The sequence below is a fragment of the Lemur catta genome, chromosome 1, assembly GCF_020740605.2.
Source record: "Lemur catta isolate mLemCat1 chromosome 1, mLemCat1.pri, whole genome shotgun sequence".
Lineage (NCBI taxonomy): Eukaryota > Metazoa > Chordata > Mammalia > Primates > Lemuridae > Lemur > Lemur catta.
In genome coordinates, this window is record NC_059128.1 from 112,499,457 (window position 1) to 112,736,913 (window position 237,457).

At 47.4% G+C, this 237,457-nt stretch overlaps 8 protein-coding genes across 8 annotated transcripts; 1 reads left to right on the forward strand and 7 right to left on the reverse strand.

Moving 5' to 3' along the window:
• Window positions 1-3,991: 3,991 nt before the first annotated feature.
• On the reverse strand, window positions 3,992-18,998 carry ZNF558 (zinc finger protein 558). The gene is made up of 6 exons (XM_045548211.1): window positions 18,833-18,998; window positions 17,984-18,072; window positions 17,052-17,178; window positions 10,943-11,038; window positions 10,349-10,431; window positions 3,992-9,852 (listed from the first exon to the last, which is right to left on the reverse strand). The coding sequence occupies exons 1-6, from the start codon at window positions 18,861-18,863 to the stop codon at window positions 9,070-9,072; spliced, it is 1,209 nt and encodes a 402-aa protein (XP_045404167.1). The 5' UTR covers window positions 18,864-18,998; the 3' UTR covers window positions 3,992-9,069.
• Window positions 18,999-19,771: 773 nt separating this feature from the next.
• LOC123637231 lies at window positions 19,772-27,594 on the reverse strand. The gene is made up of 5 exons (XM_045550234.1): window positions 27,545-27,594; window positions 25,423-25,502; window positions 25,062-25,329; window positions 24,174-24,265; window positions 19,772-20,288 (listed from the first exon to the last, which is right to left on the reverse strand). Exons 1-5 carry the CDS (start codon window positions 27,592-27,594, stop codon window positions 20,116-20,118), a joined length of 663 nt encoding a protein of 220 aa, XP_045406190.1. The 3' UTR covers window positions 19,772-20,115.
• Window positions 27,595-30,079: 2,485 nt separating this feature from the next.
• On the forward strand, window positions 30,080-30,679 carry MBD3L1 (methyl-CpG binding domain protein 3 like 1). Its single transcript, XM_045550361.1, has one exon. The coding sequence runs from the start codon at window positions 30,080-30,082 to the stop codon at window positions 30,677-30,679; it is 600 nt and encodes a 199-aa protein (XP_045406317.1).
• A 2,420-nt stretch (window positions 30,680-33,099) lies between these two features.
• Window positions 33,100-153,515, reverse strand: MUC16 (mucin 16, cell surface associated). Its single transcript, XM_045550493.1, has 112 exons — window positions 150,311-153,515; window positions 149,525-150,127; window positions 148,433-149,248; window positions 145,847-148,354; window positions 133,292-145,669; window positions 128,261-133,114; window positions 127,694-127,786; window positions 125,927-126,043; window positions 120,695-123,871; window positions 120,522-120,562; window positions 119,813-120,482; window positions 118,000-118,124; window positions 117,837-117,904; window positions 116,428-116,600; window positions 115,219-115,254; window positions 111,130-111,254; window positions 110,866-110,933; window positions 109,711-109,883; window positions 109,355-109,390; window positions 109,039-109,104; window positions 107,775-107,899; window positions 107,502-107,569; window positions 106,731-106,903; window positions 106,371-106,406; window positions 106,065-106,130; window positions 104,606-104,730; window positions 104,458-104,525; window positions 103,678-103,850; window positions 103,309-103,344; window positions 102,987-103,052; window positions 101,567-101,691; window positions 101,341-101,408; window positions 100,544-100,716; window positions 100,181-100,216; window positions 99,856-99,921; window positions 99,170-99,294; window positions 98,794-98,861; window positions 98,012-98,184; window positions 97,695-97,730; window positions 97,363-97,428; window positions 96,433-96,557; window positions 96,146-96,213; window positions 95,328-95,500; window positions 94,960-94,995; window positions 94,631-94,696; window positions 93,511-93,635; window positions 93,161-93,228; window positions 92,363-92,535; window positions 91,995-92,030; window positions 91,675-91,740; window positions 90,886-91,010; window positions 90,535-90,602; window positions 90,003-90,175; window positions 89,715-89,750; window positions 89,397-89,462; window positions 85,902-86,026; window positions 85,746-85,813; window positions 84,272-84,444; window positions 83,884-83,919; window positions 83,613-83,660; window positions 82,360-82,484; window positions 81,998-82,065; window positions 79,409-79,581; window positions 79,256-79,291; window positions 78,636-78,802; window positions 78,375-78,442; window positions 77,689-77,861; window positions 77,545-77,577; window positions 76,935-76,970; window positions 76,252-76,314; window positions 75,322-75,446; window positions 75,144-75,211; window positions 74,353-74,525; window positions 74,203-74,238; window positions 73,598-73,633; window positions 71,713-71,837; window positions 71,535-71,602; window positions 70,744-70,916; window positions 70,598-70,633; window positions 70,005-70,040; window positions 68,119-68,243; window positions 67,941-68,008; window positions 67,150-67,322; window positions 67,004-67,039; window positions 66,411-66,446; window positions 64,504-64,628; window positions 64,326-64,393; window positions 63,548-63,720; window positions 63,402-63,437; window positions 62,811-62,846; window positions 61,854-61,978; window positions 61,698-61,765; window positions 61,095-61,267; window positions 60,422-60,451; window positions 58,236-58,360; window positions 58,080-58,147; window positions 57,052-57,224; window positions 56,372-56,401; window positions 53,285-53,409; window positions 53,124-53,191; window positions 51,888-52,060; window positions 50,187-50,222; window positions 48,995-49,042; window positions 47,946-48,082; window positions 47,574-47,641; window positions 46,281-46,429; window positions 44,531-44,664; window positions 44,128-44,195; window positions 37,429-37,595; window positions 35,068-35,109; window positions 34,670-34,749; window positions 33,100-33,263 (listed from the first exon to the last, which is right to left on the reverse strand). The coding sequence occupies exons 1-112, from the start codon at window positions 153,513-153,515 to the stop codon at window positions 33,162-33,164; spliced, it is 37,941 nt and encodes a 12,646-aa protein (XP_045406449.1). The 3' UTR covers window positions 33,100-33,161.
• A 47,270-nt stretch (window positions 153,516-200,785) lies between these two features.
• LOC123635736 (olfactory receptor 24) lies at window positions 200,786-201,824 on the reverse strand. Its single transcript, XM_045548225.1, has one exon. The coding sequence runs from the start codon at window positions 201,791-201,793 to the stop codon at window positions 200,852-200,854; it is 942 nt and encodes a 313-aa protein (XP_045404181.1). The 5' UTR covers window positions 201,794-201,824; the 3' UTR covers window positions 200,786-200,851.
• A 7,704-nt stretch (window positions 201,825-209,528) lies between these two features.
• On the reverse strand, window positions 209,529-210,464 carry LOC123635745 (olfactory receptor 7G2-like). The gene has a single exon (XM_045548237.1). It carries the CDS (start codon window positions 210,462-210,464, stop codon window positions 209,529-209,531), a length of 936 nt encoding a protein of 311 aa, XP_045404193.1.
• Window positions 210,465-218,614: 8,150 nt separating this feature from the next.
• On the reverse strand, window positions 218,615-219,553 carry LOC123635755 (olfactory receptor 7G2-like). The gene has a single exon (XM_045548246.1). It carries the CDS (start codon window positions 219,551-219,553, stop codon window positions 218,615-218,617), a length of 939 nt encoding a protein of 312 aa, XP_045404202.1.
• Window positions 219,554-228,074: 8,521 nt separating this feature from the next.
• Window positions 228,075-229,013, reverse strand: LOC123635763 (olfactory receptor 7G2-like). The gene has a single exon (XM_045548258.1). The coding sequence runs from the start codon at window positions 229,011-229,013 to the stop codon at window positions 228,075-228,077; it is 939 nt and encodes a 312-aa protein (XP_045404214.1).
• Between the last annotated feature and the right edge of the window lie 8,444 nt (window positions 229,014-237,457).

Genomic DNA, 237,457 nt, shown 5'->3' on the forward strand with positions numbered 1-237,457 from the left:
TGTCTGCACCCCCGGGATGGGTCAAACCGCTTTGGGGACTGTCCGTCTTAGCAAATCTATCTCCACGCATCCAGCATGTCTGATCGATACTAACTTTCCCACAGAGGTAAGTTGTAGGTGGGAAACCTACCCTGGGTTTTCAAAGCTGAGAACCCAAAATTGCATGTCATATGTCTCCGTCATCATTGTGATGTGGATTGTATTTCTGTTGATATTTGGTCTATTTCTTTGGGTCAGTAAAATTGTTAAAACTGATTTCCTTTTGTCTGTGTTTACTTGCATGCATCGCTCAAAGCTTTACATGTCTTCAACACATGGTTATTCTCTTTGCTTTTGCCTTCCTCTCTTTGCAGCAAAGGCTTTAATCTCCCAAGCTGCTGGGTGAGGAGGTGGGAGAAATTACTTCCATTCCCTGGCCTTGGGATTTCAGCTCGGTAGGGTTACAGGCGTGAGCCACCGGCCCCGCCCAGTTTCCTGTTTTTTTTTTTTCTTTTTTTGATTTATTTATTCGGTTTTATTTTGTGTTTTTTCCACTTCGTACACTTTGTTCGTCCTCACTTTACCGTAAGGCCTTTTTTTGCACAGACTTCTTGTGGAGAATTGGGAGGGCACAAGAGACAGAGGTTTGGTGAACACACTTCGGGACGGCAATGGCGTATTTGCCTAAATAATGTTTACGTGTAGCAGGTGTTTCCTGTAGAATCGGAGAGTGTTCACAGAGCCCGCAGTGATTCTATAGGAAAGGACTTACTCAGCCAATAGAGAAGGCTCCTCCCACCCTAGGGAGGGCCGCCCTACCCTGGGTACGCACACAGGCTCACCCGCCCACACTCGCAGACCCACGGTGACACAGGCATAGCCTCAAACGCAGTCAAATCCTCCATCAGCTCTTCCCTGAATGTTCCTCGGTGATGTTCACACGTGCTGTGAGTTGACCTTCTAAAGAACCCTCCCTGCTGCTCTCACGGTGGCAAGGGAGAAGCCAGTGTCCTCAGAGAACTCCCTGGGAATCCATCCAGAGTGTCTCTGAAGATGTCTCGTGCAGCTCTCCCTTACCACTTGGTTTCCTACGGAAAAGCGTCCCCAGAAGGTTCGTCTGTGAAAAGCGATGCGTGTGAAATACACTGCTCACAGAAAATATTCCAGGCAAGGAATGAAGTGGAGGTAATAGAAAGCGCGCCTCCTTCTTAGGCAAGACCCACGGGATGGGGGGTAGATGCCAGGAACAGGGTGGGTTTGGCTGGGATTCCACAGGTTCTAATGGCAGGATCCTCTGCTGGGACTGAAGCCCCCACCCTCTCGCAGGCCCCTGCTAGGTGAATGCCAGGAACCACCAATCACAACCGTCCTTGCTTACAAATGCCCCCGGCTCCGCCCCTTTGCACACACATAAAGGACTGGCCCCAGAGCTCACCCTGGCAGAGGAAGATCCACCTGCCCTGAGGAGCATCTGTTCGGGGCTCAAGCTCTGCCTGAGCAGCTGTGGGGCTGACGCCTCTCCCTCAGGTCGATCTCTGCAGGAGGTAGAGCGAGAGTGACATTTGGTGACACAAAGGAGCCTAGATAGCCTTGACTATGTCCAACTGCCGGTGCCCTGGTAGCTGCCGCGATGGCTCTAGAGGCTCTGAGAATACAAGGCTGGGTAGCGCTGGTGAGTTTGGGCCCCGCAGGGTGGGAAGCCTTTAGGGTGACTTTCCCATGAGTTTTTGTGTGTGTCTTTGTGTGTCTATGTGTGATCCGCCATGATGCCCCATCCCAGCTCTTGGATACGAGTCCTGCCAGCGGAATTTCAGCTGGACCTGCATTGTTTGGGCTCCCTGCTAGGCTCTGACCTCAGACCTCTGACTCCCTTGCCCAGCCGAGGACCCAGAGTTTTCCCCAAGGTCCATCGTGTGCCAAAGACCACGGTGTGATGGTGTCTCTTCCAAAGCTGTCGGATGTTGATGCCTGAAAGGAGAACGAGATGGACATCATGTCCCAAATGAGAAGCAGGTGTTCGGTTTCGACACCATGGACACCTCCTTCTCCTGGTTTGTCTCCCTGTGGAGATCTTACTGCACGTTGGGAATTGAGATGTTGGAGACACTTCAGAAGTTGAGACATGCTGTGTCACTCCTCTCGAACCTTTGAGATTGAGTCATTTTGGGCTGTAAAGTCAATTCCATCCATGGACAGGTGGTCCCCTTGCGGGAACACTTAAGGTGTTCTCTCTGCACCATAGCGATGGTTAAAACTCATTTGGGGATTGTCCATCTTAGGAAATGTACACTCATAGGAAGCATAGCTGATCAAATTTAATTTTCCCATGATGATGTTTTGTGTAACACATGCACTTAGTATCTGCAGCCAAGATTAAAAATTTGAGATAAGGTAAAAGTGGGTGTGATACACTGTATATTTGAATCTCAGGATGAAAAATTGGATATGTCATTTCTTAGTCATCAATGTGATGTACATTGTATTTTTGTTAAACACATTTGTATCACTTCGGTTAAATAAAAAAATGTTAAAAATGAGTTTCATTCATTTTGTTTACTTTAATGTATTTTTTCAAAAGTATACTTTTTGTAGGGCATGTTCTTTTTCTGCTTTGGTTTGTTTTGTCTGTAGCAAAGAGTTTCATGTTGGAAGAAGCTGAGGGAGGAGGTGGAAATTTTTCAAATGGTCCTCAAAATTTTTCAGGCTAAGGTTTTTTCAAGGTGGCTTGGTGAACATAGGGCTCAAGAAACCTGTCTGCTGATTGGGTGCATATGAACTTATAGGGTGGGGAAGTGGATATTGTCTTCCTGGTTGAGATAGTTGGGGCACATTGTTATATTTCTTTTGGGCAGACCTGGGCTAAGACAGAGATGGCAAAGCCTGAAGTGAGTAGAAAAGAACAGAGTGTCCGAAGGCAAAGGAGTCTCTCCAGCCCACAGAAGGCAGCAGCAGGAGCATGGGCACGTGCGCGCGCGCGCGCGCACACACACACACACACACACACTCTATCACAAACATTCTCAAATCCACTCATAACTTCACATCAGGTTATCTTTAAGTTTCTGTAAGTGTTCATCACATGCCATGAGTTTGTACTTCTAAAGAATCTTTTGGGGCCGGGTGTGGTGGCTCACGCCTGTAATCCTAGCACTCTGGGGGACTGAGTCAGCAGGATCCCTTTAGCTGAGGACTTTGAAAGCAGCCTGAGGGAAACCCCATGTCTACAAAAAATAGAAAAAAATTAGCTTGGTGTGGTGGTGCACACCTGTAGTTGCAGCTTGTTGGCAGGCTGAGCCAGGTGAATCACTTGAGCCTGGGAATTTGAGGCTGCAGTGAGCTGTGATGATGCCACTGCACTCTACCGGGGCCACAGAGTAAGACTCTGTTTCAAAGGAAAAAATGCAAACCTAACCGGCGCACCTTCCCTTGAAATACTTCATTTCCATCTTCAGCAGGTATTTGTAGGATGGAATACCATCCGTCCCATTTATTCTTGTGTCATCATTTTTAATACTACTCCCTTCTCTTCCTCAAGATGTTCCAAAGTGTGAGAAAATCATTGTTTGCTTCTTCACAGAGCATGTATATGTGTAAAGATGCACAAAAACTCTGGAACCAGAAATAAATGTAACAAAGTGACTTCCCTTGTTCAGTTCAACTCTCCGGGCAGTGAAAAAAGACTGAGGACATTAGGGAAGGACTAACTGATGCCCTGACATTTGAGTAGGAAAGCAAATAAGAGTACTTCAAGAAAAGGTCTTGCTTGCTTAGACCCCATCTTTTGTGTTTGGAGATGACACTTGCTGTCTGAGGTCCTATTGTCTCTAATATTGCAGGGCAGGGGGCGGGGGTCCTGGTGGTCATTTACTAGGACTTCTGTGGGCTCTACTGTTGGACACAAACTGTGAGAGTCACCTCTGGGGCTCCCATGATCTCTAGTTTTGTGGGGTGGAGTGAGGGATCTCTCACAGGGCTTCCCAACACCTCTAAGTTCTGGGGGATCAGATCAATGTGTTTTTCAAAGCATTTTATTTGGAAAAAGTTTAGATGTACATAAAACTTGTAAAACTATACAGGGTTGTTTTTACACAGCCATTATTCGTTTATATTTGCTTGCATTTTATGCTTCCTGGTGATCTTAATTCCTGGGGTTAAGTTATGCCCACACAGAGTCATTTTCCTTCAGCCCAAAGAATTCCCTTTAACATTTCTTGAAGTGCAGTTATACTGTTACTTCTTTCAGCTTAGAACAAAAACAAAAACGAAAACTCCCACAGGAAAGTATCTTTCATTTTTCTTCATTTTTGGAGACTATTTTCTTAGCTTATAGAATTTTAGATGGGCAGTCTCCCCACCTGTTCCTGCCCCTCCCATTTAACCCTTTAGAGGCCAGATGTCATTGTTTTCTTGCCACCAGTGTCTCCTTTGGAGTCATCTTTAGCCTTACCATTGCTCCTTTGAGAGCAATGTGTCCTTTTTCTTTGGTTGCTTTGAAGATCTGCAGTTTGTCTTTCACTTTCTGTGGTTTGCCAAGGTTCCGCCTATTTTTCTTAACATATTAGCCATAGTTATTTTAATGTCCTTGTCTGCTAACTCCAATAGCTGAGTTGGCCCTCTGCGTCTGCTTCTATTGATTTGCATATTCACAACTGAGAAGTTTCTTGATTCTTTGCATGTCCAGTAATCTTATTATTGTGTGCTGTGAATAATTCCTTGTAGAGGCTCTTAATTATTTTCCTCTAAAAATTAAATTTTGTGACAGCAAGTTGTTATAGAATATAGATCATATGTTCTTGCCTAAGTGGCTTACCTGGAGGGTTGTTCCACATCCTCATGCTGAAGGGGTCTCAACACTCTTCTCAGGACGCAGATGCTGAACTTGTCATCAAAATTGGGGAAAGAGTATCAAGAGACTTTCAATGGATCACCTGAATGCCAAATGTTTTCTTCTTGCCCTCATTGTGTAACAGTGGCCCCGTATCCTCCAGATGGTAGGATTAATTACCCATGCCATTATGACCACTTCTTCCCTTGTGTGGTCTCATAGCAGTCAGGGCTTCAAGTCCAACGGGAATGTTCCTGTGTCTCCTGATGGAAGTGTTCTCCTTCTGGGAACCAGGCCTTTGAGCCCATTTTTTTTTTCTTGTAGTCTCCCCTCAACACCCCCATCTTCCATCCTCTGTGAGGAGCCCTGGTGGTGGCAACTATTCTAGGCTTCAGGTGGGAGTATCAGTGCACAGACAGCACTTCGGGAAGTACAGCAGTAGATGGAATTCCTGGTCAGGGATATGCACTTTTCACCCAGGTGAGGGGCAACGTTAGGTTCTGAGAAATGAAAAGGGTGACCAATACCGGGTCTCTTCCCTTTGCCCCTAGTGGATCCACTTCCTCTACCCTGCTGCCCTGAAAACCTAGGGAGGTTAGCTTATGTGAATGACACCAGTGGGCTTCCTTGCCTGAAGGCTCCCGGCTGGGTTTAGCCAAGGGGGAGCCCATGCATGAGACAGAAGGATGAAGGAGAGAGAGGTCTGACCCTGGCTCTTTCCTGCAGGAGAACCTGGGGCTGGATGCTACCCCTGACTGATCTCTCAGCTCCTGGAATGCAGCCCTCTCCCCATCTGTCTCCAGATCTCAGTGGTTTCCTCCCTCTTGTCTGTTCAGGATTAGGGGTGTCAACAGAGCTCTGCCCGTCCCAGCTCCTGGGTATACTGCACAGCCTTTTGTGGTTCCCCTGCCACAACTCTGTGAGTAGAACGTTCATGAAACTCTACTTGAACTGTCCTAGTCTGAGGTTGTCGACTGTTTCCTGCTGGGACTCTGACGGATATGCCAACTCACTAGAAAACAAAACAAAACAAAAAAACAAGGAAAAGTCCTAACAGTGACCCAGAAAACCTAACAAGATGAGGATCCACCACATCTCTGACCTCATCATCTTCTGTCACTCCCTTATCACACCCCTGTTCTACTCCAGTCGTACTGGCCTTCTTGTCGTAGGACTCGGCATGGCCAAGACTGCTCTCTCCAATGCAGACCCATATGACTCATTGAGGTCTCTGCTCAAATTCCCCTTACTGAGAGGCCTTCCTTTCCTATCCTATGTAAAATCACAAGTCCCCAATGCCCCTCACCTCTCTTAAGATGTTTTACTTTTCTGTGTAACATTTATAATATATTTTCCTAATTTTTTTTATAGTGTGCCCCTCCTTCATTAAAATGAAGTGCTTCAATGGCAAAATGTCACCCAGCACATGGAATGTACTCAATAAATAGGCTCGTGGTTACGTGCATGGACTGACTGGGTTTAAATCTGGGCTCTACTGTTTACTGGCCAGAGATCTCGGGGAATGAACTTATTATACCAGTTTTCTCATCTGTAAACTGGAGATAATAACAGTACACAACGTATGCTTTTACTAAGTACTTAATTAGTGAATACTCACATGGCATTTAGAAAAGTGCCTGGTCTATTGGAAGTGCCATATAAATGTCTGACCATTTATTAATGCATTATAATATTTTGCTACGTAAATATATGGGTTCTATGTAAAAAGGAACAATTCACAAGAAAATACCTAATCCTGTAAACACCTAGTAACATTACATCAAAATATATAAATAAAAAATGACAGAATTACAAAAAGAATATGTCAATCCATAATCATAATGAAAGACTTTACTACACCTCTACCACTAAATAAGGTCAAGAGAAAAAAAGTCTAAATATATGTACTATATTTGAAAATACAAGTAGGCTGCATTAATGTGCATATACCCTATATCCAAATATCACAGAATATACACTGTTTTCAAGGAAACATAAAACATGGATAAAATTTGACTAATTGATAGGTCTACCAGTTAGGAGACTGCATTCAGCTGGGAGTTAACAGACAACCACCTCAAAAACAACAAATCAATTTGGCTTCAACCAGTTGGGGGTTTCTTTTAATCATGGAAGCAGAAGTCTAGGAATAAACAACTCAGAGTTGATGTAGGCAGTCGCAGGTTTTGGGGAGTCTAGATCATTGTGATTTTTTTTTTTTTTTTGCTGCACTGTGGTTTTTGTCATCATGGTCAAAAAAATAGCTTTTCAAACTCTTGAGGCCAAGGGAAAGAATGGATAAAATGAACACATGGCAAGTGAGAAGAAACCACATGGTGTTTCCCTCACCACCCCCACATGGCTTCTACCTACTTCTCATGGCCAGTAGAGTGGGACAAAGCCTGTCTGGGCTTCAGGAAAGCCTGGAAGATTGAGTATTTTCAGTACTGCTCACAGACAACCTGAACAAAACAGGAATAATGGACATTGAGAAAGAAGCTAACAGCATTTGCCACACTACGATAGAAAGAGAAAAAAAAATCAATATCATAAAGCCCAGATACTCTGACAAAAATACCATTAAATTAGAAAAAATTATATCATAAATGTCTAATTTCTGTCATGAGAAACTAAATCACCCAGGAACTACTCAAAAATAACTTTTTGAATATACAATGTATAGATGTTCTTAAAGAGTAAATGATAACAAATATATTGCATTAAAATTATGGAATGAATGTAAGTTAAGGTTTATTTTAGGCACTAACTATAGACATGAATGTTTATATTAAAACAAAAAGACTAACAATTAATGACCTAGTGGCCCAACCTACAAATGAGACATGGATAACACTAATCCCACACTCATTGTTCCCAGTATAAATTACCTTGTGGCCACTCAGAAAAGAGGTGGGCTGAGGTGTCCCAACACTGAGTGCTTTTCTAGGGTTTCCTCCATACAAGAGAGAATCATTGAACATTTTTCCAAAATTGATACATACACTCACAGATTTTACATCCAGGGATTTTCATATTTTTCCTAACAAAAAAGCATCATTGAAGACTTTCTCTCATTCTTTATATCTGCAAGTTTGTTTGCAGTGTGAGTTCCCACAAGTTTCCTAGTACATGTGGAAAAATGGAAAGTTTCCAATACTGATGACATTCAATGGGACTTTCTCTCCAGAATTAATTGTCATATCTCTTAAAAACTGAGAGAACGTTGAACGCTTTCCCATAGTTGCTGCAGCTAGAGGACCTCACTATCTTCTGTTCAGTAATATGAACACTTTTGCTATAGGGTTTTCCACATTTTTTTTATAAGTGTTTGTCTGCTGGGTGATTTCCTGTGCACACTGTAAGGTATGAGTGTCCCTGAAGGCTTTTGCATCCTGATGACCTTCATAGGGTTTCTCTCTCAGTGTGAATGCTCATGTGAATCCCTGGAGATATCACTGAAGGCTTTCCTATAGCTGTTCTATTCTTCATGTTTTTATAGTATATAATCTTTTGGGCACATTAGGGTAGGAGTGTGAGCTGAAAACTTTACCATGAAGATTGTACTCATTAAGTTTTCTTTCCAGACTAAATTAACAGAGAAGTTATTGAATGCTATTTCACATTGATTAGATTAAAAGGATGAAGGTGAGCCGGAGGCTTTTCTTCATTGATTTAATGGCAAGCTTCCCAGGTGGTTCCCAGTGATTTGTCTCATGGCATTCATACCTTGCGTAGTCTTCCCCCACACTGTATCAAGATTGGTGTGTGACCAATACAAAAGGAGAGAAGTGAAAATATGTCCTTCTGAGGCTGGTTCATAGAAGACATCAAGGCTTCTGTATTGACCCTCTCTTGGGTCACTTTCTTTAGGGGGAACTTGCTGCCAAATCAGATACTCAGCCCCGTGGAGACACCTACATGGTGAGGAACTGCAGGTCCCCTGAAACAACCAACATTAACTTTCAGGGCATGTGAATGAGCCATCCTGGAAGTGGAGCCTTTAACAGTAAAGACTTCAGATGACCGCAACTCTGGCCCACATCTCCACTGCAACCTCATGAGGGATCTTGAGGCATGACTACAGAGCCAAGCCATTCATGAATTCCTGACCTAAAGAAATTGTGAGATAATAAATATTTGTTGTTTGAAGCTGCATTTTGGGGAGGGTAATTTGTTATGCTGTGACTGATAACTTATATATCCAGTGTGAATTCTCTCAAGTTGTCTTAAAGATGAGCGATCAGTGAGCACTTTCCCACAGAAATTCATATCCACCTATTATGTATTCTCTTGTGCACAGAAAGGTAAGAGTTACTAGTGAAAGATTTTCCACATTGATTACATTCATAGGGTTTTTCTCCAGTGTGAGTTCTCACATGTTTCTTAACAGCTGAGAGATTATTAAACGCTTTCCCACAGTCATTGCATTCATAGGGTTTTTCTCCGGTATGTATTCTCTTGTGCACAGTAAGAGAAAAGCTGCTGCTGAAGGATTTCCCACACTCGTTACATTCGTAGGGTTTTTCTCCAGTATGAGTTCTCACATGCTGTGTCAGGTAAGAGCTCTTCCTAAACGTTTTCCCACAATCATGACACTCATAAGGCTTCTCCCCTGTATGAATGCTATTGTGCCCAGTAAGGGAGGACCTTGTGCTGAAAGCCTTCCCACACTGATTACATTCATGGTGATTCTCCCCTGTATGAATTCTCTTGTGGCTTTTGAGGTTACAACTAGTGCGGAAGACGTGAAAACACTGGTTACATTCATAGGGTTTTTCTCCGGTGTGAATTCTCACATGCAGTCTAAGAGATGACGGATCACTAAATGCTTTCCCACAGTGATTGCATTCATAGGGTTTCTCCCCATTGTGGATTCTCTTATGAATAGTGAGGTAAGACCTACTGCTGAAAGACTTTCCACATTGATTACAGTCATAGGGTTTTTCTCCAGTGTGAATTCTCTTGTGCTGAGTAAGGTTAGATTTTGTGCTGAAGACTTTAAAACACTGATTACATTCATTGAGTTTCACTCCAGGATGACTTCTTTCCTGTTGGTTAAGAGATGAATGATAACTATAATTCAAAATATTGTTAATATTGAATGCTTTCATAGGAATTCTCTTTCCCAGGAATTCTGTTATATTATTATAATAGATGTTTTGGCTACTTTCAGTGGTTATAGATGGTTTCTGCCCAGTTTGAGCTCTTTGGAAGTTAAAAAAGACAGATGCTTGGCCAAAAATCCTTATTATAGTCACAAAACATTTTATGATAAATTTAGGACAAATTTGTGTTTCAAACAGTCAATACCTGAATCACATTTAGGGAAACATTTACCTGTGGGAACTCTCAGTGAAGAAACAAGTTTGGAACTAACATACCTTTCTCTAAATTCCCAAGTTTCAGTGCCTCTCTGGGGACACTGCTTTCTGGAGTATAAAATGGCACTTTCTTTTAATGACTCTCCTGGTTATTTTGTGCCCTTTCTGAATTTATGGCATTCTCTTACCGTGGAAAACCAGAAATCATACATGTCAGTCTTACCGCTTTTACACCTTTAGATTGTTCTTTTCTAAAAACATGCTTCTTAGGAGGTAGCCATTTGGCTTTAAGTACAGTCTCCACATCTGAAACAAATTGCAAAGAAATTTAGGTTGATGAAGAAAAGAAACATTAAACTGCACGCGTGAGTGAAAGCAGACTCCAAGGGACTAGGATTTTGAGCAGGTTTGCAATGAACAGGATTTGGTTATGAAAATTTTTAGGTATTATTAATTTAAAAAAGGGATTCTAGAAAAATTGAGATTGCTCAAAGATTGATAAAAGAAGGAGTTATCAGGAACGCACAGTGGTAAGGAACTGGACTGAAATTTTAAAAGGAAAAGAACTGTGTCTTCTGTTTGTCCTCTGAGGCCAAGGTCAAATATGAGATGGTGAACAGAGAGTTAAAAAAAAGAAAAAAGCACATGAGGAAGTTCATACCAATGTTCTTGTCCACCTTTGTCAGAACAAGGGTAATTCTAAAAAGTTCCCTGATTGACATTAAATAATGCAATACTCCTGACACCCCTCCCCCCCCACCCCGAGTCACTGGCCAGAGATATTCTTCATAAGAATTTACATCTACCTGGAGCTCACCTGGACAAGTGCTTGGGAGAATTTCTCTCTCCTCTGTCATCACCTTCTCGTCTTGTTCCAACTGGGATATCAGATTGGGTTTGTCAACATGACACCCTATTAATAGAGAAAATACACATGATGGAGACCAGCGTCAGGGACAAGCAACTCCACGAAACTGCAGCCAACATTTCTGAAGATTGCCAAATGTGACTTTAGGTGCACTACACCTTTAAGATGTTAGAATTACACCTAAATTCTAGAAAATATAGTAACTCTCACAAGGAACAAAAATGCAAGCATCCTCAACTCAATATTCAGGGTGATAGGGCATAAACAGTCCCAGAAGCCCATGCCTAAGTTCAAGTACACACTTCAGACGCCCCAAAAATTTTAACCATGGAGAATATAAAGTCAGGGCAAGAAACAGATCTTCAGTTCACAAGGAGGGTGTCAGACAGCTCCATGAGAGTGGGGAACATGTCTGTCTCATTCATCTTTGTACTGCCAAACCCCAGCACAGACCTAGGAACATGGAGGTGCTTAAGAAAGACTTGTGAGAAATGATGTCAGTGAAAATGGTGGAGTAGAGAACTTCAAAAGGCCATCCTCTTTGCAAAAACAGTGAATAAACTGGCAAAAACTTTCAGAATCAAATTAATGGGAACCCTGAAAACTTATCACAAGCTAACAGCAATCAACAGAATGTCTAATGAAGAAAACCCCCCAAATCTGGGTAAGAGAGCTCCATGACATTTTAACTGACTCTGGCTTCATTTTCTTTCCTTTCCTTTGGCTGCAACCTTGAAGACAGCAGCCTGCATTCCTAACACTGGGGCTGGGGGAGAAAAACAGACTTCGTTCTGTGGCTGTTTTTTTCTGATCTATCTGGTGGCTCCTTGAAAGACTGGCTCAAATGGCTTGCCTTTATTTATCAGACTCCAAATTTTGGAGGGATGAGCTGGCTACCTGGGGCACATATGACCAATACATTTAAAGGCAAATGTGTTAGTACTACCTGAGACCAGAGAAAAGAGTAGAAGCAGAGATTAACCAAAAGCCTGGAAGGAAAAATAAGGGAAAAGATGTTTGCCTTTGAAAAGCTTTCCCATATTCCCAGGAACGTAGAATGTCAAGCACATCCCTGGGGCTGGATGTGCACCTGAGAAGGCAGCAAGCCTTCACCTCTGGCTGACCTCCAATCTCTGTGCAAGCAGGAGGAGAAGGCCAAGGCAGAGTTGTAAAGTCCCTGGCTAAGTTTTGAAGGCATGTCCCTGTGTACACACAGAGCCCCACCTGAACAGAGTGGCAGTTTTTTTGTTTTGTTTTGTTTTTTGGTTCCAGGCCTTCAAAGAAGTATCTGACATATCACTACAAGACCATTAAGCTAAGAGAAAAAAAATATCAGTTGCCACACATGACAAATACAGACATTACAAAATTAGATCTGAAAAATCACTGAAGATATATACACACCAACTACAAGAGGCAACAACAACAAACCCCAGAGATGGGGAAAAATCGGATTCCAGAATTGCTGTATTATAATATTCCAAATGTCCAGTTTTCAACAAAATAATTATGAGGCTGTCAAAGAAACAAAAGCTTGGCCCATTAAAAGAAAAATGAAATTGGTAGAAACTGCCCCCAAGGACACCCAAATATTAGATTTACTAGACAAATAAAATATATCAACTATTTTAAATATGTTCAAAGAATCTACAGGAAACCACATACAAAAAACTTCAGGCAACTGTGAGTGCAAATTCTTATCAAACAGTAAACATCATAAAGCGACAGAAATTATAAAAAGAAATTTGTGTTGTAAAGTATGAAAAATTCAGAAGAGGAATTCAACAGCAGATTTGAGCAGGCAAAGGAAGGAATTACTGACCATGAAAGATACGGCAATTTATATTATCTGGTCTGAAAAGCAGAACAAAAAGACAACTAAAAAAAAAAGAAAAAGAAAAAGAAAAGAGCCTAAGAGACCTGTGGGATACCATCAATCACACCAAAATGCACACAATGAGAGCCCCTGATGCAGAGGAGAGAAAAAGATACAGAAAGAATATTTGAAGAAATAATGGCTAAAAACTTTCCAAAATCTGATGAAATCCACAAATATACAAATGCAAAAAGCTCAATAAACCCAAGTAGGATAAACTCAAAGAGATAAATACCCAAACTGAAGCACACATTAATCAAACTGAAAGACAATGGTAGTATTAATCAAATTGAAAGAGAAAGACAGTAGCCTAAAAGCAGCAACAAGGAAGTGACTCATTGTGTACACAGGAACTTTAGTAAGATTAACACATTGACTGCCATGTGAGTTGTATTTAACTCAGGCTAGCTTTAACCCCGGGGCTTTGTGAAGCAAAAACTTGCAGTTAGTTTGTGAAAATCTTACTTGTTGATGTTCTTATTGTTATAATTGACAATTTAATTCTAAAAATGTGGACTGTGTTGCACATAACTCATGCACAGAAAACAATAAGAAAAAAACAATAGAAAGGATCATTTTGTTTTAATAAAACACTGTGGCCCCAGGGAATTTTTTTTTTTCCTAGTGTGGCAGTCAATGTATGGACAGCCAATTTCTCCTCAAAAACAATGGAGCCACCAGGCATTTGGGATGATATATTCAAAGTACTAAAAGAAAAATGTCAATTAAGAATTCTATGCCTGACAAAACTGTCCTTCAAAAATAAATCAGAAATGAAGACATTCCCATAAACAAAAGCTGAGTGTTTGTCCCTAGAACATCTACACTGCAAAAAATGCTAAAGGGAGACCTTCAGGCTGAAATGAAAGGACAATGTATAATGCCTGAAATCCATATAGACAAATGATAAAGGTAAATGCAGAGGTAAAAATAAAAGTCACTGACAGTATATTTTTGGTTTGTAACTCCTCTTTTTTTTTCCTACACAATTCAAAAACAAATGCATAAACCAATAATTATAAATCTATATTAATGGGCACACAATGCATAAAGATGTAATTTTTGGCAAAATAACTAAAGTGGGTAATGCACCTATATAGGAGCCAAGTTTTTGCATATTATTGAAACTAAGTTGATATTAATATCAAACTAGATTTTTATAAATTAAAATGTTAACTAAAATCCCTAGGGCAACCATGAAGAAAATAACTAAAAAACAAAAAAAGAAATGAGAAGGGAATCAAAATAGTCCCCTAGAAAATATCTAACATGAAAGGAAACAATAATGGAAGAACTGAGATGCAAAAATAACATGACATATAGAAAACAAATAGAAAACAGGTAGATAGCAAATAATAAGTAGGCAGAAATAGAGCCCATCTTAACAGTAATTACATTAAATGAAAATGAATTAAATTCTTCAATTAAAAGGTAGATTTTGGCTGAAGTGATTTAAAAAATAACCCAATTACAGACCTATGATGGTTCAACTTACAATTTTTTGACCCTATGATGGTGCAAAAGCCATATACATCCAGTAGAAACCATACTTCAAGTACCCATAAAACCATTTTGTTTTTCATGTTCAGTACAGTAGTTAATAAATTACATGATATATTCAACACTTTATTATAAGACAGGCTTCATGTTACACGATTTTACACAACTGTAGGCTAATGTTAAATGTTCTGAGCATGTTTAAGGTAGTCTAAGCTATGATGCTTGGTAGGTTGGGTATATTAAATGCATTTTCTACTTAAGATATTTTCAATTTACAATGGGTTTACTGGGACATAACCCCATAAGTCAAGGACCAGCTACACATATTGCCTATCAGAGACTCACTTTACATCCAAAGACACAAGTATGTTGATAGCAAAAGATATTTCATACAACAAAAATTACTATGAGACACAGAGATTTTATATAAAGGATCAATTCGGCAAGAAAATGTAACATTTATAAATGTACATGTATCTAACAACAAGGCTCCAAAACATATGAATTAAAAACTGCCATAATTGAAGGAAAAATAGAGTTCTATAATAATAGTTTGAGACATCAATACTCCACTTTCAATAATGGATAGAACAACTAATTAGATTAGCAAGGAAATAGAGTACTTAAAAAATACTATCAACTAACTAGACCTCACAGACATCTAAAGAACCCTCCATTCAGCAACACAATACACGTTCATCTCAAATGAACATGGAGCATTCTCCAAGACACACTGTTTGTCAGGCCACAAAACAGGTCTCACCAAATTTAGAAACAATAAAATACAAAGTATCCTCTCTAACCACAACAGAATAAAATTAAAAATGAGTAACAGAAAGATATGTATTGGAAAACTTAACATAGTTAAGACAATACTACCCTAATGGATCTACGGAGATAATGCAATCACTAACCAAATTCCAATAGCTTTTTTTTTCAAAAATGGACAAGCTGATTTGAAAATTCACAGAATTGCAAGTGTTCCCAAATACAAAAAAAGAGTTTAAAAAAGAACAAAGTAGTAAGACTCACATTTCCTGATATCAAAAATTACTACAATGCAATGATTGTCAAGATAATGTACTGGTATAAGGACAGACATACAGACCAACGGAATAGAATTGAGAATAGATAAATAATCTCTGGTGTCCATGGTCAAATAATTATTGACAAGGGTGCCAAGATTATCAATGGGGAATGAACAGTCTCTTCTACAAGGGTGCTGGGACAACTGAACATACATATTCAAAAGAACGAAGTTGACCCTTTCTCCATATCATATGCAAAATTAACTCAAAATGGATCAAATGCCTAAATGTAAGAGCTAACACTTTTGGAAAATTCTTGGAAGAAAACACAGGGGTAAATCTCCGTGACCCTGGCTTAGGCAGTGGTTTCTTAGGTATGACACCAAAAGCACAAGCAAAAAGAAAACCTAGATAAATTGACTTCATCAAAATTAAGATTCTTGTGCCCAAAAGACACATTCAAGAAAAAGAAAAGATACCCACAGAGAAACTATCTGCAAATTGTATTTTGAATAAGGGCTTAGTACTCAGAATATAAAATGAACTTTTACAACCCAACAACAAAAAGACAAATAATCCAATTAAAAAATGGGCAAAGGACTTGGAAGTCTTCCAAAGAAGATACACAAATAGTCAACAAATACACGAAAAATGCTCAATGTCATTAGGGATCGAGGAAATGCAAATCAAAACAATGAGCTATCACTTCACACACACTAGGATGGCTACAATCAGAAAGAAAGATGTGGAGGATACTGGAACCCTCATGTACCAGGGAAAGTATAAAATGGTGCAGCTACTGTCGAAATGTTTCGTAGTTTCTCAAAGACCTCAACATAGAAAGAGAAGACCTAGCATTCCACTCCTAGGTGTATACCCAAGAACTGAAAGCAGAGGTTTAAACAAAAACTTGTACACAAATAGAGCAGTACTCATAATAGCCAAAAAGTGGAAACTACCCAAATGTCTACCAACTGATACATGGATAAACAAAATTTGGCCTGCCCATACAATGGAATATTATTTCAATCATAAAAAGGAGCGCTATAATATAGCTAAACCTTTCAAACATGATGCTACATGAAAGAATTCAGGCACAAAAGGTCATTTTTTTACAATTTCATTTATATGAAATGTTCTCAACAGGCAAATCCATAAAGACAGAAAGGGGATTAGTACTTGCTGGCAGAATGGATGGGGAAGGTAATGAGTACTGACTGCTTAATGGGGAGGAGGTTTCTTTTAGGGGTGATGAAAACGTTCTGAGATTAGATAGTGTTGATGGTTGTATAACACGGTGACTACATTAAAGGCCACCAAATTATACATTTTAAAATGGCGAATTTTATGTTCCATGAATTTTAATATAATAAAGAAATAAGAGTCAGGCATCGTGGCTCATGCCTGTAATCCCAGCACTCTGGAAGGCTGAGGAGGGAGGATTGCTTGAGGTCAGGAGTTCAAGACCAGCCTGAGCAAGAGTGAGACCCCATCTCTAAGACAAATAGAAAAATTAGCTGGGCGTGGTGGCACACACCTGTAGTCCGAGCTGCTCAGGAGGCTGAGGCAGGAGGATTGCTTGAGCTCAGGAGTTTGAGACTCTGTCTCAAAAGAAAAACAAAAACAAGAATGGACGCAGGAATGATGGGCTTACCGAGTGAGGCTAGGTTCCGGCAGTTCTCCAGTGTCACGTCTCTGTACAGTGTCCTCTGAGAAGGGTCCAGCAATGCCCACTCCTCCTGCGTGAACTCCACTGCCACATCCTTGAAGGTCACCAAGTCCTAGACCATCATAAACACCATGGCTTAGCCCAGGGTCACCCCCACCAACATGAACAGGAAGAGGGCTCAGGGTGACAGAACCAGGGATGGAGGCAGGGTTCTGAGAGCAACTCTCACTGGGTCCTGGGCTCAGCCCTCCATGTCTCCTGTTTACGTAGGCCACTCCCCAGGTTTGATGCAGTGGTAACAGAGTACCTAGGCTAGGTGAGGTGGCTCATGCCTGTAATCCTAGCACTCTGGGAGGCCCAGGTGGGAGGATCACTTGAGCCCAGGAGCTGGAGACTGCAGTGAGCTAGGCTGATGCCATGGCACTGTAGCTGGGGCAACAGAGCAAAACTCTGTCTCAAAAAAACCCAAAAACAAACAAAAAGAAAACACAAAAAAACCCTACAGTGCCTGTCTTTTTCCACTTAGACCACAATCTTATTTCCCTCAACCTCCAGAGATAAGCATGAGCCTGGGACATTGCAGAAATCAGAGAAATACTTGGTAAATGAATGCATGACTTCCCCATGGCTACTGTGAATTGCTTGAGTTTAGAACACAGTCATGTCTTTACTTGGCTTTCCCTTAAAACACTCAGGAAACATGATGTATTAAGGGAGCCTGGAGGGGGCTTTGAAACTGCAGTGACAGTTGACACACGCTGACGTTTTCTGGGCAGCCCTCACCTTCCATCGGATGCCTGGAGACCCTGGGGTGCCCGAGGACCTAGGCTGGCTGTGAGGCTCCTTTCGGTGAGGGCCGCTGCAAGTCCAACTTCTGGCCAAAGGAACAATGATTTAGAAAGAGGACTACAACTCACCTGTAACCAGCTTGTCAGGAACTCACTAACCAGCTCTTCCTCCTCCGTGTGTCCTTTCTGCTGGGAGGCTGGATATAGGGTAGACCGAGCTGGAGGGGAAGAAGTGAGTCACAGGAATCCAGGCCTGCCCTGTGTCTAGACTCATAAATCTGGGGGCTTCCTATCTGCCTGTGACTGACCATGTCAACACACATGCAGACAAACATGGGCACACCCCCTAGCAGATGCCTACATCCCACACAGACACCCACACCAGCATACTCCTCTGAACATGCCTACACCCCACAGACACCCACACGAGCACACCCCCAGCACAGGCCTACACCCCACAGACACCCACACGAGCACACCCCCAGCACAGGCCTACACCCCACAGACACCCACACGAGCACACCCCCAGCACAGGCCTACACCCCACAGACACCCACACGTGTATACCCCCAGCACAGGCCTACACCCCACAGACAGCCCCCACCAACTTTACTATGAAACCAGGGCATAGCTGTCTGTCATCCACACCATAAAAAAGAAGTGTACTTGATAAAGAGATTATTCTCATTTCACTGAGAAATGAGAAAACCATCACCATGTTTTTATCATGTTTTACAGAAAGAATGACAGGTAGAATTCAAGAGCTCCCGCACACTCACCACACAGGTGGCATCCCCACAGACACCCCAACCCCCAAGTCCTCAATCCCAAGAGCTGCCGAATCAGACGGTGGGACCTCTGGGCCCCTGCCGCTCCATCCCAGCCCACCTGCTCTGTCCGGACCCCTCCCTGTCCCAGGCTTCGGGTCGGGGGCCTCTCAAGCCTGGACTCTGAGGGCTGCTGGGACCCCAGACTCACCACTAGTGGGGGGTAGGAGGACGGCTGCCATCCTGTGACCCCGACACCAACAAGCAGCGAAGTGGAGGAGCAGGACGCTCGGGACCGTGCTTTGGAAGAAACGGGGAAACTCCACGTCTCCACAGCCTCGAGTTCTCTCGGGCCACTCAGGACACACCTTCTTCAGCCTGTCTACATGTCCTCCTTCAAACCCAAGTTCCGTCTTCTACGCTTTGCCTTTATCTTGCTGAGCAGGTGATGAATGCAGGGTCACCTGATGGCAAAACTCGCCTTCCTCTGTCCCCAGCACCACAACCAACGCACCACTGCTCCACCCGGAGAACCTCACTCAGCTCTGCGTGTCTCATGCCATGTTCTTCCTGCCCAAGTTATGGTCACAGACGCATTCCCGGCTGCATCCCCTCGCTCCCTGGGGACTCGGGCCCCTGACTCCCATTTTCCTTCCACCACCAGGGCCCCCTCATGTGGATGACGCCAGAGGGCCTCATGGTCCCAGGAGACCCTCAGCTCTGGGGCCCTTTGTCCCTTTGGCCACACATTTCCAGGGTCCCCCAGCAGCCCTGGTCATCACCTGGCACTGTCCCACCATCTGGGACAGCAGTTCAGAAATTCCCCCCTCTCTGAACCCAACCTCCCTCCTCTGCTTCCAGTGCAATTGCTCACATGTCTCTCTCACCACGTGTGTCCCTGCACCACACAGAGGCCTCCACCCCTCCCTCCTCGTTTCCTACCTATCCAGCTCGGATCTCACTATTCCTCACTTCAGCTGCCTCCCTCATCCCTATCCACGCCTCACGCTGGCCTAGCCAAACTCCAGCCGGGCACGACTCCAACCACCCGCATGCTCCATGGCAATATTTGGGCAGAGCAGCCTGCACCAGGGCAGTAACGCCGCCGCCTCTAGAAGAACATGGTCACCACTATGAAAAGAGCCCTGAGCCCTGCAGGAGGATCTTACAGGTCCGTGTGGCTTCTAATTTCTCAGACCTCCTCTCATCTCTTTAAACCTCACACGGCCTCACCTTTCCTGTCTGTGCTGAGTCATTTCCTAAATGGCCTTTGGGGATCTGAGCCTCCTGGTGTTTGCACCCTGCGTAGCCCCCGACACACATGGAATTAGGGCTGACCTGTGTGACTGGCAGATCTGGCAGAGGTGACAGTGGGTGATTTCCAAGGCCAAGTCCGAGAAGGCACTGCAGCTGCTGTCTTTGTCTTCTGGACGCTGCTCTAGGGGAAGCCGGTTGCCATGGTGGGATGACACCAAGGCAGCCATGCGCAGGGGCCTAGGTGCTGAGGAGGTGCAGCTTCCTGCCCACAGCTAGATCCGACCTTCCAGCCATGGGCGCGAATCTGGGGCACCAGTCCAGCCTTCCGATGACGTAGCCCAGTTGACAGCTTCCTGCAGCCTCCAGAAAATTCCAAGCCAGAACCTTCTGGCCAGGCCACTCCAGAGTTCCTGAACCACAAAACCAGTGGGAGATGAAAAACGATTACTGTTGTTCTAAGGTTTGGGATCACGGGCCAGGCAGCAACAGATAGCAAATCATCTCACATTGCACAGATGAGCCTGCATCCTACTTCTCAGAGTAACAGTCAAGAGAAGGAGTCCACCTTTCTGCCTTGCCACCAACGGTGCAGTCTGCACCCTGCTCTCCTCCCTCCCTCCTGCCACAGACCAGGAGCTGCCTCCCTTCTCTGCAGGGCCCTGCTCTTGAGCTCTGGGCTGGGGTCGCCCTCTTGCGCTCGATGCACCCTCATATGCCCTTTCCCTGCAAGCATTCCCACACGACCGGACTCTTCCTCATACCACCACAGCCTGATCCAGCATCCAGCAAAGCTGCAAAAATGTTCCCTACCAAGTGCACTTCCGGGAATCTTTCCCAAAGACACACAAATACTAAAAGATACCCGTGAGGTTATTCACTGTGTCAAATAGCCAAAGGACTGAAAACAGCACAAATGACCATCAATGGGGACTGATGGAAAACCTATGGGATATCTACGTAATGATGAAACATGTAGCCAGAACCCCCCCAAATAACCCCCTCAAGACCCCTAAAACCCCAAAAAGATCTCTACATATTAATAGAGATTATCATCCCCCCAAAATTAAATGAAAACAAAAATCAAGGTACAAAGCAGTGTAATGTTTCCTTTTTATAACAAGTGAAGGCCTCCCTTCCCTGGGGTTATAGAATAAAATTTAACTTCATAAAACCAGCTTCTAGGGGTATCTATGTGTGACCTCCCTGAACCTAAAGGTAAAAGCAGTGAAGGCTGTGTGTGGGCAGGGACTGGGGCATTGGACATGAATAGTGAGTTTGGGTAGAGTTGCAGGGAGTCTGACTCCTGGGCCTCTGTGGTAGGCAGATTAATAGCTTCCCCCTCCCCACCCCTAACAGGTACCCACATTCTAGTCCCCAGAAGCCTTGAACAGGCTCCCTTACATTGCAAATGTGATTAAGATAAGGATTTTTTTTTTTTTTTGAGAAAAGGTCTTACTCTGTTGCCCAAGCTGGAGTGCACTGGCATCATCATAGCTCACTGAAGCCTCAAACTCCTGGGCTCAAGTGATCCTCCTGCCTCAGCCTACTGAGTAGTTCGGACTACAGGCAGGTACCACCATGCCTGGCTAAGTTTTCCATTTTTAGTAAAGACAGGGTCTCGCTCTTGCTCAGGATGGTCTCAAACTCCTGGCCTCAAGCGATCCTCCCTCCTTAGCCTCCCAAAGTGCTGGGGTTACAGGTGTGAGATGCCGCACCTGGCCAAGGTAAGGATCTTGAGATGGGGGATTATCCTGGACTATCCAGGTTGGCCCCGCGTCATCACAGGGTAGGAGGGTGAGAGTCAGAGAAGGAGATGTGATGATGGAAGCATGGGGGTGTGTGTGCGGGGAGGGCAGGTGGGGAACAGAGACAGAGAGAGGTTTGAAGATGCTGCCCTGCTAGTTTTGAAAGTGGAGGAAGGAGCCACAGCCTAGGAATTCAAGGAGTCTCTACAAGATGAAAAAGGCAGGAAGTGGATTCTCCCCAGAGCCTCTAGAAGGAACACCACCCTGCTGATTCATTTAGGATTTCTGACCTCCAAAACTGCAAGGGAATAAACTTGTGTTGCTTTAAGTCACTAAATTTGTTATAATTTGTTACAGTAGCAACAGGAAGCTAATATTGCCTCTAGTATCAAATCTTCCCTGAGGCCTTTGTGTGAATTTGGCAACAGCTGCAGAACTTCCCTATCCTCTACAAGTGCAGGATACCGCCTTTCCCCCCGACCCGCGACCCAATCTGCAGTTAGGAATACAGTAGTTGCAGTCACTGAGCTGAGGAGTGAGAAGGTTGGGATCCAGCCAGCACACTGGCCCCCAAGAGGAACGCAAGCAGAGAAGGTGCCGGGTCCATCTGCAGCCCCCATGTGCCCCTTCAAGGTTGCCTGGCAACTGCAATCTCCTATTGGGGCAGGAAGGGTCTCTGTTCAGTTTACAGATCTGGTGACTCCTGCCCTGCCCTAGATGTATATGGTGGGGCTGGAAGAGGGTCACAGCAGATGGGCCACTCTATACCAGAGTTGTCCAATAGAATTTTTGGTGACAACAGAAATGTGCCCTAATTCTGCTCTAATAGGGCAGCCACATGTGGCTACTGAGCACGTGAAATGTGGCTAGTAAGACTGTGAAAACTGATTTTAAATTGTGCTTAATTTTCATTGGTTTAACTGAAATAGCTCCATGTGGCTAATGGCTACCACAGCGGACGGAGCAGCCCCAGACATGCACAGGCCTCACTTCCTTTAGGATGTGGAAGAGGATCCTTTAGGTTTGGCTGAGGGGGCTGCCTGCAGGTTTGCACAGACAGGAGCTGGGAGCACCAGGAGTGCTCTGTGTCATCAGAAAAATGCAAGGATGAATGAGAGTGTCACCACATTCTCCCAGTTCTAAACTTCCAGATCTCTTCTTCCCCACTCTGCGACCATTATCTGGGCCTAGGGAACAATCATCTGATTCCTAAACTTCTTCCGAACACCTCCCATCTTGCCTCTTAAAAAGTCTTCACTCTGGGCCGGGCCCGGTGGCTCACGCCTGTAATCCTAGCACTCTGGGAGGCTGAGGCAGGAGGATCGCTTGAGCTCAGGAGTTCGAGACCAGCCTGAGCAAGAGCGAGACCCCATCTCTACTAAAAATAGAAATTAGCTGGACAACTAAAAATATATAGAAAAAATTAGCCAGGCATGGTGGCGCATGCCTGTAGTCCCAGCTACTAGGGAGGATGAGGCAGAAGGATTGCTTGAGCCCAGGAGTTTGAGGTTGCTGTGCGCTAAGGTGATGCCATGGCACTCCAACCCAGGCAACAGAGTGTGAGACTCTATCTCAAAAAAAACAAAAACCAAAAACCAAAAAAACCCTGAATGTCCTATGTCCCAGCAAATCCCTTAGTCCTGAATAAATGGGGATAGTTGGTCACCATAAATTGTATACTCAAAGCATTACCTATTGCATGATAAGCAAACATTCCCTTGAGAATGTTATAGGAAAGCTAGAATGAAAAAGGCACACATACATACACAATTAGCAAAATCCCACAATTAAACATAAGATTACTTAACGTAATTCTCTACAATAAAAATCACCATATTGTTATTTCAGGAAAGTTTTAAGCAACAAAGTTGATTACTATTACGAGGCAAGATGCAGAGGACAATCTTTTTGGAAACCAGAGCCCTATCCTTCAATCTATAAGTTGTTGCTTAATATTCTCCCAAGTGATTTAAAATCTCATTAGGAAAAAAAAATCTAATTGCTCAAAACACATCTAGTTGCTGGGCAATTCAATTTTAAATTTCTGTACCAATATAAGGAAGCTCAAGTCATCTTTGTTGTGAGTGCTTCTATATTTTGAAGTCTTATGGAGGATTTATACACCTTTAAAATTCAAATCAAACAGGCCTGAGGAATGTTGCTGAGGAGTTCTGCTAGTCTTTAGTGAAAAGACTTGTAATGCTACATATCCACGTAAATATTTTACATAAAATCCTGAAATTTTTAGTATGATGACATAAAAGAAAATCTATATTTCTCTACAGTTAGACATATTTATGCTTATATGTGTTTTGTATTTATTTGCATTTAACTGTATTTACTGACTTATTTACACATATATAACCATAAATACCTTAGTAGTATCTTTCCCTTAATATAAACCATCAAACATAAATAATTTTTTTTAAGATACCCTCACTCTTAGCGACTCCTTGTGGTTACAATCTGAGCAAAGGACAAGCCCAGGAGCAGTTCTACACAGGGGAGACTGCTGGAACCCTGTTGTTCCACATTCCACGTGATACTCACCTAGTCCCACAGAAACCCACGGATCAGTGAGGACAGATGGACTCTGAGGCTGGTTTGAACACACATCTGAGCTTGAGAGATGCTCTTCTTGTCTGAAAAAAAAAAGCACAAAAATTGCTTTTGAGGCTTTTTATACTTTGTACAGTTGTTGGATACAGTTGTTGGCTAAAAGGACCAATCCATTCACTTTTTTTTTCCCTGACTGATTTAACTTGTAATAAGGGCCAGCCTGTTGGCTGTAACTGGATTTACCTGATTCCTACCCAGCTACCTGCTATTCAAGATGGGAGAAAGCAGCTAAATGCTGTGTTGTACATTTGACACTTGACAACTCATTTCGCTGGAGAGAGATTTTATGGTGACTCTAGCCACTTTAAACTACCTTCTCATTTAGAGGCCCTATAAGTGACTCAGATTAATTTTAAACAATCTGTATAGTTTATCCGGAATTTCATAGATTTTAAGGCCCTAGAGCACGGTGTCCCAACCTAGGCACTATTGATAATTCTTTGCTGTGGGGGGCTGTCCTGTGTAAGGTAGGATGTTTAACACTAAGCAGCGTCCCTGGCCTCCACCCACTAGATGACAGTAGCAATCTCCCCTCCCCCACAATTGCTAACAACCAAAAAGGTCTCTAGACGTGGCCAAGAGTCCCCCGGGGCACAGAATCGCCCCGGGTGAGGGCAATGGGGGCTCTCTGAGGAGGCGGCGGCGGCGCTGGTACCCGACCCGGGAGGAAACAGCAGCTTTGGGCTGACCTGAGCGAACAACCCGAGGCCTCCGAGGACGAAACGCGGCTCCCGGAAGGGATGTAGGGTCTGCGGCTGGGGGTGCCCGCGGCCCACGCCCCTCCCTGGACTCGGACCCAAGCCCCCGCCCGCCGCTCACCGAGCCCGACCCCTCCCGCCGGGCCAAATGCGCCGACTCGCGGTAAAGAACAGACTCGCTTCCCGGCGCGCTACGCGCGGCTCCTCCCACGACACCGCCCCGCGCTTCCGCTTCCGGTCTCGGGCGGGCCGTCCCGCACGTCCGCTTCCGGTCTCGGGCTGGCGGCGGCAGAGACGAGGATGTGGGGGATTTGGGACTGAAGCAGCGGACGAGCGGGGAGCGGGGCGGCCGAGGTAGTCTAGTTTTCTTAGTAAGAACAAGGTTGGGCCTTAGGCTGAGTCAGCTGCAGGGGCAGGGTCGGTTCTGAGGGCAGGATCAGGCGGAAGAACGGGCGCTGGGCGGGGCCCAGTGTGAGCGGTACCAGGCCTGGAGGGCGGGGCCGATGGACAGAGACTAGCACCGGGGGCGGGGTTGTGGGCGGTACTAGGCTCAGGGGCGGGGCTGAGTGGGCGGAGGCAAGTTCCCGGGACCGGGATACAGATGCGAATAAAGCGTGTGTAAGTTGTCGGGTGGAGCTGAGATATGCTCAGGGGGCTGGTGCTGTGGGAGCTCAGCTCCGGGCGGTGGGAGGGCTGAAGGCGGGGCTTTCCTTGGATCAAATGGAGAAAGAAAAGTAAGATCGTTTGCAAGTTGCCCTTTGACCAAAGAGGAACTAGTGCCTCCATTAATGATTATTTAGAATAAGGAAAAAATCTGAACATGACACATAAATCTCCCCAAGAGAAGACTTATAGCTTGATGTGTTAGTAAGCCTGAGATGTGTTCAAATGATTTATGCTTTCAGTTTAACATAGGGTGTGAATAAGAAAGTAAAACCAAGGGGTCTAGTAAGGAAAAAATTACCCCATGTCCATTTCTGGGGATTCTCATCTTTCCTAGAATAAATGTTTATTTCAGAATTAAAAAAATTTGTTTTACCAAAATGTTCATACCCCCATAATATTGTGAAATTTAAAAATAATAAAAAATGTTACTTTGCTACATTTTTATTCTGATTTTATGTTCCATTTTTTTTCCTATAGACAGACGATATTGAGATTCTCTAATCAGCAAAGAAGTACATACGAATTAAATTAATGGCATTATAGTGGTGCCTTTCAAGTAATGAAAAAAATTGAATATTCAGTTTGGCAACAGTTTAGGAAATGAATGATCCTACCCTCTGCTAGTGGCGTTGTAAAGTGCTGGTTTCTTGGCAGGTAGTTGGCAACATATACTAGAAACTGTGAATGTACATATTTATCAACCCAGCAATTTTACAATGACCCACATCAGAGAAACGTTCAAAGTTTGTTAAAGAGAATTCATCATCTACTTTTTATTTATTGTCACAGAAGAGTAGTAACAATGGCTAAATAGGTATTGGCATCTGTATGAAATGTTTGTAGGCATTAAAACAATAATGTCAATGTATATTTAGTTACATTGAATTATGTTCAGAATATGATGTTAGGTATGAGAAGCTGGCTACAGAATGAGGTTGACAGTGTGTTGACACTGTAACACACAAGGTCTAGGAATACAAAATTCCAGGGCTTAACAATCATGTGATGCCTGGACCCTTTCTTCCCAGAATGAAGGTGACCTGAAACTTCTCTGGCTGGACAATTGAAGGTACAGTGCAAAGTTTTGCCTCCAGCCTCACAACATGGACTAAAGACTCTCTCACTCTGCACCCCACACCAGCCTCATGGACGAGGCAGGTTCTTAGTTTCCCCGCAGAATGCCTGAGATCAGAAGACCTTTTGTGCCCTGATAGTCACTTCCTGCCACCCTAACTCTGGTACAGTGGAAACAGCCAGTGGCTTGTGCCTAATCAGAAAATGAAATAATTGCCATAAACTATTCCATTCCATGTTTTGATTCATGGCAGAGAAAGAGGCGAGGAAACTCAATGGAAACAGCTGGAAGGGACAAAGATTGAACACATATAGGTCCCCATACACAAGAGAGACATGGCTGAAATTCCACCCCAAAACCCAGCAGTTGCTCTATCACCTCTCTCCAGTGCAAGGCCACCTGCAGAAAAGACAAGTGTTATTAAATAATCCCAGAAGGAATTAAAGATGGAGACACCCCATGGAAACAATTGCATACTGCCTAAACCTCTTCCGAGGAGATGGTTGTGTTGATACATTGAGTGTTTTAGAAGCATACACAATGCAACTGTTGCAATCAGCAAAGCATGCACGGAACACAGGCTGTGTTATGGTAAACTAGATAAGAACCATTACAGTAGCTCACTCACAGACACGCGTGCCACACAGTTGGATAAAGTCCAGTCTTAAAACACTATTCTCATTTTCCTTAGAAAAACTACTGATAAGGATCAAAGAACAGGGCATTAACCCCTCTGAAAGATTATCTACTTTTTAATTTTTTGACTTCCAGGATTGCGGGCTAGAATGCCTTGTTCCTATAGGACTAAATTACTGATATTTAGAGGGACACGGTCTGTTTAGGGTGGTGGATCTGACACCCACGGCTTCTCTATGAGGCACATTTCAACAATGCGCTTGTCAGCAGTGGGCATGAACCCCTTGATCCCAACGGTGATCTCAGGCTGGCGGTCAGTCTCTCAGAATGCTTGTGTGCCTCCCTCCATGGGTCCTGGTGGTGAGAAGGGGCTGGTGTCCCGGAAGTCTCACTTGTTCCAAGCCCCCCAGGGACTGACCATGGGGATTAAACTGACAGAGTGGATGATAAAAGGTATAGATTTCTCTCTTCCATCTTTTTTTCTTTTTCTTTTCTTTTTTTAAATTAGAGATGGGGTCTCACTCTTGCTCACGGTAGTCTCGAACCCTGAGCTCAAGCAATCCTCTTGCCTCAGCTTCCCAGAGTGGTAGGATTACAGGACTGAGCCACCGCGCCCAGCCTCTCTTTTCCTTCTGGAAGGGAGTGGAGAGAAAAAGGAAAAAGAAGGTCCTAGAGGGATGAAGAAGGGATAGAACATTCAGGATTCATTGGTCTGCATTTTTGTCATGTTTGCAGGCACCTTAGATAATTTTCAGGGGGATTACACACATGCACACACATGCGTGTGCACATATGTGTATATACAGCCAAGAACTTATGGATGGGATGTCACTTCTCAAGTTGGCCTGAGCACAAAAGATAATGTTTTTTCCCCTTCTCTGTTTTATTTATCTCTGTTTTAATCTTCATTATTTCCTTCCATTTGCTGGCACGACTGGGGTGTCATAAATGTGTGCCTGTAGTGCCAGCTATGAGGGAGGCTGAGGCAGGAGGATCGCTTGAGCCCAGGAGTTGCAGGCTGCAGTGAGCTATGATGATGCCACTGCACTCCAGCCTGGGTGACACAGAGAGAGACTCTGTCTCAAAAAAAAAAAAAATCATTTCAGATGAATAATGAAAGTTCCTTTTGGATCTAATACCAGAGAGGCCATTGTGACCTTAGTGGGGGAAGTAGCCATAGAATGTTGAAGGCAGATAGAAGTTTGGAGTGATCTGAAGAGTTGCTTGGAGGTGAGAAGGCAGAGACAGAGGGTAAAGATGATCTTCTCTCAATGGCACAGCTAAGGAAAAGGAATAGAAATCAGTGGTTGAGGAGAGGTCCCAGGAAAGTCAGGTGAGGCGTTTCTGTATACTTAGGAGAAATTTGAACATATTTAAGTGCCAAAGGAAAGATTCAGTAGAAAAAGAGAAGTTGAAGATACAGGGGCTAAATGGGAATACTGAAGGCATAAGATCACTACGAAGGAAGAAGAGATGAAGTGTAGATCACCATTGGAGGGTAACAGACATCTCATTGAATAAAATCAGAGGAAATTTGGAAGCTGTGGAAGTTTATCAGGGGTATTTGCAGATTTGGCAACTAGAACCATAACATTTCAACCCAGTACTTAGCAATTCCTCTGTGCAGTATCAGGCAAGTGAAGGCAACTTGAGTATATATGAGGAAAAAAAGAAAAGTGGAGAACATTTGAAACAGGCTTTGGGGAAAATCAAGGAGTTAATATGTCAACACATAAAAGAAAGTGAAATTTCTGGGCGTTACCCCAGTTAATGCTGACTATCTTGTATTTATAGTGGTACCAAAATAGTATGTTGTGTGTTTTGTTCAGTGGTTAGCGTAAGACTAACTGTAGCTGTGTTGTTGAGGATCAATGGGTATCTCCCAGGTTTAAAGGTTTACAAGGAACATATGATGAGCAGTAAGGAATTATGGCTTATTCCAAGGGGATTATTGAGGTCACAGACCATGGAATCCAAGAGTAACAGGAATGGAAGGAGAACGGGGAAGGTGCTGATATGGTAGTCTGGCATAACTTTTGTTCTTGAGGAATAGATATCTATTATATGGGTGTTTGCATAGAAATGAGAAATTTGTGGTGGGTGAACAAGCTTTCTGAATTATTATTTTGGGGCATGGCCATTTGGGTATGAGAGTGAGTCCATAAGAGTGGAGCAGGTAGTAATTTCACTATCGATGAACACGCTGCAGGTGCTATAAAACCCAAGAGTTCAATGGGTTAACCAAATGAATAGTCAAATCACACGGAAGAATGGCAGGATTTTTTAAAAATAAAAACAATATTTTTAATATTCAAAGATCTATAGCATTTATTGTGCACAATGGGTAAATGAGGTCTGTAAGACACAATGCATGAATTAGAAATGTAGCAAAGATTAGTATAACATTGGAATGGCAGGATTTGAGATTTAGAAAAAGACATGTAGTGTGTGTTACAAGAGAGGGTATCAGGCCTTGTGCATTTAGGAATGACAGGGACAAAAAGAGAATAAAATGATACTCGAACAACAAGATGGTTTGCAGGATGGTGGAGGAATGTTTTGACTTTGAGCTATCTGTCCTTGACTCAGATCTGCTTGGGGATGTTTCAAGGAGGCAGGTGAAACTTGTCTCTGAGGGAAGGAGGAGAGATGTAAGTCCAAAAGATCTGAGTTCATTGTCAGCTGAGAAAGCAGGCTTCATTTATCATTTTGATCCAATTTCATGATTTTTATTTTTATAGCATAAGAGGCAAAGAAGTATGATGGCTAAGAGTTTGCAGAGAAAGCAACGTGACTGTGTGAACCAATCCAAATCAAAGCCTGGCTTAAGCATCTCCAACCCTTTGAGGATGTCCAGCTACATATTCAAAAGGCCAGTTACTAAAATCACATCCCATCCTGGCAATGAGGTTAGATACCACCAATGGGAAGAGAGCCTGGAAAAGCCGCAACAGGTCTGCTGGCAGAAGAGACTTCAAGGACTCCAGGCCTACAGCAGTTCAGGAGAACTTTTAAGTACTTTGGATCTTGCCAAATCCTTGCAAAAGCTCACACCTGGTTGTACAGGTGCATCCCTGCCAGGGGCTCTTGCTGGCGGTCTGTGTCCCAGTCCCACACCGACCTTTGCCCAGTCTTCAGATTTGGCGGAGGTTGTTCCTGGAGCGGGTCTGGGTAGCTCACAGATCCTCTGCAAACAATTTCTGGTCACGGAGGAAGATATTAGGAAACAGGAAAGGAAAGTGAAGTTGGTAAGAGAGAGACTGGCCATAGCATTGATTGCAGACGGACTTGCTAATGAGGCAGAGAAAATGCAAGACCAAGAAGGGGGTCCTGAAAAACACTGTGATAAAAAGAGAAGATAGTGAAGATGAAATGAAACACCACCCTTTATGAACATCTCTTTGCAGTGCCCATAAATGATTTTTTAATGCTTTGAGCTCTCGAAACTTTAAAATATGCAAATACTTTTCTTCATGAAACTCCTCTGCATGACATAAAAGAACATAGATAGTAATTTCTTTTTGAGGTGAGAGATGGGGTTTCAGGTGAGTACAGAAAGGAGATTTTTCTTTTTGATATTATACTTCCGTCTTCATTTACTATTTACATTACTTGTTTGCATTTTATTTTACTTTATTTTTTTAAAAAACATATTGTATATATGTAAGATGTATGACCCGATGTTTGTGTGTGTGTATATATATGCACACAGTTGACTCTTGAACAACACCAGGGTTGGGGCACCCAGCCCTCATGCAGTCAAAAATCTTCATATAACTTTTGACTTCCCCAAAACTGAACTACTAATAGCCTGCTGTTTAATGGAAGTCTTACTGATAACACAAACAATTGACGAACACGTAGTTTGTATATGGGTTACACACTGTATTCTTACAATAAAGTAAGCTAGAAAAAAGAAACTCTTATTAAGAAAATCGTAAACAAGAGGAAATATATTTTGTATTCATTAAGTGGAAGTGGATCATCATAAAGGTTTTCATCGTCATCATCTTCACGTTGAGTAGTCTGAGGAGGAGGAGAAGGAAGAGGAGGAGTGGGTCTTGTCTCAGATAAACTCTGTTTCTACGTATGTGACTTTGTAAAGATTCCATCTATAAGTGAGGTCATGTGGTATTTTTTTTTTCTGTGTCTGGCTTACCTGGCTCATTTTAAAGTAAATAGGGAGGTAACAAAATCATGGAATTATTCAGGGCTTTGTCCTCCTCACACAATAAAGCCTTGTTTCAGGAAAATCCCAGGATGGTATAGAAAAACCACCCTCCAAACTGGGATGCTGGCGAGAGACCAAAGCGTGCTGTGGGTAAGTCCAGCATGGCTAGTCAGATGAGTTTATTACAGTTTATTTATACAGGGCGTCCACTCCTAGTCAAGACATGAATCCACCGGGCACTCACTCCTGGGCCATGGCAGAAATTCTTCAGAGAGTAAGATGCTCACTGCCTGCCTGTTTGTGGAGCCTTAAATTTCTTTCTGGCAAGTGATGCAGAGTTCTCTGTATGTGTTATCATTGCATATTTACATAAGATACAGATTAAGCATCACATCCCCCCATTAGGTGGGGACTTTAGTATTACAATCAGTGGCTACCATAAGATAAATAAGGCAGCTTAAAACAGTTTATGCTGTTCATCAGATTTATGGCCATCTCCACAAAAGGAGTTACTTAAGAATGCCCTTTCTACTTTGGATTTCTTTCTGCTTCCTTGCTTTTCATCTATATCTCTAAGTTCAAAAGAAAATCTACTTGTAGCTCTTTGAGGTATTTCCATATTACTTTACACACAGGTTGACCAGTAATCCCATTATTGGGAATTTACCCAAAAGACCAAAAGACATTCTATAAAAAAGACACCTGCACTTGAATATTTATAGCAGCAAAATTCACAATTACAAAGATGTGGAAACAACCCAAGTGCCCATCAATACATAAGTGGATTAATAAAATGTGGTATATGTGTACCATGGAGTTCTACTTAGCCACAAAAAACAATGGTGATCTAGCACCTCTTGTATTATCCTGGATGGAGCTGGAGCCCATTCTACTAAGTGAGGTATCACAAGAATGGAAAAACAAGCACCGTATGTACCCGCCATCAGATTGGTATTAACTGACTTAATTGACCAACAATTAAGTGCACATATAGCAGTAACATTCATCGGGTGTCGGGCAGAGGGGAGGAGGGGGGAGGGGATGGGTAAATTCATGCCTAATGGGTGCAGTGTGACTAAGATGGGAAAATTGACACAGAAGTGGGATGTCCATTTTAAGCGGTGCCAATGTCTATACCAGTTTCACCAATTCTGGTGTCTCTGAGGGATGAGATGCTATGGACCTGGTATTTATACTCCCCTTGCATTTAGGCAGGCATTGTTTAGTTGGTCTTAGCAACATGCTATAAAGAGAGTAATTTGTGTCACTCCTGGATTTAAGATCCAGTAGATGACACTCCAACTGCTTCTTCCATTGCCTTGGCAACCATAGAAGCTAAATGTTATAAGTGGCATAACCCCAAAATAAAAGGAGCTTGGTTCCATGGGTCACTACGTGGAGGAGAGCTATCTTGGAGAGTCCCTCAACCTTTGGATGAGTAAGAAATAATTTTGTTTTATAAATTTGTTACTGTGGAAAAAAATAGAGACAGAGCTGATAGTTGCCTTCTAGACTTAATGAAGGAGGAAGGAAGACTTTTAGTCCCCTGGGAACCACTCTGGGGCCAAGTCAAGAATGGCTCAGAGTCTGTGTCTGACCAATGTGGTTTATTTCTGCCCCAGCCAAGCTTTTCTGGAGCCTGGCTGGGGAAAAGGGACCCAAGGAAGATGCAGTCATTGCCGTCTCCTCAGGTCTAGGAGTGCCAGGTAGTAGCCCAGGTGGCGTTGCTGGACCTCGTAGTCGCCCTCCTTCTTCCTCCGCAGGCAGGCGATCACCTGCAAGGGTAAAGAGAAGAGCTCAGAATGGACTGTCGGCCACCGATGCTGACCCCCAGGGGCGAGAACATGGCCAGAGCCAGAGCCAGAGACCTGACACTTCCTGTCAGGAGAGCTCTTACTTCCCTCGGTCCTTCTCCTCCTCCCCTTCTATTCCCTTCTCACCTCTTTCTCTTCTTCTCTCTCCCCTTTCATTCTGATTTTTTTTTACTTTACCCCCCTCTGATATCCTTTCACTTCTCTCTCTCCCTCCCTGCCTTCCCCACACCCCTCCAGCTGAGCTGAGGTGTAACTGACATACAATAAGCTGCACACATTTAACATGAACAATTTAACAACTTTCAATTATAACTTAATTGAATCACCACCACCACCACAATCAACATAAGGGATACCCATTCATCATCCTCCAAAGTTTCCTCCTGATCCCTTATAATTCCTTTGCCCCGACACTTGCAAACACATTTTCATTCCCAGGCAACTATGGATCTGATTTCTGTCCCTACTGTCATTTGCATTTTCTAGAGCTTTTAATAAATGGAATCATACGATATGTACTCTTCCTTGACTTCTTTCACTTGGCATAATTATTTTGCAATTTATGCATGTTGTTGCACATATTAATAATTTCTTCCTTCTTATTGCTGAATAGTATTCTATTGTTCAGATATGCCTGTTGAGGGACATTGGAATTGTTCTCAGGTTTTGGCTATTAAAAACAAAGGTGTTATGAACATTTGTATACAAGTCTTTGTATGGACATATGCTTTTATTTCTCTAAATTACCAGGAGCGGGACAGCTGAGTCATGTGGCATTTTCAAAGAAAATATGTAATTTTCATATGTAATTTTTAAAGAAACGGCCAAGCTATTTTCCACTAGCACCCTATGAGAGTTGCAGTTGCCCCACATCTTTGTCAGCACTTGTTATAGTCAGTCTTAAATCTTAGCCATTCTTGTGTGTAGTGGCATCTCCTTGTGGCTTCATGTACATTTCGCTAATGACTAATGTTGTCAAGGTTTTGAGATCTATTGCACCACATGGGGACTGTGGTTAATAATAATGGAATGCATGTTTCAAAATTGCTAAGAAAGTAGATTTCAGATATTTGCACCATGAATAAATCATACACATGTGAGGTGATGGATATGTTAATGAGCTTGACTTACTCAACCCATAATGTCATATATCTAAGGACCACCTTGTACCCCCTGAATAGATACATTTATTATTTGCCCATTAAAAAGAAAATTTTTAAAGAAAAAGAAAAGAAAAAGGCAAGCCACACACAAACTGGGAGAAAATAATATGCAAAACATATACCCAGAAGAGGACTTGTATTGGTAATATATTAAAAATTCTTACAACCCAATGGTAAGAAGACAAGCACCCCTTCCTTGCTCACCAGGAAACAGGCGATGAGGCATACTATGAATCCCAGGAATCCTGCCAGCGAGATGAGGATGATGGCCCAGAAGGGAAGGTCTGGGGAGATAAGAGCTAGGGTGAGCCACCTCCTGCCACCTCCCAGGGCTCCTTTTTGGACCTTTGTTGCCTGAGGATGGGCACAGCCTTGTGAAGCAAAGCTTAGTGGTTCAACACTTCATGGTCCAGAAACCCCAAAGAAGTGGGCCCCCAGCAGGCTGGGACTTCCCTATCCCTTCACTGTGCCTCAAGAGTCCTTGCCATGGGTTGGCCAATGTTCATCATCATTCAAGACCCTGTGTGCACGGTGCCCTTTGACAAGGCAAAGCATGGGGTGGCCTCCACCCTGCCCTGGGCTGGAGCTTCTTTAAGGCTTACCCATCTTGTCAGTCAAGGCATGACTTTCCTGGGGAGAATAGCCTAGAAACGAAAGAAATGGAGACTGTTCATGAGTGCGTTTTATTCTTTTAAAGGCAATTTTTCGAACCTACAGAGAAGTAGAGAGGACAGTATAAGCAACATCCATCACTTCAGTGGAATGATTTATATCTCATCCAATGAAAAATAATATTCTATCTAATGTTTGAATTATTGACATTTGCTGCCCTTGATTCATTTGATGTTTTCATTGACATTTTTAGAATCAAGCGGACATCAAGGAGTCAAGGACATTTCATCCTGAATACTTCAATTTGTAGCTCTCTAAAAAAAAAATGAGAACACTTTGTTACATGAGCTCAAGGCCATTATCACACTACAAGGTTGTAATAAATTTAGTTTGTGCCTCTGAGCACGGAGGACCTAAACTGAGCTCAGCCATCTCATGGCAGTGGGTGGTGGAGAGAATGGGTCATCGCAGTTGGGAACCCACAGGATCTCTCTAAATTTGTAAATTCTCAATCAAAAGCTTTATTTTCCCCCTCTGCCTAGAAACACATTTAAACCCTTCTCCATCCCTTTGTTGTTTTAGTCTCATCTTGCAGGATTCACTTTTAATGTCATTTCCTCCAGGAAGCATTCCCTGATGATCACTCCAAAGTATCCATACATTCGCATCAAATAACTTATAACTGACAGCTGCCTATTCTGGTTATTCCTAAGTACGGCACAAACTCCATGAGGGCAGGGGTTGGTAGCAACCATTGGGCATGGTGAGAAGGGTTGCAGGTTTCTCTACATCTACCAACTCTTTCTAGCCAACTTGTTTTTTGTTTGTTTGTTTGTTTTATGAGACAGTCTTGCTCTGTCACCCTGGGTAGAGTGAAGTGGTGTCATCATAGCTCACTGCAACCTCAGACTCCTGGACTCAAACGATCCTCCTGCCTCAGCCTCCCAAGTAGCTGGGACTATAGGTGAGCACTACCATGCCTGGCTAATTTTTCTATTTTTAGTACAGACAGATCTCACTCTTGCTCAGGCTGGTCTTGAACTCCTGAGCTCAAGCCATCCTCCAGCCTCGTCCTCCCAGAGTGCTGGGATTATAGATATGAACCATTTCCCCAGCCCCAACTTCTTAAAGATATGTGCAATATGGGGCAGCCGCAAGTGGCTTTTTAAGTTAAAATTAAATAAAATCAAAACTCCAGTACCTCAGTCACATGAACCATACCTCAAGTGTTCAATAGCCACATGTGGCTATACTGTGCTGGATAGCACAGATATAAGTTTTTTTAATTTTATCATTGCAGAAATTGTTATTGGCTGGTTCCAAATTCAGAGCAAGGTTTGGCAAATGACAGTCATGTCGGGCTCATGGCCTGTTTTTATACAGCCTGTGAGTCAACAGTAGTTTTCATCTTTTAAAAAAGAATTGATAAGACAATGAAAAACACGTGACAGACATGTGAAAGATCTGTTGATTCCAGAGAACCCACAGTGTCCTCTTGTACAACAATTCAGAACCAAGGACAGCGGCACACAGGCACCAGCGCACACAGTGCACACAAGCACCATGTGGCCAGTGTGGGTGAGGAACTGAATTGCTAATTTTATTTCATTTAATTAATTTAAAAACAGCCACAGGGGAGAACGTTTCTGAACTGTTGGAGTAAGGACTTTTGAAAATCCATATAAACAATGAGAACACTGGCCAAAATCAACTTTGTTTTTGGAAATTTCCCTATCTTATGTTATTCACACGTGACCTAAAAGGGACCTTGTATGAGATCTAGTTATTCCTTCTACAAATATGTGTTGAGTGTTCATCATTATGTGCCAGGAAGAATATGGGGTTCTTGGGGTATAATGGTGAAGATGCAGGCAGTCACCCTCTCCTGCTATGTTCCTGGTGCACGGTGCAATGCACATAACTGTTCTTTGAAGAGATAAGTTTGGATATGCAAGGTTTAGCCACCTTGGAGGCACCTCTGGAGTTGGAGAATAGGTTTATTGTGCCACATTTGTCGAGGCTGGATCAGATACGACTTGGAACTGGAAGCCCTCGTTGACCACATCACCCAGTGGCTTGCAGTGCAGAGATAAGGAAGAAGTCTAGAGAGGAGAAGTGATTAGTCTGAGGTCACAGCACCAAACAGGACAGGGAAAATGCCTTTCATATCCCATTGGGTGTTTCTTTTTCTCTCCTTCAGTGGTGGAGAAAGCCTAGGAGAACCTTGCCACCTTTTCCTAGTCTGAAAAAGTAAAATGCAGAGTCATCCCCAAGCCTCCAGATTCCCAGGGAAGGCCCCTGGTGTGGAAGTTGGAGCCTCTACCCCTGCCCCAGTGACCAGGGAGTCTTACCATCCACAAGGACACTGTTCCTGTCCAAGGTGAAGTTCTGCAGCCGGGTACCATTCTGGGTCATCCGTAAGAATTCCTCATAGATGGCAACTCTGTCTAGTCTCCGAGTTAATGGTGAGAAGTAACACAAGGAATCCACTCCAGTGTGACTGCTGGGGGGCACAGACCTGGAAGGGGATGAGGAATGAACAAAGGTATCTGGAATTCTATCCTGATTCTAGGTTCCTCTCTGCTAGGCCTTGCACAAGAGAATGTTATGCAGTGATGTAAATGTTCTGTGTCTGCACTGTCCAATACAGTCATTAGTAGCCTCATGTTGTTATTAAGCACTTAAGATGTGGCCAGTGTGGGTGAGGAACTGAATTTCTAATTTTATTTCATTTAATTAATTTAAAAACAGCCACCCAGGAGAACGTTTCTTAACTGTTGGAGTAAGGACTTTTGAAAAGCCATATCAACAATGAGAACACTGTCCAAAATGGCCAAAATCAACTTTTTTCAGAAGTCTGGAAATTAACCAAAGGCTTGTGACAATCTGAGCAGTGTTTAGTTAAGAAAAGTGTTGGGTCTTGGTAAAGAAAACAAGATTTGTGGCATTTTAACTTGTATTATTTCCATAGAGCTCTCCCCAAGGTCCTCAGTAATTTTGAAAACAAGCAGTTTCAGAACCATGGTAGCTGTGAAACCAGCTGCCAAGCAGCCGCAATGGGTTGGGAGGCCCCCAAACACGTATCTCCAGATAAATGTCACTATTTAATCTGTCTGGAAGCTCCTTGAAAAAGCTCTATTCTCAGGGCTTGTCTTCATTTGATTTGAAACTTTGCTCAATGAGGAAAACCTATTTCCAAGGTGCTTGTCAAAAACTATCAGTGGTAACTGTTTAACATTACAGCTGGCTGAGGAGGCGATACCAGCTGGGGAAGGCAAGAGGTAAGACAAAAGCTTAAAAGGAAAATCTGGGGGAATAAATGGTCCACAGGGGGCTTTGAAAAGCTCTGATGTATTTCTGGGATCTAGAAGGTGGAAAAAGTGCAGGGCTATGTATTAATACATGACCAGGAGAGACTTGAGAAGGGCTTAAATCTCTCACCTCTAGTTGCAAGGTTGGATATCGGAAGATCATCATAATATGTCATATTAACAGAACTAAGGACAAAAGCCACATGATGTTGATAGACACACGGAAAAAACATTTGACAAGATATAACAACCTTTCATGATTTAAAAAAACCCATCGTAGTCAACAAATGAGAACTAGGAAGAAATTTTCTCAACATGATGAAGAACATCTATGAAAAACCCACAGCTAATATCCCACTTAATGGTGAAAGATTGAAAACTTTCCCCCCAAGACCAGAAACAAGACAAGGATGTTTGCCTTCAACCCATATGTTATCCACATTGTACTGGAAGTTCCAGTGGGGAAAATTGGGCAAGAAAAATTAATAAACAAAAGGCATCTAGATTGGAAAAGAAGATTTAAAACCATTTCCATTTGTAGATGGCATGATATTACATATTCAAAAATCCTAAGAAATACACATACATATTACTAAAACCTATTAATTCAGTATGATTGTACGATATAAAATGAAAACACAAAAATCAATTGAGATTCTATACACTAGCAATTAACATTCCAAAAATGAAATTAAGAAAAAAAATTCCTAAATCTGTGAAAAATGATGTTGGTATTTTAATAGGAATTGCATTGAATCTATAGATTACTTTGGGTAGTATAGACATTTTAACGATGTTAATTCTTCCAATCCATGAGCATGGTATGGATTTCCACTTATTTACGTGTTCTGCAATTTCCTTCCTTAGCGTTTCATAGTTCTCTTTGTAGAGGTCCTTTACCTCTTTAGTTAAATATATTCCTAGATATTTTATTTTCTTTGTTGCTATTTTGAAAGGTATTCCAACATCATTTTTCACAGATTTAGAAAAAATAATTATACACTTTGTATGGAATCAGAGAAGACCCCGTATAGCAAAAGCAATCTTAAGCAATAAAAACAAAATGGAAGGTATTGATTTGCCAGACTTCAAACTATACTACAAAGCTGTGGTGCTTAAAACTGCTTGGTATTGGCACAAGGGCAGGGACACAGACCAGTGGAACAGAACAGAAAACCGAAATATAAAACCATCCTCATATAACCATCTAATCTTTGACAAAATAGACAAAAACATACTCTGGGGACAAGAGTCCCTATTCAATAAATGGTGCTGGGAAAACTGGATAGCCACATGTAGAAGACTGAAACAGGACCCACAGATTTCACCTCTCACAAAAATCAAATCACGGTGGATAACAGATTTAAACCTTAAATGGGAAACAATTAGAATTCTAGAAGAAAATGTAGGAAAGACTCTTACAGACATTGGTCTAGGCAAAGAATTTATGAAGAAAATCCCTAAGGCAATCGCAGCAACAACAAAAATAAATGACTGGGACCTGATTAAATTAAAAAGCTTCTGCACAGCCAAAGAAACAGTCATGAAAATAAACAGACAGCCTACAGAATGGGAAAAATTTTCGCATACTACACATCAGATAAAAGACTGATAACAAGAATCTATTTAGAACTCAGGAAAATCAGCAAGAAAAAATCAAACAATCCTATCAAAAAATGGGCAAAGGACATGAATAGAAATTTTTCAAAAGAAGACATAAGAATGGCCAAAAAACGTATCAAAAAATGCTCAACATCCCCAATCATCAGGGAAATGCAAATCAAAACCACAATGAGATACCACTTAACTCCGGTGAGAATGGCCTTTATCAAAAAATCCCAAAACAACACATGTTGGCGTGGATGCGGAGAGACAGGAACACTCATACACTGCTGGTGGGAATGCAAACTAGTGCAACCCCTATGGAAAGCAATATGGAGATACCTTCAACAGATTCAAGTAGACCTACCATTTGATCCAGCAATCCCATTATTGGGCATATACCCAGAAGAACAAAAGTCATTCCTTAACAAAGACACCTGTACCCGAATGTTTATAGCAGCACAATTTACAATCGCAAAGATGTGGAAACAACCGAAGTGCCCATCGATCCACAAATGGATTAGTAAATTGTGGTATATGTATACCATGGAGTACTACTCAGCTATAAGAAATAACGATGATACGACATCTCTTTGGTTCTCCTGGAGAGAGCTGGAACCCATTATACTAAGTGAAGTATCCAAAGAATGGAAAAACAAGCATCACATGTACTCACCAGAAAACTGGTTTCCCTGATCATCACCTAAATGTACATCAGGGAAGGATACCAATTGGATATCAGACTGGGATGGGGGTGGGGGGAGGGGGTGAGTGTATGCCTACATGATGAGTGCGTTGCACACCCTCTGGGGAATGGTCATGCTTGAAGATGCAGACCCGGGGAGGTGGGGGGGGGAGGGGATGGAGGTATGACTACATGATGAGTGCCAGGCGCACTGTCTGGAGAATGAGAATGGACGCGCTTGGGACTCTGACTCGGGGGGATGGGTGGGACATGGAAAATGTACATAACCTAAACTTATGTACCCCCATGATGAGCTGAAATAAAAAAAAATGTTAATAAAAAAAAAAAGAAAAAAAATTCCATTTACAATGGCATCAAAGAATAAACTACAAATACTCAGGAATAAATTTAATAAATAAGTGCAAGACCTGTACACTGAAATAGTGTTGAAAGAAATTTTAAAAATCTGAGTGAATAGAAAGGCACCCCATGTTCATGGATTGGGGATTTAATATTTTTAAAATGGCAACTCTTCCCGAATTGATCTATGGGTTCAATGCAGTCTCTATGAAAACCCCAGCTAGCTCTTTTGAAGAAATTGACAACTGATCCTAAAATTCATATGGAACTGCAAGGGACCATGAATAACCAAACTCATACTGAGAAAGAACAAAGCTGGAGAACTCTACTTTCCAATTTTAAAATTTGTTATGAAGCTACAGTAATCAAAATAGTGTGCTACTGGCATAAGGATAGACATATAGATTGATGGGATAGAATTTAGACTCCATGAACAAACCCAAACAATTAACAGACAACTGATCTTCAACAAGGATAGCAAGACAATAGGGAAAGAATAGTCTTTTTCACAAAGGTGCCAGGACAACGAGGCAACCACATACAAAAGAATGAAGTTGGACCATTACTGCACAACATGTACAAAATTTAACTCAACATATATCAAAGATCTAAATGTATGAGATAAAATTATAAAACTCTTAGAAGAAAACATAGGTGTAAATCTTCATGACCTTAAATTAGGCAATGGTTTCTTATATATTGCACTAAAAGTGTAAGCAACCAAAAGAAAAAATAAATAAATTGTATTTCATCAAAATTAAAAGCTTTTGTGCTTCAAAGAATGCTATCAAGAAACTGAAAAGACAACCCTCCAAATGGGAAAAAGATTTGCAAATCATGTATCTAATAAGTTTCTAGTACCCAGAATATATACAGAACTATTACAACCCAACAATAAAGGACAAAGAACCCAGTTTAAAAATGGGAAAGAACTTGAATAGATACTTCTCCAAAGATACACAACTAGCCCCTATGCACAGGACAAGATGCTCAATTTCACTAGTTACTATGGAAATGCAAATCAAAACCACAATGAGATACTACTTTCCACCTACTAGGATGACTATTTTTTTTTAAAAAAGGGACAATGACAAGTTGGAGAGAATGTGGAGAATTTGAAAGCCTCATATATTGCTGGTAGGAATATAAAACGGTGTAGCCTCTGTGAGAAACAGATTGATAGTTCCCCAGAAGTTAATATGAGTTAAACATGACCCTGCAATACCACTCTCCTAGGTATTGTACCAAGATGATTGAAAGCATAAATTCACACAAAAACTTGTACAGGAATGATCATAGCATCCTACCTCATCATAGCCAAAAAGTGGAAACAACCCAAATGTTCATCAATGCATGAATAATTAAACACAACAGGGTAGAGCCAAACAATTGAATATCACTTATTCAGTCTTAAAAAAGAAATGAAGTACTGATACATGCTACTGAAACCGCCCTTTACACAAATCAATAACGGGGTGCTAGGTGATAACTATGGTAAAAGTCTAGTTAAAAATAAGGCACAGGTCTAGCTAAAAATAATGATAATTATTAGCCACTGTCCCCCTGATTGCTTCTCTGTAATTGCCACACTAGGAGCCACATAGCTGGTGATCATAAGGATGCCTAGCTTTCTGCATAGATAATATCACCTCTTTGAAACCTAGGGGTAGTTTCTGAGATATCTTCCAGGTCACGAATTCCAGTGGAACAGCTGACCCACCCAGACCAGTGGCTGATATCAAGGAACCGACTCAACTGGTCTTGTGATCCCCATCCAAGAACCTGGTCAGCAAAGAAGACAATTTCTACAACCCTAAGGTTCCACCCCGAACCAAGCCAATTAGCAGACTCAATTGCCTATGCCTAATTGTCTTGAAAAACCCTGTCTCCCAAATTCTTGGGGAGGCAGATTGGAGAAATTTCTCCCACCTCCCTGCTTAGTGATATGTGGAATAAACTCTTTCTCTGCTGTAAACCCTGCTGTCTCAGTGTATTTGCTTCCTCTTGGACAGCAGGCAAATGAACCTGGTTGGATGGCAACACTACAACATGGATGGACCTCGAAAACGTTACGCTAAGGAAAACCAGACAGTTGCAAAAGACCACATACTGTACGATGACCCCATTAATATGAAATGTCCAGCACAGGCAAAGTCACAGAGACAGAAAGTAGATTAATGGTTGTCAGGGGGCTGGAGGAGAGGAGGGAAGAATGAGGAGTGAATATTAACGGGTATAGGGTTTCTTTTTGGGGTGATTAAAATGTTTCAAAATTAGATAGTGGGGATAGTTGCACCACTCTACGAACATATCACCATTAGATTTTGCACTTGGAAGGGTGAATTTTATGGTATGTGAACTATGTATAAAAAATTTAAATTGCTTGACATGGTTAGTGGGTTACCTTATTGGATAGCACAGTTAGACTGCTGGATTCTAAGTCATCCTGTTCACCCCTTACTCCCACCCCATATTCTATGGATCCTGATTTCTTAATGTAGTGGACTCTACACTCTAGACACCATGTCTCCCAGCACCAGGCAGGCACCTCTACGTCTGCTGAGGTTTGGAGACAGTCTCTCTCTCTCTCTCTCTCTTTCTCTCTCTCTCTCTCTCTCTCTCTCTTTGAGACAAAGTCTTACTATGATGCCTGGGCTAGAGTGCCATGGCATCAGCCTAGCTCACTGCAACCTCAAACTCCTGGGCTCAAACAATCCGCCTGCCTCAGCCTTTCGAGTAGCTGGGACTACAGGTGTGCCTGACCATGCCTGGATAATTTTTCTATTTTTGGTAGAGACGGGGTCTCACTTTTGCTCAGGCGGGTCTCAAACTCCTGACCTCAAGTGATCCTCCCTCCTCAGCCTCCCAGAGTGCTGGGATTACAGGCATAAGTCACCACACCCAGTCTGTAGATGCTTTCTTGAGTTTCTAAGCCAGTTGGTGGGCTCCCTGGTTTTTTTGTTTTTGTTTATTTTTTTTAGGTGACAGCTCTGTATTCCTAGAGCTCTCATCCATAGCTATGGCTTGGGGACACTTTTATTTAAAGCACAACAGAAATCCCCAGAGTCATGAGGTCCTGAGTTGTAACTCACCTAAATGCTGAAACTTGACAGTTACTAAAGTAACTCTTGATGCTGCTGTTTTGGAAGAGTCCGTTGAGCTGAAAGACAGGGTAATGTTTCTCAGGTCAGCATCTGATGCCCAGTAGCTTCAGAGAATTTTCAGCCACTGAGTATATTCCTCATCTATTTTTCTTCTTGCCATGACAAACACTAGCCCAGGCGTGTGTACCAAAGGATGTCCCGTTCCATGGTACAACTTAGCTGTAGGATGCTGTGCCTGGGTCCTGAACCTTTCTGTGCCTGTGTCTTAATTTGTAAAATGGGAATAAGAATCTGTCTTCATGAATTGTTATAAAAGTCACGCTCTGACTACCTGGTATCCATAGGTCAGTCTCTGCCTGGGCACAGAGTGGACACACCACCCCATTCTCACCGCATTCTCAATACTCCTTTTGTTTTGCTGGTATTTGGTAGTGCTTGGCTGGGCTATGTCCAGGGAATATGGTAGATTGGTGATGGTGAAATTCAACTGGAAGTGCTGGGGGCTGGGTCTGCTTAGGTCTATTTCTAGAATTAGAAAAAAAAAGTATGTAAAAATCCCATATCAAGAGACGGTTTTTCTATTGAAAACAGTATAGAGGTTCCTCGAAGAAATAAATGTAAACCTATCATTTGACCCAGCAATCCCGCTGCTGGGTATCCTCCCAAAGGAAAAGAGATCATTTTAGTGAAAAGACACCTGCCCTTGAATGTTTAATGCAGTGTAATTTACAATTGCAAAGATGTGGAATCAACCTAAGTGCCCATCAATTCACAAGTGGCTAAAGAAAAGACACATACACACACACACCATAGAGTACTACTTAGTCATAAAAAGGAATGACATAATGTCGTTTGCAGAAATCTGGCTGGAATTGGAGACCATTATCCTAAGTGAAGTATCTCAGGAATGGAAAACAAAATGCCGCATGTTCTCACTCATAAGTGGGAGCTAAATGATGGGTACACAGGGGCATTTAGCTCTGTGTACAAAAAGGACATTGGAAACCAAAAAGGGGGAACAGTGAGAGGGATAAAAAACTTATCTCTCAGGTACAATGAACACTATTCTGGTGAAAGGCACACCAAAATCCCTAACTTAAGCATTATACAAGGTATCCATGTAACAAAAATATTTGTACTCCCTTGATATGTTGAAATTTTAAAAAAAGAATTCATAAAAAAGAGAGGGTTTTAAGAAAGTGGTCATTCCAGCCAGCCTACTTATTCCTTGCAGTGTGAACTGAAGTGGATTTTTAAGGGTGGGCTATAGAAGACCCTCCATCCACCTGTCCAGCTTGTATCCATCCACCTGTCTTCCTGTTCAGTTCTCTTTCCACCAAGTGTTATAAAAGTTCACTACAATGTGGGGAAAAGAGACTGTGTCTCTCTGGGGTGCAGTTAGCATGTGCAGGTGCTAACCACCTGGTGGGCATCTGTCACACACTTTTGCTGAAACTTCTGATTGATGAATAGGTTCCCAATGGGTCTTCCTGCCTCTGGTCTTTTCCTCCCACCCCATTCTCCATACAGCATCCAGAGGATGAGCAGAACACGTTTTACTTTCTATTCTTCTTTTTGAGACAGCCTTGCTCTGTTGACCTGGCTAGAGTGCAGTGGTGTCATCATAGCTCACTGCAGCCCCCAACTCCTGGGCTCAAGTGATCCTCTGGCCTCAGCCTCCCAAGTAGCTGGGACTACAGGTGCACTCCACCATACCCAGCTACTTTTTCTATTTTTGGTAGAGACAAGGTCTCTTGCTCGGGCTGGTCTTGAATTCTGGGCCTAAAGCGATCCTCCCACCTCGGCCTCTGAAAGCGCTGGGATTACAGGCTTGAGCCACCACACCCAGCGACATTACTGATTATTAAGGGGCCTAAGCAGGCAACTCAGGATCTTCCTACATTTTGGGCTGGAAAAATTTACACACAAAAAGCACCATTTTTCCATTGTGTGCAACTACTCCATGCTCCCTTCCTGCCTCTGTGGCATGGCCCGCTGCCAGGGGTCACCAACATGGGCCTCAAGAAAGTTCTGTTTCTCCCTCTAGAGCCACCACCTACTCCCCTACTATTCAGGTTCACCATCCTTCATCACATAACCACATCTCTTCCAGCTATGAAACCAGCCACCCCGCTGTGTACCTGTCACATGCAGGTCTGTCAATCGGTAGGTGGCGCCCAGCCAGTAGGATGAGGCATTCCAGGTCTTATCCAGAAAGACTTGCTTCACCAGGTTGGGATCCAGACTGGAGGAGAACAGTGCTCTGACAGTGACCCACATGGGGTCCAACCTAAGGACAGAAACCATGGGAATTCAGCCCAGCACTCAACACCAGCAGTGTCTCAAGTTGCTGTCTTTAAACAGGCAGAGACATGGGCCAGGTGCAGTGGCTCACGCCTGTAATCCTAGCACTCTGGGAGGCCGAGGTGGGAGGATTGCTTGAGCTCAGGAGTTCAAGACCAGCCTGAGCAAGAGTGAGACCCCGTCTCTACTAAAAAATAGAAAGAAATTAACCACACAACTAAAAATATATAGAAAAAATTAGCCAGGCATGGTGGCACATGGCTGTAGTCCCAGCTACTCGGGAGGCTGAGGCAGAAGGATCACTTGAGCCTGGGAGTCTGAGGTTGCTGTGAGCCAGGCTGACACCACAGCACTCGAGCCCAGGCAAAAGAGTGAGACTCTGTCTCAAAAAAAAAAAAAAAAAAAAAAAAGGCAGACACATGGAGACAAGTCGTGGGTTGGGGGTTGTCTAGCTGCCTCCTCCCCTTGTCTAGAGAAGAGACCCTGACAAACATGGACCCTGACCAATAATGGACATTTATTGAGCACTTGCTATAGATCTGGACCCTGAAGAAGCAATTTACACATTCCCATACCATCACTCTGATGAAAGGTATTATTATAATTATCCATACCTTAAAGACAAAAATTCCCCTGATGTTTGGAAATGATCAAAGTCAACCCGATGTCCTTTTCCCCAAAACAGATATCTTAGTTCCTTCGCCCAGCTCTCCTGGGTTCAAATCCCAACGTTGACAGTTCTCCAAGCCTCATTTTTCCCATCTGAACAAGGGGGGATGTACCCACCTCATAGGAGCTGGCCCTTGAGCATCAAATGAGGTGACCTTGCATGCAAATGCTCACTGGAGAGACTGGCCATTGCTGAATATTAGTATTGGGCTGATATTTTGAATCCTACATCAAAAAATTGTCGTTCCCAAATGTCCAGAGAAAAAGAAGGAGGTGGATGCTGGAAATCAGTGGCCCCATTAGGTGAATCCTCACCCTCTTCCCTGCAGGTTTATTATGGAAGCAGATGGTAGAATTTGCCGACAAGGACTAATGGACAGCAAGCTGGGGACTTCTAGCTCAAGGACGTGTCAGAAGCCAAGCTCCCAACTTGGCCAACACGTCCGACCTTCTGAACTTACATTAGGTTGGTGACCAGGCAGTCGCGGAATGTGCCCCGTAGCTCGCTGGCTGCATAGAGTGCGGTGACCTAGAAGGAAGGGGAGGGAGAGTGGGTGGGAGACATGAAGGTCTTTTGGGGCTGGCAGGGCCACTGGGGCAAATGAGACCTGAGTTCGAATCCTGATTCTGTCCCTAACTCACTGTGAAACTATAGGCACACCACGCCCATTTCTAAGCCTCAGTTTCCCATATGGGAAATGAGGAAGACAGCCCTGGTACCACCTTTGGAAGTGGAGAAAACCCACAACACATAGGTAAAGCGGAGAGTTGTTGAAACAATCACTTAATAGATATAAGTCAGATGGAGGGAAAGGAGCGAGGAGGGGCCCCACCTTGTCTTGGATGTCCCTCAGTAGGGTGGTGTACTCCAAAGAGGTGGAGTCTGGATTGCTGAAGTTCCAGTTGACGATGCGGAAAATCAGCTGGTACTCGCTTGAGATGGATATGTTCTGGGGTATATAACCTGGAGCTGCAGAGAAGAAATAAGGGTGGGGACCCTTAGCTTTTTTTTTTTCTTGCACAGAGCCAAGATGTCCCAGGGGCTCCCTGCCAACTGCCAGAAGTAACCAAAATCAGATCCACATGCTGGGGGCTATGGGGGCTCCTAAAGGGAAAGTTACCCCAAAGCAGGGTGGGGGACTGGAATTTTACAGGAATTCTCTTGGGGTGAGCTTTCCTGCTTGTGTCCCTGCTATGCAGCTCCACTTCTAGGAATGCTCTTCCATTCTCTTATTTTCCTGGAAAACTCCTATTCATGTTTCAAGAGCTCAGCGAAGTGGAGCTCCAGGAGAGCAGTGGCCCATCTTGCTCTAGGACCATCCATGGCTCCCTACGGCCTTCCGTGTTAAATTCAATCTTCTTGAGTTGGCATTCAAGGTCCTTCCTGATCTGGCTCCAGAGAACCATTCAGCCTCATTTATTCATCCACTCTGGGTTAAGGTTTATGTTTCATGCGAACCAAATTCCTTTCAACTCTCCCCATACACTGTATACTGTTTCTGGCTCCTTAGGCTTTGCTCACGGAATCCCCTCTGCCAGGAATACTCTTCACACCCCATCTGCCTGGATCACTCTTAGTCATCCTTAACGACTCAGTTTAGGTGAAACTTTCTCCAGAAAGCTCTCCCCCCTCCAAACTATGCCCGACGTCTCTCCCCAAAACATCCCACATTGTGTTATAAGGGTGTGTTTATCACATGAGACTGGGTGGTCTATGAGGGCAGGTGCCTGACTGAATGGCTAGTATAATCTTTGGGACCAGAGTGATCACCCTGACACTATAATATTCACACCCTTCCTTCCCAGCTTCTGTGTGACAATCAGCTGGTGGGGGTGTGGAGCTGAGGAGCTTCTCTTGGGAAGGAAAAGGAACCCCAGATACCTGTGGTGGATTCTGGAGGAGGCAGGGATGTGGTGGCTGGCTCAGGAGCTGTGGAAAGGTAAGTCATCAGAGAGGCACAGAGGCTCCCACATAGTGGGAGACGCCCCCTCACCTGGGACACAACAGTGGTCCAAGCCAGGACAAACATTCACAAGTGGGCCATGAATGAGAGTGAGGGAAAAGGTGATTGTGTGAGTGGAGGGGGTGAGCAAGCCTGTGAATTAAATTAACCCAAGAGAGTGAAAGGGGGGTGAACAGAGCAAGGCTGAACAAAGAGGATAGGTGGATGGACAAGCAGAAAAATGGAAGGTGAGATGGATGGACAGAAGGAAGAATGGACAAATGGTAGGAAGAGTAGGCAAGAAGAATAAAAACAAGGAGAAGTTGGAGAGATGGAAGGACAGAGGAAGAAAAAACACAGGTGAATGGGCAGAAAAATGGATGGACAGATGGATAGGTGGATGGATGAAAAAGATGGATAAGTCAATGGGTGGGTAGATGAATGGATGGGTATGTGGGTCAATGAATGGATGGTTGGATGGGTGGATGGGTGAGTGGATGGTGACAGAAGGTGAATGGCTATGAGGATGAGTGGATGGATGGATGGGTGGATGGATGGGTGGATGGATAGGTGGATGGGTGGGTGGATGGTAACAGAAGATGAATGGCTATGAGGATGGGTGGATGGATGGATGGGTGAGTGGATGGATGGATGGATGGATGGGTAGGTGGATGGATGGGTGGATGCTTTCTGAGGAGAGAGATGGCTGGAAAGACAGATGAGTGGACCACTGATGAGAGAATGGGCAAATTTAGCCAATACTACTCAAGTAGCCACCAGAATTTGCAGCTTGACCACAAAGGCCCCTGCTGGAGTCCCCTTAGGAGACTTTGTCATCAGGAAGCAGGGACTACAAGGTCATCTTCTGACCTCAACCCTTATCCCTGTAGGGAACGCTTGTTCAAACTTCTTCCTCCAACCCAGAGGGGTGTGGAAAATTCAGAAAGCCAATAACACCATGGTTGCAGGCCCCAAAAGCCCTAGGACTCAGCATTCTTCTTCCCACCGAGACACTGCCCACACTCAGGAGACTGGCCTGAGTCTGAGGCAAGCTCCCTTTATGAATGAGGGGAAAAGCTTGGTCCAAGACCCATGCAGGCTGAAATGGGCACTGGATTGAAAGACACATACTTGCAGGAGGCTCATCCGGACCACGTTCGTGATAACCTGGAAACAAAGAAGTTGCACATAAGGGGAGGTGACACAACAGTCCCAGATACTCTCTGCCTCTGTCCAAGTGGGGCCCCTGCCCAGACACTTTCTTCTCTGTGTACCTAGTGAGTGTTTATACACCTTATAAGATCTGACTTAAATATTGTCTCTACTAAAAAGAAGTTCCTGATATTTCACTTGAACTGACTCTTCCTGACCTACCTCTCCAGCATGCTCCCAACAAGAGGCTCTTACCTTTATGTCCACACATCTGTCCCTCTACCTATTCATTCATCCACCCCACCATCTCACCTTCCACCCTCCCTCCAATCTATCCCTCCATCCAATGTATATTTATTGTAGGCTTTACTATATGTGAGGCTCCGTTTACATTTGGGGAACATAGTGCCGAACAAAGACAGTCTCTGCCCCACTGGAGTTTCCATTAGGACAAGATGCACATGCAACCTAGCTCCGTTCCTGGAGCCAGGGACAAGGCCTGGCATACACATTTAGTAAATTTGAACAAACACACAATTGAAACACATAAACTGTGCGGTTTACAAGGGGGGAAAACCCTAATCAGGCTCCCGCAGTGGCCACGTCAAAGGGACCAAATGTAAACTCAGAACATCAAGACCCAACCTACACTCATCTGTTTGCAGCTCTATTCACAACAGCCAAGATATGCAACCCACCTGAGTGGCCACTGACAGAGGATTGAATAGAGAAAATGTGCTATACATACACAATGGAATAAGATTCAGCCATAAAAAAGAATGAAGTTATATCTTTTGCAGCAACACGGATGGAACTGGAGTCCACTGTCTTAAATGAACAAGTCAGACGCAGAAAAACAAATATCGCATGTTCTCACTCATAAGCGGGAATGAAATAATGTGTATGGATGGATGTAGAGAGAGTGGAATGATATAAAATGGAGTCTTGGGAGGGTGAGGGGATGATGGGATGGAGCATGAGAAATTACTTAATGGGGACAATGTATGTTATTTGGGTCATGGATACCCTAAAAGCCCTGACTTCACCACTACATATGAATGTAACAAAATCGCACTTGTACCCCATACATTTAAACAAATAACAATAAAAAAAGAACATCAAGACCTAGACTAGCCACAAACCTACTGTGCAAGGCATTGGCAGGTGCCTTCCCTTCTCTGTGCCTTGGTTTCCCCCTTTGCTAAAATTGGAGTAATGAAGGCTCAGGGTATCTCCGTACACTTGGTACCTACACCTAGGTACCTCGTATAAGTGATATGGGGCACCCACTTCATGAAGAAGGCAGGGAGGAGACAGATGTATTTCTTTCCCCAGGTCTCCCCTGGAAAGACTCTTTTGTGAGTTCCACAGGCAGAGTGGAGCATGGCACTGGGCGCTGACGAGCAGCACTCATGCCCTGCATCCACCACTCTCAGGCTACACCCACTTTGGCAAATTGCTTAAGCTGTATAAGCCTCAGTTTCTTCATCTGTAAAATGGGATTAAGCAAAGACCAACCTTGCAGGGTAGCTGTGTGTGTGTTTGTGTGTGTGTGTGTGTGTGTTTGTGTGTGTGTGTGTTGGCGCTGGATTCGAATCCTAAGTCTTCCCCTAGAGAACCAGTAACACCATCCTGAGCTGCAGGCAGTGGGCCTAGGAGGTGAGGCTGAGGGCTGCTCACCGTTAACATAGAGGCTGTCTTTGTCCAGAAAGTAGGGGCCCAGCTGGGTGATGCCATGGGTCTGCTGGCTCAGCTCATGGAACACCCTCTTGGCAAGCAGAACTGGGGCACCAGGTGGCTGCCAGTAGGCGCAGAGGAAGTTCACCTGTGTCTCAGTGCCGGTCTTCAAAGATCTGAGGAGGAAGAGATATACATTGGGGGGGGGGCAGGCCACCTGGCACCTCTCTGCCTGTGGTCACTGCACACCCACAGCCCGTGATACAGCCTTGTTGAAGCATTTGTAGCTTCTGCACTTCACACCTGATTATACACCTTGATAATGGCCATTATTACAAAGCCAAAAAAATGAGATGTTGGTGCAGATGTGGTGAAAAGGAAATGCTTATACACTGTTGGTGGGAATGTAAAATGGTAAAACCTCTATGGAAAACAGTATGGAGACTCCTCAAAGAACAAACAGGGAACCCACTGTTTGATCCAGCAATCCCACCACTGGATATATACCCAAAGGAAAAAAGAAAGTCATTTTATAGAAAAAGACACCTTCACCTGCATGTTTATCACAGCTGCAACGATATAGATATATTCATGACTGCAAAGATACAGAATCAACCTAAATGCCCATCAACAGATGAATGGATAAAGAAAATGTGGTGTATATATAACTATCCACTCATCTGTTGATGGGCATTTAGGTTGATATACATACATACCATGAAGTACTACTCAGCCATAAAAAGGAATGAAATAATGTCTTTTGAAGTAACTTGGATGGAACTGGAGACCATTATCCTAAGTGACATATCTCAGGAATGGAAAAAATAGTATCAGGTGTTCTCACTTATAAGTGAGAGTTAATCAAGGGGTATATACAGTCATAAAGTGGTGTAGAGGACACTGGAGACCAAGAAAGGGGAGGTTGGGAGAGGGGTGAGGGATAAAAATCTACCTGTTGGGTGCAATGTGCACAATTCTGGTGACAGGTACACTGAAAGCCCTGACTTCAGCATGATACAATGTATCCATGTAACAAAAAATACTTGCAGCCCCCTAAATCTATTGGAATAAAAAAAATGTGCACAATGTTTCTTCATCCAAAATTGAACTGTCTCAAAACAAAGATTTGAAAAGACCAAAAAGAAAAAAATGAAAGGAGCCCACCCCAACCCAAGGAAGCACCCGTGGTCAGAATTCCCCAGTTGTTCGGTGGTGGGCGCGGAGGTGGGGGGTTCTCACCTGAGCGAGGTGACCCTGCAGCCTGCATAGAGTGCACCCAGGCTGCTCCTCTGGAGCAAAGGACTGAGCTGAAGAAGGAAAAGGGAACCAGTGTTGGTCGGAGGCAGGCAACAGCCCTAGGATAGGGAGGGTGAGGTGGGAGGGGGACACAGGCCTCTCACCAGGTGCTGCATGAGGGCGTCGGTGATGTTGAACTTGAGGGAGTCAGGGCGCCCCATGTCTGATGAGTAGCGCAGGTTGCTGATGGTGAAGTTCAGAGTGAAGGGCTCCTCGCTGAGCTCCCCAGCTACGGCAGAGGTTGGGGAGAGAGAGACGAAGATCGCTCAGTCATGGGGAGGACAGTGAGTGTGTGTGTGGGGTGGCGCGGGGTGGGGTGGGGGCAGCGTGCACCCTGGGTGAGGCTTCCAAGGGCCCCATGTCTGCCTCCCCCATAAACCTGAGGGCAGGGTGACTTGTTAATGGAGACAACCCCAGTAAGGGTGTGCTTAATGGTTTCTGGGGGGTGGTCCAGATGAGCCATTTCCATCCAGTTGCTGGAAGGAAGGACCCCATAAAAAAATTCCGGTGGTTTTGTTCTTTCCAAAGAGGAGAGATTTCATATTACCATACTGATACAGAGTTGATGACCTCAGACCTTCAAACACTGTCATTCATATTCTCTCTCCTGCCTCTTTTCCCCCCCCGCCCCGTCCCCTCTCCATTCCTCCTTTTATAGCCAGGTACAGGCCAATCTTCCATGCATCTCTCAAAAGAGCCAACAATCCTAGCAACCACGACTGCCCTCTCTGCACCTCCATTTACTCATCCGTGAAATGGACTAATGAAAATGGCCCAAAGCGACAATTCCTGCCTCAAAGGTTTCTATGAGGCTTAAACAAGTTAATCTTTGTACAGTGCCCAAGCACCGCTCAGCAGGGAGTAAACATGATGTGCTTATGTTCATTGTATAAGATAAATAAGCAACTGCTTTCTGACCACCTTACTATGTGTGGAGCTTTAGTATAAATATGAGCTGATTTTTAAGACAAAGAATTTAAGAATTTGCATGTGCAGGCAGCAATTCATGAATCAGGAAGCACCAAACCAAAGCAAGGGTGGTTTGGGAGGCTCTTATCTCCTTCCATCCCTCCTTTCTTCTCTCCTTCCATCCATCCATCTTTCCTTCCATCCATCCATCATCCAGCCATCCATCTTTCCTTCCTCCCTCATTCCTTCCTTTTTTTCTTCCCATTCATACCTTCTTCTAAGCATCTTTCTGTCCACACTTCCCTGCAATCTCCTCCCTTCCATCTACCCCTCTTGCCTTCTTCCCATACACATTCAATTCCCTAATTCTTGAAAACCTACAAGGTTTTTCACCACACACAGGTTTTCTGGGGATGCCAAGGGAGTTTGCCCTTGAACTTGAATATAATAGGTGTACGTCCCCAAATCAGCATGTCTTTTGAGATAAAGTAACAGAGGCATGGATCGTGTGGAGAGTTAGGTCATGAGTTTTGGAGTCATAGGAACTCCTGGCTCTATTATTTATTTGCTGTGTGGCTTTGGCAGCCTCTCTGAGCCTGAGTTTCCTCATCTGTAAAATAGAGTTAAGGCACATGGTTGTAGTGTGAGTTTAAGGAGAAAGTGTATGTGCTATGGAATGAGTTGGGACATCCCCCTGCCTCAATTCATACATTGACACCTTAACTTCTAGTGTCACGAAATATCAGAATATGATGTTTGGAGATAAGGCATTTGGAAAAAAGGCATTTAAGCAGGCAATTAAGTTAAAATGAGGTCATTAAGTTGGACCCTAATACAATATGACTGGTGACCTTATAAAAACAGGATAGTAGGACACAGACACACACAGAGGAAAGACCACATGAAGACACAGGGAGAAAATGTCCATCCACAAACCTAGGAGAGAGTCCTCAGAAGAAACCAACCCGCTGACACCTTGACCTTGGACTTCCAGCCTCAAGAACCATGAGAAAATAAATGTCTGTTGTTTGAGCCACTCCGTCTATGCTATTTTGTTATGGAAACTCTAGAAAACTACCGGAGCAAAAAACTTAGCATAGTGCCTGCAACGTAGTCAGTTTCAATAAATGTTTTCTGAAAGCCCCACCACAACAGGTGCTATGCTGATGTTAAGACACGCTCAGAACAATGAATAGACACATGAAAAAAAGAATAAGAAGAGGGGACTGTTAAAATAAACTAAAATAGAAACCAGGATTGAGAGTTTCCTGAGCTGACAAATGCCAGTTAAGCCGTGGAAGCAACCTTGACCTTGCTTGATTTGCAAACATAAGTGAAACTTAACAAGCTATTTGCAAACATAAGCTAAACTTATCGTGGGCTATTTCTTTTTCTCTTTTTTCGGGGGTGGGGTGCTATTTCTTTTAAACACCTAAATTAAAGAAAAATGAAATTTAAACTCCACCAATCAGAAGCTACCAACTAACTTATGGTTCTATAACTAGGCACTTTCCAACAAGATGGACCAAATAAGACACCTACGTAATTGTAACCAATCCAATGCTTGCTTTGCTTTCTTTGCACATTTACCCTATAAAAGCTCCCCACTGTATTCCTTTGGGGGAGCCCCAAACCACCCCTGCTTTGGTTTGGTGCTTCCTGATTCATGAATTGCTGCTTGCACATGCAAATTCTTTAAAAATTTTCTTGTGCCTCAGTTTACCTTTTAAAAGTACTAAGAGCAGATTTTTTTTTTTTAGAGACAGAGTCTCCCTCTGTCACCCAGGATGGAGTGCAGTGGAGTGATCATAGCTCACTGCAGCCTCGAAAGCCTGTGTTCAAGTGATCCTCTTGCCTCAGCCTCCTGAGCAGCTGGGATGACAGGCGCACACCACCAAGCCCGGCTAATTAAAAACATTTTTTTTTCAAAATGGCATCTTGCTATGTTTCCCAGGCTGGTCTCAAACTCCTGGCCTCAAGTGATCCTCCCACTTCAGCCTCCCAAAATGTTGAGATTACAGGCACAGGACCCCAAGAGCAGATTTTTAAGAGAATCAAAATAACAACCACATGAGAGTCAGAATGGGGTGGGAGAACATATCTGTCTCTGAGCCCTCCTCACCCTGAGCTAGGACTCTCTACCCAGGAAGGCGAGAGGAGAGATGAGTTGGGGACCCTTCCAGATGTTCACCTCAATTTAGGAAAAGAGGAGAAAGAGAACATCTGGTCCCCAATCCAAAAGTGTGAATGGGACCCAGGAAAGCAGGGTCAGGAATACTCACTTGTGTTAAGTGGGACTGCATGGGTGTAACCTGCAGAGAGAAAGGAAGAGGGGCTGAGTGAGAGCTGGGGTGAATGTAAAGGAATGTGGGAAGGGAGGATTTGGGGGCTGCTTTTTGGAAAACTAGAGGGGAAGGGGCAGTGAAGAGATGCTCAGGCAACCAGGCAATGAGACTGAAGGTAGCTGGACCCTGTCATTGTCCTGTGATAGCTTTTAAAAAAAAAAATTGTAGAGACAAGGTCTCTGTCTGTCGCTCAGGCTGGAGTGCAGTGGTGTGATTATAGCTCACCGCAGCCTTGAATTCCTGGGCTCAAATGATCCTCCCACCTCAGCCTCCTGAGTAGCTGGGATTACAGACATGTACCACCATGCCCAGCTAAGTTTTAAAATTTTTGTAGAGATGGGGTCTTGCTATGTTGCCCAGGCTGGGCTAGTCTCAAACTCCTGCCCCATGTGATCCTCCCACCTCAGCTTCCCCAAGCCCTGGGGTTACAGGCATGAGCCACCACACCTAGCCTCCTTGATGGCTTTGATACATCACAATGAAGACCTAACCCAGACCCCAAAAGAGAAAAAGATGGGAAAAAGCCCCCTTGAGAGAGTTTGAACTGTGCTCAGAGCTTTGGGAAAATACAAGACTCTGACTGGGAGAGAGCCGGTGGCTCTAACATGGTTCCTCACCGTTGACATAGAGGCTGTCTCTGTCCAGAGTGTAAGGGCCCAGGTGGGAGATGCCCTCAGTCAGCAGGCTGAACTCCCAGTACAGCCGTTCTCTGTACAGGTCAGGGCTCCCGGGGTAAGAGTAGAAGGTGCAGATCATGTTCACTCCGGTGGCCACTCCGCCCTTTGCAAGCCTAGGGAAAAAAGGACATGGGGACACGGAATACTGAGGAGGGGTCCTGAGTCTTCTGGGTTTGGGAGGCAAGAGTAGGAGGGAGGAGGCTAAAGGATGTTGAAGGGGCTCTGCCAAGTGTCTCTCACCCAAGACAACCTCCTCATACTGGGGATAGAAAACATTTTAATTAGAATTTGCAGACAGGATGTGTGGTTGTCCCACTTCTTCTAAGAGGAGAGCCCTCATTTAAAACAATATCATCTGTGGATTAATAAAATGTGGTATATGTATACCATGGAGTACTACTCAGTCACAAAACACAATGATGATCTAGCACCTCTTGTATTATCCTGGATGGAGCTGGAGCCCATTCTACTAAGTGAAGTATCACAAGAATGGAAAAACAAGAACCACATGTACTCACCATCAAATTGGTATCAATAGATCAACATTTATGTGAACATACAGTACTAACATCCATCAGGTATAGGGGCAACTGGGAGGGGGAAGAGGGAATGGGTATATTTACACCTAATGGGTGTGGTGCACATCATCTGGGGGATGGACATGCTTGAAGCTCTGACTCGAGTGGGGCAAAGGCAATATATGTAACCTAAACATTTCTACTCCCGTAATATGCTGAAATAATAACAAAAACAACTATGATCTGGATCCCGTAAACCAAAGACATTTCCTTGTCTAAAGCCTTGAGTATTTGTACCACATGCACATGAAGAAGGCATGAAGGTATCTCTTCTGGTGGGCACTGGAAGCCCTTGTGCTGTGAGTGGTCCCTGAGCCCTACTGGCCAGTGCACAAGGGTCCACTCAATCTGAGCAATGGTTCTCACCCAGGGTTGGGGGAGTTGTCTCACCTGAGCGAGGCCAGTCTGCTGCTGGCATAGATGGAGTGGACACTGGTCCTCTTGAACAAGAACGAGAGCTGGTGGGAAGACAGAGGGAGGTGGCTGAGGAGGGGCTGAGGGGCCGTGTGGGCAGCTGTGATGTGGGGCTGGTGGTGGTCATCTCACCCAGCTCCGTAGCGATCTCTCAGTGAAGTTGAACTTTGAGGAACCTGGCTGCCCCATGTCCTCTGTGTAGTTCAGGTTGGTGATGGTGAAGTTGACGGTGAAGGGTACCAGGGTAGGGGCAGTGGCTGCAGTGGGGAGGGAGACAGAGATGTCCAGTTTGGGCCATAGCAATAATGACCAAGGCTGCTGCAGCCCTAACCGTGGGGCACCAGCAGGAAACATTCTGAAATTACCAAGAGATCAGGAACCTTTGTTCTTTCATTCAGTGAGCATTTATGGAGCGCCTAATGTGTGCAAGGTTCTGTGCTGAGCTCTGTGGGTGCAAAGATGAAATGGGCATAGTGTCCTGATGCTGGGGAAGGGAGGTGACCTTCAGGGGAAGCCTGGGGAGGGGGGTGGCTGTGCAAGTCCAGGAGAGGCACTGAACCAATGACGGAGGAAAGATTCCCAGAGGAAACATCATTTCAGGTGTGGCCAAGAGCATGAGGAAGAGTTAGGTTAAGAGGAGCTAAGCAAGTGGGAAGGGCACTCCAGGCAGAAGGAACAGCCTGGGCAAAGTCTTGGAAGGAGGACAGAGCATGGTAAGTGCAAGGCATCAGATGGTCTTTCACTATAGGGACACAGGTATGAGAAAGGAGGGATTGTTTGGGTCCAGAAGAGGGAGGAATCACAAGGGTTTGGATGTGACATGTAGACCAGATGGAGTCCTCCAAAGACTGTCAAGAAGACAGGAATGATGTGGGCATAGATACAGTGGGAAGGACAGTAAGCTGCTGTGTGGAGAACACTAGGAGGCCAGAGTAGATGCTACTGCAATCATCCTAGAGAAAAATGCTGGTGGCCTGAAAGAAGGCTGAGTGATGCAGATGCAGAGAAATGAGGGGCTTGAGGTGTATTCCAAAGGGAAAAGAGGTGAGATTTTGTGATGGATGATGTGGGAGGGGAGCTGGAGGAAAGGTCAGTGTCAGTGCTCTGCCTCTGCCTTTGATGAAGAGGGGAAGGACCAGGTTTGGAGGATGAGAACTAGGGACATGAGTGACATACAAGAGGTGCATGGACCAAGGGCCAGGAGCTGCTGTGTGGTTTGGGCTGGACCCAGGATTTGGATGCTGAGTTCCTTGGATAAGGTTGAGTGGGTAATGAGAGAGACAGAGATGGGGTACGAATTATTTTGTGGAAATGATTTGACACTAATAAGAGCCTTTCTGTCTGTGGGCCTGGCTGGAGGATGCTTTGAAGGATGTGGTGGTCAGCGCTACTGAGAAAAAAACTACTAGGAATGAAATCCAAAGTGTGTTATACCTTTAATGGAAGGCTGGCAGTGGTGGAGGCTCTAACAATAAAAATTTGTGCCTCTGTGTGCCCCATTCAGCCTGGAGTCAGGGCATTATCCTCAGGTGTGTGTGTGGGGAGGGAAGATGTTTCTGCCACCCCCAGTGAGGTCTTCTTTTCTTTTCTTTTTTTTTCTTTTTCCTCCCGTTCTTCCTTCCTTCCTCCCTCCCTCCCTCCCTCCCTCCCTCCCTCCCTCCCTCCCTCCCTTCCTTCCTTCCTTCCTTCCTTCCTTCCTTCCTTCCTTCCTTCCTTCCTTCCTTCCTTCCTTCCTTCTTTCCTCCCTCATTCCCACACTTCCTTTCTTCCTTCTTTCTTTTCTTTTTATTTTTAGAGATGGGGTCTCACTGTGCTGTCCAGGCTGGAGTGCCATGGTGTGATCAGAGCTCACTGCAGCCTGGAACTCCTGGGCTCAAGTGAACCTCCCACCTCAGCCTCCCAAGTGGCTGGGACTACAGGCATGTGCCATAACCCCTGGCTAATTTTTTAAATATATTTTGTAGAGATGGGGTCTTGCTATATTTCCCAGTCTGGTCTCGAACTCCTGGCCTCAAGTGATCCTCCCACCTTGGCCTCCCAAAGCGTTGGGATTCCAGGTGCAGGACCCCAAGAGCAGATTTTTAAGAGAATCAAAATAACAACCACATGAGGGTTAGAATGGGGTGGGAGAACATATGTGTGTTTTAGCCTTCCTCACCCTGAGCTGGAACTCTCTACCCAGGAGAGAGAGAGAAGGGATGAGTTGAGGACCCTTCCAGATGCTCCCCTCAACTTAGCAAAAGAGGAGAAGAAGAACATCTGGTTTCCAATCCAAAAGTGCAAATGAGACCCAGGAAAGCAGGGCCAAGAATACTCACTTGGGTTAATTGGGACTGCATGAGTGTAACCTGTGGAGAGAGAGGAAGACAGGCTGAGTGAGAGTTGGGGTGAGTGTAAAGGAATGTGGGAAGGGAGGATTTCAGGGTTGCTTTTTGGAAAACCAGAGGGGAAGAGGCAGTGGAGAGATGCTCGGGGAAGGGGCAACCAGGCAATGAGACTGAAGGTGGCCGGACCTCGTCATTGTCCCCATGATGGCTTTTCTTTTTTAAGGGACAGGGTCTAGCTCTGTCCCCCAGGCTGGAGTGGAGAGGTATGATCATATTTCACTGCACCCTCAAACTCATGGGCCCAAGCAATCCTCTTGTCTCAGTTTCCTGAGTAGCTTGGACTACAGGTGTGTGTCACCACGCCTGGCTAATTTTTTAAATGTTTTGTAGAGAAAGGGTCTTGCTATGTTGTCCAGGCTGGTCTCAAACTCCTGGTTCAAGCGATCCTCCTGCCTTGGCCTCCCAAAGCACTGGGATTATAGGTGTGAGCCACTGCGCCCGGTCTCCTTGATGGTTTTGATACATCACAATGAAGACCGAACCCAGCCCAAAGGTAAAAACATGGGACAAAGCTCCTTTGAGAGAGTTGGGAACTTGCTCACAGGTTTGGGAAAACACAAGACTCCACCTAGGAGAGACCCGTGACTCTAACATGGTTCCTCACCATTCACATAAAGGCTGTCCTTGTCTAGGGTGAAGGGGCCCAAGTGGGAGATGCCCTGAGTCAGCTGGCTAAACTCCCAGTACAGCCGCACTCGGTCCAGTTCAGGGCCTCCTGGGTAAGGGTGGAAGGTGCAGATGACGTCGACTCTGGTGGCCGATCCATGCTTTGCAAGCCTGGGGAAGGAAGGACATGGGGACATGGAATACTGACAACCTCTGGGTGTGGGAAGCAAGAGAGAGGGAGGGAGGAGGCTAAAGGATGTTGAAGGGGCTCTGCTAAGTGTCTTTCATCCCAGACACACTGGGGACGGAAAACATTCTAATTAGAATTTGCAAACAGGATGTATGGGTGTCTCACTTTTTCTAAGAGGAGAGCCCTCACTTAAAACAGTATCATTTGGATCCCGTAAACCAAAGACATTTCCTTGTCTAAAGCCTTGAGTATTTGTACCACATGCACATGAAGAAGGCATGAAGGTATCTCTTCTGGTGGGCACTGGAAGCCCTTGTGCTGTGAGTGGTCCCTGAGCCCTGCTGGCCAGTGCACAAGGGTCCACTCAATCTGAGCAATGGTTCTCACCCAGGGTTGGGGGAGTTGTCTCACCTGAGCGAGGCCAGTCTGCTGCCGGCGTAGATGGAGTGGACACTGGTCCTCTTGAACAAGAACGAGAGCTGGTGGGAAGACAGAGGGAGCTGGCTGAGGAGGGGCTGAGGGGCCATGTGGGCAGCTGTGATGTGGGGCTGGTGGTGGTCATCTCACCCAGCTCTGTAGGACACTCTCGATGAAGATGAACTTTGGGGAACCTGGCTGCCCCATGTCCTTCGTGTACTCCATGCTGGTGATGGTGAAGTTGAGGGTGAAGGTCACCAGGGTAGGGGCAGTGGCTGCAGTGGGGGAGGAAAACAGAGATGTCGAGCTTGGGCCATAGCAGTAATGACCAAGGCTGTTCTGGCCCTAACAGTAGGGCAATAGCAGGAAACATTCTGGAATTCCCAAGACATCAGGAAAATTTGCTCATTTATTCAGTGAGCATTTATGGAGTGCCTAAGGTGTGCAACGTTCTGTGATGAGTCCCATGCATCTGAAGATGAAGAGGGTATAGTCTCCTCATGCTGGGCAAGGGAGGCCACCTTCAGGGGAAGCCTGGGGCGAGGGGTGGCTGTGCAAGTGCAGGAGAGCAATTGGACCCAAGAGGGAGGGAAGCTTCCCAGAGGAAACATTATTTCTGGTGTGGCCAAAAGCATGAGTAAGAGTTAGGTTAAAAGGAGCTAACCAAGTGTTGGGGGCCATTCAAGGCAGAGGGAACAGGATGGGCAAAGTCTTGGGAGGAGGACAAACCATTGCATGCTCAAGGAATTAGATGGTCTTTCATTATGGGGACAGATATGGCAAAATGGAGCCCAAACATCTCAGCTCAAGAGATCCTCCTGTGTCACGCTCTAAAGCAGCTGGGACTATATACTTGTACCACCACATCTGGCGAACTTAAATTTTTTTTTCTAGACTTGGGGTCTTGCTATGTTGCCCAGATTGGTCTCAAAATTCTGTCCTTAAGTGATCATCACACCACCAGGTGACATTGCTATACATGTCCACTGGCCCCATCCTATCCAAAGGGTGGGTAACAGGAGTCATGGATAGCCATCTGAGAGGCCCCTATTTCTAAGGGGAAGGGAGGTAGAAGGCCGGAGACACACAGAGATCTGGAATACTCACTAGTGGTGGACGTGCTTGGGGCTGGATGGGTGTGACCTGCAGAGACAAGGAGGGGAGGTGGAAGGGAGAGATCTTCCGTGAAAAGCCAACCGGGAATACTGGGGAGTTGGCAGCTAGAAAGATCGTCCATTGCTGGCTGGACCATCACACCTGACAGTGACTGAAAGGAAGACAGCACCCTCCCTGCAAGGACCAGAGTCCACCCCCTGACCCCAGGCTTTGCTCAAAGTTCTCTGATGGGAGGCCCAGATGGGAGTGGGGACCAGGTGCAGGAACCGGTTGCAGCAGAGCCCACCCAGTGAGGAAGAGAAGACCCACAGCCCAACATGGCCCTGCACCATAGATATTGACATTGTCACTGCTAAGAAGGCAAAAACAAACCAAGTGCTTGGGACTTCCTGATCTTGGAGATGCTAGCGAGGAGCTGCCTACATGTGAGCGTTATGGAGGGTACAGGTCCCAGTTCACTCAGGGCTGGAAGTGGGGAGGGGGTGTGCAGTGGAGTCAGCGGGCTCCTGGCCTCTTCCATTGGTAAGGGATGCGACTCAGGTGGAAACAGGTTACAGACTTCTGAAGGCTAAGGATACTCACTGCTGGAGGTCGGGGGCGTCCTATTGGCGTTGTAACCTGTGCAGGTGGGAGAGAAAGGTTGAGTAGAGGATGGGAAGAGGGAGAGAGAACAAAACACAGGATGTTGGATCTGCTGAGCTGCAGAAAAAGGGGTGGCAGGCTCTCACCATCGACATAGAGACTGTCCGGGTCCAGGGCGTATGGGCCCAGCCGGGTGACGCCCTGTGTCTGCTGGCTCAGCTCCCAGTACAGCCGCACTCTGTCCAGCCCATGGTGTGCAGGGTCGGGGAGGAGGGCGCAGATGGCGTCCACTCCAGTGGCTGATCCGTTCTTCTCAGGTCTGCGGAGGGTAGGTGAGGGGAATGACAATAAATGGATTGCCCGGGGAGGGGTCCTGAGACTCGCGGGGCCAGGACCGAAAGGGTGAAGTCTGGTGGAGAGGAGAGAAGCAGGCCTGAGATTCACTGAGTGCACACACTTGCAGCCTGGTTGGGATTGTGAGCTGAGACGTAGGTCCAAAAACACTTATTACATTGGTAGAACCAACCCTGCATGCTCAGGGCATGGGCACAGGAGAAGTCAGACTTTAGAGCTGTGAAGAGCTGCCACTGGCAGTAAAGCAAGAGGTGAGAGCAAATTTGCCTTGTGAGAACATCTGGGCACAGAATTTAAAGCCTGAAGGAAATGCTTTTCTGGTTCTAAGGAATGGAGGGAAATCAAAAAGGATGATTGGGGTAGAGTCATATGCTGCTGCCGGACTTTGGAAATGTGAGCACAGTGCATAGGGGAGGTGGTGGAATTGGGAGACACCTTGACCCCGGAGCCAGTGCCTCCTGAATCCCACCTCTGCTGAGGGCATGCACAGGGAGGGCACGAAGGAAGCTGACCACACTCTTCAGTTCTGGGAGGATGGAGGCAGCCCTGGCTGGGTATTCCCAATCTCACCTGAGCAAGGTCAGTGTGCAGCCAGAGTACCGCGGGCCAACACTGGTGTTCCTCAACAGGGGATCAAGCTGCAGAGGAGGTAGGAGAGGAAATGATGTGAGAGCGAGGGGCAAGGTGGTCCTTGGTGGGTGGGGCTACACGAGTGGGTTGGGCTTGGTCAAGTGGGCGGAGCTCTCACCAGAGCCTGCAGGACCTTCTCTGTGGTGTTGAAATTCAAACAACCTGGTGGCTGCCTGTGCTCCCTGCAGTGCAGGTTGGTGATGGTGAAGTTGAGAGTGAAGGTCCCCAGGGTAGCGATGGTGGCTGCAGTGGGGGAGGGAGACAGAGATGTCCAGTTGGGCCACAGCAATAAAGCCCACGGCTGTTGTGGCCCTAACCGTGGGGCACCAGCAGGAAACATTCTGGAAATCTAAAACTTCAAAAACCTCTGTTAATCCATTCACTGAGTATTTATGGAGCACCTAATGTGTGCAAGGTTCTGTGCTGAACTCTTTGAGCCCAAGGATCAATAGAGGATAGTGTCCTGATGGTGTGGAAGGGAGGTGACCTTCAGGGAAGCCTGGGAAGGTGGTGGGCTGTGCAAGTCCAGGAGAGGCACTGAACCAATGTTGCAGGACACATCCATTCAGGAGTGTCCAAAAGCAGCAGGAAGCATTAGGTTACGAAGAGGTAAGCAAGTGGAGAAGATACTCCAGGCAGAAGGAACAGCCCTGGCAAAACCTTCGAAGGAGTACAGAGAATGGTAAGCTCAAGGCATTGGATGCTCTTTCATTACAGCAACATTGGTGTGAGAATGGAGGGAAGCTTTGAACCTAGAAGAGGGAGGCATCACAGGGGTTTGGATGTGACTTGTAGACCAGATGGAGTCCTCCAAAGATTGTCAAGAAGACAGGAATGATATGGATGAGATACACTGGGAAGGACAGGAAGCTGTTGTGTGGAGAACATAAGGAGGGCAGAGGAGAGGCTACTGCAATCGTCCTAGAAAATCTGCTGGTGTCCTCAGTGAAGTTGATTGATGGAAATGCAGAGAAATGAAGGCCTTGAGGGATATCCCGAAGGGATACAGGAGTGATTTTGTGATGGATGATGTGGGAGGTGAGCTAGAAGAATGGTGAATGTCAGTGCTCTGCCTCTGCCTTGATGAGGAGGAGGAAGGTGGGGTTTTGGAGCATGAGAACGAGGGACATGAGTGATGTCCAGGAGGTGTGTGGACCAAGGGCCAGCAGCTGCTGTGTGGTCTGGGCTGGACCCAGGATTTGGATCCTGAGCCACAAGATGGTGCCTGGAATCCTTGCCAATGGTTGAGTTTTTGGAGATGGGGAGTGAGCAATGAGAGAAGAAGTGATCAGGTATGAATTACTTTGTACATAGGATTTGGGTACCAATGACAGCCTTTTTGCCTGTGGGCTTGGCGGGGGTGCTGTAGTCTGAGGGGATGGTTTGGAGGAAGCAGTGGCCATGGATGCTGAAAAACGAAGGAAAACCCCACAGGGAGTGAAATCCAAAGTGTGTTATACCTTAAGCGAAGCGTGGCAGTGGTGGAGGCTCTAAGTATAAACATTTGTGCATACGTATCCCCCATTTATCCCAAGGTGAGGCCATTGTCCTAGAGTGTTGTGTGCGTTGAAGGGATAGGTGATTCCTGCCACCAACAACTGGGTACATTACATTTTGTCCTTTTTTTTTTTTCCTTTCTTTTTGAGACAGGGTCACAACGTATTCCCAGGGCTGGAATGAAGCTATGGGATCATTGCTCAGTGCACTCTCACAGGCCTGGGCTGAAATGATCCCCTGCGTCAGCTTCCCAAGTAGCTGGCACTACAGGTGAGCACCACCACACCTGGTTAATATTTAAAATTTTTTATTGTGGAGATGGGGTCTTGCCCTGTTGCCCAGATTGGTCTGAAACTCTGGCCCTCAAGGGATCAACCCACCACCAGGTCCCATTTCTATACATCTCCACTGGCCCCTTCCCATCCAAAGGGTGGGTAACAGGAGTCAGGGATGGCCACTGACGGGCTCCTGTGGCTCAGGGGAAGGGAGGTAGGAGGTCACAGACACACAGAGATCTGGAATACTCACCAGCGGTGGATGCGTTTGAGGCTGGATGGGTGTGACCTGCAGAGACAAAGAGGGGAGCGGGAAGGGAGAGATCTTCCATGAAAAGCCAACCGGGAATACTGAGGAGTTGGCAGCTGGAAAGATGGTCCATTGTCCGCTGGACCATCACACCTGAGAGTGACTGAAAGGAAGACAGCGCCCTGCCTGGCAAGGATCAGAGTCCACCCCCTGACCCCAGGCTTTGCTCAAAGTTCTCTGATGGGAGGCCCAGATGGGAGTGGGGACCAGGTGCAGGAACCGGTTGCAGCAGAGCCCACCCAGTGAGGAAGAGAAGACCCACAGCCCAACATGGCCCTGCACCATAGATATTGACATTGTCACTGCTAAGAAGGCAAAAAACAAACCAAGTGTTTGGGACTTCCTGATCTTGGAGATGCTAGCGAGGAGCTGCCTACATGTGAGTGTTATGGAGGGTACAGGTCCCAGTTCACTCAGGGCTGGAAGTGGGGTGGGGGTGTGCGGCGGAGGCAGCGGGAGCCTGGCCTCTTCCATTGGTAAGGGATGCAACTCAGGTGGAAACAGGTTACAGACTTCTGAAGGCTAAGGATACTCACTGCTGGAGGTCGGGGGCGTCCTCTTGGCGTTGTAACCTGCGCAGGTGGGAGAGAAGTGTTGAGTAGAGGATGGGAAGAGGGAGAGAGAACAAAACACAGGATGTTGGATCTGCTGAGCTGCAGAAAAAGGGGTGGCAGGCTCTCACCGTCGACATAGAGACTGTCCGGGTCCAGGGCGTATGGGCCCAGCCGGGTGACGCCCTGTGTCTGCTGGCTCAGCTCCCAGTACAGCCGCACTCTGTCCAGCCCATGGTGTGCAGGGTCGGGGAGGAGGGCGCAGATGGCGTCCACTCCAGTGGCTGATCCGTTCTTCTCAGGTCTGCGGAGGGTAGGTGAGGGGAATGACAATAAATGGATTGCCCGGGGAGGGGTCCTGAGACTCGCGGGGCCAGGACCGAAAGGGGGAAGAGGAAAGGTGAAGTCTGGTGGAGAGGAGAGAAGCAGGCCTGAGATTCACTGAGTGCACACACTTGCAGCCTGGTTGGGATTGTGAGCTGAGACGTAGGTCCAAAAACTCTTATTACTGTGTTAGCACCAACCCTGCATGCTCAGGGCATGGGCACAGGGGAACTCAGACTTTAGAGCTGTGAAGAGCTGCCACTGGCATGAAAGCAAGAGGTGACAGCACATTTGCCCTGTGAGAACATCTGGGCACAGAATTTAAAGCCTGAAGGAAATGCTCTTCTGGTTCTAAGGAATGGAGGGAAATCAAAAAGGATGATTGGGGTAGAGTCATATGCTGCTGCCGGACTTTGCAAATGTGAACACAGTGCATAGGGGAGGTGGTGGAATTGGGAGACACCTTGACCCCGGAGCCAGTGCCTCCTGAATCCCACCTCTGCTGAGGGCATGCACAGGGAGGGCACGAAGGAAGCTGACCACACTCTTCAGTCCTGGGCGGATGGAGGCAGCCCTGGCTGGGTATTCCCAATCTCACCTGAGCAAGGTCAGTGTGCAGCCAGAGTACCGCGGGCCAACACTGGTGTTCCTCAACAGGGGATCAAGCTGCAGAGGAGGTAGGAGAGGAAATGATGTGAGAGCAAGGGGCAAGGTGGTCCTTGGTGGGTGGGGCTACATGAGTGGGTTGGGCTTGGTCAAGTGGGCGGAGCTCTCACCAGAGCCTGCAGGACCTTCTCTGTGGTGTTGAAATTCAAACAACCTGGTGGCTGCCTGTGCTCTCTGCAGTGCAGGTTGGTGATGGTGAAGTTGAGAGTGAAGGTCCCCAGGGTAGCGGTGGTGGCTGCAGTGGGGGAGGGAGACAGAGATGTCCAGTTGGGCCACAGCAATAAAGCCCACGGCTGTTGTGGCCCTAACCGTGGGGCACCAGCAGGAAACATTCTGGAAATCTAAAACTTCAAAAACCTCTGTTAATCCATTCACTGAGTATTTATGGAGCACCTAATGTGTGCAAGGTTCTGTGCTGAACTCTTTGAGCCCAAACACCAATAGAGAAAAGTGTCCTGATGCTGTGGAAGGGAGGTGACCTTCAGGGAAGCCTGGGCTGCCGGTTGGCTGTGCAAGTCCAGGAGAGACATTGAACCAATGTTGGAGGAAATATCATTTCAGGTGTGGCCAAGAGCAGCAGGAAGAGTTAAGTTATGAAGAGCTAAGCAAGTGGGGAAGGCACTCCAGGCGGAAGGAACAACCTTCGAAGGAGGAGAGAGCATGGTAAGCTCAAGGCATCGGATGCTCTTTCCTTACAGGGACAGGGCTGTGAGAATGGAGGTATGGTTTGAACCCAAAAAGGGAGGCAGCACAGGGATTTGGATGTGACTTGTAGACCAGATGGAGTCCTCCAAAGATTGTCAAGAAGACAGGAAAGATATGGACGAGATATAGTGTTAAAGAAAGGAAGCTGTTGTGTGGAGAATACAAGGAGGGCAGAGGAGAGGCTACTGCAATCGTCCCAGCAAAACTGCTGGTGTCCTGAGCGAAGCTGATTGATACAAATACAGACTACTGCGGGGCTTGAGGGATATCCCAAAGGGATACAGGAGTGATTTTGTGATGGATGATGTGGGAGGTGAGCTAGAAGAATGGTGAATGTCAGTGCCCTGCCCCTGCCTTGATGAGGAGGAGGAAGGTGGGGTTTTGGAGCATGAGAACGAGGGACATGAGTGATGTCCAGGAGGTGTGTGAACCAAAGGCCAGGAGCTGCTGTGTGGTCTGAGCCGGACCCAGGATTTGGATCCTGAGCCACAAGATGGTGCCTGGAATCCTTGCTAATGGTTGAGTTTTTGGAGATGGGGAGTGAGCAATGAGAGAAGAAGTGATCAGGTATGAATTACTTTGTACATAGGATTTAGGTACCAATGACAGCCTTTTTGCCTGTGGGCTTGGCGGGGGTGCTGTAGTCTGAGGGGATGGTTTGGAGGAAGCAGTGGCCATGGATGCTGAAAAACAAAGGAAAACCCCACAGGGAGTGAAATCCAAAGTGTGTTATACCTTAAGTGAAGGGTGGCAGTGGTGGAGGCTCTAAGTATAAACATTTGTGCATACATATCCCCCATTCATCCCAAGGTGAGGCCATTGTCCTAGAGTGTTGTGTGCGTTGAAGAGATGGGTGATTTCTTCCACCAGCAACTGGGTACGTTACTTTTTGTCTTTTTCTTTTTTTTTTGAGACAGGGTCACAACGTATTCCCAGGGCTGGAGTGAAGCTATGGGATCATTGCTCAGTGCACCCTCACAGTCCTGGGCTGAAATGATCCCCTGCGTCAGCTTCCCAAGTAGCTGGCACTACAGGTGAGCACCACCACACCTGGCTAATTTTTTAAATTTTTTTTGTGGAGATGGGGTCTTGCCCTGTTGCCCAGATTGGTCTGAAACTCTGGCCCTCAAGGGATCAACCCACCACCAGGTCCCATTTCTATACATCTCCACTGGCCCCTTCCCATCCAAAGGGTGGGTAACAGGAGTCAGGGATGGCCACTGACGGGCTCCTGTGGCTCAGGGGAAGGGAGGTAGGAGGTCACAGACACACAGAGATCTGGAATACTCACCAGCAGTGGATGCGTTTGAGGCTGGATGGGTGTGACCTGCAGAGACAAAGAGGGGAGCGGGAAGGGAGAGATCTTCCATGAAAAGCCAACCGGGAATACTGGGGAGTTGGCAGCTAGAAAGATCGTCCATTGCTGGCTGGACCATCACACCTGAGAGTGACTGAAAGAAAGACAGCACTCTGCCTGGCAAGGATCAGTGTCCACCCCCTGACCCCAGGCTTTGCTCAAAGTTCTCTGATGGGAGGCCCAGATGGGAGTGGGGACCAGGTGCAGGAACCGGTTGCAGCAGAGCCCACCCAGTGAGGAAGAGAAGACCCACAGCCCAACATGGCCCTGCACCATAGATATTGACATTGTCACTGCTAAGAAGGCAAAAAACAAACCAAGTGCTTGGGACTTCCTGATCTTGGAGATGCTAGCGAGGAGCTGCCTACATGTGAGTGTTATGGAGGGTACAGATCCCTGTTCACTCAGGGCTGGAAGTGGGGAGGGGGTGTGCAGCGGAGGCAGCGTGCTCCTGGCCTCTTCCATTGCTAAGGGATGCGACTCAGGTGGAAACAGGTTACAGACTTCTGAAGGCTAAGGATACTCACTGCTGGAGGTCGGGGGCGTCCTCTTGGCGTTGTAACCTGCGCAGGAGGGAGAGAAAGGTTGAGTAGAGGATGGGAAGAGGGAGAGAGAACAAAACACAGGATGTTGGATCTGCTGAGCTGCAGAAAAAGGGGTGGCAGGCTCTCACCGTCGACATAGAGACTGTCCGGGTCCAGAGTGTATGGGCCGAGCCGGGTGACGCCCTGTGTCTGCTGGCTCAGCTCCCAGTACAGCCGCACTCTGTCCAGCTCATGGTGTACAGGGTCGGGGAGGACGGCGCAGATGGCGTCCACTGCAGTGGCTGATCCGTTCTTCTGAGGTCTGTGGAGGGTAAGTGAGGGGAATGACAATAAATGGATTGCCCGGGGAGGGGTCCTGAGACTCGCGGGGCCAGGACCGAAAGGGGGAAGAGGAAAGGTGAAGTCTGGTGGAGAGGAGAGAAGCAGGCCTGAGATTCACTGAGTGCACACACTTGCAGCCTGGTTGGGATTGTGAGCTGAGACATAGGTCCAAAAACACTTATTACATTGGTAGAACCAACCCTGCATGCTCAGGGCATGGGCACAGGAGAAGTCAGACTTTAGAGCTGTGAAGAGCTGCCACTGGCAGTAAAGCAAGAGGTGAGAGCAAATTTGCCTTGTGAGAACTTCTGGGCACAGAATTTAAAGCCTGAAGGAATTGCTCTTCTGGTTCTAAGGAATGGAGGGAAATCAAAAAGGTTGATTGGGGTAGAGTCATATGCTGCTGCCGGACTTTGCAAATGTGAACACAGTGCATAGGGAAGGTGGTGGAATTGGGAGACACCTTGACCCCGGAGCCAGTGCCTCCTGAATCCCACCTCTGCTGAGGGCATGCACAGGGAGGGCACGAAGGAAGCTGACCACACTCTTCAGTCCTGGGAGGATGGAGGCAGCCCTGGCTGGGTATTCCCAATCTCACCTGAGCAAGGTCAGTGTGCAGCCAGAGTACCGCGGGCCAACACTGGTGTTCCTGAACAGGGGATCAAGCTGCAGAGGAGGTAGGAGAGGAAATGATGTGAGAGCGAGGGGCAAGGTGGTCCTTGGTGGGTGGGGCTACATGAGTGGGTTGGGCTTGGTCAAGTGGGCGGAGCTCTCACCAGAGCCTGCAGGACCTTCTCTGTGGTGTTGAAATTCAAACAACCTGGTGGCTGCCTGTGCTCCCTGTAGTGCAGGTTGGTGATGGTGAAGTTGAGAGTGAATGTCCCCAGGGTAGCGATGGTGGCTGTAGTGGGGGAGGGAGACAGAGATGTCCAGTTTGGGCCACAGCAATAAAGACCAAAGCAGTTGTGGCCCTAACCGTGGGGCACCAGCAGGAAACATTCTGGAACTCTAAAACTTCAAAAACCTCTGTTAATTCATTCACTGAGTATTTATGGAGCACGCAATGTGTGCAAGGTTCTGTGGTGAACTTTTTGAGCCCAAAGATCAATAAAGCATAGTGTCCTGATGGTGTGGAAGTGAGGTGACCTTCAGGGAAGTCTGGGATGGCGGTGGGCTGTGCAAGTCCAGGAAAGGCACTGAGCCAATGTTGGAGGTTGCATCCATTCACGTGTGTCCAAAAGCAGCAGGAGGTTAGGTTAGGAAGAGCTAAGCAAGTGGAGAAAGTACTCCAGGCAGAAGGAACAGCCCGGGGAAAACCTTTGAAGGAGGACAGAGAATGGTAAGCTGAAGGCATCGAACGCTCTTTCATTACAGCGACATTGTTGTGAGATTGGAAGGGTCCTTTGAACCTAGAAGAGGGAGGCATCCCAGGGGTTTGGATGTGACTTGTAGACCAGATGGAGTCCTCCAAAGATTGTCAAGAAGACAGGAATGATATAGACGAGATACAGTGGGAAGGACAGGAAGCTGATATGTGGACAACACAAGGAGGCCAGAGGAGAGGCTACTGTAATCATCCTAGCAAAACTGCTGGTGTCCTGAGTGAAGCTGATTGATGCAAATACAGGGAAATGAGGGGCTTGAGGGATATCCCGATGGGTTACAGGTGTGATTTTCTGATGGATGATGTGGGAGGTGAGCTGGAAGAAAAGTGAATATCAGTGCTCTGCCTCTGCCTTGATGAGGAGGAGGAAGGTGGGGTTTTGGAGCATGAGAATGAGGGACATGTGTGATGTCCAGGAGGTGCGTGAACCAAGGGCCAGGAGCTGCTGTGTGGTCTGGGCCGGACCCAGGATTTGGATCCTGAGCCACAAGATGGTGCCTGGAATCCTTGCTAATGGTTGAGTTTTGGAGATGAGGTATGATCAGTGAGAGAAGTGATCAGGTATGAATTACTTTGTACATAGGATTTGGGCACCAATGACAGCCTTTTTCCTGTGTGCTTGGTGGGGGTGATGTAGTCTGCCGGGATGTTTTCGAGGAAGTAGTGGCCATAGATGCTTAGAAAGAAAGGAAACCCCCATAAGGAATGAAATTCAAAGTGTGTTATACCTTAAGTGAAGGGTGGCAGTGGTGGAGGCTCTAAGTATAAACATTTGTGCACATGTATGCCCTGTTCATCCCGAAGTAAGGCCATTGTCCTTGAGGGTTGTGTGCGTTGAAGGGATAGGTGATTCCTGCCACCAACAACTGGGTATGTTACTTTTTGTCTTTTTTTTTTGACAGGGTCACAACGTATTGCCAGGGCTGGAGTGCAGCTATGGGATCATTGCTCAGTGCACCCTCACAGTCCTGGGCTGAAATGATCCTTCTGCCTCAGCTTCCCAAGTAGCTGACACTACATGTGAGGACCACCACACCTGGCTAAATTTTAAAATTTTTTTTGTGGAGATGGGGTCTTGCCCTGTTGCCCAGATTGGTCTGAAACTCTGGCCCTCAAGGGATCAACCCACCACCAGGTCCCATTTCTATACATCTCCACTGGCCCCTTCCCATCCAAAGGGTGGGTAACAGGAGTCAGGGATGGCCACTGACGGGCTCCTGTGGCTCAGGGGAAGGGAGGTAGGAGGTCACAGACACACAGAGATCTGGAATACTCACCAGCGGTGGATGCATTTGTGGCTGGATGGGTGTGACCTGCAGAGAGAAGGAGGGGAAGGGGGAAGGGAGAGATCTTCCATGAAGAGCCAACTGGGAATACTGGGAGTCGGCAGCTGTAAAAATATTCTTTTGGGGGGTGGACCTTCACCCCTGAAAGTCTTTGAAAGGAGACGCTGCCCCCTTCTGGCAGGGATCAGAGTCTGCCCCCTGACCATGGAGAGACAAAGGCTTTGCTCAAAATACAATGATGGGAGGCCCAGAGAGAATTGTGAAGTAGGTGCAGAGAGCTGCTGCAGCAGAGGCCACCCAGTGAGGAAGGGAAGACCCAGAGCCCAACCTAGCCCTACACTTTAGATGTTGACACTGTCACTGCAGATGCTGGGGAGACAACACCCCAAGTGCATGGGTTGCAGAGTCCATAATCTTGGAGATCCTGGGAGGAGCTGCCTAGTTTTGAGGGATTTGTGGGGTACAGATCTCTGCTTAGTCAGGGCTGGAAGTGGGGTGGAGGTGTGCAGTGGAGGCAGTGGGCATCTCTAAACCTGGGTCTCAGGTGGAAGCATCTCACAGAGAGGGAAAGACTTTGGAACCCTCAGAATACTCACTGCTCGAGGTCGGGGGCTTCGTCTTGTGGCTGTAACCTGCGCAGGTCGGGGAGAAAGGTTGAGTGGAGGGTGGGAGGAGGAAGGGAAAACAATAAATAAGGAGAATGTTGGATCTGCTGAGGTACAGAAAAAGGGATGGCAGCCTCTCACCATTGACATAGAGACTGTCTGGGTCCAGGGTATATGGGCCCAGCCGGGTGACGCCCTGTGTCTGCTGATTGATCTCCCAGTACAGCCGCTCTCTGTCCAGCCCGTGGTGTGCAGGGTCAGGGCGGAGGGTGCAGATGGCGTCCACTCCGGTGGCTGATCCGTTCTTCTCAGGTCTGTGGAGGGCAGGTGAGGGGAATGACAATAGATGGATTGCCCAGGCAGGGGTCATGAGATTCCCAGGGCCAGGACAGGCATGGTCTGGGGAAATGCAAAGTCTGATGGAGAGAGGAGAAGCAGGACTTAGATCCACTGAGTGCATAGACTTGCAGGCAGCCTCGAATTGTGAGCTGAGATGTAGATCCAAGAACTCTTATTAAATTGGTAGACCAAATCCTGCATCCTCAAGGCATAGAGACAGGAGAACTCAGACTTTAGACAAGTGAAGAGCTGCCACTAGGATTAATGCAAGAGGTGAGAGCACATTTGCCTTGTGAGAACATCTGGGCACAAAATTTAAAACCTGAAGGAAATGCTCTTCTGGTTCTAAGGAATGGAGGGAAATCAGAAAGGATGATTAGGGGTAGAGTCATATCCTGCTATCGGGCTCTGAAAATTTGAATACAGTGCATGGGGGAGGTGGTAGGATTGGGAGACCTCTTGACCCTGGAGCCAGTGCCTCCTGAATCCCACCTCTGCTGAGGGCATGCACAGGGAGGGCATGAAGGAAGCCGACCACACTCTTCAGTCCTGAGAGGATGGAGGCAGCCCTGGCTGGGTATTCCCAATCTCACCTGAGCAAGGTCAGTGTGCAGCCAGAGTACCGCGGGCCAACACTGGTGTTCCTGAACATGGTATCAAGCTGCAGAGGAGGTAGGAGAGGAAATGATGTGAGAGCGAGGCGCAAGGTGGTCATTGTTGGGTGGGGCTACATGAGTGGGTGGGGCTTGGTGAAGTAGGCGGAGCTCTCACCAGAGCCTGCAGGACCTTCTCTGTGGTGTTGAACTTCACACAACCTGGTGGCTGCCTGTGCTCCCTGCAGTGCAGGTTGGTGATGGTGAAGTTAAGGGTGAAGTTCACCTGGTTAGGTGTAGTGGCTGCAGTGAGGGAAGGAAACAGATATGTCCAGTTTGGGTTTTAGTGATAATGACCATGCCTGTTGTGTCCCTAACTGTGGGGCACGAGCAAGAACATTCTAGAATTCTAAAGCTTCAAGAACCTCTGTCCATCCATTCAGCGAGCATTAATGAGTGCCTAATATGTGCAAGGTTTTGTGCTGAACTGTGGGTCTGAAGATGAATATGGCATAGTCTTCTGATGCTGTGGATGCGTGGTGACCTGAAGGGGAAGCCTGGGGCAGGGCGTGGCTTGGCCAATCTGGGAGAGCCATTGGCCCAATGACGGAAGAAAGCTTCCCAGAGGAAACCTCATTTCAGGTGTGGCCAAAAGCATCAAGAAGGGTTATGTTAAGAGGAGGCAAGAAGTTGCGAGGGCCCTCCAGGCAGAAGGAACAGCCTGGGCAAAGCCTTCAAAGGAGAACAGAGCAGGGTAAGCTGTAGGAATGGGATGGTCTTTCATTATAGGAACACAGATGTGACAATGGAGGGATCCTTTGACTCCAGAAGGGCGAGGCAGCTCAGGGGTTTGCATGTGAGTTGTAGACCAGATGGAGTCCAAGAAAGATTGTCAACAAGACGAGAATGATATGGACGTAGATACAGTGGAGAAACATGAAGCTACTGAGTGATCTCTGGCATACCAAGGGTTTGGATCTCGAGCAGCTAGATGAAATCCTCAATAATGGATGAGTTCCTTGGAACACGTGAGTTATTAATGACAGAAGAAGTGATTTGGTATGATTTATTTGTAGAAATGATTGGTTCCCAGTAAAATTCTTTTTACCTGTGGACTTAACGGCAGGTGAGGGAGTCAGAGAGGATGCTTTGAGGGTTGTGGTGGTCATAGCTGGTGAGAGAAAAAAATACCCCAAACACCAAGAATGAAATCCAAGTTGTTTTCCACCTTTAAGGGAATGCTGGCAATGGTGGAGGCTCTATTTATAAACTTTTGTGCCTCTGTATGCCCTATTGGCCTGAAGGGAAGACATTATTCTCAAGCATGTGTGTTGAGGAAGGGCATGTGATTCCTGTCACCCCCAACTCGGTCACATTACTTTATGTCTTTTTTTTTTTTTTTAGAGATGGGGTCTGGACTCAGTAGTGCAGTTGCCTAGTAGTGCAGTTGTGAGATTATAGCTCAGTGCAGACTGACAGTCCTGGGCTCAAGTGATCCTCTTGCCTCAGCCTCCCATGTAGCTGGGACTAGAGGGGTGGGCCACCATGCTTGGCTACTTTTTAAAATATTTTGTAGATGTGGAGTCTTGCTATCTTGTCCAGCCCTGTCTTAAACTCCTGCCCTCAAGTGATTATCCCACTGCCAGGTCACATTTCTATACACCTCCACTGGCCCCTTCCCATCCAAAGGGTGGGTAACAGGAGTCAAGAATGGCCATTTGAGAGCCTCCTATTTCTCAGGGGAAGGGAGGTAGGAGGTCACAGACACACAGAGAGATCTGGAATACTCACTACTAGTGGACGTGCTTGAGGCTGGATGGGTGTGACCTGCAGAGAGAAGGAGGGAAAGGGGGAAGGCAGAGATCTTCCATGAAGAGCCAACTAAGGATACTGGGAGTTGGCAGCTGAATAGATGGTCCGTTGGCGGCTGGACCATCACACTTGAGAGTCTTTGAAAGGAAGACAGGACCCCCTTCTGGCAGGAATCAGTGCCCACTCCCTGACCCCAGAGACACAAAGGCTTTGCTCAAAGTACTCTGATGGGAGGCCCAGATGGAAGTGTGAACTAGGTGCAGGAACCTTCTGCAGCAGAGCCCACCCAGTGAGGAAAAGGAGACCGACACCCCAACATGGCCCTGCACTATAGGTTGACACGGTCAGTGCAGAAGCTGGGGAGAAAACTGCCGAAGTGGTTGGATCGGAGACTCCATCATCTTGGAGATGCTGGGGGGAGGTGCCTACATGTAAGTTTTTTGGTGGGTACAGGTCCCTGTTCATTCAGGGCTGGAGATGGGGTAGGGGTGTGCAGTGGAGGCCGTGAGCTCTTGGCCTCTTCCATCCCTAAAGATGGGTCTCAGGTGGAAGCAGGTTACAGAGATGTCAACACTTCCAGAATACTCACTGCTGGAGGTCGGGGGCTTCCTCTTGGTGTAACCTGTGCAGGTGGAGGGAAAAAGTTTGAGTAGAGTGTGGGAGGAGGGAGAGAGGAGAGTAAAGAGGAAGGATGTGGCATCTGTTGTGCTACAGAAGGATGGCAGCTTCTCACCGTTGACGTAGAGACTGTCTGGGTCCAGGGTGGCGGGGCCCAACCGTGTGACCCCCTGTGTCTGATGACTGATCTCCCAGTACAGACGCTTTCTGTCCAGCCCATGATGTGCTGGGTCACGGCGGAAGGTGCAGATGGTGTCCACTCCAGTGGCTGACCCGTTCTTCTCCGGTCTGTGGAGGGTGGGTGAGGGGAGTGACAATAAATGGATTGCCCAAGGAGGTGTCCTGAGATTCATGGGGTCCCATGGCTGGAATTGTGGGCAGAGTCATAGATCCAAGAATTCTTATTAAGTTGGATGACACAACCCTGCATCCTCATGGCATGGGGGCAGGAGAAGACAAGTAGGGAGCTGCAGGTGGGAATTAAAGTAAGTGGTAAGGCGTGGTTGTCTTGAGAGAAATCCTTAACATGGAATTTAATACTCAAAGGCAATGACTTCATTTGTAAAGAGGCAGAGGGAGGGATTCAGGGGGATGAGGAGGGTAGTAGTGGCCCAGTCCTGCTGACAGGCTCTGCAGAGTCTGGGGACAGTTGGTGGGAAGGTGGTAGGATGAAGAGACACCTTGCTCCTGAATTCCACCTCTGCTGAGGACATCTGCAGGGAGGGCAGGATGGTTGTCAACTAAACCCTTTGGGCCTGGGAGCACCTGGGGCAGCCCTGGCTGGCTGTTGTAAGGTCGCACCTGAGCAAAATGAGTCTGCAGCCAGAGTACAGTGGGCGGACACTGGTGTTCCAGAACAGCACATCCAGCTGCGGGAGAGGGAGAAGGAAGAGAGAGAATGGTCTGAGAGGCAGGGGCCAGATTTCCGTCAGTGGGAGGGGCCAGATCTCCATCAGTGGGTGGGGCCAGATGAGTGGGTGGGGCCACACCAGCATGGGGAAGGCAGAGTGGGTGGAGTGGGCACTCGTGGGCAGGGCAAAGTGAGGTGGGCGGGGCTCTCACCAGAATCTGCAGAGCCTTCTCCACGTCCTTGAATTTCCAAGAGCCTGGAGGCTGCATGTCCTTCCTGTAGCATAGGCTGGTGATGGTGAAGTTGAGGGTAAAGTTCACCAGAGGTGTTTTTGTGGTGGCAGCAGGGGAGGGAGAGGAGAGGTGGTGCTGAGTCAGGCCTGGGAGGGACAGAGGAGTAGACAGGGACTGAGGCCACAGGCCTGAGACCAGTGATCCTCTCACTGGCATCCATAGCAATGGCTAAGGGACCTTGAGGTCTGATGCCAGCATCACCAGCTGTGAACAATGTTAGATAATCACATGCTGCAGGTGAAGGTGGGAAATCTTTGGAAGCTGCAAAGCTTGAAGGAGTCAGCCTAGCATTCTAATTTACGTTTATGAGTTGTTCACTTATGCTCCTCCATCCAGCCACCCAACCAACATTTAGTGGCATTTCTCTGCATCTAGGCAACCATGCAGAGGTGATTCCCAGCTGAGTCTCATTGCAATGAGTTCCCAGCCTGTGAGCCAGACTCCTTCCCTCCCTGACAGCTGGACACGTGGGCAGGGGCCTGTTGCTTCCTTCCCTGGATTGAGGCTGGGGGTTCTTGGGAGGGGTATTGAGTACTCACTACTGATGGTGGTTACTGAAGGCTGGTGGGTGTAACCTGTAGAGTGAGGGAAAGTGGGAGAGCAGGTGATGTTTGAGGAGAAGGAATAAAGGAAGCTTGGAAGGGGAGGATGCAGTCTCTAAGATACAGGAAAACACAGGTGGGCATGCTTACCATTGACATAGAGACTGTCCCTGTGCAGGGTGTAGGGGCCCAGCTTGGTGACACCATCAGTCAGCTGGTTCAACTCCCAGTACAGCCGCTCTCTGTTTAGCCCAGGGCCTGTGGGGTCAGGGCGGTGGGTGCAGATGGCATTCACTTCAGTGGCTGCCCCATTCTCCTTTGACCTGGGGAGAGTGAGTGAAGGGAATGACAATAAATGGATTGCCCAGGGAGGGGTCCTGAGATTCCTGGGTGCAGGACAGGAAGGTGCCAGAGGAAATGAGAAGCTTGGTAGAGAGGTAAGAAGTCACAATCAGATTCTCTGGGGGCTGCTCCATTTTTCATGCTTATGGAGGGAGGGACAGAGGGATAGAGACAGAGTGATAGAAGGTGCTTTGCAATGATTATGGGAAAGCTAGACACTGGTGGGCTGTTGTCAGGAAAACCTCATTTTCACCATGGAGGGAACTGGCTACATTTCTGGCTCCTCATTCCAGGTCCCCATCATGGGCCTCCTGTCCTTTGCAATTCATTCTTACTATGGAAGCCAATTCTCACTGTCGATGGAAATCTCCCCCAGTTAGCTATTTGCTAAACTCCATGGCTCCATGCTGGCTGTGGATGAAGCCACAGTGTCCCAACACAAATCTCAGGGCCCCTGGAGCCTGCTCTGCACACTCCTCCCCTCTCTCCCTTGCAGGTGAGTATTTCTTTTCTGCACAACCTCTTTGCCTCTGGCTCTGTTTTCTTCCCCCTGCTGTTCCCTCTCTCTGCAACAGACATCCTGGCCATCAGCTACCCCTCTCCAGGTATGAGCTTCATTCTACATTCCTCCTTGACCCACCATTTCCTTCATTCACTCCTTCCCCAGCTCAAGAACTTGTTCACCAACAGCAGCATCAGATCACTGTATACTCGTTGCAGACTAATTGCCCTGAGGTGGGATCTCCCTTTTATTTTGCCTTAGGTGTAGTAAAATATAAGCTGGCTGTGCTGACTTTCTTCAGATCATCCTAAACCCAATCAGATGGCCAGACTTTTGTCAACCTAAATAACCAGAGAGAGAGGCTCTCCAAAAGAAAAGATGTTTATGAGGGGATGGCACATTGCAAGGGGAGCACACGCACCATAGTGAAATATGAACCTATTCAGAGAGGTGAAGGAAGACAAAGGTTTTTAACGGAAAAAAAAAATGAAGATGATTACGTAATTGTTTTGTCATAATTATCCTTGGCGACAAAGATCAGTGACGAGAGTGATGCCCGTCTGAGGCTGGACAGGCAGTTGCTGGGCAGATGTCCTTGCAGAAGTAGTTTTTTGTATAAGGTTGTGACAGGCTTTGTGCAAGGTTGTGGGTTTTGCAGTCTTTTGTGATAGTTTTGTTACCAGGCATACAAGCATGAGAACCCCCTGCCCCCAATGGTCTTCCCTGGCTCTACTTGTCGGGGTTTTCTTAACATGAGTGACTGCATTTTGATTTGACAATTTTTGCACTTGCAAGACCTGAATAGGTTGTGCGGGGCTTCCGGTTCACTTAGAAGGATAAGAGCAGGACAGCATTGGGCATTTCTCTTTTTTTGCAAGAGCCTTTTTGGTAGTCCAAGGCCGTTCTCTTTGGCATCTCAGGTGACAGCCTGTGTGCAAGGAAATAAGACCTCCAAGGACAAGTCAAGGCTTTCTTCTGGCTTAGGAGTGCCATGTCCCAAAGGGGAACCAATATTTCTTTAACAATTCAACTCAGTGAACAAAATCACCACACCTAAGGCAGCCCAAAGTGACAGCTTCTTGCTCGATATTGATGTCCATTTATAGTCCTCCCAGAAAAGATGTGAGTCATTTTCACCATACACAATATCACTAGGCAACACAACTGACATTGCACCTTTAAGTTGCTAGGAAACCAGAGCTAGAAGCAGCTTAGCTCAAGGTCACTTCCATCCCAGCTGAGGAACAAGGGACACTCCATTTCTCCTGGCACCAGGAGAAGGGAGGTGAAAGGAAGGATGATAAAAGCATTGCCTTGGGACAGGTCCTTAGGTTCCTGGGGGCGGGAGGACTGGGGTAGAACAGGAAGGGGCCAGAGGAAATGAGAAGTCTGGTACAAAGGAGAGAAGCAACCCTTAGATTCTCTGAGTGCACCAACTCCCAGCCAGCCTGGGACTGTGAGCAGAGTCACAGATATGAGAATTTTTAAAATGGCAAGGGTGAAAGCTGCATCCTCACAGGTGAGACAGATAGAAGAGCTGGCATTGGGGATTAAAGCAAGTGGAGGAGGCAAGTTTGTCTTGAAACAAACCCTAGGGACAGAATATAAAACCTAAAGGAAATGCCCTTCTTATTCAAAGGGAGGGACAGAAGGAGGAATTTCAGATCAGAGGGACCACCAGGGCAGGGCCCAATCCTGCATATGGGCTCTGCAGAGACTCTCATTTGAGGTGGGGAGGGTGGTAGACTCAGGAGACACCTTGGTCCCGGAGCCACCGCCCCTTGAATTCCACACCTGCTGAGGACATGCATGGGGAGGGCAGGAAGGAAGCCAACCAAATTTTTAGGGCCATGGAGCACCTGGGGCAGCCCTGGTTAGATAGTCTATGGTCTCACCTGAGTGAGGTCAGTCTGCAGCCAGAGTACAGAGGGTTGATGCTGGTGTTCTTGAACAAGGGTGTGAGCTGTGGCAGAGGGAGAGGGAGGTGAGTAGAAGTGAACAGAAGCCAGGTGGGTGTGGCTGGCATCAGTGGGCGTGGCTTGCATCTCTGGGTACTGAGATCAGATGGGCGGGGGCTTCTTCCATGGGCATGGCACAGGTGAGGTGGGTGGGGCTTATGCTAGTGGGCGGTGCAGGGACCAGTGGGCAGGGCTTGCATCTCTGGGGACTGAGATCAGATAGGTGGGGTCTTCTTCCATGGGCGTGGCACAGGTGAGGTGGGCGGGGCTTACATCAGCAGATGGGGCGGGGCTCTTACCAAGTTCTGGAGGACCCTCTCTGTGGTGTTGAACCTCCAGGAACCCAGGTTATGCATGTCCTCCATGTACTGCAGGTTCAGGATGGTGAAGTTGACGGTGAAAGTCATTAGCAGAGAGCCAGAGGCTGCAGTGAGAGTGGAAAAGATACATTCTGTGAGCCTGTTACTCTGTGAACCCGAGTCTGGGGCATCCCGCTTGTGCCTCTTCAAGCACTGGGGAAGGTTTCCCTCCAGATGGGCAACTTCCTCAGGGAGGACACCCCAGACATCAGCACTAACTGAGGCGCACAAAGGCTAGTATGAAAAATTGCCCTCTCGAGGCAAATACATCCTGAAGCAGAAAGCAAACGTATCTGACCCTTCACGTAGCTAAAACTCTGGACAGACATCCTTCTTCTCTAAGGTCTCCCCACCCCAACTGTTTCTTTGAGATCCATGCATTTATTGATTTTTAAAATAATTTGTTTGAAGAAACACCCATATTGAGTTTTTAGGTGTCAGGCCCCGTTGCAAGCGCTTTATTTACATTTTAACTCATCTACGTCTGAGGCAAAACCTTTAGAGGGAGATAATATTATTATCCCCATTTTCAAGATGTAAAAACGTAGCCAAAGGGAAGTCAAATCATTTTCCCAAGTCACCAAATCTCTAAATGGCACAGTCTAACTCGAACCCAGGCATTGTGGCCCTAGAATCTGTGGTCCGCCTGGGTCCACGGGCAGTGACCACCTGTTGTGGCCTGAGTGGCCAGTGGTCACAATGCCCTCAGGAGGCCCTAGTGTGTGAGAAACCAGAGGCTCAAGATGCCGGCTCATCCGGGACCCTCAGCAGGGCCGGTGGGTGGTATGGAATCCTCCTTGAACTAGCGAGAAGCCGGGAATGAAAAGGTAGCCTTTGGTCCAACCAAAGCCTTCCCAAGTCACCGAGCATGACCACAGATCATGCCGTTCCCTCCCTTCCTTCCTAAGTCTGTGCAAAACAAACCCTTCCACACACCTGCAAAACTCACCCCAGGAAAATCCTGATTACTATTCAATACTTATCAATACAGCCACACTTCTCTTCTCTGTCTTTCCTGCTGGGACCCCATCCAAGACTAGAGCTCCTTTCTAATTCAGGCCTTTCCTACAGTAAGTGCTTAATAAATGCTTGTCGGTGGAATGAGTGGGGAGATGTGGCTCCCCAGGGTGATACCCCCCCACCCCCGGCTAAGGGCATTGGACTTTTCTAGGGAGGAGACACAAAGAGGAAGCTCTTACCTGCGGAGAGTGGCATGGAGGTCCCCGAAGACATGGTCGAGGCTGCCGCGATGCAGGAGAAAACAAAGTGAGGCAAACGTGGGCAGAGGCAGAGCCTCCCCAGCCAAGGACTGCCCATCACTGGCCCTCGAGACCGAGACCCTTATTTTACTTGGCCTCGAGCCTGTGCCGGCCTGTCTTTTCTGAGCTGGGGAATGAAGGTGGCGAAAGAACAGAGCAGGGATGGGCCCCTAAGGCAAGTGGTACAAGGCCCCAAATTACTCACTGCTGGGGGTAGAGGTCAGGGCCCGGTGAGTGTAACCTGAAGAAAGAGAAGGTGAGGGGTTGTAAGGATCGGGGATGGGAAGAAGTGGTAAGAATCTCGGACCCACTGGGTTTCTACGGATCCACTTATCGAAGTCAGATTTAAAGAGTGCCCTCCAAGTGCAGGCCCTAAAGACAAGACCCAAAGACTATATTGCTGGAGCACAGGGAGGAATTTCTGCATCAGGTTATCTGCAGTTCGTCCCTCTGCTATTCATGCATCCCCTCCTGTGATTGATGTCTCATTATATGTCCAGAAAAGCTGTGAATAGACACCATGTGCTCTGTGTCATAAACCCAGAGCGCACGGTCTGCAAGCAGACCCAGGGAAGGAGTGCGCTCCCCCTCACCATTGACATAGAGGCTGTCCCTGTCCAGGGTGAAGGAGCCCAGCTGAGTGATGCCATGGGTCCCCTGGCTCAACTCCCAGTACAGCTGCTCTCTGTCCAGCCCAGGGCTTGTGGGCTCAGAGTTGTGAGTGCAGATGGTGTCCACTTTGGTGGCTGATCTGTCCTTCTCTGGCCTGGGTGGGGAGGGAGACGGAGAGATGGGAACATATGTAGGACGAATGATGAGAGTGACTTGCAAGAATGATAATGTTTGGAAAAGCCACAAAGCTGAAATCAGTTTTTGTAGAAGGTGGTGGTGGTGGTGGTGGTGGGGGGAAGGAGACCAAAAAAAAAAAAAAACACACACACACACAAAAAACACTAGACTTTATAAATGATCATTATGAACAAGGTGAAATGGCACTAAAGTTGCCCCAGCGTTTGTTCAGCATCCACATAGCAGCCACTATCTCTCCACTCCCGGATAAAGCCAGCAGGGAGTAAAATCAGATGAGGGCAGCCACCAGACCTTGCAAATCTCTTAGGTGCATCATCTTTGAGCACTTTAAATGTAGGGGAAGAAATATGCATGTCGCAAAGCCTGTTCAATATTGCGTTTTGAAGTTTCCTTACAACAGAATGATGTTTGAAATTGTAAGGTCATTCACTCCATGCGGCTTAGGACCAGAAGGGGAACAGGAAGGAATCCCTGAGGGTAGGAACAAGGGAGAGGGCTCACCTTGATACACTAGGCAGGTGGGGAAAAGGGGAGATTCAGGAACCAAATCTGGGAGGGGTGGGAGTGTGTGCGTTCACTCCTGAGCATTGTTGGGGGCTCAAAAAAACAAAAACAAACAAACAAAAAAACTCCAAAACGAAGCCCTCAGAAGTAGCCTCAGAAGCAAACTATTTTCTCTAATTTTCTCCTACCCTCCTGTCTCTCTGTCCCAACCCGTCCCCCCACCCCGCCAGACTAGCCACAGAAACTAGAATCCCTCTTCTCCAACATAGGTCATAGAAACCAGAACCCATTTTCTGCAAAGCCAGCTATAAACCTTAAAAATATTACTCTACCTTTCACCTCTGCCTTCCTACGTAAAAACTGGTCATTCAGAAACTATCTGACCTACCTTCTTTGACTGTAGGTCATAAGACCCACCGCCCCATTCCAGAAAGTGATCTGCCCCATAGCCAGAAGGAAGGAATGCTGCTCAGAGAGGCCAAGAAGAATCTAGACAGACAGGCCTTGCTGGGTTTCTGTACTCGGTCTACTAGCATTAGATTATACACTTTTTGTCTAATCATGTTTCTACGTGGCTGTCCACACTTTGTTGAACCTAAGTGTAAAAATGGACAATTTCCCCTGTATATGTGGATTTTCATTCTGAAGCCCCTCCCCAATATGCATGTTAAATAAATTTGTATGCCCTTTCTGTGATTAATCTGCTGTTTTCAAGTTGATTTTTCAGCGCCCTTGGCCCCTACAGTGTCTCACCTGAGGGAAATCAGTCTGCAGCCAGCATACAGTGGGCCAATACTGGTGTTCTTGAACAAAGAACCGAGCTAGGGAGGAAGGAGAGGGAAGTGAGTTGGAGAGCTGATGAGCTCTGCAGGAGTGAGGAGAGGGCAGTGGGCATCTAGGGTCTCTCACCATGTGCTGCAGGATCTGCTCGGTTGTGTTGAATGTTGCAGAGCCTGGGTGCTTCATGTCTGGCATGTACTGCAGGTTTGAGATGGTGAAGTTAAGGGTAAAGGGTACCAAAGTAGGGATTGTGGCTGCAACAGGAGAGGCAGAAAACAGTATCTGTCATGAGCCTGCTAGAGTTCCCTGTCCAGCCCTCCCTCCAGCTTTCCTACATATGGGCTCCGATTCTCTTCACCAAAAGTTTCCACTTGGTTTCATTCTTGATCTGACACAGGCAGGGACCATCATTTAAGTCATACCCTACTTGATATCCAGAATTGATTCACTTTTTATTTTTTATTTTTTTTTTGAGGTAGGGTCTTGCTATGTTGCCCAGGCTGGTCTCAAATTCCTGGACTCAAGCGATCCTCCCGCCTCAGCCTGCAGAGTGGCTAGGATTACAGGTGCAAGCCACCACACCCAGCTCTGGAATTGGTTCTTCTCCCAGGCGCCCTGATTTGGGGTCACTTACAGGGGCCCCAAGACTTCCCCCTGTACTGGCCCAATTATGTGACTAGACTCATGTCTCAGGTCCCTGGTTGCAATTTTAGTTCCTTCCTTCCTTCAACAAATATTTATCAAGCACCAGCTGTGCATGAGGCATCCTCATGACATTGCCACCTATATTTTTAGGTAGGAAAATAGACATGCCAGCTTTTTCAATACAGGGACTTTCATACCAAAAAAAACCTTTCAACAAACAAATACTCCAAAACGTGGAAGGATAACAGACAAATTGGCAAAATCAAAACGTCTCTGGTCATATAGGGCTGAAGGGACAAAGGGACAGGGAGTGGCACACCAGAGACTGCTGAGACCATGGCAGAGACACAGCACCTGCTGGAGATGCTACCTGAAGCAGAGAGAGGTGAAGAAGTACCTTGGCTCTTCCCCTGCCCCTCCCACAACTCTCCCATCAATGCTTCCTATTGGCTGAACCTAACAGGAAGGGGGCAGTTAGCAAGGGAGCCTGAAAAATGTAGTTTTCAGGGGCCAGACATCCAGTCCACAGAGCAGCATTCTGGAAGGGTGAAGAATGTATCAGATGACAAAAAACTACTGACCCAGAAGGAGTATAATATAGAATGTGGCTGATAAAGCCCACAAGAAATTACATTCCTGCAAGGGGGAAACAGACATGTAAACCAACAAGCACAACAAAAGCGTGGTAAGTCCAATGAAGGATTATTTAATAAAAGAAAATAGGGTCTGATTTAGATAGAGGATTCAGACGAGTTCCCTATTAAAACTTGGGATTTGCTTGAAACTTGAAGGAGGAAGAGAAGCCAACTATGCAAGCAGCCAGCCAGAGGAAGTGCTTCCAAGGAAAGAAGCAGCAAGTGCAAAGTCCATCAGTTTGGGAACAGCTTGCTGTGTCTGCGCAATGTCCCTGTTGCAATGCACCACGTGTAGAAGAAGATGAGGTCAGAAAGGAATTATAGCCTTTAGGGACTTGTGGCTCATGGATGAGAACATGGATTTTATTGTAATAACAGTGGGAAGTGGCAGGAAGATTTTACCCAAGGGAGAGATGTGCTCTGATGTTGTTTTGTTTTTTTTTTCAAAATCTTCCTCTGGCTGCTATATGGGGCAGGAATGGAAGCAGGGAGATCAACATGGAAACCATTGCTGGGGTTTGGGTAAGAGACAGTGGTGGCTTGGACTAAGGCTGGAGAGGTAAGAATAGATGGACCCAGGACGTCTTCTGATATGGTCTGATGCTTAAAAAATGCATTGAAAGCAAAGGGAGGGACTGGATATATCTTGCTTTTGTAACTAATTCCCTTGCTCAGATTATCTCCCATTACTCTGTGATGGCGATGCCCACTGCCACCCCTCCCGCTGCTGGCAGGGACCCAAACAGGCTTCCTTCTGTCCCTCTGGACTGTGAACATCCACTGGTATCAAATTCCATCTGTGTTCTACCTCTGGAATCCTACTCTTTCTCAATAAGGGACAGTTTCCACATGTCGAGAGCTGACCACATGCCAGGTTCTGGCTGAAACCCATCTCCTAGGTGACCAAACTCCAGCATCTGTGCTCTTAATCCTGACATCACCTGGCCTTTCCCAGAAAACTGTGAGGAAGAGTTCCTTGCAGGCTCTGAGGCACCCACAGTCCAAATATAAGAAAATTATCAGGGTCACTGGCTGAATAGAAGGACGTGACTTTTCCATTTCATGATGAAATTTTGACTAAGGAGCAACTGTACCACAAGGAAGGTAAATGGAATGTCAAAAGATGGAAATAAATCTGGGGTGTTGCAGCCAGGACTAGCTGTTGACCTTTTCCTGTCATTCCTCTGGGGAGCTGTGGGCAGGCTCGGATCAAACTGATGGAGTCAGTCATGACCCAGCAGAGGCTGAGCTGAGACTTCCAACATGCAGATGGCTTCCTAGGAAAACCAATAAGAAACTGGGGCCTAAATCCCTCGCCTTATATTCCATAATCCTGTGACAACTTCAACTGAATTGGGCGTGACTACATGGGGTGTAAGGTTGAAGGATTCTGGAGCTGTTATGAAATCAGAAAGAATGGATGCTGTTATCAATCAGTGATGTCTGTCAAGGATGGCCGAGTGACATAGACGCTATATGGTGTCCTGGGTAGAATCTGACAGAATCATTAAAGATTTGAACCAGGGAAGGCATAATGGTGTTTCCCTACATTACAAGAAAGCTTACTTCCTTTCTTTCTTCTATGGGGGATTTTGTGTATTTCTTGTAGATCTACCACTCATAAGGCAGACACTGCACAAATAACAGTAAGTAAGATGGGGTTGTTCCATCCAGCAGGTCTACTTGATATTGGGCTCAACAAAAATAAACACAATGTTCAAACCAGAGAAAATAGAAGAGTTTGCAACAGACATTTGTAAAAAAAAAATATGCAACAGATTTAAAGCATGTGATAAATAAAAGGTTGCTATGTCTCCCTTGTCCATAAGATAGAAGATTTTTTCAAAGCATATTAAATCATATCAGTTGGAAGCTGAGCACAGCATTTGATGCATTTTGGTAGTTAATAATGTCAGAGATTATCTGTCATGTTTGTAAAAATCATGATCATCATTAACGTCACCATCACTATGATTATTGTCATAACACCATCGTCAGTTCCAACAAAACCATGATCATAATCTCCATGATCACCATCATAATCCCCAGAACCATCACTATCATCACATCATGATAACCATCATGACCAGGACTGTCATTATCATCATCACCATCCTCATCATCACCACGATAATATAAGTTCTCCGAGGGCAGCTATTTTTATCTGGCTTTTGTTCTCTGCCGAATGCCAAGTACTGGCACAGGGTGGATGCTCAATAGATTGTTGGTTGACTACTCATCATTAAATTTACTATGACATTTCATTTTTATTAGAGTGAATATGGCAGAGATGTTTGCTTTCATCAGGCATGCTGTAGCAGAGGTGCCACTGACTGGTACTCACCTGAGGAGCCAGGCAAGGAGGGTGGAGTCTCAGACGTTCCCAGGTTCACTGTGGAAGTCACAGGAGCTGAGGAGAGGCCCACATTAGTGAAATCAGCAAGCACTCTCAGGGAAAAAATGACATCAAGAGAGACTATTGATGGGGCTTGCATATGGGGTTTGAATTTGGAGTCTCCCTAGAGCTGGGGCAGAAGGAAAGGGAATCACTTGTGCTTCTGCCCCACCAGTTCCTTCCCTCCTAATAAGGATGTTAGGGGGACTGGGGAGTGGTCAGCTACTATCCTGCTTGGGGACACTGGGAAATCAGTTGAATACTCACTGCTGGTGATGTGCAAAGAGCTCCAATGAGTGAAACCTGCAGCAATGGGGAGGGAGGATAGTGGGTAAGGGTTAAGGGAGACCCAGAGGGAAAAATGGGGATAAGGGCTCCCCTGCTGCAATGCAAGGAGGTTCATGGAGCAGGAACTGATGGAGTTTCTTTATCAGCACCCTCACATCAGAGCAGAGATTCTGAGGATGAACTCAGTCAGAGAGTGTGACCTCAATCCAGAGAGCAGAGGCTGTCCAGCAAGGAGAAAGAGACTCCAACCATAGCATAGCTCCTCACCATTGACATACAGACTGTCCTTGTCCAGGGTATAGGGACCCAGCTTGGTGATGCCATGGGTCAGCTGGCTCAGCTCCCAGTACAGCTGCTCTCTGTCCAGCCCATGGCCTGTGGGGTCAGGGCGGAGGGTGCAGGTGGTGTCTACTCCAGTAGCTGCCCCATTCTTCTTGGGCCTGGGAAGAGGAGGTGAGAGGAAGGACAATAAATAGATTGCTTAGGGAAGGGTCCTGAGATTTCTGGGGGTAAGACAGGAAGAGCTGTCTCAAAAAAGAAATGTTCTTCTTGTTCAAAGTGAGATGGGAAGAAGGAAATTCAGAAGGATGATCAGGGTAGGGGCTCAGTGCTGCTGATCGTCTCTGCACAATCTCTCAGTTGAGAAGGAAGGTGGTAGGATCAGGAGACACTTTCATCCAGGAGCCAGTGTCTCCTGAACTCCACCTCTACTGAGGACATCTGCAACGAGGGCATGAACGAGAGTCCTTGAACCTGGAAACTCTTGGGGTAGCCCTGAGTGGCTTTTCTAAGGTCTCACCTGAGCGAGGTCAATCTGCAGCCAGAGTACAGAGCGCTGACACTGGTATTGTTGAACAAGGGCCTGAGCTGTGGAGAAGGGAGAGGGAGGCGAGTAGAAATGAGGAGATAGGGGCGGGGCAGATGTGAGGTGGGTGGGGCTGGTACCAGTGGGCAGGGCTTGCATCTGTAGGGAATGAGGCAAAGTGGGTGGGATATTCTTCCACGGGTGTGGCAAAGGTGAGGTGGGCGGGGCTTAGATCCATGGGCAGGGCAGACAAGGTGGCTGAGATCTTTCATGGCTCTGATTTAAGTGAGAGGAGCAGGAATGTATGAGTTGGGAGGGACAAAATTAGGTGAGCAGGGGCCTCACCAATCCCTGCAGGACCTTCTCCATGGTGTTGAACTTCCAGGAGCCAGGGTGTCGCATGACCTCCTCATACTGCAGGTTCAGGATGGTGAAGTTGAGGGTGAAAAGCATCAGGAGAGGTTCAGTGGCTGCAGTTGGGGTGGAAAATAAACACATTATTAAAAAGTAGAGAAAATATAAAAATTAGCAATAGACCTATTTTTTTCTCAATACTGCCACAGTATTTAACATGATTGATAAAATAAAACTTTTTCATGCCTCCATTGCCTATAATGATGGAATTTTTTTTTTTAAAAAGGCGTATTAAGGAGTACTAGTTGGATGCTGAGCATAGCATTGGGTACATTTCAGTAAGGGATAATGTCAGAGATTATCTGTGACGTCTGTAATAAACATTATCATCACTAATGTCAACATCACTATGCTTATTGTCACCATACCATCATCAGCTCCAACACAGCCACCATCATAATCCCGATCCCTACCATCACCACCTTATCATAACCATCATAACCAGTACAATCATCATCATCACCATCACCACCATCATCACCATCACTGCCACCATCATCACCATGATAATATAAACTCTCTGAGGGCAGAGATTTTTATCTCTTTTGTGTTCTCTGCTGTATGCCCAGTACTGGCACAAGGTAGGCGGTCAATACATTGTTAGGTGAATACTCATCACTAGATATACCATGACGTTTCATCTTTATTAAAGTGAAAATGGCAGAGATGTTTGCCTTCATCAGTGATGCTCTAGCAGAGGTGCCACTGATGAGTACTAACCCGAGGGATTGAGTAAGGAGGATGGAGACCCAGATGTTCCCATGTTCACTGTGGAAGTCCTAGGAGCTGAGGAGAAGTGCACATCAGTGAAGTTAGCAAGCACTCTCATGGGAGAAATGCCAGGAGGAGGAACTATTAATAGGCTTTCTGCATGTAGGGTTTGAATTTGGAGTCTCTCTAGAGACAGGGAATAGGGGAAAAGGAATAACTTGTCTGCTCCCGCAGCTTCTTCCCTCCTAATGAGGGCTTGAGGGGGAATGGGGAGTGGTCAGCTAGTGGTCCCCTGCTTGGGGACACTGGGAAGTCAGTTGAGTACTCACTGCTGGTGATGTGAAGAGAAGTTTGATGGGTGAAATCTGCAAGAGAGGGAAGCAGGAGAGTTTGTAAGGGTTAAGGGAGAGGTAGGGGAACCAAATAGGGGTGAGGGCTACCCTAGTGCAATGGAAGGAGGTTCATGGAGCAGGGGATATTGGAGATTCTTTATCTGCACCCTCACATCAGAGAAGAAGGTCCCAAGGATAAGCTTGGTGCAAGATGAAGAAGAAACCAGGAAGCTAAGACCTCAATCATCACATACATACACCATGGCCAGGACTTCGATGGCCAGGCAGTGAGTGTGACCTCAAACCAGAGAGCAGCGGCTTCCAAGGAAGGAGGAGGAGACTCCAACCACATCAGAGCCCCTCACCATTGACATAGAGACTGTCCTTGTCCAGGGTGTAGGGACCCAGCTTGGTGATGCCATGGGTCAGCCGGCTCAGCTCCCAGTACAGCTCCTCTCTGTCCAGTGCATGGCCTGTGGGGTCAGGGTGGAGGGTGCAAGTAGCATCTACTCCAGTGGCTGCTCCATCCTTCTTTGGCCTGGGGAGAGCAAGCAAGAGGAAGGACAATAAATAGATTGCTTAGGGAAGGGTCCTGAGATTCCTGTGGGTAGGACAGGAAGGCATCATGGCAAATGAAAATCCTGGTAGAAAAGTAAGGAGCCACACTTTGAGTCTCTGAATACATAGACTCCAAGCCAGCCTGAGGTCATTAGCAGAGTCATGGATAGAGGAACTTTTAGAGAATCGCAAGGTGAAACCTGAATTTTCATAGCACAGGGAGTGCAGAGTTCATACTTGAGACAGCTGAGGAGCTGGAATTAGAGATTAAGGCAATTAAAAGAGGCACATTTATCTTGAGAGAAATTGTAAGGACAGAATTTAAAATCTAAAAGAATTGCTCTTCTTGTTCAAAGTGAAATGGGAAGAGGGTTATTCAGAAGGATGACCAGGGTAGGAGCTCAGTCATGCTGATGGTCTCTGCAGAATCTCTCAGTGGAGGAGGAAGGTGTTAGGATCAGGAGACACCTTCATCCTGGAGCCAGTGCTTCCTGAACTCCACCTCTACTGAGGACATCCACAGCGAGGGCGTGAAAAAGACCTACCAAAGCCCTTGGACCTGGAAAATCTTGGGGTAGCCCTGGGTGGCTTTTCTAAGTTCTCACCTGAGCGAGGTCAGTCTGCAGCCAGAGTACAGAGGGCTGACAGTGGTATCGTTGAACAAGGGCCTGAGCTGTGGAGAATGGAGAGGGAGGTGAGAAGTGAGGAGATAGAGTGAGGTAGATGTTAAGGGGGTGGGACTGGTATCAGTGGGCGGGGCTTGCATCTGTAGGGAATAAGGTGAGGTGGGTGGGATCTTCTTCCATGAGTGTGGCAAAGGTGAGGTGGGTGAGGCTTGCATCCATGAGCGGGGCAGATAAAGTGGGTGGAATATTCCACCATGGTCTTGACCTAGGCTAGGTGGGCAGGAATGTATGAGTTGGGAGGGACAGAGTTAGGTGAGCAGGGTCCTCACCAATCCCTGCAGGACCTTCTCCATGGTGTTGAACTTCCAGGAGCCAGGGTGTCTCATGACCTCCTCATACTGCAGGTTCAGGATGGTGAAGTTCAGGGTGAACAGCATCGGGAGAGGTTCAGTGGCTGGAGAGGGGTTGGGAAATAAGCCCTATGTTCATGAGTACAGAAAATATAAGAGTTTGCAATAGACTTATGTTTAAGTAGTTGCAAATGAATTTAAAGTGAGTGGTAAATAAAACATTTCTATGCCTCCCTTGCTTATAGAGGTAGAATTTTTTCTTTAAGAAAGCATACTAAATAATAATAGTTAGATGTCGAGCATAAATCTTCATGCCTATTCAGCACTCAGTAATGTCAGATGTCATCTGTTACCTTTGTTATCACCATCAACATCATACCATCATTGTCATCATCACCACCAACACCACCATCACTCCCAATATGACATCATCAATACCAACATAATCATTGCCACAATCATCGTCATGATTATAATGGTCAACATCACCATCATTTTTATCATCATCACCACCACCATCATTATCCCCAACATAACCACCACTGCCACCATTGTCTTCATCATCCTTATCATCATCGTCATCATCACCAGCATCACCACCACCACCACCACCACCATCATTATCCCCAACAAAACCACCATCGTCATCTTCATATCCTTATCATCATCATCACCACCACCACCATCATCCTCCCCAACATAATGACCACCACCATCATCATCCCCAACATAACCACCACCACCATCACCATCTTCATCATCCTTATCATCACCATCATCACTAACATCACCACCACCACCATCATTATCCCCAACATAACCACCACTACCACCATTGTTATCATCATCATTACCATCACCACCACCACCACCACCATCATCGTCATCACAAGAATATAAGATTTTTGAGGTCAGAGATTTTTTTTTATCTGTTTTGTGTTTCATGCTGGCTTCCCAGGGCTTGGCACAGAGTAGGTGCTCAAGAAAGTTTGTTGGTTGACTCATGATCACTAGACTTTACTATGACATTTCATCTTTATTAGACTGAAAACAATAGAGATGTTTACCTCCATCAGAGGTGTCATTGACTAATACTCACCTGTGGGCCCAGGGAGGAGCAATGGAGTCTCAGAGGTTCCCAGGTCCACCGTGGAGGTCCCAGGAGCTGAGGAGAAGCCCACATCGGTGAAATCAGCAAGCACTCTCATGGCAGAAATGCCAGCAGGAGGAACTGCTTATGGATCTTTCTGTGTAGGGGGATTTTACGGGGACTCTTTCTGGAGTTAGGGCAGAGAGGAAAGGTGAATAACTAGTGCCCCTCATAGCTCCTTCCCTCTTGAAGAGGACATAAGATTTTATGAGGAACCTTCAGCTCCTGTCCTGCCTGTCATAAAATTGGGAACACTGGAACCTCAACTGAATACTTACTGTTGGTAGTTGGCGCAGAGCTCTGATGGGTAAAACCTGAAGTGAGATGGAGGAAACATACTCAGTCAGGGTTAAGGAAGAGGTGGGGGAGCCAAGTAGGAGTGAGTGCCACCCCAATGCAATGAAGGAAGCTCATGGAGCAGGGGCTATTGGCGATTCTGTAGTGACACCCTCATATCAAAGGAAAAGGCTGCTTGGAGGAACTCAGTCCAAGACGAAGATGAAACCATGATGTCTAGACCTGAATTATTATATATAAAGCACATGGCCAAGACTTCATTAGCAAGGCAGGGAGTATCATGTCAGGCCAGAAAACCCAGGCTGTACAGCAAGAAGGAAGAAACTCCAACCAAATCACAGCAGCTCACCGTTGACATAGAGACTGTTCTGGTCCAGGGTGTAGGGGCCCAGCTGGGTGACACCGTAGGTCAGCTGGCTTAGTTCCCAGTACAGCTGTTCTCTGTGCAGCCCAGTACCCCAGAGGCCAGGGGCGAGGGTGCAGACAGCATCCACTCCTGTGGCTGCCCCATCCTTCCTGGGTCTAGGGAAGGCAGGTTAAAGGAATGACAATACAGGGATTGCCTAGGGAGGTGTCTGGAGATACCTAGGGTCAGGATAGGAAGGGAAGGAAGGGCAGGACAGGACATCTCCAAAGGAAATGAGGAGGTTTGTAGTGAGGAACAAGCCACACTTAGAATCTCTGAGTGCATTGACTCCCAGCTGGCCCAGAACTGTGAGCAGAGTCATGGGTACAAGAATTTTTATAAACTGTAAGGAGAAACCTAAAGTCTATGGGCACAAAGACAGGAGAGCTCACACTTGAGACAGATAAAGAGCTGGGGTTTGGGATTTAAGCAACCAGAGGAGTCACTTTTGTGTTGAGAGCCATCCTGGGGACTGAATATAAAACCTAAAGGCAATGCTCTTCTTCTTCAGTGGGATAAGGGAAGGATGGAATTCAGGGGGCAAACATAATAGGGCCCTATCCTTCTGATGGCCCCTGGACAATCCCTCAGTATAGAGGCAGGGGGTGGTAGGGTCAGAAGACACCATGGACCTGGAGCCAGTGCCTGCTGAACTCCACCTCTACTGAGAACATTCACAGAGATGTCAGGAAGGAAGCAGATCAAAACCTCCCAGCCTGGGAGCACTTTGGGAAGACCTGATTGTTACTTTAAGGTCTCACCTAAGAAAGGTCAGTCTGCAGTCGGTAGACAGAGGGTGGACACTGGTGTTCTTGAACAAGGGTGTGAGCTGTGGAAAAGGGAGAGATAGATGAGCGGGGTTTGAACAGAAGTGCAGTGAGCGAGAGACTGGTACCCCTGGGCAGGGCTCCCACCAGTAAGTGGGGCTTGCATCTCTGGTGGTGAAGGTGAGGTGGGTGAGATCTTCTTCCTTGGCGTCGACATAGGGGAGGGGTGGGGTGGGGTGAAGTGAGTGAACAGGGCAGAGTGAGGTGGGTGGGGCTCTCACCAGACCCTGCAGGACCCTCTCCGTGGTGTTGAACTTCCAGGATCCAGGGTGACACATGACTTCCTCATACTGCAGGTTCAGTATGGTGAAGTTCAGGGTGAATGGCATGAGGGGAGGTTCAGTAGCTGTAGTGGGGATGGGAAAAGAACAGAGTTTGCTACAGACTTATTTTTAAATAGATGAACACAGATTTAAAGTGAGTGATAAAAAGTTTCTATGCCTCCCTTGCATATAATGATAAATATTTTTGTTAAAAAATAAAGCTTCTTAAATAATAGTAGTTACATGCTGAACATAGCTCTGGGTGCATATTCACTACTCAATCATGTACAAATGTTAATATGTTATCTCAGTTATCACCATCATTATTATTTTCATCATCATCATCACCAATACTGTCATCACCACCATCATTACTGTTATGGTCACCGCGACCGGCCCCACCATCATCCACATCATCACCACCATGACTGCCACCATGAAAACAATCATCGCCTCATTATTATGATCATAACCACTACCACAACCATCACCCTCATCATCTTCATCATCACCACTGCAGTCATCACCATTATGGTCACCATCACCATCATTAATGTCATTGTCATCACCACTGCCACCATCATCGCTATCATAACCATGACCACCACCATTGTCTTCATCACCAGCACCACCATCATCATTATCACCAGCACCACCACCATCTTAAGTATCACCATCATTACAGGCATCATCACCACCAACTCATCATCATCATCTTCCTTGTACATTGCCAGGGCTTGGCACAGAGTAGGTGCTCAAAAAAGTTTGTGGGTTGACTTCTCAACACTAGATATTCTATGACTTCCCATCTTTATTTGAGTGAAAACTGTACACATGTTTATCCTCAGATGTCATGCTCTAACAGATGTGCCATGGAGTGATACTTACCCATGGGGCCCGGGAAGGAGGAAGGGGTCTCAGAGATTTCAATGTTCACAGTGGATGTCCCAGGACCTGAACACAAGTCCTTGTAAGTGAAATCAGCAAGCACTCTCATGGCAGGACTGCCAGAAGGAGAGACTATTTATGGGGTATGGGGCTGAATCCTTGTGGGGCTTAAGGTGGGATTCTCTGGAGCTGGGGCAGAGGGGAAAGGGAATAACTTGTGCCCTCCCAGCTCCCTCCTTCCTGATGAGGATGTGACAGGGAATGAGGAGGGGTTAGCTCCCATCTTGCTTGGTGTAGGATTGGGGGCATGGGAACATCAGTTGAGTACTCACTGCTGGTGATGTGTAGAGAGCTCCTGTGGGTGAAACCTGCAGCAAGAGGGAGGGAGGACAGTGGGTAAGGGTTAAGGAAGACCTGGGGGAAACAAATAGGCATGAGGACTACCCTGGTACAATGGAAGGAGTTTCATGGAGCAGGGGCTATTGGAGATTCTCTACCAACACCCTCCCATTGAGGTTGGAACCTCAATCGTCAAATATAAACAACATGTCCTAGCCGCAATGGCTGGGCAGGGAGTTTGACCTCAAGCCAGAGAGTGGAGTCTGCCCAGCAAGGAGAAGGAGACTCCAAGCACATTACAGCTCCTCACCATCGACATAGAGACTGTCCTTATCCAGGGCGTAGGGACCCAGCTCAGTGATGCGGTGGGTCAGCTGGCTAAGCTCCCAGTACAGCTGTTCTCTGTCCAGCCCATGGCCTGTGGGGTCAGGGCGGTGGCTGCAGATGGCGTCCACTCCAGTGGCTGCCCCATCCTTCTCGGGCCTGGGGAGGGAAGGTGAGGGAAATGGCAATAAATGGATTACCTGGAGAAGGTGCTGAGATTCCTGGGGACAGAATGGGAAGGGGCCAGAGTAAATGAGAAACCTGGCAGTGAGGTGAGAAGCCCACACTTAGACTGTTCCAGTGCACCGACACCCAGGCAGCCTAGTACTGTGAGCAGAGTCATGGACGCAATAATTTTTACAAGATCACAAAGTGAAAGCTTCTTTCTCACAGCATGAGGCTAGAAAGGTCAGATTTGAGACAGGTGCAGGGATGGAAATGGGCATTAAAGTAAGTGGAGGAGGCACATTTGTTGTGGGAGAAATCTTAGAGACAGATTTTTACACCTGAAGTAGCAGGAGGTCAGGGGAAAAGTGAGAATTTAGAGGGAAGACCAGGGCAGGGGCCCAATCCTCCATATGAGCTGTGCAGAATCTTTCAGTGAGAGAAGAGGTGGTATGATCTAGAGACACTTTACTCCTGGAGTGAGCAGCCCCTGAGCTCCACCTCTGCTGAGGACATCCACAGGGAGGGCCAGAGGGAAGCCGACCAAATCTGTTGGGCTGTGAAACACTTGCAGGACCCTGATCAGCTATTCTAAGGTCTCACCTGAGTGAGGTCAGTCTGCAGCCAGAGTACAGAGGCCGAACACTAGTGTTCTGGAACAAGGGCTTGAGCTGTGTGGGAGGAGAAGGGAGGTGAATAGGGCAGCTGAGGGTGTAGGGGTGAGCCAGAAATAAAGGGGGCAGGGCTGGCATTAGTAGGCTGGGCTTGCATCTCTGGAGACAGGGGTGAGTTGGGTGGGATCTTCTTTCATGGCCCTGGCATAGGTGAGGTAGGAGAGAATGGGTAAGTTGGGAGGGGCAGGGTGAGGTGGGCGTGGTCAGCATCACTGGGTGGGGCAGGGTGAGGTGGGCATGGTTTATGTCAGTGGGCAGGGCAGGGTGAACTGGGCGTGGCTGGTATCAGTGGGCGGGGCTCTCACCAGACCCTGCAGGACCCTCTCCGTGGTGTTGAACTTCCAGGAACCCAGGTGACTCATGACCTCCTCATACTGCAGGTTCAAGATGGTGAAGTTGAGGGTGAATGGCACCAGAAGAGATCCAGCAGCTATAGTGAAGATGGAAAATCAACACTATGCTCAAAAGAACAGAAAATATGAGTTTGCAAGAGACTTAATTTTAAACACAGGCAAAAGGATTAAAAATGAGTGAAGAAAAGGTTTTCATGCCTCCATTGCCTATAATGATGAATTTTTTTAAAAAGCATATGAAATAATAGAAGTTACATGCTGAACATAACACTTGGTGCATCCTCAGTGCTCAGTGATGTCAGATGCTACCTGTTATCTTTGTTATCACCATCACTATCATTTTGACCACCAGGGTCATTATTGGCATTATCACCACCATGCCCATCATCATCATCACCACCCCCGTCATCATCATCATCATGAGAATAGAAGCTCTTTGAGGCCAGAGACTTTTATCTGTTTTGTCTTCCCTGCTGTAATCCCAGGACTAGCACAGCGTAGGTGCTCAATAAAGTTTGTTGGTTGAGTTCTCATCACTAGATTTTCCATGGCTTTCCACCTTTATTTGAATGAAAATGGCAGAGATGTTTACCCTCCCAGGTCATGCTTTAAAGGAGGTGCCAGTGACTGGTACTCACTGGTGGGGCCAGGGAGGGAAGGCAGAGTTCCAGAGGTTCCCAGGTTCACTGTGGACATCCCAGGAGCTGAGGAGAAGCCCACCTCAGTGAAATCAGTAAGTATTCTCATGGCAGAATTGCCAGTAGGAGAGACTATTTATGGGGCTTGCTGCATGTGGGGCTTGAGCTAAAACAGTGTGGACCTGGGGCAGAGGGGAAAGGGAATAACGTGTGCCCTCCCAGCTCTGTCCCTCATGAAGAGGATATAAAGGCATCTGAGGAAAGCTCAGCTCTTGCCTTGCTTGGTGTAGGATCAGGGACATGGGATCATCAGTTGAATACTCACTGCTGGTGATATGCAGAGAGCTTCTGTGGGTGAAACCTGCAGCAAGAGGGAGGGAGGACAGTGGGTAAGGGTTAAGGGAGACCTGGGAAGGGGAGAAACAGGGCTGAGGACTACCCTGGTGCAATGGAAAAAGGTTTATGCAGCAAGGGCTGCTGGAGAGTCTATGTCAGCCCCCTTACATCTGAGAAGAAAGTCCCAAGGATGAACCCAATCCAAGATAAAGAAGAAAGCAGGAAACCCAATCATCACATGTAGACAATATGGCTAAGCCCTCATTGTCCATGCAGGGAACATTACATCAGGCCAGAAAGCAGAGGCGGTCCTGCAAGGAGGAAGAGAGCCCAGTCAATCACAGCTCCTCACCATTAACATACAGACTGTCCCTGTCCAGGGTGTAGGGGCCCAGCCTAGTGATGCCATGGGTCAGCTGGCTCAGCTCCCAGTACAGCCTCTCTCTGTCCAGTCCAGGGCCCACGAAGTCAGGGTGCTGGGTGCAAATGGCATCCACTCTGGTGGCTGCCCCGTCCTTCTCTGGCCTATGGAGGGCAGTGTATGGGGATCACAATAAGTAGATTACCCAGGGAAGAGGGCTGAGATCCCTGGGTTTTGGAAAGGAAGGGGCCAGAGTAAATGAGACAGTTAGTAGAGAAGCAAGAAGCAACCCTTAGATTCTCTGAGTGCATTGATCCCAGCCAGCCTGGGACTATGAGCACAGGTCATGGATACAAGAATTTTTATAAGACTACAAGGTTACACCCATATTCTAATGGCATGGGGGACAGGGGAACTCAGATTTGAGGCATGTTAACAGCTGCAATTGGGGATAAAAGCAATGGCAGGAGGCACATTTATGTGGAGAGAAATCCTAAAGGCAGAAGTTATAATCTAAACAAAGTGCTCTTCTTGTTTAAAAGGAAAAAGGAATGAGGGAATTCAAAAGTATGACCAGCATTGGGGCTAAATTCTCCTGATGATCCCTGCAGCATCTCTCAGTTTATGGGGATGGTGGTAGGATCAGAGAACATCTTGGTCATGGAGCCAGTGCTCCCTAATTCCACGTCTGCTGGGGACATTCGCAGAGATGTCAGGAAGGAAGCAGACCAAAGTCCTTGGGCCTGGGAGCACTTTGTAAATCCCTGTTGGTTATTCTAAGGTCTCACCTAAGCAAGGTCAATCCACAGCTGGAGTACAGAGGGCCAAGGCTTGTGTTCTTGAACAAGGGCCCAAGCTGTGGAGGACAGAGAGAGAGGTCAGTAGGGGTGGGGAAGAAGTGAATTGGGTGGTACTTTCATCTCCTGGGGCAAGGGTGAGGTGGGTGGCATCCTCTTCTATGGCCTTGACATAGGTGAGGTAGCCAGGGCAGAGTGACATGGGCAGGGCTCTCACCAGACCCTGCAGGACCCTCTCTGTGGTGTTGAACTTCCAAGAGCCAAGGTGATGCATGACTTCCTCATACTGCAGGTTCAGGATGGTGAAGTTGAGGGTGAATGGTATCAGGTGTGGTTTAGCTGCTGTAGTGGGGTTGGGAAATAAAAACTATGTTCAAAAGTAGAGAACATATATGAATTTTCAGTAGACTTATTTTTAAATATATGCAACAGGATTCAAAGTGAGTGATAAAACCAAATATTTCCATGCCTCCCTTGCCTATAATGATAGAAGACTTTTTTTTTTAAAAAAAAGCATAGTAAATAACAATATCTAGAAACTGAGCATAGCTCTTGGTGCATATTCAGTGCTCAATCATGCCAGATGTTTTCTGATACTTTTGTTATCACTACCATCATCATTATCATTGGCACTGCCATCATTGTCATCATCATCATCATCATTATTGTCAATATCATCAAAACCAACCACCACCACCATCATTATCCCCATCATCACCACCAACACCATCTTCATCAAGGCCATCCTCCCATCATCACTATGGTCATAACTACCACCACAAACATCATCATCATGTTAGGCATCACTGTCATGGTCACCATCACCATCCTTCTTGTCATCATCACTACCAACATCATCCTCATCCCCATCATCACCACCACCATCTTCATCATTGTCACCATCATCACATCATTATACCCATCATAACTACCACCACTATAATCATCATCATCATCGTCACCATCATCACGACCATTACCATCATCATTCTTGTCACCATAAACACCACCACCATCATCGAAACCATCATCACATAATCTTTACAAGCAAACCACCACCATAATCATCATCATCATCAGCAGCAGCAGCATCCTCATCATGGTCAAAACACCACCATTACTGTCATCATCACCACCACCATCACTACCACAATCATGCCCATCACTGTCATCACCATCGTTAACCTCATGAACAGAAAGACCACCACGATCATCATCATCACCATCATCACAATATCATCACTATCATAACCACCACCACTGTCATTGTCTTCATCATCATCACCACCACCATCAGCATTACCATCACCATCATCATCACCATCATCATCATAACCATGGTCCCCATATCATTGTCATCATCCTCATCATCACCACCACAACCATCACCATCATCATGACTATCCTCATCATTAGCACAAGAATATCAGCTCTCTGAGGGAGGAGACTTTTATCTGTTTTGTCTTTCCTGTTTTATTCCCACACCCTGACACAGAGTCAGTGCTCAGTACAGTTTGTGGGTTGACTCCTCATCCCTAGATTTTCTATGGCTTCCCATCTTTATTGGAGTGAAGGTGGCAGAGATGTTGACCCTCACGGGGCATGCTCTAACACAAGCGCCATTGACTGGTACTTACTCATGGGGCCCGGGAGGGAGGATGGAGCCCTGGAAGTTCCCAGGTTCACTATGGAAGTCCCAGGAGCTGAAGAGAAGCCACATCAGTGAAAACAGTAGCAGTCTCATGGTGGAAATAGCAGCAAGAGAGAATATTGATGGGGCTTGCTGTGTGTGGGGCTTAAGCTGGCCACTATGTAGCTGGGGCAGAGCGGAAAGGGGATAACTTGTGCCCTCCCAGCTCCTTCTTTTGTGATGAGGACATGAGGGGGTATGAGGACAGGTCAGCTCCTGCCCTACTTGGTATAGGATCAGGGGCTTGGGAGCATCAGTTGAATACTCACTGCTGGTGGTGGGCACAAAACTCCTATAGGTGAAACCTGCAGCAGGAGGAAGGGAGGATAGTGGGTAAGGGTTAAGGTAGACCTCAGGGAAACAAATAGGGGTGAGGACTACCCTGGTGCAATAAAAGGAGTTTCATGGAGCAGGGGCTGTTGGAGTTTCTCTAACAACATCCTCACAACAGAGAGGAAGACCCTGAGGATGAACTTGGTCCAAGATGAAGAAGACACTAGGAAGTTCAGACCTCAATCTTTACATATAAACAGCATGGCTAAGCCTTCAATGGCCAGGCAGGTAGTTTGACCTCAAGCCAAAGAGCAGAGGCTGCCTAGCAAGGAAGAAGAGACTCCAGTCACATCAGAGCTCCTCACCATTGACATAGAGACTGTCCTTGTCCAGGGTGTAGGGACCCAGCTTGGTGATGCTGTGGGTCAGCTGGCTCAGCTCCCAGTACAGCTGCTTTCTGTCCAGCACATAGCCTGTGGGGTCAGGGCGGAGGGTGCAGATGGTGTCTACTCCAGTGGCTGCCCCGTCCTTTTCTGGCCTGGGGAGGGCAGGTGAGAGGAATGATAATACATGTGTTTCCTAGAGGTGCTGAGATTTCTGGGGGCAGTACAGGAAGAGGACAGAGAAACTGAGAAACCTGGTATTCAGTTGTAAAGCCACTCTTAGATTGCCTGAGTGGACTGGCACCCAACTAGTCTGGGACTGTGAGCAGATTCACGGATCCCAGAATTTTTATAAAAATCACAAGGTGAAACCTTCTTTCTCATAGTATAATGCCAGGAAAGCTCAGACTTGAGACAGGTGTAGAGCTGGAAATGGGCATTAAAGCAAGCGGAGGAGGCACATTTGGCTTGGGAGCAATCTGGGGGACAGTATTTAACACCTGAAGGAATGGGAGGTGAGGGAAAGGTGGGAATTCAGAGAGATGACAGGGATAGGGGCCCAATCCTGCTAATGTTCCCTGTAGAATTTCTCCATTGAGAAGGGAGGAGGTAGGCTCAGGAGACACCTTGATCCTGGTGCCAGAGCCTTCTAAGTTCTACTTCTGCTGAGGACATGCTCAGGCTGGGCAGGGAGGTAGGAGACCAATTCCTTGGACTTGGGAGCACCTGTGGCTAACCTGATTAGCTAGTCTAAGGTCTCACCTGAGTAAGGTAAGTCTGCAGGTGGAGTACAGAGGGCTGACACTGGTGTTCTGGAACAAGGGTCTGAGCTGTGAAGGAGGGAGACAGAGGTGAGTTTGATGGTTGAGGGGATAGGGGCAGGGCACAGTGAAGTGGGTGGGGCTCTCACCAGACCCTGAAGGACCCTCTCTGTGGTGTTGAACCTCCAGGAGCCTGGGTGAAGCATGTCCTCCTCATACCTCAGGTTCATGATAGTGAAGTTGAGGGTGAATGACATAAGGAGAGGTCCAGTGGCTGTGATTGGGGCAAAAATAAGCACTAAGTTAAAAAGTCGAGGACATATAAGACTTTGCTATAGGCTTATTTTTAAATATATGCCACAGGATTTAAATGGAATGATAAAATAAATGGTTTCCATGCCTTCCTTATCTACGATGATAGAAGTTTTTTTTTCTTTTTTCTTTTTTCTTTTGTAGACAAAGTCTCGCTCTGTTGTCCAGGCTAGAGTGCTGTGGCATCAGCCTAGCTCACAGCAACCTCAAATTACTGGGCTCAAGTGATCCTCCTGCCTTAGCTTCCAGAGTAGCTGGGACTACAGGCATGTGCCACCATGCCTGGCTAATTTTTCTATATATATTTTTAGTTGTCCATACATTTCTTTCTATTTTTAGTAGAGATGGGGTCTCGCTCTTGCTCAGGCTGGTCTCGAACTCCTGAGCTTAAACGATCCACCCACCTTGGCCTCCCAGAGAGCTAGGATTACAGGTGTGAGCCACTGAGCCTGGCCTAGAAGTGTTTTTTTAAGCATATTAAATAATAGTAGTTAGATGGTGAGTGCAGCTCTAGGTGCATATTCAGTGCTCAGTAATGACACAGGTTATCTGTTACTTTGTTATCACTATCATCATCACCATCATTGTCACCATCACCATCACTGTCATTATCACTATCACCACCGCACTACCACCTTCATCCCCATCATCCCCACCATTGTCACCATCATTATCAACATATTCATCATCCTCCTCGTCCTCATCATCATCTCCTTCATGACCACTGCCACCACCATCATCACTATCATCACATTCTCCTCCTCCTCATAACCTTCATAACCACCATCATCATCACCACATTCATCATCCTCCTCTTCATCATCATCTCCATCATCACCACCACCACCACCATCAACACTATCATCACATCGCCCTCCTCATCATAACCTTCATCATCATCATGATCATTACCACCATCATTACCAGTATATTCATCCTCCTCCTCTTCATCATCATCTCTATCATCACCACCACCATCACCACCACTATCATCACATCATCATTCTCATCATAACCTTCATTACTACCACCACCATCACCACTCTCACCATTATCATCACCATCCTCATCACCAGCACAATAACATCAGCTCATGAGGGCAGAGATTTTTATCTTTTTTGTCTTCCCCACTATATTCCCAGGCATTCACACAAAAGAGGTGTTCAATACCATTTGTGGATTGACTCTTCATCACTAGATTTAATATGACTTTCCATATTTATTTGAGAGAAAGTGGTAGAGATGTTTATCCTCATCAGACATCCTCTAACAGAAGTGCCACTGACCAGTACTTACTCATAGGGCTTGGGGGAGAGGAAGGCATCACAGAGGCTCCCATATCCACTGTGGAAGTTCCAGGAGCTGAGGAGATGGCCTCATCAGTGAAATCAGCAAGCACTTTCATAGCAGAAATGCTAGCAGGAGAGACTATTTATAGAGTATGGGGCTTGTTTTATGTGGGGCTTCAGCTGGGACTCTGTGGAGCTGGAGCACAGTGCAAAGTGACTAGCTTATGATTACATAAGGGGGTATGAGGGGGGATCAGCTCCTGCCTTGTTTGGTGTAGGATCAGGGACATGGGAACATCAGTTGAATACTCACTGCTGGTGGTGTTCAGAGAGCTTCTGTGGGTGAAACCTGCAGCAAGAGGGAGGGAGGATAGTGGGTAAGGGTTAAGGGAGACCTGGGAAGGGGGGAAATAGGGGTGAGGACTACCCCTGCAATGGAAAGAGGTTCACAGAGCAGGGGCTACTGAAGATTCTATATCAGCATCTTCACATCAGAGAAGAAGGGTGAACTCGGTCCAACATGCAGAAGAAACTAGAAAGTTGAGACCTCAATAATCACATATAGACAACATGTCCTAGCCTCAATGGCCTTGTAGTAAGTGTGATCTCAATCCAGGAAGCAGAGGCTGCCCAGCAAGGAGGAAGTGCCACCAGCCACATCAGTGCTCCTCACCATTGACATAGAGACTGTCCTTGTCCAGGGCATAGGGACCCAGCTCAGTGATGCGGTGGGTCAGCTGGCTCAGCTCCCAGTACAGTTGCTCTCTGTCCAGCCCATGGCCTGTGGGGTCAGGGCGGAGGGTGCAGATGGCGTCCACTCCAGTGGCTGCCCCATCCTTCTCAGGCCTGGGGAGGGCAGGTAAGGAGGATGACAATAAATAAATTATCTAGATAGATAGAGGTTCTGAGATTCCTTTGTGCAAGACAGGAAGGGGCCACAGGAAATGAGAAACCTGGCAGTGAAGTGAGAAGCCCACACTTATATTGGGTGCACTGACACTGAGCTAGTTTGAGACTGTGAACAGAGTCATGGATACAAGAATTTTTATAAAATCACAGGTGAATCCTCTTTCTCACAGCATGAGGCCAGAAAAGCTCATACTTGAGACAGGTGAAGAACTAGAAATGAGCATTAAAGTAGGTGGAGAAGGAACATCTGTCTTGGTAGACTTCTTTGGGACAGAATGGAAAATCTGAAGAAATGGGAGGTCAGGGAAAAGTGGGAATTCAGAGGGGTGACTGAGGCTAGGGCCCAATACTGACTCTGCAGAATCTCTCAGCAGAGGGTGAATGGTAGGACCAGGAGATGCCTTTGTCCTGGATCCAGCATCTCCTGAACTCCACCTCTACTGAGGACATCCATAGGGAGGGCAGGAAGGAAGCCAACCAAATTCCTTGGGCTTGGGAGCACCTGCAGCCCTGGTTAGCTATTCTAATGTCTTACCTGAGCAAGGTCAGTCTGCAGTCAGAGTACACAGGGCTGACACTGGTATTCTGGAACAAGGGCCTGAGCTGTGGCGGAAACAGAGGGAGGTGAATAGGAGGGCTGGGGAGAGCAGCACAGGGCAGGGTGAGGTAGGTGGGGCTAGAATCAGTTGTGGGGGAGTTGCATCTCTGGGGTAGTTGTTGATCTGGGTGTGGTCTTCTTTTGTGGTCCTGGAATAGGTTGGCTGGGGATCTGGTGAGGTCAGCAGGATGCAGTGGGAGGGACTCTCACCAGACCCTGCAGGACTCTCTCTGTGGTGTTGAACTTCAAGGAACCAGGATGATGCATGACCTCCTCATACTTCAGGTTCAGGATAGTGAAGTTGAGGGTTAACAGCACCAGGAGAGGTTCAGTGACTGGTGGGATTGGGAAATAAGCACTATGTTCAAACGTGGAGGATGTAGAAGAGTTTGCAGTAGACTTAATTTTAAATATATGCAACAGGATTAAAGAAAGTGATAAAATAATAGGTTTTCATGCCTCCTTTGACTATAATGATAGAAGTTTTTAAAAATCATATTAAATAATAGTAGTTAGAAGCTTAGCATAGCTCTTGGTGCATAGTCAGTGTTCAATAATGCAAGATGTTGTCTGTTGCCTTTGTTATCACCATCATTTTCATCATCACTGTCACCATCATTGTCACCATCACCATCATTATTGTGATCATCACCAAAACCACCATCACCAGCATCATCATCAAACTCATCGTCATATTATTACGATCATAACCACCCTTCCGATCATCATCATCTTCACCATCAGTCATTGTCATGATCATCATGGGCAACATCACTATCATTTTTCTCACCACCACCACCATCACCACCACTCCATTATAACCATCAACTCCATTATAACCGTCACCATCTTTATCGTCTTCACCATCATCACCATCTTCGTTATCATCACCATCACTATTATCTGCATCACCATAATTTTTCTCATCATCACCACCACCATCATCTCTGTCATAACCATGACCATCTCCATCATTTTCATCATCATCACCACCACCATCATCATCATCATCACCATCAGTCATTGTCATCATCATCGTGGTCAGCATAGCCATCATTTTTCTCACCACCACCACCACCACCACCATCATCTCCATCATAACCATGACCATCTCCATCATCCTCATAATAATCACCATCTTCATCATCAGCATCACCATCACTATTATCTACATCACCAACATCATCATCATCATCATCATCATCATCATCATCATCATCACCATTTTCACATCATAACCACCACCACCACCACCCCATCACTATCAACACAAGATTAGCTCTCCAAGGGCAGAGATATATTTATCTGTTTTTCTTCCCTACTATGTTCCCAGGGCCTGGAACAGAGTAGGTTTGTTGTTTGACTCCTCATCACTGATTTTCTATGACTTCCTGTCTTTACTTGTGTGAAAATTACAGAAATAGTTACCTTCATGGTGCATGCTCTGATAGAGGTGCCACTGATTGGTACTCACCTGTGGGGCTGGGGAGGGAGAATGGAGTCCCAGAGCTTTCCATGTTCACTGTGGATGTCCCAGGTGCTGAGAAGAAACCCTCATTAGTGACATAACCCAACATTCTCATGGCTGAAATGCCAGCAGTAGAGACTATTGATAATGTTTGCTGTATGAAGGGTTTTAACCTAGATGCTCTCTGGAGCTGGGGCAGAGGGAAAAGGGAATAAAATATTCCACCCCAGCTCTTTCCCTCCTGAAGAGGATATGAGGGGGTGTGCACACCTGTTCTTATTGGTGTAGGGTTGGGGGCATGGATTGTCTGTTGAATACTCACTGCTGCTGATGGGCACAGATCTCTGATGGGTGAATTCTGCAGCGAGAGGAAGGGAACATAATGGGTAAAAGTTAAGGGAGAATTGGGTACCAAATGGGGATTAGGGCTCTCCTGGTGCAATGGATGAGATTTTATGGATGATTCCCTATCAGCACCCCCACATCAGAGAAGAAGTACTGAGGACCAACTCAGTCCAAGAAGAAGAGGAAACCATGAAATCCTGATCTCAGCCCTCAAATACAGAACACATAGCCAAGCCAAGCCTTCAATGGCCAAGCAAGGAGTGTGACCTCAAGCCAGAGAGCAGAGGCTGCCCAGCTAGGAGGCAGGACTCCAAGCACATCAGAGCTCCTCACCATTTACATAGAGACTGTCCTTGTCTAGGGTGTAGGGACCCAGCTCCGTGATTCCATGGGTCATCTCACTCAGCTCCCAGGACAGCTGTTCTCTGTTCAGTCTGAAGCCTTCAGGATCAGGGCGGTAGGTGCAGATAGAATCCACTCTGGTGGCTGTCCCATCCTTCTCAGACCTGAGTAAGAATCTCCACATGGTTGGTCCAACTCTCTCTCTCTCTGTTTTCGTCCTCACCCCCCACCATCAGCCCCTATGGCAGACACTGTGGAAACCTAGTTAACAAGGAAGCTGCTGTTTTCATGGATATGCCTACCATAAACAAATAACTAGGATAATGATACCAGCCCCCAGGCTGGACACAGTGGCTCACACCTATAATCCTAGTACTTTGGGAGACCGAGGCCAGATGATCACTTGAGGTCAGGAGTTTGAGATCAGCCTGGGCAGTATAGCAAGACCCTGTCTCTACAAAAAAAATTTTAAATGTTATCCTGGTGTGGTAGGGCATACCTGTAGTCCCAGCTACTCAGGAGGCTGATGGGAGAATCACTTGAGCCCAGAAGTTTGAGGCTGTAGTGAGCTATGATGACACCATTGCACTCCAGCCTGGGCAACAGAGTGAGACCCTCTCTCTAAAAAATAAAAAAATGCCAGCCCCCTGCATACCCCAGAAGAAGCTTCCTAAAGTACTGAATGTGTGACAGATACACTGAGGACACTATTAATGGGGTGGAAGATCCTGGGAGATGTCAGATTATGCCACCAAAGCCAAGTCCTGTCACAAGCTCTGATAGACACACCAAGGTTCTTAGTGTCAAATTCTGATGGGTGGTAGTGGCCTGCATACAGGTAACCATGGCGTGATGAGTGATATGGTCCTCCAGAGAGTTGGTGTTTTCAGATGGTAGCATAAGGAGGCTCATCTCATCTGCTCTAGCTAGCCCTATGGACTAGCAGGGCTAGCAGATTTCTATGGAAACTCAAGGGTGCTAAATGGCTTGGGAGAGATGCTTTTTTGGTGGGTTTGTCTGAAACTATGTCTGGTCCATTGTGGGGTCAGAAGCCTTCATGTCTCAGCACCCATCTCTGGTCAGGGATCCCACAGGTTAGGGTTCCACCCACCTGTTGGGCTGTGTTTTTGTTGGGAAGGGTCTCACCTGAGCGAGGCTAGTCTGCAGCCTGAATAAAGGTTTCCTAGACTGCTATTCTTGAGCAAGGGTTTGAGCTGTGAGGAAGAACGGAGGTGAGAAAGAATTACTGAGGGAGGGGAGGAGGAGCTGGGGCACTGGACGGGCATATCAGGCAGGCGAGAAGTGGGCAGGCCAGGGTGAGGTGGGCGTGGCCGGCATGCATGGGCGGGGCAGGGTGGCTGTGGGCATGACTGCTATCAGTGGGCGGGGCGAGGCGGGCGGTGCTCTCACCAGACCCTGCAGGACGCTCTCCGTGGTGCTGAACTTCCAGGAGCCCGGACGCCCCATGTCCTCCTCATACTGCAGGTTGGTGATGGTGAAGTTGAGGGTGAATGGCACCAGGAAAGGGACCTCCACTGCATCAAGGTAGGAGAAGAGGAGGCCATGCCTGATTCAGACCTTGACTGGGCTCTAAGTTAACCTCTGAGCTTAGGAGGGCTACCTTAGGACCAAAGATTGAAACCAGGTGGGGAGTAAAGCAGATGTTCCTAAAATGCAGCAGCTGGGAATTGTTGTTTAATGGGTATAGAGTTTCAGTTTTGTAAGATGAAAAAGTTCTGGGGATTGGCTGTGCAACAATGTGAATGTATTTAACACCACTGAATGGTACACTTAAAAATGGCTAAGATGGTAAATTTCATGTTATGTGTACATTACTACAATTAAAAATGTTAAAAACCGCCGGGTGCGGTGGCTCATGCCTGTAATCCTAGCACTCTGGGAGGCCGAGGCGGGTGGATCGCTCAAGGTCAGGAGTTCGAGACCAGCCTGAGTGAGACCCCGTCTCTACTAAAAATAGAAAGAAATTATCTGGCCAACTAAAAATATATATAGCAAAAAAAAAATTAGCCGGGCATGGTGGCACATGCCTGTAGTCCCAGCTACTCGGGAGGCTGAGGCAGTAGGATCGCTTAAGCCCAGGAGTGTGAGGTTGCTGTGAGCTAGGCTGACGCCACGGCACTCACTCTAGCCTGGGCAACAAAGTGAGACTCTGTCTCAAAAAAAAAAAAATGTTAAAAACCAATAATATACACAAAAGTCAATATCTTTCTCCAGAGGAATCCATGTCCCCCACCTCATGACATAAGGTTAGGGGTTGGGCCCTGGAGCTTGGCTGTCTACATTGGAATTGCAGCTCTGCAACTCTACTAGATGGTTGACTGGACAAGTTACTTAACATCTCTGTCCCCCAGTTCATCCTCTATAAAATGGTGGTAATGGTAGTAGCTAACTGCTAGGGTTTGGGTGTATCTTAAATAAATTAAAACTCTGGACAAGGTAGAATAAGCCCATGACAGCCTGTCTACATTGATTACAATGAAAACTTCTAGACAAAATACAAAAAAGCAACTACCCAGGATTCTGAAAAGTAAACAAAAGCAGGCAGATTGTGGAAGGGAGTCAAAACTTGGAGAAGTGACTTGTACAAGGATGAGTTTTACTCTTTTTTAAATCATAGATTTATTCTGAGGTTAGGGCCCAGTCATGGAACTGTGTGTGAGATAATAAAGGCACAGGTAGATAAAAATTCTGATAGAAATCCCATACAGTAGTCCGCCCTTATCCTCAGCTTTGCTTTCCATGGTCTGTTATGCACAGTCAATCATGGTCCAAAAATATTAAATGGAAAACTCCAAAAATAAGTAATTCATAAGTTTTAAATTGTTCATTGTTTTGAGTAGCATGATGGAATCTTGCACCACTCTGCTCTGTCCCATCTGGAGTGTGAATTATCCCTTTCTCCTGAATATTTATGCTGTATGTGCTACCTGCCTGTTGGTCAATTCATAGCCATCTCAGATCAACTTTTGCAGTATCACAGTGCTGTGTTCAAGTAACCCTTATTTTACTTAATAATAGCCCCAACGCACAAGAGTAGTGATGCTGGCATATTGTTATAATTGCTCTATTTTATTGTTAGTTATTGTTGTTAATCTCTTACTGTGCCTAATTTATAAATTAAACTTTACCATAGGTATGTTTGTATAGGGAAAAAAAACATAGTATATATCAGGTTTGGTACTATCTGTGGTTTCAGGCATCCACTGGGGGTCTTGGAACATATGTCCTGTGGATAAAGGGGGGGACCACTACATTTATGACCATATGGCACTAGGAAATGGGATCCCTGTGAGACAGTGAGGAGAGGGCTGATGATCTGCTAAAACAGACAAAAACAAGCAAAAAAATTCTTAAGAGGATAATAGGACCCAGAGCCTACACAAACATAGTATTCATAATATTTACTATCCAAAATTACTTGACATACAAAAAAAAAAAAAAAAACAGGAAAAGTGTGTCCAATCCTTAAGGAAAAGACAAATGACAGATGCAAACCCCAAGGTGATTCAGATGTTGGAATTAACAGACACAGACTTTAAAGCAGCTATTATAACTATGCTCATGAGGTAAATGTAACCACACTTGACATAAATGTAAGGATAGATATTATCAGCAGAGAAATAGAAACTATGTGTGTGTATATATAAATATATATGTATACACTATGTACACTATGTGTATATATATGTGTACACTATGTAGGCTATGTTTACTATATATATGTACTATGTATAATATATATATATATATATGAACCAAATGAAAGTTTTAGAACTGAAACATACATTATCTGAGATAGAAAGAATTCAATGGATGGGCAGAATAGAGCTGATAGAAAAAAAGACTTAGTGATTTTGAAGATACATCGGTAAAAATTATTAAATCTGAAGGACAGAGAAAAAAAAGATTAACAAAAAAATTAATAGAGCCTCAGTGTGTTGTGGGACAATATCATTTCATTGGAGGCCCAGAGGGAGAGAAAGGTATTAGGGCAGAAAAACCAAGTTGAAGAAATAGTGGCTGAACATTTCCCAGATTTCTTAAAAAACATACACTTTCATAATCAAGAAGCTTAAAAAAAACCAGACAGGATAAACTCAAGGAAAACTATTCCCAAACATGTTAACATAGAGGAAAACCAAAGAGAAAGAACAAACATTGAACATATCTGGAGAAAAATGACATCATCCGTCGAGCAATGACTTGGTTTTTGCAACACATGTCACACATTTAAAAGCTCACAAGAGCTAGGCATGTAACATAAATGGGTGAGTTGATCAGGGTGGAACAGTGAGGAAATGGAGAGTGTGTATGCTTTCTGGAGCATGTAAAAAGTTTGCAGTGTCTTGACTCACAAAACACGGAAGCCCTGAAGGCAGAATTTAAAGTACAGGACACAAGTTTGCATTCCATAACTCTAGAATTTCAAGGCAAGGTTAAAGGTTAGGGATGCCCAACCAGCACAGTGATGTAAGCATGAAAAAGAACCATAGACAGAACTTTAAAAATAAATCTTAAAGGCCAGGGAAGGATAGATTTCATGGCATAAGTCAGGCTCCTGTGGCAGGGTCCTGGAGCCTCAGGAGGCCTCGGACTCACATCTGGACAAGATGAGGAGACAGGGTGGGAATCAGACTCATGACTAAGATCTTTAATGATTTTATGGATGTTCACATAGAATCCACAAATTGTGGGCATATGCAGGGATTGCTTCATTCATCCATTGGCTCATTCAATCAATAAATATAGTTTATTGAGTGCTGGCTGGGTGGTCAGTTTCCAGGTGACAAGTACATGAAGAGTGAATAAATCAGTCTTCAGCAGTCAGTTCTATGAAGGAAATAATCACAATGACATGATAGAAGAAACTCACATGCTGGGTGCATATGTAGGGAAAGTGCTATTTCATATAAGGTGTTCTGGGAAGGTCTTTTAGAAAGGTGAGGCTTGAACTGAGGTTTGAAAGATGAGAAGGTACCAATGATAGCCAGTCCCCAGGAATAGCTAGTGTATAGGTCCTGAGATTGGACAGAGGTTAGGTCCTAGAAGAACAGGGATGTGTCTAGGGTGGCTGAAGCTGAGAGAGAGAGAACAGGCTGAGGTTGGATGGTCATCTTGAACAAGACCATACAGTGCTGAAATCTCATAGACCCCAGGTAGCAGGTTCCTACCTGTAGAGCTGGGAATGGAGGATGTGAAAACCCCTGGAGAAAATGTAGAAGTTACTGGAGCTAATAAAAAAAGAACATGGGAAAAATGATTAGGTCTAATCCTAAAGGGATGGGAAGCAGAAGTTTCTAACTGGAATTTGGGCTTCCATCTTGACTTAGACCAAGACCTTGGTCTTGGGTTAGGGTTGCTCTGAGGCTGTGGCTGAGCCCTTAGAGAAGGAGCATTGCTAGTTTCTGTACTGAGGAAACGCACTTTGGGGAGGAAGGGTCTTGTGGGCATTGGGGTATCACAGCTTTGAATACTCACTGCTGGTGGTAGGTGGTAGGTACCGATGGTTATAACCTACAGATAGGGATAAAAGAATAAAGAAGCATTATTATGATAGGTAAGAGATAAAAGAGGGGAAAATGGGTAGACCTAGCAATGGAAATTTACCAAGAAACTTTCTGAGATTTATATTAATAAATAAATAAGAACAGCTACATTTTATTTGGTACCTGTCATACACTTTGTCCTTTGATAATAGCAATGAGCATGATCACCACTATTATCACTAAAATAAAAATACAGTAATAACAGCCTCCCCAATGTATTGGGAATATACTATGTACTAGCAACAATGCTAAACACATTACAAGGGTAAAAAGACACAGTTGTGAATGAGTGTGTGTTCCAGCCTTATCCACACATCTGGTTATATCCATCCATCCTGGTACAACTGTTCTCTCCATCCATAAAGATAATTTAATTATATTCTTGCTCTCACAGCTTCCCTCTCATTGACAAAATGTCATGATAGCGTGATTTTTTTTTCTAGCTTAGGAAGTTAGAATATGGTTGCTATTCTTGGTGGTAGCATTGCCGTTAAGGGCCTTGTTGCTAAAGGGGTTGTGTGAACAGTTATTATTTGTGGCATATTTGCTAAGGGTGGTTGGAGTTTGTTCCATGATGTCAGTGTCATTTCGGCTGGCCTGTGGAAACTGAGAGTTTGCCTTAAGTTGTCATGAGAATGAAGTGGGAACCTGCTGCCCATTGGGGAGGACTTGACCGCAGGGCCTTGTATCACTCTCTGCTTTCCCCAACCAGCTTCTGCATGTCCCAGTTGGACTTTTTTGAGACTATGAAAGAGGAAACATTTCACCCCAAGAGGTAAAAGAGAAAAGGAAATTTGGCCTCCCTTGATGTGTTAGGCATTCAAAAATGAATCCCCAAGGAAATGTTAGGTTTGTACCAGAACTACAAATCTGTGCACAGCACTTTCTCATCCTTGGAACTATTGACGTTTTGGTCTAGATAATTTTTTTATAGTGGTGGTGGGGCACTGCCTTGTGCATTGTGGGATGTTTAGCAGCATCCCTGGCCCTCTATCCACAAGATTCCATTAGCATCCCTCTGATTGTGACACAAAAATGTCTCCAGACATTGTCAAACATCTCCTGGGGTGCAAAATCACCCCTAGTTGATGCAGAGAGACTTGAGATTGTAGGAGATCCCAGTTGCAGCATGGACACTTACCATTGACATACAAGCTGTCTCTGTCCAGGGTGTAGAGGCCCAGCTGGGTGACACCGTGGGTCTGCTGGTTCAGTTCTTGGTACAACTGTTCTCTGTCCAGCCCAGGGCTCACAGGGTCAGGGCGGTAGGTGCAGAAGGCATCCACTCTGGTGGCTGCCCCGTCCTTATCAGTTCTGGAGTGATTGGGATGTAGAAATGGGGACAGCCAGAGATTGATGTGGAAGAGTTAAATACTTTGTTCAACTGTCTCTTTAAGATCAAACTGCCTGCTCCCCGGGTTTTATGACATCTTTCTTTATTGGGTCTTGTCTGGTTTCTCAGATACATTTCTTTCTGGGACCTCTTTGTCCAGCTCCCACCCTACTCTGTAAAGTGGAGGTTGATCTCCAGGGTCTCAACCTCAACTGACTTCTCTTCTTTTCCTGCCCATTCTTCTTGGATCATTTGGTTCATATTCGTCCTTTCAACTACCAACTCCATTGTTGCGAGGTCCAATTTCACTCTTGTCTAGATGGGACCACTCTCCTGAGCTCTGTCCCATATAACCAGCTGCCTCAGGGACAGCTTGGACTCCACAGATGCCAAATTAATCTTATCATCTTCCCCCCTTCCTGAAACTGTGCTGCTCTCCCTCCCTCCCTCCCTCCCTTTCTTCCTTCCTTTCTTCCTTCCTTCCTTCTTCCTTCCCTTTTTTTCTTCTTTCCTTTTTTATTCATTCATTCAATTGCTATTTGCTCCACCCTCTATTCTCCAATTTTATAGAATCTTTCTCATGTATCATGCTATTTCTCCCAACTGTCCCATTCCTTAAGATAGGCTACCCCTTGAATATGCCTTTGCCAGCGTTTCTTCTGGCCAATATACACTGAGCTGTCAACACTTGAGTCAGGTATCACTGTCTCCAGACAGCTTCCACCCAACTCCCCCAGGTTGAGCTAAAAGTCCTTTCTCTGGGCTCTCCTGTGGCACCTGTACAGAGATTTGCCATTGAATTAACCCTGTTCCTATTATGGCTTTACGTCCATGTGGTCGCTGCCTTCTTTATATGATGAGCACCTTGAAGGAAGGGCCCATGGATGACTCTCAGTGTCCTTAACACCTGTCACAAAGTATGGCCAGAGATGCCTCACTCCACGATTGCTCAATGAGTCAACGCTGCCCTTTCTAACTGGTGAGCCTAAATGCTCCATGCCTCTGAGTATCCAGATAATATAAGATCTTTGGTGGCTACCTCTTTCAGGAAGCCCTCTCTGATACACTCATACAGAGGGGTGACTTCCGAGTCTGAATTCCTGGAAGGCCCTGGTCATTTATAATCTTTGCTTTCTAGGTGTCATACTTAGGTCCTCACCTCCCAGAGAGCTTGTCTGTGATAGTGAAGCCCTCATGATGTGGGAAGGAGGTCTCACCTGAGCATGATCAGTCTGCAGGCCGAGTAGCTAGAGCTGATGCTGCTGTTCTGGAACAAGGGCCTGAGCTGGGAAGGAATGAAAGGGGTGAGTGGGAGGCACTGCTGAGACAGAAGGGCGTGGCAGGATTGAGGTGACATAAGCATGGGTGGGGGGCTCTCACCAGGTGCTGCAGGGTCCTCTCAGTGGTGTTGAATATCTCAGAGCCTGGCTGTCCCATGTCCTCCATGTAGTGCAGGTTGGTGATGGTGAAGTTGAGGGTAAAAGGCATCAACAGAGGAGCTTCAGCTGCAGGAGGGGAAGATAAAAAGAGGCCAGTTCTAAGTTAGGTCCTGGGTTGGGGGTGGGTGGGAGGAAGGGCTCTGAGGACACACTTTAACTCCAGTGCCAAGCTGAGGTCCAGCCTGGGCTGCCTTACTTAAAAGTCCTGGTGTAGGAATCACCGTCCAAGACCTTCCTGCGTAGGGTGACCAACTATCCTAGTTTGCTTGGGACCTTCCTGGGAGGCAAACTTTTCAGTTTTAAAAGTGAGATAGTCCTGGACACACTAGGATAAGTGTCTGGGCTCTCCCATATCCCCTTGGTTCTTACTACTCCAACACACACCAGCACCTGCATCTCTTTGTCTTGGGGGAATTAACAGGCCTGGAGAGCACCCTTCAGCCATGGCTGACGGAAGTTGGTGGATAAACATCACAGCTCCCTCACCCCTCAGAAGGATGTCTCCATGGTGCACGTTGTCTGCGTTTTCCCAGGGTTCTCCTCTAGTCCCCAAAACTGTGGGACCATAAATTTACGTTGCTTAATCCACTCAGTTTGTGGCATTTTGATGTGGCAGCCCTAGCAAACCAATTGCATCATTATGACCCGGCTATTCTTTTCCTAAGTACACAGCCGGAAGAATTGAAAAGAGTTTCTCAAACAGTTATTTGTACGCTGATGTTCATTGCAACCTTATTCCCAATAGTCAAGAGGTGGAAATAGCCCAAATGTCCATCCATGGATGAATGGATAAAATGTGACATATCTGTACAATAGAATATTATTCTTCCATAAAAAGGAAGGACATTTGGTTTCACTGATCAACACCTAAGTGCACATATAAAAATAACATTAATCAGGTGTCGGGCAGATGGGAGTGGGGGAGGGGATGGGTGTATACATACATAATGAGTGCGATGAACACCATCTGGGGGATGGACACACTTGAAGCTCTGACTGGGGGGGGAGGGGGGCAAGGGCAATGTATGTAACCTAAACTTTTGTACCCCCATAATATGCTGAAATAAAATAAAAAAGGAAAGAAGTTCTGATAGATTCTACAATGTAGATGAACCTTGAAAATATTATGCTAATTGAAATAAGCCAGACACAAAGGGAAAAATATGATATGATTCTGCTCATATGAAATAGCTACAACAGGCAAATTCATAGACACAGTAAATAGACCAAAGGTTACCAAGGTCTAGGGGAATGGGAAATTATTGCTCAGTGGGTACCGAATTTCTGTTTGGGGTGGTAAAAGAGTTTTAGAGAAAGATAGTGATGGTAGTTGCACAAAAGGGTGAATGTCAATAAGGCTGCCAAATTGTATACCTAAAATGGTTAAAATGGAAAATTTTATGTTATGTCTATTTTACCACAATTAAAAAGTTATTCAGTTGGGCACAGTGGCTCACGCCTGTAATCCTAGCACTCCGGGAGGCTGAGGGGAGAGGATCGCTTGACCTCAGGTGTTCAAGACCAGCCTGAGCAAGAGTTGAGATCCCATCTCTACCAAAAATAGAAAATTTAGCTGGGTGTGGTGTTGGGTACCTGTAGTCCCAGCTACTTGGGAGGCTGAGGCAGGAGTTCCTTGAGCCCAGGAGTTTGAGATTGCAGTGAACTATGATGACCCCACTGCATTCTACCCAGGGTGACAAAGCGAGACTCTATCTCAAAATAAATAAATACATACATACATAAGTTATTCTTACTTGTTTCTGAAGTCATGCTCTTAGAGGCCGAGGTGGACATCCCAGGTGTGGTCAGAGGGGCAAAGGGACTTCCAGCCAGTGTATTGAAGGAAGTTGTGGTCTCAGCCATGGTGGGGTTTGAACTTCTGGCAGCTAAATTAGTGGTCTCCACCACTGTAGTTTTCAGGATACTGGTTGTACTAACTCCTTCACCATGACTGGTTTTAGATGGCATTGGGATTTCTGATGGTATCGAGGTCATAGTGGTACCTGTGACAATCCTGGAAAATTCTGGGACTCCAACTGAAGTTATGGGTGGTGAAGTTTCTGTGCTCCAAAAAGTTACAGTATTAGGCCTGCCAGTTGTCGTAGGGGCACCAGCAAGCCCAGGGACACCAGGGGAAATCGTCAGAGTTGGAATATCTGTACTGGTTTCTGCCAAAGGGCTGGTAGCCAATAAGCTTGTGGTCTCTGGTAAATCAGGGGATAAAGTTGCAGTTGGAGTAGTTGTGCTGGTGTCTGTCCCAGCATGGGTAGAGACTGAGGCTGCAGTCTCCAATACATGAGGAAAAACAGTTGATGCAGGAAATTTTGTGCTTGTTTCTGCACTGAGGTGGGTTACCAATAAGGTTGTGGTTTTCAGTTCACCAGGAGAAAGAGTCAGAGTTGGAATAGTTGTACTAGTCACTGCCTTAGAACTAGTGACCTGTGAGGTTACCATATCTGGTACACCAGGTGAGATAGTCATTGTTAGCACAATGGAACTGGCTTCTGGCACAGGACTGGTGGCTGTTAAAGGTGTGGTATCTGGTTTACTATGGGAAAAATTGGGGGTTGTTCTGGAAACAGGTGTGCCGGTCTGTGCAGGATGGGTGGCCCATGAGGTTGTTGTATCTGGCTCACCAGAGGAAACGGTTGGAGTTGGAACAGCAGAACTGGTTTGTGTCCCAGGATGAGTAGCCAATGAGGCTGTGGTCTCTGGTTTACCAGGAGAAAGAGTGTGAGTTGGAAGAGACATATTGGTGTCTGTCCCAGAACTAGTGACCTGTGAGTTCACCATGTCTGGTACACCAGGTGACATAGTCATTGTTAACACAGCTGAACTGGCTTCTGCCTCAGGACTGGTGGCTGTTAAAGGTGTGGTATCTGGTTTACTATGGGGAAAACTGGGGGGTGTTCTGGAAACAGGTGTGCTGGTCTGTGCAGGATGGGTGACCCATGAGGTTGTTGTATCTGGTTCACCAAAGGAAATGGTCAGAGTTGGAACAGCAGAGCTGGTCTGTGTCCCAGGATAGGTATCCAATGAGACTGTGGTCTCTGGTTTACCAGGAGAAAGAGTGTGAGTTGGAAGAGACATATTGGTGTCTGTCCCAGAACTAGTGACCTGTGAGGTCACCATATCTGGTACACCAGGTGAGAGAGTCATAGTTGAGACAGTTGAACTGGTGGCCATTGAGGGTATGGTGTCAGATTCACTATAGGAAAAATTAGTGGTTGTCCTGGGAACTGTTGTGCTGGTCTCAGAAGGATGAGTGACCCATGAAGTTGTTGTCCTTGGTTCATGCGGGGACTCAGTCCATGTTGGAAAAGTTGTACTAGTATCAATCCCAGAGGTAATGACCTGTGAAGTCACCAGATCTGATGCACCAGGTGAGATAGTTGCAGTTGAAACAGTTGAACTGGTGACCATTGAGGGTGCAGTGTCTGATTCACTCTGGGAAAAACTGAGGGTTGTCCTGGAAACTGTTGTGCTGGTCTCTGCAGGGTAAGTGACCCATGAGGCTGTTGTCTCTGGTTTATGTGGGGACTCAGTCAGTGTTGGAAATGTACCTGTGTCTGTCTCAGAATCAGTGACCAGTGAGGTCACCATCTCTGATACACCAGGGGAGACAGCCAGAGTTGGAATGGCTGAACTGGTTTGTGTCCCAGGATGGGTAACAAATGAGGCTGTGGAATCTGGTTCACCAGGAGAAACAGTCAGAGTTGGAATAATCCTTGTCACTGCCCCAGAACTAGTGACCTGTGAGGTCACCATGTAAGGTACATCAGGTGATATTGTTATTGTTGGAACAACTGAACCAGTCTCTACCCCAGGACTGGTGGCCACTGAGACTGTGCTGTCTGATTCACTATGGGAGATCATCCTGGGGACCATTTGACTGGTCTTTTCAGGATGAGTAACCCATGAGATCATTGTTTCTGATTCATGTGGGGACGCAATTAGTGTTGGAAAAGTTGTACTGGTGTCTGCCCCAGAACTAGTGACTAGTGAGGTTGGCATGTCTGGTGTACCAGCTGAAATAGTTGTTGAAATAGCTGAACTGGATTCTTCCCCTGGACTGGTGGCTGTGGAAAGTGTGGTGTATGATTTACTATGGGAAAAACTTTGAGTTGTCCTGGCAACGACTGGGCTATTCTCTGTAGGATGGGTAGCCAATGAAACTGATGTATCTGGATCACCAGGGGAGATAGTCAAAGAAGTCACAACAGAACTGGCTTCCATCCCAGGATGAGTGACCCATGAGGCTGTGGTCTCCAGTTGGCCTGGGGCAGCAGTCAGAGTTGGAAACGTACTGGTCTCTTCCCCAGAACTAGTGACGGGTGAAGTCACTAGCCCTGGTACACTAGGGGAGACAGTCAGAATTGGAATGGCTGAATTTGTTTGTGCCTCAGGGTGGGTGACCAGTGAGGCTATGGTCTCTGGTTCACCAGGAGAAAGACTCAGAGTTGGAATACTTGTGGTGGTCACTGCTCTAGAGCTAGTGACCAGAGAGGTCACTGCCCCTGGTATCCCAAGTGAAACAGTTGAAGTTAGAACAGCTGAACTGACTTCTGTCCCACTACTGGTGGATGTTGAAGGTGTGGCATCTGATTTGCTATGGAAAAAATTGGGAGTTGTCCTGGGCACTGCTGTGTCAGTCTCTGCAGGATGAGGAACCAATGAGGCTGTTGTATCTGGCTCACCAAAGGAAAAAGTCAGAGTTGGATCAGTTGAACTGATTTCTGCCCCAGGATGGGTGATCCATGAAGCTGTGGTATCCGGTTGACCTGAGGAGACTGTCATAGTTGGAACAGTTGTACTTATTCCTGCCTCAGAATTAGTGACCAGTGAGGTCACCAGCCTTGGCACACCAGGCAAGGTGGTCAGAGTTGGAATGGCTGAACTGGTGTGTGTCCCAAGATGGGTAACCGATGAGGCTGTGGTCTCTGGTTCACTGGGAGAAAGAGTCAGAGTTGGAAGAGCCATATCAGCATCTGTCACAGAACTAGTGACCTGTGAGGTTACCATGTCTGCTACACCAGGTGAGATAGTCGTAGTTGAAACAGCTGAAATGGCTTCTGCCCCTGGACTGGTGGCCATTGAAGTTGTGGTGTCTGACTCGTTATGGGAAATATTTGGGATTGTCCTGGGAGCAGTTGGGCTTTTCTCTGCTGGATGGGCAGCCCCTGAGGCTGTGGTCTCTGGTTTATCTGGAGAATCTGTCAGAGTTGGAATAAACATACTTGTCTTTGCCATAGAACTAGTAGTCAGTGAGGTCACTGTATCTGGTATACTGGGGGAGGCAGTTGGCTTTGGAACAACTGAACTGACTTCTGCCCCAGAAGTGGTGGCTGTTGAGGAAGTGGTATATGATTCACCATGGAAAACATTTAATGTTGCCTTGGAAGCAATTGAGGTGGTCTCTGCCGGGTGGGTCATCCACAAGGCTGTTGTATCCAGCTCACCAGAGGCAACAGTTGGAACAGTTGGACTGGTCTCTGCCCCAGAACTGGGCACAGGTGAAGCTGTGGGCTCCGGTTCTCTATTGAAAGCAGATGGGATTATACTGGGAGCAGCTGTGGTGGTCTCTGCTCCAAGTCTGGTGGCCACTAAGGATGTCATCTCTGAAACATCAGGGGAAACATCTGGGGTTGTGATCATCATTCCTGCTGTGCTTGTGGTGGCCACTTGTGCTGATGTCTTGACGGGAGTCAGTGTTCCTGAAGTGGCAGTATAGACTCTGGTGGTCACTGCGACTGTGGAGGTGGTCTTCAGAGCTGCGGCAGTGGTCTCTGCTCTTTCTGTCCCTCCTGTGTGTGAATTGGGAGAAAATGACAGAAACTCAGAGGTGGTGATTTGCCAAGGTTACGTAGCCTTGGCATGACCCATGGTGTGGAAATTTGAGCACAGTTCTCTCTGAATACTAAACACATACTCTTACTCACTGCCTAATATTAATTCCCTAACTGCATTTCAGGGTCTTGTTGTGGGGCAGGGTGCACGATGGAAAGAGAAAGAAATGAGGAGAAAATGTCTATCTGGAGGGAGGAACTTTAACAAGCACAGTCTAGTTCAGTGGTTCTCAAACCAGGGGCAGTTTTGTTCCCAGGGGACACTTAGCAATGTCTGGAGACATTTTTGATTGTCACAACTGTGTGTCTGTGTGTGTGGGGAGTGCTACAGGCATTTAGAGTAGAAGCCAGGGATGCTGCTAAACATCCTACAATGCACGGGTCAGCCCCCTGCTACAAAGAATTATCTGCTCAAAATATCAGTAGTGCGGAGGTTGAGAAACCCATATCTATACAAAAAAAGAGCCAATGGATACTGTTGGCTAGCTCTCATAAACTTTGCCATCTGAATATTGGTTATCACCTGAAACCCAGTGATCCCTTTTCCAGAGATCTAGCTGTGGCCAATGCCATCAATGCCCCACTCACATTCCATTAGCACTCACTGTTGCAATGCAGTGACTTCAGTGGGTTCCTACTACAGCTCCTGTGACTCCACACCTAAGAGCTTTCACTCAGTCTGCACTGGGGACAGGATGGAAGGGCTGGATGTTAGCACCTCCAGGAATAAGCAGCTCACGGCCAGTGATAGAAGGGAATTAGATGACAAATACCCCAGCCACCTCATCCTTTGGATAGGACAATGCTGAGGTGCTCTATACTACCTCCCAGAAGTTCCTGGTGGGAATGACACTCTCTTACCCACTATTGTGACCTGTTCGTGGATGCATTTTGCATTAACTTACTTTCCTTTTCTTTTCTGTCTCCTCTACCAGTGCTTCCTGGGATCAGCCCCCACCTAAGATAAATTACTTGCCCCCACATCCTTGAATCAAGGTCTGCTTCTGGGGAGACCCAACCTGAGATACTCGGGTCACAGTCTAAGACTAATAATCTGACTGGAGGTGACTCCACCCAAAGCCTAGATCTTGCAAAATCCTCCAAAATGAGCTGGTAAAATAGTCTAGACTCTATTTGGGAATAACTTAACGGGTGTGGGAAACCCTACACTTTTAGCCACCCAGAGAGCAGGACCCCTCGTTGTATATACCTATGCCTCTTAAATTGTCATGCAGAGCAATAATGATATGGAATGTTAGTAGGTACCATTCTGAGCAAAAGATTACACAGTCAAATAATTGTATTAAACCCCAAGTTGAACAAAGCTGAACAAGTTTCTCTATAGTAAGATTTCTCAAAGCCTTTAATAGGCTTATGCATGCTACTACTCTCTAAGAAGAAGCAACATGTTTGTGAATTATTTTTACCTCCTAGACATTCCTGGGTTTCACCTCTTTCTGTACCTTTGCATGCTGTTCTTGATTCTATCCAGAATGTCTTCATCAACTCCCTCTATCTTCCTGGTAGACTCTATTCATCCTTTAAAACCCAATTCAAATATCACCTCTTCCATGAAGCCTTCATTCTACAATTCCATTATATCTTTATCAAATACTTTTAGAGTTGCATCATAATTATTTTGTTCCTTTGATGTGTCTCCTACTGAACTGAGTGCTCCATGGGTACAATTGCAAAGTATTTTCATCTGTGCATCCTCAGTTTATAGCAGTCTGTGACACATATTAAGTTATTAATACATTTTTAGGATTCAGTGAAACCAGATCAAATTTATGAAGTTGACATATTTGACTTTGAACAAAGCTGACTGAGCATGCTATGAGGGACAGAAAAGTGGTAGCATCCACCTGGTAATCCACCTGGCTACACAAAGATCCAGCTCAGAAAGGGAAACCTGTGACAACCACACACAATTCTCTCTCTAAAGAAAACAAGCATTTTGTCTCTGTGCAGCAGGAAATATGGTCACAAGTGGAATTCTTGGGAAGTAAGCAGAGTTGAATCTACCTCTGGGACTAGCAGGTGATGTGGACACCAGAGGCCCCTTGACTGGTCCTTCGGTGCCTTCATGCGGTGCTCCATTGGGTATCTTTGTGATGTGCTCCATCATGTCATCAGTTCCTACAGGTGAGGATGGAGAAGAAAACTGGGGTAACTCATCTCATCTAGAAAAAGAGCACTGTCTAAATGGATCCAGTTAATTGCCCACACAACACTCCTTCTCTCAAGTCCATCTGTATGAACTTGAGCCAGGACAATGTGACATAAGTGGCTACACTCATCCATAGATCCATCTCCATCTACTTACCCATATATGCATCTGTCCTCCCTCTCATTCATTCCTAGATCTGACCATCTATTCTTCCATCTTTTCTTCCTTTTATTCTTTCTTCCTACCATCCATCCTTCATTTCATCTTTCCTCCCTTCTTTCCTTCAATTTATGTTTCCCTGAATCCTCCCTTGCATACATTCTTCCTTTTCATTCTTCCTTCTATACTTTAATCCTTCTAGTCATCTTTTCTTCCATTCATCCATCTCTTCATTGTTCCTTTCATCCTTCTGTCCACCCAGCTACCCTTCTGCTCTGTTACCATCTCACTCATCACTTGCTTATGGAATACCAATGACTCAACTTCTGAGCTACATTTTAACATCGGAGTTAACATTCAGCAAATGCATCTAAACTTATTGTGAATTGTAAAACTAGATGGGGCAGAGGTATCAAATCATCCCACTGTATATATCATCTAGGGAAGCAGGACCTTCTTGAGTAGTTGGAGGACCTCTCAGGACTTGCGTCCAGAATAAAAGTTGGGGCCAAAGTCAACCCTTTCAGAGAAGTGGAATGCCAAGAGGTTCCCTCTCTCATCTACTGATGCCTTGGAAGTAGTGTTTCTTCCTCCTGTGGTCTGGGTTCCTCTTGCCTCCTCATGAACTTTGTTCCCTTAATTTTCATTCACTCACTTTTTTCTTTTACTTATCCTTTGCTTTGACCCTTTGTTTTCAATATAGAAACATACTCAATTCAAAGGGTGAAACACTCCTTCATCTATGCATTATATTAGCTGTTTTTAGTGCCCTACACCTCACTGGTACTCCCACAGCTACAATTCCTGAAGCCCCCTATGTTGCCAAAGCACTTCTTACCTCATTTTAACTTGGTTTTTCTGTAGTGTTTGACAGAATTTACCTTTCTCCTTCCTAAAACTGTCTCCTCCTATGACACCTGCGATGCCAGAACCTCTTGTTTTTCTGCTACCTCTCTGACAACTCCTGCTTAGGTTTAGGAGCATGGATTTCTCATGACACATAGTTCTTATCCTAGTTCTGTCACTTACGAGCTTTATGACCTTAAGAAAATTATTTAGTTTCTCTGTGTCTCAATTTCTTTAACTCTAAAATAGGCTTATAATAGTCTCTAAATAGTGTATAATGAGTATCAAATAACTTAATAAAACAGCATTTGACACATACTAAGTGCTGTATAAATAATCACTGTTGTTAATATTATTATTGTCATCATCATCACTAGTAGTAATACTAGAGCACCTATCATGATACTATAATGATTCAGCTACTTGATTATTTATCCTTGTTTCCCCAGTGCTTAGCCCAGCACCTGGAATTGAAGTTCGACATACAAAATATTTGCTAAAAGAATTAGTGGTCCAGGAATAACCTCATAATTCACACTTTTTTTTACCTCTTAGGAAAGGGTCATTTCCTAAGAGATCACAAGTAGGGAATTATGGGGGTTGTAAGTCCTTACTTGTCACCAGTGTTGAAAGTAGAGGAACTTGATAAGCATGTGTCAGCATTCCCAACTCAACACTCTCTGTGGTCTTAAAATAGGCAGGCATTGCTGTGGATACACCAGTGTCTACCCTCAGGTAGTCAGTACTGACTGGATATGAAGTATAGGATAGACCAGAGCGGATTGAGAGAGAGGAAGATAGTTTATGTCCAGGACTCCTGGTCCACAACTTGGTCACTACTGTGTTCAAAAAAGAATGAATTTTCTTTGTGTCTGTGGTGACTTTGGAGGTGGCCAGTGTTTCAAGTGAGGTGCTGATCAAATTTGAAGGTGAAGTGGTTTCAGGTTCTGAGCTTGTGGCCAACACATCTGTAGTCCTCACGAGCCCTGTGGTGAGAAGAGAAGTAACAGTAGGAGAAGAGGGGAAGGCCGTGAGTAATGTGGAGGAAAGAGAAGAAGGTGAGGTCGTGGCAGGTGAAGATATCACAGAAGATGTAGAACTGGTTTTTTCTGAAGAGGGAAGGCTTGGCCTAGAAACAACTCCCAGATAAACTGTGCCTGAGCTGGTCTCCTTGGACGTACTTGTATCCTTAAATCCAATGGTCGGTGAGGAAGGAGTCGCTGTGAGGATGCTCTCAGTCTCAGAAAAGGCAGGATTTGATGATGAAATATGTTCCTTCTCCAAAGGGAAGGTGATATCCTTGGGAAAGGTTGGTCTGGTTGTCTCAGAGGAAGCTGATACAGAAGAATGAGAATCGTAAGCAGAAACAGAGGAGCTCATCTTGGGTGCTGCTGTATTTGAAGAAGCAAGAGAAGTCTTCAAATATATGGTGATTACGGAGGTGGAAGGTAATTCAAACTTGGTGCTCCTGAAAAATGAACGTGAGGTGTCTTGAGGACCTGAGCTCGTTGCGAACACACCTGTGGTCTTCCCCAGGCCTGTGGTGAGGAGGGAAGAAGTCAGGGGCAGAGAGGTGGAGGGAACAGCCTCAGGTGACATGGAGGAGGCAGGAGGACGTGAGAACGTGGGAAGGAAAGAGGGCAGCAGGGAAGACACCGAGCTAGTTTCCTGCCCATAGGGATGTGTGGTCCATGACACCTCCCCGGGCACCCTGCTCGTGAGGGAAGCCCCTTCTGATTGAGGCAATGCCTGGCTCTCTGCTGAGGAGCTTCCATCCAGGGTGGAGGTGGTTGTTGTGTCCAAGTTAGGGTTAGCCTGTGACGTGGAGCTGGCAGGACCCATTGGGCTGGTGATGGTCACTTCCGCTGAGCCAGGTGTGATGGTGGAGGGACGTGTCCTGGTGATGGTTTCTGTGGAGATGTCTGGTGGTTCCATGGACCCAGCAGGCTGTGTGGTGGATGTGGCACTGGAGGGGCTGCCTTCTGTCCCATAGACCTGAGTGGCAGCACTGGTGGGGCTCTCAGAAGGGCCAGTGCTTGTCCGCGAGGCTGGGCTGGTCCCCTTGGGTGTGCTGGCTGGGCTCGGTCCAGGGCTGACGGCGGAAGCTGGCCCTGGCCGGGTTTGAGTGCTCCAGGTCATGGGGAAGGCGGCGGTCAGTGTGGAAACAGGTTCCTCCTCCATGGTGGAGGACATGCCCGGTACAGACCTGATTTCTGTTGCAGAAGTGATTTCCGATGCCTGCAAGGCAGCCAGGACAGAGGTGTGGTGTCCAGGTCTGGAAGTGGTGGTCTCCACATGGGTGACTGCTGTGTCCGAGGATGGAGCGATCCTCCCTGTATCTGTGGTCTGTCCGGCGGTGGCCAGGCTGTCAGCCGGGGCAGTGCTAAGAGACGGAGGAGAGGTGCCCTGGGGACCTGAGCTCGTGGCCAACATGCCTGTGGATTTCCCAAGGCCTGGGGTGAGGAGGGAAGAAGTCAGGGGCAGAGAGGTGGAGGGAACAGCCCCGGGTGACATGGAGGAGGCAGAAGCAGGTGAGGACCTGGGTGGGAAATAGGACAGCAGGGAAGAGACAGAGCTGGTTTCCTGCCTGGAGGGATGCGTGGTCCATGACACCTTCCCAGGCCTCCTGCTCGTAAGGGAGGTCCCTTCTGAGGGAACCAATGCCTGGCTCTGAGGTGAGGGGCTTCCGTCCCAGGACGAGGTGGTCGTTGTGCCCAAGGTCGGGCTAGCCGGTGACGTGGAACCGGCAGGACCTGTTGGGCTGGTGATGGTCTGTTCCGCTGAGGCAGGCGTGAAGGGGGAGGTACGAGGCCCGGTGATGGTTTCTGTGGAGATGTCTAGTCGCCCTGTTGACCCAGCAGGCTGTGGGGTGGATGTGGCCCTGGAGGAGCTGCCTTCTGTCCCAGAGACCTGAGTGGCAGCACGGGTGGGCCCTTCAGAAAGTCCAGTGCTTGTCCCTGAGCCTGGGCTGGTCCCTTCGGGGGTGGCGGCTGCGTTCAGTCCAGGGCTGATGGCGTAGGCTGGCCCTGGCCGGGTCTGAGCGCTCTCGGTGAAGGGGAAGGCGGTGGTTGGTGTGGAAACAGGTTCATCCCCTATGGTGGAGGACGTGCCCGCTGCAGACGTGATTTCCGTTGCCTGCAAGATAGCCGGGAGAAAGGTGTGGTGCCCAGGTCTGAAAGTGGTGGTCCCCACATGGGTGACCGCTGTGTCCAAGGACGGAGCGATGCTCCCTGTGTTTGTGGTCTGTCCGGCGGTGGCCAGACTGTCAGCCGGGGCACTGCTCAGAGACGGAGGCGAGGTGCCCTGGGGACCTGAGCTCGAGGCCAACACACCTGTGGTCTTGCCCAGGTCTGGGATGAGGAGGGAAGAAGTCAGGGGCAGAGAGGTGGAGGGAACAGCCTCAGGTGACATGGAGGAGGCAGGAGGAGGTAAGGACGTGGGAAGGAAAGAGGGCAGCAGGGAAGAGACAGAGCTGGTTTCCTGCCTGGAGGGATGCGTGGTCCATGACACCTTCCCAGGAGCCCTGCTCGTGAGGGAGGCCACTTCTGAGTGAGGAAATGCTAGGCTCCCAGCTGAGGCGCCCTCGTCCAGGGCAGAGGTGGTCGTTGTGTCCAAGTTTGGGTTACCCTGTGACGTGGAGCCGGCAGGACCTGTCGGGCTGGTGATGGTCGCTTCTGCTGAGGGAGGCATCATGGTGGAGGTATGTGTCCCGGTGATGGTTTCTGTGGAGATGTCTGGTGGCACCGTGGACCCAGCAGTCTGTGGGGTGGATGTGGCACTGGAGGGGCTGCCTTCTGTCCCATAGACCTGAGTGGCAGCACCGGTGGGGCTCTCAGAAGGGCCAGTGCTTGCCCATGAGCCTGGGCTGGTCCCCTCAGGTGTGCTGGGTGGACTCGGTCCAGGGCTGTCGGCGGAAGCTGGCCCTGGCCGCGTCTCAGGGCTCCTGGTACTGGGGAAGGCGGAGGTGGGTGTGGAATCATGTTCCTCCCTCATGGTGGAGGCGGTGCCCGGTGTAGATGTGATTTCCGTTGCTTGCAAGGTAGCCAGGAGAGAGGTGTGGTGTTCAGGTCTGGAAGTGGTGGTCCACACATGGGTGACCGCTGTGTCCGAGGACGGAGCGATGCTCCCTGTGTCTGTGGTCTGTCCGGCGGTGGCCAGGCTGTCAGCCGGGGCACAGCTCAGAGACGGAGGCGAGGTGCCCTGGGGACCTGAGCTCGTGGCCAACACACCTGTGGTCTTCCCCAGGACTGGGGTGAGGAGGGAAGAAGTCAGAGGGGTGGAGGGAACAGCCTCGGGTGACATGGAGGAGGCAGGAGCAGGTGAGGACGTGGGAGGGAAAGAGGGCATCTGGGAAGAGACAGAGCTGGCTTTCTCCCTGGAGGGATGTGTGGTCCATGACACCTTCCCGGGCCTCCTGCTCGTAAGGGTGGTCCGTTCTGAGGGAAGCAATGCCTGGCTCCCAGCAGAGGGGCTTCCGTCCCAGGCGGACCTCGTCATTGTGTCCAAGGTCAGGCTAGCGTGTGATATGGAACCAGCAGGACCTGTTGGGCTGGTGATGGTCGCTTCCGCTGATGCAGGCGTGAAGGGGGAGGTACGAGGCCCGGTAATGGTTTCTGTGGAGATGTCTAGTCGCCCTGTTGACCCAGCAGGCTGTGGGGTGGATGTGGCGCTGGAGGAGCTGCCTTCTGTCCCGGAGACCTGAGTGGCAGCACTGGTGGGCCCCTCAGAAAGTCCAGTGCTTCTCCTTGAGCCTGGGCTGGTCCCCTCGGGGGTGCTGGCTGGGCTTGGTCCAGGGCTGATGGTGGAAGCTGGCCCTGGCCAGGTGTCAGCGCTCCCAGTCGTGGGGAAGGCGGCCGTCATTGTGGAAACAGGTTCCTCCCCCATCATGGAGTACGTGCCCCCCGCAGACGTGATTTCCGTTGCCTGCAAGGTAGCTGGGAGAAAGGTGTGGTGCCCAGGTCTGGAAGTGCTGGTCCCCACATGGGTGACTGCTGTGTCCGAGGATGGAGCGATGCTGCCTGTGTCTGTGGTCTGTCCGGCGGTGGCCAGGCTGTCAGCCGGGGCGCTGCTCAGAGACGGAGGCAAGGTGGCTTGGTCAGCTGAGCTCGTGGCCAACACACCTGTGGTCTTCCACAGGCCTGGGGTGAGGAGGGAAGAGGTCAGGGGCAAAGAGGTGGAGGGAACAGCCTCGGGTGTCATGGAGGAGGCAGGAGGACGTGAGGACGTGGGAAGGAAAGAGGGCAGCAGGGAAGACACCGAGCTAGTTTCCTTCCCATAGGGATGCGCGGTCCATGACACCTCCCCGGGCACCCTGCTCGTGAGGGAAGCCCCTTCTGATTGAGGCAATGCCTGGCTCTCTGCTGAGGAGCTTACGTCCAGGGCGGAGGTGGTTGTTGTGTGCAAGTTTGGGTTAGCCTGTGACGTCGAGCCGGCAGGACCCATTGGTCTGGTGATGGTCGTTTCTCCTGAGCCAGGTGTGATGGCGGAGGGACGTGTCCTGGTGATGGTTTCTGTGGATATGTCTGGTGGTGCCATGGACCCAGCAGGCTGTCTGGTGTATGTGGTGCTGGAGGGGCTGCCTTCTGTCCCGTAGACCTGAGTGGCAGCACTGGTGGGGCTCTCAGAAGGGCCAGTGCTTGTCCGTGAGGCTGGGCTGGTCCCCTCGGGTGTGCTGGCTGGGCTTGGTCCAGGGCTGATGGCGGAATCTGGCCCTGGCCGGGTCTCAGGGATCCTGGTCCTGGGTAAAGCGGCGCTCAGTGTGGAAACAGGTTTCTTCCACATAGTGGAGGTGGTGCCCGGTGCAGACGTGATTTCCTTTGCCTGCAAGGTCGCCAGGAGAGAGGTGTGGTGTCCAGGTCTGGAAGTGGTGGTCCCCACATGGGTGACCGTTGTGTCCGAGGATAGAGTGATGCTCCCTGTGTCTGTGGTCTGTCTGGCGGTGGCCAGGCTGTCAGGCGGGGCACTGCTCAGAGACGGAGGCGAGGTGCCCTGGTGACCTGAGCTCGTGACCAACACGCCTGTGGACTTCCAAAGGCCTGGGGTGAGGAGGGAAGAAGTCAGGGGCAGAGAGGTGGAGGGAACAGCCCCGGGTGACATGGAAGAGGCAGGAGCAGGTGAGGAACTGGGTAGGAAAGAGGGCAGCTGGGAAGATACAGAGCTGGTTTCCAGCCTGGAGGGATGTGTGGTCCATGACACCTTCCCGGGCCTCCTGCTCCTAAGTGCGGTCCCTTCTGAGGGAACCAACGCATGGCTCCCAGCCGAGGGGCTTCCATCCCAGTGCGAGGTGGTCGTTGTGTCCAAGGTCGGTCTAGCGTGTGACGTGGAACCAGCGGGACCTGTTGGGCTGGTGATGGTCTGTTCCGCTGAGGCAGGCGTGATGGCAGAGGTACTTGGCCCAGTGATGGTTTCTGTGGAGATGTCTGGTGGTCCTGTGGACCCAGCAGGCTGTGGGGTGGATGTGGCCCTGGAGGAGCTGCCTTCTGTCCCAGAGACCTGAGTGGAAGCACCGGTGGGCCCCTTAGAAAGTCCAGTGCTTGTCCCTGAGCCTGGGGTGGTCCCCTCGAGGGTGCTGGTTGGGCTTGTTCCAGGGCTGAGGGTGGAAGCCGGCCCTGGCCAGGTTTCAGCGATCCCAGTCGTCGGGAAGGCAGTGGTCGTTGTGGAAACCGGTTCCTCTCTCATAGTGGAGGCAGTGCCCTGAGCAGATGTGATTTCCGTTGCCTGCAAGGCAGCCAGGAGAGAGGTGTGGTGTCCAGCTCCGGAAGTGGTGGTCCCCACATGGGTGACCGCTGTGTCCGAGGATGGAGCGATGCTCCCTGTGTCTGTGGTCTGTGTGGCGGTGGCCAGGCTGTCAGCTGGGGCACTGCTCAGAGACGGAGGCGAGGTGCCCTGGGGACTTGAGCTCGTGGCCAACACACCTGTGGACTTCCCCAGGCCTGTGGTGATAAGGGAAGAAGTCAGGGGCAGAGAGGTGGAGGGAACAGCCTCGGGTGACATGGAAGAGGCAGGAGCAGGTAAGGACCTGGGTGGGAAAGAGGGCAGCAGGGAAGAGACAGAGCTGGTTTCCTGCCTGGAGGGATGCGTGGTCCCTGAAACCTTCCCTGGCCTCCTGCTCGTAAGAGTGGTCCCTTCTGAGGGAAGCAATGTCTGGCTCCCAGCAGAGGGGATTCCGACCTGGGCGGACGTGGTCGTTGTGTCCAAGGTTGGGCTAGCGTGTGACGTGAATTCGTCAAGACCTGTCGGGCTGGTGATGGTCGCTTCCACAGAGGCAGGCGTGATGGCAGGGGTATGTGGCCCGCTGATGGATTCTGTCGAGATGTCTGGTGGCACTGTGGACCCAGCAGGCTGTGGGGTGGATGTGGTGCTGAAGGACATTCCTTGTGTCTCGGAGACCTGAGTGGCAGTACCAGTGGGCCCTGTAGAAAGTCCAGTGCTTGTCCCTGAACCTGTGCTGGTCCCCTCGGGTGTGCTGGCTGGGCTTGGTCCAGGGCTGACGGTGGAAGCCGGACCTGGCTGGGTCTGAGCGCTCCCGGTCATGGGAAAGGCGGCAATTGGTGTGGAAACAGGTTCCTCCTCCATGGTAGAGGAGGTGCCCGGTGCAGACGTGATTTCCGATGCCTGCAAGGTAGCCAGGACAGAGGTGTGTTGTTCAGGCCCAGAAGTGGTGGTCCACACATGGGTGACCGCTGTGTCCGAGGACGGAGCGACGCTCCCTGTGTCTGTGGTCCGTCCAGCGGTGGCCAGGCTGTCAGACAGGGCACTGCTCAGAGACGGAGGCGAGGTGCCCTGGGGACCTGAGCTCGTGGCCAAAACGCCTGTGGACTTCCCCAGGCCTGGGGTGAGGAGGGAAGAAGTCAGGGGCAGAGAGGTTGAGGGAACAGCCCCGGGTGACATGGAGGAAGCAGGAGCAGGTGAGGACCTGGGTGGGAAAGAGGGCAGCTGGGAAGAGACAGAGCTGATTTCCTGCCTGGAGGGATGTGTGGTCCATGACACCTTCCCGGGCCTCCTGCTCGTAAGGGCGGTCCCTTCTGAGGGAAGCAATGCCTGGCTCCCAGCAGAGGGGCTTCCATCCCAGTCCGAGGTGGTGGTTGTGTCCAAGATCAGTCTAGCGTGTGACGTGGAACCAGCGGGACCTGTTGGGCTGGTGATGGTCTGTTCCGCTGAGGCAGGCGAGATCGCGGAGGTATGTGGCCCGGTGATGGTTTCTGTGGAGATGTCTTGCGGCCCTGTGGACCAAGCAGGCTGCGGGGTGGATGTGGCGCTGGAGGAGCTGCCTTTTGTCCCAGAGACCTGCGTGGAAGCACCGGTGGGCCCCTTAGAAAGTCCAGTGCTTGTCCCTGAGCCTGGGCTGGTCCCCTCGAGGGTGCTGCCTGGGCTTGTTCCAGGGCTGAGGGTGGAAGCTGGCCCTGGCCAGGTGTCAGCGCTCCCAGTTGTGGGGAAGGCGGTGGTCGTTGTGGAAACAGGTTCATCCCCCATCGTGGAGGAGGTGCCCGGTGTAGACGTTTTTTCCGTTGCCTGCAAGGTAGCCAGGACAGAGGTGTGGTGTCCAGGTTCCGAGGTGGTGGTCCCCACATGGGTGACCGCTCTGTCCGAGGACAGAGCGATGCTCCCTGTGTCTGTGGTCTGTCCGGCGGTGGCCAGGCTGTCAGTGGGGGCACTGCTCAGAGATGGAGACGAGGTGCCCTGGGTACCTGAGCTCGTGGCCAACACACTTGTGGTCTTCCCCAGGCCTGGGGTGAGGAGGGAAGAAGTCAGGGGCAGAGAGGTGGAGGGAACAGCCTCGGGTGACATGGAGGAAGCAGGAGCAGGTGAGGATGTGGTTGGGAAAGAGGAAAGCAAGGAAGAGACAGAGCTGGTTTCATGTCTGGAGGGATGCGTGGTCCATGACACAGTCCTGGGCCCCCTATTTGTGAGGGCAGTCCCTTCGGAGGGAAGCAATGCCTGGCTCCCAGCAGAGGGGTTTCCGTCCCAGGTGGAGGTCGTCATTGTGTCCAAGGTCGGGCTAGCGTGTGATGTGGAGCCGGCAGGACTCCTTGGGCTCGTGATGGTCGCTTCCGCTGATGCAGGCGTGAAGACGGAGGTACGGGGCCAGGTGATGGTTTCTGTGGATATGTCTTGGTGTGCTGTGGACCCAGCAGGCTGTGGGGTGGATGTGGCGCTGGAGGAGCTGCCTTCTTTCCCAGAGACCTGAGTGGCAGCACTGGTGGGCCCCTCAGAAAGGCCAGTACCTGTCCCAGTGCCTGGGCTTGTGTCCTCGGCGTTGCTGACCGGACTCCATGCAGGGCTGATGGCAGAAGCTGGGTGTGGCCGGGTGTCAGGTCTGCCAGTCGTGGGGAAGGCGGCGGTCAGTGTGGAATCAGGTTCCTCCCTCATGGTGAAGGTGGTGCCCTGTGCAGACGTGATTTTCGTTGCCTGCAATTCAGCTGGGAGAGAGGTGAGGTGTCCAGGTCTGGAAGTGGTGGTCCCCACATGGGTGACCACTGTGTCCGAGGACGGAGCGATGCTCCCTGTGTCTGTGGTCTGTCCGGCGGTGGCTAGGATGTCAGGCGGGGCACTGCTGAGAGACGGAGGCGGGGTTCCCTGGGGACCTGAGCTCGTGGCCAACACACCTGTCATCTTCCCCAGGCCTGGAGTGAGGGGGTAGGAAGTCAGGGGCAGAGAGGTGGAGGAAACAGCCTTGGGTGACATGGAGGAGGCAGGAGCAGGTGAGGACGTCTGAGGGAAAGAGGGTAGCAGGGAAGAGACAGAACTGGTTTCCTGCCTGGAGGGATGCGTGGTCCATGACACCTTCCCAGGCCTCCTGCTCGTGAGGGCAGTCCCTTCTGAGGGAAGCAATGCCTGGCTCCCAGCAGAGGGGCTTCCGTCCCAGGCGGACGTGGTCGTTGTGTCCAAGGTCCGTCTAGCGTATGACGTGGAACCGGCGGGACCTGCTGGGCTGGTGATGGTCGCTTCTGCTGAGGCAGGTGTGATGGCGGAGGTATGTGGCCTGGTGATAGTTGCTGTGGAGATGTCTGGTGGTGCTGTGGATCCTGCAGGCTGTTGGGTGGATGGGGTGCTAGAGGAGCTGCGTTTTGTCCCGGAGACCTGAGTGGCAGCACCGGTGGGCCCCTGAGAAAGGCCAGTGCTTGTCCCTGAGCCTGGGCTTTTATCCTCCTTGGTGCTGGCCAAGCTCCACCCAAGGCTCATGGCGGAAGCTGGCCCTGGCCGGGTCTCAGCACTCAAAGTTGTGGGGAAGGTGTCGGTCGGTGTGGAAACAGGTTCCTCCCCCATGGTGGAGGATGTGTCCCATGCAGACTTGATTTCCGTTGCCTGCAAGGTAGCCAGGACAGAGGTGTGGTGTCCAGGACCGGAAGTTGTGGTCCCCACTTGGGTGACTGCTGTGTCCGAGGATGTAGTGATGCTCCCTGTGTCTGTGGTCTGTCCGGCGGTGGCCAGGCTGTCAGCTGGGGCACTGCTCAGAGACGGAGGCGAGGTGCCCTGGGGACCTGAGTTCGTGGCCAATACACCTGTGGTCTTCCCCAGGCCAGGGGTGAGGAGGGAAGAAGTCAGGGGCAGAGAGGTGGAGGGAACAGCCTCGGGTGACATGGAGGAGGCAGGAACAGGTGAAGACGTTGGAGAGAATGAGGGCACCAGGGAAGAGACAGAGCTGGTTTGCTGCCCGTAGGGATGCGTGGTCCATGACACCTCACCGGGCACCGTGCTCGTGAGGGAAGCCCCTTCTGATTGAGGCAATGCCTGGCTCTCTGCTGAGGGGCTTCCATCCAGGGCGGAGGTGGTTGTTGTGTCCAAGTTTGGGATAACCTGTGACGTGGAGCCAGCAGGACCTGTTGGGCTGGTGATGGTCGCTTCCGCTGAGCCGGACTTGATAGCAGAGTTACGTGGCCCAGTGATGGTTTCTATGTAGATGTCTGGTGGTGCCGTGGACGCAGCAGCCTGTGGGGTGGATGTGGCACTGGAGGAGCTGTCTACTGTCCCGGAAACCTGAGTGGTAGCACTGGTGGGCACCTGAGAAAGGCCAGTGCTTGTCCCTGAGCTTGGGATTGTGTCCTCATGGGTGCTGGCCGGGCTCCAACCAAGACTAATGGCGGAAGCTGGCCCTGGCCGGGTCTCAAGGCTCCTGGTACTGGGGAATGCGTTGGTTGGTGTGGAAACAGGTTTCTCCCCCATCGTGGAGGAGGTGCCGGGTGCAGACGTGATTTCCGTTGCCTGCATGGTAGCCAGGACAGAGGTGTGGTGTCCAGGACCGGAAGGGGTGGACCCCACATGGGTGACCGCTGTGTCCGAGGACGGAGCGATGCTCCCTGTGTCTGTGGTCTGTCCAGCGGTGGCCAGGCTGTCAGCCGGGACACTGCTCAGAGACGAAGGCGAGGTGCCCTGGGGTCCTGAGCTCGAGGCCAACACACCTGTGGTCTTGCCCAGGACTGGGGTGAGGAGGGTAAAAGTCAGGGGCAGAGAGGTGGAGGGAACAGCCTCAGGGGACATGGAGGAGCCAAGAGGAGGTAAGGACGTGGGAATGAAAGAGGGCAGCAGGGAAGAGACAGAGCTGGTTTCCTGCCTGGAGGGATGCGTGGTCCATGACACCTTCCCGGGAGCCCTGCTGGTGAGGGAGGCCACTTCTGAGTTAGGAAATGCCAGGCTCCCAGCTGAGGCGCCCTCGTCCAGGGCAGAGGTGGTCGGTGTGTCCAAGTTTGGGTTAGCCTGTGACGTGGAGCCGGCAGGACCTGTCGGACTGGTGATGGTCGCTTCTGCTGAGGCAGGCGTGATGGTGGAGGTATGTGGCCCGGTGATGGCTTCTGTGGAGATGTCTGGTGGCACCGTGGACCCAGCAGTCTGTGGGGTGGATGTGGTGCTGGAGGAGCTTCCTTGTGTCTCCGAGACCTGATTGGCAGCACCGGTGGCCCATTTAGGAAGTCCAGTGCTTGTCCCTGAACCTGTGCTAGTCCCCTCGGTTGTGCTGGCTGGGCTTGGTCCAGGGGTGACGGCACAAGCTGTCCCTGGCCGGGTCTGAGCACTCCCGGTCATGGGAAAGGCGGCGGTCAATGTGGAAACAGGGTCCTGCTCCATTGTGGAGGACGTGCCCAGTGGAGACGTGATTTCCGTTGCCTGCAAGGTAGCCAGGACAGAGGTGTGGTGTCCAGGACCAGAATTGGTGGTCCCCACATGGGTGACCGCTGTGTCCGAGGACGGAGGCATGTTCCCTGTGTCTGTGGTCTGTCCGTCGGTGGCCAGGCTGTCAGTGGGGGCACTGCTCAGAGACGGAGGCGAGGTGCCCTGGGTACCTGAGTTCGTGGCCAACACACCTGTGGTCTTCCCCTGGCCTGGGGTGAGGAGGGAAGAAGTCAGGGGCAGAGAGGTGGAGGGAACAGCCTCGGGTGACATGGAGGAGGCAGGAGTAGGTGAGGATGTGGGAGGGAAAGAGGGCAGCAGGGAAGAGACAGAGGTGGTTTCCTGCCCATAGGGATGTGTGGCCCCTGACACCTTTCCGGGTGCCCTGCTAATGAGGGAGGCCACTTCTGAGTGAGGAAATGCCTGGCTCCCAGCTGAGGGGACCCTGTGCAGGGCGGACGTGGTTGTTGTGTCCAAGGTCCGGGTAGCCAGTGACGTCGAGCTGGGAGGACTCATTGGGCTGGTGATGGTCGCTTCCGCTGGGCCAGTCGGGATGGCGGAGGTACCTGGCCCAGTGATGGTTTCTGTGGAGATGTCTGGTGGCGCCGTGGACCCAGCAGGCTGTGGGGTGGATGTGGTGTTGGAGGAACTGCTTTCTGTCCCGGAGACTTGAGTGGTAGCACCAGTGAGCCCCTGAGAAAGGCCAGTGCTTGTCCCTGAGCCTGGGCTTTTGTCCTCCTGGGTGCTGCCCGGGCTCCATGCAGGGCTGATGGCAAAAGCTGGCCCTGGCTGGGTCTGAGTGCTCCCAATTATGGGGAAGGTGGCGGTCGGTGTGGAAATAGGTTCTTCCCCCATGTTGGAGGCGGTGCCCGGTGCAGACGTAATTTCCGTTGCCTGCAAGGTAGCCAGGACAGAGGTGTGGAGTCCAGGACCTGAAGGGGTGGTCCCCACATGGGTGACCACTGTGTCGGAGGACGGAGCGATGCTCCCTGTGTCTGTGGTCTGTTCGGCGGTGGCCAGGCTGTCAGGCAGGGCACTGCTCAGAGAAGGAGGCGAGGTTCCCTGGGGACCTGAGGTCCTGGCCAACACACCTGTCATCTTCCCCAGGCCTGGGGTGAGGGGGTAGGAAGTCAGGGGCAGAGAGGTGGAGGGAACCAGCTCGAGTGTCATGGAGGAGGCAGGAGGACGTGAGGACGTGGGAAGGAAAGAGAGCAGCAGGGAAGACACCGAGCTAGTTTCCTGCCCATAGGGATGCGTGGTCCATGTCACCTCCCTCGGCACCCTGCTTGTAAGGGAAGCCCCTTCTGATTCAGGCAATGCCTGGCTCTCTGCTGAGGGGCTTCCGTTCAGGGTGGAGATGGTTGTTGTGTGCAAGTTTGGGTTAGCCTGTGACCTGGAGCCGGCAGGACCCGTTGGGCTGGTGATGATCGTTTCTGCTGTGCCAGGTGTGATGGCAGAGGTACCTGGCCCGGTGATGGTTTCTATGGAGACATCTGGTGGTGCCATGGACCCAGCAGGCTGTGTGGTGTATGTGGCGCTGGAGGGGCTGCCTTCTGTCCCGTAGACCTGAATGGCAGCACCAGTGGGGCTCTCAGAACGGCCAGTGCTTGTCCGTGACCCTGGGCTGGTCCCCTCGGGTGTGCTGGCTGGGCTCAGTCTAGGGCTGATGGCAGAAGCTGGCCCTGGCCGGGTCTCAGGGCTCCTGGTACTGGGGAAAGCGGCGGTCAGTGTGGAAACAGGTTTCTCCCACATAGTGGAGGTGGTGCCTGGTGCAGACGTGATTTCCGTTGCCTGCAGGGTCACCAGGAGAGAGGTGTGGTGTCCAGGTCTGGAAGTGGTGGTCCCCACATGGGTGACCGCTGTGTCCGAGGATGGAGCGATGCTCCTTGTGTCTGTGATCTGTCCGGCGGTGGCCAGGCTGTCAGCCGGGGCACTGCTGAGAGACGGAGGAGAGGTGCCCTGGGGACCTGAGCTCGTGGCCAACACGCCTGTGGACTTCTTCAGGCCTGGGGTGAGGAGGGATGAAGTCAGGGGCAGAGAGGTGGAGGGAACAGCCCCGGGTGACATGGAGGAGGCAGGAGCAGGTGAGGACCTGGGTGGGAAAGAGGGCAGCTGGGAAGAGACAGAGCTGGTTTCCTGCCTGGAGGGATGTGTGGTCCATGACACCTTCCCGGGCCTCCTGCTCATAAGGGCGGTCCCTTCTGAGGGAACCAATGCCTGGCTCCCAGCAGAGGGGCTTCTAACCCAGTCCGAGGTGGTCGTTGTGTCCAAGGTCGGTCTAGCATGTGACGTGGAACCAGCGGGACCTGTTGGGCTGGTGATGGTCTGTTCCGCTGAGGCAGGTGTGATGGCGGAGGTACGTGGCCCGGTGATGGTTTCTGTGGAGATGTCTGGTGGCCCTGTGGACCCAGCAGGCTGTAGGGTGGATGTGGCACTGGAGGAGCTGCCTTCTGTCCCAGAGACCTGAGTGGCAGCACTGGTGGGCCCCTCAGAAAGTCCAGTGCTTGTCCCTGAGCCTGGGCTGGTCCCCTCGGGGGTGCTGGCTGGGCTTGGTCCAGGGCTGAGCGTGGAAGCTGACCCTGGCCAGGTGTCAGCGCTGCTAGTCGTTGGGAAGGCAGCCGTCTTTGTGGAAACAGGTTCCTCCCCCATCATGTAGGACGTGCCCCCTGCAGACATGATTTCCGTTGCCTGCAAGGTAGCTGGGAGAAAGGTGTGGTGCCCAGGTCTGGAAGTGGTGGTCCCCACATGGGTGACCACTGTGTCCGAGGATGGAGCGATGCTCCCTGTGTCTGTGGTATCTCTGCCAGTGGCCAGGCTGTAGGCGGGGGCACTTCTCAGATGTGTAGGCGAGGTGCCCTGGGGACCTGAGCTTGTGGCCAACACACTTGTGGTCTTCCCCAGGCCTGGGGTGAGGAGGGAAGAAGTCAGGGGAAGAGAGGTGGAGGGAACAGCCTCTGGAGACATGGAGGAAGCAAGAGTAGGTGAGGATGTGTTTGGGAAAGAGGAAAGCAAGGAAGAGACAGAGCTGGTTTCATGTCTGGAGGGATGCGTGGTCCATGACACAGTCCCGGGCCTCCTATTTGTGAGGGCACTCCCTTCGGAGGGAAGCAATGCCTGGCTCCCAGCAGAGGGGTTTCCATCCCAGGTGGAGGTCGTCATTGTGTCCAAGGTCGGGCTAGCGTGTGACGTGGAGCCAGCAGGACTCCTTGGGCTCATGATGGTCGCTTCCGCTGATGCAGGCGTGAAGATGGAGGTACGGGGCCAGGTGATGGTTTCTGTGGAGATGTCTGGTGGCGCTGTGGACCCAGCAGGCTGTGGGGTGGATGTGGCGCTGGAGGAGCTGCCTTCTCTCCCGGAGACCTGAGTGGCAGCACTGGTGGGCCCCTCAGAAAGGCCAGTGCCTGTACCTGTGCCTGGGCTTGTGTCCTTGGCGGTGCTGACCAGGCTCCATGCAGTGCTGATGGCAGAAGCTTGGCGTGGACGGGTCTCAGGTCTGCCAGTCGTGGGGAAGGCGGTGGTCGGTGTGGAAGCAAGTTCCTCCCCCATGGTGGAGGACGTGCCCGGTGCAGACGTGATTTCCGTTGCCTGCAAGTTAGCTGGGAGAGAGGTCTCGTATTCACGTCTGGAAGTGGTGGTCCCCACATGGGTGACCGCTGTGTCCGAGGATGGAGCGATGGTCCCTGTGTCTGTGGTCTGTCCGGCGGTTTCCAGGCTGTCAGCGGGGGCACTGCTCAGAGACGGAGTCGAGGTGCCCTGGGTACCTGAGCTCAGGGCCAACACGCCTGTGGTCTTCCCCAGGACTAGAGTGAGGAGGGAAGAAGTCAGGGGCAGAGAGGTGGAGGGAACAGCCTCGGGTGACATGGAGGAGGCAGGAACAGGTGAAGACGTTGGAGGGATAGAGGGCAGCTGGAAAGAGACAGAGCTGGTTTCCTGCCCGTAGGGATGCATGGTCCATGACACCTCACTGGGCACCCTGCTCGGGAGGGAAGCCCCTTCTGATTGAGGCAATGCCTGGCTCTCTGCTGAGGGGCTTCCGTCCAGGGCAGAGGTGGTTGTTGTGTCCAAGTTTGGGATAGCCTGTGACGTGGAGCCGGCAGGACCTGTTGAGCTGGTGATGGTCGCTTCCGCTGAGGCAGGCATGATGGCAGAGGTATGTGGCCTGGTGATGGTTCCTGTGGAGATGTCTGGTGGTGCCGTGGACGCAGCAGCCTGTGGGGTGGATGTGTCGCTCGAGGAGCTGCCTACCGTCCCGGAAACCTGAGTGGTAGCACCGGTGGGCCCCTGAGAAAGGCCAGTGCTTGTCCCTAAGCTTGGGATTGTGTCCTCGTGGGTGCTGGCCGGGCTCCATCCAAGGCTAATGGTGGAAGCTGGCCTTGGCCGGGTCTCAAGGCTCCTGGTACTGAAGAATGCGTTGGTTGGTGTGGAAACAGGTTTCTCCCCCATCGTGGAGGAGGTGCTCGGTGGAGACGTGATTTCCATTGCCTGCACAGTAGCCAGGACAGAGATGTGGTGTCCAGGACCGGAATTGGTGGTACCCACATGGGTGACCGCTGTGTCCGAGGACGGAGCAATGCTCCCTGTGTCTGTGGTCTGTCCAGCGGTGGCCAGGCTGTCAGCGGGGGCACTGCTCAGAGACGGAGGCGAGGTGCCCTGGGTACCTGAGTTCGTGGCCAACACACCTGTGGTCTTCCCCTGGCCTGGGGTGAGGAGGGAAGAAGTCAGGGGCAGAGAGGTGGAGGGAACAGCCTCGGGTGACATGGAGGAGGCAGGAGCAGGTGAGGATGTGGGAGGGAAAGAGTGGATCAGGGAAGAGACAGAGGTGGTTTCCTGCCCGTAGGGATGTGTGGTCCCTGACACCTTTCCGGGCGCCCTGCTCTTGAGGGAGGCCACTTCTGAGTGAGGAAATGCCTGGCTCCCAGCTGAGGAGCCCTCGTCCAGGGCGGACGTGGTTGTTGTGTCCAAGGTCGGGGTAGCCAGTGACGTTGACCCGGGAGGACTCATTGGGCTGGTGATGGTCGCTTCCTCTGGGCCAGGCGGGATGGCGGAGGTACCTGGCCCGGTGATGGTTTCTGTGGAGATGTCAGGTGGCGCCGTGGAGCCAGCAGGCTGTGGGGTGGATGTGGTGTTGGAGAAACTGCTTTCTGACCCTGAGACCTGAGTGGTAGCACCAGTGACCCTCTCAGAAAGGCCAGTGCTTGTCCCTGAGCCTGGGCTTTTGTCCTCCTCGGTGCTGCCCGGGCTCCATTCAGGGCTGATGGTGAAAGCTGGCCCTGGCCCGGTCTGAGTGCTCCCAATTATGGAGAAGGTGGCGGTCGGTGTGGAAATAGGTTCCTCCCCCATGGTCGAGGCGGTGCCCGTTGCAGACGTAATTTCCGTTGCCTGCCAGGTAGCCAGGACAGAGGTGTGGTGTCCAGGACCGGAAGGGGTGGTCCCCACATGGGTGACCGCTGTGTCCGAGGACGGAGCGATGCTCCCTGAGTCTGTGGTATCTCCGGCGGTGGCCAGGCTGTTAATCGGGGCACTGCTGAGAGACAGAGGTGAGGTGCCCTGGGGACCTGAGGTCGTGGCCAACACACCTGTGGTCTTGCCCAGGCCTAGGGTGAGGAGGGAAGAAATCAGGGGCAGAGAGGTGGAGGGAACAGCCTTGAGTGTCATGGAGGAGGCAGGAGGACGTGAGGACGTGGGAAGGAAAGAGGGCAGCAGGGAAGAGCCCGAGCTAGTTTTCTGCTCATAGGGATGCGTGGTCCATGACACCTCCCCGGGCACCCTGCTCGTGAGGGAAGCCCCTTCTGATTGAGGCAATGCCTGGCTCTCTGCTGAGGGGTTTCTGTCGAGGGCAGAGATGGTTGTGTGCAAGTTTGGGTTAGCCTGTGACCTGGAGCCGGCAGGACCCGTTGGGCTGGTGATGGTCGTTTCCACTGGGCCTGGTGTGATGGCAGAGGTACGTGGCCCGGTGATGGTTTCTATGGAGATGTCTGGTAGTGTCATGGACCCAGCAGGCTGTGTGGTGGATGTGGCGCTGGAGGGGCTGCCTTCTGTCCCGTGGACCTGAGTGGAAGCACCGGTGGGGCTCTCAGAAGGGCCAGTGCTTGTCCATATGCCTGTGCTGGTCCCCTCGGGTGTGCTGGCTGGGCTCGGTCTAGGGCTGACGGCAGAAGCTGGCCCTGGCCAGGTCTCAGGGCTCCTGGTACTGGGGAAAGCGGCGCTCAGTGTGGAAACTGGTTTCTCACCCATAGTGGAGGAGGTGCCCGGTGCAGACGTGATTTCCTTTGCCTGCAAGGTCGCCAGGAGAGAGGTGTGGTGTCCAGGTCTGGAAGTGGTGGTCCCCACATGGGAGAGCGCTGTGTCCGAGGATGGAGCGATGCTCCCTGTGTCTGTGGTCTGTTCCGCGGTGGCCAGGCTTTCAGCGGGGGCACTGCTCAGAGATGGAGGCGAGGTGCCCTGGGGACCTGAGCTCGTGGCCAACATGCCTGTGGACTTCCCCAGGCCTGGGGTGAGGAGGGAAGAAGTCAGGGGCAGAGAGGTGGAGGGAACAGCCCCGCGTGACATGGAGGAGGCAGGAGCAGGTGAGGACGTGGGTGGGAAAGAGGGCAGCTGGGAAGAGACAGAGCTGGTTTCCTGCCTGGAGGGATGCGTGGTCCATGACACCTTCCCAGGCCTCCTGCTCATAAGGGCAGTCCCTTCTAAGGGAAACAATGTCTGGCTCCCAGAAGAGGGGTTTCCATCCCAGTCCGAGGTGGTCGTTGTGTTCAAGGTAAGTCTAGCGTGTGACGTGGAACCAGCGGGACCTGTTGGGCTGGTGATGGTCTGTTCCGCTGAGGCAGGTGTGATGGCAGAGGTACGTGGCCCGGTGGTGCTTTCTGTGGAGATGTCTGGTGGCCCTGTGGACCCAGCAGGCTGTGGGGTGGATGTGGCGCTGGAGGAGCTGCCTTCTGTCCCGGAGACCTGAGTGGCAGCACTGGTGAGCCCCTCAGAAAGTCCAGTGCTTGTACCCGAGCCTGGGCTGTTCCCCTCCGGGGTGCTGGCTGGGCTTGGTCCAGGGCTAATGGTGTAAGCTGGCCCTGGCCAGGTGTCAGTGCTCCCAGTCATGGGGAAGGCGGCCGTCATTGTGGAAACAGGTTCCTCCCCCATCATGGAGGACATGCCCCCCGCAGACGTGATTTCCGTTGCCTGCAAGGTAGCTGGGAGAAAGGTGTGGTGCCCAGGTCTTGAAGTGGTGGTTCCCACATGGGTGACCGCTGTGTCCGAGAATGGAGCGATGCTCCCTGTTTCTGTGGTCTGTCCAATGGTGGCTAGGATGTCAGGCAGGGCACTGCTCATAGATGGAGGCGAGGTGCCCTGGGGACCTGAGCTCGAGGGCAACACACCTGTGGTCTTCCCCAGGCCTGTGGTGATGAGGGAAGGAGTCAGGGGCAGAGAGGGAACAGCCTTGGGTGACATGGAAGAGGTAGGAGCAGGTGAGGACCTGGGTGGGAAAGAGGGCAGCAGGGAAGAGACAGAGCTGGTTTCCTGCCTGGAGGGATGCGTGGTCCATGACAGCTTCCCGGGCCTCCTGCTCATAAGAGCGGTCCCTTCTGAGGGAAGCAATGCCTGGCTCCCAGCAGAGGGGATTCCGACCTGGGCGGACGTGGTCGTTGTGTCCATGGTTGGACTAGCGTGTGACGTGAATTCGGCAAGACCTGTCGGGCTGGTGATGGTCGCTTCCGCAGAGGCAGGCGTGATGGCGGGGGTATGTGGCCCGGTGATGGTTTCTGTGGAGATGTCTGTTGGCGCCGTGGACCCAGCAGGCTGTGGGGTGGATGTGGTGCTGGAGGAGTTGCCTTGTGTCTTGGAGACCTGAGTGGCAGCACCGGTGGGCCCTTTTGAGAGTCCAGTGATTGTCCCTGAACCTGTGCTGGTCCCCTCGGGTGTGCTGGCTGGGCTGGGTCCAGGACTGACGGCGGAAGCCGGCCTTGGCCAGGTCTGAGCTCTCCCGGTCATGGGGAAGGCGGCGGTCGGTGTGGAAACAGGTTCCTCCTCCATGGTGGAGAAGGTGCCCGGTGCAGACGTGATTTCCATTGCCTGCAAGGTAGCCAGGACGGAGGTCTGCTGTCCAGGACCGGATGTGGTGGTCCCCACATGGGTGACCGCTGTGTCCGAGGACGGAGCGATGGTCTCTGTGTCTGTGGTCTGTTCGGCGGTGGCCAGGCTGTCAGGCGGGGCACTGCTCAGAGATGGAGGCGAGGTTCCCTGGGGACCTGAGGTCCTGGCCAACACACCTGTCGTCTTCCCCAGGCCTGGGTTGAGGGGGTATGAAGTCAGGGGCAGAGAGGTGGAGGGAACAGCCTTGGGTGACTTGGAGGAGGCAGGAGCAGGTGAGGACGTGGGAGGAAAAGAGGGCAGCAGGGAAGAGACAGCGCTGGTTTCCTGCCTGGAGGGATGCGTGGTCCATGACACCTTCCCAGGCCTCCTGCTCGTGAGAGCGGTCCCTTCTGAGGGAAGCAATGCCTGGCTCCCAGCAGAGGGTCTTCCGTCCCAGGCGGACGTGGTCCTTGTGTCCAAGGTCCGGCTAGCATATGACGTGGAAGCGGCGGGACCTGTTGGGCTGGTGATGGTCGCTTCCGCTGAGGCAGGCGTGATAGCGGAGGTATGTGGCCTGGTGATAGTTGCTGTGGAGATGTCCGGTGGTGCCATGGACCCGGCAGGCTTTTGGGTGGATGGGGCACTAGAGGAGCTGTGTTCTGTCCCGGAGACCTGAGTGGCAGCACCGGTGGGCCCATGAGAAAGGCCAGTGCTTGTCCCTGAGCCTGCGCTTTTGTCCTCCTGGGTGCTGGGCGAGCTCCATACAGGGCTGATGGCAGAAGCTGGCCCTGGCTGGGTCTCAGCACTCCCAGTTGTGGGGAAGGTGTCGGTCGGTGTGGAAACAGGTTCCTTCCCCATGGTGGAGGAGGTGCCCCGTGCAGACTTGATTTCCGTTGCCTGCAAGGTAGCCAGGACAGAGGTGTGGAGTCCAGGACCGGAAGTTGTGGTCCCCACATGGGTGACTGCTGCGTCCAAGGATGTAGTGATGCTCCCTGTGTCTGTGGTCTGTCCGGCGGTGGCCAGGCTGTCAGCGGGGGCACTGCTCAGAGACGGAGGCGAGGTGCCCTGGGGACCGGAGTTCGTGGCCAATACACCTGTGGTCTTCCCCAGGCCTGGGGTGAGGAGGGAAGAAGTCAGGGGCAGAGAGGTGGAGGGAACAGCCTCGGGTGACATGGAGGAGGCAGGAGCACATGAGGACGTGGGAGAGAATGAGGGCACCAGGGAAGAGGCAGAGCTGGTTTCCTGCCCGTACGGATGCGTGGACCACGACACCTCCCCAGGCACCGTGCTCGTGAGGGAAGCCCCTTCTGATTGAGGCAATGCCTGGCTCTCTGCTGAGGGGCTTCCGTCCAGGGGGGAGGTGGTTGTTGTGTCCAAGTTTGGGATAGCCTGTGACGAGGAGCCGGCAGGACCTGTTGGGCTGGTGATGGTCGCTTCCGCTGAGCCAGGTGTGATGGCAGAGGTACGTGGCCCAGTGATGGTTTCTGTGTAGATGTCTGATGGTGCCGTGGAAGCAGCCTGTGGGGTGGATGTGGCACTGGAGGAGCTGTCTACTGTCCCCCAAACCTGACTGGTAGCACCGGTGGGCCCCTGAGAAAGGCCAGTGCTTGTCCCTGAGCTTGGGATTGTGTCCTCGTGGGTGCTGGTCGGGCTCCATCCAAGGCTAATGGCGGAAGCTGGCCTTGGCCGGGTGTCAAGGCTCCTGGTACTGAGGAATGCGTTGGTTGGTGTGGAAACAGGTTTCTTCCCCATCGTGGAGGAGGTGCCCGGTGTAGACGTGTTTTCCGTTGCCTGCAAGGTAGCCAGGACAGAGGTGTGGTGTCCAGGTTCCGAGGTGGTGGTCCCCACGTGGGTGACCGCTGTGTCTGAGGACAGAGCGATGCTCCCTGTGTCTGTGGTATCTCTGGCGGTGGCCAGGCTGTCAGCGGGGGCACTGCTCAGAGACAGAGGCAAGGTGCCCTGGGGACCTGAGCTCGTGGCCAAGACACTTGTCGTCTTCCCCAGGCCTGGGGTGAGGAGGGAAGAAGTCAGGGGCAGAGAGGTGGAGGGAACAGCCTCGGGAGACATGGAGGAAGCAGAAGCAGGTGAGGATGTGGTTGGGAAAGAGGGAAGCAAGGAAGAGACAGAGCTGGTTTCCTGTCTAGACGGATGCGTGGTCCAAGACACATTTCCGGGCCTCCTATTCGTGAGGGCAGTCCCTTCTGAGGGAAGCAATGCCTGGCTTCCAGCAGAGGGGTTTCCGTCCCAGGTGGAGGTCATCATTGTGTCCAAGGTCGGGCTACTGTGTGACATGCAGCCGGCAGGACTCCTTGGGCTTGTGATGGTCGCTTCCGCTGATACAGGCGTGAAGAGGGAGGTACGGGGCCAGGTGATGGTTTCTGTGGAGATGTCTGGTGGCGCTGTGGATCCAGCAGGCTGTGGGGTGGATGTGGCGCTGGAGGAGCTGCCTTCTGTCCCGGAGACCTGAGTGGCAGCACTGGTGGGCCCCTCAGAAAGGCCAGTGCCTGTCCCTGTGCCTGGGCTTGTGTCCTTGGCGGCGCTGACCGGGCTCCACGCAGGGCTGATGGCAGAAGCTTGGCGTGGACGGGTCTCAGGTCTGCCAGTCGTGGGGAAGGCGGTGGTCGGTGTGGAAGCAAGTTCCTCCCCCATGGTGGAGGACGTGCCCGGTGCAGACGTGATTTCCGTTGCCTGCAAGTTAGCTGGGAGAGAGGTGTCGTGTCCACGTCTGGAAGTGGTGGTCCCCACATGGGTGACCGCTGTGTCTGAGGATGGAGCGATGGTCCCTGTGTCTGTGGTCTGTCCGGCGGTTTCCAGGCTGTCAGCGGGGGCACTGCTCAGAGACGGAGTCGAGGTGCCCTGGGTACCTGAGCTCAGGGCCAACACGCCTGTGGTTTTCCCCAGGCCAGGGGTGAGGAGGGAAGAAGTCAGGGGCAGAGAGGTGGAGGGAACAGCCTCGGGTGACATGGAGGAGGCAGGAACAGGTGAAGACGTTGGAGGGATAAAGGGCACCAGGGAAGAGACAGAGCTGGTTTCCTGCCCGTAGGGATGCGTGGTCCATGACACCTCACCGGGCACCCTGCTCGTGAGGGAAGCCCCTTCTGATTGAGGCAATGCCTGGCTCTCTGCTGAGGGGCTTCCGTCCAGGGCAGAGGTGGTTGTTGTCTCCAAGTTTGGGATAGCCTGTGACATGGAGCCGGCAGGACCTGTTGAGCTGGTGATGGTCGCTTCCGCTGAGGCAGGCGTGATCTCGGAGGTATGTGGCCTGGTGATGGTTCCTGTGGAGACGTCTGTTGGTGCCGTGGACCCAGCAGGCTGTGTGGTGAATGTGGTTCTGGAGGAGCTGCCTTCTGTCCTGGAGACCTGACTGGCAGCACCGGTGGGCCCCTCAGAGAGGCCAGTGCTTGCCTGTGAGCCTGGGCTGGTCCGCTCGGGGGTGCTGGCCGAGCTCGGTCGAGGGCTGATGTCGGAAGCTGGCCCTGGCCGGGTCTCAGGGCTCCCGGTCCTGGGGAAGGCGGCGGTCAGTGTGGAATCAGGATCCTCCCTCATGGTGGAGGAGGTGCCCTGTGCAGACGTGATTTCCGTTGCCTGCACGGCAGCTGGGAGAGAGGTGTGGTGTCCAGGTCTGGAACCTGTGGTCCCCACATTGGTGACCGCAGTGTCCGATGAGGGAGCGATGCTCCCTGTGTCTGTGGTCTGTCCAGCGGTGGCTAGGATGTGAGGCGGGGCACTGCTCAGAGATGGAGGCGACGTGCCCTGGGGACCTGAGCTCCTGGCCAACACACCTGTCATCTTCCCCAGGCCTGGGGTGAGGGGGTAGGAAGTCAGGGGCAGAGAGGTGGAGGGAACAGCCTTGGGTGACATGGAGGAGGCAGGAGCAGGTGAGGACGTGGGAGGAAAAGTGGGCAGCAGGGAAGAGACAGAGCTGGTTTCCTGCATGGAGGGATGCGTGGTCCATGACACCTTCCCAGGCCTCCTGCTCGTGAGGGCGGTCCCTTCTGAGGGAAGCAATGCCTGGCTCCCAGCAGAGGGGCTTCCGTCCCAGGCGGACGTGGTCTTTGTGTCCAAGGTCCGGCTAGTGTATGACGTGGAAGCGGCGGGACCTGCTGGGCTGGTGATCGTCGCTTCCGCTGAGGCAGGCGTGATACCGGAGGTATGTGGCCTGGTGATAGTTCCTGTGGAGATGTGCGGTGGTGCCGTGGACCCAGCAGGCTGTTGGGTGGATGGGGTGCTAGAGGAGCTGCGTTCTGTCTCGGAGACCTGAGTGGCAGCACCGGTGGGCCCCTGAGAAAGGCCAGTGCTTGTCCCTGAGCCTGCGCTTTTGTCCTCCTGGGTGCTGGCCGAGTTCCGTCCAGGGCTGATGGCGGAACCTGGCCCTGGCCGGGTCTCAGCACTCCCAGTTGTGGGGAAGGTGTCGGTCGGTGTGGAAACAGGTTCCTGCCCCATGGTGGAGGATGTGCCCCGTGCAGACTTGATTTCCGTTGCCTGCAAGGTAGCCAGGACAGAGGTGTGGTGTCCAGGACGAGAAGTTGTGGTCCCCACATGGGTGACTGCTGCGTCCGAGGATGTAGAGATGCTCCCTGTGCCTGTGGTCTGTCTGGCGGTGGCCAGGATCTCAGCGGGGGCACTGCTCAGAGACGGAAGCGAGGTGCCCTGGGGACCTGAGTTCGTGGCCAAGACACCTGTGGTCTTCCTCAGGCCTGAGATGAGGAGGGAAGAAGTCAGGGGCAGAGACGTGGAGGGAACAGCCTCTGGCGACATGGAGGAGGCAGGAGCAGGTGAGGACGTGGGAGGGAATGAGGGCAGCAGGGAAGAGACAGAGCTGGTTTCCTGCCCGTAGGGATGCGTGGTCCACGACACCTCCCCGGGCACCCTGCTCATGATGGAAGCCCCTTCTGATTGAGGCAATGCCTGGCTCTCTGCTGAGGGGCTTCCGTGCAGGGCGGAAGTGGTTGTTGTGTCCAAGTTTGGGTTAGCCTGTGACGTGGAGCTAGCAGGACCTGTTGGGCTGGTGATGGTCGCTTCCGCTGAGCCGGGCTTGATAGCAGAGTTACGTGGCCCAGTCATGGTTTCTGTGTAGATGTCTGGTCGTGCCATGGACGCAGCAGCCTGTGGGGTGGATGTGTCGCTCGAGGAGCTGCCTACCGTCCCGGAAACCTGAGCGGTAGCACCGGTGGGCCCCTGAGAAAGGCCAGTGCTTGTCCCTGAGCTTGGGATTGTGTCCTCGTGGGTGCTGGCCAGGCTCCTTCCAAGGCTAATGGCAGAAGCTGGCCTTGGCCGGGTCTCAAGGCTGCTGGTACTGGGGAAGGCGTTGGTTGGTGTGGAAACAGGTTTCTCCCCCATCATGGAGGAGGTGCCTGCTGCAGACGTGTTTTCCGTTGCCTGCACGGTAGCCAGGACAGAGGTGTGGTGTCCAAGTCCCGAGGTGGTGGTACCCACATGGGTGACCGCTGTGTCTGAGGATGGAGCGATGCTCCCTGTGTCTGTGGTATCTCCGGCAGTGGCCAGGCTGTCAGCGGGGACACTGCTGAGAGACGGAGGCGAGGTGCCCTGGGGACCTGAGCTCGAGGCCAAGACACCTGTGGTCTTGCCCAGGTCTGGGGTGATGAGGGAAGAAGTCAGGGGTAGAGAGGTGGAGGGAACAGCCTCAGGTGACATGGAGGACGCAGGAGGAGGTAACGACGTGGGAAGGAAAGAGGGCAGCAGGGAAGAGACAGAGCTGGTTTCCTGCCTGCAGGGATGCGTGGTCCATGACACCTTCCCAGGAGCCCTGCTCGTGAGGGAGGCCACTTCTGAGTGAGGAAATGCCTGGCTCCCAGCTGAGGGGCCCTCGTCCAGGGCGGAGGTGGTCGTTGTGTCCAAGTTTGGGTTAGCGTGCGACATGGAGCCGGTAGGACCTGTCGGGCTGGTGATGGTCGCTTCTGCTGAGGCAGGCGTGATGGTGGAGGTATGTGGCCCGGTGATGGTTTCTGTGGAGATGTCTGGTGGCCCCGTGGACCCAGTAGTCTGTTGGGTGGATGTGGTGCTGGAGTAGCTTCCTTGTGTCTTGGAGACCTGAGTGGCAGCACCGGTTGTCCCTTCAGAATGTCCAGTGCTTGTCCCTGAACCTGTGCTGGTCCCCTCGGGTGTGCTGGCTGGGCTTGGTCCAGTGGTGACGGCGGAAGCTGGCCCTGGCCGTGTCTCAGGGCTCCTGGTTCTGGGGAGGGCGGCGGTCAATGTGGAAACAGGGTCCTGCTCCAGGGTGGAGGATGTGCCCAGTGGAGACGTGATTTCCATTGCCTGCAAGGTAACCAGGACAGAGGTGTGGTGTCCAGGTCCGGAATGGGTGGTCCCCACATGGGTGACTGCTGTGTCTGAGGATGGAGCGATGCTCCCTGTGTCTGTGGTCTGTCCGGCGGTGGCCAGGCTTTCAGGCGGGGCGCTGCTCAGAGACGGAGGCGAGGTGCCCTGGGGACCTGAGTTCGTGGCCAACACACCTGTGGACTTCCCCAGGCCAGGGGTGAGGAGGGAAGAAGTCAGGGACAGAGAGGTGGAGGGAACAGCCTCGGGTGACATGGAGGAGGCAGGAGCAGGTGAGGATGTGGGAGGGAAAGAGTGGATCAGGGAAGAGACAGAGGTGGTTTCCTGCCCGTAGGGATGTGTGGTCCCTGACACCTTTCCGGGCGCCCTGCTCTTGAGGGAGGCCACTTCTGAGTGAGGGAATGCCTGGCTCCCAGCTGAGGGGCCCTCGTCCAGGGCGGACGTGGTTGTTGTGTCCAAGGTCGGGGTAGCCAGTGACGTTGACCCAGGAGGACTCATTGGGCTGGTGATGGTCGCTTCCGCTGGGCCAGGCGGGATGGCGGAGGTACCTGGCCCGGTGATGGTTTCTGTGGAGATGTCTGGTGGCGCCGTGGAGCCAGCAGGCTGTGGGGTGGAAGTGGTGTTGGAGAAACTGCTTTCTGACCCTGAGACCTGAGTGGTAGCACCAGTGAGCCCCTGAGAAAGGCCAGTGCTTGTCCCTGAGCCTGGGCTTTTGTCCTCCTCGGTGCTGCCCGGGCTCCATTCAGGGCTGATGGCGAAAGCTGGCCCTGCCCGGGTCTGAGTGTTCCCAATTATGGGGAAGGTGGCAGTCGGTGTGGAAATAGTTTCCTCCCCCATGTTGGAGGCGGTGCCTGGTGCAGACATGATTTCCGTTGCCTGCAAGGTAGCCAGGACAGAGGTGTGGTGTCCAGGACCGGAAGGGGTGGTCCCCACATGGGTCACCGCTGTGTCCAAGGACGGAGCGATGCTCCCTGTGTCTGTGGTATCTCCGGCGGTGGCCACGCTGTTAGTCGGGGCACTGCTCAGAGACGGAGGCGAGGTGCCCTGGGGACCTGAGGTCGTGACCAACACACCTGTGGTCTTGCCCAGGCCTGGGGTGAGGAGGGAAGAAGTCAGGGGCAGAGAGGTGGCGGGAACAGCCTGGGGTGTCATGGAGGAGGCAGGAGGACGTGAGGGCGCGGGAAGGAAAGAGGGCAGCAGGGAAGACATCGAGCTAGTTTCCTGACCGTAGGGATGCGTGGTCCATGACACCTCCCCGGGCACCCTGCTCGTGAGGGAAGCTCCTTCTGATTGAGGCAATGCCTGGCTCTCTGCTGAGGAGCTTCCGTCCAGGGTGGAGATGGTTGTTGTGTGCAAGTTTGGGTTAGCCTGTGACCTGGAGCTGGCAGGACCCATTGGGCTGGTGATGGTCGTTTCCACTGGGCCAGGTGTGATGGCAGAGGTTCGTGGCCCCGTGATGGTTTCTATGGAGACGTCTGGTGGTGCCATGGACCCAGCAGGCTGTGTGGTGGATGTGGCACTGGAGGGGCTGCCTTCTGTCCCGTAGACCTGAATGGCAGCACCAGTGGGGCTCTCAGAAGGGCCAGTGCTTGTCCGTGAGCCTGGGCTGGTCCCCTCGGGTGTGCTGGCTGGGCTCGGTCTAGGGCTGACGGCGGAAGCTGGCCCTGGCCAGGTCTCAGGGCTCCTGGTACTGGGGAAAGCGGCGGTCAGTGTGGAAACAGGTTTCTCCCACATAGTGGAGGTGGTGCCTGGTGCAGACGTGACTTCCGTTGCAGACGTGATTTCCTTTGCCTGCAAGGTCGCCAGGAGAGAGGTGTGGTGTCCAGGTCTGGAAGGGGTGGTTTCCCCATGAGTGACCGCTGTGTCTGAGGATAGAGCGATGCTCCCTGTGTCTGTGGTCTGTCCGGCGGTGGCCAGGGTGTCAGCGGGGGCACTGCTCAGAGATGGAGGAGAGGTGCCCTGGGGACCTGAGCTCGTGGTCAGCAGACCTGTGGACTTCCCCAGGCCTGGGGTGAGGAGGGAAGAAGTCAGGGGCAGAGAGGTGGAGGGAACTACCTCGGGTGACATGGAAGAGGCAGGAGCAGGTGAGGACCTGGGTGGGAAAGAGGGCAGCAGGGAAGAGACAGAGCTGGTTTCCTGCCCGTGGGGATGCGTGGTCCATGACACCTTCTCTGGCCTCCTGCTCGTGAGGGACGCCACTTCTGATTGAGGCAATGCCTGGCTCTCTGCTGAGGGGCTTCCGTCCAGGGTGGAGGTGGTCGTTGTGTCCAAGGTCGGGCTAGCCTGTGACGTGCAGGTGACAGGGCCTGTTGGGCTGGTGATGGTCGCTTCCGCTGAGGCAGGCGTGATGGCGGAGGTATGTGGCCTGGTGATGGTTCCTGTGGAGACGTCTGGTGGTGCCGTGGACCCAGCAGGCTTTGGGGTGGATGTGGTGCTGGAGGAGCTGCGTTCTGTCCCGGAGACCCGACTGGCAGCACCGGTGGGCCCCTCAGAAAGGCCAGTGCTTGCCTGTGAGCCTGGGCTGGTCCGCTCGGGGGTGCTGGCCGAGCTCGGTCGAGGGCTGATGTTGGAAGCTGGCCCTAGTGGGGTCTCAGGTTTCCCGGTCCTGGGGAAGGCGGCGGTCAGTGTGGAATCAGGTTCCTCCCTCATGGTGAAGGAGGTGCCCTGTGCAGATATGATTTCCGTTGCCTGCAAGGCAGCTGGGAGAGAGGTGTGGTGTCCAGGTCTGGAAGTTGTGGTCCCCACATGGGTGACCGCTGTGTCCGAGGACGGAGCGATGCTCCCTGTGTCTGTCGTCTGTCCGGTGGTGGCCAGGCTGTCAGCTGGGGCACTTCTCAAAGACGGAGGCGAGGTGCCCTGGGGACCTGAGCTCGTGGCCAACACACCTGTCGTCTTCCCCAGGCCTGGGGTGAGGAGGGAAGAAGTCAGGGGCAGAGAGGTGGAGGGAACAGCCTCAGGTGACATGGAGGAGGCAGGAGCAGGTGAAGACGTGGGAGGGAAAGATGGCAGCAGGGATGAGACAGAGCTGGTGTCCTGCCTGGAGGGATGCATGGTCCATGACACCTTCCCGGGTACCCTGCTTGTGAGGGCGGTCCCTTCTGAGTGAGGCAATGTCTGGGTCCTTGCTGCGGGGATTCTGTCCCAGGTGGAGGTTGTTGCTGTGTCCAAGGTTGGGCTAGCCTGTGACGTGGAACCGGCTGGACCTGTTGGGCTGGTGATGGTCGCTTCTGCTGAACGAGGCGTGATGGCGGTCGTTCGTGGCCTGGTTTTGGTTTCTGTGGAGTTGTCCAGTGGTTTCGTGTACCCATCAGGGTTTCGGGTGGATGTGGCGCTAGCGAAGCTGCTGTCTGTCCCGAAGTCATTGTGTGTAACAGCAGTGGATACTTCACAACAGACAGTGCGTGTCTCCATTCCTGAGGATGTGTGTTCAGACGTTTACATTTCACAGATAGACCTATGTTTAGTCTTAATCCCTTATGTATTTATTACCATATGTTTTTTTTGTATGTTGTGTTGCAGACTAAGTGTGAGCTCCTGCTTCAATGCGGTCATCGTCTAGCAGCCAGTCGTGTGGTACCTCCCCTCCCTGACCGACCCCAGTGTTTTTCAATCTTTCATTCTTTCGCCAACAATCTGCCTGGCCTCCGCTGCCCTATTTGGAAGATTATTACTGGCATAGTTGTCTCTAACTTGTGCAGCTTTGCCATGGTTCCCCACCGCAAGTCATAGAGTTTGCTTCCTTGACAGTTGGGTGGCCCTCATCCTGCCTCATATGTATGTGGCTACACCAGCAGGAATAGCTCCGGACCTCTCATTTCAGGCAGGAGTGGGGAGGGTTATAGGGAGGGGCCACCCTGTCCAGGAAAGCAGTGGGAATGTGGGCCCTTCCTCTTCCCTCCCACCCAGTAGGGGCTGAGCCACCTCAGACAGGACAGATTCTACTGGTTCCTCCCAGTCCATCTGTACCCACAGAGGCTGCTGGGTGTCTTTGGGGGCTTGTGGCACCAGCTGCTCTCTTGTCTTGTACTGCCCTGGAAGGAGAGCTTAGGGTTTTCCTCCTCTCATGAGGGATGTGAGAATATTTTGGCAGGTGGGACAAAAGAAGATGACCCCTACCCCCAGTAAGAGGAAGGAACATAGGTACACACACAGCCATGCACACATGCACACACTTACCCACACATACATACACATCCCTACATGGATTTATGCATATCACACACAAGTACTCACACACACTGACACATGGACTCAAGGGTACACACACAAACACACTGTCATTCATGCACAGTCTCACACTTATGCACATACTCAGTCACACACTCATACATGTGGATATACATGCACAAATATCCATGCACACTCACTCATGCACACGCTGACACAAGCACATACAAACACACATCCCTGTACACGTGCTCACACACATCCACTCAGTAGCACACTCACAATAAACACTCAAACACACTCACACATGGGCACATATGCACAGATGCAAAGACGCGTTCCTTCATGCACACTTGCACTTATGCACACACTCAGTTGGACACTCACACATGGACACACACACATGCCAACGCACTTCCCTGAGCCTCAGTTTCCCCATGGTGAAAGCAGAAATCACAACAGCATACACCCCTCCAGGTGCTGCAACAAGGTTCAACTGAGATGAGTTAGTCGTGGCTCTGTGACATTAAGCCTGGCCCCCTCACTTCTTTGCTTCTGATCTTACTTTTTTGAAAAGAACAATCTGCCCTCTAACACACCCCTGCACCCTCTTTCTTTTCTCCTTATCACCTTCTTAACACTGCATGTTTTACTAACTGTTACTATGCATTATGGTCTGTGTGCCATTGCTAGGAATGTCAGCTCAGCAGGGATGTTTCTTCTGCTCACACCCATCTCCCCATTCCCCAGAACAGTTCCTAGTACACAGTAGGTGCTCAATACCTATTCATTGAACAAATGAATGAATCGATCTCCAAGGGTAGTAAGTATTGAATAAAGAGGCAAGGGCCCTTCTGGACAGAGTGAAAGTGCATAGGGGCCCTTCCCTCAATGTGAGGAAAAGGAAGACTCCCCTACACCCAAAGGAGAATGAAGAGTCCTCCTTTAATAAGGTGAGAAGTGAGGGAGTTGTCCCATCTCCTGGCAAGATTGAAGGATGCCTGGAAAACAGCATGGAGATTCCTCAAAGAACTAAGAGTCAACCTTCTATTTGATCCAGCAATCCCACTACTGGGTATCTACCCAAAGGAAAGGAAGTCGTTTTATCAAAAAGACACCTGCCCTGGAATGTTTATAGCAGCACAATTCACAATTGCAAAGATGTCCAATCAACTCAAATGCCCATCAGTTCGTGAGTGGATTAACAAAATGTGGTATTTGTACACCACGGAATACTACTCAGCCATGAAGAAGGATGACTTAATGCCTTTTGCAACAATCTGGATGGAACTGGAGACCATTTTCCTAAGTGAAGTATGTAAAGAATGGAAAAGCAAACACCACATGTACTCACTATTAAATTGGAACCAATTGATGAGCACACGTGTGCATAGAGAGAAGTAAAACTCAATGGAAATCAACCAGGAGGGAGGGTGGAGGATGGGATGGGCGAAAACCTAAGCAATGGGTACACTGAACACTATCTGGGTGATGGGCACACTTACAACCACGATGCAAACATTATAAAAGCGATCCATGTAGCCAAAAAGATTTGTACCCCCATAATATTTTGAAATTAAAAATAAATACTGCATCCCATGTGGCGTGAGATGGAGACCCTCCTCATTTCCTGTCCCAGAAGTAGTCGATTACCTGGAGGTTCCTCAAAAAATTAAAAATAAAACTACCATAGGGTTCAGCAATCCCACTTCTGGGGACATATGCAAAGGGAATGAAATCAGTACCCCCAAGATATATCATACCTCTATGTTCATTGAAGACTTAGTCATAAACAGCCAAGAAATGGAAACAACCAAAGTGTTCATCAATGCATGAATGAAGAAAATGTAAACAATCCCTCCACTGGGCATCTACCCAAAGGAAAAATAGACATTCTGTAATAAAGACACCTGCACTTGAATGTTTATAGCAGCACAATTCACAATTGCAAAGATGTGGAAACAGCCCAAGTGCCCATCAATACATGAGTGGATTCCTAAAATGTGGTATATGTATACCATGGAGTTCTACTCAGCCACAAAAAACAATGGTGTTCTAGCACCTCTTATATTATCTTGGATGGAGCTGGAGTCCATTCTACTAAGTGATGTATCACAAGAATGGAAAAACAAGCACCACACGTACTCGCCATCAAATTGATACTAACTGATCAACACTTAAGTGCCCATATGGAAGGAACATTCATTGGGTGTTGGGCAGCTGGGAAGGGGAGGAGGGGATGGGTATATTCACACCTAATGGGTGCAGTGCACACCGTCTGGGGGCTGGACATGCTTGCAGCTCTAACTCAGGCGGGGCAAAGGCAATATATGTAACCTAAACATTTGTACCCCTGTAATATGCTGAAATAAAAAAAAAGAAAATGTATGAAGAAAATGTGGTCTATACATACAGTAGAATATTGTTCAGTCTCCCCCAAAAGAAGGAGATTCTGCCATTTGTGACAACATAGATGAAGGTGGAGGACATTCTGCTAAGTTAAATAACAGAAAGACAAACACTACATGATCTTACTTATATGTGAAATGTAAAAAATAGTTGAACTATTCATAGAATGGTGGTTACCAGAGGCTGTAGGGGGCGAAAGAAATGGGGACGTGTTGGTCCAAGGGTATCAACTTTTGGTCAGGCAGGATGAATAAATTCTGGAGACCTATATACAACACAGTGAGGATAGTTAATTACATTGTATTGTATACTTGAAATTTGCTCAGAGAGTTGATCTTAAATGTTCTCATGACCAAAAAAAAAAAGTAATTCTGTGAGGGGATGAATATGCTAATTAGCTTGAAGGTGGTAATTATCTTACAATGTGTATATATATCAAAACATTGTGTTGTGGCTGGGGCAAGGTGACTCATACCTGTAACCCCAGCACTTTGGGAGGCTGATGTGGGAGGATGGCTTGAAGCCAGGAGTTCAAGGCCAGCCTAAGCAACGTAGTGAGATTCCGTCTCCACAAAAAAAATTTTTTAAAATTATCCCAGCATGGTGGCATGTGCCTGTAGTCCCAGCTACTGGGGAGGCTGAGGCAGGAGGATCACTTGAGCCCAGGGGTTGAAGGCTGCAGTGAGCTATGATGATGCCACTGCACTCCAGCCTGGGCAACAGAGTGAGACCCTGTCTCAAAATAAATAAATAAAATAAATAAATATAAAATAAAAAACCGTTGTGTTGTACATGTTCTATACAAATATATATAATTTTTTTTTGTCAAGTATACCTTACTAAAGCTGGGGAAGAAAGGTAGTCCGTTACCTTTTCACTCATTCAAGCAGCAAATATTTATCGCGCACTGACTACGCGCCAGGTGCTGGGACAGGCTGCAGACAGGAAGTGCCAGGAAGGGAGTAAGTATAGGATGGGATGTGGGATTGGGTGCAGTGCAGGTAACCAACTTGTCCTGATTTATCTAGGACTTGGTTTTAAAAAAGTCTGGAATCCCAGGAACTCCCTCAGTCTCGGGCAAACCAGGAGAGCTGGCCAGCCTCCTGGGATGTGTCCTCCTGGGCTGGTGTTTGCCTCCACAGCTCTGGGCTTTGTGATGAGTACGGGCCCCTGGGGACAGCTCTGCACTGCGGGAGTGAGGACAGGCTCCAGGGGGCAGGGAGGGGAGAGAAAGGCTTGTACCAGAGACCAGAGGCCAGGCTTGGATACTGGCAGCAAGACCCAGGCACGGTGTGAGTTCAAAGCTCAGCTCTGAGCCACCCCCTGGCTACCTGGGGGGACTTTCTCTCCGAGCTTCTGTCCCTACATCTGTCAGATGAGATGAGGACAGTCATCTGCACCACCAATCCATGGTCAGCATGACCGTGTGTCCCTGGATGAACCATTGTGACTGGCCACCTCCTCCTTGGGTCTCTTGGGAGGTGGGAGAAAGCTCCTTTACCTGCTCAAACTGCCCACCTGGGAAGAACCAAGTGACCAGAAGAACCGTTTGGGCAACAACAACACCCAGGGCTGTCCCGCCTGGACCCATCACCTTCCTTCACCACCCAGCAACTGGAAACAAAGGTGACTTTGTTTCTCCAGGATTAGGAGAAACAGAGAGCAAACCTTTCCACTTCTCTACAAGATGAGTTCAAAGTGGTGAAAGATAAACTGAAATTCTGGCCAGGGCAGGTTAGACTCAGGGGACCACCTCACAGTTCCAGACACCCCTGACGCACACACCTACTTCTGGCAATGCCTCCTCTACCAGTGCTGCCTACTCTGCCTGGGCTGGGGCAGTGACCACTGTCCAGGGACACAGGATGCGTCTTGGCAGGGCGCGGAGAGAGACTTGGATGTTCTATGCTATCCCAGCCCTTCTGCCGGGAAGGGAAGTAGAGGAGAAATCATTTCCTTGGGGTGGGGAGGATTCATATACTCAGAGACCACCAGGAGAGAATGACTCTTCATCAATCCACAGTCTCTTCCCTAGGTAAAGGGTGAAGAAGGCTGGCATACCCAAAGGCTTAACCTCTCTGACCCTCAGTTTTGTCTTCTGTAAAATGGGAAGTCATTTTCATCATTCATGATGATTTCATTACCCCTCATCACACAGGCTCAGTCAAGATAACGCAGGTAACACCCAGGCACATAGTCGCTGCGCAATACAGTGTGATGGTTACAGAGGTCCTCTGGGATCTTGGAGTGTCTCAGCCACAGGAGCGAGGGGTGAAAGGGCACAAGAGTTTGGGGAGTCCAAGGTGGAGAGAGAGGTGAGCGGGAGGTGAATTTACCCTAGCTTTGAAATTTTTTTTAAAAATTGCTCTTTGGGGAGATGGAAATTCAGAGAGGTTAGGTGTCTGTCCCAAGGACACACAGCTTGCCAGCAATGGACTCAGATTTCTGTCCTGGGATTAAGGAAGTCTTTTCTGGTGTTTTACGTCAAAAGTCCTGTGGGGTGTCTGGACGGATTCCAGGGGAACCCCTTTTGGGGAGGGTCTGGTGTGGCCTGAGGGGTTGTCCCGGGGACTCTGGGAGTGACGGAAGCAGGGAAGGGGTGTCAGCCCAAAGCGCAGGCGACCAGCCCTGCCTGGGACAGGAGCAGGGGTCTGCCCAGTGTGATAAGCCCCCAGCGTCAGGCCCTGAGTAAGCCTTGGGGAGGAAGGCAAACAGCCTGTGTTTGTGGCGACAGTGCTTGGGGACACGCCCCATCGGAGGTGGTGGGGTTGTCCTGTGCAAACCCGCCCACCATTCAGGCCATTGTGTGGGCGCCTCACAAAGGTGTCCAGCCGCAAAGCTCTTCCCGGGGCCAGGGCCCCCAGGGCTCTTGGTGACTCAGGGCTGGGGGGATGGGGCGCCTTCCCCTCCTGCCCTGAGGGCTGCAGCCTGGCCTAGGCAGGGGAGGGGCGGGGCGGTGGCAGCGGGTCCACCACAGTGTCTCACAGGCGGGTCTCACCCAGGGCTGCTCCCCTTCTCAGGGTGGGGGGAGGCAATGAGTCTCCCCTTTCCAACCCTCCTGGCCTCAGTTTCCAGGCTAAGCGACGAGAAACAGTCCTTCCTCCTCTGAGGAGTAAAAGAACTGACATCTAAGCACGTGGCATATCATGGGCAACCCCCTTCTACGAGCCTCAGTTTGTCATGGACACGGGGCGGGGAGGTTGGCTAGAAAGCCCCAATTTCATGCCCCCTGAAGCAGCTGTAATAAATCAGTCGGGTGGGTGGGCGCAGGGAGGAGGGCATTTGTATATTCACACCTAATGGGTGAGGTGCCCACTGTCTCAGGGATGGGCACCTGTCGTGTAGCTCTGACTCAGGGGGTGCAAAGGCAATATATGCAGCCTAAATGCTTGTACCCCTGTAATATTCTGAAAAAAAATTAGCAAAAAAAAAAAAAATCAGTGGGTGGGTTTGGGCAGCCCTGGAGCCGGGTGTGGAGGATCTGGGACCCTCTCTTTGCAGGGAACAGAGCCTGGCTCTGTCCTGCCCCCAACAATGCACATAGGCACAAGCTGGACCCCAGCCCTTCCCCAAGGCCTGGGGCCTTCCTCTGGGCAGCAAGACCCCAGCTAATCCCCCAAATGACTGATAGCCCTGGAAAGTCCCCCTTTGGACGGAGGAACGTGCCTCCCCTGACCCTCCCAAGATGCCTTTCTGTGCTTCTACTGTTGCCCGAGCATCTGCTCTGCACCCCCAATCACACAGCCCAGATACACTCAGCTCCCACTAAACTCTCCAAATCCATCTGGCGGCTCTCTGCCTCCTCCTGGCTTTTGCCCATACAGTTCCGCCTGCCCGCAATGCCCTTCCCTTATTCCACGAACTGGGTGCCTGTCAACTTCCAACCTCTGTAAAAAAAATCCGATGCCACTTGCAAGTTTAGGCAAACTCCCGCCTCATCAGTCCCTCTAAGACAGCAGAGCTTGTGCTCAGCCGCGAGCCCTGAGCGAGCCGGCACCTGTCTGTCTCGTTCACCAGATGGGGGCTCCCGGAAGGCTGGGATGGTGACTCGCTCAATCCCCTCCCTGAGAGCTGGACACAGGTGCCGGGGATAGAGGTGTCCCTGCAACCCCCCCAGGGCAGGAGTGTGTGCCTGTGCCACTGAAGGAAAGAATGCCTGGGCGTCTCCGTCTCCGGTGTGAACTTGCCCCAGTCCAGAAAAAGCAGCTTTATCAGGTCAGCAGAATGAAGAAGGCATTTACAGAAAAGCCAGAGAGAATCCCTGGCTGTCCCCCTCGGGGCTTGAGAAGCCCGAGGCACCTGTCCTATCAGCCCCTGTCCTCCAGGAATTTTCTTAACAGCCCCACCTATCAGCCCCTGTCCTCCAGGAATTTTCTTAACAGCCCAGCCCTGCTTACCTGGCCAGCAGGTGAGGAGGAGGTTCACGGCCAGCGCCAGCAGGTGCCTGCGAGGCTGCCTGGGGTGTGCAGGGCCCTCCCGGCCCATCCTCCTGCCCAGCCGGGCTGTGCTCCTCACCCCCCGAGAGAGTCCCTGAGACTGAACCCAGCCCAGCCTGGCCCCAGCTTCAGGGAGGGCAGCAAGGACACACCTTGCTGAGCGTCCCAAGAGGGGCAGGGCCTGCCCTAGGGGGAAGCAGTGGGTGCCGCTGCTGCTGACAAAGGTCAGATGGCATTATTCAGTGCCCGAGTGGTGACTAACACCTGCAGCCTGATGCCCTCTGACAGAAGGGGCTCAGAGGAGCCCCCACCCCAGACAGAGGCTGACTCTGGAGTCTGCTGCCAAATGGAGAGACCCACCCCCACATACGGGATCTGTCTGGGCTTGAAGGAAGACAGGGGGCCCAGGCATAGATCTGTCCCGTTCTGCAAAGCCCCCAAGTTCTACCTGACCCCCTCCTGCTCAGGGGCTGGCACCACCAGACTGGAGCTGGGCGGACCCTCCCTGCGGGGGGAGACATGCCTGCTTCTGGAGGGTTTTGGAATGTTCGGGAGTGCAGGGGAGGTTGCATTCCCACGCAGGAACTCCCTAGCTGCCAGGGGAGCTGAGGGCTGGGCTTTTCTTACCCTTCCAGAGCCCCATGAAGCCACCTGCACATCACCCCTGACCCCCTCTGGACCACACAAGGTCACTATGGGGGCTAGAGTCCCTCACTCCCCAGCCAAGCCCTTCAGCTACACGTGACAGTGGCAGAGGTGTGCAAAGGGCTGGTGCAGGGTGCAGGGAGGGCTTTTGGGGCTGTGCCGCCTTCTCACCAGCCCTGCCGGTTGCTTATGGCCCGAGGCCTAGGCTATTACAACATCCATCCTAGAAACGAACTCTCCCTGGCCAATCTGCCCAGCACAGATTGCAGGGTGATTTTTCTTACGTGCCATGTTGCTCAGTGCCCATCCCCCGAATTCTCCCCTGGTTCAGACACTCAGGAGACCCCCTCCCTCCAGCCTCTAACAGCCAGATGAGGTGGCTTTATCATCACCCACCCTGCAGGTGCCCAGTGTGAAAGAGGCGGGTGGTGGATTTGGATCTCAGAGTGCCACGGGGCCACCCACCTCTCCTGGGTCTTGTAGCTGGAGCCAAACTCCATGGACCCGTGGCCTGGGCAACCTCATCTACAACTCCTAGGGGCTTATCATGCTCTGTGCAATTTCCTGTTAACCAACTCTGCTCTCTGCTTGCAATGTCCCCATCTCTCTTAGTACACAAACACTAAGCAGCCTTGAGCAGCCCCTGGCAGCAACCTGTGCAGATCAAGACGTTGGTGGGAGACACCAGATCCAGGCTGGGAAGGGGCAGGGAATCAGGGAAGACTTCTTGGAGGAGGTGTTACACCATACATCAAGATGGAAGGATAAATTGGGGTCAACCAGGCCAGGGGAGGTAGAAAGGAGGAGAAGGAAATTTTCCCAGGGGGGAAGACAGTAGCTAGAGGCAGCAGAAAGGAAGACAGGAAGGGGGAAGTTGAGCCTGTCTTTTGTCCAAACTCCCACCCTAGTTCTCTACCAAGGCACCCTTTCCTGTCTTAAGCAAAATGATTGCAGGGAAACAGAAGCCAAGCCAGTGGGCCCCTCTGAGCAATGACGGTGTTCAACTCCCGTCACCTCACAGATAGGAAAACCAGACCCCCCCCCCCAGAAAGTACCAGGACCTTCCAGATCAACGGCAGAGCTGGAAACAGGCCCCAGGAGCCTGGACTCCCCAACCAGTGCTCTTCCTTTTTAAGTAATTCAAATCTTCTTTGTCTAGGATCCCCCAAGCGCCATCAGTCTGCACTGTCCTTACAAGGGGTGTGCCAGGGTTAATGAGTTTAGGTTCACGACGGATAATCACAGCTACCGTGTGTCAAACACCTCCTGTGTGCTGGGCATGGTTCCCAGTCATCACCAAGCTATAGGCTTTCCCTCTCGGCTACTCTATAAGGCAGTTACTGTTCATGGCTCCATTGCACAGGTGAGAAAGTTGAGGCCCAAGGACTTGCCCAAAGTCACTCAGCTAGAACAGAACAAAGCTAGGATTTGAATTCACTTTTTGATCAGGACCTGCGGTTCTCACATTCAAGGGTGGTTTTTCCCCGCAGGGGACATTTGGCAAGATCTGAAGTCATTTCCAACTGGGGAGTGGAGAAGTTGCTGCTATTGGTGTTTAGTGGGTGGAAGCCAGGGGTGCTGGCAATTGTCCCACAGTCGACAGGACAGCCCCACCCGCCCAACGGCAATGAATTACCAGGCCCCAAATATCCATGGTGCCGCTGTTGAGAAACCCTGGTCTAAAGCAGGTCTGTCCAATGGAACTTTCTAGGGTGACGTTTGTGGTCTGTGTCTGTGCTGTCCGATACCAGAGCCCCCAGCCACATGCGAGTAGTGAGTGAGCACTGGAAATGTGGCCAGTGTCACTGAGAAACTGATTTTTAAACTTTGTTTCATCTTAATTTAAAAAGTGATCCTCAGGCTGGGTGCCATGGTTCACGCCTATAATCCCAGCACTTTGGGAGGGTGAGGCAGGAGGATCACTTGAGGCCAGGAATTTGAGACCAGCCTGGGCAACAAGCGAGATCCTATCTCCCAAAAAAAAAAAAAAAAAAGAAAGAAAGAAAGAAAGAAAAGAAAAGAAAAATTAGCCAAGCTTGGTGGCACAACATCTGTCCTGTAGTCCCAGCTACTCGGGGAGACTGAGGCAGGAGGATCGCTTGAGCCCAGGAGTCTGAGGTTGCAGTGAGCCGTGATGACACCACTGCACTCTAGCCTGGGTGACAGAGTGAACACTGTCTCTAAAAAACAGGACAAGTAGGAGAGGAAGTCCCCCACAGCAAACGTCATAAAAAAACTAGAGATAGAGAAAACTGGACAGAAGCCGTTGACAGTCCTTGGTAAGGGAGTTTCCACACAGGAAAACAGATGAGACCAGATTGTCGGGCTCAGAAGTCAAGAAGAGATGGCTGCAGGTAACCAGAGTTTGAATCCCCACAGCAGCAATAGTGACAATGATAATAATATAACAATTTTTACCATAACAATCCTGTTATATTGATTCTATCATTTTACTATGATAATAATGTTTACTGAGCAATTAGTGTATGCCAGGCATCCATGCAGGAACCCGGAAGGTTGCCAGAGGCTAAGGGCACTGACATTCAATCACAGAATCTGCAAATGACGTTCATTCCATGTTTTCTCTGAGCTACGCCCTTCACAGAGCTCAATGACTGATTCAGTTCTCGAGGCATCTCCACGAGGTGGTGTATTCCATTGCCCCGTTTTACAGAGGAAGAAACTGAGGCACAAAGAAGTGATTTAACTCACACAAAATCGCACAGCTAGGCACTGTATATTTCCATTCCTGGTATGTTCAAGGACGGGCAAGACTAACAGAAGAGGAGAGAAGTCAGAATAGTGTTGTGGGGCTGGGGGGTGCTGTCTGAAACAGGGGTATGAGGGAAACTTCCAGAACAGTGGTTCTCCAGTGAAGGCAATTATGTCTCCTGGGAACATGTGGCAATGTCTGGACACGTTTTGGGCTATCACAGAGGTGGGAAATGCTGTCATCTAGTGGGTGGTGGCTCATTATCTTCCAGAGGTTGGGACAGCACCCCCCAACAAAGAATTATCCAGCCTCAAACGTCAAGCACCGTTCTAGAGGAAGGGAATGCTCCGTACCTTGAGCTGTGTGCAGCGGTTACACTTATGTAATAATTCATCCGCACTTCACCGTGTGTATGGTATACCACACCAAAAAGGGTTTTTTAAATTAATCTAAAATTTTAAAAAATGCCATTGGCAGAGTATGATTTTGAATCCAAGATTTTTTTTCACCTGAATAATGATAATACCCTGTTCATTGGACGTTTCTCTCCTCACCCTCCTCCAAACCATTCTGTGCAGTTCACCTGTTCAAAACTCGTCAGTGGGGGAGAACGCACACTGGGTGATGGGCACCCTTACAACTTTGACTCTAATGGTATAAATGCAAATTATGTCACCGAGACATTTTTATCCCTGTAATATTATGAAATGAAAAAAAGAGAAAAACAAAAACTCGTCAATGGCCTCACACCACACCGGAGAGTAAAATCCAAATTTCTCATTGCAACCTTCATAGCCCTGGCATCTGGCTCCAGCCACCTCCTGGAGCTCTTCCCTTCGCGCGCTCTCTCTCTCTCTCTCTCTGCTCCACCACACTGGCTGGACCGTGCGTGCACACACTTGCATTGAAAGGAAGCTGCATCCATCCGTCCCATGCCCTCTGCAGAGCTCATCATGCAGAGCAGTAACTGGAGTTCCATACTTGTGCATAGAATTTTATCTTCTACGATCCCAAGTTTACATTCCATGAAATGCTCCAATCTCAAGTGTGCGTTTGCTGGGTTTGTACAAATATGTACGTCGGTCTAATCCAGAGCCCTACTGAGATATGGAACATCAGCATCACCCCCGGAAAGATAGAGAGTGTTGCCCTCATCTTTTTTTCTTTTACGTATAATTTACACCCAGTAAAGTCCACACATCCGAAGTGCATAGCTCTGCCCACCCCAGAGCCGTTGCACTTGCGCTTCCCTCTGCCCGGCTGTCTACACAACTGGCTCCATCCCACCCTTCAAGCTTCCACTGTCTTCACCACCTTCCCAACTGTCCAGTTTCCCCGTTTCCATCTCATCCTGCTCTTTACTTCCTTTCTAGTGCATGTCAATTTTCTAAATCTCTCATTATTCCATCATGCATTTGTTCCCTTGTCTACAGTCTCTATTTACCTCCGTGGGAAGGGGCCGTGTCTAATTCATGACTGTGTCCCCCCTGCATGCCACCCATTAGGCTCTCAAATATTTGTTGAATAATTAGGAAAAAAATAAAGTCCTAGGATTTCGTCGGTGAGCTTGAGAAGGGAACCCTATTCCATTTAGTTGAGGGTCACATTCTGTGAGATGTTGTTTTGGACTCCTTCCTTTCTGGAACCTTCTAAGTCATTCTTGACCTTCTGCCCACACCTTCACTTTAGTTCATGCCCTCATCCTCTCTCTGCTCTGACGTTCCGAAACATCTTCTTCACTCGTACTCATCCCCTGTGGGAAAGCTCCACCCTCTTCGAGTTCCTGTCTACCTAGCCAACAGAGTGACCTTTCAAAAATGCAAACCCGGCCATGCCCCGCCTCTTGTCCAAATTCTTCTGTGCCTTCTCACCACCCTCAGGATCAAGTCCAAACCCTCCAGCCTGGCGTTTAAGTCCCACCTTGAGCCAGGACCTGCCCCCCATTCACCTGACACACACTGGCGTCTCAGCTGCAATCCTCGGCCCCTGCGGCGGTTCCCTGTACCAGGACTGCCCTCCGTCCCTCCCTCCGCCTGACGTAGCATCTCCTGACTCTCAAGGGCTCTTTGCTTCCCTTTTCAGAGAGAATGCAACCCCCCCTCCCTATTTCCAGTGCACCTTGTAACTTCTTCCCTGAAAGTGCATGACCACGTGATCACATATCTGTGTTTTCATTTCTTAACTCCCTCTGAATTCCCGAGTAGTGCAGAGGGTACCTGGCACACAACAGGTGTGCCCCCCACACACACAAGTTTGCTGTGTGATTCACTCATATACTGATCACTCACCAGGCACCAAGCTCTGGGGATAAAGAGATGAATGGGTAGAGGTGGCTGAAAACTCAAATAGAATTCTACCCACATGGCACCTACTGTGTGTTTTCTGTACCCCTTTGGTGCAGACATCCTCCATTTGATCTTGATGTGCAGTTCTTTGCATATGGTGAGTGGGACCCCTTGATGGAGGCCAAGCCAGCTCAATCTCAAACCCAGACACATCTGAGCAATTCTGGAGGATGATGAATGGATTGGAGGATTCGAGGTCTTTTGATATCTTGATGCTATTGACATTTTGGGCCAGTTAATTCTTTGCCCTGAGGGCAGAGGGGCTGTCCTGTGTGTTGTAGGGTTAGCAGCCTCTCTTTCCTCTACCCATGAGATGCCAGTGGTATTCCCAGCCCAGTCCCCAGGCGTGACAATCAAAATGTCTCCTAATTGAAAACCACTGATTTATATCAATATCAAAGAATCTGGCCCAAAGACAAAATCCGATTATCAGGAAGTGACTCCAAGTACAGCTCAGTGGTTATTATAAAAGCTATGGCTCTTGTAACAATTCACTGTGCTATATACTTAAAATGTATAGATTTCACTGGGTATAAAATATACCTCCATATAAAAAGAAAAAAAGAAGAGGCTAATATTTTTTATCTTTCTGGAGTGATATTGGTGCTGTATCTCTCAGTAGGGATTTGGGTTAGACAGATGTATGCATTTGTGCAAACTTAGCAAATGCACACTTGAGATCCATGCACATGCCACATCCCAAAGACCAGAGAAAGCTGGGATGGAAAGAGCAGGTGAGGGGAGAGAGCCCCTCCCCCCCTCAAAATACATCCCCATCCTAATCTCTGGAACCTGTGAAGGTGCTACCTCAGCTGGCAAAGAGGGCTTTGCAGAGAGGATGCAGGTGATGACTTTTGAGATGGGGAGATTACTCCAATGTCATCACAAGGTCCCTAGAAGAAGGCAGAAGGAGGGTCAGAGTCAGAGAAGGAGTTGGGATGATGGAAGCAGAAGTCAGAGAGTCAGAGAGAGATTTGAAGATGCTACACTACTGGCTTTGATAATGAAGGAAGGGGTCATGATTTAGAAGTTGGAAAAGGCAAGATTTTTTTCCCTGGAGCCTCTGGAGGGATGGCAGCCCTGCCAACCCTTTGATTTTTAGGGAGACCCCTTTTCAGACTTCCACCCTCCAGAACTGTCAGATGGTAAATTTGTGTTGTTTGAAGGCGCTGAGTTGGTGGTGATTTGTCACAGCAGCCACAGGAAACTCATTCACCCGAGGACCAATTAGGGACTTTACGGGGAGAATCAGAGGAGTGACACTTGCTCCCCACAAACATCGAGCTGGCGGGAAGCACAGAGGGATAGGAATGCCCAGGCTCTAAGAACTTATTCATCTTAAAACTGGAAACTTTGTACCCCTTGACGAGCATCTCTCCCTCCATCCCCCTTCCCTGGCCTTTCCCTGCTGTCTTAGGTGGCTCCTGGCCCCCACCATTCTGCTCTTTGCTTCTATGAGTTTAACTATTTTAGATTATACATGCAAGTGGAATCGTATAGTATTTGCTTTTTTAAAAAATTTCAGAATATTACGAGGGTACAAATGTTTAGGTTACATAATTGCCTTTGCCCTGCCCGAGTTAGAGCTACAAGCATGTCCATCCCTGAGACTGTGCACATTGCACCCATTAGGTGTGAATATACCATCCCCTCCTCCCTGTACAACTGCCCGACACCTCATGAATGTCACTTCCATATGTGCACATAAGTTTTGATCAATTAGTACCAATTTGATGGTGGGTACATGTGGCACTTATTTTTCCGTTCTTGTGATACTTCACTTAGTAGAACGGGCTCCAGCTCCATCCAGGATAATAAAAGAGGTGGTAGATCACCGCTGTTTTTTGTGACTGAGTAGAACTCCATGGTATACATATACCACATTTTATTAATCCACTCATGTATTGATGGGCACTCGGGTTGTTTCCACATCTTTACAACGGTGAATTGTGCTGCCATAAACATTTGCATACTACACATCCAATAAAGAGCTGATAACTAGAATCTATATAGAACTCAGGAAAATCAACAAGAAAAAAATCAAACAGCCCCATTAAAAAGTGGGCAAAAAGCACGAACAGAAACTTTGCAAAGAAACTTTGCAACAGACTCATGGCCACCAAACATACGAAAACATGCTCAGCATCTCTAATCATCAGGGAAATACAAATCAAAACCACAATGAGATAGCACTTAAATCCTATAGTATTTGTCGTTCTGTGCCTGGTGTGTTTCACTTAGCATAAGGTCCTTCTGGCTCATCCATGTTGTCACAAATGGCAGGATTCCTTCCTTTTTTAAGGCTGAATAACATTCCATTGGATGTATATATCAGATTTTCTTTATATATCCATCTGTCGGTGGACTCTGAGGTTGTTTCTATACCTTGGCTGTGGTGTAAGACTGCAGAGGTATCTGCAGTATGGGCGTGCAGATAACCCTTTAGAATCCTGATTTTTTTTTTCCTTTGGATAAACACCCAGAAGTGAGATTGGTGGATCATATGGGAGAGTGGTGTTTTCAATCATGCCAACAGGGCAGATTTTAATTACATGAAAATGCTCAGATTGACTATGAAGCCCCCTAGGATAGGGTCCAGATCCCCAGGCCTTCTTAAACCAGGCAGTTAACTTAAGAGAGGGAAGGAGTTGGTAGTGGCTGGAATGACCGCACTGGGGAGAGCTAACTCCACCAAAATGGGGCAAACCTTTCTGCTTTAGTCACAGTGGGAATGAGGTAGAGTTGCTAGACTATCCAATTCTTCAATTGCCATAAATTGTCATAACTGCAATTTCAAATTTCATAAATGGACTTTTTTTTTTTTTGAGACAGAGTCTCTCTCTGTCACCTAGGCTAGACAGGTCCGTTAAATCCTTCGAGCCAAAAACCAAAGCAGACAGGTGGGAGCTGGCGGCACATCCGTCCCCAGCCAGCACCAATGCCTTGTCCAGCTCTCTCTGTCTGGCGGGGCAGGAGCCAGCCTCCTCTCCCTCCAGCCCTAGCAGAGTCTGTATATGGCACTTCCCAGTGGCCGGGAGGATGGCTTCCTGCTGCATAGTTGGCTAATGACAGCCACACCCTACTGGTCTTCATGGTCCCCTGGGTACAACTGTGGCGTCAGCCAGCTCAGGTAACACCATGACGGGTTGCTAATCTCAAGTGTCCACAGAAGCAGCTGGAAGGGCTGCAAGGAAGTGTTTGGGTGGGGCCCAGACCAGAAAAGCCAAGGCCAAGGTGGGCTCTCCTGAAATATGCAAAGAGCACGCTGGGTTCCTGGAGGTAGTGACTTGGAGGGTCCTCAGCAAACGACTTAAAAGAGCCATCCTTCTCCCAGTACTTTCCATGAGCCAGGCCCTGTGTTAAGTGTCTGCTACACTGTGGCATTAAATGCTCTTAGATCCACCTTGTATAGATGAGGCTGCTAAGAATCAGTGGGTTCAGTGGTGTGTTCACAGCCAGGGTTCAAACCCAGAAAGTCAGAAGCCAGAGACCAACAAGAAACCACTGGCCTCCCCAGCTTGTTCCCAGCACAGCGTGGAGGGTTAACAAAGAGAAAAAACTCAGAGGGAACATGTGACTCCCTCTCTGGGACAGACCCCTCTAAAACAGCTCTTCTGATGGAAATGCAATGCAAGCCATATATATGGTTTAAAATTTTCTAGCAACCAGTCAAACAAAAGCTTTTTTTTTCTTAAGAGCCAGGAGGGATGGCTTACACCTGTAATCCCAGCACTCTGGGAGGCTGAAGTGGGAGGATTGCTTGAGGCCAGGAGTTTGAGACCCACTGGGGCAACATAGTGAGACACCATCTCTACAAAAAATAAAAAATTAGCCAGGCGTGGTGGCACATGCTTGTAGTCCCAGCTACTCAGGAGGCTGAGGCAGTAGGATCACTTAAGCCCAGGAGTTGGAGGCTGCAGTGAGCTATGATGACACCACTGCACTCCAGCCTGGGTGACAGAGCCAGATCCCATTTCTTAAAAAGAAAAAGTGTTCAAACTTTTTCTGTTAGGGCCAGAGCGAGTATCTTGGGTTTCATGGACCAAGTGGGCTCTGTTGCTATTCTTTTGTTATTGTTGTGATTGTTTTTGATTTTCCTAGCCCTTTATACATTTAAAAACCAGCCTCAGCTTGAGGTCTTTACCAAAAACAAGGACACCAGGGCCTTTGTCCGTGACCTGAGATAATTCATTTTAAAATGACTGAAGGAGGAGGAGGAGGGGGAGGAGAGAAAAGGAAGGGAGGAGGAAGAAAGAAAAAGAGAGCAGAAACACCCATTAAGCCTCGCATCTTTTGCACACCCTCTTTGCTGGTTAACACCTTCTCATCACAGCTTAAATTTCAGGCTCTCACAGAGAAACCCCTATCCAATCTGCTACCCCAGGTGCAGCTACCCTTCCTGCACACTGTCTGCTTCCCCTATGCTCCAGATCATTTTATTGTGACAACTTCTTTGACACCTGTCCTCACTGTTTGACTCTGAGCTGTATGAGGCTGGGACCAACTAGGCTATCCACTGGCATCGGGCACAGCTGCAACATCTATTCAACCAATGAATAAAGAATCAAAAATAATTAAACACTTGGATGGCCAATGTCTAGTTGGAAGATTCAAAAGGGAAGGACTTACCATTGCTGGTCCTGGTGTGTGAACGTGGCCAGTGCCACAGCCCCGAGTGTGGAGGGTGTGGCTGGGCGGGGGTCACTGGATGCATCCGGGGTCTGGAGCCTCCCGGGTCCCATCCCTGGCCGCTGGTACCTGGACTCCAGGAACTCATAGGACCCTCTGGCCTCACAGGTGACCTTGAAGGGACTGGGCTGGACACTGCTCTTCCAGTTAGCTTTCTCTTGCCATCCACAAAACAATCACTCATGTTTCCAACTCTGGACAGCAAGTGTGTCCGTTGGGGTCTCCCAGGGGAGATGGGCACATCAGATGTGGGCACATGACCATCACCCACGATTTCTGTGGCTGTAACCAGGCTTAGCAGGGCTCTGGTGTCCAGGTGAGTAATTCCTCCTGGGGAGAAAAGAGCAATTCAGTAATTTAGAAAATCCTGAACCACAAATGTACTTCAGAAGAGGCATTTCTCTATAAATAATCTCTGAATAATGAACACTCATAATTATAAATGACCCTAGCAAACGAAGAGCTACCCCAGTTCCAATCAGCCCAATTCTGCTGGAAGCTGCAGTAATCAAAATTGAAAATAGCAAAATACATATTAAATTACCATTTTTATAATCAAAAACCAATGTAGGCAATTTCATGTGATTTCCCCATAATATGTGTTGCCTGCAATGGTTGCAGGAATCAAGAGAGATTATTCACACAATGGGTTTAAGACAATGTCTAGTCGGTGCTCAGCATAGAATATTATTATTTTATTAATTATTGAAGCTGGGCGTGGTGGCTCATACCTGTAATCTCTGCACTTTGGAAGGCCAAGGCAGAAGGATCAACTGAGCCCAGGAGTTCGAGATCAGCCTGGGAAACATAGTGAGACCCCGTCTCTGCAAAAACTTAAAAACCAGCCAGGCATGGTGGTGTGCACCTGTAGTCCCAGCTACTTGGGAGGCTGAGGCAGGAGGATCACTCGAGCCCAGGAGATCGAGGCTGCAGTGAGCTATGATGACACCACTGCACTCCAGCCTAGGTGACATGGCCAGACCTTATCCAAAAAAAAAAATTATCGCTATCACTTCTGGATCATGACTGAATTTACCCTTGTTCAGAAGAAAGGAGGAGATGAGGAACTGGAACAAATCAAGGCTCACCCTCATGCATTTGGGAGGGGAAGAGAAAGGGGACAATCTTGTTGTCTCATTGTTAATTTCAAAGAGACACCTTATATTTCTGATGAGAAATTTAAAAATTTATGTCATCAATGTCAGTGGAAAAAAATAATGCAAAATGATTTTATGATGTCATCATAAATATGTAATTTTTCTGGTAAAACATATGAAAAATAAAACACCCTCAAATACTGGAAAGACCTAAGTATCCACAAAAGAAATACATCATAAAGTAACAACAGTCAGCTGACCTTGGATAGTGTGACTGTGAATTTTTTTCCTCGTTTTTTACTTTTTAAAATTTTTAATTGACAAATAATAATTGTATATACTTATGGGGAATAAGTTTTAGTGATCTATTTCTCAGCATGGCGACCACAGTTAATAATAGTGTGATGCATATTTCCAAATTGCTGCAACAGTCGATTTTTTTTAAATTCCAGAAACTCACTGAGGATAAGGGGAGTCCAGCCCTGCTCAGCCCCTGGGGTAGTTTGGTGCACGGTACCTACCTCCTGAGTGACTAAGGAAAGATATTTTTAGTGTTATACGTTTCAACTGAGACTTCGGTTCTGTGAGTGAAGAAAATACGGTTAAAATGAGAGCCTGGAAAAGTCTTTTCTTTCTACTTTGAACTCAGATAATGACCATTCAAACGGAGTAGAAAAGTCCCCTTCTGGGAGGCTCAAGTCTCCTGATCTATGTGACCTTAACAAAGTAAAAATGTCCTTAAATAATTAGTAAGTGATGAGGTTTTTTCTTTTCTTTTCTTTTCTTTTTTTTTTTTTGGACAGAGTCTTGCTCTGTCGCCTTGGGTAGAGTACAGTGGCATCATCATAGCTCACTGCAGCCTCAAACTCCTGGGCTCAAGCAATCCCCCTGCCTCAGCCTTCCGAGTAGCTGGGACTACAGGCGAGTGCCACCACGCCTGGCTATTTTTCCTATGTTTTGTAGAGATGGGGTCTTGCTCTTGGCCCAGGCTGGCCTCGAACTCCTGAGCTCAAGCGGTCCTCCTGCCTTGGTCTCCCAGAATGCTAGGGTTACAGGCGTGAGCCACCTTGCCCAGCCTTGAGTTTTTTGAGTATTACTTTTGTTGTTTATGCAGTTTGATTATAATGTCATATCATTTTTAATAATGGCAGTGTGTTTTAATCGGTCTGCCTGCAAAATTTCCTGAACATTGAACCAAACGTCTCTTGCAAGCTGGTGCAAACAATGGAAGAATTTTGATCTTGGCCCTTTGAGCTCATGTACACCAAACATTCTCCCTGGTCATCTCATGGCCTCAGTGACCTCCCATACGCTTGGCACATCCAAACCTGTAACTCCAGCTCACCCCTTTCTCTCTCCTGAGGTCCAGAATCAAACACCCGGCTGCCCCCGTGGGGATACCCAACCAACTTCAAGCCCAATATGGGTGCTACGGAGTGGACCGCTCCCCTGTCCCTTAGCTCTGTGAAAAAAAAAAAAAAAAGTGTGTGGGAGACCAGATTATGCCACCATAAAATATGCCTCTTTGGCATAAGGACCTTTGAGCTGAAGGCAATGGCACTGTGCCTGGCCCCACTCCTGGCTTTGATGGCCATACCAGCCTCCAGACTTCCCACCCCCAAGTCCATGCTGTCCTCAAGCAACCAGAGAGATTGTTTAAAATGATGGGCCTGGTGTGGTGGTTCGCACTTGAGATGTGGCTGGTGCAATTAAAATATTGAATTTTTTATTTTCATTGATTTAAGTTTAAAAACTGATACTCAAATCCCACTATTGGAAAAGTTTTCAGTGTGTTTGGGACAACTCGGGTATGTAAATCTACATGTTCAACTGTAAGTCAAGCATGTTCAATAAAAATGTGATTAGTCCAAATCGAGATTGTTGTAAGAATAAAATATGCACCTGATTTTGAAGACTTGATGTGGAAAAAAAAAAAAGAATGTATGTAAAGTGTCTCATCCATAAGTTTTTATTTTGATTACAAGTTGAAATGATAATATTTTAAATAAATTGAGTTAAACAAAATAATATTAAGGCTAATTTCACCTGTTTCTTTTCACTGTTTTTTTACTGTGACTATTAGAAAAATTAAAATTATGCATGTGGTTCACATCGTATTTCTAATGGACAGTGCTATACTATAATGACCCTCATTTTACAAAGGAGGAAATTTGGGGCACAGAGAGGCTAATTAACTTCCCAGTGTAACACAGCTGATGAGTAGTGGAGCTGGGATTTGAACCCAGAACGTGTGGCTCTAAAACCCGTGTCCTTGGGCACTAGGTTACACGGCTGAGTGTCATGACCGCTGTGTTCCTCATACATCATTGTAGGAGGGGCCAGCTGAGGATCAGAGAAACTCCCCCTACCCCTACTCAAGGGAGCCCTTGCACCTCGATTGTCTACACCGGACAGGAGTTGAGTGACACGTTTGGACTTGTCTCCCTCTGCCCTACAAATTCTCATTCAGGGCGGATGCCAGCCTTCATGTGCAGCCTCATCACACAGCAAGAGGAAAATGTTTGTGGGCATCAGGTGGAAGAAAAAGTCAGGTGTGGAACAATTGTGTTTCTGGATGGTTGAGTTTCAAATAAATGAAACTCTCTCTCTCTCTCTCTCTCTCTCTCTCTCTCTGAGTGTGGCCCTGGGGACAAAACCAGGCCACTGCCCAGCTTCCAAGAGCTCTGTAACACAGCTTAAGTGTTAGGGACTGAATGCTTGTGTCCTCCCCAAATTTATATGTTGAACTCCCAATGGGATAATATTTGAATGTGGGGCCTCTGGAAGTAATTAGAGTTAGAAGAAGTCACAAGGGTGGTAAGGCGGGTCCCTCAAGAGTCAGAGGAGACCTCTCACAACCGACTGAAGACCTGAACTGAACAAAAAGGCTGAGGAATAGGGAGTTTTCCCTGCCTGGCTGTTTGAGCTGGGGCATCAATCTTCTCCTGCCTTGAACTTGAACTTACACCATCAACTTTCCTGGGTCCCCAGCTTGCTTACTGCAGGTTTTGGGACCTCTCAGACTCCAATCACATGAGCCAGTTCCTTATAATAAAACTAACACTCTCTCTCTCTGACTTTTTGCTGCTTCTCAAATTTACTTCTGCCTCAGGGCCCTTGCACGTGCTGTTCCCACTGATTGGAACACCCTTCCACCAAATATCTAAATAGCCCCATCTTCACTTCATTAAGTCCTCTTTCCAGATATTGCCTCTTCAAGGACTACCCCCATCCCACTCCTGAGCCCCCTGTCCCCCACTGAATCTCTTGCTGTTGTAGTTGCTCAATAAATGTGAAATGAAAAAGTGATGGAAAACAGCTTCTGCTCAAATCTCTGTCTCCTGCCCTCTCTCTTTCCCTTACCCCAAATCTTTCTCTTCACCTTAGCTAACCCCAAATATTCTCCTTACCCTGTCTCCTTCCATTGAAAAATCACCATCAACTTGCTGATGAGGGGCTATGAACCCTGCCACCCCAGTATCTAACTCCCCATGGCCCACCTCTTTCACCTACAGGCTATACTTCCTTGGGCAGTTTGCTTAATCCTTCTAAGACTTGGTTTCCTCAACTACAAAACATACACAAATAGAAACTGGTGTGTTAATCTGTTTCACTATAGTAACCACTTTACTATCTATATGTATCCCATAACATCACTTTGTACACCTCCAATATACACAATTAAGTTGATTTAAAAAAGAAAACCTGATCTCACAGGGCTGTTGAGAGGATTAAATGGGATTATTAATGCAAAGCTTTCAGCATGTGATGTTACAGTGTAAACATCAAATAAACAGCAGAATGGGCTGTTGCAATAATAACTCTTATCTAAATATGGCTAAGAATTGTAATGCTTAATATAATCATTAATAATCATAGCTGTATTACCTCTTATATGTTTGTGTATTTTTTTGTAGAGATGGGGTCTTGCTATGTTGCCCAGGCTGGTCTCAAACTCCTGGGCTCAAGAGATCCTCTCACCTCAGGCTCCCAAAGTGCTGGGACTACAGGTAGAGCCACGGCGCCCAGCCTCACCTTTTATATTGACCTATGATTCTCTCCTTACCACATGATAGGTCATCCACAGACATTTATTGAATGAACTAATGAATGAATGAATGGTTATTGGACTTTTGTTGAGGGAAAGATCACAGACTCCTTGTGAGAACCGTGAAAACCATGTCCCCTTTTCTTTAAAAATAATGAAAACAAACAGATAACATCACACGCACTTCAGAAGATTCAAAATTCCTTTCATACCCTCTCTACCCTTTGCATGATTTTATTCCACCAAGGGAAGACATTTCTACCTCCTCAAACATCACAGGATTTCTTAGGCACCAGGGCCCTTGCCCCCTTCAAAGGTTTTATGTCTCAGCCTCTTCCTAACATAAGGCACCTTTTACCATTCTCCCCTGGCACGCAGTCTCCTGAAACTAAAGTTGGCCTTGTCACCTCTTTGAAGACAGGGATGTTAATGATCACAACTCAGTGACCATCACCAACAACAGCTGTTTTCAGGCACTAACTTGACAGTTCCTGATCTAAGCCCTTCTGCACATAGGAACATGTTTATTAATCCTCAAACGAACCTTTAAGGATTTCTCTAAGTGAGATGTTTAGAAGAAGGAGGAATAAGGGGTTAGCTGTCTCAGATCAGATGCTGTTGTAGAGCACTCTGTTGCTCCCTAAATATAGCTGCAAATCCTCAAGCTGTTGCTCAATGACTGGCTGGCCCCTACCCACTCTTCTGGCATTAATTTTCAGCCCTCCCTGTCACATATCTCCCTTCTACATACCCTGCATTCCAGCAAAACTGACCAATGCATCACATGCCGGACACACCCAGCAATGTCCACCCCAGGGCCTTTGCATGTGTTTCTGCCTCAAGAGAGCTCATGCTCATGGGCGTTGGAGTCTAACAAGCTTTGACCATCTCCTAGTTTTGTTACCGCCTTAGCAGGTTCAAGAGGAAGCCAATACAGGGGGACAGCAGGGGGACAGCAGAGAAACAGTTTAATACCGCAGACACCTTACAAGGAGGAGGGAGGAAGTTCTCAAATCCATCTCCCCAAGAATTTGGGAGAAAGGGTTTTTAAAAATCGTTTGGCAGGCAAAGGGCTAGGCAGTGGGGTCTGCTGCTTGGCCGGGTTTGGGGGTGGAGCCACAGAGGTGTAGAAATTGCCTTTTTCTGCTGAGTCAGTCCTGGGTGGGGGCAGGAAGACCAGTTGAGTTAGTTCCTTGGTGTGGGCCACTGGTCTGGGTGCGTCAGCCGATCCACTGGAATGCGGGGCCTGGAAGGTATCTCAAAAATTAGCCTTAGGTTTCATAGGGTGACGTTAGAAAGTCAATCTTTGTCACCATTTGCTGTGTGACTCCTGAGTCGTAAGCACGTATAGGAAAGCAAGCCAGGGGACAGTGGCTGGGTATGTATATATTTCCCCTACCACAGTTCCCAGCTTGCGGCCTTTTATTAATTTTATAAAGGGCAGTTTCAGTTTCATTTCTTGAAAGCTGTTGACCTTTAGTGAGTGACAAAACCTCTCTGAACTTCAGTTTGCCCTTGTATGGTATGGAGTGAACAATGTGTATCTGATAGATACAAGCCATGCATCCCTTAATGATGGGGATGTGGTCTGAGAAATGTGTCACCTGGCGATCTTGTCTTGCGAACACCATAGTGTTCAGGTGCCACAGCCTGCTACACACCTAGGCTGTGTGGTATGGTCTGTTGCTCCCAGGCTACAAACCTGGGCACGTTACTGTACTGAATGCTGCAGGTACTTGTAGCACAGTGGTATTTGTGTATCTAACATATTTAACCATGGAAAAGGGATTGTAAGAATATGGTATTATAATCTCATGGGACCACTGTCCTATATGTGGTCTGTTGTTAACAGAAACGTCATATGTAGCACATGACTGCATGGAATGAGGACTAAAGGTCATGGCAGGCTGGGCACGGTGGCTCACGCCTATAATCCCGGCACTCTGGGAGGCTGATGAGGGAGGATCGCTCGAGCTCAAGAGTTCGAGACCAGCCTGAGCAAGAGCAAGACGCCATCTCTACAAAAGAAATAGCAAAATTAGCTGGGCATCATGGCATGCACCTGTAGTCCCAGCTACTCAGGAGGCTGAGGCAGGAGGATTGCTTGAGCCCAGGAGTTTGAGGCTGCAGTGAGCCATGATGACGCCACTGCACTCTAGCCCCTGTGACAGAGCGAGACCCTGTCTCAAGGAAAATAAAAAAGAAAAAAAAGGTAATGGGCAATTCATCTAAACCAGGGAGGTGTAGAAATAATAATAATCATATTGTCATAAACTAAATAATAATATTAATGTTAGTAATAGATGTTAATGGTATATTAATAATAGTATAATTATACGAATACATAACAGTGTGAATAATATGAAATAAATATTAAGGGCTTATTATAATGTTAATAAACCTTTACTATGTGCCAGGCACCTTTCTGAAACCTCTACATATATTAAGTCATAGAATTCTCACAATACCCTTTGGTTTGCAGATGAAGAAACTGAGGTGAGGAGAAGTAGAATAATCCACCAAGGTCATGTCGCTAGTGAATGACAAAGCAGAGTTTTGAACCTGGAAACCTTGCTGTCAGTCATCTATGACCAATGGACCACTGGACATGTCTGCAGCCATGGATGTGTTTGGTACCATCCAATATGGTAGCCAAGAGCTGCACACAGCTATTGAGTTATTGGAGTGCGGCTGCTACAGCTGTACCCACAGTACTCTGTACTATGGCTGAAGAACTTAATTTTTGTTTACTTTTCATTAATTTAAATTTAAATTAGCCACATGTGTCTAGCAGCTATTGTATTAAGGATCCCTTTCTTTTAATCATCACACTTTACCTTCAGACATACAAATGTCCATGCCTAAAAGCTGTAAGAAAAGCATTCTTGGTACAACAGATGCAGAGAAATAATCTCAACTTCCATAAAGAAATACCTTTTCCTGTGCTTCAGGGACTATGAGATGGGATGGCCTCTTATTTCCCACTTGACTTGCAGATGCCAATTCTCGGCCAGTATTTCACCTTCACCTAAACTTTATTCCAAGAAGAAACAGCAAGCAGCACAGCTATGAGGGTGAAGGCAATTGCATGGGAGGCAACAGGGAGCAGTGAGGACTGTGGCAAACTGAAGGGCCAGCTGCTACTCTGCTTCTGCTGGAACTTGGGCCCAGGGTGGCTGGACGTTCCAGCTTTGTTAAAAGAAGTTGGAAACCTGAAACTTTTATGAACTCCGAGATCTTTAAATATTGACAAGGAACGCAAATATGTTTAAGACGTCGTGTAGCAAAACAAACACATCCTTGAACTTGAATGGGGCCCTATGCAATCCCATGGAAACATGCGACTTAAATGAATGGTTCTCAGTCCTGGCTGTGCATTAAGATCTCCTGTTAAGCCTGGGGTATTTAAATACCTTCCCAGCAGGCAGGCCTGGCAGAGGCTTGAGCCCAGCAGTTCTGACACTTGCTAATCCTCAACAAACAGGACCTGCCAGGAGGCTCAGCCCGCAGAGGAAGCCTCCAGACCATTTCCTGCTGCGAGACCATGGAAGCAGCCCTGGGCCGGGTGTGGACAATAAAACTGTGTGGACCTGGGGTGGGGGCTGGCGGATGGGTGGGGCTTGCCCTGCCTGGAGTAATTTTTTTTTTCCTTTACAAATTGGAGGGGAGCAAAATTGTGAGTTGGAACAAACAGAGGCTTTACCATGGTAATTCTCTGGCTTTGAGCCAGGCCCAGGGGCTGCGGAGAACTGAGTCAGCCTGGCTTGCTTAAAGTTAAACTCAGTTTTTGAGATTGCAGCTCCTCAAAGGCCGACCAGATCACCTTTGCTAACACTGTTTCTCTCCTTTTTATCTGCCCTTTGAGTTGTGAACTAAAATAAACTCTTAAGGGTCTCCTCTCCACCAGCTGACCGTATGGACCCCCTCTGGGCCAAGGGGATATCCTAAAACTAAGTTGCCTGCCATGAAGAGGGAGGTCACACATGCCTCATCATGCCCCCTTCCCTCCTTGGGGACATCCTTTGTAACCCACTAACAGGTGTAAGGGTATGCAAGACAAACCTGCAGGTCCTCAATTTACACAACAAATCTATGGGTGGCTTGTCTCTGACTAACAGCTCCTTATCTTAAAACCTTCCAAGCCTTTAGACAAAGCTTCATGTCTTTAACCAATTACAAGTCAAGGAATCTTTAAACCCACCTATAACCTGTAAGCCCCAGCTTCGAGATGTCCCACCTTTCCCACGGATTGATTTATGACTTTACCTGTAACCCCTGTCTGCCTGAAATGTATAAAACCAAACTGTAACCCAGCCACACCAAGTCCACGTGCTCAAGGCTTCTTGGGCATGGCTCTGGGTCATGGTCCTTAAATTTGACTCAGAATAAACCTCTTGAAAATTATTTTACAGAGTTTGGCTCATTTTCTGTTAACACTGTGTTGCCCAGGCTGGTCTCAAAAGAGCAACTTTTTTCTAAAATATTGTGCAAATATTATCAGATAAATCTTCCTCGATGCATCTTTGTCCTCCGTTCCTCGTGCCTTCCTCTCCCCTCTCCACCCAAACATTGAGAATGACAGGAAAAAGTCGATTACAGGACAAGATTACTTCTACATAAAGGAATAAAGGGACATGGAGGGCAAGAACTGAGGCCCGGGATGAGAGGGGAGGGGTGGTAAGGAGAAAGATGGAGGTTTTCAAATTTTTTATTAAGAAAGATTTGGGGCCACTATATATAAGTAGAATTTTGGGGTGAGAGAGAATATTCCAAAATAAAGTTTTTGTTGTGATATAGAGTGTTTATGCCCTCCTCCTCATCCCTGAGAAACTTTCAATAAATTTCTATACAGTCTTTAAAAAAATAACAAAATAAAATAAACTAAACTAAACTCCCCACTCTCTGCCAGTGGTGTCTCCTCCAAGTCTCATCTGAAACCCCACCTTGGGGGAGGGTCACCTCCCAACCCATCCCCCAGCATCGCTCAACCACCTTTCCTTTCTTGTCCAGCGCTTCCCTTAGGAGTTGAATTCTTTCCCCCAGATTTTATACACAGTCAGTCATCACTGGACAACGGGATGCATTCTGAGAAACGTGTTGTCGCATGATTTTGTCATTGTGCGAACCTCCCAGAATGTGTAGAACAGGACTGAAACAATATTTTAGTTAATTCTGTGATGACTTGTTTTTCTTATAGGTAACAGCCAAAGTTCGCTTTTGTATACAAGGCTTGCTTGCTTAACTTATAGCTAACAGCCAAAGTCCGCTTTTGTATACAAGGCTTGCTTGCTTAACTTACAGCTAACAGCCAAAGTCCACTTTTGTATACAGGGCTTGCTTGCTTAACTTATAGCTAACAGCCAAAGTCCGCTTTTGTATACAGGGCTTGCTTGCTTAACTTACAGCTAACAGCCAAAGTCCACTTTTGTATACAAGGCTTGCTTGCTTAAAGCTTGGTTGCGACAGAGAGCTAAAAACATGCTCCAGTGTAATTAGAGAAAAACAACCACGAGTAGCTTCCTGATAAGGGGGCCAAGGCCTGATCAATACATGAATAAGCTTGTGAGGGGCGTATGTCCCCTTATCGGAAGCAACTGGCTGTAACAAATTCCAGCAAAGAATATAAAAGACATGCACTCCCACTGCACAGGGTCCCTGCCCATGGAAAGAGACCACTGCATTGGTACTTGGGGCTTGGACCCTAACTCGAGCTAGTCAATAAAACTCCTTTGCCTTATTGCAGCTTCAGTGACTCTGTCATTCTGTTCCCGGGGCCGAGGGAAACCGGTTCTAACAAATGTACGTACACATGCCTAGACGGTATAGCCTGCTGCACACCCAGGCTCGATTGCTCCTGGGCTACAGACCTGGACAGCACATTCCTGAACCAAATACTGCAGGTAACTGTCACACCATGGCAAGTATTTATATATCTAAACATATCTAAATATAGAAAAGGTGCAGGAAAAAAATATGGTTATTATAATCTCAGCAATAACCCTTGTAAATGTATGACAATCATTGACCAAAATGTCATTATGTGACACACGATCGCACTGAAGTCCTGACACCCGTATCTCTTAAAGTGTGGCCTTACTTGGAAATAGAGTCCTTATAGGTATAATTAGTTAAGAGGCGGTCACCCTGGAGTGGGCTGGACTCCCATCCAACATAATGTCCTCATAAAAAGGGGAAATTTGTTTTTTTTTTTGGGGGGGGTGGGTAACTTCTCATACCTGCATGGATTCATTTATTTACTTTGTTTAAAAGTTGGCAGATCACATTACGTATATTTCTCATGTACAACATGATGTTTTAAAGTATATATACATTTTGAGATGGTGACATCCAGCTAATTAGCAATTGCATTACCTCATATAGTTATAATTTCCGCGATGAGGGCATTTAACATCCGCTCTCTTTGCATTTTTCAAGACTACAATAAATCGTCATTAGCTATAGTCACCTTACTATACAAAAGAGCTCTTGGATTTATTCCTCCTATCTAACTGCAATTATGTATCTTTTGATCAACCTCTCTCCAAACCCCTTCCCGCTACCTTCCTCAGCCCTTCTCCTTCCTGGAGTAAAAAGGGAAATTTGGACACAGACATGAGCACAGGGATGATGCTGCAAGAATATAAAGGCAGATATCGAGCTGATCCCTCTACAAGCCAAGGAACACCACAGATTGCCAGCAAACCACCAGACACTGCAGAGAGAGGCCCGAGACAGATTCTACCCTGTAGCCTCAAAAGAACCAAACCTGTCAACACTTCAATGACCCACTTGCAGCCTCCAAAACTCTGAGATGATACATTTCTGTCATTGAAGCCCCTGTAGTCCACAATACATTGTTACAGCACTCCCAGGAAACGCATGCAACCTCCACGTCCCTCAGGTCTTCAGTTGTGCCTCTACTTTTACAACTGTGTTCCCTTGCAAGTCCTAAAAGCTAGCAGGGGCTCTACAAATAAGTGCCCATGGACGGACCGAATGACCTTCCTAGGGGAGGCAGGAAAAATGCAGGACCCAGTTAATCTAGAAGAAACTGGGACCTGGCCCCGTCTCTCCCACTGCAAACCCCGAACCCTTCAGCCTCAGTTTTCTCCTCAATGAAATGGGGCCAACAGACCAGGCAATATCCCTAAGCTCCCTGTAGGATCCTAAATCCTACATGTCACCTCCCCTTGAGCCTGTATGGGAAAATGAGGTTTCTTCTGGATGTCACAGAGAGAGAGAAGGTCCCTTCCATGATGTTCAAACCTCCTATGCTCTTCCCACTTCGTAAGAGCAGTGGTCACTCGCTCACTGAAGCTGTCACTGTGCCAGCATGACCTGTGTGATCCCATCAAATCCTCCCAGAGTGCCCTGAGAGCTCAATGCTGTTATTGCTATCATACCATTTAACAGATGGGGAAAACTGAGGCTCAGACACACCAAGTCAGCGGCCTATGGAGTCACAGCCAGTGAGAGTTAAAAGATGGCATTTAAGCCTCGAACTTGAGCCTTTGGGGCCCACGCTTCCCACCTGCCAGCCAGCCTGGATGTGGATTACAAGATAAATATTTAGTGAGCCCCCCTCTTCCCTCATGTGTGAAGCTTTGTTCTAGATGCTGCTGGGGACACATTAGCAAATATAAAACCAGGTTCCCCACATTCACCGGGCGGACAGGCTGGAGGGGAAGGTCAAATGTGATGTTCAGTGGTGACAAAGGGAGTAAAACAAGAGAAAGGACACAGGAGGAGGGTGGGCTCTTTGGGGTGCTGTGTTTGGGGACATGGAAGAGGTGACAGTTGGGTGGGGACCCAAGCTGCAAAGGAGAGATGCAGCGGGGTTGACACTCAAGGTTGTCCAAGGCTGTACACTCCTTTTCCCTCCTCCCCGGATGATCCACACTGGCAGGGGACCCTTACCTGTTGGCAGCAGGTATCGCAGCGTCAACAGCACCAGAAACCACCGCCGGCCTCCAGGGGGACCCTGCCACGGGCCAGCCATTCATGGCATCAGGAAGGCTGGGGGGCCACTCCTTGCCCTCGGTTCAGCCCCCCAGCAGAGCCTGCAGACGTGTCCAGCAACCCCTCCCTGCGGCCTCCCGGCCAGGTGGCTGAGATCCTGCAAGTATCAAATGCACCAGGTTGGCCTAATCCCTCAGAGGCCGGGGCGGGGCTGGGAAGGGTCCTTTTGCCTGTTCCCAGGCCCAGATTGGCTCTCCTGGCCCTTGGTTCAGCCTGCCTGGGTTCCCAGGAAGACAGGGACCCCTGGGCGTTAGAGGGGGTGGGGTTTGGCTGCCAGGCTCAGCCAGGGGTGTCAGGAAAAGCCTCCCCAGACCCAGAGATGCACTGTGACTTTGGCGGGCCACAGTCACTTTTGCAATTTCCCCATTAAAAAATTGTAAAAACGTATATATATATATATTTTCTTTTTCAACTGCTTTGGTGTAAAAGTAAATGTAATCAAGGCTCGATTATTTTTTGCCTTCTGGTTTTAAAAGAAATGAAAACATTTTTTGTGAGCTCCTAAAAGTACTGGGGGGCCCAGGCACCGTACCTTTTGTGCCTAAAGAATGAGTCAGCTCTGCCCAGACCATGAGTCCTGAGAAATGTTCCCTCTGAAGAAAGAAAGGGAGGCAACACCTTCGGGAAATCCCAGGGCCTCCTCTTAGAGGCTCGGAATGTATGTTCAAACTTCACAAATGAGTGAACCCATTAAACCAGGTGTTTTCCAAACCTGTTTGACCTGGGACTGGTTTTTAAGAACAGAGAGGTCAAGTACGTTGCCCAAAGTCACACAGCTAGTTTGAACACAGAAAGAGCACAGAGTCACTGTCCTTGGCCACCTTCCTGCCAGCACACAGCAGAGGGGTGTGGGGGCCCTGTGTGCTCCTAGGCAGCTCAACCTTTTTAAACCTGTTTCCTCCTCAGTAAAATGGGCTTAATAATAGTATCTACCTTCTAGAGATGCAGTGAGGCTATTCCTAAAACCCTTAGAATAGTCCATCATGCTATAATAAGCACCACAGAGAAGCATTTGTTAAACACTAAAATAAATAGTTCAGAAATAATTGTTCAACTCATACACTGCTAGTGGGAATGCAAACTAGTGCAACCCCTATGGAAAGCAATATGGAGATACCTTAAACAGATTCAAGCAGACCTACCATTTGATCCAGCAATCCCATTATTGGGCATATACCCAGAAGAACAAAAGTCATTCTTTAACAAAGACACCTGTACCCGAATGTTTATAGCAGCACAATTCACAATCACAAAGATGTGGAAACAACCCAAGTGCCCATCAATCCACGAATGGATTGGTAAACTGTGGTATATGTATACCGTGGAGTACTACTCAGCTATAAGAAATAACGATGATACGACATCTCTTTGGTTCTCCTGGAGGGAGCTGGAACCCATTCTATTAAGTGAAGTATCCAAAGAATGGAAAACCAAGCATCACATGTACTCACCAGAAAACTGGTTTCCCTGATCATCACCTAAATGCACATTGGGGAAGGATACCAATTGGATATCAGACTGGGATGGGGGTGGGGGGAGGGGATGGGTGTATGCCTACATGATGAGTGCGTTGCACACCCTCTGGGGAATGGTCATGCTTGAAGGTGCAGACCCGGGGAGGTGGGGGGGGGGGAGGGGATGGAGGTATGACTACATGATGAGTGCCAGGCGCACTGTCTGGAGAATGAGAATGGACGCACTTGGGACTCTGACTCGGGGGGATGGGCGGGACATGGACAATGTATATGACCTGAACTTATGTACCCCCATGATGAGCTGAAATAAAAAAAAAAAAAGAAATAATTGTTCAGAAAATGTGATGAGTCCCGTATTATGGGAGTAGACAGAGGCACCAATGAAGGTGTTTAAGGGAAAACCTTTGACATGATACTGTTCTTCCTTTAAGCCTCACCAGAACCTGTTGTGTAGACCAGGGTTTCTCAAACTTGACGTGCATACGCATCACCGGAGGATCTTGGATCTTGTTGAAGTGCAGGTTTTGATTCAATAGGTGAGGGGCAGATCTTGCAATCGCTTTTTTTTTTTTTTTTTTTGAGACAGGGTCTCACTCAGTTGCCTAGGTTGGAGTGCAGTGGTGTCATCATAGCTCACTGTAGCCTCAAACTCCTGGGCTCAAGTGATCCTCCTGCCTCAGCCTCCTGAGTAGCTGGGACTACAGATGTGTGCCACCTCATCCAGGCAAATTTTTCTTATTTATTTATTTTTTAAGAGATGGAGTCTTGCTATATTGTCCAGGCTAGCCTCGAACTCCCAGCCTCAAGTGATCCTCCTGCCTCGGGCTCCCAAAGTGCTGGGACTACAGGTGTGAGCCACTTGGCTCAGGAGAATCTACATTTCTGACAACCTACCAGGTATTCTGCTGGTCCAAGGATCATGTCTGAGGTAGCCAGTTGTCCCCCACTTTTCAGAGGAGGCAAATTGAGGCACAAGGAAGTTAAATGGCCTGCCCTGGGTTGTGTGCAGCCAACGAAGGTCAGGGCTGGAATGAGCCAGTAGCCCAGGCAGAAGAATTGCCCTTTGCCTTGAAGACTGGACAGGTGCTAGGGAGTTTTAAATGAAGCAATAGCAGAGTGAGGTTGGAATTCTAGAAAAAGCCTCTGATGGCTTTGGGAAGAAAGGCATGGAAAGAGAGGTACTCAAGGCAAAAGGGGCTGATCAGGGAGCCACTTGAGTGATTCAGAGAAACCTACTTTGAGTCCTAGTGGGGAGAACAGAGGGAAGGAAACAGATGCTAGGAACATGGCTTGCACAGGGACAGCCACCTCAAACTGCATCCTTGCACCTGCGGCAGGAGAGAGGAGGAGGCCTCTAGGAAGGGAGTTCCATTGGGCTGAAGGGCTGGTGACAGCCCCATGCACTTCCCCTCAGTCCATCCCTACGCAACTTTGTACCTGGCCACTTGGCCCAAGTTAAAAACCTTCCGTGTTGTCTCATGACCCCAAGGACAAAATCTGGTTCTTAGTTGGAAAATAAGACTTTGCAGGCAGGGCTGGGATAGTTGAATGCTCTTCTGTTGCTGTCTGCAATTCTCCACCCCTGACCCCCAGCTTTATTGAGACATGATCGACAAATAAAAGTTGAATGTCTTGGCCAGGCCCGGGCAGGGGTGACTGGTGTCTCTCAGCGTGGATTGATTTTTTTTTTTTTTTTTTAGGAAAACCAAGCCCACAGCCCAGAGGATCTGAGCAGAGATCTTGGCTCCTGGGTCTTCTCCTAGCCCCCTCGAGGCCACGGATAATGCTGCAGCTCCCCTCCTGCCTGGGAAACACAGAGCCTGCCCGGAAGTGGCTTTAGTAACTGAGCTGTGCCATTGTTCTTAAGCTGCCATTCCATCTCTTCTCCTATGTGACCAAGGAAAATGTCCTGGGGAGGGGCGGGGGGCCTGGCACTGCTTTAGCTGCTGCTGGTGTAAATATCTGGTCTGTTTGCAAGAAGCCAGGACCCCAGGGTCAGGCCAAGGGGAAATAGATTCTCAGTGTTTGGGTCTGTCTCCTCGTATTCTGATGTATTTGCTACACACAGAAGGTCCCCAAATAAGCCCAGTGGTTCAGAGTACGGTTTCTGAAGCCAGTGACAGAGTTGGACTTCTGACTTGGCCAACTGCTGGCTGGGTGACGTCTGCCAAGTTAATCAACCTCTCTGAGCCTCAGGTTTCCTCACCTGCCAATGAGAATCAGAAAGAATCTACCTTGTAAAGGGATGCTGTGTAAAGCAGTTAGGATTCCCTGGCACATAGTAGGCCTGGTCTGTTGGTGTGTTTTTTGTTTTTTCTTGAGATAGGGTCTCCCTCTGTTGCCAGTTCTAGAGTGCAGTGGCATCATCACAGCTCACAGCAACCCCAAATTCCTGAACCCAAGAGACCCTCCAGCCTCAGCCTCCCAAGTAGCTGGGACTACAGGTGTGCTCGGTTAATTTTTCTATTTTTAGTAGAGATGGAGTCTCACTCTTGCTCAGACTGGTCTCAAACTCCTGGCCTCAAGCAATCCTCCCACCTCAGCCTCCCAGAGTGCTAGGATTACAGGTGTGAGCCACCATGCTTGCTCTGTGGATGTGTTTTAAAAACCAAAAGCAAGAGCAAGCCAAGAAGCCTCAAACTCTTCCCTTCCTGCCCTTATTGTTGGAAATACAGTTTGACTTCTCCCCACATGGCAAGGAAGGCAGAGCCCAGTGCAAACTCATTTGCATGTAAGGAAACTGAGGCTCAGAGTTCCTGGTCACACGGGCAGTAAGTGCTGGGGCTGTGGAGGACCAGGCTGGTTCCCCAGGGCAGACCTTGATTAAAACACTCATTCTAGAAAGCTGAAGCGGGTGAGGTGCAACGCCCGGAGTAGTGGGTCATGGTCAGGAAGGCCTGGGTTTCAATCTTGCTGTGTGACCTTGGGAAAGTTACTTAACCTCTCTGAGCCTCAGTTTCCTATCTGCAACATGGAGATAATTCCAGACAGTGTGCAGAGATAATTTCCAGCCTCTGTGTGCTGCGTGGAATGCTCTTTCTTTTTAACGATCCATCTCCACTTCACCTAGCTAACTCAGCTCCAGGACAATCTCCCAGAAAGCCTCCTCTGTCTCCCCCCAACTCCCCACATCCAGACTGGGCTGAGACCCTCTCTCTCTGTGCAAGCCCCAGCCACGGGCATAGCTCCATCACTTCTAGCACATACCGGAGAATTTCACGGGTGCTCCATAAAGGAATGAAGGAGGCATACAATAGAAAAGGCAGGTGGCAGGTGTCATCATGAACTATTTAAGGATTTGTGGAATGTCAGATTCCCCTGCTAGTCTGGAAATGTTCCAGGGAGGGTCTCAACTGCCTGTGCTCCTAATTGTGTACACACCACATTGTCCGTTTGTTCAGGCCTGGGTGAGTATCAATCTTGCCACGCAGGAGGGAAGGTGTCTCCGTGGGAACCAGCCTTTGTGGCTCAGCTAAGGGAAAAAAACAACAGATTCTAACTTGGAATGTTTAGAATTCTGACTCTTTCTCCCTGACCCTACAACAGGACCTAAAGAGAGCCATGTTCTACTCCTAAGAAGCCCACGGACGGGGCTCAGCATGAATAATAAAAATAATTGAGCACTCACTGTTTGCTACGCACTGCTCTAAGCCAGCCAGACACCTTGTCGTATCTAATCAGCCGGCAATCCAGTGAGGGCAAAAATTAATGTTATTAGGCCCATTTTACGGAGACAAAACTGAGGCACAAGCAAGCTAAGGACCTTGCCCAGAGGTGACCCAACTAGGGAGTGATCCAGGATTTCAGTGCAGACAACCTGAGCTTGGAGCCTGCTTTTGTGCAATTCTCGGTAGAATCTGGGACCCCCAGGAGGGCACAGATAGCTGCTTTAAGATGACTTATTTCTCAAGAGGACCACCTTCCTTCCTTCCCTCTCAAAGACCTGGTTACAGAGTCCATTGCTAAACATCTCAGCTGGGCAGTATCTCCTAAGGAATCCATGCTCTGTTCGCAAGGAAAACTCCTCCTCCCCTGCCTCTCGCCTAGTTTAAGTTGCTTCCTATAGGATCTTCCTTAAATTTGCCATGAAACCTGACTCTCTCCTGGTAATGCAAACATTCCTCAGCTGTCTGGGGGGAGGCCCAGCCCCTTCCCTGACTCCCTAGGCCCTGAGGGAGAAAGTCTGTCCACCGTCCACAGAGAGAACATTGTGTTTTAGGCTTGCTGGGGGCTGGGGGCACAGGGATCAGGAAGACAGGCAGTTGAGACCCTCCCTGCAAGACTTCCAGATGAGCAGGGGAATCTGACATTCCACAGATCTTTAAATAGTTGGTGATGTCACCTGACACCTGCAGTCCGCAGGCAGTGGGGTGAGGGGGGTGTGGCATGTCGTCCTGCAGAAAGTGGGATTTTTTTTTTTAACTCTGTCCTGAGCTGCCCAGAAAGACTAGAGGGAGGAGGAGGAGGGGTGGCGAGATTGCAACTCCCCTAGGGGAGTTCCAGGCCTCCCCAGGCAGGCAAGGTGGCACCAGTTTCGGTTTCTGAAGAGGAGATCTGCCCGTGTCACAAGGACACCCTCCTCTCCCTCCCTCCCTCTGTCCAACCATGCATTGTCCCCACCGCTGGTGACCCAGTAGCCCTCCCCTGAATTCACTGTTCTCTGCCCTCCCTTTCCCCACCTTCCTTCACCCCCCATGAAGTCTTAGTCATCTCTGGGAGTGCCTCCAATTTTCTTACGGGAAGAATAATGACCCGAGAGAAGAAAACAGGTCATTATTTAGCCCTGGTAACGTCGTCTCGGCTTTATTTTCAGAGTGATTCTGTGACCACGCCAGCAGTTCCGTGCCTGTCCACCCTGAGTCCCCTTGCACTTTGGAAGGTCTTTAATCCAATGTCACCTTCTCCGTGAGCCCTCCCCAAACCGCTTAATTTAAAACTGCCATCCTGTCTGCACAAAAACTCAGACACAAATGTTTGTAGGGGGCATTATGCATAAGAGCCCCCCACAAAGGGAACCCCCCCGGATGTCCATCCATGGAAGAAATGAACAAACGCTGTGTGGTCCATCCACACAGTGGAATATCACTCAGCCGTGAAAAGGAACAAGGCTCTGACACATGCTACTACATGGATGAACTTTGAGGACATAGTGCTCAGAGAGGGAAGCCAGACGCAAAAAGCCGCATAGCATATGATTCTATTTATCTGAAATGTGCACAGCAGGCAAATCTATAGAGACAGGAAGCAGATTAGTGGTCACCTGGACCTGGAGGTATCGGAAGTGATTACCATTAAGTATGTGGTTTCTTTGGGGCATAATGACAATGTTTCCAAAATAGATAACCGAGATGGCTGGACAGCTCTGTGAACATACCACATTAAAAACCACTGAATTGCACACTGTGAATGGGTGAATTGTAGGACACATGAAGTCTATGTCAACAGAGCTGCTGAAAAGAAATCTACAAGCTACCCCTTCACTCCTTGTGCTCTTAACCCTCTTCCCTACTTTCCTTCTTAAAAAATGTGATCCAATGTCTTCCTTGATTTACCTGTGTATTATATTTGTGGACTCTATGTTTTTAAATTTCCTTTTTATTTGTTGAGACAGAGTCTCACTCTGTTGCCCTGGGTAGAGTGCAGTGGCATCATCATAGCTCACTGCAGCCTCAAGCTCCTGGGCTCAAGGAATCCTCCTGCCTCAGCCTCCCCAGTAGCTGGGACTACAGGTGCATGCCATGACATCTGGCTAATTTTTCTATTTTTTGTAGAGACTGGGGCTCTTGATCAGGCTGGTCTCAAACTCCTGGGCTCAAGTGATCCTCCTGCCTCGGCCTCCCGAGTAGCCGGGACCACAGGCCTGCGCCACCACACCCATCTAATTTTTCCTTTCTGGACCCCAGACAGCCCCTTCCTGGGTGAGACAAAGATTCAGAGAGCCCAGAGAGTAGGCTGGGAAATTTGGAACACTCAATTTTTCAATTTTTTCCAATATGATCCAACTTGGGAAGCCCCTGGGCTGTGGGCTTGGGGTTCCCCAGTGTTGAAAGAGACTGAGGTCGGGTGGGGACAAGGAACCAGGATTAAGCAAAATGTCTGTGCCAGGCACAGGGATGCTCTCTCTAAACTACCTGTGTCCACAGGGCTTGGGGCGGGGCGGGGTGGGATGGGGTGGGGTGTGTATGGGGGGCGGGGGGGGGGGGGCCCGAGACGTCCTAGCTACGTGTGTCTGCTGCCCCCGTGTGTCTCTATTTGGAACTGCACCAAACCCAGAGTCTGCCAGTCTTTTAATTAAAAAAATTTTTTTGTTTCATTTTTAATGGATGAATGGTAATTGTATATATTTATAAGGTGCAATGGGATTTTTTGATAGATGTTTCAATTTTGGAATGATTAAATCGAGCAAATGAACAAATCCGTCATACGTCGCATTTGTGTGTGTGTGTGTGTGTGTGTATGTGTGTGTGTGTGTGTGTGTGTGTGTGTGTGTGTGTGCTGAGAGCATTTCTATTCAGTCTGTCCCCAAATCACTAATAAAAATAAAATGAAATGACATAAAGTAAAATCCATTCTTTTCAGCAATTTTTTGTGGGTGTGTCCAGCCAGCAACCGTGACACCCTAGGTCGATCCGCCCGCAAAGACTCCAGCCTGGACAATGTTGGGTGACAGACAGCTTCTGAGATGACTGAGGTCCCGGAGACCCTCATCTGCTGACGCTCACTGCTTGTGTGATCCCCTCTCCTTGAGGGTGGGCTTTCAGCAAACAGAATACAGAAAAAGTGAAAGGATGTCACTTTTTTTTTAATTTTTAGTTTTTCCTGGATGCATCATAGTTGTGCGTGTTTATCGGATACATGTGATGTTTTGGTTTATACATGCAATGTGCAATGATCATGTCAGGACATGTAGGCGAGCCATCACCTCAAACATTTAACATTTCTTGACAACAGGAAAACTATACAGAATATTAATAAAACAAAATGTTGGTTCTTTGAAAAGATAAACAAAATTGACATGCCTTTGGCTAGACTAACTAAGGGCAGAAAAGAAAAATCTCTAATAAGCTCCATCAGGAACATGAAAGGAGAAATTATAACTGATGCCATGGAGATACAAGATACCATCTATGAATTCTACAAAAACCTTTATGTATACAAACTGGAAAATGTGGAGGAAATGGACAAATTGTTAGAAACACTCAGCCTCCCTAGGCTCAACCAGGAAGGAACAGAATTCCTGAACAGACCAATGTCAAGAACTGAAATTGAAACAGCAATAAAAAACCTTCCTAAAAAGAAAAGTCTCGGACCAGAAGGTTTCACACCTGAATTTTACTACACCTACAAAGAAGAACTAGTGCCTATCCCTTTAAAAAAATTTTTTTTAAATTTCAGCCTATTACGGGGGTACAAATGTTTAGGTTACATATATTGCCTTTGCCCCACCCAAGTCAGAGCTTCAAGCGTGTCCATCCCCCAGACGCTGCACACCACACCCATTAGGTGTGAATATATCCATTTCCTCCTCCGCCTCCCACCTGCTGAGCACCCGATGAATGTTAGTACTATAGGTGCACTTAAGTGTTGATCAGTTAGTACCAATTTGATGGTGAGTACATGTGGTGCTTGTTTTTCCATTCTTGTAATACATGAGTGGATTAATAAAATGTGATATATGTATATCATGGAGTTCTACTCAGCCACAAAAAAACAATGGTGATCTAGCACCTCTTGTATTCTTTCTGCTGGGAGCATTCCAAATCTTCTCTTCTAGCTATTTTTAAATGTATGATAAATTATTGTTAACTACGATTTCCCTAGTGTACTATCAGGCACTAGAATGCACTCCTATCTAATTGCATTTTTGCACCCCTTAAGCAACTTCCCTTCATCCTGTCCTCCCCACCCCCATACCCTTCCAGGCCTCCAGGAACCACCAATCCACTCTCTGTGTTCATGAGAGCCACTTTTGAAGCTCCCACCTATGAGTGAGAACATGTGACATTTGTCTATCTGTGCCTGGCTCATTTCGCTTCACATAATGACCCCCAGTTCCATCCATGTTGCTGCCAATGACAGGATTTTATTCTTTTTTTATGGCCTTTGTGTATCTAGATCACATCTTCTGTACCCATTTGTGAAGGAATGTCACTTCTGATATTAAATTATAAAGACTGTGGGCTGGATGTGGTGGTTCTGTAATCCTAGCACTCTGAGAGGCTGAGGCAGCAGGATCGCTTGAGGCCAGGAGTTCAAGACCAGCCTGAGCAAGAGTGAGATGCCATCTCTACAAAAAATAGAAAAATTAGCCAGACATGGTGGCCTGTGGCTGTAGTTCCAGCTACTCGGGAGGCTGAGGCAAGAAGATTGCTTGAGTCCAAGAGTTTGAGGCTACAGTGAGCTATGATGATGCCACTGCACTCCAGCCTGGGCAACAGAGCAAGACCCGGTCTCAAAAAAAAAAAAAAAAAAACCAATTAAAAATGGGCCACTCCTGAAAACGTATTTAAATGCCATCTTGTTCTTAACTTTGCGTGTGTAGTTTCTTCCTCTGCTACCCTGTTCCCACCTCCTTCGCAGAAATATTCCTTTCTTGGCCAGATCCAGGTCTGATCTCAGGAGGCACCTTAGCAGAGAGGCGCTTAGCAACTGTCATACCACCCTGCATCTTGCCTTTGAAGTCCTTCTCCCATGTTGGTAATTATCTGGCTCATTTACGTATTTCTTTGTTTATTGTCATTTTCCCTATTGGATTGGGAAGGGTTGTTTTGTATTACTTAATAACTTTATGTTTAAACATTAACATCAGTAAAACTGACTTTTTTGGTATGAGTATACAGTTCTTGGAATGTGAGCCCATGCAGACATTTGTGCAATCTGGGCAAAAATGCCGTTTAAAATTTTCAGCTCCTATAGTTGGGCACAATGGCTCATGTCTGTAATCCCAACACTTTGGGAGGCTGAGCTGGGAGGATTGCTTGAGGCCAGGAGTTCAAGACCAGCCTGGACAACATACTGAGACCTCATCTCTTAAAAAAAAAAAAAAATTAGCTGGGCATACTAGCATGCACCTATAGTCCCAGCTACTCAGGAGACTGATGCAGGAGGATTGCTTGAACCCAGGAGTTCAAGGTTGTAGTGAGCTATGATGATGCCACTGCACTCTAGCCTGGGTGACCAAGTGAGACCCCATCTCCTAAAAAAAATATGTGTATTAAAAAAAATTTTCAGCTCCTTCAAAGTTGCTCCTCTGCCATCAGGATATAGAACAGTTCCATCATCCCCAAAACTTTCTTGTGCCACCCCTCTGTAGTCACAGGGGTGATGGTTTTGTCTCTCCTGTGTACCATGTTACTCCCAGGGCTTACAATAATGGTGGGCTTAGAATAATGGCTGGCATAGAGTAGAAACATGGTAAATATTTGTTGAGTGATTGAATGAAACATATATCAGTACCAGCAAATGATGGAAGTTGATGGTGATTCCTTGTTCTCTTGGTGCATAGTCTAAATCTTTTTCTTCCCTTCCTCCTTGTGTCCCCACAACTTTTAGCTAGCATACCCCATCTCACTCCCCTAGAATTCGTGGTGGGGCATATCTTGCGTCCACCTGCTCCCTGACTGTGGTCCCTGGAGGTCTCAAATTAACTGCCTGGCTCTTAGAAGGAAGGTCAAACTCTCAGGTTGGTTCTAAAACACTTATCTGCCTGGCATTCCTCAAATATTTTACCATCCCTAGATTTTTCTTGCAAGAGCTACCAGAATGAACCTCTGCTGGAGTTGTGTTTTTATTTTTTTAACCCAGAACAAGACAGAGATCTTTTTGTTTGGCTGACAAAATCTTAAGAGATTTTTATTGATGCTTGTGGCATTTCCCGTCCTACAGGGGAGGAAGGAGCTAAATAAATGCTTCAGCTTGAGCTGGATACAGAAAGAGAGGTTTTCACACATTTCTAGGACACACCCCCAAAGTTGTAATAATTTCCCAAGTCTCTGGCAATTCCAGCCTTCTCACAAGCAGCCCTGTAGCCAAGCCCATACATGTAGCAGGAGGATCTAGAGAAATTGCAAGGAGACAGAGCTGTGGTTCCACTTTCATGTGGTTTTTGGTTTTTGGTTACTCCTGGACTCCCTGTGGCAAACTCCTATATTTTTTTTGTTTTATTTTTAAAATTATTTAATTTTTTTGAGTTGTGATCTTGCTATATTGTCCAGGCTGGAGCACAGTGGCTACTCACAGGTGCAACCATAGCTCACTACAGCTTCAAACTCCTGGGCTCAAGCGATCCTCTCACCTTCCAAGATTGTTAAATTCTGCATTTTAGTCATCAGAAAATCCACAAGAAAGTGGATTTTCTTTGTCTCTTCAACCTACGTTTTTATTGATAGAAATCTGGCTGGGCTCAGTGGCTCATGCCTGTAAGCTCAGCACTTTGGGAGGCTGAGGCAGGAGGACTGCTCTAGCCCAGGAATTTGAGACCAGCATGAGCAACATAGCAAGACCCCATCTTTACAAAAAAATTTAAAAAATTAGCTGGGCATGGTGGTGTGTGTCTGTGGTCCCAGCTACTCAGGAGGCTGAGGCCAGAGGATTGCTTGAGCCCAGGAGTTCGAGGGTGCAGTGAACTGTGATGATGACATTACTACACTCTAGCCTGGCGATAGAGCAAGACACTGTCTTTCTTTAAAAATAAAAAGAGAGAGAGAAATCTATAGCAAGGCCAAGTCTGGAGGTCTGTTCACCTGAGAAATTGGAATTTAATTATCTTAGAAGAAAAGTTACAAAAGCAAACAAGATGTAAAATGACTCAAAGCCATTCTGCTTAGGATGATGTCAGCTCCGTAGCACCACTTGAAAATTTCTGGCCCCTTCAGAGTCACTGCTCACTTCATTTTAGTTGTAAATCTTCAAAGATGAGGATTACTCCACAAAAGACATAAACGTAATTTCTTTCTTTCCTGGGGACTTTAGAATGATGAAATGAGACAATCTGAAGAAACGTGGTCAGGTGGTTAAAACATGCAATGCATTGATGTCATGTCTGTCAAAGCAGTGTTACTCTTTAGCTGCGTTGCATGGACATATTTGGCGATTGAGACGTGCCTCAGTTTCCTTCTGGTTTAGAGACTTGTGGCTCGGTTGGTTGGTACTTTCTCTTTGGCTAAGAAGATATATGCCAATCCCATGGTGATTCACTCTTCCAACGTTAGCCCAAGACCCCCAGATGTTTAGATTCTACTCTCTGGAGGTTCCCCCAGCGACCTCGAGGTCAGGAAGAGGAGGCGATCTTTCTGTTGACGAGCCTCCTCAGGGCTCTCTTCAGGTCTCTGTTCCGAAGGCTGTAGATGAAGGGGTTCAGCATGGGGGTGACCGCCGTGTACATGACGGCAGAGGCTTTCTCCTTCACAGCTGTGCGGACGGAAGAGGGACAAAGATAGACCCCGATGGTGGTCCCGTAGAAGAGGGCAACCACGGACAGGTGGGAGCTGCAGGTGGAGAAGGCTTTCTTCCTGCCGTCTGCAGAGGGGACCTTCATCACGGCCACGATGATGCGAGCGTAGGAGGCCAAAATGCAGATGAAGGGTGTGGCTATCACCATCACTGCCATGACGAGCACAAAGACCCTATTCACCATCGTGTCCGTGCACGAGAGTCGGAAAAGGGGAGTGAGGTCGCAGAAGTAGTGGGGCAGCTCGTTGCTGCCACAGAAAACCAGGCGGGTCATCAGGAGGATGTGGGTGAAGGAGACGAAACAAGAAAACACCCACGGACCACCGGCCAGCAGGCCACAGAGGCCCGGGCTCATGATGGTGGTGTAGTGCAAGGGGTGGCAGATGGCCACGAACCTGTCATAAGCCATCACAGCGATTAAGACACTGTCCATGATGCCAAAGAAGTGGAAAAAGTACATCTGGGTCAGACAGCAAGGGTAAGAGATGGACTTGCTTCTGGTTTGGATGTTCACGAGCATCTTGGGGACGGTGTCGGTGGCCAGGCAGAAATCAACCAAGGAGAGGTTGGCCAGGAAGAAATACATCGGCGTGTGGAGCTGGGGGTCTGTGCTGATGGCCACGATGATCAACAGGTTCCCCACCACTGTGACCACGTACATGCAGAGGAACAGGGAAAAGAGAAGGGTCTCTTGCGCTGGCTTTTCTGAAAGGCCGAGGAGGATGAATTCGGATGCGCTGGTTTGGTTCCTTGATTCCATGGGTGTGGTTCCTCTGGAAGTATTGAAAGGGGAAGTTGGCTCGGTGTGGTGGCTCACGCCTGCAATCCTAGCACTCAGGGAGGCCGAGGTGAGAGGATCACCTAAGCTCAGGAGATCGAGGCCAGCCTGAGCCAAGAGCAAGAGCCTGGTCTCTACTAAAAATAGAAAAAATTAGCCAGGTGTGCTGGTACGCACCTGTAGTCTCAGCTACTTGGGAAGCTGAGCAGGAAGATCGCTTGAGCCCAGATGTTCCAGACCAGGCTGGGCAAAAGTGCAAGACTTTGTCTCAAATAAATAAATAAATAAATAAATAAATAAATAAATAAATAACTTCTTAATACTAATCCAAGTATGTAAACAAGGCAGATTAAAATACTAAGCAACAGTGATGTATAAGAAGCAGAATTAGAATGAAAAACTGAGGTTCTTATATCGATTTGCAGAAGACTAGATCTACTGAGTATTTTGGACTTCCTACACTGAGTGTACATGATGACAGTTCAGATGTAACCACTAAGTGGGTGGACATGGACTGTATACATTTTATATTGGTAGTCAGGGGTACCACCAAAATAGAGATTTTGGTCAAACCACTTGAAGTCAGGAATGGAGATTAAAAAGAAGCAAAGAGATAAAAATCTCTTTGCCTGCCATCTCAGGGTTTATGCACAGCCTAAAGTCCAAGATAAGAGCTGCTTGGGTGGTGCAAAGGCAATTCTATGCACCCTAACCTTTTGTACTCCCAGCCTTTGTGACAGAGAGAGACCTTGCCTCTAAAAAAAAAAAAAAAAAAAAAAAAAATCAAATGAGAGTAGGTGGCAGCATTAACTCAACCAGTCTAAATCTATACCACGTTCTCCTCCTAATCTCTGTATTTCATGAATTGTGAGTGAACTAATGAATTCATGGTTTAGTGAGGGAGAAGGACTCTAAGACACATGCATCAGATTATGGGGAAGTGGCCTTAATAGAGATTTGTTCTGGGGATTCTAAGAACACTCAGAAAACATAGTTGCATCAGGCGGTGATTTCTAGAAAATCTGGTATCTACACAAGAGCCTTGGGTTGCTCACACTTGCCCACTGAACAAAATTTGAACAAATGTTTACCTGCACCCCGAAAAATCTCCTGCACCTAATGGGTGTGGTGCTCACTGTCCGGGGAACGGACATGCTTGAAATTCTGATTCAGGTGAGGCAAAGGCAATATATGTAACCTAAACATTTGTACCCCCATAATATGCTGAAATTAAAAAAAAATTAAAATAAAAAAAATAAAAGATCTGGGAACCACAAAAAAGTCTCCTGCATCCTTTTTTGCAAATCTGTACTTATTTTAGTTACCAATAGCCCTCCTTCAAGTATATTTTACTCCAGCTATTTGGGGCAATATGCAGAGACCCCTCAAAACCTATGCTTTCCTGCTACTTCTTGTGTCCATCTTTCTACACATTCTATAATAGTTAATAAAATACTAATATGTGCCAAATGCTGTCCTAGACACTTTACATAGATGACATGTCATCCTAATAACAAACAGTGAGACAAGAGTTATGGTCCCCATTTTACAGATGAGATGTCTGAGGCTTTGAGAGGAGCTAGGATGTGTGCAGGCTCCCACCAGTATCAAGTGATCGCGCTGGGTTCCAAATGTGCATCTGCCTGAGTCCAAAGTTCACAGCCTTTCCACGGAGCCATGATGCCTCTCTTTCTGGAGTTTCTTGCCCCCTAACCATCTTCCGTCAAACCTCCCCTCTACAGTGAGCAGAGGGCACTACCCGTCAGAGGTAGTTTCTTATTCTGTCCTGACATCACATTAGAGGCTCATACCACCCTGTGGCACTGACACCATCCTACCTCAGAGTATCATCATCCAACTCAGAGTCAGCAGTTTAAACTACAAACAGAACCACCCTATAATTCACCAATCACACTATGGGGCACTTATCCAAAGGAAGGGAAACCAGTATATTGAAGAGATATCTGCGCTATCATGTTTATTGCAGCAGTATTCAGTGTAGACAAGATATGAGATCCACCTAGATGTCCAACAACAGATGAATGGATAAAGAAAATGTGGTGTAGATGCACGATGGATAATATTCAGCAGTAAAAAAGATACAAAATTAGAGTAATATGGGAGGAGTAAGTTCTAGTGTTCTATGCCACTGTAGGATGACTATAGTTAACAATAATATGTTACGTAGTTTCAAATAGCTAGAAGGAGAATACTGAATGTTCCCAACACAAATGATAAATATTTGAGATGTAGAATATGCTAATTACCCCTGATCTGGTCACTACACATTGCATGTATTGAAACATCCCTATGTAACCCATTGAAAATGTGCAATTATTATGTCAATTAAAAATTTTGAAAACAGAATTTTTTTAATATCCCAAGAGAAGCTATCAAATGCCCCATGACCCATGAATTGATCTCAGACAATCCCCTGCCCTGACACCTAAACTTTTACTGACTTACTCTGTCATTCCTCGTTCTTCCACAGCTCTTGAGGAAAGTTTGAGTCTCAGGAACTGGCCGATTTGTGTGTTCCCTTAATCTTGATGAGCCTCTGCTCCAGGAAGCACCACTCCTATCCCATCCGGACCCCCGGACTCTATATATAAGTTCTCTCAGCCTGAAGAGATCAGACATCTCCACGGGCTTCAGAGACTCAACCATGAGAAGAAACCAAACTTCTGCCTACAGAAGTGTTGTGGGAACTCCTCTGTTCCTTCAGGCACTCAAGTCGGCTTGGAAAAGAAGGTCCAGTCGCTAAAAAGAATGGTACCAAAAAATCATGTTTGGCCGGGCACAGTGGCTCATGCCTGTAATCCCAGCACTCTGGGAGGCCGAGGTGTAAGGATGGCTTGAGCTCAGGAGTTTGAGACCAGCCTGTGCAAGAGTGAGACCTCCACATCTCTACAAAAAATAGAAAATTAGGCAGGCATTGTGGCATGTACCCGTAATCCAAGCACTCTGGGAGGCTGAGGTGTGAGGATCGCTTGAGCTCAGGAGTTTGAGGCTGCAGCGAGCTATGATGTTGCCCTGTCTATGACAAGCGGGTGCTGATTTGGATAGACTTTTCTAGGGTCTCTGGGATCACAGAGCTTGCCCCTTACTAATTCTGCCAACGTTTGTTCAGCCTTCCCCACCACCCCCAAGTCACTTACTGGGCTGTCTTTTTTTCTCTTGACACATCACTCAGGCATGACTTAAACTGGCTTAGTTTCCTTGCTTGTGATAGACAAGAAGGAAGCTGACCCTGCCTCCAGGAAAGTACCAGGTGATGAAGTTAGATCTTTGGGCCAGACTGCTGCCTCACAGGAGCACAGGTAAGGTGCCCTCCTGGCCCAGAGAAGAAAAGCTAGGGTGGGAGATACTTTGTAGGAACTGAGGGAATATTTACAATTTCGAGACCAATGAGAAGTCAATTCCCAAGGGTCCTTGTTAGACAAATTGTCCAATTTCACCTCTATTCCCTGAATAGTTCAGTTTCCTGTGGGGGCTGGGACATGGCAGTAAGAAGGCTGTATGGACCATTTTAGGTCTTTTGGAGGCAACAAGGCAACTTAGGGCTCTGCTGCATGTTTCCCAACTTTCTCTGCTGCCCTCTCTCTTCTGGGAACAAACTCTCTTTGTTTCCTAAACTCTGTCTTTCCAAGGCCTGGGGCTTCTCATATTGGAAGACCCCATTCTTATCTGAAGCCAGAATTCCTCAGCACTTAAATAACCAAGAAACAGTATAGATATCTCTCTACATTCAGCCAGTGATGTGTCACCAAGAAACAAGGCTGCTTCCACGGAACCCACATAGGCAATTTTCTGCAGATGGCACCATGGCTTCCTTCCGGTTCTGCAAAGAGATGAACTAGACTCTACCCAGATGGGTGTGCACAAAGAGAGTGGTCGCTGACCATGTCTGCCACCAGATTCTCACTGAGGGTTCTTGGTATCATGGTGCCACTATTACAAGTCTCTACCTTTGCATTTTTAGGGATTCAGTTGTATGAGGTCACACCCAGATTGAATTAGGTGTCTATTCAATAAACACTCATGGATCTGATGGATATACATTAAGGACCCATTTTTAAAAGCCTTTAGTTATGTAACTACCCCAAATATAAATACAAGTAAAGAGCATAAGTTCTAGGTTGAGCCATGTGAAATTGCCAGTATTTTATCATTTTTGGCCAAGAAAGTTGGCTATTTTTTTACACGCCTTGGTTTAATATATCAAAACCCCATGTAACTAACCCCTCAGCTTCAACAATTATCAAATCAAGGTCTTGTTTCTTAACTTCTTCCCCAGGGTCATTCCAGAGCAAATTCCATATATCATATGATTTGGGAATATCTCTAAAAAAGTAAAGCCTCTTTTCTTCTTCTTTTTTTTTTTTTTTTAAAGAGAGTGTCTTGCTCTGTCACCCAGGCTGCAGTGCAGTGGCACCATCCTAGTTCACTGTAACCTCCAACTCCTGGGCTCAAGCGATCCTCCCGCCTTGGCCTCCAAGAGCTCCAGGATTACAGGCATGAGCCACTGAGCCCAGCTTCAGTTTTTTTTTAATCTTTATGTTTCTCTTCCCTTTTGTTTATCCTCCTTGAAATATATTTTGTGAAGAAATGGTCTAGATTTGCCTGGTTGATTTTGTTTCCCATCGTTTGACACTTGCCTCTTTCAATTGTAATTGCACATTGACGTTTAGATCTAGATACTAGATTAGTTTGAGGCTTGAGTTTTGAGGGGAAAGGATAGATTGTGTTGTGTACTTTCCTCAATAACTGGCTTTTTCTGTTGTCCCTTTTCTCGTGACATTACCAGCCATTGAGGATCACGGCCTTGATTCATAATTTCATGATGGATTACAAAATGAGGATATTCTAGGAGACTTTCACATATTAGCTGGAATATTTCTACAAACAGAAACTTCTGATTATCCTGAGGGACTGTTTGTATAGGAAAGTTAGCACAAATGCTTGGATCTTTAAATTCTTTTATTTATTGGCTTTCAAAATAATGATGTGGTTCCTTAGCATCCCCCAAGGTGATCAATGAGTGAGTTTCCTTTCTCTTTTTTAAATCATCATTATAAATACATGGATTTTTAACATTTTTACTGTTTCTCAATGACAGCTATTATTCCTGTTGATGTTAATATTGCCTGATTTGTTGTCAGTAGGAGTCTTAAGTTGGCCCCTGAATCCTTTTGACATGACATCGGTAGAACTTGTTAGAGATATCTGCCACTACAAGGTATCCTGGGCTCATCTAGAATATTTTCTGTCTCAGACCTGGCAGTATCTATTTCTCCAAGAGCTCTAGATCCTGGAAAAATGATATGTCAAATCACAAAATTTGGGTGGCAATTGTATTCCGTGCTTTTGGTTGGCCATTATTTGTAGATGTGGTCTCTCCCTTCTTATAAAGACATTAATCTCATCTTGGGGGGGGTCACACCTGTCATGAATTCATCTAAATGTAATTATCTCTTAAGGCCCCATCTCCAAACACCATCACATTGGAGATTAGGGCTTCAACATATGAATTTTGGGGGCGACAAAAACATTCAGTCAGTAACATTGTCCAAGGTTACATGTATTTTTTATTTTAATGGACACTGCCAAATTGTTTCCCAAAGCAGCTATAAAAATTCTTACTAGTAATACTTTAGAGTTACATTTTTCCAGCAGTGAGCATTAAGAGTCTAACTTCTGGGAATTTGGTAGAACTGGAATAGAATTTCCAAATAGAATCTCTATTGTTGTTTAAATTTGCATTTGCTGATTACTGGCGTTGACTATCTTTTCATCTTTATTGCCATTTGCATTTTCTCTTGTGTGAACAGTCCATTATTTTTTGTCTATTTTTCTAGAGAGTGGTGTGAGTTGAATGGTGGCCCCCCAAAACAACATATGTCCGCATCCTAACCTCTGGAACCTGTGAATTTCACTTTATTTGGAAAAAAGGTCATTAAAGATGTGGAAAGATAAAAAGATATGGAAACAACCCAAATGCCCATCAATGCATGAGTGGATTAATAAAATGTGGCATTATATGTATACCATGGAGTTCTACTCAGCCATAAAACAATGGTGATCTAGTACCTCTTGTATTATCCTGGATGGAGCTGGAGCCCATTCTTCTAAGTGAAGTACCACAAGAATGGAAAAACAAGCACCACATGTACTTACCATCAAATTGGTACTAAATAATCAACATTTATGTGCACATATGGAAGTAACATTCGTCGGGTGTCAGGCAGGTGGGAGGAGGAGGAGGGGATGGGTAAATTCACACCTAATAGGTGCGGGGCATGCTGTCTGGGGGCTGGACACACTTGTAGCTCTCCCTCAGGTGGTGCAAAGGAAATTTATGTAACCAAAGGCTTTGTATCCCCATAATATACTGAAATAATTTAAAAAATGTAATTAAGTTAAGGACCTTGAGATGAGGTCATCGTGAATCATCTGGGTGACACGTGTCCTTATACACAGAGAAAAGGAAAGGCCATGTAAAAATGGGTGTTGAAATTCCAGTTTTGTAGCCACAAGCCAAAGAATGCTTGGAGCCACCAGAAGTCAGAAGAGACAAGGAAAGATTCTCCTCCATTACCTTTGGAGGTAACTCAGCCTTACCAAAGCCTTGATTTTGGGATTCTGGAATCCAGAGCTGAGAAGGATGAATTTCTGTTGTCTTAAGTCACCCAAGTTTGGGGTAAACAATCACAGCAGCCATAGGCGGTTTTTATTTTTTCCTTGATTTATGTAAGCTCTGAGTGTTTTTTTTTTTTTTTTTTTGGAGACAGGGTCTTGCTCTGTTGCCCAGTCTTATATAAGCTCTTTCTATATTCTGAAAATTATTTTAGTTTGCACTGTCTGTCTTAATGTTCACATATTTATTGGGCATTTGGGTTTCTTCCAAACGGATTCCATATTTATAGCTTTTGTGCATTTTAATATTTGTTTTCCCTTTACTTGTCTATTTGTGCAGCTATCTGTATAGCATAGATATTAACATTTTATCAGTTATTGTAGTACACACAATCTTCCCAAACTTGGCTTTGTCATGTTATATTGGTTTGTGTTTTCCCATACTGAACACATTAAATTACCTGAGTTAAATAGATCCATCTGTAAACTTGCAGGTGCAGATTTCATGTCTTACTTGAAAAAATCTCCACAACCCAAAAGTTATTCCTATGTGCCCTTAAATTTTATTTAAATTTAGTTTTATGTATAGTCTAAGTTTGGATTACAGTATGTTGATTATTGAAAACATTAACCTATTAAGAATGGGCTTCTGTACATGCTGGTAAGGAGAGGTCTAATTTGGTTTTCCTCCAGGTGGACAGCAATATCACCTAAACCACCTTTTATTGGTTTATTTACATGATCATATCTTTCCTGATTTCCTTCCCTGTCCTATCCTCCCATTGGCACTAGTGTTGTCCTAAAAACATTCTTCCTGAAGTCACTACAGCAGGAATCCTCTGAGATTTAGCTTTTATGCATCCTGACCACCCAAAAAAATCAAGCTCAGAGAGGTCACATAAATTGTCAAAAACCCCAATGCTAGAGAGGACCACAGTCCATTCTGAAGCCTAAGTTGAACTGCCGTGTCTCTCTATTGAGAACAATAACTTGGTGACAAAAGAGCCCACCATTTGGGCTCTTTTAGTGTCCCTGTACGTTCTCTCATTCTAGAAGCCAAAGTTCAAAGTAGCTCACACAATCACCAAAAAGATGTTCTTCCGATGAGTTTCCTCAGGGCGCCCTTCATGTCCCTGTTCCTCAGGCTGTAGATAAAGGGGTTCATCATTGGAGGGACCACCGTGTACATCACGGAGGCTGCTGCAGTCTTGGTGGAAGCATCAGTAACTACAGAACTAATGTACACCCCAAAAGCGGTCCCATAGAACAATAAAACAACCGAGAGGTGGGATCCACAGGTTGAGAAGGCTTTATACTTCCCCCCAGGGGATGGCATCCTCAGGATGGAGGAGACAATTTGAGCATAAGAGAAAATAATGCCGAGGAGAGGAACGCCACCCAATACGCTAGTCACCGCATACACCAGGATGTTGTTGATGAAGGTATCAGAGCAGGCGAGCTTGAGGACTTGCGCAAGTTCACAGAAGAAGTGGGAGATCTCCAGGTCTGTGCAGAAGGACAGCTGCAAGACCATCAGGCTGTGGAGGAGGGCGTCTCCAACGCTGATGATCAGAGAGCTTAACACCAACAACCCACACAGCCGGGGATTCATGATGTGCGTGTACCTCAGTGGATGGCAGATGGCGACATAGCGGTCATAGGCCATTGCTGCAAGGAGAAAGTTCTCCAATCCCGCGAAAGCCAGGACAAAGCAGACCTGGCTGAGGCAGCCGGTGTAACTGATGGATTTGCTCTGTCTCCGAATGTTCACCAGCATCTTAGGGACAGTGGTACTGCTGAAACAGATGTCAATGAAAGACAGGTTGGAGAGGAAGAAGTACATGGGCGTGTGCAGGTGGGCGTCAGAGGTGACGGCCAGGATGATGAGCAGGTTCCCAAGCACCGTGACCAGGTACACAGACAGGAACAGCCCGAAGAGGATGGGCTGCAGTTCTGGGTCATCCGAGAGTCCCAGGAGGAGGAAATCTGAGACGCCTGTTTGGTTTTCTGCTTCCATGTTGTTGAGGAATCTGACGGGGGGAAAAACAGGTGACGGAACAGATAACAGATGTACAAAGATCCCTTACTTTAGAAACCTTCACTCTCTATATCAAGAAGTCAATAATACTAACCATGCCCTCTGCCCTCTGTCCCTCTCTGTTCCTTCCTCAACCACTTTTCTTTCTGTCTACTTTCATACACTACTCCATTACCCAAATTTTGTCTATCGAATGTCTGCTCTTTTCCCACATTGTATCAACTAATAGGAATAAAATAGGAAACAATATATAGCTTTTTCCTTGAGAATTCTCCAAAGCCTCAAACAGGCAGAAAAACCAAATGAAGAGCCTACCTATGCACAGAGGGAAGTAAAACTCAACGCAAATGGAGCAGGGGGCAGCGGGGAGGACGGGATGGGAGAGAACCTACCAAACGGGTACAGTGAACACTATCTGGGTGACGGGTACACTTATAAGCGTGACTCAAGCATTATACAAAGTGATCTATGTAACGGGAAAGAGTTGTACCCCTGTAATCCTTTGAAATTAAAAAAAGAAAAAGAAAAAGTCTGAATCAGCAGTAACAGCGTCAATCAAGATTTCGAGCCAGACGCACATGCCTGAGTTTAATTCCAGCTCCAGTGCTTACTTTGTAAATAAGAAAATGTGGGTTTTTTTTTTCAACTCTACAAGAAGTCTCAGTTTCCTTATTTGTAGAATGGGGAAGCATCATAAAACCTTATGGGAATGTTACGAGAGCGGGTAATGAGAAGACAAAATCATTAAGCACAATGCTTGTTATATGAGGGACCCTTAACATATTCTGTTGTGACTTGGTTCTGCCATGGACATGAATGAGCTACCTGGCATGTTCATTACATTGTAGAAGGGAAGTGACGGCCTTAAAGAAGGGCAAGATGTATAAAAGAAAGAACATCCTTAGTTCAATAACTGCACATTTCAGGAAAGAACTGATGGACTGAAACTCTCACAGAGAGCCTTGCACGCACAGTGAAGCAGGAAGAGCGAACTCCCCAATGAACATCAGTGACATTCATGTTTGTTTCTCATGGACATGTGATAAAATGTCCAGCCACTAAAATAAATAAATTAGACCTAGATAGAGCTACACAAATAATGAAAACCTAAAAGAGAAAAGTAATTTGCCATAATTTATAGCTGGATAGGAGGAATAAGTCCTAGTATCCTATAACACTTCAGGGAGACTATAGTTAAAGATAATTTATTGTATATTTCCAAATAGCTAGAAGAGAGAATTTTGAATGTTTCTAAGATAAAGAAATGAGAAATGTTTGAAGTGATTATTATGCTAATTACCCTGATTTGATGATTACACATTGTATTCATGTATCAAAATATCATTCTGTACCCCACAAATACATACAGTTATTACATGTCAATTAAAAATAACAAGAAAAAACAAACTTAAAAAAATAATTTGCCTAAGAAGACATCATAGAAATGACAAAGTTTAAATAAATTTTAAAATACCACAGATAATAAAGTTTTAATTTCTTATAAAACATTTCGAGTTTTTAAACATTATGGTGAAGACATTAAAGACCTGGGTATCCATCACTCACTATTAGATTAAAACATATTGCCATATTTGTGTTAGATGCTGTTAAAGAAATAAAATAATACATATTTATTTTTCCATATCCTCAATCATACAAGAATTGTATGTTTTCCCCTCCCCGAGAGAACTACTAAACTGCCATTGGCAGGCATTATTTCCTTGTGATTTCAATACATTGAGTACGCATTTATCTATAAACCATATTCTTGTTTTGCAAGTTAAAACTTTGTGTACTGTTTTCTAGCTGGTTTTAAAAAATAGGTTTAAACACTTTTCGGTCTTGGTACATGTTTCTTTGCTTCATTAACTTTAACTGCCTTACCTCATTCCAATATCTTATTATATCACTATCTTTTCTCCAACTGAGAAGCATTTTTGTCATGCAGACATACATACATGTAAATGTGTCGTGTATGAAACAATTTATTTTTACTTTTTTTATTTAAGCATATTATGGGGGTACAAAAGTTTAGATTACTTATATTGTCCTCACCCCCTTCCCCCCCACCCCCAAATCAGAGCTTCAAGCATGTCCATCCGCTAGACGGTGTGCATTGTACTCTTTATATATGTATACACCCATCCTCTTCTCCCGCCACCATTAATGATTTAAAACAACACACGGAGAACAATCAAATTAAAAACTCTTCCCCTGTGAAAGGAAAGAGAAAGGAAGGAAACACAAAGTGTATGCTATATTTACACACGCTTTTTTTTTACTTTAAGGAAAGAACTCTGTAGGCATAATATCAACATTTGCTAATTCTGGAAGCATGGAGACATGCTTAGCTGTTCTATTTGTGCTGATCTGCCTTTTGAAATTTTAAATATTTCATAAATTAATAAAGAAAAAAAAGTAGAATGGAGTGTAGTCTTGGGATCTACCTGGTTCCCAACCTCCTCTCTCTCTCAAAAATAAGGGGTAGTACGAGGCAGATACGGACAAGTAAAAAGAAGCTGGCCATATACATCTGCCCCTTGCCAAATAAATTAAAGAAAATGTTAGAGAATTCTAGAACATTCCTTCAAATTTGAGCAAGATTTGATTGCTTTTGAGGTTAGAAAAGGTCCCTGGACTTTAGGATCAGAGCAGGAGATTAGCAGAATGAGAGCTGCTTAGGTTTTGGTGCAAATGAAACCATGAGAAGATGATGTTGGACAATTAGGCAGATACCTCACAGGTGACCTAGTTTTGTCTGTCTTCGGCATGGCCTCACCTCACCACTATTTGCAAAACATAAACTAGGAGACTTCAGATTACCTGGGTGTCAACACCAAGGAATGACATCCAGTTCTTCCCTGGGTGTGAAGGAGAGTGAGGGAAGCTCTGCACTCGGGGAGCCCAGGAGGACAGTGAAGCTCCTGGCTCCTGTGCAGAAATGAGGGTCCTTGGGTCTAGGCTCAGGTGTGGACACCGATGTTGAGCGGGTGGTCACAGGCAGACTATTTGCGGTCTCTGTGGCCCTTGGGACTTCAATATCCAAAGTTCCTCATTAGTCGAACGCTTTGACTCTCATGTGATTACAGGGCAGCACAAATCCTAAAGGAGCAAGCCTGGGAGATGAAGAAGTTTGCTTTGGCTGTAACTCTCACCCTAAGAGGCCAAGTGGATGTTATTTTCTTCCCCAAATGATCCTTGGCTTATACCCGTTTCAAGTACTTTGTACATCTCAGCACACCTTCCTTCTGTCATTGTATTCTACTCTTTCTTTTTGGTATATTTAAAGGCAGCTGTATCCTAACAATAATATCAGGAAGACTGACACCACATTTAAGCTCATAAGTATGTTTATTTAAATATAGGTGCATATATATACATATATAAACTCTACAAATACAAGTGACAATATAATGAATGTATGCTAAAAATGTAAACACTAAGGGCTAATTCTATGGATTGCTTGTGATACGTTAATTATGCTTGTGCATATTATATTCAACAGTTACTAATATATTGTGAAATCAAATGCAGAATGGCATTTTTGTTGCTGTTGTTAACAGCTGTATTGCGATCTAACTGATATACAGTAAGTTGCATATATTTAAACTGTACAATTTTATATATTTTGATACCTCTCTCTCTCAGAAATCATCAAAATTCATAATGGGTATATCATCACCTGCAAAAAATTTCTTGTCTCTTTGTAGAACTCTTTTTTGCCTATGTTCTTTCACTGAGCATACTTGTTTTGAGATTCATCCGTTTTGTTGTATCAATAAGTTTATTACTTTTTATTATTGAGTAATATTCCATTACTTGGCTGTTCTATGGTTTGTACATTCATTCACCTGTTGATAGACAATTTTCAGTTTTGGACTACTATAAATAAAATGGCTATGAACATTTGTGAACAAATCTTTTGTAGAGATATACATTCTCATTTCTCTTGGGTGAATACTGAGGAGTGAAATGGTTGGATCATAAGGTCAGTGTAAGATTAACTGATTCAGAAATGGCCAAAGTGTTTTCTAACACGGCTGTGTCATTAAGTATCCTCACCAGCACTGTATGAGAATCCGGGTTCCTCGGCATCCTTGATAACATTTGGTGTTGTTAGTCTTTTTAATTATAGCCTGTCTAAAAGTGCATAGTCATATTCCTTGTGGTTTTAATTTGTGTTTCCCTAGAGACTAGCGGGGTTGAGCATATTTTCATGTGTTCATTTGCCATGTATGTCTTCTTTGGTGAAGTATCTGTTCAAATATTTGCCAGTTTTTTGGGTGATTTTTATTATTGAGTTTGTTTGTTTGTTTGTTTGTTTGTTTGTTTTTGAGACACAGTCTTGCTCTGTTGCCTGGGCTAGAGTGCTGTGGCATCAGCCTAGCTCACAACAACCTTAAACTCCTGGGCTAAAGTGATCCTCCTGCCTCAGCCTCCCAAGTAGCTGCGACTACAGGCATTCACCACCACACCCAGCTAATTTTTTCTATTTTTAGTTGTCTGACTAATTTCTGTTTATTTTTAGTAGAGACGGGGTCTTGCTCTTGCTCAGGTTGGTCTCGAGGTCCTGACCTCAAGGGATCCTCTTGCCTCAACCTCCCAGAGTGCTAGGGTTATAGGCGTGAGCCACAGTGCCGGGCCAGAGGAAACGGACTTGAATTTCCTAAGTTCCTTACCTTTAGCAACTTGGTGCTGGCTCATTCCCTCACTCTGAAATACTAGGAGCCTGCCATCCTCTTTTCTCATCTCTTTTTATACACATCCATCACGTATGCCTTCACCTCTGGACACACCTTTCCTCCATACTAGACCCTACACCTCTTTTTCTAGGTACCTTTAAAGGCACCCTATCCTAGCAAGCAATAGCAGTAAGACTTACACTACATTTCAGCTTACAATAAAATTAATTTATAAGTGTGTGTGTGTGTGTGTGTGTGTATATATTCCTGCATGAATAAAAGTGATAATAATAAAAATACCATTTGATCCAGCAATAGCACTGCTAGGCATCTACCCCAAAGAGCAAAAGACATTCTGTAATAAAGACATCTGCACCTGAATGTTTGTGGCAACACAATTCACTATTGCAAGGATGCAGAAACAACCCAAGTGCCCGTTAATCCATGAGTGGATTACTAAAATTTGGTATATGTATACAATGGAATATTACTCAATTATAACAAATGACAATGATCTAGCACCTCTTATATTTTCCTGGGTTGAGCTTGAGCCCATTATCCGCAGTGAGGTATCACAAGATCGGAGGAATAGCCTACACATGTACTCGCCATCAAATTGGCACTAACTGATCAACACTATGGTGCTCACACGGTAGTAATATTCTCCAGGGATTAGGTGGGTGAGGGGTGGGGTAAACTCACAACTAATGGACACAGTGTGCTTTGTAGAGGGGAAGAGCAAGCCTCTAAACCTCGCTTGGGTGAGGCAAAGACATAAAATGTAACCAAAACATTTGTATCCTTATAGTATCCTGAAATTTAAAAAAAGTGATAATATAGTCAGTATTCCGTAATAAATGGACCCTTGTGCTTCTAACTAAAACAAGTTTGGGGTTTGTTTGTTACCACAACTCACTGACTGGTGTGCTACAATTATTAAGACGTGTGATATTAGTGCAGGGATAGATTCCACTGCACTATTGTTCAGAAAAGAGAGTCCAAAAAATATCCACACATAAACAGTTTATTTATTGTTGAATGGGCATTACAGCCAATGCTAGAACTGTTTAATAAAAGGGCCAGACCATCAAATGAATTTACATTCCTGTCTCACATCAAAGGCAAAACAAAACAAACTCCAACGGTTTCATGCCTCAAACATAAAAGGCAAAACTATAGAACCTGTATTTTATTTTTAAATTATATATATTTATTTATGCCACTTTATTGGGGGGCAGAGGAGAGCAGAGAGAGGGCACGGCATCCCAAGGAAAGAGAAGGGGGATGCCAGCAGTGAGGCCAGGTGAGTGGCTTGCTGCTCTTACAGGGATGAAGAGAAAAATAGTTAATTGTTGTAAATTACTGTATCTGCTCCTTCTCTTCTTCTTAACTGCAAGCAGATAACAACGGAATCTGCTGTGTGAAACTGCTGCATCTTGTTCCCTTTGCTTTAGGGATAAAGTGACCTTGCCCTGAAGATATGATTTTGGGCTGGGTTTGGTGTCTGGAGATTGTCCCCCATGTTGTCATCCAGGAGCTTCTCAGGAACTCCTCCAGGCTATAGAAACAGACACTAACAGGAAGTTTTAGGCAATGGGTTTAGCAATTGTAAAAAATTTACATTTCCTTTTTTTATCTGCTGGGCTCCTTTGAGATGTTCAGAGCTCAGCAGGGCACCTGTTAGCTAGGTGGAGAGGGAGGGAGAGAGCTGATTTATTTCCGCTCAGGACACCCACCATCCTTTCAGGGACCACCTAGGTAATCCAGGACTCCTATGCAACGACCCTTTTCCCAAAGAAGTAACATTCGCCCTTTTGTCAAATAAGTTAATATTCACAAGTGAAAGCATTAGGATGTGGATATATAGTGTCAAGGGCTGACATTCAACTCAGGTGTCTTCTGGTTGACTCTCTAGAAAAAACTATTATCAGCTGAAACAGGGAAGGGCACTCAGTTTTTGGTGTCTGGGAATCACCTCTGGATATGACACTTGCATCTGCTGCAAGCACCCAGTGACCCTGAAAAAAATCAGTAGTATGGTGACACCACCAAATGGGGACTGAATAAAGCCCTCCTCCCTATTCTGGTTCATTTCCTACCTTTAGAGTCCTTGTAATGAAAGGTAACTCTCTTTATTGTTTGAGTACATTAAGAGTGAAACTTCCTTGGGAGTGACAGTCAGAGGAGTTAAAACAAAATAAAATGACAACAACAAAAAAAGACTTAGGGTTCCTTTTTTAAAATTGAAATCTTAAACTGATGGATTTTCAAACCGACAACGCTCAGATATCTTACAATCATCTCAAACCACTGAGCTAATCCAATTGTGCTAATTTTTAGATGATAAAACTGAGTATGGCAGATGCTAATGTTGTCTCAGAAGAATATGGTTTTCCAGTGATTGGCCCTGCTAATTGCTAAATTGGGCATAAAATCTCAGCTCCTTGGCTCCACTGCAGACCTACAGCTGGTGTGCAATTGACATGACGCTAATTATACAATAAGGTGGAAGATACAACAGGCTCACTTAGATCTTTTTCCTGAGCTACCCACCCTCTACAACTTTTCTTTTTCTGAGACTGACCTATAAAAAAAAATCAATCAGGCTCGGACTCTGATTCTATGACCCCGAGAAAGAAATTAAGTCTAGAGAATTGAAATCATTTGTTCATCATCACAGATCTAGATGTTAGGTAGATAGCGAGGGATTCCGGGTCTCCTAGGGACAAAAGTGGGTGCTGCTGCCCCCATCTGGGTCCTGCCCAAGGCTGATTCTCTGTGCTTAGGGGAGGAGGGAATATCCTGTGGATCTGTGGATCAGAACTTGGCGCGCCAGCTGCAAAAGATTGCAGAGGACTCGTTAGCCCATGGGCCAAGCCACATGGGTACCATAAAGTCTGGAAAGTGACCTAGAACCCACACGTGTAGTTAAGGCTCAGGTCCTGTGACTCCCAACTCTCCAATCAAAGTGGTTCCATGGTGACCTCTGAACCACGAGGGAGGTCCTTATCCAGGCATTATAAAACAAGATGCAGACCATAGCCAATGTCTTTTTCTTTGCCCTTCCTGTTGCCTGCCCAGCTGTGACAGTGGGTCCGGTCCTCATCCATGGCGTAGGTACCATGCTCTGTAAACTTATATCTTACTCTTGCCCTAGAATCCTATCTTTCTCTCCTTAATAAACCTCATTTTTGTGCTTACCTAACTGTGGCATGTCTGGTCATTCTTCAGCTGCAGACACGTGAAGAACCAACAGTTGCAGACTGAAACCTGACACAGACAAAAAAGCAAAGTCAGATTTCCAGCCAACGTAGAAACGTACTTAGTCCTTATGCCATCTAGACATTGTACAAGAACTTGGCAATGGAAGGTTCATACATTCTGGCTCACTGGGTGTTCTGTCACTTTGACTTGCTCTAGATACCCAAGTCCAAAACAAATGTCACATCACAGAAGAAAAGGTATCCTCCCCATAAGTTTCCTCAAGGTTTCCTTCATGTCTTTGTTCCTCAGACTGTAGATAAAGGGGTTTACCATTTGAGGGACCACAGAATACATCACTGAAGCCACTGAAGTCTTCCTGGGTGAGTCACTAACAGCAGAACTGATGTACACCCCCAAACTTGTCCCATAGAACAAGAACACCACAGAGAGGTGAGACCCACAGGTGGAGAAAGCTTTATACTTTCCACTTGCTGATGCCATTCTCAAAACAGAGGAGACTATTTGAGTATAAGAGAAAATGATCCCAGACAGAGGAACACCTCCAAATACACAAAATGCAAAATATATCAGGATGTTATTGATGAGGGTATCAGAACACGCAAGCCTGAGGACCTGGGCAAGTTCACAGAAGAAGAGGGGTATCTCCAGGTGCGTGCAGAAGGACAGCCGCAAGACCATGACACTGAGCAGCAGGGCATCCACGACACTGAGACACAGAGAGAGTAGAATCATCAGGCCACAGAGGCGGGCATTCATGATGACTGTGTACCTTAGGGGGTGACAAATGGCCACATAGCGATCATAGGCCATTGCTCCCAGGAGACAATTTTCCAAGCCAGCAAAAACCAAGACGAAGCAGACCTGGGTGATGCAGCCCACATAAGTGATGCTCTGGTCCCGAGCTTGGATGTTCACCAGCATCTTTGGGATAGTGGTTGTGCTTAAACCAATGTCAGCCAAGGACAGGTTGGAGAGGAAGAAGTACATGGGGGTGTGGAGGTGGGAGTCAGAGCTGACAGCCAGCATGATGAGCAGGTTTCCGAGCACCGTGACCAGGTACATGGACAGGAACAGGCTGAAGAAAAGGGGTTGCAGTTCTGGATCCTCTGTCAGTCCCAGGAGAAAGAATTCTGAAACAGCTATTAGGTTTCTGGGTTCCATGTTGTTGATGAATCTGACAAAAAAGATAAAGTGAAACACAATAAAATGTATGAACCAGCAGCATCACTTGGAAACATGTTAGAAATGCAAATTTTAGTTCCCAACTCCAGACTTCTTGTGGATACACACGGGGGATGAGAACCATCGGTCTGTGCTTTTGCAAGCTCTTTAGATTTTTTTTTTTTGATGCATTCTGCTCTTTCCTCCATTTCCTTTATTGAAAGAAGATTTTATTAAACTCTAAGTATGTTTCATGCATTGTTTTAAGTGCTGAGGATGAAACAAAGTCTAAGACGCGACTTGTCAATCAGAATTATCCTATGCCCTCAAACAAACACAAGGATGAGAATGAAGTTATGAGATCGGTATTCTAGAGCAACGGTTCCGAAACTTTGAACTGTCTCAGAACCATCCGGAGGCCTTGTCAAATGACAGGTGTGTACCATCACCCCTAGCCTTTACCCTTTACCTTTTATCATTTAGGTAAGGTGAAGTTACATCATGGATGTGAAATACACAGATTGGCAGAGAGTGAGTTTGAGCTCCAGTCATTGAACTACTGAGTCAACCCTCTTGACCAATCACTGTTAATGCCTCTCTGAAGAGTACAGAATTAGTATTTCTAATGATCACTCAGATCTCATAATTTACTTTTGTGATTTCAATATTTTCTTCCTGAGCAAAGCTCCAAGTCTTTCCCTTACCTTGAAGGCATGCTCACCTATCTACCCATGAAATTAGTTGTAGCAGGTGGATGGTAGCCTTCCAGGAGGACCTGAGCAAAGATTAAAACATGTGGCCTTTAAACTTGAAGTTCATAAGACTCTTTCATGGAAATTCAAGTCATCTCCTTTAGCAATTAATTTTTTTAATTTTTAATTTTTTTTTAAAGAAAGGTTTCCCTTTGTCACCCAGGCTAGAGTGCAGTGGCAAGATCATAGCTCTCTGCAGCCTTGAACCCTGGGCTCAAATGATCCTTCTACCTCAGCCTCCCAGGTAGCTGGGACCACAAATGTGCACCACCACACCCAGCTTATTTTTTTTTTATTTTTATTTTTTGTAGAATCAGGGTTTCACTATGTTGCCCAGGCTGGTCTCAAGTGCCTGGCCTCAAGCAAGCCTCCGCCTCCACTTCCCAAAGTGCTGGGAATACAGGTGTGAGCCACTGCACCTGACTTTTTAGCAATTAATTCTAACAGAAGATGGGGAACTGTATCTATGAGATTCTCTGTCTCATCCCAAGGAATTTTTTCCTTTAAGTTGATGGGTGCTATATCCTCTTTTTAGAAAGCAGTTAAGTGAGAGAAAGAATGAACTACAGCAACTCCTAAGAAAGCACATGAAAATAAAACCAATTTGTTGGTCTTCAGAAGATAGAGACTGATAACACGGACTTATAAGTTACTTATAAGATAATCAGGCACCCCAGCAGAAGTGTTTCTGCACAGCATTGGTCTCCCTCTCCGGGGGGATCAGAAGTAGCTCTGACGGCTTTTATGGTCTGGTGTAATATTAGACTCACACACTGTGAATTTAATCCAAGATCCAGCACTTGCTTTGTGAGTGGGGAAAAAAATCAACTGTATGAAAAGCCTGGGTGTCCTATTTGTATAAAAGAAACTTCATGATGGATGTATTCATTAGTCTGATTGTGATAATCATTTTACAATGTACACATATATCAAACCATCACGTTCTATACCTTAAATATAGACACTTTTTAATCATCAATTATACTTATAATGAAGGTGGAGAAAAAAACCTTCAGGGACATTTCATGATGAGAAATGAATAAAACCAAAGCAACCAACAAGGTGCTTGGCACATCAGGCCTGCACGCTTTTGTGTCTTTTTATTTTCCTGTCATGAATAATTGCACGTGGCACTCTTTACTCCTGAGAAGGAAATGATACCTTGGGTCAGTTGAGGAAAGAGACCATATTCCTAACAGGATAAATGCAAATATCAGGGAAGAGTTTATTTACTAAAACTCCTCCTGGGAATCTTGATCATGTAGAAAAATAAGGAAAGAAACATTGATGATATTGATATTCATGGGACCCTGGACTCACAGGACTTTTGGAGGCTGAGGCAGGAGGATGGCTTGAGGCCAGGAGTTCAAGACCAGCCTAGACAACATAGTGAGACTGCACCTCTACAAAAAAAATTTACAAAGTGTCTGAGTGTGGTGGTGTGTGCCTTATTCCCAGCCAATTGGAAGGCTAAGGTGAGAGAATCAGTTGAGCCCAGGAGTTGGAGGCTGTAGTGTGCTATGATCATGCCACTGCACTTTAGCCTGGTGACAGAGTGAGACTCTGTCTCTAAACAAAGAAAAAGACAAAAGAAAGGGAGAATAAAAAAGATAGACAGGAGGCTCATGGGAGTCTTGTTTCTAATCATCCTATGCATGTACTCTCTTCACTACTGCCCCAGAATTAAATTCTAGTAAAATTTGTGCCCTGATTTCCAAAGCATTAGCTAAAGGACTTTAGGTTAGCTAGGTGGCTTAAAAGGAATGATGCTCAACATCTCACCTGGATATTGGAGACGAATGATCTAGCCTCGGGAAGTGCGGACAGACTGAATGAGTCAACAGGGTGCTCTTGGTCATGAAGCATTATCTCTGGAAGGTGGCTCTGGTGTGGCTCCCTGACTAGGCAGGTGCTGTTAAGGGAGGGGGTCACAGGCTCACTCACAGCAGTCTCTATATCCCTGCGGGCTCAATATCCAAAGGTCCTCATTACAGCAGCTATTTTACCATCATTCTGATCCCCAGAGTGCGTATCCTTAAAGACCAAGACCATAGAAGTGAGGAATCCAGGATGGTAGAGACAGGGTGTGCACCATCCGATTCTTTTCATTGCTACCGCTCACCTCTGCTCCATGGATCTTGCACACCTACTACTTCCCTAATAAATACCAGTGTCCCTTTTAGTTACACACAAAGGCATTTCTGTCTGATGATATCAGGATGCCTGGTTCCCATTTTCAGTCTGAAAATATCTATCTATATATCTATCTATCTATCTATTTGTGAGTACATGTATGATGAGTCCAAATAACATACAGTTGACCAACACCAAACAACACCAGTTTGCACTGTGTGGATCCACTTATATGTGGATTTGTTTTTCAGTAAAAGTCATACTGAGTGTGCCTGTCTTTCCCACCTCCACTTCCCCCTCCTCTCTGTCTGCCGCTCCTGAGACAGCAAGTCCAACCCTCCTCTTCCTACTCAATGCAAAGATGATGAGGATGAAGACCTTTATGATGGTTCACTTCCACTTAACGAAATATATTTTCATTAAGAGTAAATACATTTTTGCTTTCTTATGATTTTTCTAATAACGTTTTCTTTAGCTTACTTTATTGTATGAATATGGTATGTAGTACATATAACATACAAAATATGTGTTTCATTGGAAGAATGAGTGGAAAAAAATATGTGTTAATTGACTTTTGATGTTATTGGTAAGGCTTCTAGTCAACAGTAGGCTATTAGTAGTTAAGTTTTGGGGTAGCCAAAATTAAACACAGATTTTCAACTGTGCAGGGGATTGGTGCCCCTAAGCCCTGCATTGTCAAAGGGTCAACTGTAATTACGAACATTAGCTAAGATATTGTAAAATTGCAAACATTAGGGTATCTCTTCTTAAGAGTCATTGAATATTTGCTGAACTATAAATTTTGTTCTTTATACTTTACAGGGTAAAACATAATATATTCTCCAATATATTATAATATATTCTCTTTGATCAATACTGACTGCCAAAAATATAGACAGGACCATTATTCCCTGTTTAGAGTTTAGTAAATACTTTTCCAGGTTTTGTCACAATGGTTTCAATGTACATTTTTCTTCACATTAGGAGACTTGAGTTGAAATTACGGTTCTTCCTTTTTAGTTGGGCATAATTCAATTACAAAATCATTGAAAGGCAGTAGTATAGAAATATGTTCATTCTCTCAGTATATTTGGATAGATTTATTTTTATTTGTTTATATTTCAAAATATTAAGGGGATACAAAGGTTTTTGTTACATGGATACCTTGTATGCTGCTTAACTCAGGGCTTTTAGTGTTCCTGTCGCCAGAATAGTGTTCATTGTACCTAATAGGTAAGCTTTTATCTCTCACCCCTCTCTCACCCTTCCCCCTTCTTGGTTTCCAATATTCTTTATATCTCTCTGTGCCCATGTGTTTAGCTCCCACTTATTAGTGAGAACATACAGTGTTTGGTTTTCCATTCCTGAGATACTTCCCTTAGGATAATGGTCTCCAGATACATCCAAGTTGCTGCCAATGACATTATTTCATTCCTTTTATGGCTGAGTAGTACTCCATGGTATATATATACCACATTTTCTTTATCCATTCAGGAACTGATGGGCACTTAGGTTGAATCACATCTTTTCACTTGTGAATTGTGCTGCGATAAACATTGGAGTACAGGTGTCTTTTTCATAAAATGACTTCTTTTCCTTTAGAGAGATACCCACTAACAGGATTGCTGGATTGAACAGCAAGCCTGCATTTATTTTTTCAAGGAATCTCCATACTGTTTTCCACGGAGTTTGTACTAATTTGCAGTCCCACCAACAGTGTATAAGCATTCCTTTCTCTCTGCATCCATGCCAACATCTACTGTTTTTTGATATTTTAATAGTGGTCATTATGACAGGGGTGAGGTGGCAGCCCATGGTGGTTTTATTAATAATTTGTATATCCCTGATGATTTGTGATTTTGAGCATTTTTTAAAATGTTTATTGGTGATTTATCTATCTTCTTTTGAAAAACTTCTGTTCATGTCTTTTGTTCACTTTCTGATTGGGGTTGTTTGTTTTTTTCTTTCTGATTTGTTTGAGGTCTTCATAGATTCTGGATGTTAGTCCTTTGTTGAATGTATAATTTGCAAATATTTAGATTTGGCTAGACTTCAACCATCTCTTAATAGGTAGAGAAGGTACTCCATGATAATATTTATTTTGAAACTTTTTATATTTAAGGACTTTACTATTATCATGTGTATCAATTTATTTTATAACCTGTTAACTCTGAGTTTCTAATTTTTAAGATATATTATTTGAAACATGACAAGATGGAATTCTAATGACTTTCTTCACCATCTTCACCCCTTCATTTTGAAAAAATGAATAATAATGTATACAAAGAAATCAATGGACTTATAAAACAAGGTAAAAGTTTATGTATACCACAAAGAGAATAGTAATGTATAAAAATAAGATAAAATGTTCTAGCCACCAAAAACAAATAAAATAGAACTCAAACATAACTTGATGAGTGGGCAGAAGCCCAGGGGTCTATAAATTTATGTCCATAAGCAAGAAAGCACTTACTCTTTCTAGGTAGTGAGAACTAAATGTTACAGGAGGTGACTCGTTGCCAAGAGCAGAGGTAGAACTTGTTATTTGAGAAATATGGGCCAACTCAAGTGTTGAACACTGCCTAAACTCATGACTGGGGACTTAGAACACCTGAAAATTTGAGAAAAGCCTCCTAGGAAGAATTTAGCCAAGCTGACTCTTGGATTGGGATGGATTTGTAATATTCTGCACATCATAGAGCAGCAGAAGTCAGCAAACTGAGTTCAGGAGTAGAGAACTGACTGCTGACTAGTGAGGACTAATGTGAAATTACTGGATGAGAAATCTGATCAAAGCCTGACTGGATTAACCTCTGAAATATCTGGGAGGAGAAGAATTGGAGAGAGTGAGTAGAGAGATCTCCTTTGAGGAGTTTTGCTATAAAAGGATAAGAGAATGAGACTATAGCTAGAGCAGGATGAGAGGACTCGAGAGGCTTTTCTAATTTTTTAAATAAAAATTCATGTGCATTTGAAGTCAGGATGTCACACTTTGCACTTGATCGTATGCCACCATGAGATGTGCCTTCTGTTTCCTTTTCTAAAATTTTTTTGGTGACAGAGTCTTGCTCTGTCGCCCTGGGTAGAGTGCAGTGGTGTCATCACAGCTCACTGCAGCCTCCAACTCCTGGGGTCAAGCAATCCTCCTGCCTCGGCCTCCCAAGTAGCTGGGACTATAGCCGTGCACCACCACACCTGGCCAAATTTTATATTTGCAGTAGAGACAAGGTCTCACTCTTGCTCAGGCCGGTCTTGAACACCAGAGCTCAAGTGATCCTCCTGCCTTAGCCTCCCAGAGTGCTGGGATTACAGGCGTGAGCCACTGCAAACAGTGGAGAGGCAATCTCTGAGTAGTATGGGATTAGGGCTACTGAAGGGTCAAAAAAATTCCACCACTTGCCATTGGAAAACTTCCACCTAAGTAAAGCCACAGATACTTTCCCCAATGTTCTAGGTCTTCAACACTCTGACCCCGTCATGGGTAGAGTCTAGCAAGTGACAACATCAAAACAGAGCTCACACTCAGGACCTGGCAATATGCTTCTGAAAACCGCAAGGCGCTATGAGTAATATTTTAATGACGCTTTCTTTTTATGAAATTGCTTGAGATTAAATCAATGTCTCCTAAAGTGATATCTTGCATATACTTTTTTAGCAAAATGGAGGCAAAGGAAGAAAGATGAAATATGTGGGGATTGAAAAAACTAAAAAAAGAAAGAAAGAAAAAAAGCAACAGTTTGTTAGCATGTCCTAACCTGAATTGCAGAATGAGAAAGACACATCTGCCCACACATGTGTCCAGGCTTCTTGGGTAGCTGTGGGAGTAACAAGAGGAAGAAGAAAGAGCATTGAGGAAAGTCCACCTAACACCTCAAAAGCCTTTACATTTATGGGACTGAAAACACTTGATACAAATTGCTTAGCAGGGAAGTTATACTTGGTAAATATGAAATCCTTGTTATTAGTATATAAGATTAGCAGGATAACTGATTGAAGAAATGAAATCTTATTTGAGGAATTGCATTTCTCTAAGACATCAATGATACAATTAATTTATTTAACTATGATTGTCTGTGTGAACTCCACCAGAAATGACTAAGAAACACAGCAAGATAAGATGACTAAAAAACGTGAAAACTCATTGGAAATCAACCAGGGGAGATGGGGGAGGAGGGGAGGAGAAAAAACCCTACCTCATGGGTACTAGGAACGCTATTTGGGTGATGGGTATAGTTACAGCTGGGACTCAAGCATTACAAAATCGATCATGTACCCTAAAACTTTTGTATCCCCTTAATATTTTGAAATTAAAAAAGTGAAAACCCAGACACATTCTTACAAAAAAATCAGTGAGAAGATTTCAAAGCAGATAAAAATGCCAGAAAAGGATTACCAACCTTTGCCCTGCCCACCTCATAAGTATTTATATTTTTAACATTACTCAGACCAGAAAAGGCAACTAATAAATGTAACAATAAAAGGAAACAAATTTAGTTGCTGAAGAATGTAGGAAAAATACATAAGACTATAGGTTTTCAAGACTATGAATATAGACAAAATATGGAACCCAATGATACCAGAGAAATTTTATTGAGTACTAACTAAGTTACAGACATTGTACTAAGTGTTTATACCGCTTACAGCGGTGGACTACACAACAGGCATTGCACACTCCATATGTTCAGGCTAAGGCTTTCCCCACACCAGGAATTAGATTAAGAAAAGGGTATATAATCCAATTTTCAGTAATAAGATTTGGAGGGGCTATGTTCTGGATGACTCTGCACAAAGTTAATCTTCAATAGACCCAAGGGAAATATGGTCAGATTTCTGTCTCTGCACCTTATGTCTGGGTGTGGGATTCCTGCATCTCTGCAGCAATACAAGTCTATGAGGGAAGCCATCCTAGCACAAAGCCACCCCATGGAGGATTAAATGAATTTTCCTCTACATTCTCTACCTCGGATGTCCTTGTAATACAAGATAATTCTCCTTTTTGTTTGTGAACTATTATAGTCTATTTGTCTTATTAGAAACATAGGCTTTCTCACTGATCAAGGTCAAATGTCTTACCAGCATCTCAAACCACTGAGATCATCTAATTATAGCAACATTTTAGGTGATGAGACTGAGTGTTGTGGATACTGGGGTAGGTGGCCCTGCACACATATGGTTTCCCAGTGACAGATCTTGAGAATTACCGATTCGAGGTACGAAAGAACATCTCCCACATTTCACAATAGCTTACATCTGGGGTGCAATGCACATGGCTGTAACTGCAGGGTGAGGCAGAATTGAATCTCTGCTATGATCCCAGCCTTGTTTATCCAACTTCTTCAACTATTCTTTTTTCTGAGACCATTCTGGCAGCATCACTATAACCCTTGCCTAGTGTTCAGTGTCCATGGACTCCAACCAAAGAAACTGAGCTTAGATAATGAAACCCAGTTTTGTAAAATCACGTAGCTGTACAGGGAGCACATGAGGTTTCAACCTCCAGTTTAAAATTTACTTACCCATTTTGTTATCTAGCTAATTTAGAAGAACACAGAGATGGAAGAGTCAGGCATTCTAGCGCACTCGGATTTCGATCCCTCTGACTCATTTTGAAACCCCGTCCGAAGCAGACAAGACAATCAGAGAAGAGAAGGTATTCTACCCATGAGTTTGCACAGGGCTCCCTTCATGTCCTTGTTCCTCAGGCTGTAGATGAAGGGGTTCAGTACGGGAGTGACCACAGTGTACATCACTGAAGCCACCGCAGTCCTCCTTGAAGAGTCAGAAACTGCAGAACTGATGTACACCCCCAAACCTGTCCCATAGAACAAGGAAACAACTGACAGGTGAGACCCACAGGTGGAAAAGGCTTTATACTTTCTGCCTGACGACGGCATTTTCAAAATGGAGGAGGCTATTTGAGTGTAAGAAAAAATGATGCCAGACAGAGGAATGCCACCTAAGGTGCAAGCTGCAAAATAGATCAGAAAGTTGTTGACGAGGGTATCGGAGCACGCGAGCTTGACGACCTCAACGACTTCACAGAAGAAAAGGGAGATGTCAAGGTCTGTGCAGAAGGACAGCCGCAGCAGCATCAGGCTGTGGAGCAGGGCATCCGCGGAGCAAATGGACAGGGAAAGCGAAACCAGAACACCACACAGGCTAGGATTCATGATGTCTGTGTACCTCAGAGGGTGACAGATGGCCACATAGCGGTCATAAGCCATTACTGCAAGAAGGAAACTTTCCAAACTAGCAGATACCAGAAGGAAGCACGTCTGGGTGAGGCAGCCTGCATATGTGATGCTCTGACTCCGTGTTCGGATGTTTGCCAGCATCTTTGGGACGGTGGCTGTGCTTAAACAGATGTCAGCGAGGGAGAGATTGGAGAGGAAGAGGTACATGGGGGTGTGGAGGTGGGAGTCCGAGATGACAGCCAAGATGATGAGCAGGTTTCCGAGGACGGTGACCAGGTACATGGACAGGAACAGGCTGAAGAGGACGGGCTGCAGTTCTGCATCCTGTGTCAGCTCCAGCAGAAGGAATTCTGAAACAGTCGTTTCGTTTCTGGATTCCATGTTGTTGTTGAATCTGATGAAAAAGATGGGAGAACGAGACTGTAAAATGTGCACTTTCCAGAGCAGCAGATGAAACATCAGCAGACAGAAACACCGTCTTTGCAAGTGAAGGAGACCTAGTGGAGAGGGATACAAAAGTCTTTTCTCTGTATAATGTTTTGTTGCTTTTGCAAAACCTGAAGCTTAAATAGCAGACTCTCAACAATGTAAACTCTGGAAAGGGTTAAGGAGTGATTATTTTTAATATTACATGATCCTTGGCTGGGTGCACTGGCTGACATTTGTGATCCCAGCACTCTGGGAGGATTGCTTGAGCTCAGGAGTTCGAGACCAGCCGGGACAACATAGCCAGCCCCATCTCTAAAAAAAATGAAAAAGTTAGCTGGGCATGGTGGTGAGCACTTGTAGTCCCAGCTACTCAGGAAGCTGAGGCAGGAGGATGCTTTGAGCCCAGGAGTCTGAGGTTGCTGTGAGCTGTGATGAATCCTCTCAGCGAGACTCTATCTCTACAATAAAACTAAATAACACCGTCCTGGCTGTTCTGATTATCTACAACATTTGATAATTTTATAAAGAGAAACAGACTAGGGAGGCAGCTTTAAAATTCTACATGGATCCCCAGAGACCACACAGCCAGGAAACAGAGATAATAGGAAGATATATCAAGAACCAGGAATGGGAAGACAAGGTGACATTAACCAAACGTATTGTTACCTACAGCCACAGGACTGCTGGTACGTGTCAGAGAATTTCCCAATAGTCATTGTGCTTTAGAAGAGGCAGATTTTTACTCAGGACGAAAGTGTTCCTGGCCATGGTAGAAACAGACATATGAGATTAGTCAATGACATGTACCTTGAGTATCAGTGCAAAGATACAAGAAAACATATGAAGACAATGATGGACAGTTTGGCAGGAGACCCGAGGGTAAGTAGGGTCTGATCATTCAATATATGTACTTTTTTCACAGTTTCCCATCTGGATGAAATTGCAGTATAACACCCAGTTGATATCTGAACATTTACTAAGGGTATCTTGAGGTACCTGGTTGGCATCACAGTGTAAGGATGCTTGATATCTCGAGATGTATCCTATGGAAGAGATGTCCTCATGAAGTACAGAGGAACTGAGTGAGACCCTGGGATCCCAGCCAAGAGCAATCAGCTATAGGAAGAGGCTCAGGTGGGCTCTTTCTTTTTTTCTTTGTTTTATAGAGATGGGGTCTCACTATGTTGCCCAGGCTGGTCTCGAAGTCCTGGGTTCAAGCGATCCTGCTGCTCAGCCTCCCAAAGTGATGGGGTTGCAGACCTGGCCTGAGGTGTGCTATTTCTTTGCTAGGGAAAAACTGACGAATGAGGTGGTCATAGAGACATTACCGACTTTGCATCCCCAGAGACTCAATTTCCAAAGTTCCTCATTAGCCAAGGAATTTTTATCGTCACTGTGATCCCAGGACAATTAAATCCTTACAGACCAAGACTCTAAAGGGAAGAAATGTGGGATAGCTGCTTCCCTGAACCTAGAGGCCAGGTGCACGCCATGCGCTGTTCTCCATCTGTGTCTGCCCACCTGCATTTCATATACCTTGCACACCTGAACATATCATTCTTCTCTAATTGTCTTCCAGTCTTCTTAGGGGTGAACAAAGTCATCTTTGTATAATATCCATGATAGCAAAATAGTCTGAAACCCATTTTTGGTTTGAACATAGAGTTTATATGTGTTTGTATAAATAATGTATTTAAAAATATAGGTACATTATTTTAAGAAGCAAACACAGAGGGCTTTCCTCTCTAAGAGTCATAAAATGTTCCCTGAACCTGAATCTTTGCTGGATATACTTTATACTGCAGAGTCTAACCAGTTCTCTGTGACCATTCTGTCTCTGATCAATTGAGACAGATCTGCATAGATCGTAATCATGTTTTAAAATTTTATCACCATAGTTTCCACATACAGTTATCTTCATTTTCAGGGAGTATGGGTTGAAATTATAGATCTTGATTTTTTAAATTAATTAATTAATTAATTAATTAATATTTTGAGACAAGATCTTGCTCTGTCTCCCAGGCTAGAGTGCAGTGGCATCCTCATAGCTCTCTGCAGCTTCAAACTCCTGGGCTCCAGCGATCCTCCTGCCTCGGCCTCCTGAGTAGCTGGGACTACAGTCATGCACCACCATGCCCAGCTAATTTTTGTATTTTTTTGTAGAGATGGAGTCTCACTCTTGCCCCTGACCTCAAGTGATCCTCCCACCTCTGTCTCCCAGAGGGCTATGATTACAGGCTTGAGCCACCACACCTGGCCTAGACCTTGATTTTTAATAGAATTCTGAGAAATTACAATGTCATGACAAAGGACTAGTGTATAAGTATAATGTCAGTATATTTAGTTAGATTTTCCCAATCCTGTAATACATGGAGAAGGTATTCCATATTGATACTTAATTTACAGGAGTGCAAACGGCTTATTGGATTAAAAAAGACATTTAATCCTACTAGGTGAAGTATCCCAAGAATGGAAAAATAAGCACCACATGTACTCACCATCAAATTGGTTTCACTGATCAACACCTAAGTGCACATATACGAATCACATTTATCGGGCGTTGGGCAGATGGGACGGGGGAGGAGGGGATGGGTATATACATACACAAAGAGTGTGATGCACACTGTCTGGGGGATGCACATGCTTGAAGATCTGACTTGTTGAGGGGGGAGGCAGGGGCAAGGGCCATACACATAACCTAAACATTTGTACCTCCATAATATGCTGAAATAAAAAAATTTTATTTTCCAAGAATTCAATATTTTCATGTGTTTATCAATTTATTGTTCTCTCTTGTTGAATACTTCTGTATGAACTTTCTTAACCTACGATAGTCTTGCTATTTTAAAACCAGTAAGAGAGAAGAGGGTATTGTAATGTCATCTTTCATCATCTTAACCCTATCCACTTCAAATAGATAAGACATAAAATAGAAAAAGACATAGAGATATAAAATATAAAAAGTCAAGAGCACAGGTAGAGCTTTGTTACTCAGAAATGTGAGTGAGATCAATAGTTTTTAATATTTAGATCCCACTTATGAGTGAGAACATGCGAGATTTGTTTTTGTGTGCCTGTTTTATTTCACTTAACATGATATTTTCCAGTTCCAACCATGGTGTTGCAAATGGCAGGATTTCATTCTTTTTTATGACTATATAATATTCCATTGTGTTTATGTACCCGAATTTCTTTATCCATTCCTCTGTAAAACATCATATGTCCCTTGTAAATATATACAACTACTATGTACCTGTAATCATTAAAAATTAAAAACTTAAAAAAAAAGAAATTTGAGTGTTACCACTAGCAGGGAGGAGGGGATGAGTAAACTCACACCTAATGGGTATGGTGCACATCGTCTGGGGGATGGACACGGTTGCAGCTCTGTCTCGGGTGGGGCCAAGCCAAATATGTAACCTAAACATTCATACCCTAGTAATATGATTAAATAAAAAAAAATTAAAAGAAGGAAGTGTGAGTGATCACAATGGTTGTGGACACTGCCCTGACTTACAACTGGACCCAGAACAGCTGGGAGTTTTAAAAAAAAATCCAAAAATCCTTCAAGGAAGAACTGAACCAAGCTCCCTGCTGGCTCCATGGTTGAATCCTTTGATAGTGTCAATATCACCAAGTAGCAGGATCAGTCATCAAGTGGAACTCGATTTTGAAGGACTGGTGACTGATAAAGATAACTGTGAATCCGTTAGCTGAGAAATAATGAACGCATGCATGGGAAGAGAGAGAGGGAAACACCTATAGCAATTCAAGTAGAATCTGAAAATCAAAATTTAATCGCTCAGGAGAAAAATGATCCTCAAAGCATGAATCTACAAACTCAATCACACAACATAAATCCATTCTAGGTGACATTACACTTACAAAAGTGGCATGATAATGATTTTAAAATAAATGTCTGCTTTTGGAGTCTGCCTGCCTTTGATACTCATTCAAGTTGCTGCGTGTATCAGTAGCTCCTGCCTTTTTATTGCTATGTTGTAGTGGATTAGAATAGACCACGATATATTCATCTATTCCCCATGGAAGAACATTTGGGTTGTTTCATATTTTATCAATTATGAATGAAGCTGCCATAAGTATCTGTGAGCAGATTTGGGGAACATATGGTTCCTTTTATAGGATATTATGAAAAAGACAAAACTGTAGGTATGGAGAACAGGTCAATAGTTCCCAGGCATGAGGCGTAGCAGGGTGTGTGCCTACGAAGAGGGGGCATGGGGTGGTTTGTCAGGGGCTGATTTAACTGCTCTACATCCCGATTGTGGTGGGAGTTACAGGAATCTATACATATGTTGCAATTCGAAGAATAGTAGTCAAAACCCACATTTTACTGCAGGATAATTTTTTATTTATGTTCAATAAACAAATAAGTGTATATATATATATGGAGTACAACATGATGTTTTGATATATGCATACATTTAGGATGATTAAATCAAGCTAATTCACATATCCATCACCTCGCACAATTTTTTTTAGTGGCGAGAGCATTCAAAATGTACTGTTACTGATTTTGGAATAGAAAATACATAGTTGTTAACTACAGTTATGCTGTGCAATAGATTTGAAAAACTTATTACTTTTGTCTAGCTAAAACTTTTTACCACTTTGCTAACATCTCTCCTTTAACTACACCTTCCTCATCCTCCCAGCCTCTGGTAATCACCATTCTGCTCTCCACTTCTATGAATTTAACTTTTTTTTAGATTTCACATATACGTGAGATCATGTGACATTTGTCTTTCTGTGCCAGGCTTATTTCACTTAGTATAATGCCCTCCATGTTTACCCATATTATGGCAAATGACAGAATTTCTTTGTTTTTAAAAGTTGACCATATTTTCCTTATCCACTCATTTGTTGATGAACACCTTATGTTGATTCCATCTCTTGGCTTCTGTGAATAATGCTGTAATAAAAGTGGAAGTGCATGTATGATAACTTTTTAAATAAAATTTTGAAAGAGCTAAACATGAGTATATTCAGCATTTTCAGGGCCTCTGAACAGAAAACTAAGCATTTAAAAAAGAACATCTCAGCACTCTGGGAGGCCAAGGCTGGAGGATTGCTTGATCCCTGGAGTTTGAGATGACGCATGAACAACACAGTGGGACCCCGTCTCCTCAAAAAACAATTAAAAAATTAGCAAGGCGTGATGGCACACACCATTCCTCCTAGCTACTCAGGAGGTTGAGGCATGAGAATTCCTTGAGCCCACAAATTTGAGGTTATAGTGAGCTATAATCACATCACTGCACTCCAGTCTGGGCAACAGAGCAAGACCTTGTCTCTAAAAACATAAAAAACAAAAAATATATTTTTTCAATTTTAAAAATGGATATCCAAAAAATCCACAAAGATGAGGAAATTTTCAATGCATATAAAACTAATACTCTGATTATATAAAAAACTCATGAATTAATAAGAAAAACATAAACAGCTCAGTAGAAATACCACAAACAGATATCTAACAAAGAGGAAAATAAATGTTCCCGAAATCAGTGAAAAGGACTTACAATAACAAAAAATATGTCAATCAATGAAATAATTTTTATACCTGATAGATTTTCAGTATACATGAAAATGTTTTGGTAAAGATACTGTGTCAACTGGAACTTTTCATATAAATTGGTTCAACCACTTAAGAAAATGCTTTGGAACTACCCCAGGAAGCATATGTATTCCTATATACCCGATAATCACATCTCATCCATAAAAACTCTCACATTTCTAGGCCGGGTGCAGTGGCTCACGCCTGTAATCCTAGCACTCTGGGAGGCCGAGGCAGGTGGATTGCTCGAGGTCAGGAGTTCAAGACCAGCCTGAGCAAGAGCAAGACCCCGTCTCTACTAAAAATAGAAAGAAATTATATGGCCAACTAAAAAATCTATATAGAAAAAATTAGCTGGGCATAGTGGCGCATGCCTGTAGTCCCAGCTACTCGGGAGGCTGAGGCAGTAGGATCGCTTAAGCCGAGGAGTCTGAGGTTGCTGTGAGCTAGGCTGACGCCACGGCACTCACTCTAGCCCGGGCAACAGAGCGAGACTCTGTCTCAAACAAACAAACAAACAAACAAACAAAAAAACCTCTCACATTTCTAGAAGAAGATATATGTAAGAATGTTCAAAGAGCTTTATTCATAGTAGAAAAATAGTTATAAACCAATAAAATTTCCACCAATATCAGAAAAGCTACCTGATTGGAAGATTATTGCACACAAATAAAAATACAGAGTATTGGAAATAAATTAGTTACTGCTACACCCAACAATATGATTGAAGGGCAAAATTACAATTATGAAAAAAAGAATCAGAACAAAAAACTCATACATTAAGATTCAACATTTCACCGGTTTGGTAGGAGGCAAATTTATAAATTGGGTAAGAATACAAACAATGATAAGGTGCAAAGATGATGAGGTTTAATCCTATTGCTGGTTTTATATAGAAAATATTCTCAAATACCTGCAATTTCATAGAAATCAACCTAAGTAAGATCAAAGAAAATGGTAAAATGGAACTCAAGTTGGTGTTTTCTACTGGGAGGGAACAGGGAGATAACAGTGGAGACCCTTCAGGTGGGTTCTGTGATGACAGCATTGCTTTATATTTTTTTAAACCCGAGATAGGTATAATTATCATTATTTTGTAAGTCTTCTTTTTCTTTTTCTTCTTCTTCTTCTTTTTTTTTTTTTTTTTTTGAGACAAGGTCTCATTCTGTTGCCCAGGTAGAGTGCCGTGGCATCAATATAGCTCACAGCAACCTCAAACTTCTGGGCTCAAGCGATCCTCCTACCTCAGCCTCTTCAGTAGCTGTGACTACAGGCATGCACCACCACGCCTGACTAATTTTTTTATTTTATTGTACACACAGGGTCTCCACTTTTGCTCAGGCTGGTCTCAAACTCCTCAGCTCAAGCGATCCTCCCACCTCGGCCTCTCAGAGTGCTAGGATTGATTACAGGTGTGACGCACCATCCCCAACCTTTGTGTTAGAGTGCAGTGGCTTCTCTCAGAACTACAGCTCAATTTTATGCACTATTTTCTGTATGGTAATTAACAAGTAAAATTAAGGAAAGGGATTTCTGTATTCCTAATTCTACCTACACACATTTTCATGTGTTCTAATATAAAAGTCACAAGTCTCAGACTTCAGAGGTCATCAGAGTCTTACAATGACCTTAGTAAAAATTCTCATCCCTCACGTGTCCCTCAGAGGTTTAGTGTGTTTAGTTCCTGAGTGATGTAAGAGAACCTGCAGTACAAAGGGCTCAGGTGATTCGTCTCTGAATCTGTTCTATGGACACCAAACAAGAAACTGTGAAAGAAGACACTGAGTGACCTGCAGGGAGCTGTTTCCCAGGCGTGGTGCTAAAAATAACACCGCTGGATCAATCTCCCCTGAAGACCACAGCAGCCATCTCCAGCCATCCCACTGATGCCTCTTTGACACTGTACTGTTTAACCCATACACACCCAGATAATTCTTGTTGATGGCTCCACTTTTTTGAGCTAATGGGGAAAGTATTGCCCCAAATCTTGCTAACTTAATTCCCTTAATTTTTGTCTTGTCCTACACTCAACATCTCCTTCTCAAAGCAAAGTAGTTTTCCTGAAAATAAGTTTCCTCATAGGACACATTAAAAAGTTTACAGGAGGGTCCAGGCTAGGTGGCTCTCGCCTATAATCCTAGCACTCTGGCAGGCCATGGTGACTAGATCGTTTTAGCTCAGGAGTTTGAGACCAGCCTGAGCAAGAGTGAGACCCCATCTGTACTAAAAAAAAAAAAATAGAAAGAAATTATATGGTGTGTGCCTGTAGCCCTAGATACTGGGGAGGCTGAGGCAGGAGGATCACTTAAGCCCAGGAACTGGAGGTTGCAGTGACTTATGATGACAGCACTGCACTCTACCCAAGGTGACAGAGTGAGACTCTGTACCCCCCCCAAAAAAGAAAGAAATGTCTGTTCCACACAGAGTTTCTATTCCTAGCAGGCCCACAGAAAGACAGTCAGTTTTCAGTCTCCGGGCATCACAATGCATCTTTCACAGCTGTGTGGGTCCATGGGAAAACCAGTCCTAGCGTGAAACTGCATCAGGAAGGACTGGATAACCCCCTACACTATTGTTGCTGTACATTCCCTACCTCTGACATCCTTGTAATGAAAGACAGTGCTCTTACTGCGTACACATGATTCAATCCGGGTTTCTTTCTTAGAGAGAAGAGCCTCCCCACTGATGAAGTCCAAATATCTCAAACCACCATAATAATCTAATTATAGCAGCTTTATAGACAGTGAAGCTCAGTATTGCTTGTGTTCACATTGTCCTGCACAGAGAGCAGTCACAGGAATTACTGAATGGGGCAATGAAA

What these genes read in the sequence shown, in the direction of transcription:
- ZNF558 (XM_045548211.1), bottom strand. Translation starts at nt 18,863, where the DNA reads ATGGCAGCCGTCCTCCTACCCCCCACTAGTG. An exon ending in CCGGAACCTAGCCTCACTCG is followed by an intron (nt 11,039 to 17,051) that starts GTAAGCCCATCA and finishes CTCTATTAATAG; the next exon opens with GGTGTCATGTTGACAAACCC. An exon ending in AATCTAAAGGTGTAAAAGCG is followed by an intron (nt 9,853 to 10,348) that starts GTAAGACTGACA and finishes CTTAACCAACAG; the next exon opens with GAAAGAAGTCATCCTGGAGT.
- LOC123637231 (XM_045550234.1), bottom strand. Translation starts at nt 27,594, where the DNA reads ATGCCCACTGCTGACAAGCGCATTGTTGAAATGTGCCTCATAGAGAAG. An exon ending in ATGTGCCTCATAGAGAAGCC is followed by an intron (nt 25,503 to 27,544) that starts GTGGGTGTCAGA and finishes CCGCCCACTCAG; the next exon opens with CCCCGCCCCTGAGCCTAGTA. An exon ending in GGCCCCGCCCTCCAGGCCTG is followed by an intron (nt 25,330 to 25,422) that starts GTACCGCTCACA and finishes ACTCAGCCTAAG; the next exon opens with GCCCAACCTTGTTCTTACTA.
- MBD3L1 (XM_045550361.1), top strand. Translation starts at nt 30,080, where the DNA reads ATGGCTAAGAGTTTGCAGAGAAAGCAACGTGACTGTGTGAACCAATCC.
- MUC16 (XM_045550493.1), bottom strand. Translation starts at nt 153,515, where the DNA reads ATGGAAATCACGTCTCCACTGGGCACATCCTCCACCCTGGAGCAGGAC. An exon ending in CTCTCTGCATATCACCAGCA is followed by an intron (nt 99,922 to 100,180) that starts GTGAGTATTCAA and finishes GCTTCTCCTCAG; the next exon opens with CTCCTGGGATGTCCACAGTG. An exon ending in AGAAGGTCCTGCAGGCTCTG is followed by an intron (nt 71,603 to 71,712) that starts GTGAGAGCTCCG and finishes CCTCCTCTGCAG; the next exon opens with CTTGATCCCCTGTTCAGGAA.
- LOC123635736 (XM_045548225.1), bottom strand. Translation starts at nt 201,793, where the DNA reads ATGGAATCAAGGAACCAAACCAGCGCATCCGAATTCATCCTCCTCGGC.
- LOC123635745 (XM_045548237.1), bottom strand. Translation starts at nt 210,464, where the DNA reads ATGGAAGCAGAAAACCAAACAGGCGTCTCAGATTTCCTCCTCCTGGGA.
- LOC123635755 (XM_045548246.1), bottom strand. Translation starts at nt 219,553, where the DNA reads ATGGAACCCAGAAACCTAATAGCTGTTTCAGAATTCTTTCTCCTGGGA.
- LOC123635763 (XM_045548258.1), bottom strand. Translation starts at nt 229,013, where the DNA reads ATGGAATCCAGAAACGAAACGACTGTTTCAGAATTCCTTCTGCTGGAG.